This window comes from Vidua macroura, chromosome 1 (genome assembly GCF_024509145.1).
Source record: "Vidua macroura isolate BioBank_ID:100142 chromosome 1, ASM2450914v1, whole genome shotgun sequence".
Classification (NCBI taxonomy): domain Eukaryota; kingdom Metazoa; phylum Chordata; class Aves; order Passeriformes; family Viduidae; genus Vidua; species Vidua macroura.
The window spans coordinates 116,228,423-116,516,780 of NC_071571.1; the positions used below are offsets into that span (position 1 = coordinate 116,228,423).

General features: G+C 39.4%; 2 protein-coding genes and 3 long non-coding RNA genes across 9 annotated transcripts; 4 read left to right on the forward strand and 1 right to left on the reverse strand.

Annotated features, from left to right (window-relative positions):
• Positions 1-43,627: 43,627 nt before the first annotated feature.
• On the forward strand, positions 43,628-50,394 carry LOC128818844 (uncharacterized). 3 transcript variants are annotated; one of them, XR_008440576.1, is made up of 5 exons: positions 43,628-43,763; positions 44,873-44,959; positions 46,313-46,391; positions 50,028-50,105; positions 50,245-50,394. It is a non-coding gene; the product is annotated as an uncharacterized LOC128818844 (long non-coding RNA). The 3 variants fall into 3 exon arrangements; XR_008440573.1 differs by lacking the exon at positions 43,628-43,763 and adding an exon at positions 44,424-44,478; XR_008440575.1 differs by lacking the exon at positions 43,628-43,763 and adding an exon at positions 44,507-44,600.
• A 21,351-nt stretch (positions 50,395-71,745) lies between these two features.
• Positions 71,746-213,705, forward strand: LOC128808572 (uncharacterized). Its single transcript, XM_053979888.1, has 6 exons — positions 71,746-71,868; positions 73,929-74,119; positions 103,108-103,607; positions 133,507-133,637; positions 197,890-197,960; positions 213,512-213,705. Exons 1-6 carry the CDS (start codon positions 71,746-71,748, stop codon positions 213,696-213,698), a joined length of 1,203 nt encoding a protein of 400 aa, XP_053835863.1. The 3' UTR covers positions 213,699-213,705.
• Positions 213,706-213,810: 105 nt separating this feature from the next.
• FAM110B (family with sequence similarity 110 member B) lies at positions 213,811-220,941 on the forward strand. Its single transcript, XM_053975437.1, has one exon. The coding sequence runs from the start codon at positions 213,818-213,820 to the stop codon at positions 214,928-214,930; it is 1,113 nt and encodes a 370-aa protein (XP_053831412.1). The 5' UTR covers positions 213,811-213,817; the 3' UTR covers positions 214,931-220,941.
• Positions 220,942-226,119: 5,178 nt separating this feature from the next.
• Positions 226,120-229,990, reverse strand: LOC128806131 (uncharacterized). Its single transcript, XR_008436722.1, has 3 exons — positions 229,530-229,990; positions 228,248-228,339; positions 226,120-226,582 (listed from the first exon to the last, which is right to left on the reverse strand). It is a non-coding gene; the product is annotated as an uncharacterized LOC128806131 (long non-coding RNA).
• Positions 229,991-245,700: 15,710 nt separating this feature from the next.
• LOC128806125 (uncharacterized) lies at positions 245,701-252,035 on the forward strand. Of its 3 annotated transcripts, XR_008436717.1 has the most exons (4): positions 245,941-246,122; positions 246,738-246,839; positions 249,456-249,622; positions 251,752-252,035. It is a non-coding gene; the product is annotated as an uncharacterized LOC128806125 (long non-coding RNA). The 3 variants fall into 3 exon arrangements; XR_008436721.1 differs by lacking the exons at positions 245,941-246,122; positions 246,738-246,839 and adding an exon at positions 245,701-245,730; XR_008436718.1 differs by lacking the exon at positions 246,738-246,839 and having other exon boundaries at positions 245,944-246,122.
• Positions 252,036-288,358: the final 36,323 nt, after the last annotated feature.

The window sequence follows — 288,358 nt, forward strand, 5'->3', positions numbered from 1 at the left end:
CTAAATTCTTGAAAAAGTTGCAACTCTGCACTGTGCATAGGTGGAGTCTGTGCCTCCAGCCTGCACTGTACAGAATGTTAGGAGGTCCTGTATGATGTGGATTCAGTTCTTAACCAAAATTAGTCAGTAGATAGGCAGTGGTTTGCCATCTACATCACATGTGGGCTACCACAGAGTCAGTGTGCCCCATTGCTTGGGTAAGTGAAGTCTGCCAATGAAAAGAGATCAGGTGTCTACAATGAAGCTTCAGCTCATGCTGGAAATAAAGGAGAGAGCACTATGAGAAGCTGTGGCCATAACACCACTCCTCTGTGTGCAAATATAAATCCATACATCAATCACTCAACATACAGGTTCAGGAGTTTTCACAGACCATAGTTTGCCACATGGAAAAGTCATCTGGGGATGAGTGTCTGCCATTTTTGTTTGTCCAAAAAGCTGTCATGTTACAAATGTGATAGGCACTTCCCAGTCAGACTGAAATATTGCACCACAACAGCTGGACATCTCCAAAAGTCCCCAGCTCTCATGAACTGCTGCAGAATATCCCACATCCCTCTTGTTAGGTAAGGGGAATTTTTCCTTGACAACCTTTTTATATGTAACAGGAAACCAATATGTATTGCACACATAATTTTTTTCTGGAGACTGGATGTGAACATGACTCAAACATGTCACAGATTAGTTAAAACACTTCCAGAAAGTATTTAAACATGGAATAAAGGAGGCAGTAAAACAATTTACACAGAACAAAAGACAACCTGTATTTCTGTAAATAATACAATCCAAAAAGATTTTTTGTCCTTGGGATATAAGTCATGGGCTGCAGAAATGCTGACACACAAATTTTGAGCAGCTCCCACAGCAGCTTGACAGTCCCAGAACACAAATTCTCATATGAAATACAGCTGCTCCGTCTGCTACTCCCCTGGCAAGAGATGCTCTTCTTGCTTTCATGCCAGTGTGGTGGGAGAAACACTCCTACTCACTCTAGTTATAAAATACATAGACCATAATTGTTTTTTTCTGTCACTCCTGCTCCTTTTCTTTGTTGCTTTACCCAGTGTCATCGTAATTTACCTTCCATTTTCTATTGTCTCATTTCCTCACTTGAACCTCCATCAGTCTGGAAGAACTTCAGACAGATGTACTCTTTGCTGAAATCCATCTATGCCTTGCTTGCCTCTGTCAGACCTTGTTCTCAATAAGGAATAGGTAATTCCTGCAGCTTTGTATGCTGATGTGATGCCTAAAGTTTTAACTTTCATATTTTCCAGATTCTGTACTGCATTAGCATATAACTCTAAACTTCATCTAAAGTGTTAGCAAGTTCTCTTCACAGTTTAGTTAGACAAAGCATTTTCCAGCCTGAGAACCATTGCAGCTTTAGGCCCAAAAAGTATAAACAACGGCGAATTGAAGAGAGCAGTCTGGGAGGATGGGACTTCATAACCTGAAGCTGTAATTGGAAAATTAGCCCAAATATGTAAATGAACCAAAACTTATAAAAGTGTGAAAACTCATGACCGGGTGTCCCTCTTGGATGGAGCCACGGTCAAGCTCTTGAACTGCCCAAGGTGTATCCTTTGAAGGCCTTTTAAATAAATACCATTTTAAATAAATAGCTACTTTATTCCTTTAAGTCTTTCTTGTCTCTGTTCTAGGTAGCCTCTCGAGGCATCAGATGGGCAGCAATATACCAAAAGCTATCTAGAGCCTACAGGCTCCTTCAGTTGCACTTTTCCCCAAGCGCTGCTGTTCTAGATATCTTGCAGTGAGAGTCATGACATCAAAGCTGTCTCACCTCCATGAAACATGATATTCAGGCTTGTCCTTTTTGTGAACTGTGCAAGCTGATTGATGTATTCAGAGTCTGGAAATTCAAGCCTCTCAAGTATAGTTTTTCCCATAACTGTAGCAGAACTCTTCCTGTTGAGAAGTATCAAGTGTTACAAGCTGATGTACATTTTAGTTGCATAGCCAGCTTTGTTGACTCTTCCCTTATTCTGTCATTCAACCAAAGCCACTCTGATTTCACTAGCTCATTTTTTGCTATTCAGTTCTGAATCTGTCTCTGATTAGACCTCTGTGAACCAAGGGACACAGAACATCACACAGCACTCATTTTTTCCCTTCTAAACAAAGGGGCGCCTCTGCAACATAATGTGTTTGACTGATAGGGAGGCTGCTTGGTAAGTAAGTAGGTAAATACATGTGTAGGCTGAGAAATGTATAGGTAGATGGATTTAAAAGATTTTTGAAATTAAAAAGCATCTTATTTTAGTAGTGAAAGAAGTTTTTAAGAGCAAGCCCCATATTTTAGTTGTGACCAACTGAACTACTTGCAACCAGTCATATCCCAAGTTTGTTGAGACTTTTCTCTTGTAATTTTTTCATGTGTTACTTCAGAGACCTGGAGTTATGTTATGTCTCTTGATAGAATTGTAGTCATTAAAAAGAAATAGATTTTTTGTTACAATGTCTCTTATGATCAAGATCTTGAGATGTTCAGGAAACAGAGCACTAAGAACATAAAACAAACACATTAGCCTACATTTGAGAAGTCTCTACAACTGAAGTAGTGTGTGTGCATTGTAGCCAAGGCAAAAAAATGGTGACAATGTGGTTTTACAATGCATACTGTCTATTCAGAGTTAGGCCAGAACATGCAGCTTCATCTACTGCTGCATGCCTGGGAAAGCAATGCTTCATTGAGAGTGAGGACTCTCATGTTCGGATGACAGATGCAAGTCAAGATACAAAACCTGCCTTTCCCTCACCTGATAGTGATAAATATCTTGATGGCTGGTTCAGGCCTTCCCTGGGGAAATGGAAGAAGGCTGTGTTTTTTATCTCTGTCATTTTTTGGTGATACAGATTTAGACAGAAACCATAACCAGGCTATGACTTTGTTCTCTTCTCCATAAAGCCTCTCTCCCTGCACAGCTTCCCCTCCTTTGTCACTGCATTGCTAACATTCATGCCTAGATTCCAAAACATGCATTTGAAGCTACTGCTCAGAACCAAGCACATCATATCCTTCTGCAGCCCAGCATCCTCTGGAAGGAAACCAGGCAAAAGGGGAGAAGGGTGCCACAGGAGATTGTAACCAGACCCTAGTTTTCATGAATGGGGACCAGGACCCAAGAGATATCTGCCTAAGACAAATACCTTCATCTGCAATTTGTGAATTAAGCAGCACAGGAGGGAAATTAAAGCGGTTCCATTTCTAACATTAATTCCTAAAGCAAGACCCCCCAGGTGTTAACCTGTAAAAAAAGGCCATAAAATGGTCTTTCCTGAATACCTGAGAATTCAGCGAAGAGGAAACTTTCATCAGTTTTCAAACACAGAGAAACTTGGACTCTCACAACTTTTTAGATACTGAAAGCAATCATAAGTTTGGACACATTTGTCCAAACTTACTGATTGCTTTCAGTATCTAAAGTTAATCTGGAATTAAGTCATTCCTGTGTACATAGACGAGATCACCCTACCATTATTCATGTATATATTCATTTTTGCAGAGGTAACTCATTTATGAGTTCATTATTTTTGAGGCATCATGCACTGTTATGCTTATTTCACTTAACTACAGAGATGACAAAGCTAGCAGTTAAATGGAAGTTTATCAAAGAGAAAGAAGGGTTGATTCAGGTAAAAGATAGGAGACAATGGGGAAAGCAGACAGAGAAAGCAAAACAAAACAAAACCTCTACAAAATCTTAGATCATTTCCATGTCATGCAACTGGTTTTAAAAAACCTGAGATAAAACATACCTCCCCTCAAGGTGAACTGATGAATTTTTTTATTTTCTTCTATTTCTTCCCAAGGGGAAAAATAACACTAAAAATGATATTTAGATCAAAAGCTTGTGCACAAAGTGGTATTTCAACTCCACCATCAGCCAGGTGGATGAGGCATCAAAATGCAATATATTTTAAATATGGAATTTGTGTCTCTGAGGATGTTCTTTCCTGAGTGGAAGAACATATGTTTTAAGACACACATTACGTGGGATATAAGAAGAAGAAGAAAAGCAAAACCTACATCAACAGCCTAACCCTGAAAACACTAACTCAAAATAGCTTATTGATTAGGAATAATTTCAATCAAATGGCAAAATAGAAAATAAAAAAAAAAAGTGAAAAACAAATAAAATTTAATCACATAATTTTCATTTCCCCCAAAGAAAGCAGAAAGGTCCTTTTTTTTTAATACAGTTTCTCATCCTGCTTGGATGTAGAATATTCTTAAGCCTGCTTTGACAATTGTTTCTACATATGGGGGAAACACATTCGCAGGAAATAAATGAGTGATATGAAATTGCTAGTAATACCTTTTAGTTCTTACTATTCAGGAGATGACAGAATTTATGAATATGGATATATCTCCTGGTATCTTGCACTTTTTTTCTCAAAAAATGCAGTCTTCAGAAATAAGAAGTTCAATGAAGATGCCTTGTCAGGGATGCTTGGTTGTCAAAGAAAGGGAAATTGAGCTGTTAGTATAGCAATGCCACTGAAGAAGCAGCTTGAAAGAGGAACTACCTTTGTTTCCTGGTTTCAGAATTTCATGCTACTTATAAACAGCAGTTTTAATTTATCAAACGTGTGCATATATTGGGTTATCTTAAAAGAAAGAAAAAGAATGCAGCATTCTTGCTCCGCTATATAATCATTTGTCATCATCTGCAGCTTTTTCTCAGTTATATAGAAGATGTCCCATGGCTTGAGCAACTTACCCTGCAGCTTTTTTTGTTGGTTTTTTTTTTTTTTTTTCTGGAAGGAATTACTTATTTTCACCCCTCTAAGACTTGTGTATATGCAGCCATTTCCAAACGAACTGGGTTTCAAGTCACATTTGCTGTCCCACTAGCTGGAGTTCCCTGGAAGTAGTGTTTTGCTAAAACTGCAGAACCAAACCTTCTCTGAATTCTGCACTACTGACCTTCCAAGAAGTTAGGTTGGGGAGTTCATTGTCTTTTTCTACTGAGTTTAAAATTTAGACCATCTCTGTCAAGGTGTGGGAATAGAGTGTATTCTGGATATTTTTCCCTTAGTGCAAATGAAGTCAGCTTCTAATAATTTAAATCACTTTTCTGTTAATAGCTTCTGATGCTTTAATTTATTTATATTAATAGCCAAGGAAATTTCTTTAGCTAAAGTGATGTATTTGCCCTCTGAACACAATTATTTGGGATCCAGAACTCCATATGTTTCACTACCTATGAATTGTCCTGCACAGCTGCACTCTGAAAGAAAATTCTACCAGCTTTTTAAGTATTTACAGCTTAGGCTGTGATTTTATGATGGTCCTAAGTCAACAGAAGTGGAGCCTCTCTTGCCTGACCTTGGCCATACATTCCCAATTCTCCTTTTTTGCCACCTCTACTATTCATCCTGACGTCCAGTGAACAAGTTCAGTAAACTGATCTGCCTGAAAACCAGTCCAAAAACAATAAAAAGTGATAGGTTTCTGACCAGACTAGTTTTCTGATTCTTTCATGTCACAGAGGCACTGGCACACAACTGGTGATGGGAACATGTAGCCAGAGATAATCAGGAGACATGAATATCTCTGACAGTGCCAGTCTGCCCTTTAGGTGGTTTCAGTAGGAGCTGGGACCTAGTATTTGCCTCATCTCTATTTGTTGCCCTGCTCTTATCTTGCTGGAACTCTCTGACTATCTTTCTTAAATAAATATATTTGTCATTTCCCTGGATTTCCACTGCTTCTGCTCTTACTGTTTCGGTGTCCTTCAAGAAGAGGCCAAGGAGACACATCTGAATTGTGAGTCTGGAACGAGCACTGCAGATTTTTACTGACCTTTTCATAATGGATTGCAAGCAAGCTGGTAAAAGCTCCAGTCCAAAGAAAAGTCTGATACCTTTATCGGTGCCTAAGATAAAGCCTGTACGTATATTTCACTTGGCATTTGCAGTTTAGAAATTAGAGTTCTCTTACATCATTTTTTTTGTTTCACTAGAGAGAAATCCAGAGGCTGAGGAGCAGTTTCAGCAAAAAGCCAGGGACAAATCCAGCATTTCAAGGAGTCCCTTTGTTGCTGACTTCTAACAGAGACAAAATGTACTTGCTCTCAATCTGTGTTTATGTGTTTGGCTTTCCAGGGACTTGATGACGTTTAAACTCATTGTCCAACATCAGCCAAGTATGGAAGAGTCTGAAATTCTCAAAAAGAGCATCAAAATCCTTGTGAGTTTCATAGAAGGAGAAGAATGACTCTCTAATAAAGAAAAGTGGATGTTAGTTAGGGGAAGGTTTTCTCCTATGGAGCACAGGTTGATAAGCACCAGAGGAACTTTAGAGGACAAAACCCTAGCAAAGTGCACAAAACCCAAGAATCTTTAACCTGCATCTGTATTCTTTTAGAAATCAACATCAGTCTGCTAACAAAGAAAATACATGATTTTATATAAAACAGGAAGCTATTAAATCTAGAGCCCACTGAACTATATATTATAAATTAAGATAGCTTAAAATGCAATTTTGTTTCTTGCTTTTCCTTTACGTAAGTACATTATCCACATTCTTCCTTCAAAAAGTTCTCAGTGACAGTGTAGACTGAATGTTATTGCAGAAGTTTATTCATTCCTCTTGCATCAGTATTCATCAATGATATGGAGCCAGTCTGAGCTTGGCAATGACTCAAGGGCAAGCAGTCATTTTTCTAATCAATGTACTCTCAAAAAAGTCATTTACCATGCATGTCTAGACATATAGCAGAAACCTGCTTTGCTTTGCTCTACTTAACATCCAATCTATTCTCTAGAAAGCTGGAAGCGACTTGAATTTGTGTTGCCTCGTGCAGATTTGGAAGGGTGCCACGTGGATTGTTAAGCTTATCAAACACTGCTTCTGGAGCTCCATAAAATGGTCTTCAAAATCTCTGAACAGCAGAATAGATAGGCACAACCAAATCATGTAATTCCTCTTTAAGCTTCATTCTGAGTACTAAGAACTCTTTATTTTAACTTTCCTGAGCACCTTTCACCTATTGTTCTAAACATTATCCACCATTCATTCAAGTCAGATTGTTCTTTTATCACAGTGCTATTTGAGCACATCCCAGGCCTTGCATCTGTCTGTATTTATTTGATCAGACTATTGTCAGTGGACCCTGTAACAGACTGACATGAACTTGTTTTATAAGGATGACATCTCAGTTCAAAAATCACTTCAATAAAGCTTGAAAAGCTCACTCAATTTAATGGTCAAACTCACAACCTAAATGAGGTTTTTTTCACAGCTATCAGAAGTAAAGGGTGCAATGTGTAAAGACTTATTTTTCCTTCTTCTTGCTGCTAACATTCTTTCACCTATTCCTGGCAATGGGGTCACTTATCACCCTCAAAAGGTATTTTTAGTGTATAGGATATTGCCACTTTGAAAGCACTAGCTGGGTGAGTCATCACTTCCTATTGATAGCACCAGACTTGTGCAGTTCTGCTGTCTCCTACTGCTGATAAAATTGCTCTGTGATGCAGCCATAATGCATGCTATAGCACAGTTAATTTTGGTCCTCAGGGATTTAAATCTTATCAGTCAGGGAGTGCAAGAGCTCTAAAGGGCCACTGGGCCTCTGTATAATTTAAAACCTAAGATTTATATGGCAAAGAGGCCTATTCTTAAAACCATTATTACATCATTATTTCAGATTAGTTCTAAGGATAGATATGCAAATGGACGCACTCAGCCTGAATAAACTGAGCTGTTATAAAACAGTATATGATGAAAAGAGTTCTCACAGCCCTCACGTGTTCCAGAAGGCTCTATCGATTCAAGTTGCCCAACAGATTTATGGAAAATAAACTAAGAGACTGCTCTTTGGAGGACCTGTTTCTCCATCAACACTGCATTCAAAATGCACTCAGTGTGTTTTACTTTTTCCTTGCCCCCTTTTTTTTTTTTTTTTTTTCTTACTCTAGTAGAAACAGTGGTTTATTGACAAATGCCTGCATTATCCATAGAAACATCAAGGCTGGAAGATACCTTTAAGATTATCAAGTCTGACCATCAACCCAGCACTACCACTGTAACCCCTAACCACTAAACCACATCACCCAGTGCCAGATCCAGATGCCTCTTAAATGCCTCCAGGTATGGTGATTCCACCATCTCCTTGGGCAGCCTATTCCAGTGCCTGACCACCCTAACAGTGAAAAAAAAAAAAAATCTGATGTCTAATCTGAATCTCCACTGTCTCATCTTAAGGCTGAAAATAAGCCAAATGCTTATTTTCAGTTAGCATTCTTTTAATCCTATATCCAAGTAACTTTCTTAATAAGTGTCTTGTTTCAGTTAACTGAACATAATAACTTTCTTGTTTCTGATACTTGTTTATGCATCTGTTTAATGTGAGAGAACAAAGAAAATGCTCATGGTCAGCATGCAGAGACCACCTCAGACTACACATTTTAAGGCACAAGGGTGTTTCTCCAGCTCTCCTTTGGGTCATCAATCACTTCTGCATCTGCAAAAAAAATAGATTGCCTTGTTGCTGTGTGCAGGACAGCCACTCAATGGTAAAATGAGCTGCAGTTCCTTGTGAGGCTTTCTCTATCTGGCTACATAAAGAATTGGAGTTGTAGGGAGCAGCTTCACTGTAGGCATTGAACTGCCTGACTTCCTTGCATCCAAGCACTCTGTGAAATGATGTGTGATTTTTGAAAACAGACCACTTTAAGTTTGAAATTGAAGTCTGGACTGCAGATATCTTTCTCACCAAGTATTCTGGTCAGGTCTCACAAGTAGTAATTATCTGCTGTGACAGAAAGTGGCTTGTAATGATTGAAATTACATTCTAAGAGACCATATAATCAGCCTTTTATCTGACCATTTGAACTGTTCTGTAATAGCATATCTGATTTCTTTCATTGTTAATAGTACCTATTCCTCACTTTTTTTTTTTTTCCTGAGACCCAGTGGATGTAACACCACTCCTCAAATTATTTTTTTCTTTCTTGAAATACCTCCTTCAGGCTGAAATTCCTAAAATGGTCACATCAATGCATTCATCAGACCTCCAAGAAGGTGATCCAATTAGTGACTTGTTGCTTGCCTTGGTGGGAAGACACAGCACCAAGGGTGTCCTTGAGAGGGTTTGAACAGATTTCTTGCTGAAAAGAAATAAAGGTTCTGTGCTAGGTGTTAGCACCTCTTGGTTGCTGGCCCATAGGTAATTCTGAGCAGATGTTAGGCAGTCTGGTCCTGCTTTTCCTTGGTCAGGTCTGCCAAGTTTCCTGCTTGAATCAGGTATATTACATGTTAAGGAACACTTTCTTGTCATTCTCCCTTTCAGCATCATGCTTCTCCTTAGCCTGGTCTTTTCTAGTGCTGAACAGTTCAGACAAGTCCATGTTTTCCTTGGCAAAAGAGCTCCACAGTGAAAATACATGCAGAGCCCAGCTATAGAACAGAGCTACAGGAGAGAAAACCTACCACAACTAGACAATCAAAATGTGACTTAGAATGGTAGGGTCTCATTCTGGGAAGGAAAAGAAAAAAAAAAAAAAAAAGGAAAAATCAGAAAAATGGTAAGGCAAGAGAGAAAATTTATGGGGAACAAACAGAAAAGAAAAAGGATAAAGGAGGTAGAAATGTGAATTAGGAAAAATACCGAGTGAAGGAAACTGATTAAGTGACAGAGATTCTGTGACCATCTGAAAAAGAGGCATCACTGCTGACTATCTCACCACCAAGCTGTACTCTCCTCTTCTCCCTCCCTGTCAGTCACTCAGAAAACCCTGCACTCCCCCTTCTTTCCCCTCTGCACCATTATGGACTGGCACACAGATGGAGTGGATGGACAAATACTTGGAGCCCTTCAGTTATCTCTGTATATAGGCATTGATTTGAGCAAGGGTTCACAGGGTGGGAGTAGGGAGCCCATAAATGACAGCAAGGTCCTTTGCACTGTTTCTTCTTCAGGGAACTGTCATGACATGTCATCCTGTGCCTTTGGTGACCTTACTCTTGTATGACCTTCAACAGACCTTGCTGCAAAATTATGCCCTATGCTTTTTTGCCAGAACAAGTGATCTCTATTGTCTTTTTTAAAGCATTTTGGGCACAGGAAGAAAATGGCATAACTGCTTTCCCAAACATCTCTCTTTTCCTCAAAACTTCATTCCTCCAATCTCCTTTTCTTACTTGTTTCTCTCCTCCTTATTCTCTGATTTGTTATGTACTTGCTGAGAGGAGGTGCACAACCTGCAGTTGACCCTGCAGATCATCTCAGGTTCTTAAAGCAGGAAGCAGAGCAGAACAATTGTTTTGGGGATCCTGCAAGTGACACTTCTGCTAATATCTCTCAGACTAAGGTGTTTAGGTTTTTCTTTTCCTGCACATGCCCTTATATTGAATCTTATGTGATGCGTACTTGGTATGGGGACTGAGATCTCTGTCCTGGGTAACAGCATAACATAATTCCAGCGTCTTCTGTTCAGAGATCTCTTGGATCTGAGATCCAAATCTGACACCAAATCTGACTATATGGATATATAGTATAGTGTGACAGCAGATTGTGAGAAATACCCATGCATCAGGATCTAACCTGCTTACTAACTGAAACTAGTGGTTTATGCTCTTTAGCCCTCTCAGAAAATGTTTCCAATGCAGAAGTATTTCCAATGCAATGACTTAAATTAATTTTCTTAGCCTGTCATGAAAGAGACTACCTGTACTTACTGAATTGATTGAATAGTGGCTGAAGGAGTTGCTACACTGAGCTGATATGTGCTTCTAGACACCCCTGAGAGATCTCTTCAACAAAGCTCTGTACCATTTCTCCACGGTCATGTGGTATGGAGAATTCTATTTCTTCATAGTATTACTGTCTTGACCTACAGTTTCAATCTTCTTCTTACATATATGCTTAAATTACATATGTGATTAAATGTTAGCAAGGCATTAACAAGATCTTGGGCTGGTTGAAATTCTTCTCCATTCTGGGATATGTTCTTATATCCTGTAGATGCCACAGTTCTTTTATTTTTTGCTTCCCTGCAAGGTTTTTCCCAGCTTGTTATTCCACATTTTGCGCATTTGATTTCTCTTCAAGCAGCATAGCTTTCTGCACCTATCTTCATTCAATTTAATCTGAAATGTACCAGACCACCCATCCCTGGATTCAAAACCAGCACGTCAAGAATGAGCTGAATTTGGATTCTGACAATGCTTCTAAGCCTGCTTTTTCTCAGGTACTTCAGATACATATTCTCTCTTGGAGCAGTGAATATTTAAAGAGAAAATGCAAAGTAAATGTTAAGTAGCAAAGACTTCTTGCAGCTCTCATTGTGATATGCCCTGCAGTTCGAAGTGAACTGTAGGTAACTTCATCTTCATGTTTGTGCCTTGTTACTCCCTTGGTGTCTGTAAAAGCATTGGGTTTTGATAACAATTCTTTGGGGTAAAAAAATTTGACTAATTGCCCTAGAATTCCTGTCCTTTTCCTTCTTTTCAGACTATGTCCTCCCATACATCCCTGGTCTGTGTGGGATCTCAGATCTTTGTCAGCTGCTTTGTTCCTTAAGTACACTGACATGGATTTTGTCAGGCACTGCTGACTCAAATACATCTGTATGGTCTAAACACTCTTTAATTTACTCTCTACCCTGCTCTGGTCTGTGTTGCCCCATTTCCCTATTTACTTTGTTTCAGTGTCTGGTGAAGACTAATCTCCCTCCTGCAGCCTGAAAAAAAGCAGACACTCAATACTTCAGCTTTCACTTTACTACCTGACTTCTGAGCTTCTTTGTGAAGTAATAGATTTTCTTTGAGGTCTTTCTCTGTCTTCTTTTTCTGTTTCTTGCGTTTTTTGAACCCTTAGTTGTTGCCTTGTTGTTTCTAGTGCATTACATTCTAAAAAGAAGAACAGAGAAGCAAAACAAAAACCCTTGAGCTTTTCTGTTTGTTTGAGATCTTTCATTAAATTTTTGAAAGGCTATTTGCTTTACAAGCATCCTTTATTGTATATCCTACTTTTATCCTTGCTTTTGGCATTTACCATGGGGTTTTTCTTTTTCCTCGGGGGAAGAATTACCCTCATAATTTAGTATAACAGTTTAACCTTATTGCTTTCTATTTATCATTTGTTTGTTTTGCTCCTTTTGAACACAAGAAACAAGAATGGCCATCAAGTGGCATTTCAGACACCTTGACCACTTTGTTGGACTCCTTATTCTGCTATTTATGTGCGTAAGGTCTCTTCTACCTACTTTTCTCCATCAGATTTGCAGCCTCCTCCTCAAGTCATAACTGAATTTCAAATTTGCCTGCAGTTACAGCAACTTCAAAACTCTCTTTAAAACAAACTGGGGTGAACACCTTGCCAGTTGGGTCAGTGTTGCTGTTTGAACAGATGGATAGCTAGGAAAGTAAATCTCCCATTGCCCTTTTCTATGGCATTGACTCTTTCAGCCAGTGAAATTGCCTAGTGCTCATACTTTGATCCTCTGATCAGCCTACACTGTGGAATGGACTTTCTTCTTTTCCTCTTTACCTCATTACTTTTATTTAACTTCTGGAAGAAGTACATACATTTTTTAAGTGACCTGAATCACAAAGGTGATAAGCATATTGTACATTATTGCCTTAATTTTCTTTTTTCACTGAATCCTAGCACAGGCCATAGGATGTTTCAGCCAAAAAATCCAAAAAACAACAAAACAAAACTCTCACTATCTCATAATAAATCTGTTAATTTCCCTCCCCTTTTTTTAATATAAATCAATTTTGGCAGAAGCTTTGTTTTTGTAACTCATGAGATTTTTACCAGCGGATATACCCAATTTTTTATTATAATGTGGCGTAACAAATATTCTGCAAATCAAAGCAAACAACCACTGGGAGTTCTCAGACCTGTTATTATCTTAGCTCTAGCAAATACAAACTCCAGGCTGCACATTTGGTCAACTATAAAATGACTACAGATGTGGACCATATTTCATCAGAGCTCTGTTTATTGGGTTGTCATATTTCTACAGGGTAACTGCTCGAGAGGGGGGTTCAGAATTTTTTGCTTTTAAAGTGTAGGTTTGTGGATTTCTTCCCAGGGGAAGCAAAATTTCTCACAGTAGGAATGCAGCACCCAGCATCTGCAACATGGATCCCACGCAGAACAGACCAGCTACCTTCTGTTTGCACTTCCCAGCTTCACCTCCACTGGCTTGTCAGCACAGGGCATCCCAGATGGGGCTCACTGGAGCAGACAGTCCCAGCATATTTGGGCCACTCTGATACTAATTGCAGTCATTATAAAACAATTTTTTCCCTAGGCATCCAGTCTCTGTCCTCATTGTAGTAATTCTGTTCCAGGAAGCTGAAGCAACTTTAAACAGACATACTGAAACTTTTTTTTTTTTTAATTTCCATTTATTTCTACTTTGAAATTAGAACATTCATAGCTGCTACCTTTAAAAAGCTCAAAATTCATTTTGTTTCTTGCATCATGCTATCCAGCTTAACTAGTGATACCAATCCATTTCAATTCTCACTCCTTTGCTTAAATTGTTTTGTATCTCTGATAATATGAATATCCATCTGCTAATCAATACACCAGAGATATCCCCATTGATTTTTTTCTGTCTTTTTTAAAGAATCTGTTCTAGTAAATTATCAACTGCTACCATCTAAATAATTTCACTGGGTGCATTTATCTCCAGTAAAGCAATTTCTTACTGGTTAACAACAGGAGGGAAAGTAGCAGTTGTATTTATCGGATCTGAAAGGTACTCAGGCCTGTGACCTGTTCCTGGGGGATTTGCCCTATCCCAGTGGAACTCCTGGCACAGCATACACGGTCACTGGAGACTGCCTTGCAATGCCCTTCCATGCAGCTTCCACTGCTGTGTGGATAATGACTTTGCTAGTTTTGCCATCATACTTAGCAGGCCATAATAGACCACATGTGAAAGACTTAAAAGACTTTAGTAGAGGGAAAATTGGCTCTTAATTGATGAAATTACTTTTGGACTGTGAAAGCAATTTGTCCAGAAGGACTAGCACCTTGCAAGGAAGGGAGATTAGACTTGAACAACTTGCTCCTGGGTCGCCTCTCAACTCAGGCACTAATTCAAAAGCCTTCATGCACTCTGGTGCAGCACAGCATATCTGACTGCAGAACAAAGCCTGAGTGTTACTGACAGCCTGGTATCAGGGGAGTGCATCAGGAAAACAAAGAAGAGGAAAAGGAACTATTTAGGAATAACTAAAATGTTTTTGTGTCTCTTGTGTCTCTTCCTGTCTATTTATACGGTAAAAACACTTTATATAAAATCTTAGGTAAAAAGTGAAAGGTCTGCAGTGTCAGAACTAGTCTGAGACTGGATTTCCTCTGTGTTTTCATAGCAGCTCTGTTTCAATGGTACTTCAATTTGCCATGCCAGATTCTTGTTTCAGTTAAAGTGAGAGAGAGAAGAAAGGTTGGCTCGCCTGCTCAGTTGCTTGCCTTATACAGATGCAAGAGCAGAGAGGCATTTCCTAGTGCTGCATTGTACTGCTGCCATCCAGTATTCCAAAAAGCCAAACAAACTACTACAGTTCTCTCAGTAAGATTATTTGGGGTGGGATAGAAGTAAATTTGTTCTTATCTCCCTTCCTGTGGCTGAAACCTTTTCATTCAGCTGCTTCATTTTTCAAGCTCTCTTTGGCATCTGTGAGGTCTTAGAATTTTCCAGGTTCAGGGATTCCTGCATGCAGTTCATAAGACTATTAGAAAAACATTTAATAATTCAAGGGCTGGTAGAATTTAAAGTGTATTCAGGTGCTTCATTCTGTCAAAAAAAAAGCAAACAGCTGATGTTACGTGTAACCTTGTACATAAAACCAAAATGTACATCCGAGTTCTGGGAATTCTGTTTCATTGGTATCTATTTTGTTATTAACCAGATAAAGCTCATAAACCATGTAGATAAGTTAAAGAGCAGGAGGCTTGCAAGTAATCCTTTTCCTACATTTTAAAGTAATCTGTTTGTTTTCATCAACAAATCTATTCTCCTTCTTGAAGCAGCATTTCCCATTTTTCAGTGGTTTTATTTCCATACAGAAAAAAGATTACATGCAAAAGTCCATCATTAAGGAATGTGATGTAACATCATTATTAAGATTTTCTTCGCCATTGAAAATATTCTCCAATCTGGTGAAACATTAGGCTTCCTTAATGCCACCATCAGGTGGCAAAGCCTGTCTTTCCTGAGAAACACAGGTGGGTAAGTCTGGTGGGTCCATCTCTAATGAAGCACAGGAGAACATGGCCACTTGTATGTCGGAGGATGGCAGAGCTGAGGTCGGTACAGTGAAGGCTTTTACCTGGCCTAGGAAAGTTGTCTGGAAAGTTGTCTGTGTCACTTTACCCAATATAAAATTGCTCCCTCTAAAAGTTATCACAAAGCTCCATAAAGCCTGCAGTCTTTTTAAACTTTTCAAAACTGCCTTTTTTTTCTTGAAAAATGAGAAGTCTGGGAAGTTTCACAAGCCTCCCAGGACTTGCGAGTCAGAAAACTCTTGGCAGGTTTCCTACTTTTTCACTGATCCTAAAACAAATACTTTAGAGTGTATGAGGATCCCTACTGACTAGTGATCATTCTAATTTTGTTGATTGCCAAGTAAGTTCAGTAGTAAAATTATTAGGATCACAGAAGGCATAATACTATATTGATTGCAATGTGCTGATGCTGGCTAAAATGAAAGTTTCACTAGTCATGTATCATCATCACTTTCACAAGTGAAGGGATGCTAATGTTGGGTGTAACTCCAGTAGCAAGGAATACTAACAGCTCAGTGGAGGTGAAAATATCATTATTTGTGTAATGAGGGTAGAAAAGATGGCAATTGCTCTTTATATTTCCATTACAATTGCATAGATGCCATTGATAGAATTATAGAGGTTATTTTGCCCTTTCATACTCCATGATGCAAGTTAGATTTGTGCTCCTAGATGAAAGCAAGAATGGGAAGCCAAAGATGAACATTCATAGTGGCTTGTGCAACACGTATGAAAATGAGACCAGAAGCTTGGAAAATTGCTGTCTTTTGGAACATAAATATTTGCTTAATGGTGGTCCTGCCTGCATATCACAGGGAGCTATTTTTTAAGAGATAATTAATAATAAATTTCATCTTATTTTTCTGCCTAGCTATTGATGTATAACACAAAGAAGACAGACATTCCTACATATTCAAATGCAGGTGTATTTTTGTAAGATCCACCACCTACTCAACTTTTTGGATTGAACGTGTAGATAACCTTTAAACAATCCCAATTCAAGAAATGCATGGTGAATTTCCTCATCAAACCCTTCCTGGTTCACTAAAAAGACATCTAGTTCTGGTGAAACAGTAAAGACAGCTAATGTTTCTATGTTATGGTAATAGTTATTTCATGTTCCACATCAAATATATTCAGTTAAGAAGAATGGCAGGGGTTTTGTAGCAGGTACACTTTAGGGAAGTAATCATAATTCTAAATAATACTAAAAATTGAAGTGCTTGTCAATGTAAATGCTGATTAAAATAAGTTTATGGAACCATTCTAGCAAAAAATGTGGACTGGATAAGGTAAAAAATTAACATGAATTTTACTGAACTTCCTTCTGGGTTTTGGGAGTCATTTTGGGCAGGTGTTTCTGGATGGACACCTTTTGCTAAAGTTGAAAATTGCTGAAAGTTTTCTTAAGTAGAAACAACAAATTTGAACAGTAAGATGTTCCCATTTAAACTGAAATAACTTAAAAAAAAACCAACCAAACAAAGCAAATAAAATTTGCTTAGATTAGATTCCAGTTAAAGCTGATTCTCTGCTTTTCCTCTCCTGGCGTTATTCAGAAGTACCAATGAATCAAAAATACACAGCATTCAGATGGTTCGGGGTTCTTGGATGGTAAAGAAATAACAGTTGTTAAGTGGCTTTTTAAAGGATCAGAGAAAAGCACAATAGGAACCTAAGTATGGAAGTCAAAGCCAAAGAAAATCAAATGGAAGTACAATAAAAACGCTTAATAATGAGGTTGATTTCTGCTGGAACCAGTTACATCAGAAAGTGGTAGGCTGCAAACCTTCCAGGCACACACTTTAGCCAAATGTCAGCCATTGGGCTCCATACAGAAGTAGCTGGATTAAATTTTATGGACTATGAGATACAATAGATCTGACTGTGTGACCTAATATTCCCCTCTGTCCTCAAGACCTGTTTAAAATGAGCTTTAGTGGCACCCACCAGAGAAAACGAACCTTAAACATTAGGACAAACCTTACTTTTGGTATGGTTTTTAATGGATTGCTTTTGTGAAGTTTAAGAGAAAGCAGTGCACATTCAAAGTGTATAAATAACACTCTTGCTGAGACTGGAACAATGACTCTGTGTATACTATTGGCAGTGCAAACCCAATGCAATTTTTTGAAAGAATGAACTATTCCTGCAATGTTTGCCAGCTGGAGTGTTTGCTTTGTGCTTAATTCAAAATATATCTTTGGTTCATCTTCTCTACGAAGAGCCCTTCTGTTTACAGTAACTGTTAACTTACTATAATAGCAGGGACTGTAGACAATACTACATTGTTTTACAAAGCTTGATGTTATCAGGCAGAACCAGACACTACTGGCAAAGTATATAACCACTAGCATGGAAGTTCACTTTAAATTTTAAAAAAGTAAAAAAAAGAAAGAAAGAAAAAGGAGGGATATAAATATGTAGTTAAGAAGCAAAAGAATAATTGCTATTTTTTACTGAAACAAAATTGTGTCTTCTGTTCATTTGGCTTATTTTACATCCAGGACTTTATCTATCATTCCCATTACATGAAGGACTTGGTTGCTCACATGGCCTGGGGTCTTGTTTTTGTTAACACCAGACAAACAGAGGATCTGTGTAGTATCAAAGAAGGGGGAGGGAAAGAGAAGTGCAAATTTTTTGGCAGTTGTGGTGGGATCAGCTGTGTGATTTGCCACGCACTAAAGAGTAGGTCCCCTGTTTTGTGATTCTGCACTCAGTCCCACAAGCAATGCCTTCTTCACAAAGCAGTCTAGGGCATACTATTTTGATTTTTTTATCATTGTCATGAGTCCTCGGGGTAGAATCACATAGCAGCAGGGTTGGCAGATTGGGCAGCTGTTGCTTCTGCATAAGTACAACAGAAACCTCAGTCAGGGATGCAGCACATTTGCTCCCTCCACAGATCATGCATAACAGAGACATATAGGGTATGAAGTCAGCTTCATTCCAGGTCACAAAAATTGCTGACCTAGGATGCAACATGTTTTTGTGTATTTCCTTTCTGCCTTCCTCTTTGTACAAGCTTTATTCCACCAGATTTGCTTAGGTTTGCAGTTTTCAGTCAACCAGTCCCCAATCAAAAATTGCTTTCTGACAAGGGAAATCCTTTTTTATTTTCATGAAATGTTCCTTCCCAAGCATGGTCTGGATTTCTCACTAATTCAGTTTCTAAGATGGACAACTTTATGTCAGTTGCAAAACGGAGCCAAGCAAGTGCTTTCACACAGTTCTGCTTTCTGTGGACCCCCTTTTCTGAATCTGGCTCTGTCTCTGTTATGATTTTTGCTTGTGTGGCAGTTTATTTTCCAGGTGTGTCAGTGCTGGAAGACAAACATATCATTTTTTGTGGGGATGTGGTTTTCTGTTGAGAGGATAAAAAGACCAAGAGGTAAATGCAATGAGGAAAACCAAGTTATTTCAGTTATCACCAGAAGAGGACAGCCATTTAATCCACACGCAAAATAATTTCTAAAATACTGCAAATGTCTCCTACATAATGGCAGGAAACTGGTAAACAACAAAAGATCATATCTTTTTATTGAGCAATTCCTTCTGTCAGAGGCCTGAAGACTTAAGTTCTTCTCAACTTCTTCACAGTTAAATGTCTCTAAAACCAGCCTTGATAAATTGCCTGTTCTCCTGATTACTGGTGTTTCACAGAGAAGGAGGTCAAACACTGGAACAGGTGTACATATAAACTGTGAGATCTCAGTCCATGGAAATATTCAAAACATGACTGGACAAAACCTTAAGGAACTTTTGTACCTTCAATGTTAGTCCTGCTTTGATGAGGGGTGGGGTGGCCATCAGAGGCCCCTTCCAGCCTCAGGTTAACATCTGACTCTAAGAAAGAGAGTTAATCTTTCTGTGCCTTGGCTTGAACTTGTTGCATTGTTCATTAGGATGATTGTTTGGCATCTTTTTGTTAAGGTTGCTGGTCACATTTCTCTGGAAATGGATGACCTTTCTTAAGGCCATGTCAAATATTGCTTATTAAATATTAGATATTCTGTATAAGCTCTCTAACATATTCTTTATTGCTATTAACTGCAGTGAGCTTGGCTCACAGTCCAATGACTATTTACTAGAACTCAGAGCAACATGAACTAATTGTCCTCTAACACCACTATTTTTGTCCTTTCTGAATATCAAAAACATTTGCCAAAAACTTGCCATTTGTTTCACTATCTTCTCTTGATCTGCAGTATATAAGTCATCTTGTCCTTTTGCTAGCTTTAACTGCTGCACTCAATATACTGTGTGATGCAATTGTAAAAGTCCTTTTAAACATTTCATTTCATAGTCCTACAAGTCCTGATGCAGATCTTGGAAGTGTTACTGTTTTTCTAATACTCTCTTCACCTCAGCATTCATAAATAAGCATAAATAAATAAATTACCCCTGTCATCCCTCCCTACTGTCATGGCATGTGTTGCTCACTATCTGTTCTCCATTAGTGCTTTAACTTCCTCCTTCCCCCGCCCCAAATATTTCCCCACTGGGAGAGAGGTTATTTATATGACAGGACAAGGGGGAAAGGATTCAAACAGAACAAAAGTACCTTTAGCTTAGATATTAGGAAACAATTCTTTAGTGGGAAGGTAGTAAGACATTGGAATAGGTTGGCCAAAGAAGTTGTGGATGCCCCATCCCTGGAAGTGTTCCATGCCAGGCAGGTTGGGGCTTTGAGCAATCTGGAACAGTGGAAGGTGTCCATGTCCATGGCAAGGTGGTTGGAACCAGATGCTCTTGTAGGTCCCAAAACATTTCTTGTAGCCCAAACATTTCTATGATTCTGTGATTTAAACATGGCCTTTTGAATTCTTGATGCACACCAGGTGTTGGCTACCTGTAGTAAATAAGCACTGCAATTCCAACACAGTTTGCTAATACACATCCAGTTTTTACTCCCTCCCATGGCAACGGAGAGAGTGGAGATGGAAGCCACACCCCAAAGCCTCCTAGATGTTGGGATTGTCAGCCTGGAAACTGGTTGCCCATTTTGTTTGCTAACAGGGAAGAATATTAGTGAGGGAAGAAGCCAAAATGGAAAGTCAGCAGCACTATGTCCTGTCTCACATATCCAGCCAAGCTGATGGGTTTTATAGCTGGTAAATGGACTAATAGACCTTTTGTACACTGAGGAGCTGATGGTTATGTATCTCCATGTCTTCCCATTGCCTTTTAGTTGAGACCAAATAAAAGTCAGTCCACATGCTGGTAAAAGTGATCTTGCAGTTTTTCACAAGCATAGAAGTAATTTGCTGAGTACCATGAAATGGCCTTTTGCACAGGGTCTGCACAGTTTTTGCAAATTAAAGATCTTTAGCGAGATACTCAGCTCTATTCTTTGGCCATAAGATGAGTGAATGAACAATAATTTGTGATAGTTAACCAAGGTTATTTGGCTGAACTACTCAATCCTTTTATAGATCACTTAATGGCAATGAGGGTGCAATATTTTAGATACAGTATCAAATTAATGTCTACAAGTTCTCACCTTGAACACCATTCATTTCTCAGTGCACACAGCATGATGATTTACAATGAGTTCTAGACAGTAAAAAATGCATATACCGGTATCAAATTATTCTATATCTTAGGCAGCTTTTCAGTTTGAGGGTTTATGAGGCGAGATTATTTCTCTAGATGCATGCATAGCCATCTATTATAGCCACCTGAAACACGTGTTTCTGATGGATGGCAGATGCACAGATTTTCATTTGGCCCCTTTCCCTGTCCTCCATAATCTCCCTGAAACCTTCCTCATATAAAGATCTCTCAGGTGTTCCTTATGCTCTTTAGATGGAATGAAAGAGAAAAATAAGTTTTTGGACAGAAATTATCATGGCTCTCACTTGACAGTTTTTTTGGTTGCTATATTCAATTTGGTGCATATTTTTGTTCAGCCAAGCAAATTTATTAGAGATTATTTAAAAAAATGAAATAGAAAAAAGAGAAAGTGAAGAGAACTGCTATTAATGTAGTAATACTATTTTAATAATGTTGGAAGCATAATATAGATTAGTTTCTCCTTGCTGTCCTTAGATTAAGTTTTAAATTTGTTTCTTGAAATACTGCTCCTAAAATAATGAGCTTTTAAGTTCTGCTAAAAAGTAAGCATGAAATCATAAAATCATAGAAAGTCTTGGTAGGAAGAGACCTAAAAGATCACCTCATTCCAATTCATTGCCATAGGCAGGGACATCTTCCACATGTACTGGGTTGTTTTCATTTTTTTGGTAATTCAGTGGTATATTTCATGCTTTTGTGTATCAGATCATTTTATCTCAGCTTTCAGTCCAGCTGCCACAGAATACAACCCTGATACAGCAGTGTCTTGATTCATTCTTGCAGCTCAAATCACCTAATTTCTGGGTGGTAAGGATAGTGTGAGAGTATAAGGACTCGATAAAAAAGTTAGAAGATACTCCATGACATGATATTCTTTGGGTTGGAAATAAAGAAGCACTGTCTCATAAAATTTAAACAATGGGAAACATCTTTGCAACTTGAAATAGCAAAGCACTGAAAGACAAGTCTATCAATTGCTGTTAAATACAATATTGGTGCAGAATAGGAATTCATTAAATAGCTGAAAGTCATCTGGATGCCTCTTTCATTTTTACTCTTCAACATTATCATAATCTTACTCATTTTTACTTTTCAACAGATACTCCAAATTTCATGCGTATACGTAGTCCTGTAATATTGATACACAACCTTAAACTGAGCAGCTGTTGCCCTGATTTATGGTTTCTTACACAGTTAGGAAATGCTGTGCTGTACTGACTTTAGTTAACAGAATAATATCTCACCTTATTCTGTCGTTTTATAATGTGGGATATATATATATATAGGAAGTGCCCTTTTTAAGGGCTGGGTGAAAGGCATCTGATGCCTTGGGCAACAATTTTATAGTCTTTATGCATCAGAATTTGATCCTGAAGGCTGATTTTCCTAGAGAGGCATAAAGAGGAGCGACAACAGTCCTAAATGTTCCCCTTTGCACTCATTTACGTAGGATTGATTGTTCTTATTACTCCACATAATTTCCTTGATAAAAAACTTGTCTTAAAATAAATTACTTATTCACCTGAGAAATGGAGGCCTGTACTATTTGAATAAACAGAGATTTAAGTGATACACACAGGTGAGGAAGAACTCCAGCACTACTCAATCAGCAAAAGAGTCTGACTTGACAGCTCTAATGCATAAACAAGATTTGAGGTTATAAATAGATGAATCTGTTAAAAACACTAGCAACTCAAAGCAAAACAAATAAAAAAGAACTGTGGAAATGAGGGGAAAAGGTTACAATTAGAAAACAACTGTATGTTACTGTATAACTCCATGGTGCACTCAAGTTTTAGACACTGTGTGGTCCTCTCTGCTCACTCAGTCTTTTAGGAAGGAAAATAGCAATATTAGGGGAGAAGCATGGAGGTGGGAAAAAAAAGATCAAAATTGTCAGGATATGGTGTGATCCTTCTCTTCAATCTGGGAAAAGATGACCAAAACCTATGAAAACTGCTGGAAAAGCTGAGGACAATGACTCATAGTCTCTTTCTGTGTTTGGACTGGTGGTTGTCTTACAAAGCTGGTAGGAGCCAAGCTCAAGGAGTTATGATAAATATTTTTCATGAAATGAGCAGTTGAACTATGAAACTCCTTCCTGTGATGTGGACTGTAAAAGCTCACATTAGTTCAAAAAAGGATTAGGGGCATTCATGTAAGGAAATGCTTCTGGAGACTACTGAATACAAAGACCTCCATCTCCAGGACTGCCTGAGCTGTAGACCACCAGATGCTGAGGGAGTTTTTCTGGGCATGTAACACTACATGAGCTCTTTGCACTCACACAGCTTCCTGTGTGTCTGGTTCACTGTCATTGAGAACAACCATTTCCATGTGTGGAAAATTCCCCTGAAAAGGGTATCAGATTTTTTATAGTAAGCCAAATGGCCCAACCCCTGCCAACTGTCTTGTAACAGCAGCTAAAACTCAAAGCTTTAGCAGAAGATAAAGAGAGCTATGATGAACTTTCTCTGGCTGTGGATGAGAAAAACTCCTCCTTCACAGCTGAGTGTCCATGATGCTTGATAAGCCCACAGAAAAGCAACATTTGTTCACTGTTATCCTGCACACACAAGGGCTATTTGCAGATTGAGGTTCAGCTGCATTCTGAAGCAGACCATGCCAGCAGATGTGAGAGGATATTGGGACTGCTATTGCATGTGCTTCCCCTCTTTTGACTCTCTTTCTCTCATAATCTGCTCCTGGCTGCTGCTGAGCCACATTAGTTAGTTTTGTCAGGCTTTTTCCCTGTTTGAGCAGTGCTGCCATGAGGGAAATTAATTCCAAAAGCACAAAGTAATTTTAATGAGAGGATGAGTATTATATCTGATGTTGCAGGATGACTGAAACAGTAGCTGGACTTCAACCCATGGTGTGAGCTTTCTTATGGCCATGAAGCATCTCAGATCTCATGGCAATTCTCCTTGCCACCTGTTTTGCTGGATGTGAAGGGACAGAAGCCATCATGGCAGGAGACTCCAAGCTGCAGAGTACTGATCACCCTCTTGCCTTCTACTACACATTTATCCTTGAGGATAAATGTATTCAATCAAGGGTGCTATTATGATAAAATAAGACATCTCATTCATGTATCAAATGAAACATAAATAGCTCATAATAGAACATATGAAAAATCTCCCACCAAGACTATTTATATTCTCCCATTCATGCCTGAGTCACAGTGATTTCCATCTTTAAATTTAAGTTTAAACTAGTCAGATTTTTGAGTATTTCTGTTTAAGGATTTTCAACTTTTTAGTTGGATTTGTTCCTTAAGGATTTGTTCTTTTTTATTGTACCATCCTTTATTTGATAATTATCTTCTAAGCATACTTCAAGCCAGCTGGTTTCTGACTGGTGAAACAAGTCAGAAGCTCCTGGGGGAACTGAAAATGTATCTTCAACTGAGGGACAAGTCCTCACCAAAAAAATTCATCTGTCTTTTGTCTTTCTTCTGTCTCCATTCTGTTTGCTCACATTTTCTCCTCTCCTCCAATGCAGTAGTTCCCTCCTACCTGGGAGCCTTATAGGGAACATAATATTTATTCTATCAGGCACAATGGTGGTGGGAATTGAGGGTGGTTGAAGGCAGTGCCTTGGGCTAGACCATGCTGGGCATGTGAGGCAGTGGCTGGCTGCCTGCAAGCTCAATTTTTTTAATTCCCAGTAAAATGGTAAATTACACTGAGCTTGGGCAGGAGGAAAATATTACTGCATATCCCTTCCAGTAGGAGCCAAAACAAGCCAGGAACCAAGCTATGAGGAGCTGGGGTGAGGTGAAGGATAAAGAGATTTTTCTCTTTAGTATTTTGAGCAAAGCTGATGATGGTTGCAGAGGGAGTTCAAGGCTAATGTGGCAGCCAGCAAAGGCTAAACTGGAATGTAGGAATTGACAGGCTGGATGGGCTCACAGTTGGTTTTGTTAGAGCTTGAGTTGCAAAGGTTGTCTGCAAGGGGCTGTAACAGGCAGGATCTGGAGCAGAAAAAGCCATGGGGTATACACATATTTGATGAGAGGAAAGGGCTCAAGCACATCACACTCTCTAGAAAGAAGGGGAGTCAGAAGATACAGCTTTGAGAATTGCGGTTTTAAGTGTGTTTTGCCTGTTTACCATCTCCTAAAGACTGATGAAACAAATTCCTTCATTTAATTTCATCTTTTAGATTAATGTGTAATTACAAATGACACATTATTGCTGTATGTATGTTAAAAGGCAAAACAAAGGAAAAACACACAGAAAGGCAAGGTGGCTTTTGTTGGTCCTTCATTACTCACGAGAATTTGTTTGTCTGGCTTGAGACATGGGCCCAGAAAACTGAATTGGTATTTATATTGAAAGAAGAAAAGACTGAGATTTGTGGGCCTGAGCATTATGCTGAGCTGCACACATATTAATTAAAAAGGACTGACCTCAGACTTTGGGCACTTTATTTCCAGTGTATATTTCATGTTCTTTCACTTTTTAAGTGACTAGAAATAATTTGGGGCCCTTTATTTTTGAATGCCAGCTTGACAATTTTTAGGTGAGTCTTTGTGTTTGTTTTTCTCAGCAGAGAAGTGTGTCACTATGAAATAAAATCTAATTTTCTCATTCCTGAGAGAGTGTAAGCCAGAGACACAATCTTCAGCAAGTTCAACAAGGGACAGAACAACATAAAGAGACAGTGAGGGACCAGACAAAGGTGCATCATTTAACATCCATAAAGTCATGACTGTGAGTGCTGGGTGAGGAGGAATGAGCCAGGGAAAGCAGCCAAGCTAGGTGCCCTCTCTGAATTGCCTTCAACTGCTGTTGGCAGAGGTCAGCTATAGCAAACATAGGTTGAACCTACAGCGATTTTTGGGCTGAAGTTACAGAGACTTTAAACTCTTAAGCTGTACTGGGTCAAAGACTCAAAAACCCAAGAGCAGTGATTACACTTGAAAACCATGATCAATGCAAAGCTGAGGTTGAATGCACAGGATCTGAAGTTGAGTTGTCCATCCACCTCTATGAGCTATCTAGAACAAAGCTAACATGTGTCCTCTTTTGCCCCCTTGCCTCCTCTCCTTGTGTTTAGCATGAAAGAGGAGAGTGTGGTAACTGGAATCAGAGGCTGCAGTTGTGGGTGGTCAATATGCCTTTGAGTTTTGGTTTGTTGTTTTTTTTTTTTTTTTCTGGTAATGCTCTTTGAGAGTAGAGCAACATCTGAACTTAATTGTTCTTTGTTATCTGATAAACATTATTAGATAATTCAGTGGAATATTTTTAAATTGAGATAAGCCTGTTTCACTAGTAAAAATAGAGGGTACAGAAGAAATAATATTTTAATTCCTGGTTAGGTTTTTGTTGTTGTTTGATTTGGAGTTTGGGGGGAATTTTTTTGTTATTTAAAAAACTCCATCAAGAAGCGCACACACAGGAAAAGATTAAGATCCACATGCAAATAAAAAACTTGGCAAGTAACATGTTAGTTTGCTTTTCAATGGGAAAAAAAAAAAAAAAACGGTTGATTCCGGTGTCTTACATTTTACACATCCTTTTATAAATAAATTAATTTCTCCCTCCTACAGATACAAGCCCTTGCAGAGTTCCTCCACTGGGATATTTACATCCTTTGCCTCTAGTTCAGCTGGATGAAGTCTTTGCTATTGTTTTTGTTACTTTGTTTATTTTGTTTCCCCTTTGTTTATCTTCTCTTCTTGGATACTTTTCATAAACACCCATTAGCAATGTGCAATCACAACCAAACAGCCAATGCTTGTCACTGTTTAAATGTGCAAATGTCAAGGAGGGGAAATGGTATATGGTCCTAGTCCAGGCAGCCAGGAGCACATTTCTAATACTCTGATATTGTCTAGCAATGGAAGATTGTGCATGAAGCTGTAAGTGGAACAGAAAAGGGTTTTGTGGTAAGATCAGAGGATGGAAGAGGATTATGCCAGTGCTTCCTGCAATAAACATTATTGGAAACAGTCTTAAATACATGTCCTTCCTTTGATACCATAGCTCACCAATATTATGTATTTATTTTTCTAACTGAAGATTAAGAGACCACATCTTGGCTAAAAGTCACCCACTAATTACTTTTGTGAAACCTATATTAATACTTAAATTCCTACAATTATTAGACCCTGAATGGTTCATTTTGGTGCTAATCAAAGCCAGTACTGACAAATGCACTTCTTAAATTGATAAAAATACCATTTCAGTCAACAGGTCTCAATTTTTATTATAGAATATACTTTAGAATATACTGAGTTACAGTAATGTCAATTACTGATGTGAAACCAGTTATGACAGGAGGTAATTAATGCTTGTAAGCTGGAAGGAGGTTGCAATGTCATATAAAGCTGTACAGGGATACCCAGTTGAACTGGTCATGAACAATAATTTCAGTCAAAAATTCAGAGCTTGCTAACTGTATCAGAGCACGACACTAATGTAAGTGCAAGTATTTTAGGATCTAGTCTGGCATTATATTGAGTCACTTGAACATAGAAAGATGCCTCATAGCTGTCCTAGCTGAGAATGTGCTATGAAGCCATAGCCACAGAGATGAAAACAATACCCTGCAAAAGCCTATCATCTTTATTTTGCTGCTATAAAACTCTACTGATGCTTTTTACTACATGAAAAGTAAAGAGCAAAACAAAGCAAAACAGCTCTTAACATTATACAAGAAGAAATTGAGAACATATCAGTGCATATTAAAAAAAAAGAGCATTTTAAGCAGATGTTGCTACTGTAGATATGAAAACATCAAGTAAAATTTAAATGAATTCTAATGTTATGTATGAAGAATCTTAAGCAAGACAAGCACAGGACAGGCCTTTCATTGAAGAGCATTTATCATATGAACGTGGAGGTACTAAATAGAAAAAGATTTATATAACTCAGGCATATTATTCTAAATGGGATTTTATTCCAGTTGAATATATGCTCAAGAGATGGTTTCTCTGTGACTGCTGTATTTCTAGATTCCCTTAGACAACTGCTATGCACAACTAATAGCTCAGTTTTCTGTTTGCACTAGATAATTTCTTTGGCTTTCACCAGTCTCACTCTCACCAGCATTTGCTATTTGTTAGTTTGTCAGCCAGTCTCTTTATAGAAGATGGACTTGATTACAGCTCCAGCTGGGAGCTATACTGGTGCAAAATATTCTAGATACAGTTGTGGTGAAATCAGATATTAGGAACTGTTCTGTAAATATTGAGACCTTCCCTTCCCTTCCCTTCCCTTCCCTTCCCTTCCCTTCCCTTCCCTTCCCTTCCCTTCCCTTCCCTTCCCTTCCCTTCCCTTCCCTTCCCTTCCCTTCCCTTCCCTTCCCTTCCCTTCCCTTCCCTTCCCTTCCCTTCCCTTCCCTTCCCTTCCCTTCCCTTCCCTTCCCTTCCCTTCCCTTCCCTGCCCCTTCCCTTCCCTTCCCACCCCTGCCCCTTCCATTTCCATTTCCATTTCCATTTCCATTTCCATTTCCATTTCCATTTCCATTTCCATTTCCTGCCTTACCTTGCCTATTCCTATGCCTCTTCCTCAGAATGAGCAGATGTCATAGAGCAGGGAAGGAAGTTTTTTTCTGTTTAACATGAGACACCTTTTTTCTAAAGGTATGTATGTTGAGCACAAAGAGACAAGCACACATGCTGTGCTGGTGTGTCACAGGTCTGCATATTAACAGGAAAATCCTACAACATTCAAGACACAAGGGTGAAAACCCACCCTTGCATACACCATTGCTCTTCATTTGTTTTCATGAAGAGTTGTCACCGGGTGTTCATAGAAAGTCATGAGACAGCTTGCCAACCTGCAAATAGCAGTGTATTAAACTCACTTGTGTGCAGTTTCAATGCCCTAGATTTTTAAACAATATTACCAGAGGCAATTTTTGTTTCCAGTTTTAGGTTAGCACACAACTGAAACTCAGTGATGCTTAGCCAAAACCCACAACTCTTGCCTGGTTTTGAATCAAAATTCTACAAAACCACAATGTTTATCATGGTTTCTACATGAAGTCATAATTAACCCCAGGTTTGCTCAAAACTTTATCCAAGTTAAAATATTTTGTAAACTGTGGGGAACCTTACTGAAGTATTGGGTAAGTATGAAAACATGAGCAGATATTTGAGTTCAATCTGACCCAACGTTTTGCTGAAAAAGTTTCAAATTACTGTAGCGTCAATCTGATTATTTTTTCCCAGGAGGTAGATGTTAATAGAGATTCATTTAACTTCTGAACTCCAGAAATCTGTAAGGATTCAGTGTTATCCAGGACTCCAGATTTATATCAAATGCACTTCAATACACTTTCTCCAAATTATTTCTATTCAGAAAATACTCTTTTTACTCAACCTACCGATTTTCCTAACAAGAAAATAAAATGTGGAGGGGGTGTTGAATTTTTGGTTTTTTGGGGTGGGGTTGGAGTGGGGTTGGTATTGCAAGAGATACATGTTCTTAGCTAGCTTAATGTAAATACAGTTATTTCTGTTCTCTGATTTGCTATCCAAAGAATTCTTCTGGGGCATCAGTAGGAAATGTTCACTCATGTATATTTGAAGCCATTCAAAAAGAGAGATGGAGAGACAGTGAAAAACAAAGAAAGTGAGAGAGCACGTCAGAGAGAGAAAAAAAGTCTGTTAGGCCCTTTGTTTGAAAATATGAATAAATTTCTATGGCTGAAGATACTACTGGAAAATGTGTTGCTTTGGCAAAAGATCATTCTAGGGTGAAATCCTGACCTCAGTGTGATCTCTGGAAGTTTTGTTTATCTATACTATATATAAGCTTCATTGGAAGCAGGGTTTCATCAAGGGTCTCAATGCAGGGGATGTTTATTTTCAGATTATTTTTATTTTCTACAACAGGTTTGGATCTAATTACAGTTTCTGGACTTTGTTGGGATGTCCCACATTGGTAAATGCTTAGTACTGAAGAACATTACGTGAAAGGTCATATCCTCAACTCCCACATGTGAATGTGTAGCTTAATAAATTTAGAGACCAGTAATTTCAAGTAATTAAATGCAATTTGTCCAGGAAATTCTGCTTGGGGAAAAGGTTATAAACCTCAACATTTATGCACTTTTCATGAGTTGTTTCTGTTACAAATGTTTATGAAAATGATTCAAGGGCTATGAACAGCATCAAGCCTAAATGAACACTATGTTTTAGCACTGTATTGTTCTAGAAATGTATTGTCATTAAAGTATAGAAAATGCTAGAAGTGAAGTATTTTATTTCAGTTTGAATTTAAAACTGACAATTTTAGCAGCAAGTGTGCTATATAGTCACAACCTGTCACTTTAAAACTATTTTAGCATTAAGTGCAGACAGAGCATATATATACATGACTTTATTAATAACCATAAAAACCTATGCCTTAATTAATTAAAAATCAGCAGCTATGTAAGATTTTGCACTAGCTTAACTCTAGTTTAGTAAAGCAAATTCTCTAAATAGGAACTACATGCCTGCCAGGAGTTCCACTATTTGCATCATTAATTCTGACCCTTTGCTTGCAAGACTCTCTCTCCCAAAAGTAATTAATCTCAGTTATCATATGACAGCAGAACTTCACACCCAGTGCCAGGCTTCCAATGATTTCTCCCCATATGGCAACTTCCTCAGCTCCATTATGCACAGTTACTGTGTGTCAGTCTCAGGCATCACATCTTTTGCATAACCAGCTTCACTAATAAGCTGATTGCTATTTCTGGAAGCAAAACAATCATTCTTTGTTTGTGATGGGAATATATTTAAGTTGAATGTAAGAAAACTATTGTAACTTTAGGAATTCCTTGTTTGATTCTTACAGCTAGCTCTTCTCAGGTTCCCACTTCATTTAGTGGAGAGAATGGCACTACACACACAAAATTCAAAGACTTCAAACAATTTGTGCATTCATAGATTTCTTTCTGCAGATATTAATTTCTCCATATGTTCCCATTCTTTCTAGTATATGTTAGATCCATAAAAATTAACTCTAGATCCTTAAATAGTCCTGCAACTTATCTATATATGTTTGCAGAACTGGGAGGTTAGTAGTATAAAGAGGGAGTAATATTGAGAAAGCCTTCCTTTTTCATCCTAGCAGTCTATCTGTGCTCACAGACTATGGACTGGAAATCTCCACCTTAGGTATTATACACAGAATACGTTTGGCACTGCTCAGCAGAGGTGTCCCTGAGGGAGTGTCTGAAAAAACTTGTCCAGAGAAATTAAATTTCTCTTTTCTCTGTGACACAGAAGATGGTACATATAAGTTATAGTTCAGATGATGGATTTACACCAAAGGAGCAGGAAAGCAATAATCCTTTGCACTGAGGTAAGTGGAAAATCCTTCACATGAGGAAGTAACCTAAAGCACTCATGTGAAATACATTCACAAGATCAGAGACAGAAGATGACCAGACTGCACAAGAGGTAGGACTCACTGCAACCAAAAATGCTTTACTCCATAGGATTGTTACACCAAGGAAGCCAGCTCTTAATCATTTGTGTTACTGGATATTCAAAATATGTAGATGGGTGCATTATAGAAGGTTTTCAACTAGTCTCTGTCTCACACCTCCTTATTTTCATAAAGCTTATGGACCTACAAACATCCTTTTGTTAAAGCAAATACATAGAATCATAGAATCACAAAATTACAGAATGTTTTGGGTTGGAAAGAACCTTCAAGAGCATTTCATTCCAACTCCCGCTGCCATAGGCAGGCGCATCTTTCACTAGGCCAGGTTTCTCAAAGTCACATCTAACTTGGTGTTGAAAATTTCAAGGCTGGGGCATCCACAGCTTCCTTGGCCAACCTATTCCAGTGCCCCACCAAACTCTCAGTAACGAATTTCTTCCTTGTAAGTTAAACCTACTCTCTCTGAGTTTAAAGACATTACCCCTTATCCTATCTCTACCTCACCTTGTAAAATGTCTCTCATGTTAGATAATGCTGGCCCCACTATGAATCCCTGAGGAGCACACTTGCTGCTGGTCTCTCCCTGGTCATCAGGCTGTGAACCACAACTCTATGAGTGTGACTATCCAGCCAACTCTTTATCCACTGAGTGATCGAAAAAGTAGGATGCAGGCATCAATACCCCAATCTCTTGTCTGCTGGGGGAGCACTCTACCATTTGAGCTAATTCCCTCTACCTCCAGTGGATGGAGTTACACAGATTGTAGGGCAATGTCTTGAAAACAAGTCAAGGACAATGCTGAGACAAGTGGTAATAATAATAACATTTTTAATAAAAATTCAAAAAGAGATATATATAAGAAAGGAAAAAAAAAATATTATAAAGTGAGCAGGTAAATTAATGGCTGCTCCTTGAATTAATGTCCTGTCAGGGAATGGATCTTATCTTTGGGCATCTTACAGCACAGATCCGGGCCCTGGAGAAACCGATTGGAAAGCCAAAGAAGAGTTTCTACTGCATCAGATGACTGAAGCTGGAGCTAAGATTAATGGACATCCTTTCCCATATAACAATAAAATTTGGCATCAAACTTTCAGTTGTGTTCACCCTCTTCCCATAAATCATAGCTGTTGTAAATCATTACTACAACACCCTATCAAATAACAATAGAAGAATGATTGGGTTGTTCATCATTTTTTTCCTGTCTTAAATGCTTTTGTTTTGTTTGAACACTGATACAAAGATACCTCTTTCTTGAGCTCCATCTTTAAATTAAAGGTTATGGACCTTCTCTACCTTGTCTGCAGGAAAATTCCCTTAGTAATTCAAATGGCAAGCAAGAGTAACCATGAACAGGAAGAAGAAGGGAGAAGAGGTGCCTGCCTCACACAAACAGAGAGTTTTTTCACCTCTGACTACTCCTTGATTTAACTAATTTTTGGTGGTGCTTTTCCTCCAAGTCCTTCCAGTTACCTTATGTAAAACCTTTAAGAGATTTGCTTCTAAAATATTACTTCAAAGAAGCAATTCAGACTCAAAGAGTCACATGGTGACTCAGGTTGGGAGGCACTCAGAGAATTGCTAGTCTACCCTCGTGTTCCATGTAAGGCCATCTGTAAGGGCAGGCCCAGTATCTCAGGACTTTTTGCAGCTGGGTCTCCAGTGATGGGGATGACACCTTGCTGGCAGTGGGTTCCAATGCACATTTCTCCTCACAGTGAAACAAATTTTGTCTACATCCATTGCAAACTGCTCCTGTTCCAATGCATGCCCACCAAACTCTGCAAAAACACTTAACGACACAAAACTGAAAGAACTGAGACCTTCAACCTTGGCAACTTTGTAATAAGTATTTAAATCTGCATGCTTTTCTGCATGTACCACAAGTCCTCTTCCATGTTCCCTGAAATATTTCCTGAGACTGTCCATCAAACTGGAGTGAAAGATGAAAAATCATGGAAGTGCCCTATATCACACGATCCAGAGATATCAATTGTGTCATGTCTTGGTCTCATGCTCATGCAAGGTTTTAAAATGTATTTAGCAGCTCATGTCTTTTTTGAGTTGCAGTGTCATAATTTCCAGGAAAATTGTGTTCTTCCTCAAGATAGTGTTCTCCCAAATCTCTTATTAGTCTGTACATTCATGTGGTTGCCTTTTTCCTTTTGATCTGCCTGTTGGCTAGATGCAAACTAACAAGAAAATTTGCCAAGAAGCCAACATTAGGTAACATTGCCTCAAAATGACCTGGCCATCTAATATGGGCTCCCTGTAAGCAGCTTAAAACAATATTTCCAGTTAGATGTACTTTAATGTATTTATTTGGTTCAAAACATAAGAACACAAGTAAGTGTAAGCAGCCACAGTCAACTGTATGGTCACATATATGAGAGACAAAAGCAGAAGTGACAGTAAGAGAGTTTTGACACTCACTGAAGATAGATCTGGTGCTTGGAAGCAGTAAACAAGATTCTTTAACAAACCCACCAAAGTAGTAGCAACCAAACTGAGGAATGAGGGATGCAGACTGCTGGAGCTATATTGCCAAAGCCATACAAATAAAAGCAGTCATGTGCAGCTGGAAGGCTCCCCAAGTATCACATCCTGGCTCTCAAATGGAAATGGCTGCCAAATGTTTGCTGAATGATGCTGTAGCCCTGCTTATAGCCTCCATTTATTTTGTGCTCCTAAGGCTGAGGATTATTGATCCCCAGCTGTACAATTTAATGTTTTGTGCCCACACACTTTATTTTATATTAAGATGATCCCAAGTACCTAGTTTCCAGGTTTTCAGCTGCTTTTAACTAGTATTATCCCTCCCTATTCCAGTCACTAGGTGGTCTTAAAGTTGATGTGCCTGGCCTAAGGGAGATCCTCAGGGTGATTCATGGAAAAAGAAAGATGGACTAATAACACCTGTACCACTTCCCTCCCTATTTATGTTCAGTTCCCCCTTCATGATAAGTACAGTTTGTGAGAAGTGAGAATATTCCCCCTCCATACAGAAATGTAACAGTATCCTCTCATTAGAGACAGAGATGATTTAAAGCTAATTTAAGGCTCAGTTAAGCCTTCAGAAGGAGATGTATCACTCAGCAGGGAGTGGTAATAAAACTAATGGTGCACAGTGAAGGGAAAGAGAACTCTTTTCCTGACCTGTGAGGTTCATTTCATACCAGGAATTCCTGAAATTCTGCAGAATATTTCACACATAGCTTAGTTTTTCTGAGTTTCAGTTCCGCTTCCAAATGGAAGTGGGAATAAACTTTGGGCAAATTTGTGCAAAACTGCTGTAAAAGGACAGCTGACTATGTGAAGTTGGGCCAAAACATTTAAAGTGCAATTTACAAGGGGAATGGCTAAGGTTTACCTATTTTACATATTTTTACACTTTCAAAATGTTTGTTTGAATACATGGTGGAAAATGTGAATTGGTTTAAGTTATCTGAAGTGTTTACTGCCAGCTGATATGCTTCAAGGTGTGCAGTCTCATCTCTAGGTTCCACTTCAGAAAGACACATTTCCCCCATAGTGTCCTGAGTGATACCTACCACTCCCACATGGATCTCTGGCTATTTCCAGAAGCTAAAATCCCATACTGGCCACAGAATTGCCACACAGCAAATGAAGGAACATGTAGGTATTGCACGCAGAGGCATGATCTAGTCCTTTAGATTTCACTTCAGGAAAATTAATGGGCATTTTGTCTGAGGACAGAATCAGAACTTCAGTATATGGAAAACATACACTCAATTCTGCCACTTCAATATTCAGCATCTGAACATTGCTTAGAAATAGCTTGTGTGAACTCCTATATGTTTGCAACGCCCAGGTTTCTAATGAAAGATCACAGAATCAAAAAAATGGTTTGGGTTGGAAGTCACCTTCAAGATCATCTAGTTCAAACCCCACCACAGAGAGCGACAACTTCCACTAGACACGGTTGCTCAAAGTCCCATCCAACCTGGCCTTGAACACTTCCAGGGGTGTTCCATCCACAACCTTTCTTAACAACCTGTTCTACTTCCTCACCACCCTAATCTTAAAAAAATTTCTGCCTTATATCTACTTTCTGCCTTAAACTTTACTGCCTTTACTGCCTTAAACCTACTTTCATTCAGTTTAAAGCTGTTGGCCCTTGTCTGATCAACACTTGTCAAAATTCCCTCTCCAGCTTTCTTGCAGGCCCACATTAAGTACTGGGAGGTCTCTCCTGAGTCTTCTTTTTGCCAGGCTGAATAACCCCAGTTCTGTCAGTCTGTGGTCACAGGAGAGGTGCTCCAACCCTCTGATCATCTTCCTCACCCTCCTCTAGACCCACTCCAAAAGGTCCATATCCCCAGAGCTGGACTCCAGGTGGGGTCTCATGAGAGCAGAGAGGGGTGGAACTACCCTGCTTGCCTCACTTCTGATGCAGCCCAGGGCAGGGTTGGCTTTCTGGGCTGTGAGGGCACATTGCCGGGTCATGTTGAGCTTCTTGTCAACCAACAACCCAAAGTCCTTCTCAGAGCTGCTCTCAATCCATTCTTTGTCCAGACTGTATCTGTGTCTGGGACTGCTTTGCCTCAGGTTCTGGACCTTGCATTTGGTCTTGTTGAATTTCTTGAGGTTCACATGGGCCCACCTCTCAAGCCTGTCCAGGTCCCTCTGGATGGCATCCCTTTGTTCCAGGAAGTTGACTGCATCACAGCTTGGTGTTGTCAGTGAACTTGCTGAGGGTGCACTGGACCCCACTGTCCATGTCACCAGCAAAGATGTTGAACGTCATTGGTCCCAGTGCCAACCCCTGAGCCATGCCACTCATCACCAACCCCCACCTGGAATTATGAGCCATTGACTGCAACACTTTGAGTGCAACAATACAGCCAATTCCTTAGCCCCTGAGTGGTCTATCTGTCAAATTGGCACCTCTCCAGTGTAGAGATAAGGTTGCTGTGCGGGACAGTGTCAAGATATGAGTCTTCAGCATCTTTCCATATCAGAAACTGCCATCGTTTATTTTTACTCAACAAACAAAACTTTTTTTTCTGCAATTTATCACTAAATGATGATTGAATTACACACACAAGTGAAGGGAACCCCTGATTACCTATTAATCATGGATAAATACCAACTCTCAGAGGTTTTTTAAATATCTATAGGTGATTACTACTTTTAACATTAAAATATTTTTAAAATACCCAGTAGGTCATGCAAAGCCTGATCTGCAGACAGTGAAACTCTGACTAGTTTCCTTGTCGAATCTAGCCCCTAATTCTAATTTAATAGGTCAGTCACATAATTAAATTGTGTTTAAATAATTTATTTAGGATTAAGAAGCATGTGTGTACTGAATATTAAATATATAAGCTTCTAATGACCAGCTGCTATTTAATTTTATTGTCTTTCTTAGCATGAAGTCAAGTGAATGATATTCCAAGCAGCAAATATCTCATACTGAAATTCTTGCAGAGAAACACCAAAATGATCACTAGTTTTTTAACTAGTCTTAAACTAATGTTAAGCTAGCTAGCATATTTGGCAAGTGTTTAATTAGGAGATAGATAGATGATAGCTAGCTAGCTAGCTAGCTAGCTAGATAGACATATAGATAGACAGATGGATAGGGAAATCTCAAATATATTCTACAAACCAGAATTATTTATAAATATGCTATGGTGGAAGGTAATATAAAAGATGGACTGAGAGCATGATTTGAATAAATAATACAATGAAATATCAAATTATCATTGTAGTTCTTCTCTCTGGAAACCATTTATCAGAGTGTGTGTGTGTGTGCACTGAGCTGGAACTCCATTATGTTAGACCCGTCAATAAGTTGGCTTGAGTGGCAAATGACTGAAATAGCCTTATCCTATAGTTCTAATCTCACATATGGATCTAATTTCACATATGGCTACATATACAGCTTTTCTCACAGTCTTTCTTAGATTTTTTTTTATTTGATACAAGCAAAAGCTTGTTACCCATAGAGGAGATTTTCAACCACATGAGCCAGGGAGGCCATCAGAGCTCTGCCCTCTTATCTAACACTGTTGAATCATCACCACTTCAGAGAAATACCTGCTGTGGGTGTTTGCTTGAGGTAGCACATTTTTTGTATTAGTATTTCTTCAGTGCTAGTTTGAGGGTTTGTAGAACAGAGGGAAGAAGTGTGTATCCCCAAAATATCTGTCCCTGTGTGGAAAATCGTGTTTGGAACCTGAGTCAGTGGTCTATTTTCTTTTTTCTGTTATATGGAGAAAAAAAACTATTTGAAATCCTTTGAAATGATTCAGAGGAATCATGTTTCTTGTTATCTGAAAATATAATACAGATCTAGGTCTATCTTTCCTATTCTGCAGCTTATCTTTGGTGGAATCTGCTGGGCATACTGCCAAATCGTAGTGGTACACACATTTGAAAAAATGCCATTTGTCATCCAAGTTATTGAAACAAACCCCAATAACTGAATGTCAGGAGACCACCGAGTGAATGCCATGAGAAGCACTGAGCATAACAATTTCTGTGTGACTCTGGTACACTTGGCTGCCCTTGTGGAAAAATGCCCATGTTGCTGCAAATATCCAGCTATTTCATTGCTACAAACAACATTTCTCTCTCTGAATATCTATTTATTATTTTACAAGTGAAAGTCACTGGATTTACAGATTAAATTATCGCTTCTGATTGCACAATAAATAGGTAGAAATCTGTCTTCCTCACCTCTGAGTGCATCATGAGGCAGAGGCTGGAGATGCACCACAGGCCTCTAATCAACAGTGTTTGCACACCCAGGATTGCTGTCTTTGGGAGCCTGCTGAGAGCAAAAGAAAAATCAGTTAAATGTATTTTCCTTTAACAGAGACTGCAAATTAACTTGCTATGAGACCTACTCTTTGTTTTTCCTACGTAAGACGAATAATATTAGTAGAAGTTGACAGTTTATTTCAGGACAACATGCTAAAATTGCTGTTCCTACAAATGGTTAGTGGTAGCTGTCTATGCTGTTTTGTAACAGCCTGTATCAGGACAGAACAGATGATCCCCGATTCAAAAAAAATTCAGTCAACTGTAGGTCATGACACAATAAATAGAACAATAAATTCACAAACAATGAAACTATATTGGCCCATGCCAGTAGCCCTACCATAGCAGAAGTTCTGCTTTACAGTATATTTTCTCAAGGCTGCTTAGGAGAGGAATGCTTTAATATGGCTTTTAGAGAAAATTAATATCCTTTGCACATACTTGTGGATTGCCTATTGAGTGTAAGGGGCCGTGTAGAAGACAGCAAAGAAATGTTCATTTCAAATTTGAACAAGGAGATGATGAAAGGGCAAGTGCTCAGAGCTGATTAGAATCAAAAACAGGTAGGATGGCAGTAGGCTGAGAGAATCTGAAGAGGAAGACAGAGATGGCAGCAAGGTAAGGGTTTGCAAAGGAAGGGTTCTGTACTTGGTAAATGGACATCTGATCTGCCTGGTCAATATTAAACATTTGCTAAAGAAAGTTTTATTGAACTGGCTGAGATACGATGATAAGTGATTGTACCGGATAGTTGGTAAGATGTAGGCTCTTAAAGGACAGAGGATGTATATTTTTAATATATCTTTTATAATAAATAGACCATATTTGTTCTGAAATGCTACATAGCGTGCAGCTCAGCTGGGAAGTAAGCTCTTAAGTTTAAATCTAGTTCTAAAAATACTCAGATTTTTAATTCCTAGGAAAATTAAATTGCAATGTGTGTAACCAATAATAAATGAATGCCACAGAGTGATATCAGGAACCAGCTGGAAGTGGGAGCTAACAGACATCGCACTGACTGAGAAAAAAAAGGGAAGTGCTACCTCATGATGAGATTTCAGAGGACAGAGTTAATGTTTGGGGCAGAGAAGAACTGACAAACAGGATTTAACAGCATTGCAGCTAATGAGACTTCGGTGCAACAATGATACTCAGCTAAGATTTTAAAGAACATGTCTTAGGCAGGGGAAGAGTTTTGTAGGTCTTCTGTATTGAGAGGATAATTGAATTTATGCTCTGTTGATGAGTGAGAATGGAAGCAAGGACAGGCACATTTGGGATCCCCACTGAGAGCTAAGGGAAGGCCAGGACATGCTTCTGACAGATATGCTGAAGAGAGTAAGAAGACCAGGGAACACCTGAGTAACAGCTGGTGAGAGGAAGTGCAATTTTAAGAAAAAGACTAGAACGCCCCAACAAAAATGAAGGGCATATCTAAGTATGGAGTATTTTCCTTCAAATTTTGATTAAAAGACATTGTACGTTAAGTGTATCTGAAGATGAATGCAAGGAGAAGACATCTTCAATGGGACTGAAATGTGTGACCTGAGATTATTCAGTGAGCTTGGAGATGAAAGGAAGAAAGAAAATAGAACAGTAGCTGAAGGAGCAAGGGGGCATCAAGAGTACTTTTCATATGGGAAAGGCAATAAACCTTGTAGTAGGAGGGGGGAAAGCACTAAGAAAGTGAACATACTTGATGATAAAAAGAGGGGAAAAAACACTTTGAGGAGATTGTGACAATGCATGGAACAGAGCTCCTATGGTAGCACAGGTATGAGGAGAAAACAGTAGAAGAGAAACTTAGGATGGGAGGGTGGAAAGAGTTGTTAATAGGAATGGAGGTGAGATGTAAGATGATAATCAGGTTGTATTGCTATTTTTTCTCTTGGTGTTGAGATACTTTATGAAAAGAAGAGCAGTAGTTTTGAGAGACAAATCAAAGATGGCAAAAAAGGAAAGAGGACAAAGATAAGTGTAATTATAAATATGAAAGGAAGCAGGAAGATATTGCTGACCTGGCAAACAGATTTATCCAAGTTAAAGGAAAGGGAGATCATGTAAAGAACTGAAGAGCTGGTGAAACTGGAGGTAACTGTAAAAGAGGAGAGGAGCTCAGAGGGGAAAGAGGAAAAATAGCAGGAAGACAAATACTTAGGTCAAAGGGCAGGAAAGCTGTGGGCAGAGGACAAGCAGGTTATAAACAGCCTGTGCTATGGACATGTCGTATGGTGCCCCTCGTGACCCAGAAACCAAATCTGCCTCTGTGCACATTTCTGTCAGATAATTATAATGAAGTTTTTGTGTTTCTATATCAAAGCTAACGCGTTGTTGTGATGTTGTCATCCAGATTCTTAAGAAATGTGCTGACACCATTTGTTCTTTTGGCAGGGGCTCAATTGTGCCCTTCTGGCACAACTGGTAAGGGCCACTTTATATCAATGAGAATGAGGTAGCAGTTTGTTTATATAGGATGGTTGTCCAGGGAATAAAGCAAAAAGGCAGGATCTTTTCTCCCATGTTAGGATTAGCTCCACAGCAACAGAGTGACAGAGATTGCAGCTAGAACAGCTTAATTCCTACCAACATAAGGGTCTTTGTTGTTTAGATATTTATGTGGATGGAAAAAACTCTTTATTAAATGTAATGCTTCCCATAAAGGGAAAAGTCCTGGCCCTGTATTTTGCCTGTTGCACTTATCTCCCAGTTTGAATTGACAGTGATTTGGAGAGCAAAACAGCAGCAGGTTGCAGAAAGCAGACTTTGCTGTTTGTCCAAAGAACCCTGTTTCAGCAGGGCTTCCACCTACCAGGGATCCCTTACTGTGGCTGATCACATGTTTCTTCTACTCTTCTGTGTAGTTTCAGCCACCTTTATGACATCTCTTTATTCCTAAACTTCCTCAACTGGGACACCAATTATGAAAAGGGGATTGTTCAGGCAGATCCAAGGTAAACAAGGTATCACAGATGTTCAACACTTTCCTAAAGCAGGTAATTTATGTTGGTACTTTTATTCAAGGAGGTGAACTTTAGGAATTAAAAAAAAAATCTGGGTAAAAAAAAATCTGGGTCATGAATGATCACTTGAATAAGTGATACAGACAAGAGAGCAAATCAAGCCCTTCTGCTTACAGAAGAGCATTTAGGGGGTGTTTTGAGTGACAGCAGATATCTTCCATACTTAATGATGAACAGTCAAGGTGTTTTGAGTTGCAAGAAGTTCTCAGGAACATGTTTCTGGAAAAGTATTGCAGGTACTGTAGGAGAGATGTAGAGTTCAAGCACCTTTTAGTCTTTTCTAATGCAAGTAGATGAGCTAACTGATTCAAAACATTGGCCTTGATCTCTTTGCTTCTCCTGGCTTTAAAAAGAGCATGGTAATGCCCAGTTTCTCTGTACAGGTGAGCCAAATGCTAACTCACTCTGTATTACTTTCTGATGCTAGTGTAGGCTGCTGTTAAGACACAAAATTAGTCTAGACAATTATTTATTTTAAAAAGTATACCTTTGTGTTTCTGTCAATGTGTAGTATAGTATCACTGTTAATGTTTGACCCAAGCAAATTCAGTAAAGGAGTTCTTAACAGCTCTGGATTTTTTTCTCAGAAATAACATATTGACAAAAGTTATGTGTGCCAGGAGACTTTCAGTGGTGGTCTGAACACTGGTATAACCTGCATGTTAGGTATTTTTAGGTATGGTGTAAACTCTGCCCCACTCACCTAACCCCTCAGATAGGGAAACTACAAGTATACAGGATACAGCATGGGCATGCACCCTTAAAATAGTACTTTATGATGAACCAAAGCCATACACATTATTTATGACATTTGTGAAACCAGCTGATGGAAATGTCTAATGAAATATATAAGGTCAAAAGGTGTCATGAGAAGCTTCCTTGATGCCCAGAAAAATGAAAATGTACTTTTCATGTTACATTCATGAATTATTTACGATAATAAATCATAATGAATTAGTTGGTAAAACAAACAAAAGTTTCTGATAGTGTGCTACCAAAGTACAGCACAAATCTACTATCATTACACAGATAGGGAGTGCCAAGGCCTTCCCTGGGAACATTTCTTTGATCAGAGGCCACTCTTTTACACTGAAGACCACTCGACAGTATATTAATAAATACTATACCAACAAAATGATCTTTTTTTAATCAAGTTTTCTGTCTATATGTTAATTTAGTATATGTTTTATCTTCTGTTTAAAGTTGTTTTCCAAAATTTATAGATGGTAATATTTTATTGTGTTCTGACTTAGAGCAGATCTTCATATCTTTGGTACTGAGTGCATTAAAATACATGTTCCTGGGAGAAACAAATGGAGCTATGTGGATCATTCATATCTGACTTTATTTGCTCTTCCACTTTTTCTGTTCTTACCCCCACCCTTGAGTCTATCTCATACAATCACAGAATCATTCAGGTTGGAAAGGATCTTTAAGATCACTTAACCCAGCAGTTAAACTAGGATTGCCAAGGTCACCACTCAACCATGTCCCTAAGCACCACGTATACATGATTTTTGAATACCTCCGGGGATAATGACTCAGCCACTTCCCTGGGCAGACTGTTCCAATGCTTGACCACCCTTTCAGTGAAGAATTTTATCCTAATATCCAATCTAAACCTTCCCTGGCAGAGCTACAGACCTGGGAGAAGAAACCAATCCCCACTTCAGTGCAACCTCCTTTCAGGTAGTTGCAGAGAGCAGTAAGATCCTACCTGATCCGAGTCTCCTTTTCTCCAGATAAAACAACCCCAGCTCACCCAGCCACTCCTCATATGACTTGCACTCCAGACCCCTCATCCACTTCACTGCTTTTCTTTGGATGCATTCACTGTGTCTGTGAGCTGTTTGTAGGCTGCCATCTAAAAGGCAGGTAGCACAACAGCCAGACTTCACTCTTGCCTTGAACTTAGTATCACAGAGTATCACCTGGGATTTACATCCTGCTGAATGACTCAGGGGCAGGTGTGCTCAGCTCCAGGACAGAGGCACTGCTGTGCAGCTTCTCCTGGTTTATAAACATCCCCTTTCCCTTGCCTTCAACTGGAGCTCAGACACTCGTTTGATTCTGTGTCATCCTACACTGTCTCCCCACTGGGCAGCTTTCCTCAGATGAAAGACTCATTACATCAATGCTTTCTTGTCCCTTGCTTCTGCAGTCTCTGTCTGATCTCAGAAAAAGTGTTCATCCTGTCCACTGCCTGACTGTGAGGGCAGGTCACTCAGGGTCTCCTTTTAAACAACAGCAGGTCCTGCCCTGCTGAACTTCTCATCAACAACATGAACAGCTGCAGCAAGGAAAATGGAAAAAAAAAAAAAACCAACTTCTTATAGCCCAGAAGCACACAAGGAGAGCACAGGTGTAGCTCACACCAGGCCATTTGGTTCAGAGTCACTTGGGAAGGGGGGATATTTTTGAAACACTTGCACAGGACCACCAACGTCCTTTATAAGCAATTATGAAGACAAATGACCTCACATTTGTTCCCATTCAGTGTCCTGTGGCTTCTAGATGAAGAGATGTGGATGAACAGTTGGAGCGAGCCTGTGCTGCAGCCAACATCAACGTTTCCAAATAGCTCAATGGGCAAGTGGCAGCTTGAGTGCAAATCAGAACAGCCTGAGGGCAGCCCTAATTTACAGCAATGTAACCAAGCAATGGAAAGAGAAATCCAAGGAAAATGCTGGTAATAATCCCCAGGACTAAAAGATTTAGGTCAAATTCCAAACTACTTAACTAGGCAGAATCTAGTTCATTTTGGTTGCTGTGGCAGGCCTCTACCTCCTTCTGAATATCTTACTCATTTTTAGTAAACTAGGATAAATGACATAAGATGCAAAATTAAAACAGACACCTGTGAAGGATCCTTGAAAGATATGAAGGATGAATCATGTTGGAGTGGATTCTGAAAACTAAGATGGATGATGGGAGAAAAATTAAGATGGAAGATGGGGAAGGATGCTTGCTTTCTGACTTGAATATCTTGTGTAAGAGGAAAAATTGAAAATCCAGAAGTAAGAGGAAGTAAGGTAGAATGGAGCCTTGAAATAACATCTTTCAGAGCGGGTATGAATCGGTATGAATAATGCATCACTAATTACAAGGATGTAAGTGCAGCCATGCATCCAGTCTAAGGCATGTCAATTGGAATTTAAAGGGAAATGAGAAATGTGATAATACGTCTATTTCTATCAGAAACCACGTCTATTGCTGCTGTTTTCAGGGAGAGCTTTCTTTCACAGAGATCAGTTCCTTCTCTTTATGTGGCAGTGAAGCCATAAACGCCTGTGGACTGGTAATCTGTTTCCATGGAAATGAATGGGATGTCACAAATGTAGCGCTATGACTCCATTTCAAGATAGAGTACAAGGAGAAGATAGACAGCAAAGGAGGAATATCAGGTTATTTCAGGCTCTTATGACTGCCCACTTTAAACCTCCTTTGTTTCAGCAGACAATGGAGAGGAGGTGGAGGGTTAAACTGGACTGAGTCAGCCTTGAGGTTGCTTGGGTGGGAGATGAAGGTTGTGATTATGATTATTCCTTGTTGGAAGGCTATTGTGAAAGAAAAGCAATTGGTTTGTTATTATTTGTGTCTTAGCTACATGTTTTCAATTTGTTGCAAGAGTTACATCCTTGTGTACTAGAATAAAATAAATTGTATTCTTTTTATTCTTATTTATAAGAATAAAATAAGAATAAAATAACTAATTTTGATGAGAAAGTGAAGAAACTAAAAGTAAGAAAGATTTCTTTGTTAGACACTAAAATATTTTTATTTCTTTGTATATACCAGTTTTGCAGATACAAATCATGAAGTGAAAGATCATCCCTTTTCACTCTATTAACTAGCACAAATGTCTGAGCCTTCCTTAGAAAAGCAGTAAGTACTTTACCAGCAAGCCCAATTTCTTACAGGTCATTGTTCAGTTGCACCTTTTCTGCTTTCTTATTAGACTCTCTTTTACCAGGCACTTACATTTGAAGCCTAGATGAGATTCTCAAATCTCTTTCTACTTCAGTGTCCTGTTAATCTGTTGTGTTTACACAGCACATTGGACCATGTTTGCCCTGGCCATTTTTCTTTGGAAAGTTAGAAGTAAGGGGCAGTCAATAACTAAAAAGCTTTTTTAAAACAGAAGGATATTTATTTTGGGAAAAAAACTCCCTTTTAAAGTCTGCCAGATTTTTTTTTTTTAACTTTATTTTTTAGATCTTTGGATCCCCAGGCATTTTCCTGTCCTGGCATTGTCTTTTAACAACTGTTAAGTGTTTGTGGAGAAGTGGCTTACCTCAGTCAATTCTTTTCTTTCTGCTTGTTTTTTTTTGGTTTTTTTTTGTTTTTTTTTTGTTTTTTTTTGTTTTTTTTTGTTTTTTTTTTGTTTTCACACATTCAGGTAAACTAAGCCACTGCAGTCTCACAGTGAGCAAGGCGAGAACTAGGTCAACACACTTTGTTTGTAAACCCTTACAGAACACTTCTAATTTTGTCACAGACATGGGAAAGGCTTGACATTTACATTCTTCCTCTGTAATTTGTTAAAAGACCAGCTGGAATATTAGAGTGTGACATTAAAATATAAGTTTGTTGAATGTTGTCCTGTTCCAGGTAGTCAGGGCAACAGAGCAAGGCAAGGAGCTTACCTGCCCAGCCACAGCCCTGTTTCAGTAGATAAGAATAAAACTGTGATCTCTTCCTTGATGACTTTGCCCCCCTCAGATCTTTGAGAATAACCAGATCTTTCAAAAAATCTGGCAATTGAGTAACTTGTGCATTGGCAAGGAGAAGCAGCTCTTGATAAGCCTTTTTTCAGTTCTGTGATTGAAAAAAAGCCATGGAGTTGATCAGATGTTCTGCTTTGCCAGTGTTACTGCACTGTGCAAATGTTTTGAAGTACAAATCAGTTGGGCATCAGATGTCAAGTTCTAGAAGTGCCATTGTTTACCTGAACTGAAATCTAGTTACTCTCTGATGCATTCAAGCTTCTTGATGAGAGTTATGTTTCAGAGGGACATTTTGACTGTGTGTTGTTGAAGGAGAACTTAGAACATTAATTATCTTCATTGAAAAGACATTATAATGCTATCAATCACTATATGTAAATGAATAATAGGGAAGATATTTCCCTTTTTTCCTGTGGTTGCCTGGATCATGAGTTTGCTCAACCCAGTAACAATTATTTGCATCATAATTGTCTCAAGAGTAAGTTTTTCTGCCTATGTATAAATATTTCAGATGTATGCAGGATGCTAACGAAAAGAAACAATGAAGCGAATAGATCATCTGGATAGAAATAGATGTTTCAGACTCCAAGGTAATTATTTATACTGCTGGTGAGCCATGTATTATTCACAAATAAGAAAGCAACTGAAAAGACCACAAGCATTACTGAGGAGATTCTAGAACTTCATGAAAACATTTTAAGAGACCCTTGAGGAGTAATTTGAGATAGAAGATTGAATTTCAGAGTATTATTCCCACACAGTCCTTCTGCCAGGCAAATGCTATATACACAATCCCAGCATGTCAGTATAGATGAGGCGCTGCCCTTCCCTTCTGGCACCCTGAGAGTTTGAAGCTCTTAGGTCTCTAAAAGCCTGTATCACCTGTAAGAGCAATTAGAAGGGATGTGGAGTGATGGATGGAGACCATTAGAAATGAGCACATCTGTATTACTCCCCAAACATCCATTTGGTCAACAAATTAAAACCAAAAGCATGGCACTGGCCAAGACATCTATTTTCTATGTGTTCATCTCACAAAGCAGCACCTCAGGCTTCCTGGTCACTGACTCCTACTTTTGTCATTTGTTTTTATTTACTGAATCACCAATTTGTTTGCAGGCCCCATTTTCCTTCCCCTTCAGTTACTTTGTTACTTTTTGACAGAGGGAAATGTCTGCTGTCACACTACATTTGCAATTGAAACCCCTGGTTTGAAAACTGATGAGCTGCTTTTCTTGCATAATTTCCCTCCTATGATCTGTGCTGTAAATAGAAGGAAAAAAAATAGCAATCTCTGTCCCATGGTCATGGGAGTAATTATTTTTCTTTATTTTTGCAGATAAACAGTGGGAAATCTTTTAGCATGTAATCATTTAAACTGACATCAATTTAAATGTGACAGCATTGCTATGTTTTGTTTAACTGCCAACTCCAATTAAACATTGTGCATCTTTTATTACTTGGATTTCTGGGGTTGCAACAATGTATGGAATCTGTCCAGGTTTAGAGAGAACTCTATATTATAAGATTATTATGAATCATCTTGCCCTGTCTGGGATCAATTCTAAATTTGAGTCCACCCCATAGTGAATTTTAATGCTGACATTAGTCTTAGAACATTCTGATTGCAATTTGCTCCCTAATCAGTTCTTTCTTTTCAGTTTTTAATTCTCCTCAATCTGTGAAAGCATCTCACATCCCTTGATTTAGTGCTTAGCTTGATGTAATGCTTTTTACAGCCTATGCCTATCTTATCCAATTCTCCAGCTATCATTTCCATAAACTCAGCTGTTGGGGTAGGTGGCAACTGAAACTTGTGCTGGTGTAAAAAGGGCTTAATCACTTGCCAAAGAACCACAAAAACAGAATAAAATGTGAAAGAACTTACTAACAATTCATTGTTATGTAAATATGCCAAAACAACAACTTCCTAAGAGTGAAGACAAAAAAATAAAAAAAGTCCAGATCAGTTTTTGTTCTTTTACATTACTTAGAAAAATGACAATATCCTTAGGAATCACTTATTTGGTAAATTATTCTACAGACTTTCCCTGATGTCTCTACTTGATGCAGTGATGACCCAGATGCTTTCATGTGTGCAAACTGTCATTTTTCCACTGAAAATAAAGGTAGATTACTGGGCAACAGGACAAGTTTGAATAGGCCATCCATTATCTGATTGAAAAAATGGTTATATTACCCACCCATTACACAGGATACAATTAAAAAAAAAATTAATGGACATTGAGAAAGAGAAGAAGTGCATAATCTGAAAGTCCTCATGTTGGGCACATGACTTGCATGCAAAAATTAGGTTATTCTCTATTGGTGACCTTCCAATGCAGTGGAAAGAGAGAGGGTTCATAGAGTGAGTCAGAGTAAACTTGTGACTTTGAAGATTTGAATCCCTTTTAGGAGGAACCAGAAATAGACATATTGACCAAATTAGGTGCCAAATATTCATACTCCCCAGTGAGATTTAAATTGTGTTTGTGGAGCCTAGTCTGTATTCATTTGGCATCAACCTTCTTCAGCACTGAAAGATACAAATCTCTTCACAAGCTTAAAAAGACAACTTCTTGGCTTTTTTATTTAAATAATCCTACAAAACTGTCAGATCAACTCTCCTGGAAACTCTGCATTAATAAGATTTGAGATGCCAAAGAATCTCAGATCTCTCTGAGTTATTTATTCAAACCTTAAACAAAGAAACAATAGTCAACAGCTAGAAGATTGCAAAACAGTTTTTTCCACATATACAACCACATATGCAAAATCCTGATTGCCTGCAGATTTCAATCATTATACATTTCCTTCCTTCCTTCCTTCCTTCCTTCCTTCCTTCCTTCCTTCCTTCCTTCCTTCCTTCCTTCCTTCCTTCCTTCCTTCCTTCCTTCCTTCCTGCCTGCCTGCCTGCCTTCCTTGCCTGCCTTCCTTGCCTGCCTTCCTGCCTGCCTTCCTGCCTTCCTGCCTGCCTTCCATTCTCAGGGCATTGAACAATTGCCTTTCCCTACCTTGTGCAATGAAGAATCTCTGTTAAGCAGATATCTTCTACACTACAATGGAAAAAAAAAATCAGATAACTCTTTGTTTTTCTAGGTCTGACTCCATGTTAATAAATTACCTTTAATTTGTATTCTGGGTGAAAAGCTCAGCAGCTCTATCTGCTCCGTGATTTAGAAACCTGATCCAAAGGTAGCCAGGGTGACTGTTGTTGTTGCTCATGATTAAGTAGCTGCTTTTAGATATTAATCTCACTTTGACTTGAATGTGTTAGAGTCAGACTGCAATGACAGCAGGATATCTTCCAGGGGAACTGCAGAGTTTTTATTTATTGATCTAGAAGCAGAAACAATCTAGCAGGTCATTTTCTGCTAGTGCTACTTTCTTTCTCAGAGATAGTGGTGACAGACAGGAGACAATCTCTTTGCAAGATCATTTTCCCTGATTATTGGTGGCTCCTTTGCTGGCATCACTTGCATTACCTCCCTTGTACTTTTGACTTCTTGTAAGAAAGATGCCACTGGATTCCTCTTTAAAAACTGAAAGCGTGAAGAAGAAAGGCAAGAATAATTTCAACCCTTCTGGGGTTGGTAGGTTAAATAGGGGAAATAGGCCAGAAAGCACATTTTGTGATGCAATAGTCATACTCCTATTGCTGTTCAATCTGTGCTTGGCCAAGAGCTTTTAGATACTGAAAGGAAACTGTAGGGGTCCTACTGGTTATTTTGAGGCAGTTCCTATGTTTGCGTATCTCCTTCCTCATACTCTTAGCAGGAGGAGACTAGTGGCATTTATGTGAACATTCATGACTGCAGTAAAGGCTGTTGGGGGTTAGGACAATGTGACAGGAGACCAAGGAGCAACTAGAAATGTTGCTTTAGCTGAAGCTGAAGGCATTGAAATCAACACAACCAAAGGGGGACACATAGTTGTGCAAATCTAGTTCCAGAATCTTGAGGTGTTCAGTTATTTCTTTAGACATCATTATTCTCAAAAGATTAGAAAAATACTGTAAATGCTGCCAATTCCAAACACCTATAAGCATGAGGCAAATTCTTTGCAACTCTTTTTTTACTTGCTTTCCAGTTTTAAAACTTCAACAATTCAAGCAGCGTTGAGCTTTGAATTTATCTTTAGAAGACCAGACTAGAAATATTTGGTTTTCAAAGAAAGATGAAGGCCTCTTGAATACATGGTTGAATAATCTGGGATTTGATTGGCAGGACTTGCTGTGGAAAACCTGGCTGTGAACCCATGGTGGTTGGCCACAGGAGGTCACAGGAAGAAGCCAGCTCAGCTGTGTAAGTTGTGCTCCCCTTTCCCTTCTGCAAAAAGTGAACATCATTGTCAAGGGCAGCTCTGAAGATTCATCCCCTGGTCTAACAGCATGTATGGTAAATGCTTATATAAGATTTAGGTATAGTTTCTTGCTTTTTGCAGTGGTTGCATTCTATGATGTTCCTTGTGATACAGAAAGAGTATTTGTCCTGGATGCACACATTGGAAAGTAACTTCTAAGTTTGGATAGCAAACTAGACTAATCCAAACAATTGTTCACCCAAAATTTGTTTTCATCAAAGTGTTAACAAATAAAAAGATGCAAAATAAACAAAAAGAAAAAAAAATCAGTCTACTGTATTATTATTGGAAAGCCTATAAGATCATGGATATCCAACATGAACTGGAGTTCCAATGCACATTGAAACAGATGTTCTTTAACGCACTTAGCATGGCATAAACTATTGGAGCTAAACAGGAATATTTTCATCACCTTTGCTGACTAAGTACATTCTGGTTTAGTGTGACCAAGTACATTTTGGTTTAGTGTGCATCTCCTCCAATGTGTTGGAGTAAATTAAAAATGATGCTTTCTGCAGCACAAATAACTTATTGTTTGTGATATGTCTTCTTTATATTCTCGGTATTTGCTTTGCATAAACATCTGCCACAGCTCAGCAACCATGAAACACAGAAGATATGGATTTGCTGAAGACATTTATGGCTATATGATGCTGATGAGCTTTTAAATCACATAATAAGAGTCATACAAGAAGCAAGAAACTGGAGCAAAAAAGAAAGAATCTTTGAACAAAAATTACATATTTTTCATTTTACCAGCTTTATCAAATAGAACAATATAAATATATAGGGTCAAATCCTTTAAGAAATAGAGCTGCCCAGAACTAATATACAAGCCACAGTCATTCCAAACAGGCAAAGAGCCTGTCTCACTGGAGCTAAAGTTTTTGCAAACTGATGTCAACTCAGCAGATAATTATAGCCAAATTGTTTTAGAAGTCAAAGGGTTATGAGCTTTATTAGTAAGTGCTGTTATTGGAATACTGCTCAAATATAATTTTTAAACCCAAAGCAAAAAAAAAGTTGCAAATGTCCAAATGTTTCAGTACATGAGTAATTAGAAAAGATGCCCAGAATTCATGCAGCTCTATAAGCAAGATAAATAAACATGCATAAAGATCATTAATAAATTTTGGAAAAAAATAAACCAAAAACCCATGAGCTTGATATCCTGTACTGCCACTTGGCCATGATGAAAAACATGTCCTGAACATTCAGTTTTGATAGAAGAGAAGGAAATTGCTCTCATCTTTCTATACCTAAGACTATGAATCTGTGACTTCATTGTCATACTCACTCCTTTTGCCCTCTGTACTCTCCTGAGAAAAAGCAGCTAGATAGAGCAAAGGCAAGAAGCAGTGATCATGAGGCACATGGGATGTAAGAGCAATTTCATGTGCTGCTCCTGGAGTTTAAGCTGTTTGTTATGCATCTCATTGACCAGCATAGAAGTTCTGTCCATAACCACTGTCTTGTCCTTGGGGAGAGCTCCTGAACATCTGAGATATTCCAGGGGCAAAGAAACCTCATCACACCATGCTAAAATTTGTTAGGAATAACTTGATCAAACAAGGTTAGTATGGGCCTGCCTCTACTATCTATGAAGTTAAAGCCCTATTGACATCAAGGGAAAGAGGATCAAATGTTTTATATTCTCTACGGAACGAAGAGCTCCCAACAAAGAGTTTGTGGTGCTGTAGCTAACCAGCAGGAAATTTGCATTTTGTCATAGTTGCCTGGGGGTTCAAGATTCTGCCTTTATCATGTTTAATTTAGCACTTGCAAAAGCAAAACAGATAAAGCTGTGTAGTACCTCTGCAAAAATAAATAACGTTTTCAGTGCCAAGCCTTGAGCTCACTTAATAATATTTCTTCAGAAATGGAGATGGTTATCAACAACAACAGTGTTTATCAGCTCACGGAATTATAACAATCATGCAGCGGTGTGAGCTCTATTGTGCTCTGCAGTTTCCCTTAGGCCTGTAGGACTAACTTTTTCTCAGCTTGGGACCCTGGAGTGAGGAAAATTACTGTTCTGATGGATAGCCTATTATTTTTGCAAATGCCAGTACAGAGCCTGCACTGTCTCCGAAGTCCAAAGTCTGCCTGCAAGGCAAATGTCACTCTGGAGCTTTAGAGGATGTGCAGCAAACACTCATTCCAGACTGAATGGACCCTATATTGTGATCAACTGAAATAAAGCTTTGGTGAATCTAAAATGCATTTTGTTGGGGCAGGGAAAGCAGGTGCGAATTCTATTCTACTTGTTTATAATGATCATAATTTATCTTCAGTTACAATGGCATCTTAGAGATTTTCTTCATCAGCATTAAGAACACAATAGAACTGTTGGCTGTTATTTTTATTAGCAAGACCAGACTGTGTGTGAGATGGAGTGCCAAATACTGTCAGACACATTAGACAAAGGCAGTGTTATTGTACTACCACTTCAAAGTATCCTTTGGAGAACTCAGGCATGAACTGATTATGGAAAACTAGAACTGAATCAGGAACTGATTTGAAGTCTGCCATAATCCAAGCCAATATATCAAACGAGACCAAGTTGTGCTATCAGAGCTTCTGTGGCAAATGTGCTGGTATGTCAGGTGGAAACAAGACAAAGAAAATGCATGAAAACATTTTATTTAATCACATTGATAACAAAATCTGTTATCTGACCATTATTAAACTAGGGGGGCTTGTTTTGGTTTGTTTGTTTTGGGGTGGTTTTCTTATTTGTTTTGTTGTTTTTTTTTTTTTAATTTTGGATTATGTCATTTTAATTTGTGTATTTCAAAACAGCTTTTGTTCAAAACATAAGATTAATCTTTAAGCTGTACACCATTGGGTATTATATACCCCACTCAATATCCTTGTGTGCCCACTCTCCCTTGCCTACATTCAGTTTCCAGGTGCTTCCCTTTTCTCTTGTGTGGCATTATGCTTCTTAAACCTCCTTTTGTGATCAAGTTGAGAAAAGATTCCTGAGAAACAAAAATCCATAATATGCACTTTCTAATGTGCCAATTGTGCTCTTGTAGATACAGGAGGAGCATCCTTGGACAGTAATGTAAGGGCAAAATATTGCCCAAAATGTCAACGGTTTGACACTGTTTCTTTTTTGTCATTTATCTTGGTACAAGACAAATGATTTGTTTTTCAATGTATAAATTTTCAGTTCACTCCAGGTAAAAACCTGTAGGTTTCTGTTAAAAACATCACACTTTAAAATTATTACCAAAGTCATGCACCACCTCATTGGAATCTATTCACAATTTCTTCATTTGTGAGAACTGCCAACGTCCTCAGTCCTTCACACAGCACACTCTGTTCTTGGCCATAGGGTTTCATTCCACAGCATCCCGCAACTGCAATCCCCACAGTGTAGGGAATCACACTTCTGCTGCTTCCAATTCAAATAAAGGCAAAATCCAGCAGACAGCTGGATGAAAAGAAAAATCTCATTTTTAAAGAACTTGAGAATCTTGTGTTTAAAAATTCAGCTTGCTCTTCCTCCTTGCTGTGATTATACAGTACTCAACAAACAATTTTCCTGAATATTCTGGCATTCCTTATGAAACCCATGAAGCAGGTACTGGCAGACAGAGATCCTGGCACCCACATAGTGGGGTTAGATGATCAGAGTGAACAGAAGTTTGGTTTCTTCTTTTTCCTGTAGAGTGCATCTCCAACCTTCATCCAGGCCCCTTTACCCAGGCCCCTGTCCCATCATGGGTTTGGAATAATTGTCTTTTATATTGCTGCAGGAACACAGCACATGGAGACTGAGGAAATCTTTGAAGTGCTCTCCTGCACAATAAACAAGTCTTAAAAAATAGGAGGAAAACTCGATACAGTTTATGGGTTGTTTGGATGGTGTTTTCCCAGCAGAAGTGCAGAGAAGACTAGACCATGACAACCCTCAGACAACTTAAAGTATGTATGGCCTGTGTCTCTCTTTTACAGCCTGCCTAAAGGAATCAGTTCTTCTAAAGAAAATCCCACCATTTTCCCTTATCTATAGGGTTTCCACCTCCACTTACAGACTTTTATCATCTGCAGATTGAAAGAGTAAGTTAATGCAGTGAAACCAATGGTTATGGAAATGACACCCTTGAGAGCAGGAAGAATGGTTGAAGTGCTGTCCATGGGCAAGGCAGAGCTGGGATCCAGTGCCTAACAGCTCGGAATTTTTTTCAGGATACATCGCAAAATGGTAAGTGTTGACTTTGACATCTCCCTTGTAAATCCTTCACTATGAAAGCAACAATGATAGAAATTACTTACAAGACAAAATATGATGTTGCAGGGTGGAAAATTTCTCATCTGTATGAACTATCATTTCTACAAGTAGTACCATTCTCATCTGTCACATTACTCTTCAGCTTTGGGGAAAAAAAATGTTCTACAGATTGGTCTTTACTAAACAATTTTGGTTCCAGTGAAGAAAAGGCTGGAAAAGATGTGCTTGACTTCCCTGGAAAACGAGCCTTGTATTTTTCGTAGCATTCCACTCATTCATTGAACCACCACTCTCTCTGCACTTCAGCTCCAATGAGCTGCAGGGCTATAATTCCCTTCACAGAACCACAGAAGGGTTCAGGCTGGATGGGACCTCTGGAAGCCATCTGCTCCAATCTCTCTGATCAAGCAGGGGCACCTACAGGCAGTTCCCAGGACCATGTTCATACAGGTTTCAACTATCTCCAAGGGTGGAGGTTCCACAGTCTCTCCGGACAACTTATGCCAGTGCTCAGTCACACTCGGAGTGAAAAAGCATTTCCTGACATTCAGAGAGACTCTCCTGAACTTCCATTTGTGCCCATCACCTCTGGTCCCGTACTGGGCACCACTGAGAAGAGTCTGGCTCCATCCTCCTTTCACCCCTTTGTCAGGTATTTACAAACACTGATGAGATCCCCTGAGCTATCTCTTCTCGAGACTGAACGCTCCCAAGTCTCTCAGCCTTTCCTCACAGGGGAGATGTTCCAATCCCTTAAACACCTTTGCAGCCCTTCACTGGATTCTCTCCAGTGTATATCTCTTGTACTGGGGTGCCTAGAGCTGAACACACTTCCATCTGTACACCAAATAAAATATTATTACCTAATAATTAGAAATTTGAATTTTTCCTGTTATCTTTACTGTTTTATTATTATATCTGTACATGTTTTATACTCTCTGATTTATGGTCATATTTCATGGCATTTTCTTGTCAGGAAGAGTGAGGAATGCAGCCATTAACTGCTCTTTTTTTAGTGATTATTATGCGAAAAAATGTAGATATCTTATCTTCTGAGAGGCTGAATCTGTATACAGGCCAGATTGAATCTGGGTTACTTGTATCCTTGTCAACTTAAGTGAATATCTTAACTTCTATTAAACCCTACAGCCTCTTACTTTGTCACAGTTCTATGTTGTGTTTGCATCTAGAACACCATAGGAAACACCCACTGAATTATGTATCTCTAAGGCTTTCTGGGTCAAATATGAGAAACGAAAGATGCAGAAAAACAGCATACACTGAAGAAATATCATAATTGCATAGAAGTTCCTTAATTTTGTCGAGTTCACTAAATCTTTGAAAATGCTTTCTTTTCTATTATTTTTTAAAAGCAGAAATATTTAATCTCATTTTTTTCTGCAGAAGCAATTGTTTTCAATGCTGTTTGTTCCACAACATGGTGGAATCTACCCCAGGTTATAACCAAGATTTATGCTGGATAATGGTTGAATAAGGAGTTCTTGAAAACACAGTTCTTCTCTGTTTTAGCTGACCGTGATTCCCACCTTGTACTCCTTCTCTCATAGAGAGCTCCTATGCACAGATCCTCCCCATGGCTCCCAATAAAGAGAACATGGGACATGGCACTTAATTTCCTTCTCTTGCTCCCATTGAGGTCTTGGCACACCCACCTTGGAGAACTAGAACCTGTTGAGTCAAACAGAGAGTCTGAGGGGAAAGCAGGAGCTCCTTTTGGCTCTTGTAGGCCTATTGGCATTATACATATGGGAGACAATGAAATTTCAGTGCTTTTTTTCCCCCCAAGGACCACCCACAACTACAGCAACATATAAAGAGAGCGACATAGGAAGTCCTTGCTATCTGTCCCCTTTTGAAGCTTTTCATAATGAGGAGCCTGTACTTCTGCAGATCTTCATGGTAAATGTTAAAGACCCACCCAGGGTCTTCTTATGCCTGATGCAGAGTAGAAGGCATTGTCCTCAAGGCATTCTTCTGTTACACACTATCATTTGGGACATAGCTCATTTCCTATGGAAGCAGTCCCCGTTTTTCCATAGGAAGGGCAGAAAATGAAATCAGTAACTTTTCTGCAGACATGAATCCCTTAAAGCCCACCCCAAGGGACCAGATCATTTGGGGCCACATCATTAAATAAACACAATGGAGTAAAACCAACAGTTTATTATGTTATCCATTAACAAATGTTTATTATCTTGTTTTCCACTGATGGTAGAATGTTAGAAAAGCTTTCAAGGCAGTAATTGGAAAATAATCTGTAAGGGGAAGAACCAGAAAGAAAACAAAAGTAAGACAATTGTGTAAATATTTTATTCTCAGAATAATTGTGTACTTTACTCAGGCGCAAACTGAGCCCTGGTTGGTCTCTGGGAAGCAGCTCTCCTTTTCATCCCTGCTCCCATGCTTGCTGCAGTGGTGCTGGCCCAAGATCATTGCATGTGGCATCCTTGTAGTCCTAATGCCTTTGCCCTGCTCTCCCGAGGCTCTGCTGAGCTGCTACAACCTCTTTGATGTTGGCAGCCCAGAAAGCATGAAGACTCTTACTGAGCAAGGAAAATAGAGGGTGAATAACCCTCAAATAGCAGAGATGAAAGGAACAACCAGAAAAGGGGTAAAAGAGGGCAAGTAAGGACAAGAATGAAAGGGAAAAAAGGAAAAATTCATTGGTGTTCCTTGCCAGCAGAAGGGAAAAAAACCAGTTACCAGAGATGAGATTTTGGCTGTGTATCCTGGTGATTTTAGAACCTTTTGTTCAGTTAATTGGCAAAGTAAATCCAGGAACAAAAAGATTGAAAATCTTTTTCTTAGAAGGGTCACTTCTCACAGAAAAAAAAAAATAAATAATTGCAAGCCAAAACTTGCAAAACAATTAGCATTTTTTCAGGTTGCAGCCAGCCTTTAACTCTTTACAAAGCATGGGTATGTAAATAGGGAACATTACAATCTCCATCTTGATAGCTTAGACTAAGAACTGAAAGTCTGTCCTTTTTAATATGAAGAAATTATCTATTTTCCTGAAGACTGTTACTTCTTTAGTCAAAAAAAACCCGAACCCCACTGCTCCAGTAATGGACCATCATCTAATTCTACTCTGCAACCTTACCTCTTGTTCTGCTTCTCTTTTTGCTGGATTACAACAGTAGCACAGTTCTCGGGTTATTTGAGCAACCTTAGGAACAGAAATTATGACAGTCCAGGGAATTTCTCAGCAAAACAGCAGTAATTCTGGGATTAGGTCACTTTTATAAGAGATACATGCTCACTTCTCTTAAAGATGAGAGAGAATTTAAATTGGTTTCTTTGCACCCTGGGTCAGCAAAAGGTAAAATCAGCTCAGTCTTAATAACTACAAAGATAGTTTGTTCCCTAATCCAATCTTTTCCTAACTAGAGCTACATGAGGAAGCAGAGGGTCTGTTCACAAACACAGAATTTTTCACTTGAAAACTTAATCTGGAATCAATCACATCATTTACCCACATACCCACAATACTAATTAATGCTTCTCTAAACATCTTCTCTTAGTTCATGTTTGTGACATTAATTAAATAAGCCCATACAGAGTTCATTTACTAATCTGAAGTCCTTTGCAAATTCTAGTAAACTGCATTTGGATGTGCAAACTTTCCCCAAGTGACCAAGAAATGTAGAAATGACAAAAGACAATTGTTTGAATAAAGACTGCAGTATATCACCATCAAGATCAGAGCAGAACAGTTGGTTTCAGCACCCCCCTCATCTCATCTGCCTTGTTCATCCCTCACTTTCCTCATGTGGATCTGGAGATCTGGACCTGGAGAGCAGCTGTGAAGGTTGTTATCTGCTCTCCCTTCTCCAGGCAGCAATTCTGCAGCCCCTACCAGCCGGTACTAGGCAAGAGCTGCCTGAGTGTTTATCTGGACCTGAGAACCTCTGGACTAAAATTATTGCCATATGCTGGAAGAGCCCTCCCTGGAAGGTCAGAGAAAGGCCTGAGCTGTGTTTGAAGCACTTGAAACATCACAAATGATATCTGAGACCAGTTTCATGGGGAGGGAGAGAAAAAGAATACTGTAAATATGGAGGAAGAATGTGCTCTTCTGAGTGCTGCACAATACCCAGCTCTAGAGCAACAGCCTGAGGGTCATGGCAAGTATTCTTCAGAGCAGGAGCAGGGTAGCAGTCATCAGTAAGATATATTCCCCAAATCTATTCATTAATGCTATAAAACATGTTTTCCTCCTGCAGTAGGTTTTCTCATTATCTGCTGGTTTCCTGACAAATTCATTGAGTACAAGCAAATAAGCAACAAGTCTTTTAAAGGCTTTTGATAGAAATGGCTTGGAATTTGTTTGTTCACTGAAGATCTTGATTAAATAACACAAACTTAGCAGCAATTTTCATAAGAAGCTGTTGCATAGAAATATCCTCCCTTCCCTCATTCGTTATGGTGAATCCAGATTACTTCTATCAAAGTCAATAAAATTGATCTGGATTTGTGCCATTGTATCTGAGGAGACAATTTAGCTCACAGTATATATTAAATGATGATGAGTACACTAGATATGCCTTGTATGCAAATGCATTTGATCTCCTACCCATTCTCCCTCTCAATATGATGTTTATTTCCATATTATTATTTAAATCAAATAGACTATTAGCATCAAAGTCACAAAGTTGAGCTCCTCTAAAACAGAAAATGCCAGAAATAAGCTGCCACTTTGTTCAGCTTTTCATGATGATGCAGTTGAAGCTGGAATTCTATCCCATCCTGTTATCTGCTGGATGCTTTAACAGATTCAGTACTCAGCCTTTATTCACTGTTTAGCTTGTTCTCACAAATTCATTTAGTGGCTGAGTGGTAGAGCAAGAAACAGAAAAACAATCCTTGAGAGCAAAACAACTATGAAAAAGACAAAGTCCTAGGGGAATTACTGGAACAAATACTGTGCTTCTTTCTCTCTCTTCTTTACTGGTATAAAGATGTACAGTCAACTGCTTAATCCTTGTAAGTGCAGCATCTCATGACAAAGCTCTAACTCTTTTTTTTTTTTTTTTTTTTTTTTTTTTTTTTTTTTTTTTTTTTTTTTTAATTCACAATTATTTGAAAAAATCCAGAGTCTGTCCCCAAATGCCTTTTACTCTCTGGGCTTTCTCAGTTTTCTTCTCTGTGCTTGTTTGTTGCTCTTTTTTTTCAGTAAGTGGACCAAAGTTTCTGAAAAGTCAGCCAAATAGAGGCTATCATAAGATATGCACACAAAGAGCACTACAGCAGGCTATTAAGATGGAGTGAGGGGACTTGGGGGTATTACAAGGGCTTTTGGAGTGTACCCAAGAGACTTTAAGCAGTCTTTGCAGAATCCTTGCTAAACTCTGCATGGTTGCCATTTGATTTCACCTTATTTCTTTCTCTGTTTTTTTTTTTTTTTCACAATACATTGGTCACCATCACAAGAAATTGGAATTTTTAAATATCCTTTATTATGATCGAAAAGGTCATTCATACATGTGGGCCACAGTGTTGTATACCCAATTGTGCTTTGGATTTCAGCGGCTTTTCAAGAGGACAAACTGCTAAATGAGATTGAAATCCTTAAGCATTTCCATTCAAAGAACAATTCAGCCAGCAAAATATGGTATGAAAGCGGAAGTTGATACAACCCTTCACCACACAATGTATGCAGGCTCTTCTGTTGTTCTGGCTATTTTTCCTTTTAGGAAGCACCACATGATACAAAAAAAGCTCAAGCTAGCATTTTGCCCTCCAGCACACTGGCTGAATGCTGACACACTTACTGGCAGAGATATATAAAAAATAGGACAAATATTTCAAGGGAGGAATGCAGTATAAGGTCTTGTTACCCAGCAACCATGTGTTTAAAAGGACATCTGTCAGTCACAGCCAATGAGAACTTGATGGCCTTTTAATTATCCACTGATGGAGAGGTCATCAAGATACCACAAGGTTATAAGGCTTGTAAAGAACTGTGAAAACAGCATTAAAAACATAGGGAAAATTGGATACTTCAAAAGGTTTTTTCTAAAATGTCAAAGTAATTTTGATTTCTGTCCTGAGTTCCATCTAAGACCTCATTGGAAATGAGTAGGGTTTTTAAAGGACATTGGTAAAATAAATTCAAAGGAGAAATACCAGCATATGTTCTTATTTGTTCTTACCTTGCCTTCAGCCATAGGAGAGAGGGATCCACAATATGCAGGCACATTAATATTTTTAAATGTTTTCATTCAACTTTCCAGCATTAAGGAATAACTTTATGACTGCTGTGCTGTGAAATATTCCATCTGTAACTACTTATGGCTGCACAGTGTCAGATTCCAAGCTGACATTTGAAGTATAGTACCAGTAAGTCAGCTTTTTGCATTCAAATTCCCTAAAACATGCTGCCTCTTTAAGCAAGGGACAAGAGTCTCATGTCACACAGTCCAAAGGAAGAAGTTCAAATGGAGGCAAATTAAACTTAACATTTTTCACCTTATTCAAATATTTATTCTTTTCTTTATGGTGTGTATGGTAACCTGTTGATTGCTGGGATCACTTCTGGCTTTATAAAACTGTTTGGTTTTGCATTACAATGATATTTAGATTGTTTCCCAAAGAGAAAAAAAGGGTCTGGTAGAGTCTGTCTGGGCAAACACACTGTGAGAGACACATCTTGAGATTATACATCTCAAGAGGTGAAAAAAATGAGGCCAGAGCCTTGCTCCAGGTCATCAAAGTGAGCTTCAAATTTAAGCCTTGAGTCATAGTCTCTGTCAATATTTTATACTCTGGACTGCACCACTTACTCTCTAATTATAAAATAATCATGCTTGCCTCAAGAATTTTAAGACTTGAAAGTTTTCCCCAGGGTATCTGATGGTGGTAATAGCAATAGGTGCCATGCTCAGAACCACTGCAGAAATGCAGCAATAGGAAATGTCTGGGGAGGAGGTGACTTCAACCCCAACCCAATATGAAATTAAAACAAAAGATAATAAAAAACTACTACCCTTGGCCACAAAATGTATGCTGGGCATGAGGTTAAGGAAGAAAGAGGAGAATGGCCTGGAACTTTGGAAATAAACACCATTTCTCCCTGCCCTTCTGCCACCCCAGACTGGTGACCTTCCTGTCAGTAAACTCTTCAGCTGTTTTCAGAAGACCTAGAGACACAACCCAGAGAGTAATACGTGAAGTACTGGGAACACTGTGCATAATCCCATCCAGGTGAGGAGGATTGAGGGCCAGGAAGCTTGGAGTCCAGTGGCAGTGGCTGTCAAGTCCAGGGGCCAGCCAGCAACCACCCAGCTTCACGGCAGGTCAGCACCCTGTTTGCAGACACTGCTGGTGAGTGCCAGGCAAGCGTGTGCTCTGATGCCCATGGAGCCTGCTGAAAAGCCAAGGAACAAGCAGTGAGGAAAATCAGCATGAAAACAGACAGTGGGAGCTGCTGAGTTTTCCAGCAAGCACTCTGTCACCAGCCTAGAGCTCCAGTCCAGGAGGTGTGAACAGGCTGCTGTCCTGTAGCATCTCTAGGTGCTCTCACCTACTTGGGGAGGTGACAGCTGTTGCCACTGGTGTGAAACAGATTTCTTGCTTTCATTGAGAGACATGCTGTTTCCGTCTCCTTCAGCACAAACAAAAAAGAGCCCTGTGATCTTACGGGGATCTTATTTTGTGAGGCATGCTTCTGAACCCATTCCAAACACTTGCTCCCTTTCCATTCACAGTCTACTATGGACAGGAAAGTGTGGAACATGTAGTAGTGTCTCAGTGTTAGAGATGTGCTGACAGTTTATGCTTGTTCTTCCAAGGTTTGCTTCCTGTGATTTATTTAAGACAGAATTCTGATGAAATATATACTGGACACTTTTAGCTGAATCAGAAATATGTATCTATAAATGCCAAAAATGCAACATCCCATCCTGTGTGTCGAAAGAAACTTTCCTCCCTACAGATCTTCCTTTGGAATAAAAAGGGCTCAGCTATTCCTGAAATACTGTTTTATACTACAACAGGACTCCATTGTTCCGCCTTCTGACTAAAGTAGAGGAAGGCTTGGATGTGGAGGAGGACCAGATTCTCATCTGCTGTTCCCATTTGTCCCTTTGGGGAATTCCAGCAGAAGGGAATCTCTGAGGGTGCTAGATCCTCTACAACTCTTACCTGTGTCTCTCCATGGCCCTCAAGGCTGTGATGACCACAGTTAAGCTCTGTGACATGGCAGAAGGTTTCTACTGCGGTACTAGAGACGAGGAGATTGCAGAACCAGGAGCTACAGCCCTGCTAAGCCTTCTCCATGGAATGTCAACAACACAAGATTTCCCATCTAGTTTTATATTATTAGCCACATTTCACAGGAGATGGAAGGTTTATACCAGCTAGACATATAATATATAGAATTCTTTGAAATTTTCAGCTGCTGAAACTCACGCCTTCAGCAAGACCCTCAACAGATTGCTGGGGTCTCAGCAGTGCACAAAATTGTCGTCAAACCCACTCTGCTGGTGTTTTGTCTCTGTAAAAAACCCCAAAAGCCAACAACTTGGGCCACAGCATTCAGCTTCCTGGATGGAAACAGAATGAGCTATGTAAATATTTATTGCATAGGATGTACCAAACCCCAGCACAGCTCTTTTTACTCACAATTCAGATGACCTCTTTTCCACCAACTTATCCATCAATTGGAGAATCACTTTTGTGATTCTTGCAATCACAGGAGAATGGCTCTTGAATTGTCTTATGGGTTTTCACCAAGATGTGAATTTTCAAAGGTAAGGGCCAGTGCCTGCTTACCATCAGTTGGCTCCATAAACACAAAGGCAGGATTGGTGCAAAGCCCTCTCATGACTTTCTGTGCAAAGGCAAGTGCTACCATCTGACTTCTGAGATTAGGAAACAAAGCAATGCTTGTTTTAGCTTGATTCACAGTGTTAAGTAGCCAATCCAAACCTAATTTTGCTCTGTCAGGTTAAAGGATATGCATATCACTTAATAATCTTGGATTTGGCTTGACATTTGATGCTCAGAAAAGTTCGCAGGAAGACAGCTTGCTTCAAACAAGTGGAAAGAGCTAAGAAAACATTGTCTGGCTATGTTTAGTCCAGATGCAACTCAAAATCCAGTACCTGTAGCTTTTTAATTATATTTTCCTTTTTCTGCCATTCTGTCAGGTCAGAACTGGGGCAAGCAATCTGAATCAGCAGGGACTGCTTCTTACTTACATATTAACCTTTCCAGTATTCCATGCCCTCCCTTTCTACACTGCACAGTAACAGGCTTCTGCCAATACAAACTTGTCTGTTTTGGTAATTGGGCAAGATTTGAGTTCCAGGAGGATCTAGTAAGTGACATTATCTAATATGACCATTGAAAGTGTGCTCCTTAGGAAAGGAAGTGGTTTTAAATGATGGATAATCAAATAACTAATAAAGTCCACCTGGAAATCATATTATTCCAAATTGGCCAATTTCCATTTTGCTAATTTTCCTCAAGACTGGGCTATATATCCCTCTGGTTGCACAGGACAATGCTGTATAAACCCCTAAATTCTGGTCACCGTCTCACAGTACCATGTGGATTAGTGATCATTAGTTATCATTAAGCTACTAGCCCACCTCTTTCCTTGGGCCCAGTAGCTCAGGCTTGGTCTTGCTTTTCACTCAGATTCATGGACAGGCCTTGGATCTGTATAGCAGCCTTGTTTCCAGTCCTTGTCTTCTTCTACTGCTCCTAGCTGGTGTTCCTGGATGGATCCTGAATTTTCACTTGTTGGGTGGGGGGAGATGCTATTGATGGACCCTGCACCCAGCTCTGCCTGCTAGAGGACAGTCAGTGAGGACATAGTGTACTTTGGGGCTGGCCTCAGCTTCTGGCTGATCCCTCTGTTGATGGCAAACTGTTCCTTCCCTGCAGGCTAACACCTGTAGCATCTGGAGCCTGGGTCACACTACCAGTGCCACTGACAATCTGCAAATACTCCTCTATGTGTGGAGAGCATTTCTAATGCTCTCTGCCTTCCACCTGTACTGCTGCTAGCAGTCTTGCTTTTAAAGAATCACTTGCTCCCTTGCTCCCTTTCTGTCTGCTCACATTCCTTACTTACTTTTATTTCTAATGATTTTTTTTTCTGCAAAATTTTTGACTGGAAAGTTGCAGGGGTAGCAGCCCAACCTCACATGCAATCTGTGGGCATGCTGAGGGAAAACAGTGGATGGGTATTGTAATTTATGTGTATAAGCCTCATCCCCTACTCTGCTTTATCTGGGTTTTTCAAAACATGACAGATGGTGGTGCTGAAAGGGTGAAATGCTATGCTAAAACAATGTACTGCTATTCAAAGTAGCATATTCTATGATTTCACTCCCTCCCCCAAAACTATGAACATAAATTATGTTGCTGGTTATATTATCACCACACACTGCAATCAGGCATTCATAAGATTCAAATCCACTGAAGTCATAAGCAGTCCTAGAGTTAATGCATCCAAGAAAGTCCAAAAAGTACTATGCAGGACTTGGTTTTCTGGTTTTGCAGGATAGTTTGGTCCTTTGGAAAATGAGGTCAGGAGAAAGCAAGCTAAATTAAAGATAAAAAAAAAATTAGCATATATTAGGATGCTTGAACTGCTTCTACATCTATTTTAACATCATTTTCTACATATTGCCTTGCCATGATTCAAACTTCATCTCCTTTCTCTGATAAAGTCCTTGGTATTCATTCTTAATACAACAGAATGTTACTGTTATGTAATATTTATAGCAAGCCTTCCTAAATCCTCTAAATTAACTAAACTATGCAAAAATTCAAGCTATGCATCAAGGACCAAGCACAACAGCTTTCAGTTGTGGGAAAGAGTGAGAAGTTTAACTCTCAGTTTCCTGGATTTGTCAAACTTAATCCTAACCCAGAACATTTGTTTTAATGCATTTCTCTGTGCTTTGGGAAATAAAGGAGCATTTGCCTCCCTTGCATGTGCACACAAAGCCAATTTCAGTGTTTCCAACTATCATATCTAATATACCAAAAAGATTCATTCACGGTCTGTGTTCTCCTTGTCTGGGCATATCACACTTGTGTAGCAGATGCATGATCTTCAGACATTTTAGTCTTTCCCTAGCATATCCCAAGGGTCCCTGATACATACTGATTCAATTTTCTAGTCAGAAATCATTGGACCAGATAAAATAGCTTGAAAATTACCAAAAAGTCAGAAAATGAGCCTGGCAGGAGCCTTAAGAATTCCAGCCTTCTGCAGAAAACAGTAATCCAGGCCCCTCAACATAGTTTCTCTTCTGCTCTATTCTTGAAGACCTTAGTGCTGGCAGTCACATCTCCTCTGTGTGTACATATGTACTTGCTCCCTGCAGACACTTTTCATAGTCTCTGACCTAAATCTTCCTTGATACAATCTGATTTTATTCCCCCTTATCTGATTTATCATGGTTCTAGAGACAATTTACTCCTTTTGTCTTTTCATCTTTACTTGAAAGCTATTATTTTGTCTTCTCCTTAATCTTTTCTTCTTCAGCATATACAAGTTCAAGCCTTTTAATCTTTCCTCATAGGTCATGTTTCCTGGATCTCTGTTGGTCCACTCTGCCATATCTCCAACTGTTCCACATATCAAATGCTGAACATCTTCACTTGCCGTAGACAGGACAGCCCCACTAAAACATTCTGGCTTTACCCACCCTATGTGCCTAAGTCATGTTAAAGGGGCAGATGGCATCGACCAGAATGTATTTGTTTTTTGCAGATACAGGCTGACAAGGCAATGCTTTTCCTACTGCCAGCGTGCTTGACCTAAAGAGAGATTGCAGGAGCAGAAATGCATCAACTCACTTCCTGCCTTGCTGTTTTGATCAACTCTAAGTCATATTTTTGCAGGTCTAGTTAAAAATTTTAGGCTTTTTTTTTTTTTTTTTTGCCTATATGTACCTATAAGCATCTCTCTCTCTCTCTACATATATATATATAATGCATAAAATCACACACACATACACTTATGCCAGTATATGTATGTGCACATATATGCAGTGTTATATATAAGCACACGCGTATACATCCGGCAAGCAATTCTTCCTTCACTTCCCCTAGTTAAATGTGGAAGGAAGCACAACTTGATTCAACCTAAAAGAGCCTGTGCAGCACAGGGCAGATGCCACTAGTCAGCAGATTGTTTCTGCCTGGAGGAAACTGGAGAAATTTTACACTAAAGGGCAGGGAACTTTACTGAACCTTTTGATGATCCCCTTCTGTAATGTCACAGAATCTTGTTAGCACAAAGACAATAAAGCAGGCTTGTTTAAATAACCCATTACTGTTCGTCTCTTATTCAGACCACATCACCAAATAAATGACTGCTGTGTCTGTTTTTTCATCAATCCCTCTTTGTTTCAGACTGCCACAGAGGTTTTCCGGATTAACTCACAAGTAAATTAACTAGTTCCTGCTGAATGGACCACACTGAGCAGCGTACCCACACAGAAAATTGCATACCTGACAGGGACTGAGAATCTGTTTCTTGTTGAGGAGGGCTAAACCCAAGATGCAGACGTGATTATTATTGTTGAAATACACATGAAGTGATTGGAAATTCTGCATGCATAAACTGTTCTTCACTGATATGTGGAGGTGGTGGATGAGTAGGTCTTGAGTGTCAAACAATTTTTCTAAATTTATCTCAATATTTCATGTGAATTGAGCCAAAAGGTGATCAGCTGAGCTGGGCTGAGCTCAGTTGGAAGACTGCTGTTGCTGAGGGGGCCAGGCGCTTCCTCTTCTTCCTTCTCCTCTCCGTTCTCACCTTGCTCTGACCTCGCAGCAAGATGATTCAAATCCCTGAATCAGCAGAAGACTAAGGGAAAAAACAGGGTAGGGTTTTGCTGGCTTAGTGAGCTGCTCTGGGTCACCCTGGGGCCATCCCACTAGAATTGTTCCACTCAGTCCTGCAGGCATCAGCCAGGACTTTCTAGAGCTTTTGTGCACCAACTTATTACATTCCAGAAGCTGACCAAGACATCACCCTAAAGCACATGAATATTAAACAGCCTCTCCATTTCCTTATCCATTTGGTAATATTCCTCTGGAAAGTACAGCTGAAATTATCTTGGAATCAGCAGAGGAGGATGGGCTTTTGGGAGAGAGATTCAGAGCAGAAGTCCAACTTTGCCTTCCTGCATCAGCTTTTGGAGAAACATATGTCCCAGGAGGCTCAGGGCTAAGTGCTCACACACAGCACTAAACAAACCCTAGTTATGAGCCCTTCTTCTGCCACCCAAGTGGTATTATCAAAGGCTGGGGAAGATGATTGGATCCAAAATCCTAAAGCAGAAACATTTTATCTAAAATAACCCACAAAAAAAACCCCAACAAAACCAACAACAAATAACCCAACCAAACCAAACACAAACCAAAATGAAGCAAAACATGCAAACAAAAAACAAAATAAGAGAAGACTTTTTTAAAAATTGAATTTTCCATTAGAAGTGCTAATTTATTGACGTGATATGGAAGTGCACTTCCTCAGTTTATGTAATAAATACATAGCAGCTCTAGACATTATACTTTGTTATGAGCTTTCAGTTGTACTATACTAATTCTAAATGGAAAATTTATCTTAAAACTATGATACGGATTAAACCCTGCTGTATACTTTAATAAACAGTGCCAGTAATATTTATTGTAGTTTGCTATTTATTGAAAAAAGTAGAAAATTTAGGACAAATGAAAATATGCATATATTTGCAGAAATAGCAACTGAAATGCACAGAAGATAATCTGGAATATTATTCATTTGTGAAAGCAAACAAATCTTTACTGTTATGTTTAGAGAGGAAGACTAAATCCCCAGTTTGCCACTGAAGGCAGAAAAGCATCTGGAATTTTATTTGTCTGGTTAAGTCACATGTATTTTTCCAGCCTATATGTGGTCTCCTTGGAAAAGTGAGGAACGTATCTCTTGAAATCAGTGAAATTTTTCTGTTAGAAAAGAGACAAAAATTAGACCTGAAACTCTGAAAAACAGGCTAGTAATCTCCTGCTGCCAAGGTCTGGCACTGTAACAGATAGTTTGGAAGTATTTGTGTGTGTCTGTGCATGTGTGTTATCATTTTTGTGCTATTCTGGAGCTTCTATTTCTATATTTGGTTGGAATATTTGTATCAAAACAATTGAAACACACATTTGGAAACAGTAGAATCTATTTATGTTAATTTTATATTTACTGTGCCTTTTTGTGGATCTCCAGTCCCTGCTGCAGTGATCCCTTTGAAGTTCAGCTGTATTTTACTCCATATTATTTCACCGTGGTTATTCTTCCTTTAAAAAGACCAAGGCAACAGCAAAAGAGAAAGATGATTCAGCAGACAGCTGCTGATATCAGCAGAATCATAGTTCAAAAATGTGAGGCTGGGCAGCAAAAGTATTTCTCATCTTGCATTCCAGAGAGCAAGTTAATTTTCCTCTTCTCCTCAGCGTATAATCAAACAGCAATGAGCAGAATTGATATTCTGAGCAGCCAGTCCAATATGGATGATACAGACACTTCCTGACCTATCTCGCCTTGCTGAGACACAGCTGCACTGAATCGTGGCTGAGGTTCTGGCAGTCAGATCAGTTCTTTCATTGCACATTTATATTCCATAGTCCTTGAATTTCTGCATTCAAAACACTAGAACATCAAGTGGGAAAAAAAAAAAGTAAATACCTTTTCCCCCACTCTTAATTTTCCAGCATGGAAATGGAAGCAGGGGAGTTAAAAACTTTGCAGGCTTGTCAAAGTGTTCAGGAGACGCCAGATTTCTTTAATTTTTAATGATACACTTAGAAGAGGGATTTTTTCAAGTCTTGAGATTACACATCTGATAATGTCCAGCTAAGATAACACCCTCTTCATGAGGTGTCATGCAGGGCAAAGACAGTCCCTTAAGCATTGGCATCACAGAACTGTTGTAATTTCACCTCTCCAGGTAGATCTGGAATGAATAGAATGTACCCTTAGTGCTTTCCCTACTGCTAAAAACAAACTTTGGTTTATACTTCAGTGAAGTTCATAATGCCTGTTTTGCCACTGGCAGAATATGTTCTGTGTCCACATAGTTCCTCTTGCAGCCTTGCTTTCTGCACAATAGCTCTGCACAAGAAATAAAATAAGAATGCTTCCTATAGGTTTTGAACCAGAGGTATTTTGAGAAAGCATTTTGTATTGCATTGAGATCTCAGGTCAGGAACTAATAGCAGCTTTTTTTAGAAGTGTGCTATGGGAACACTCAGCTAACAGAAATGTGCTCTTAGGACCTGCTGACATGTCTGGAAAGAAGGGGTAGTGTGGCACTTCTGTAGAGTCAGTGAGAGATCACAGCCCTGCACAAAGCTGGCATCAACATACACAGTACTGTCAATCCCTGTGCTGATGTGAAACTTCTTTTCTAGGGATTGGCACTCAGTGACACTACATTCATGCATAAGGCAAATGTCAAAAGCTTTTCTCCTGGAGCAGCAAGTGCTTACCTAAGGATTGCATTCTTTTCCCCTTTCACATAAACCAGCTTGAAAGCATCAAATTTAAAGAAGAAGAAGGAACAAAACATATTTTCTCAAATTGCCCTGCAGAGGAAAAAAGTGCCATTACAAAACCATACACAAAGTTCATTGTTCAGGGGCAAATGTAATTTTATTCCTAATTGTTACTGCTCTCTCTGGGGCATCTGCCCTTTAGTTTATACCTGCATCTGTCTTAAAGATATGATCCTAACAAATACTGTTCACTCCTACATGCTCTGGATGAAATTCTATTCTTTCTGAAATCAATGACAATACATCCTTTGGTGCAGCCAAATTCTTTTTTTTTTTTTCTGTAATTATAACTACAGCTTATTCCCTGTCTCAAGTGTAAGTTTCTCTCTGCATGACACTAGCATATCCCTTCCCTCTGGCTCCTATATTAAATTTCCTACTTGTTTTTACAAATGTATAGCCAATAGTTTCCAGAACTTCATTCCCAGATCACCAACTTACACACAATTTGTCAAAACTCAGTTAAAATATTCAGTGTCCCCACTGGCCTGAGGATGATAAATGGGATGTCTGTTCCTCATATTTCTTTCCTTAGGAAGCTCTAGAAACTCCATTTATGTGAACAGAAATCCACTATCAGAGACCAACCAAAGGAAACTTGTCTGGTAAGTGATACCTCTGTGCATTTGCTGATGCAGTCAATTAAAGTAATAACCTAATATCCATGTGTTGGCAATATTTCAAAATACTTCCTTTTCCCATGCACAACTGACTAAGGAATCTGTATGCAACACTGACATGAACATTACAGATGTTTTTTCTACATATCTGGCAGAGATGCATCTAATCATTGCTGATTAAAACTATAAGCCAGCTTATTATTATCTCTAACTGCACCCCAAACATAACAGGATATGTTTCTGACATGCCCCTGCTCCATGTCATGCAGGCACTGAATGGCCTTAGGATTTTGCTCAGTGAGAACAGTTACAAATGCGGACAGCACAATGACTCAACTGCAGCCCTGTGCCTGCTTATGAGCAGCATAGCATGCTTCTAAAAGAATGACATTTGAATGATACTAAAGCAGTAAATAACATTTGCTTTATCTCCATTACAGCCCTGCTATAAATACATTTTAAAAACAAAAAATCATTCTTACAATGCAATTTATTGGATTCAGCCTGGAATTTGGGCCACCGGCTCTCTAGCTTCATTCCTTCATGCTTCATCTGCCCAATTATCAAATCCCCTGTTGTACAAAGACACAATTCAGCTGTTCTGAGGGCTTAACTGTGCCCTCAGATACAGGGATGTGCAGTGCTCTGCATCTTGTAACACCGAAATGCGCAGCAGCCAGTTTTCACTGGGTAAATCCCCATCTGAGAACTGAAGTAAACAAGTAAACATGATCTGAAAGATCATTTAGGGAGACAATCATGCATTTAGATGCAACGAACTGCTGACCCTGTCAAACCAGGAACATAAACCAAAACAATACTGAAACATGAATGCTGGGAGAACAGATGCTCTGATTTACTTTTACTCTCCTCTCAGAGTAGGTATTCTGGATGTACAAGTGCACTGTACCCTAGACTTCTATTCAACCTCCTGAATATTTGAAGTTCTATTTTTCATTTTCTTTGCCAGCTATTCCCTTTCCTTTGAAAGATTTATGTCAAGGCCTTACTTCTACATCTACTATCTCCCTATCAGTTTATCTCTCTGATTATCAGTCACTTCTGAAAAAATCTAAGGTATTTTATGTGTGCTTGCAGCTTTATCACATGTTGCAAAGGAGGATTATTTTCTGCGATGGAATGACCAAGAGATTGATGCTGAGAAAATGTTTAAAGAGAAATGCTACAGAAACAGAGGCTACAGGCAAATCTCCATGGCAGAATGATGCACCAAAAGCTGTTTTTGATTATTATGAGACACAGGTTTGTTAATTCTTTCCAGCGGTCCATGGTATACTGCACATTTTTCCATGAAGAATATTAGAGGTATCATTATAATTCAAATCACTTACAGTAACAGGACTGGGGCTAATCAAAGGATATTTTCTAGCCATCAGAAAGGAGGGTGCACTGTAAGTTCTACTTTCTGCCATCGCAGAGCCCAAAATAGCATAACCAGTTCTAGCTGGCACCCAAGGCAGTGACATGGATCACTTGACAGCCAAGGGTTGAGTGTCAGCTGAGAAAGTGCAATTGTCTGCCCATATTGGTACCTTCTCCAAGAGAGCCATGCCAGAAAGGAAGAGAAGAACTCATTGCCCTGACATTCTTTCTGTAGGCAGGCATGGGGTTTCCAAAGAAGTGCCCATTTCATGGTGCTGAGGAAAGTTTCTACCGCATCTCCTTTAGGAACTTCCAATTTCAATAAAATGGGAGATGAGCCCCCTCCCCAGGTTCTCATCAAAAGGAGGCAGGAATTGCCAAGGAGCCATCAGAGCACTTAGGTTAGAATTCTGCAATGGCCTGTAAAAGGTGGTCTGTCCCTCTGCCATGTGTGCATGTTTCCCTTAATGGAATTGAAGATGGCTAAAACACTCATGAATGGTAAATGTGGGAATATTTGGCTATCAACAAGTAAGGAGAGGTCTTCATTCTTTGTTCAGTTTTTTGAACTACTTCACCCTACAAAGTATTATAATTAAGTCAAGAAGTGGAAACCAGCAGACTCAGAGGCTTCCTCACCCTGATGAAACTGCTAGACTTTTGTAGCCTATTTAGCAGGGCATGTTTAGCAGTCTGCATGAGCAGACTGATTTTGTAAAAGCAGCCTTCATTTTTACTGATAAGCTGAGCTGTCAGAATTCATTTCACAAACAGATAAAATCAAAACGCAGATCTCTGCAGGAATAAATACCTATGCAGACAAGGTGTTGCTTTGCTGTGAATACTACTCAAAAATATGCCAGATACAAATTTGAGAAAAGATCCCATTAAAAAGCAAATGAAAAATTATGGACATTTGGCACTGGAACCTTCTTAAAAGATTGCATGAAAGATTGCATTTCAGAAGTGCTGAGTTTTCCCTTGAAGCACAGTGAGAGGTTGCTAGGCTCCTGAGAGAATAAATAAAAAGGAGATGTTCATTTTTCATTCTCAGTAAAATATTGATGAAGAACCTTTGTCAAAATCTATTTGGCAAACTGTTTGGTGTATCTTGAATTACTGCATTGTACGTTTCTGGACATGAAGAACATAATCTTTCAAGATGCTCCAAAATAATAGTTGTAGCAAAAAAAGAATATTGAATTTTGGTTTATTACAGTCCACTAGGTAATAAAACTGTCAGTGTTTCATTTGGACAATTTTACTGAGTGATATAAGCAGTCATAAAGGTCAGTGCTTTTCACAGTGTTTTAAAGGTTCTCACCGACCTTTTTCTGATTTTTCCTCAGTTTTTGCCTTCGTTATGACAAAAATCATCGCCTGGAGAGAACTCAGACTTATAATTACTAGCATGAATTTCTGTTGGGTTTAATAGGACTGACTGGTAGGTTAGTGTTCCAGAAAAAGACTAATTAAACTTTTTAAAAAGAGACTTTGTTGTCCTCAGAGTGGTGCAAGTATACTAATGATTGAAGTGTATCTGAATTTGATGAACACAAGGTAGGTGAGTAGGACAGAGAGGTGAGTCTCCAGGATGAAGGGGAGAAAGCAGAACCAGAACCAGAAAAAAAATCATTTAAGATTCCTGAGATGTGCAGATACAAGGGAATTCCGTTTGTATCCCCATGCAGCACTGCCGCAACATATGTTCATATAAGTATGCATATGAGTAAGGCTGTTTGAAAGGATTATTGGCCTCATTGTATCTCACTGTTAAAAAGAAGAAAAAGAGCTTCCTACCTTCAGACCAGCCTTTCCAAGCCCCTGGGGCTGCAGCCCAGCTTAGAGCTTAGGAAACTCTGCAGCTGGCCAAAAGGCTTAGTGAGCCATATTCCTAACAGTCTCGGTCATTTCTGCATTTGTTCTCTCTTTCACTCAAGGTTCAGAAATGGGGAGTCCTGGGGACTTTGGTACCAAAGCCCTTTGTGCAAGTCTCACCTCAGAACTGCTCCCAGGTCGTTGTGAGCAGCCGGCTGTCGACCAGCAGAGTCAGACAGTTTGATTTGGGTCTCTGGCTGAGAGGCAAAAGCACTGTGAATAGAAGAATAGCAACGTGCTCCTTCGCAATTAGGTATTTGTGTGAAGAAAAACCTTATTTGTGAGAATGATCATGAATAGAGAATAAAAGGAGGTATGAACACGATCACACTGAACAGCTGCTCAGAGCTGGAACAAATGTTGGTGAATACTCATTTGCAGTATTCTTCTAGATCTGGATTTTCTTTTCTCCCTTCAAATATGGTCTCTGCTTGAGTGGCTTAGCAAAATAAAGACAGATGGCAATGGATTATCTCTAACACTTCATTAATTGCAGTGCAGCCATTACAGTATTTCTAAAGCACTCACCAGAGCTTTGCCTGATGATTTCCTTTAACTGAGTCACATGCCACTTAGTGAGTAGGGACCTAATAAGAAATTGTGACTTATTAATTAAGGATGCCTGTGTTAGTCATAACAGCATATAAATACATTAGAAAATTCCATGGCTGAATATATTGTGTATTTAGGATATTTTTTTCAGTGTAAAATAAGAAACCACAAATTCTTGCAAAGGCACGGCTGCCTTGTAGTGCCTTGCAGTCATGGCACAGATAGTGAACAGAATCAAGCCAGATTTTAGAGCCTAATTCACTCTGATGCCATCCAGCTTTCAAAATTAGGAGCCTAATTTCCTTTTTCAAAATTGGCTTAGGAACATACAGCCAAACTGAGAGATGATTCAAAGCCTAAAGATTCAGATAACACACAGTGAAATTACTAATGCTACCAGGTACTTAGATCTAATGACCACAGAGACTATCTGGAAATCTTTTGGTTATGTTTCCTTCTGCTTATAAAAACGTGATTCATTCAGTCCTGGAATATAAGTAATAGCAGGTTACTTAAGTAACCTGCAGATAAGTGACAGCACATATCTCACTTTTAAAATTCTCTTTTAGATAAGCATTAGCTTGAAATATGTATGAAGAAAATGTCTGTTGGACAATTTTGAATACACTTGTTTAAAAATATAGCTGTCATAATGCACAGAAAGTGAAAGGACTATAACCATAAAGGATCTCTCAATTCTGATAGAAAACAGTTTTAGGTACAAACACAGAGGCACGTACTTAAAGCACTTTACATATTTTACAACCCTGACATTCACAATTCAGTAGAATTATCAAAGTCCACAGACATTCATCCTATCCCATGCATATAGGGGATTACCCCCAGTTATTATTCCTTATTCCAGAAAGAGCAGCAGGTCATTTTTCTGTACTGCTCTGAAGAAATTTACATCCCTTCCTTCCCTTTCCACAGTTGCACCAGTCCAACAAACTCAGCATAGGCTAAAGAGAAAATATTCATCCTGCCAAGTGGTACTTTTGGTTTGATAGGCAGCTAGAGCAGAGAGAGAGGTATTACCTCTGTGTACAAGGCAATAAATTCTGGCACAGGGACAGTTTGGTCCTGGTGTCAAAGAGAAAAGGGCAAAGAATAGGGGGATCAGAAAGAACAATAGAAATAATTGGTGCTATGGAAAGTTTAACTTAGATACTGAAATCTGAGGTGCTCAGCCTGAACTTGGCTAAGCAGTGATTCAGTTACAGTCTAATAGTGCCAACACAAGAAAAAGATTACTGGCTGTGGCTGTCTCTTTAATTTTGCAAAGAGAGAATAAGACAAGAAAGGCAAAACAACAACAGCAACAAAAAGCTGAAGTAGGAGCAGAAGCTAAACAAAATCAAACCAGAAATAGCACATTCCCAGCAGCAAGGGTGGATAATTAGCCACTGGAATAGCGTGCCACTGTATGTGGTGAAGACATTAAATCTTCACAGCAAGGTCGGATCTGTCTCCTCTGTCCAAACACAAGTTTTGATCTCTATGCAGAAATGACTGAGGTTTTTCTGACGTGTGTTATCCTGAACATTGGACCACATGGCTTTTATAATTCCTTCTGTTCTATCACACTATTTATGGACTACATGATCTTTGTATACCGGGTTGGTTAAAGCATGCAAGTGATGCTATGTTGACTCTTTGTTCTACTTTTGTTGCTATTTATTAAAAGGGATCTCAAAAGTCTGAGTAAGTGCCAGAATGCCCTCAGGCTCTCCACAGCTGAGTTAGAGGGTGGAATGCAGCTGTGCATCTCAGGGGGTGTTGCGATGCCCAGTGCCCCCTGCCTCCTCAGGAGGAATCTGCTGCCCTGGTTTGGACACTGCAGCTCACCCTGCAGTGCACAAGAACTGCTAGCTCAGGTGAGATTCAGAACAGGCAGCACACCAAGTGGGCAGAGACCTACACTTGCTCTTAGAAATTAGTGAAAAACATGTTTATTTTTCCCTCTGTTCAGTCTAGTTTTGAGATGCAAGGGAGTAAGCAGTGCTACCTCTGGACTCACAGAACAAAACCTGCTCTTAATTTAGAAAGCTAGGGTCACCCTGGCTCTTAAACCCAAAGAAACTGTCAGTTCTGCTCACCTTCAGCAATTCCCTGTCAGAGGACTCTTGGCCAAACACAGGTATCCATACCCTGGAACGTGGGTTCAATCCCAGCCTGGTTTAGACAATAGGTAACACTGTGAATATGAGCACTTTCCAACACTTGCACTGAATACAAGGTGTGAGAAGTCCAGTGGACCATGAAAAGGAAAATAAATTGGAAATGTATGAAGTTTGGCTTTGGCTTACAATGGGAGTAGAATTAAAAGAGTAATTTTAAAAGTACATCTATAGAACAAATGCTTCTGTCCTTCCTCTCTAATCATCTATCATTTCATGCCTTTTCTTCAGTCTAGGATTTTCACTCATCAGGTGCTCTCTATCACAGTGTGCAAATCACGTCTTTAAAGTCCTGTTTCAAATGGGTCTTTGTGGCTTGTTAACTACAGTTTATTCATATCCCATTAGTTTTAATTGTACATATGCAATTTTTGCAAAATCTTCTCAAGGCAAAGATTTCAAAACGCATGTGTTTTGAAAACAATGAGTAACAATCATAAGTACCAATGATTATTTCTACTAATGCTAGGAAAAGGGTGAAGGTTAACAATTTATTCAGATTAGAGACACAGAAGTGTGTTTTGTAGCAGCACAAGACTACTTTTCTGAGGTCAGCATTCAGGGGTTGGTCTCATGCTGATTTTTTGATGGAAAGATTCTTTTTGATTTATGTCTGAACAAGCACAAAGAAGACACGTTAAGACTAACTTTTCATAGAAATTCAAAGGAACTCTGAAAAATAAATTTTAGGTGTTTTAGGGGTAAAGTTATGAGCAACTATGTTAATGACTCAGCATCATTATTTCCTCTTTAATGTTCAAGCAATATATGAGGAATTGTTACACTAAAAATGCCATCCTCAACCTGTACTCTCAACCTGTGCTCAGCAGATCTTTCAATGTAGGATTTAAGAACTTCTCAGTAAGTGCAAGTGGGTTAGTTGTCCCTCATCATTGTGTCTCCTCCTGATCCAGTAAAAATTAGCCTATGTATGAGATTTTCTAGCTATTTCCAAAAACTGTTGTCATTATTTATAATCACCTTAAAATTATTTTTAAATTCCTGATTCCATTGACTTTCTGTTGTAGGGAGTTCCGCTTTGCAGGGCGATTTTTCCACCATTCTTCCCTGAACTTGATGTTTTCCTCTCTCCGGTGTTATTTGTATTTGAGATGGGGAGGCACACTTGGTTACAGCATTATACCTTTTGCAGAGTTTATCATCCCATTCTTATCTGTGCAGCATATCCTGTCTTTTATTGACTGCTTTCAGCAGAGACCTAATGGCGCTGTGGCGAGAACCTGTACTCTCTGCTGGCCTGATAAGGTTAATTGAGAATTCTCTGATGTTTGGGTAGTTCATACTTTTCTCATCCACAGGCACGAAATTCACATACCATCATTCATCTGGGTAACTGAGGTCTGAATTCCTCCTCAGCCCTCTGGTTCTTCTAAGTCACCTTGACTCATCTTTTCCACAGTGATCACCCCTCCTTCAAAATCATATATGAGTGCATATAATAAGCACTACATACCTAAACAAACTCATGTATCATATCCTAATCTTAACCATTCTCTTTATCACAGCTTCTCCACCTGCCCTTCTTGAAAACAGGTCACAGGAGGCTACAGAAGACAACAGCCAACTTTGCTGGGGACCACACCTAGTCACCAGCACTTCACAGACACCTCAACCTCAACACAAGTCAGCCTGAAAGGAGCCAACAATGAGCAACACAGACTAAAAGCAGTGTAAGGTGTTACCTGTTATCAGAATGAGCTACTTTACAGCATCATTATGTCTCCAGTTTACACCATAGGTATTGACAAATAAGCCAAAAAATCCCCAACCACTCCTAAAGATGTCTTCAGATGCTTTGGATAGTCTGAATGTGGGATTGATGTTGATAATATTATATGTTGTCTGCGTCCATCTGATTTGATAAAATGCCAGGAAGTAGTGTAATAGAAACTTTATTTAAATCTCTGCTATGAAAGCTATTTCAACCTTTATCAGGAATTTCATAACAATAAAAAATGCATCATTATTTTTCTCACAGCATTGAAACTTTACTGGTGTTTTGCAAGGCCTGTGGTTTCTGTTCTGTATAAAACAGCTCATATTTTCCGCTTAACTAATGCTGACCTTAAATTGCATCCTGCACTATTGAACAGTAGGAGTGTTTCCTATAAGACCTGGGAAATCTACCTTTAACTTTTCACATGGAATAAAGCTCCTGGGAATCATAGCAGATAGTTTTACATGGAAATCTAATTGACTAAGGAACAGGCCTCATTTTCCAGAACAAACAGCATTCAGAAATATACCAGCTATGAATCTGATTGAGTTTGTCCAAGATGAAGATAAATCTTTATACAACAGTCAATAATAGAGTTATTGCCGTACTACTTTTATGAAGGATGGGAGGAAAAAGTTTAATAAAAATGTTCTAAGTCATTTGAATATTTAAACATTTTCAGTGTACATCAAAGTTCAGTAAATTCCCTGTTACTTTTAAGCTTTTTACATACAAGGTCACTTTCTGCTTTCATCTTATTCTTTTTCCAGATGCATGAATTTTGGAGGATTGCTATGCACAAGAGCTGCAGATTCACAGGAGAAGGGAAGTTCATTCTCCCAGGAGTTTCAATCCAATTTTTCACATTAAAGTTCTGATAAAGTACCATTGCATTTAAAAACTACTGGCACTGCATTAATTACTGTGCCTGGGCTGTTGGGTTTGTAATGGATGGTCTGTGCCAGAGATGCAGAAGCTGTTCCTAGTCTGGGTGGCGTTTTGTACTGAGATTTACATCAGAGCAATTGATCCACTCACACTGAGCTTACTCCTTCTTTCTTTGGCAGAGAAGCCCTAATTTTCATCTGAATAACAGCAGCTCAGTTTAGGCACCTTAAGGCAGTGAGTTGAGGAGTCTGGCATGGTCCCTGCTGCAAGGAAGTGAATTTGGGGCGGTCAACATGGGTTCTCACTCCTGCCTTCTCCCTCCTTTGCAGTCTGACACTTGGGTCTTTCCAGCATGCCTGGATAGCTGTGCAGTGTCTGAGCTGTGAAATACCCAGTTGGTGTCATGCTGCCTACCCACACCAGCAAACAGTATGAACCTATCAGGGACATCTGAATGCAGAGCATTTTCAAAATACCAAATGACCCATATTAACAGATTGAGTTTATTACAAAATTTTGTTAATACACAAGAATGAAAATGGTCTCTGTGTTCCAGGAAACTGCTGAGGTTTATTTTAAAAGTAATTTTTCCCACCAAAACCAGGTCAAACAGTCAATCAGGAAAATTTTCTCAACTGGTTCACTGTTAATAATAAGAAAAAAATGGAAATTATTGAAACCTTTCAGCGCAAAAGTGTTTAATTTTTGTTTGAACATTGTAGAATTCTTTTCTACAAGTTAAATCAGTTTGCTGAAAGAATATCCATCATAGAATGAACAGACTGAATTCTTTGGTTTGGAAATTGAACTCATTTTTTTGGATTCACAATATTTTTGTGAAACCAAATCCCAAATAAGAAATTCACTAAAATTGGTTCTTTTTCACAAATACACATGAATCTTCAGAGCAAAAGCTTCTGATATAGAACAAATTGAATTCCTCTCTGCACTTTAATAAAGAGTAAATTTTACCATTTCTCACATCCTCCTTTTGCAAATATCAGAGAGCTCCAACTTCTATAATAACATGTTTAAATCTGTTATTTTTTATCTGCATAAATATTTCAGCAACTGCTATAGGCTGCAGTGTCAATGTTTTCTTCTCAGTAGAGGAACAACTTTTCCTTAAGTAGTGGAACCTCTTTTCCTCATTTTTATAAGCTTGTATAGATGTGCTTAAACCAGACACATTAGGAAATGTGCAGTCAGTGCATTTCATGACCATAGCAGTTTTACTACTATTATATTTCATTAGGCTGCTTTGTTCATTCCAGTTATCTTCTTCAAGGTCAAAAAAAAAAAAAAAAAAATCAGTCCAGCAACAGCTGTTTTCAGAGTGCTTTTCCTGTGTACTAACCCACATCCTCCCAATAACACGAGGTTGAATAAAGTAATTAACTATTCATAAACAAAATGGTGATATATTATAACTACAGCAGGGAAAAAAAAAGTTGTTACTTCCTGTAAATGTAAAGAGAGGTGATTTTCAATAAATTGAAGGGGGAAAATGGCACCATTCCCAGTTTTTCAAGGCTGTACTTGTAAGGATCCATTTATCACCTTAGTGACAAGTTCTGGAACTCCTGTCATTAATGCTGAAGCAAAACACATTTGAATGTCATGTCAATAAATCATTTGCCAACTAGAGGGTTGAAGGGTTTTACAGTTGTTAATCTGGCTGGTCTGGGAATAGAATTTGCATACAATTTCCTTTCATTACCAGGAACAAAATAAATCCAGATTATTACAATCATGGAATAAAAGAGGGAGCCTCAGTTTCAAAGATTATTAAAAATGCACAACATATACAAAATAACATGATGTGATGTGTTTGTTTTTCTTATTCTGACATACTATGTTACAAAGTGTGTAAAATCCAATTTCCTAATTACTTAACCAAAAACTGATCACATTTTTTTGTACTCAGACTGATTGTACTGCGTTTTGTCAGGAACGAGGCAAAACGAATGGGCACTGAAGCACAATCTGAAAATGAGCTAATCAAAGCTATTTTGCACAAATGGCAGGGAAGCACTGCAGACGTGCAAGCCTGTAAGGTCAACATCTGTCAGCAGTTCACCCTGTCCTATGAAATGGAGGTCAAATATCAGCATCTCGCCTGACTGTAACCGTGTCAGTGACTCAAGAAGGGCATATGTGATGGGATCTCTCAAACGTCCACATCCTGGCTCTTTAGACATTGCTATATTAGTTTATGCTCCATTTATGTCTTTCAGTGGATATAATACAACTTTGCACAGTGGAAGGTACTATGAGAGCAATGAGGCAGAAGGCAAAATGCTTTTTCAACAAGCATTTTGATAACACTTGCATTCTAATAAAAAGTAACAATCACAAAAATCTTCAAAATGTAAGAGATGCAAAATCCTTTCTCACCACTACCTTAACCAAATTAATATCTTGCATTCTTGGAGTCCGGAAAAGTTTGATCAAAACAGGAGTCGTCCACACAGAATTTTTTTTTTTTTAATTGAATGTGTTTTTCATTGCCTAAATAAGCCAATAGGCCAACATGGAAGCATGGTGAATAAAGAAAGAAAAATGTGTAAATGCCTGTAGAACAATGCTAGAGCTGTGTGGTGGTAGTGGTGGTGGTGAGCAACGTAAGCTCAGTTCTGGAGATGTTACTTGTCATTTACAAATCTCTTGAGCAATCCTACTTTTTTTTCAACCTGTCAAAGCACAAATGGGCACATACTATCCAATGGAGAAAGAGTCAATCTCTGTAGCATAGACACCCCATAAATTCTGGTGTTTACAATCCAGGTGGTAGGGAGGTTCAACACTTTTGTGTCAGCCCTCTTCTAAGGTAAAACTTCAACACAAGATATTGATTGTGAAATAAGGTGTGATATAGTAAATGTACAACACACCATGGAGCTGTAGGGTAATATAGATGAGTGATATATGCCAGTCTTATGAAGAAAAAGGTTTGGGAAAAGTGTGGATTCCCCAAAGTTAGCACACTAAACTTGATGATATAGCTCACTTAGTTGAAGAAGACTAAAAATTTGAGTGCATAAATGATTTCTGAATATTTATGAGTACCCTCAATGTTGTAGAGAGGAATAGATTGAGAACCAGAAAAATATCAGAGTACCAACCAAATTCTTATGAGCCCTTCAATTTCACCCAAGGCTGTCACAGAAGGAAAATGTTCACTCCAGACAGAGTGATGTGATGTTCAGCAGCTGAACAGGATTCAAGAATAAGCAAGGATTGCTCATCCCCATGAAAGACAGAAGCAGCTGGAAGACACAAAATATAATGTCTCCTAGAGCATCTGGATCTACTGAAGTGCATGGAGAGTTACCACCCCCCTTGGATTGTTCTCTTTGCTCTTCATGGATGTGTGTTCAGCTTTGCTGGCCAAGATGGGGAGCAGCCTTGACATCCCATTTGCCAGTGAAAGGAGAGAATTCTCCCCTTGAAGCAGGCAGCTTCTTAGATTTAGTTTCTCAAGTTCATGAGATGCTGGAAAATTATCAGTACATAATCATAGAATATACTGAGTTGGAAGGGACCCATCAGAATCATCAAATCCAACTCCTGGCTCTGTGTAAGACATACCAAGAATACTACATGTCTGAATTTGTTGTTCAAATTAAAAATTCCAAAAATAAGTCCTCCTTAATTACTAATTCATGAGACCTTCAGAGAGGGGAGTATGTCAGAATGCCTTACTGTAGAGAGAACACCTTATGAATAAACATTTTATTACATATGTTAATTACTTTATTGGTATATTATTTTTATAAAAAGACCATATGAAAGAACAATGACTCTCCTGGGAACAATTAAATGGGAAGTAAGTTGCTAACAGATTTAACAGACTATGTTTCACATACATTTGATAGCAAAAGATTCTTCACAAATGTAGTGAGTAGTTCTTGCGCCAATTTCTTAGTATTTCTTTTGCCATGGAGATCATTGAAAAGTTCCTGTTGTGATGTAATCAGAGATTAGGCCATACATAATAACCCTAACTGAAACTTCAGTTACACAGATGTGAGATGAAAGGCTATTGTAGAGTTTCAAAAATATAGCAGGAAACAGGTCTGTTCTTCAACACTAAGCAAAATTAACTTGCAGTACTTGGAAGTATTTAAGAAACCTAATTCTGGAGAATTAACAGGTTTTTTTCCTAAATTGTACTCAATGAGTACATTCTTGAATAGATTGGCATAAGGTAGATTTCATTGATCTGCCTGAAATTACAGGCAGTTTCACTTTGAATTGCATCTTATAGTAATGAAAATTGTGAAAAAAGCTGTCATTTTAAATGTTTACTGCAATTGGTATCCAAGGGGATTTTAATGATTTGAAAAGTGTAAATGCTCATTTTGAGAGAGTAGTTAAGTTCTAAGTTGCATATAAATGCAAGTTTGACTTTTGGGAGAAATTTCACTTCCACTTCTTCCAGATGAAAAGCTGGTGGAGGAGCCCCTGGCACAATTTTTACCTTCAAACCAAGGTCCAGATCCATTAGTTTGACAGTAGGCAAAATAGTCCTCCCAAGAAAAATTCCTTTTAATTTGGGGAAAAATAACAGCATCACCAGTGGTAGTTTAAAATGAATGTAGAATGTATTTCATCATCAGAAGGTACAGTCTTTGGTTTCCCTGTTTCAAGAGCAAAATCCAGTCTCATCACCTCATTTGACTTCTTACTGCATTCACTCTCCTTTAATGCCAGTGCCCAAGCAGTCAGTTCAAGATACTGGTGGTAGCAGGGGTTGGAAGTGAACTACTAATTAAGCAATTAGATCTAGGGAGGGAAGACTTGCTGAGGAGACCTTGCAGAGGAACACAAGGTCTGGGTATATACCACAGAAGTCCGTGAGCCAGATGGTGGATGTGTAGGAAAACTGTGGAAGTGGAGTTAGCTCCTGCTGTTGGCCTTGGGCTTGCCCGAAGGTGCTCCTGCAAGTGGCAAGCAGATTGAAGGCAGGACAGATGCAATGGCAGGCAGCTCTGGAAAAGCACAGAGCATTTTAAAAGGACCCAGATTTAGCTAAAAGCTTTTTGAAAGATAGTGTGATGCCTCTCACCCAGCTGTAATGGCCCTTGGCAGGTGGGTGCTCACTGCTTAGGTTTTCATTTTAGGCTCTCTGTCAAAAAAGAGAGAGAAATATGCAGTCTTAAGCAGCAGCTCATCTGACCTATTTTAATGTGCTGCTGAGGAGGGGTTGAATTGCCCAGAAGTGCATATTTCTGGTCAGATAAATTTGTCAAATGGTCAAATGAAACCGGCTTTTATTCACAGCTTTGGGAAGAAGAGATTTCTGAGGCAGATCCCAGCATGGAAGGAGTGTGGATGGCTGTGGGTTGATTTCATTTTAGTTGCTCTGACCATTATTTAAGCCTGTGCTTTGTATTGCATGAATATCATGCTTAATGATGATAGAAAGTGTCAGGTTCCCCATGTGTGGTGCACAGATGGTCCACAGTGACCCCGATTGTGCATTTAATGTGCACAGAGACCACTTGTACCACACATATGCAGGAGATTTGAAAAACATCAGCCTTGTCACACACATGGTGAAAAGTTGATCTGCACATAGCAGGAACCTGTGATGGAGAAACTATTCCAGCTTGGTCCTTTGTTATCCACAAATCCCAGTCGAATGTATACATTCCTTACGAGCCAAGGGGAGGTATGTGGGGGAACCCAGACACTAGACAGCCTGTCACTAGGAGAAAAAACCCTCAGAGGGATCAGTGAGCTAAACCACCATGAGGGCAGACACTTGAGCTGTGTCATTGCAGGAGAAGTATTTTGAGGGTCGATTTAATCCAGGCTCCCAACAAAGAACAAACTGAAAATTGTATAGGAATCCTACACACTGAAATTTCACCTCATATTTGTCCCAAAAGCAACTGTGTCTTTAGAAAGGTCAGCCAGTATAAATGAGTTTAAATCTATTTTCTGTTAGCTAATCAATTTTTAGTATCTAAAACTGGCTGGTTTTCCTTGGTTCAGCTAATATTTTTCATCAGTTCCGAGAAAAATAAATCAAGGCATGGTATTTTATATACAGTGCTACTATTTTATTCATAGTTCAGAAGAAGGCCTATATTTTTTTGCAAAACGTTACTTTCAAGCAATGTTTCAACCAGCTGTCGTTGATACTGTGCTACCAGAAGATTTTCTGTTTCTAGAGTTTTGTGCAGTTTGGGCAATGTATAAAGTGATAAATCAGTGTGAAACCCGCAGACACTCTAGACTTGTTCTTCTTTAAATTATACCCAAATCAAGTATTTTGGGCCCTCAGATGCTGTATGGCATGTTAATGCATGACTGTGAGGTATTAATTGGTTCTCCTCTGAAATTCTATGTGCTGTTTTGGCAAAACTCTAGAAGACTAGAGAGTTTTAAAAACAGTTTATTAAATTATAGCAGTGCAAACTTCTTCATCCTGTAGACAGTTGTACACTTCATTGAATTGTACCCATGTGTATGACTAGATTTAGAAATGAGAAGTAAAGAAATCCTCACTGACCCACTAATGGGTTGGGATGATTTCTGGACCTGAAAAGCCTGAATCTGATGTTTTCTCCCAGTATAAGGGCACTTCAGGAGGCTGCTTTAACTATTCCACTAGAGAATATGATATGATATGATGTGGGAAGAAAACTTAAAGCTAAGTTAGGTTTTGTGCAAAGTCCTTACAGACTTATTCAAATAAGGCAAAAAACTCTTGTTCAATCAGGGAAGTGGACCTTGGCTTGCCTGAAAAAGAGAGAACAGGAATTAAATTTCTCACTTTATTCTGTATATGGTTCTCAGAGCTATATCTATTTTTCTATTTTTTAGAGAGTTGTTAAAATTGCTCTCATTGAAAATGAAATGTTTTTATTTTGGCTTGCCTTGTTCTTCAGTGTGAAAACAGGGAATAAAATGCTCTGATTTTGGTTAAAACTGTTCATTTTACTCATCTGATTTGAGAATGCCAAATTCTCAAACCAAATTTATTCAAGGAAACCAGAAAAATGAGTTATCCACTCAATCCTCTAGCTGGAAAAGATGAGAGAAAAAAAACCTAGGAATTATTTCATGATGGATCCTGGCAGATTTATGTACAGGATTGTATGATGTGTTTGTGACAGCAGTAGCCTTGAATGGAACAGTCACGATGAGTCTTTACACTCACGTGTTTCTTTAAGTTTTCTCTTTAGGATTTCTTGCTGCCAGTGTGAATAACAGGAGGAAGCTGCAATTCAACTTGCAGTGTCCAGAGATAAGGGAATGATTTTTTTTTTTTTTTTTTTTTTTTTTTTTTTTTTTTTAATGAGAGTGGCTGAAAATTCTGTATTGAGTATATTGAGTAGAGATTGAGGAGCTGTAGCCATGGGAACCAGGCTGATGCTGGTATCTTTGTCTAAAGGAATCAAACATCTCAAAACTCCCAGAAGCATCTTTATAAGAGAAACAGTAGCAGAACTGACAACAGGAAGAAAAGCTATTGATGCTATGCCAGTAGAAACAGGGAATGTCAGGGTTAGGGAAGACTGTGACCATGATTTAACAAGAAATAGATAGTACATACATAAGAAAGTTCCACCAAAACCCTCCCAGAACTCTAAAAGCTGCAAAAGACTCGGTGTACCAGCTGTTGGGAGCATGGGTTTGAATGTAGGAGGGAATGACTCAGTCCTCAATTAAGTGAGTTTTGTGGGTATGAGTGTCACCTGCACGTGTATAGATGGAACAGGGGCCCCAGTTCAGAAAACAGAGTCAGCAGCTTTTAACCCTTGCATTGAAAAACTAACTGCATGATATTGTTTCCCCCTATGTGATAGGAACAGAGAAGAACTTTGGAACCATACACAGCTCTTCTTCAGAAATATGAGCTACTCAAAGCCTGAATACAGTAACATCACAGAAATGTCTGCTTTGATGAGAACTGAGAAATTCCAAGCAGCACATTGTTCACCACCACAGCAAGAGGGAAAATGGTTTCATAACTGTTTCGGAACAAGAGGATCTCTAGGCAGATGGCATTTGGCCAGGGAGCCTGCTCCCAGGAGGCTGATCTCAGAGCATTGTCCTCAGTGCTTTCCCCTGCACTGGGCAGAAAACACACACCAGCAACTCTCCCCACATTTGTGAGAAGTCAACATGTTTCCTTAACACTCATCCTCCCAATGCCCAGAGATGCTCCAGAGCTGGCAGCAAGCACAGACCAAGATATTTAAAAATGAGAACATAAATCCAAAGTTCCCTGCTAAAAGCTTCAGTGGTCTGACTGGCACAGAGGCTGAACCTCTGATCTCACAGATGAAAGGGACTTTCTCTGCTGCACAGAGCTGTGCTGACTCCCATCCAGCACACTCAGGGTATGCAGAGCTCAGCTCTTTGTGCTCTTCATCAACAGTGCACCACAAGAGAAAATCCCCTGGTTAGCTCCCAGCCCATACCTTATGTAATATTTAAATGTAGCAATAGGATACCTGGAAGAAAAAGATCCAAACTTATATGTGCTCTTCCATAAAACAGACTAAAACCTCAGAAGCTGCTAGCAGTAGCCTGACAGGCACTCACCCAGCCAGACATCTAATAGTTTTTAATGCTAATCAATAGAAAAGATTCTGGGAAGTGACCTTGAGAGCTACTGTCTCAGTGTGATATATATTTTGAAGCAGTGGGTGATTCTGATGCTTTAATGCAGTAATTTCTGGAAAAGGATATGTGGAAGGGCAGTGAAGATCTGAAAGGGTGGCATTTTTTGGAGGAAGGTATCCAAAAAGAGGTAACTTCCAGGAGAAAAAAAAAAAAGTTAAAATCCAGAAGACTGAGCCAAGCTGTTTCAGCTGCATTCACAGCCTCTCTGTGAGTTTGTTGAACACTAATTTTATGATCAACTCATGAAACTTCCCTTCCCTGAGGAAGGGATAAGTATTTATCATCACAGAAAAATTTTGAAGGTTTATTCACTATTAGGAGAAATACTGACTTGCAAATGTTTAAAAGAGTAAAAAAGTTGCTTTTAACTCTAAACAAAAGTTTCTTTCCTTTGTAAGCTTAACATTTATTATGTGTTATATAAATGTTACTCAGTATTCCAAGTACTCCTCCTGTGCTGTCTGGTATTTTAAGGACATCTCAATTTTTTAGTACCAAACATATATTATGTCTTATTTTCTCTTCTGCATACAGTTGGACCTTTTGGTTTGGCACCAGACACAACGCAATTAGACTTTGAAGGGTTTGAACCACTGTTAAAGCTATAATAGTTTGCAGCAGTTTCTGTGAAAGAACACGAAGCATTTTTTAATCAATAAATGCTCTGTGACATGTGTCTCTACATTTCAATATCCATTTATCCATATCTTTATTTCTGAGGAAATCAGTATTCCTTAAAAGGAACACACTGTTAAAATGTATCATTATGGTAAGTCATTTTTCATGTGAGGTAGAGAAGAAATTGCAAGAATTTTCATTCCCAGGTGTTAGTATAAGGACATTTCATTTTTTTAACATACTCTTTATTTTATCTGTGAACTTCCATAAAAGTCAGAAGACTAATGTCTCAATCTGTAGAATAAAGTTAATGCCTCAGCTAAAAATATTTTAAAACCTGAAAAATCTGCTTAAATACAGCATCTTGCAAGATATGCTTCTTTAAATTATTTCTTTTGTGTCCTGAAAGCAAAATGAATGTAATAAACCACTAAGCTATCTTAAAGCACAATTTGAGTATAACAATTGTTTGTCTCCTTAATTGCAATATATGAGGTGTGCAATTCCAGTATCTACAGTGAGGTCACTCACAAGTCTGAACACAAACAAGTGTTTAAGTACTTTGTTGGATCAAGTCTTTAAGAAAATTACTGTTGCAACAGAAAAATTAAAGTCTCACTGTTGGGGTTTGACTGCAGGAAATTTAGGATAGGTAATACCACTTACAGAAACCCTTTGTGGTACCTCATACAACGACAGACAAACAGCAATGTATTTTCTTCTTGCTTTGAAATGCAACAAATGTCTTTCTTGCCCCCCTTTTGACTTGTAAATGTCAGAAGTCAAAAGCATGCTCTGACCAGTTTTGGTGTTGTTTTGGGGTTTTTTGTTCTTAATAGTTGATTCTAATATAAAGTATTTTTTATGTCTTTAGAGGATTGAGGTGAAAAAGGGAATACAACACGAAAGGAAGGAGCAGTAAACTTGCATATAGAGGGAAGAGTACCATGAAAAAGAAGGATGAAGAGAAATCTTAAGTATTATCTAGAGAGAGGTGAGGGGAATAGAGGGAATGAGGTATTGTCAGATGAGATATTGTCAGATAGTAGCTGTAAACAATCTTAAAAATGAGGGTAAGGAAGTTTGAATTCTGTGAGCAAGATATGTGTGGGCTGTGGTGCATGAGCCTTAGGTTGGGTAAAGTTTATTTGAAATGGCATCTATTGTAAAGGTTAAAAAAGAAGGGTAATAAGAAGTAGTTAATGCTAACTATGAGAGGATCAGTGTTAGTTATTTTTTATCACATACCCACTAAAAAGGGCTGCTGTTATGAATATTCCAGATTAAGCAAAAAGAATTAGTGAAAGATCAAACCTAATACTGGTGATAGAGCAGTGAGGGAGGCATTTTAGGAAGAAGTAAGAGAAGTTCCATTTTAGAGCTGCTTGACCTTGAGAAACCATGGGAGATCCAAGAGAGAGTACTAGAGAAACAGAGACACAGCATGCTCTGAGAGAAAAAAGGTTTTGGATTTGAGGGTCAGAGGTACTGAGGTGAGAAAGAGAATGAAAATAAGTCATGATACAGGCAAGGCATGGTGAGCAGTACAGGGTGGGAATCTCGAGATGCCCAAGGAGTCACTGAAGACCCCAGAGAGGCTTCATCTTGGAAAATGCAGCCATTGAGTGATCACAGCTGAAAGCATAGGAAGTATATATTTTTATGGAGTGGGGAGGGAGGGGAATGCTGTCAAAATCTCAGGCTTTCTCTCCAGAATGAGACATGCACTGAAGAAAAAATAAAAGAAGCAGGATTTGGGAGAAGCGGGAGACAAGAGAAATAAAGACTGCAAATTATGTCAGGATCAGATGTTAACGAGGAAGAAAATGAGAGAAATGAAAATGAGAGAACTGTAATTTGAGGCCACTGCTATAAAATCTGAAAGGACCAGAAACACTTTCTGGGTTGGGCTATTTTAAACTTTCCTCCAAATAATTATACCCTTGCAGAGTCATGGTGTGTTAATCTAAAATGACGGCTTTTTGTTCCACGTCCGGCATGGTATTCGCGGGTATTCAATGGGATGCGTTGCAGTCCAGCTGCAGGTACAAAGCAAATGATGCATTTCTTTGCTCGAGGCCCTCATTATGCTCTGTAAACAATCAGAATGGAGATTTATTCTCCACTCACTGATTTCCTGCTCTCGGATAAAAGCACGAGGGGCACGTTAGAAAGAAAGCACTAAGACACTGATTATCTGTTTCTCCAAGCCAAATTGGTTTAGGTTTCTCCAGGCCTCCTAGCAACAGCTTTATTATTATAGAGTAATTTCCCCCCAAATACTTCTAAAACAAGTATCAGATTAATGTTTCAGATAAGAAGAAAGTATATTCATTAACTCACAGGGCTTGTCTATTGAAATAAAAGCCTCAAATGAAACATGCAAGTATAGTTTCATTATGATATGTTGACTTTTTCTTGGGGCTTTTTTGTTTGTTTTGGGTGGTTTTGTTTTTGTTTTACATTATTTAAGAGTGAATGGTTAATGATGATCAATATACAATATATCCATTACATAGACAAGAAAAAAAATTCCTGTTAGCAAATATTTTCCTGCAGTATTAGCATATTTCATGTTTCGTTTAATATAGCTATAGATATGAATCACTGCATGCACATGCATCACTTTTGTTTACTTACAAACCAGCTATACTGCATATTATGGTGGAAGTGAACACATATATGAAGAATTTATTAAGGTCTACAGTAATTGCAGTTTCTGTTGTTTACAACCTTATGGCATTCATATTTCTTATGATATTCCAGGACAACTAAGGTATGTTAAGAGAACTGAACTAATCTCATAAATATGTATTCTTTGTTTCATGGTAAATTTTTCAGAAATTTTTATGCTACTCAGATGCATATCTCCTAATAACCATTTTTTAATCCCCAAGTAAAAAATTTATTAAGTAGTCTTCTTTTCAAAAGTAGCTTAAGCACCAAGAAGCTGGTGAGACTTGGGTTCACATGGCAGCTTCTAAAAAAAAAAAAATAAAAATTCTTATTTTGAAAGACAATAAATTCTGAGAAGAGTTTACAAAGATACAAAAGATACAAAATTGAGCACTTCTCTCATTCTCTGATTTTTCTGCTATGGTACAATTGTGATTTTTCAGAAGGAAAAATGTATTGTTTTGGTGGTTTCTCTTGCCTTGACCACAAGTGTCACCTTCCGAGTATCTCTGTGGAGGAATGGTGGATGAAAACTCTTTTTTTTCCCCTTTCATTGTTTTTCTTTGTTGTGGGGTGTCACAGCAATAAGATCTCTGGTGGGGTCAGCAGCTGGTTTTGTAGTGTCGCTTTGTTCAACCACACCATGGTTGAAAAGGACTGATGCAAGCAGATTCTTGAGGACACAGGTTTAGCCAGTGCAGATGTGCTCTTCTTCTGGGGGAATATGGGTGGGTTTTCTTAAGGGGCACACTCTTAAGAGAGAGGAAATGAAGAAGAGGAAATCAAAGTATCTACAGTGTTTCTATGGGACTTGACTAAAGAGGTAGAAACTGTTACATCCATATTGCAACACCAGGCTTCCTGGGTAAAATGCAAAATGACAACAATTTCAGCTGTAAAAGTCTTTTTAGCATTAGAAATATTGCTGGTAATTACAGAAGGTGACTCCCTTGAGGGCAGAGTCAGTTTATATCTGATCCACTGTATTTCTAGAGATGTTTGTTCTGTTCCTTTCCTCAAGAAAAATTCAGGTGATATGCCAAGGCAGACTTGGACTTGCGCAGGAAAATGTACTCTGTAGCCCATTTTGGCCAAATGAGATTTAGCCCCTTCTTAAGAGTGCACTTAATTCAGGTGGAGAGAGTTTCCATTACTCCTTCTACTAGTGGCACATGTAATGACAAAGACTTAATATTAGAAATATGGAATATTTAAAGTTAGTGAGCATACTTATACAGCCAATGTTGCAAAATACTTTGAAGTTTTAAAAAATGAAATCTTTCAAAATGTCAAGATTAACACCTGGCAAGGAATTTGAGGGAATACACAAAGGGAATACATGTTTTCATTAAAAGTCACCTGAGGCCTAGGAAGACTGTTGTTTATAATACAAGATTTCTTATTAACAGTAGCAATTTGTAGCATAATGTAGGATAGCCATTCAGACATGAGCAGTTCTAAATTGAGACTGTATTTTGAACATCGGGTATTTTTAGCAAGGGTACACATTGAATTTAACATGCTCCATATGTACAATACAATAACAACAACAAAAAAAAAGAATTAATAAAAACTTTAAAAAGAAGAAGTATTAGCTTATTTTCCATCTATTAAAATGTGTTTCACGCTTCTTATGAAGGGGATTAAGCACACTATAGTCAACAGTTGTACAATCTTTCCTGCCTAGTATATTTAATTTACTTTCAGCGAAAGGAAGTAGGTGTTGCTACAAGTCAAGCTCAAGTTTAACAAGTTTAACAAAAAGGCAAAGGACAGCATGTATTGCTCCCTCCATCCTTCACTCTGTGGGTACAAACCAAGTTGTCCCTGCCTGGTTTAATGACCCTGCACAGCAATGCACAGAATATGAATGAAAGCAGCTTGGCACCTGCAAACCTCACACATGAAAGCCCCAAAAGTACAAGGGATTTTAGAGAGAGATTAGATTTTTTTTTTTTTTTTTTTTTTGTGAAAGAGCAGTTGCTTTACATGGAGATTTTTGTTACCTAAGGACCTAAGCTTGCTTCTGCATTATTGAAAATACATATTAGAGTACAGCAAACAAGCAATGATTTATTATAGAGTCAAGAGGATTAGCAACATGGCTTTGTCACTTTCTTTTATGAATAAAACACATTAATTACAGCTTTGCAAAACCAAGTAAGGGAGAGCATAATATACTGAGGCAGACAATAAATAAAAGTTGGAAACTTTAGTAGACAAGAATATTCATTTATGTTTCTCCTTGAAATCAACTGTATGCAGCCTTCTTAACTATTTTACACATCTCTGAAGAAACTTGTTTAATGTAGTACTGAATCTATTTGAAGCTGAATGTACATCTTGAATATATGTTTAAATTTAAATCTGCATTATTAACAACAAACAAATATTTCTCTAAAGGTTAATAGTGTTCTCTCCATGTTTCTTTAATAGAGTATGAATATTAAATACACCTGGTCAAAAATCAGGAAAATGCTTGAGTGGTAGTTGAAGTCTATTATTGAAAATGTGAACTAAGCACAAATTAAGTTGGAGGCATGCCTGAAAAAGGATGGTTTATGTTTTTGAACTCAGGTTGTGCTTTTTGTCTTTATTAAACATTGTAAAATTAGGAATTATGATTGCAAGTAACATTCCACCTATAGTTTGTGACAATATACCATTAAATATTGCACAGTGGTTCTCCTGCAGCTGTGAATTGTATTAGGCCTTTTTTAATGCGGTATAAAACACAAGAATCCAATCTTTCTTCACATGCACCAATAGTTCCCATCACTTCATTCACGTAAATTCTCCTTGTTGCTAGTGAAAAATAGCTGATGAGTAAAGTAGGATATATCCCAGTATATGGTACCTTTAATAAAGCATCTGCCATTTGAACAACTGGGAATGACTTCAGGAGTAATTTCTGAAATTCTGTAAAGGAAAGACTAAGTAAATTTTTTTTTAATTAAATAAATCTATTTAAAGAATAAGTAACATTTTTATGGACAAGTTTTTGTTGCAAATTATATTTTCAGATTCTGTAACATAACTATAATGCTATATCATATCTTTGTAGAGTGCAGTTTTCCTCACAAAATACCCCAATCTTTTATATTTATTTTACACACCCTTTCAAAGATAAATTTAGAAGGCATTGCCATTTTTACAAACATCTACAACAGATCTGGGTAGTGTGAAATAAATACCTGCATTGCTGCACTCAGCAATCAAGTAAGCAATATATAAATCCATTAGTTAATCTATTAAATAATAAGGTACTACATGCCTAGCTTTGTGTAGTGCCTTCCAGCCAAGATTTCCTGACAATTTACACACTTGACAAGACCTTTTTGCAGAGGGCCTGTGAAATGAGGAAATAACAAATATTCCTTCAGTTCCTGGAACAGAAGTACAGAAAAATTGTTTTCAAAAATGGCATCTCTGTTCCCAGCCGTGGAAAGGCAAACATTTGGAGGATGTTTAGCACCAGTGGCTGCTCTGGAAGTGGAGCTGAGTGCTGTCCCTACCCTGCTATACCCAGTCTTGGCTCCATCCCTTTTTAAAAGCTTAATGTATGGCTTTTCTGCTGCATCTAAGTCTTATAAACAGTCAAGCACAGAAAAGAGGCAGTTGAGGCTCCACCTCCTTAATGCAACATTAAAATCCTGTTGTTATTTTTTTTTTATGTGGATATTCAATGTGTCTCTTCCATGATTTATGCTATTTAAACATGCTGATTTGCATACTTTTCCTGTCATTGTACTCGGTAAATTGAAAAAGTGTGCTGACTGATGTGAAGTTTTATCTGACAACTCTTCTATGTTAAAATGCTGCTTGGAAGTGATAATGAGACCACCACTGCATGGGAGCTGATACTCTTCAATGGCTTCAGCCATTGACCGGTTCTGGAAGTTCTGCATGTCTCTCTCTTCTGTTTTTCTGATGTAAAATATTTCCTTTTGGAAGATACTTCAATGACTTCAAAGATTTGTTCCCTGCTAGATTATACCTGCTCCTGCTTTAGAAGAAGATAATTGGCAGTGCTGAATAAAGAACGCAGGAAAAGTACATACCATCTTATAGCTTATTGGTCTCATTGCCTTTTCCAGTCTACAGATAATTATCAAAGAAAAGCAAAAAGCGGAATGAAAATACAGTCATGGACTTCACTGGAGTCTATGAAAGAGCCCCACAAGTTCATTCAACTGTCTTCCCTGGAATAAGTAATTTCTTGCTGAAAAATGACATTATTCTTACAGGGGTTAATCATAATATTTGTTTTATGGTGTGACTTCATCACCATCCAAATTGCTTCTACACTACACATACCCATGATCCCTCCTGATCCTGCAGTACATTTTAAATACCTTTACAGAATCTTTTTTTACTTGCAAACTAGTGTCTCACAATCAGTGGGACTTCATTACATATCTGTTTTACAAAAACCACATTTATTTAATAGGGTGCTGAAGTCATTATTGTCTGTGTATAGGAATTCAGATTAGAGTTTATAAAAACTTTCTTCTTTTTTTCTGACGTGTTACACTGTGATTCCTTTCGTCTTCAATTTTTTCTCTTCCTTTTTCAGAAATTTTATATTACTTTTGATCCATTTGTATGTCTATATTCTCTCTTTTAATAATCCCACTCCTTTTTATCTTTATCAGCTTATTTCTGCTTGCTTTTTCTCCTTGTCATGGTTATTCATTTATCTCCTCTGTATATGCACTCATTCCCTTTCCTTCTTTTCAAGCTAACAAATGTAGACTGTATTTACAGACTGGATTTTTTAAAGAATAACATATCAAAGTCAGACTACAAATATTATTTATGCCTGATGTCAGTTATTCACTGCTTGTCACTTTCAATGTACACATCACCAAAGAGCCTCCACTGACACTCTGGCCCAAAGTATAAAACCTCTACCATTACATTTCAAAAAATAACAAATCTTTTCATGCCTGAGCTGTCAAAAGAAGCTCTTGGAATAGCCAGCATAGACACAGTCAGTATCCCCACACACAATATAAGTATGATCAAATACCTACTAGCAGCAAGAGCTGATGACTCTGCTCTTGGGTGTCAGCCCTTTCTGAGCAGCTTCAATGCAGCAACATGGATTGATTTTCTTTTTCTTTTTCTTTCCCCAATCTGCCCTTGCCAGGGTATTTGATGCATTCTTCAAAGCAGGGCCTGGGAGTAGCAGTGCTTGGGTTGCAGCTGCAGCTCCACTGGAGGAACACTGCAGGTGAGTGCCAGGGTGGCGTTGCACATTTGAGGTTAGACAGTGTATAAGGCCATGTTGAGCTGCCTGTTGTTCTGCTTGCTGAAGCCACGAGAGAAAGAACAAGCAAGACTTGGAAAGTGGGGTAGTTTCATGTTCTGCAGAGCTGCTTTAAAAAACCTCTCTCTGACACCACACCATAGAGGGACATTGATGCAACTCAACCTGTGCCCTGGTAGGACCCAACACCAGCTGAGGTGCAGAGGTAGGGAGAGAATTTTGCTGCCAGCTCTAAGCCAAAGGGGAAGCGAAACCTCTCATGCAACTTAAAACCATCAGTCTTCTGGATGCCTCTTGATGAAGACTGGGAAAAAAGTGGGAAAGAGCTGGTTCAGGGAAGCAATTCTTGCAGCTTCAGCTCTTGCGGTTCTTCAGAAAGAGGTATCTGTTCCTTCCAGCAAAGAGCTTTACTGAAGAGGAGAAAAAAAATGAACATAACAGTAAAGGCATACATAGTCCCATGTGGTAACCTTATATTTCAGACTTCAGCTAAGATTTTTGTTTGTCACATTAGTGTGTTAATGTAATTGCAAAGCACTTCAGTACAAGCAGACTGCCCTCATACTTACAAAATTGTACAGATACAATAGATGCCATGAAATAAACATTTTCATTAATCTTTATTTTGATTTATCATAGTTGTTTAAACAAAAAGTTATTAATTTCTACATATAACTCAGTTCATGCTCATCTTTTAATATTCCTTCTTTTTTTCCTTAACTGTTCTCAAGATCCTTGAGCTAACTCCCTTTTCTGAGGAAAACAACAAGTAACTACATCTTTAAAAAAGGCTAAATAAAGCTTTCTTCCAAACACCACTTTCTGAATTAATGATTTACCAATCCAAACCCTGTTTAGTTCTTGAGAGCTTGGTGTGTTGTTTTGCCATTTTCCTCTGCTATTCTGAGCCAGTTCTGTACCTCACACAACACTTAAATGATGGAGAGACCCTGAAATCAGACCTCACTGCTTTTTGGATTTATTCACACTCAAACATCCACACTGCAGCTTATCTGGCTTGGACGATACTCAGCCACACTCAGCAATTTTGACCCCTCTCAAATTTTCTAGCTCCTGGGATTTAAGGGAGAAAGCCATGCAACAGGCAGTGGCTCCTGGAATCCCTCTCTGCTAATGTTTGCTGTGTGCTGTAAGATCTGCTAGATCTTTCTCATCTCCTCTGCTAATCCAGACTTCCCTGATAGCATCACTTGGCTTGATGAGCTGAAGAGAAGAAACGCCTGCACCAGTGTTTGAGAGCTGTGCAACAGCCAGAGTGCTGCAGGCTGATGTGAGCACAGGAGTAGGGTGGGGGCTTTTTCCATGGATGAATTATGATCTGTAGTTTAGTGTCATCACATTTGCTATCTGTTACTGATTCTCTTGTTAGTGCCATTCCCTAATGTGGTCGTGAGTGTGTTCCTACATTCCTCTGGTACAATACTGAGAAATGTGATGCTCTGTGGTTTTAGTTCTTGTAATGAGAATAAGGCAGTTCTCCTCACACACAAAATTTGTAATTATACAAGACTATATCATGTTACTGGCAACTAATTAAAATTCTCTGTTGAAATGACATTACTTTATTACACATCATTTACATAAAATGTCAAAACTAGCATGATAGTTGCTTTCATACAAAAAATAAGCCTATTTCTGTAAGTGAAAGCAACAAAATTACAGCAATTTTAGTATCAGTATTTTAATATATTATATATTATAGTTTATGTGGTGTGGTCAGAGGTTTTTCCACATAAAAATCACAAAAAGGGAATCCTCCCTTTAAAAAATGTAAGCGACTATCAATTTTGTCCTCTGCATTTATTATGCAGATTAAATAAAATTCAAAAAACATTAAATGTCAAAGGGTGGGGGGAGGGGGGGTTGAACTTATAGTATAAGTTCATATTTTGCTCTATATCTTTAGAGCACAGGGTACACATTATAACTAATTTACTCTCTTCCACCACTGAATAAGTGATGTTATTATCATATTGCATACAGTTAAACTGAGACAAGAAATTGAATTCCTTCTGGCCAGACGGTAAGTAAAAGGCTGGTGCTGGGATGAGGACACAAGACTCTTTGGAGCAGGCTGAATATCAGGATATCACATTTATTTCTCATTTACATGATAGGTTTGAATATTTCTAAACTAGGTAATAAGTAGCTTTTTCATCAGGGATCTGTAGAAGACATTGGTGAAATCAAGCCACAGTTGGCAAGGTACCTACCTGTTCCTTGACAATATTATGATTTTGGTAACATATAAAACTGATGAGAGGGTAGCATTCCCTTGGCAGCACACTGAATATGCCACAAGACACATAACCAATGAGTATAATTTGCAAATGTGTATGGAGAATCAGTCTTGACAGTTTTGTTTACAAAGGCAGGCAGCTATTTGCTGATAAGAGATATGACATGCTATTCATCTTGCTGCTACTAAGCCAAAGGGATTGCAACTATGATAACAAACTGTTAGATTTGATTGTTAGAATGCTTATGCAATGTGAGTAATAAAGGGTGTTTAAAAGCATATCTCATTTGTTCTTGGGCAATCATATGGCATTTCTTATAATAATTTTCCTGGGACTCTTAAAAGGACAAGCTAATTAAAGAAAAGATATCTGTCTGGCTCAGCTTTAATGGGTCTGTGTTCTCTAAGTAGGTGTATGTAGGAAACAGGAGCAGACGTGCCTTTATTTCTCTGCTTGCATGGGTTGAGGCAGGATGTAAAGTGACACAGTCATGGCATCACATCTTTCAGGTCCTTCATTTTTTCTGGCATTACCTCCATACACCTTCAAAAACTGGAAAATAAACAGTCCTAAAGATAGGACAAGGGTAATGGCTTTAAACTGAAAGAGGGTAGGTTTAGATTAGATAAGGAAGAAATTCTTCACAGTGAGGGTGATGAAACACTGGAATAGGTTCCTATCCTTGAAAATTTTCAAGGCCAGGTTGGACTGGCTCTGAGCAACCTTGTCTACTAGAAGGTGTCCTTGCTTATGGCAGTGGGGCTGGAACTGGATGACCTTAAGGGTCTCTTTGAACATAAACCATTATATGATTCCAAGTAGTGCTGAGACCTTCAAGAAGCTGAGGAGGAGGTTTCTGGCTTGTTTCTTTCTCTTACTGAGCACCAGAAGAATGGGTCAGCATGACTAACACCTCTCCTTTGTCATCAGCCCCCTGCTTCAAACAATACTGAAAAAACACTTTTCCCAGCTCTCCTAAATACCTGCACCATTTATAGCCTGAGTAACATGTTGCTCACATGTTTTCTTACAAAGCTTATGATCAAAGTAAAAAACCCCAAAACTTATATAATACTATCCAGAGCAAATACAGGACTAGAGAACCCAGCCACATTTTTGTGAAATATTGCTCACTGAGCTTTGTTGAATGTGTACATACAACTCAGTAGTGTGCAGACACAGGCTGATCCAGCTGTGATTGCTAAAGTAGTGTTTTGTCTGGCCAGCTCACTCCCACCTCAGCAGGCACAGCTGAGGTGACAGCTGGATAGTCTGAGCAGGCAGACCAGGTTGACCATCAGAGATCATGCACATGCTTCACTAATGGATTTAACTAATGCTGAGTGTACTAAACTACTTGGTGCGGGGGGTGAGGGGGTAGCTGCTGCAGGTTACAACTTGTAACCCGTTGTAACAAGTTGAGCTTGTGGATGACCCCAGCTCACACCTCCTGGTCAGTAAACTGGAGAGAATATTTACAAGGATAAATATTACACACCCTTACAGGGGTAGGGGCAGCTAGGAAGGCTGCACCACTCAGTACTTGAGTTGCTGTGGCTTATTCAGCCTGAGTGCTGCAGTAATTCAGGCAGCAGTCTGCATTTTTAAATGTATTTGAGCATTACACATAAGTCTACATAAGGAAGACATATCAAAACCCCAAACTTTCCACAGCAGGGATTTTAGAGCTAACAAGTGGAAAATGATTGGCTTTGTTCTCAGTCATTCTTACAGTTACAGGTGACTTTGTGAATAGCATATACTGTGCCAAACTAGAACTGAAATCCTCTTTGAATGCAAGCAGGCCTTAGGTTTAGCAGCAGCTGTGAGATGGAGACTTACTATTAATGGCAGATTCAAGTAGCGTGAACAATAACGAGGCTCTGTTTAAGGTGGACACAGCTTGTCTGCATTAGAACTGGACCTTGAGAACCTGCGTTAATTAACACGATTTTAAGTGGTGTCAGCTGATTCTGAGTAAACCAGTTGATTAGAGCAAGAAATGTTTTATTCTTGGTCTTACAAGAATATGGATTTAGGAAGAGAATTATGATCAATAGGTGGGGTTTTAATTTTTTTTATCTCAAAACATTTTGAAAGTTGTGAAATATTTTAATGGACTGAGAGGATTCACGCATTTTTTAATAATCTGTTATTTGGAAAGCACAAAGAAGAAATCAGTCTGGAATGTGATAATTTTATGTTCATTTCCAGGGGTTCTTAACTTAGTTCCAGACAACACAATTTCTTATGGACAATTTTTACTCCTACTTAGCAGCCTTATTGAACAAATTTAATTGGGTACGTGCGTGGTTATAAAATTAGTTTATTGTCTTAGGTATGATTTATAAATCTGGGGTTATAGTGTTTTTAAATACAAAGGTTCATGCACGAGGATAAAAAGGCGCATTTAATGTACCCTTAAATGTCATCTTAGGGCCAGGGTGCTGGTTTCATTAAAAGGATCTGGCACTTTTTGATGAAGTCCATGGGTGTTCATGATGAGCTACAGCTTGCCTTGCAGTGGGAGGACCTCTCACCACTGCTTCAATGGGTTGGTCATCTGTCTGAGGCTTCTGTCACTAGTCTTGACAGTGAAAACAAAGATAATTTTTTAGTAGCTATATTAAAGTGTGAAGCATTAATTGTATGATTCCATACTTTTTCCCAGATGCAGCAGCTGCACAGTGTGGCATAATTTAATAAAGTTATTCATCATCTGATGCCTGGGTGTGAAAAATTTACCAGGTAGTAGTGTAAGGTAGCGTAAGTAGTAGTGTAAGTAGCATAAGTACCAGGTAGTAGCGTAAGTAGTGTAACTCCATAGTTCTTGTTTTGTCAGAAAGGGCACAACAGAACTGCTATACATGCACCTAGGCTTTAGCAAACATCTGCATATTCATCTGAAGTTAAAATATTGATAAGCCTCTGTTTTAACTAGGAATTGGGAAATTTCCTGGCCAGAACAGGTCATCTAATTTCACATTACAGTTGCATTTACTTACTCCTCCCCTTACTATGTACATCCAGCCTAAAGAATGAAGGGCACAATGCACATCCTGTAAAAGTTGGCCGCAAGAGGTGGGATGCCTGTGGATTGGACATGTGACAAATGACTATGCCATTGTGTGGCAGAGGCTCCATTCAGCACACACTGCAGGGCTGATGGTTGGCTTCTGGCCCTAGTGCATAATGCAGCAAGCAGATCTCACCATACCTAGGATGTATCTTACACCTCTAGCACACTGGCTTTATTTAAGCCTGACTTTATTTAAGGCAGGCTTCTTCATGCTTATTACACTGTTTTACATTTTCAGACTTTTTACCCCCAAACACATAATTTTTTAAGATAAAACAACAACAAAAAATATTCCCCCCACAACACAGCGACAGGAATAAATGTTCAAATTCACATACCCTTCATTCCCTTTTTCTGATGCAGCTATGCTAACACGTGCAAGAAGCAGAAGGTCCACGTGGGTAATGCGGAAGAGCTCACATGCCACAGGTTCCCCTCCTTCCTCACATACCTCATGGACCATGCAGAAAATTTCTAGCTAATTAGCTAGGGGAACTGATAAATCATCTGCTTCTTTAGAGCACAAAAATGCAACATGGCCTAGTACTAAACCTGAGGAGCTGGCTTAACATCTAAAGCCCTGTGCTATTCTGCCCCTCTCAGTCTGGGAAGCAGAACTCTGCATAGTGAGAGCTCCCAGGTGGGATCTTTTAACTGCTGGGGCTTAATGAACATTATGTGAAAAGACCTTTTAAAAAAGGCTGCTTAGAGTTTACTCCTGGTTATAACAACCCTAGGGTAGTCCACTTTTGTTGCTGCCTTCTTAAGAGTCCACTTGTGGATATACAGTGACTGCTTATTCCACCTCTATGCAAACGACTAAAGTCTAACTATCCTTCAGAGAAGGCCTCATAGAAGGGTATTTTTGTCAGTTTCTTCTAAGTTAGATGCGAATGAGGGGAAATTCTCCCACTTCCACTGTTTTAACTGGTGTGACAGGACTGCATGTGTTGACCTCAGGTATCTGACCTGAATGTCTAAATCGGTAAGCTTGGAGAAGATTTATAGGATGAGCACTAAAATACGGTGAAAAAGAAAAAAAAAAAGAAAAAAAAAAAAAAAGGAGCTTTGAGAAGAGTACTTTAATTGGACATGTAGATCAATATGATTAGCTACGTTTGAAAGATCTGTAACCTACCACAGACAATGGGGCAAAGGTATATCTGAAATTCGTTTTTCAATGCTTCTTGGTTGCTGCCAAGCACAGAATACTAAGATACCGATCTTCGCGATGCCATCTACCCTGAGCAATGAAAAACCCACCCTTAATTTAACAGGAGTCACCAGTCAACTCCTGAGGCATAAACAGGCAGCTGAAGCACCGCGCGTAGGCTGACTTTAGTGCTGGATGCCGAGCAGCGTTTGGCACAGGTGGAGGAGTTTTCATCACAGACTCCGGTGAAGTTGCTCCGCGTCTGCCAGTGCCGGAGGAACAATCTCTGTGTGGGAGAAGCGCCCAGCACGCCGCCCGCCCCTCCCGGCGCCGCTCGGCCGAACAAAGACGGCAGCAGCGAGTCTGCTTTGTGCGGCGCGGGTCGGGCAAGGGGCGAGCCCAGCGCCCGCCCCGGGCTCCCCGCCCCGCCGGCCCGGCACGGCTCGGCTCGGCTCGGCAGCGCTTCGGGAGGAAGCGCCGGCTGCGCGGCGGGCGGGCGGCTGCCAGCGGCCCGGGCTCTCTCCGCCCCCGTCTCCTCCCCTCCGCCGCCGATCCTCCGCCCCCTCCGCCTTCTCCTCGCGGCGGCGGCGGTGGCTTTCTCGGCCCCGGCTCCTGGCGCTTCTCCGCGGCTTCACCTCGCTCCTCTCCGGGGGCTCCCGCGCCGCGCTGGCCAGGACGGTAAGGGCGAGGCGCGGCGCCGGCTCGGGGCCGAACGCGGCTCCGTCCCGCGGCTCCCCCGCTGGCTGGGGGCGGCCCCGGGAGCGGGGGCGGGCGGGACCCCCGCGCTGCCAGCCCGGCGGCTGTCTGGCGAAGGGGCTGCAGCGGGGCTGGGGAGCTACGCTGCCCCGGAACCGGGAGGGGGGCTCGCCCCAGCCGGGGGCTTCAGCAGGAGCCGCCCAGCCCTGCCCAGCCCAGCCACGCTGCCGGGGGTCGGCGGGCGGGCGGCTCCCGGCGGGGACGGAGCGCAGCTCCGTGGGGTGGGTGTCGCGGGTGGTGCCCCACCGGCCGAGCCGGCTTCGGCCCCCGCCTCCGGGGCGGCGGCTCCGACCCTCAGCCCGCGAGCGGGTTCGCGGCGGAGCGGGTAGGGCGGTTTGGCTCGTCTGAAATGCCTCGCTAAATGGCAGGGGAAAGCATATGGCCCAGGAGAAAGCCGCTGGAAGCGATAGCTGTTGGACTCCTCCGAGTTATTTCCCCGAGTCGGTGCGTAGTGAGAACTTCCTCCCGGGATGCCCTTTCGGGGGGATGCAGGGCTGAGCACATGGCTGCCTCCCCTGGGTCTGCCCCGCGTCTGTCACAGCACCGCCAGCCAAGGGGCCTGCCGGCGCCTGCTCTCCTTTCGGAGTGCTAATCTGACCTCAAGACAAACTTTAGCTGGGCGAGGGAAGGAGACTGCTCCAGAAGGTAATTTACTTAAACGTGTTGGGTTTTTTCCCTGCTCGTCTTCCTTCCTTCGCTCAGGCCAGGCATCTGTGAAAAGGAGGGAACGCAATGGGATTATCTGTGTCTAAGGGTCCAATACGTATGGCTGCTGATAGTGCAGAGAAAAAGGTTAAAACCTGCAAAGACTTGGCACTGGCAAATTAACATCTCTAGTGAATCGTAGTGTTAACTTTTTAAGGTTGTATTTTATGGTCCTTTGCATGTTGATTGTTCCTTGTGTTTAAAGTCTCTAGATACTCAGATATTTAAGGATGAAACATATTCTTTGTGCTTGCAATGACAATGCTGTTGCATTTTGTAAACATCAGGACAACTTTTATCTTTAATGTAGACCCTTTTATCACTCAGCTGTACTGAGCTGTACTAAATACTTGTACTGTTTGTATATCTGGCCCTAGTTTGTTGGGTGGCTTTGCAAAGGTCACTTCAGTTCATCCAATAGAGGCATTTTTTGTAAAATGGCTGTATTGATTTAATGTGGTACAGGGTCAGACTTGGCATTTATAAATTATTTCACATTTGTATTTGTGTGCTATAAGAGCCATGCTTATAAAGCAACTATTCCTTAGTTGTGCCTTAAAGCCCACTGGCAGATCTTGGTGTGTGGTGTACAGGAAGGAGGTATGCAGCTTTATGGGCGTCTGATGTTAAGTGTCCTACTTATTTAAAAATGTTGAGAGCTCTAAAAGGGTCAGTGTAATCCATACCACATGTGTGCTCAACTGACCTAGAATTAACAGGATAAAACACTTTTAAGCACTTCTGGAGTGAAAGGTAGGACACTGTTTCCTCGTGCATGGCTAACAATGACTTGCTTTTTCGAGGTGTCCAGTGCCATGCTCCCCAGTTTGGAGCGTGGCAGAACACCCACCCTGCTGCTGGAAAGGCTTGGCTTAAACTGGTGAGACTGGTCATGAGAGCAGAAGGCACCAACAGCCTGGAGGTGCTCCATGGGGAGATGGGCATGATGGTGGTGGATGCAGAGACCACCATCAATCCTTCATGGATGGTGGGCAGCCCTTGCTGTGGGGCTGTTGGAGCTGACAGAGCTGCGTGCCCTCTCAGGGCCCCCATTTCATGTGGGTTGGTAACTTAGCATGTCAGTTGATATTTCATGCTGCAGTACTGAGTTTCCCCTCTGGCTTTCAGGAGGCAGCAGGCAGGTGCCGGTGTGCTGCCGTGTAGGTGCAGGCATACCAGGAATGTGGTGGTGAGTGTGATTTACTGCCTCGATGGGACTGATAGCCTGTGCCAGCAAATTCACTCTGCTTCACAGAAGGCCTAGGCTGCCTTCATGCCAGTGCATCCATGTTAAGCAAATTGTATTACAAACTAAAGTTAAGAGGGAAACCATGTTTTCCAGGTTCTTGTGGAGATCATTCAGTGTCACTTTGCTAGAGAGGCTCTTTCTGTGTTGTGTTGTAGCAGTTGGCCACCTGCACCCTCCTTATCTGCCCCTCTTAGGCTTGTGGTGACCATGCTGAAGATCCAGTTGTTGGTGCACTTAATGTAGGTACAGTCTTCCACTGGATGTGAGATGGTTTTCTGTTAAAAGTTCATGCTCCTGTTTCAAAATTTGGAGGTCTGAGGTTGATTTACTGAGGCAAAACTGAATCAAATTGTAGGACGCAACTTTGCAAACATGTTTTGATTGCTCAGAGCTACAGAGCTCATTTTGGATAGTGTGCTAGTGTGTAAAGGGAAGGTGTTTCTCAAAAGGGCTTTTGTAAGTATGTTTCCCAGTGCTGACTACTTAAGTTAGAAGTCAGTACACTGAATTTTCATAGGGTAGATTTTGGCCATTCATTGTAGTGGAATGCAGAGTAAATGAAGGCTTATGTTTACAGCCTGCCCAGAACTAGAGGGTGTATCTTTAAATTCTGGAACATCTCTGGTCTCTCACTGGCTGACAGTATGTCTTGTTTTCTGCTGCCAGATTATGGCTCCCTTCCATAAGGCCTTAAGCACATGTGTTAATCAGCCACAAGTTAATAATTTTGAATCAAACTGAAGGGTAAAGTACATGTCAACTACAAAGTGTTTTTCTTTCAAGGAAGCTTTATTTTAGTAGGACAAGTTCTGAGAAGTTAGAAGAACTAGTTTGTGTTGTCCATGGAGCTAAAGGCCTGTAGGAGTTGGAGGTTTAAATAAATAAATAAATAAATAAAAAGCGTGGAGTGTCTTAAGTGTAAGATACAATAGCTGCTTGGAAACGGCATTTTAAGAAGAAGGAAAAGCTTGCCAAGTTGGGCTGTAGACCTTGCTATGAGAATAAGATACTGCAAGTTACCAGAAAACCTAAAAGGAATGAAGTAAAGGAGAGGATTGATTGTTGGAGGGCAGAAACTGCAGGGATAGCATATGAAGTGCCAAAAGCTAGAGGATGAAGAAATTTAAGATGAAGAGAGGGGAAAAAAAAGAAAAAGAGCAGAAGAGAAATTGGCTATGATGTTGTAAGGACCAGGCTGTTTGAAAAATGCTTGATGCCTCTAAAATTAGCACTTCTTGTTTTAGTTGTTTAGTTTTAGATATGCATGAGGATTTGAATATGGGAGAAAGATAGGGTGGCAAATGGAAATGACTGGAATAAATGTCTTATGTCTGCTCCCAGTTAAACTAAGTCTAAGGGTCTCTGCTTTTGGGATCTGAAAGAGCTGATGCAGGGCACTCTAGCCAGGTTAAAAAATAGAATTGGGTGTTATCCGTGAGGCTGAAGGTAGCAGTTGTGATAGCAAAAGATGTATAGTTCCATTTATTTTAAAAGGAGAAGAATATCTTCACACCTTTTATTCTAGTCACAATAGAATTCAAAGATTTGGAATAAATTTGGAATGGAAAAAGTAATTAAGTATACAAAGGTAAGTGGAAAACAGGATAAAGAGCATCATGTATTTGCCACAATTAGGTCATGGGAGACTAAAGTCATATTACTGGTTAAATACTGAATGTCCTAGACAACAGGAGCAGAAGGCTTCAGTTCCATGTATATACACCAAAAATAACTAAATTGGAAGTGTGAGGCTTAGCTAAAGGTGTCTCCAGAAGGAGAAATGATGAGTTTGCCTGCCTGAATAAAGGAATTATTCATGCCCTGCATCAATATTAGGGGGGAGCTGGTCTTTTTACTTCACCATACTGGCTGAAATAACTATATGAGAAGGATGATTGCTGATGAGGCCAAGCTGGGAAATGTAGTCAGCACCGAGGTAGATTGGATTATTGGACAGGAAGAATTGAGTGCCTGTGATGACTGAAACAATAGGAATGTCAGGAAGTTGAGTAGCTCTAAAAGCAAAGTTATCTACTGAGTGATTATTAAGAACACATCTGCTATCAGCTGGCAAGTCATCCCTTAAAACAGGTTTGGAGGAAAAGACCTGATCGCCATAGACAAACAGGGATGACTCTTATTTGATAGTGACCATAAAATGGGAGCAAACATGATGCTCAGGAAGAGCTCTTCAGTGAAGGTAGACAAGTTATTAGGCAAGGCATTAGAGTGACTTTATATCAAATACTGTACATAGTTCTGGGCACTTATGTATAGGAAATATTAAATCCTAGTGGAACATGTAGGTGGATGTCCAAGCTACAATGATCATGTAGTGTGAACAGTCTGGAGTTAGATGAGAGACCAAAACTTAAACTATTCTGGCTTTTGTATCTTACTATCCTTCTCCCAGAGAAGGGAGATAGCAGCTGCTTAGACATTCCCTGGGGCTAATTCTTGGAGGAGAGGAAGGGTCATAAACTGAAGATTCATCTGTGATTTTGGGTTAAAAACTTGGTGTACAGGAGGGTAATTTGATGGATGAGTACAGGAATAATGCACATGGGGAATTTGAAAGGAGTTTTCTTACTGTCAGATTTTGGATGCCTTCCTAGCTGTAAGTATCCTGAGTCCCAGCTAAGTATTGAAGCTTACATGTGACTGTTGAGGAATGGAGCAGTTCAGGTAACTGAAGCCACTATATTTTATGCTTTGGTGTTCACAGTTAATCAACAGAAATAGAAGTCACTTCAGTGAAGGAGGTGTGATAAGCAGAAGCACTTATTTTTGTGGAGCATGTGTTGTCTAGTCACATGATGGTGTATGGAATTTATAGCAAGTAAAGACACTTATCTATGACATTAGTAGCTATTTTGTTCTCTTTTTAGTGCATAATGGAGTGGAATGAAGCTTAACTCATAAAATATTTAGGATAACCACAAATTAATATGTGTGGGACAGAAAATGCATAAATGGACATGCAGGCTGGAGGTCAGGTTGACTGACTTGCGCCCATAAATAAATAAAAGGGTTCTCCTGTCAAATGAGTGCCTGTCTTTATCCTCTGCCTGATTTCATACTCTCTGGTCTTAGGAGTGTTTCATGGCTCTGGCTGCATCCTCTTGTTGGGGGCTGTGCTCCTGGGAGTAGGAGGCTGCCTGGGGAGAGATTTGGGCAGAGCCCTGTGGGGTAGATGAAGTACAGAGCTGTTGGGGGGACGTGTGCTTGTCTTTGGCTTCGTTTTGTAGTACCTGACCGAGGTGTTGGTGCTGAGCTATGCAAAGCCTAATGCAACATAACCACTTTTGAGGTGAGGAAATTGAGGTATGAGGTGTGCCAGTTGAGACACACTCTCTCTAGTGACAGTGTTGAAGACTTGACTGGTACATGAAGAGACATGTGCCCCATTGAAAGTGTAAAGGTGGCGTGTGTGGTTTGAAGGCTATGCCATGTTGAGTTTGTTTGAGCTTTGCCATAGTGTCAGTCTCTCTCAGTTTATAAACTGTCCTGTGGCTGGTCTGTGTATGCCCACTGAAACTTCTGGAAGTTTTGAGATGACTTCAGAAAGAAAAAAGAATATGTCACCTGTGTGAATGTATTCTGAGAAGAACCATTGAAAAGATAAGGTGCTTTGAGTGTGTTTGTACATCAAAGCAAGATGAATATTTTGATACTGCTTTATGACTATTTATTTTGAATTTATAAGGCAGGTGTCTTACTTCCTTAGAAATAATCCAGTTGCAAACTCCCTTACAGTGTAGTTTATTAAAAATCTGAACTATTGAATTTTAGGTGTTTGCTCTAAATGCCTGTGTATTTTTTGCTTTAAAGAGGAGCTATGTAATGAACTCAATGTGTCAGCATGCCCCATAGGAAGTAATTGTGAAAAGATTGTGTTGAGCCATCAGAAGAATAATTAAACAATCCTAGGGAAAATTGAATGTATTGTCCTGGTAGCTTTTAGCACGCATTATTAGGCTGTTTACTTACTGTTATTTTTCATTTACTGCTATTGCCCTATTATACAAGTGTTGGGTGTAAAGTTAAAAAAGATGAGACTAGGGCTGTGGTGGGCATTATAACATCTTTCACTTGACAGCCTTCAAGTCCCTTCAAGTCAAATATTAATGGATGTGGTGGAAAAGTTATTTCATGTTTACAAGGGAGAGATTCAACCTAAATTCAAACAGTCTTTAGCAAATCAAAGAGCAGAGAACTTGTCTCTTGATGCTTTGCTGTGTTCTTTAAAAACAAAAATCACTCAAATAATTTCCTGTTACAATTTGAGGTCTTGGAAAAGTCTGCATTAAGAAATGGGAGGAAATGTTTTAAGACTTCATTGGACAGGGAAGATAATGATAGAGTCGAGTATTGTCTGAATTGTTTTCTTCATCCAGTGCCTCTCCACAGTAGTGGAGACACTTCCATGTCAAACCATGACACTAGGCAAGTCTGTTTTAAGTAACTACCCAAATTCATGAGTGGACCCAGACCTTTGGATTTCTAATGACCTTTGTATGTTGTCTCTCTCTATTTGACAAGTTAATCTATGCATGCTACTACTTGGGAGGTCAGGCAACCACAAGGAAACTGTTTCTCATGTATGCATGTGTATATATAGACATATGCAGTTTAAATTAGGATGGAGAAGAATCATTTAAGTAATGCTTGGATAGAACACTTTTGGGATGATGGTGATGATGATAATATGCATTTTATTTGTACTTTATTTCATGTATATATAAAACTTAATGTTGCTGTGTTTGTCCATCTGCTATTTGTCTTCCTGTCTAACTCCAGTGGGTTTAGACCATTTTAAAAATCTTACTTAAGAACCTTTTGTCACTTCTCATGCAGCCACGTACTTCAAGATTATATTTTGAAAAATACATATTTATTACTAACATTTGTAAATTGCTTATGTAAGTACAAGTAAAGTGATGCATTCCATGTGCATGTTGTATTTAATTGCAAGATTCTTATTATCTCTGTTTTGCCTTTCTGAGCTGCAATATTACTGAATTTTATTACTGCTGGGTTGTCCCAGTGTGTTAGTTTGGGTGTTCAATGATAATTGCAGTGAGTGTCAGTCCTGAATGAATTTAAATGGTAGGCAGTGTGAATGGAACTTCATGGTTTGCTTTTACTCCATTTGAATAGATGTTATTTTGTCACTGAAGATCACTTATGATTGTCACTCTACATAGTAAAACTTGATACAATATATAGGGACTTACTGGTAATCAGTTAATTTTATTAATTAGTATCTGCTAATCAGAAACTAGAATCGCAGTTCCATAATGTGTGATATCTGCAGTGTGTTTGTACAAATGCTTGGGGAGCATTGCAGATGGGAAGGCCTGCATATTCAGATTTCCTGCAAGGCCTCCATACATGCTTTACTGAAGGATTTCAGGTGTTCTAGTTAATTTTGTCTTTATTTATTGCTGCTGGCTCCATCTTGCACTGTTTTCTGTACAAGTCTGGGGTTTATTCCTGTTGTAATATTGGGTCCTATTTCCTGCAAATGAAATTAAGCTTCAGAACCTCTACCTGAAGTGAATCCCCCGAATCTTTGTGAATTTAAAACCTCAGATTTCAGGTCTTTCCCCGTTGTGCCCCTTTTTTGTCTCTTTGATAGACTGTGAGGAAAAAGAGACACTGACTAATGAAACACACCATATAGGAGTGCACAAAATCCTCTTTATTTGAAGAGAAATGTTGTTTTCCTCTGATCTTTGCTGTAGTCATTTGAGGTATTCACTTGTGACTAAAATAAATTCATTTATTTTAAAAATAAATTTTGATTTTTTTCTGATGGCCTGTTTATTATAGCAAGTTTTGCTATCACACAAATTTCTTTTAGGACTGAGAACTTTTTTTTCCATGTTTAATTGAAAGATGATCAGTATCATTTCTCTCTTCCTTCCCTCTCAATCTCCCTTAAACCAAAACAAACCCTTCAGTCTTTAAACAAAAGTGTCTTTGTTTTTACATTTGTTTTATGAAATTGCTTGAATCCTTTGGGAAAAGCTTTCCTCTCACAGGAAGAGAGGGAAAAAAACCCCCACCCTTCTAAAGCCAAAAACAGCAAGCCTGCTACCAGACATTACTTTGTTTTGCTATCTGAATAGTAGCAGATTGCATTAAAAAAAGCAATTTCTCATCTTAATGAATGAAAAGTGCAATTGCAGAAATGCACACAAATAGACAAATGGTTTTCAGTCAGCAAATGTAAAATTGGTAGTATCCAGGGCAATAATTTGCTGCATGCCCTTCTGGGAGCTTCTTTGCAATGGGAAGTGGAATTTTAAATGGGTATTTTGTAGTTCCGAGAGGTGGGACCACCAGCTGTTCTTTGGCCTTTCTGATTTTATTTTGGTTTTTGATACTATTTATTCCTAAAAGTCTGTTGGTTGTACACCTTTGTGATGTTCTGATGCTGTAGCCCCAGCTGTGAAGCCATCCATCCTGGCATCCTAGGCAGTTGTGTGAAACACCATCTTCTGACCTAGGAACCTGGAAATTGGCAGCAAACATGAGTTAAATGAGAGATTGGATCAGGAAGACAAAGAATTATGTGAACAGAAGTGCTGATGAGCTAAAACAAGATTATTGCAGCAGACTTTCTCCCAAACATAATTGAGTCAGTGGCCTACTAGTCTTGATCACCTGCATTATTATGCAGGCCAGAGGGATCAAGGATGTTTCAAGAAAATTTTTCTGAATAAGTGCTGAATGTGAATGAAAAAAATGAGGGGAGGCCTCCCTTAACTCCAGGTGGTAAGGGCTTATCTGCTGAAGAGTGAGAAATCAGATGCTGGGCTAAAAGAACTGATACAGGACTGTCCTAGAGGACCCCTTTGTAAATATAAGGAGAATTAGAAGTATGGTGGCCTCCCTGGGTTCCAGTGGCACTTCACATCTTAAGCAGCTCTTGAATTTTGCTTGACATTCCCTCTGTTGGTGCCCTGCATTGCTACTGTCCCACTTCTGTCCCCAAAGCCCATGCTCTGTCAATTTTATAGCTCATGCTTCCATGTGCAGCTGTGAAACAGCTGTGTCCTCATGACTGGCTTATCTGTAGTGTCCTGGTGAAACCTCCATGCAATTTCCTGGGTTTACTTTTTATATCCTAACCTTGCAGGTACACCTGCTTTTGCTTCCAGTGTCTGGGAAGAGAACTGTGTGCTCTGCAGTCCCTTCTGGAGTAGCATCCATACCTCTCATAAACAGGCATGTGCAGAGATGATTATATGGATGTTCATCTTATATCTGGAACATTTTAAAGTGCTCTTCATGAAGACTAGACCAGAGAATTATAGGCTTTGGGGAGATAGAAGCTGAATTAACTTGTACTTTGCTGGCTAAGCTGCATTAATGTTTTCATTACTTGCCCTAAAACGCAGTAGGCAAAAGCTGTAGGGAGAGGCCCTGTCCCCCATCTATGCTGAATTTAATAAAATATAGGATTTCTCCTTCTAAACTTTCATTATCCAAAAACCTCTATGAACATATCAAATGATGCTATTTAGATTGTTGCAATCAACTAATTTGATTTCCATATTACTTCTGGGTGACTGTTGCTGAAAAGATTTTTTTTTTTTTTTACAAGATGCCTTGCCCCCAGTATGAAATCAGATCCTCACACTCTACCTCCTACGTATATATTACTAAATTGTGTGGGCTATGCTACTGAGCCAGAGAGCAGAGAGGAATATTTGCCTTCTGTGCTGTTGTTGTGGTCAAGGCTAATCAAATGCTACTAGTGAAGTCTTCCTTTACTGATGGTATTATATATTCTGCTCAGAGGGGACCAGCACAGATGCTGAGTAGAAGAGCTGCCCACCTGATATATCCATGCTCACTCTCACAGTACGCTTTGTTCCAGTTTGCTGTGTGCCCAGAACACTTTCCCTGAAAACGCTGCTCCCTGTAGGTGCTACAGCTGAGCTGGGACAACGACGTGCAGACTGGAAGGACAAAGAGTGCTGTCCAAAAAGCCCTCGCAGTGGACGTGGTACTGCAGTACATAGTACTGCAGCTCTGCAGGCCAGAGGCTGTCAAGTGTTGCTGCAGGTTCAAGCCTGAAGGAATTGCTGGTTGAGTTGGACATGAAGGCAAGGAGGCAGCTTGTATTATGCTAGTTGGGATACAGACACTGTCTAATGTGAAACTGCCTGCTGTGAGGTTCCAGTCTTTCTCCTACGTTTTTCCCATGTCTCGAACTTTTACTAATTTAAAACTGAACTTCTAATGAGAAGCAAAAAAAACCTGTTCCTTAATCAGTGTGATTTGCTTTCATGGAATACTTCATTCAACTTAGTGCAAATTGTGAAAGCCATGTTTTTATATTTGAAAATTATATTTGCTGCTCTTGATGTTGAACCAGGCAGAAGAGTGCTAACAATCCCCATGAAGTCTGGCTTCAATGAAGTGCAATTTAGTACCATAACATACTGAGCTGAAAGAAGCAATAAAATAGTCCTCCATGTAGTCCTTTCTGCATTACAGTTCTGGTGTTGCAACTGTGGATTTCCCATAGTTTCCTTAATACCTTTCTCTTCTTGCTAGGTAATATGTAGAATACCAAACTCCTAAAATTCACTTTAAGTGTTATTAGAATAACTGATATGTTGGAGTGGAGATAATGGCCTCTTGTTCTTCTGTAGAACAGTCACATGGGCACAAATTCTTTTTTTCTTTCTTTCTTTGAAGTTGTTTTGCAGAGTTATGCAGAAATGCAGAGATTTTTCCTAGGCTGGGATTTTTCTCAAGTCAATGTCAGAACTCACTTTTTCATAATCGCAAAGATTGCGGTCTCTGACAAGAAGATAAACAGAAATGAGGTGAAGTATATCTTGTTCACCAAGTTGATCAGCTCTTACAATTTTTTTCCATGATCAACTAACTCTTTGACATGGCAATTAATAAAAGTGTAAATGAGAATGTCAGAAACTCTGTAGTCACTGCCATATAAGCTTCACTGGCACCTATAATGAGTGTTCTCCAAGGGTGAAGAAAAGGCAGAGTTTGGATATGGAGGAGGGAATTACAGTGCTAGAGTATGGCCAAGTTGATTGTGGCTTCTGTGCTTTGTACCTCTGAAGGTCTCTGACAGTGAAAGGAGTGGGCCATTGGGTTGTTGCCCAGTTTCTCTTTTTTTTAAATATTGTGCTGTCTCTGATCACAAATTCACAGACTTTGGGACCTTAAAGTATAGGAGAACTTTCCTTGATGGGAAGTTACAGAACATACCTGTTTATGTGTTCTGAATTACATGATGGTTTTTGTTTTAACCAATTCTTTTCTGACTTGGGAAGAAAGGGGATATGTTCTTCATGAAAAGAGATGTATTCTACACGGAAACCATGTACAAAGTTTTCAGATGATTTAAAAGCACGTTTCTAGACAGATCAGAGTGATCTTGATTTATATATTTGGTCTGCAGCCTGACTATGTACAAAATGTAAAGTGAAATAAAATTAAGATGTCTGCTTTATTATGTTGTCTACTCATAAAATACATCTAAGTGTTCACAAGGGAAAATTTTCTTGGGAAAAAGATTCAAATGAATCCGCCTTGCTGTCTCTGTTACTTTTCTGTTAAATTTTTTTAGTTGGTTTTTGTTTTTCCTGTTCTAACAGTGCCTAGGATGTGTATTTGAGTTAATCATTAATGGTTCATTTTTGATGTGTGTAGTACTTTTACCTGTATGCTAATGTATGTAGATGAACAGGCCAGGACTTGACCTATATAATACAAGTGCCTTAATTTACTCCTATGTATATTCCAGGGTGCGGGTATTTAAATAAAAAGGGAAAAGAAGAAATGAGCTGGTGCTAGGTACAGTAATTCTAGCTGGTGACTGATACTTGTGATAGGAGGGCAGTTATCAAAATAGCCACCCTCTGATGCCGTTTTTTCCCATTCCTGCTGTAAAGGCAGCTCATGGAGACACATCTGCTTGGGCAGAGTAATTCCTCAATCCTCTGTTCCATCTTGATGGCAAGATGCACATGTTGGGCTTGTCCTGGCAGCAGGTGCACCTTGCAGCTGTGCTTCCCGGTGATCTTGGGAAGAGACAGCCCCTGGAAAGCACAGAGCCTCCTTGGTGTGCCCCAAGTTAAAGCTTCCTCCAGGAGCCCACAGGACATGTCCTGGCCTGCCTCTCCCCTAAATTAGGGCATGGCTGGCCTCTGGCTTGGACCATAGGATCTACCTGGCCATCCCTCCTGAATCCTTTGGTGTCTCTAGTTCTGTGACCGGCACTTAAAAGAATGACAGATGATTCCTTGGATGCTGTGCCAGGAATTCAGCCATGTAGGGTGCTCACAGGTTATAGTTGAGATTTTGCATCTTAGATAGAGAGAAATAACAAATCCTTTGCATTAAACAGGATGAGAATACACAAAAGAACATTTTCAGGAAAGCATGCATGCATGAGATGGGGAAAAGGAGTTGACCTGGTTTCTGATTTGCACCATTAACTGTGGAATCTGCAACATTCCTCAGCAGTCGAGAAACATTATGTAGATGTCTGCAGGTAATCTTGAGTCATCTTGGAGAGAGAAGACTGAATCTTCCTCTCCATCCCTTGGTATTCTTTCTGTAACATGATGGTGTCCACATGTGTCCGCACACAAATAATATTCTTTGTTTAAAAGTCTGAAATGTTTCTGTAGGGACCTGATCTAATCTTCTAAATGAGCTTTCCCTTTCTGCAGCTGTTTTGGACTGAATCTGGGGAAACGGTTCCAGTACATGGTCTGCATCCAAAGGAGAAATGTTGCTCCTCTGAGGACTGTTAGCTATGGTAGGAACGTAGTCCTTAGCAGGAGGGCTAGGCTCAAACTCTTGCCCTGCCCTGTGCTTTGAGAGGTTGTCCATGAATGCTGAGCTACAGCATTGCTCCCCCACATCTTCTGAAGGGTGCTGAACAGACTGGTGACAAGGCAGACTGAGGTGGGCACCCATTGAAATGTATTCCCCAGGTCCCTCTCCCAGGTTCTCTCCTAAAATATCTGAAATGCTCTTACTTTTATCTTCCTATCAGTCCTCTTAGTTGGATTGCCTGGAAATAGTTACTTTCTTGTAGAAGTTCTTGCTGCTGGTATAAGATAGCTTGGCAGCATCTATGAGAAAACAGTTATATGGGGAAGAGGTTGTTTTGAGATTTTTGTCTTAACTGGAAAAGTACCAAAAGCTGGGAAGTGCAAAATATATGTTTTTTTTTCCCCTGAAATTTCACACCACTTTTCAAAATAAATTCTGCCTTTAAGTGGGTGAGTCCTTGCTCAAAAGTAGTGATTCCCAAATGTTCATATTTGAGCCAAGAATAAAATCTCTTTTTATGCAATCTCTTCAGAGCCTGCCTTTGAAAAAGAAAGAAAGAATTTAGTCTTCTTTTAGAGACTTTATTCTCTTTATAGAACATAATAAGTTTGCTTTTCAAAGGAAAAACAGAATTGCAGTGAAGGGGCTCTGTAGTATCTTGGCTTGATTTTATGCAGGATAAAGCTGTTTAGTATTTAATACAGTAAACTGTTTAAAAGGATAAGTTATATAATTACCATGAACTTTTAAATAATGATTAGTATTAGTACTTGATTGTCAGTCAAGGCTGTGGCTTTGTAAGTAGGAAAATGGTTGCAGATATAGTCAGCTTTTAAAGATTTTTTCCCTTCCTTTTTGTTTATCCTTATTTGCATATCTTAATTATGTAAACATAACTGTTTACAGTTTGAAGCTGAAATGTTATTTTATTTCCCCGAGTATTGGCTTTAGTGTCTGCTCAGTGACTTCCAGTTTTTAGGGGCTTGTTAACTTACCTCTGACAGTTTCTTCATAGTCAGATATGGCAGCTGATGTCTGAGAGCTTTAAAATAATAATGAATGCCATAAAATTCTTTGTTTACTTAGTGATGTGATCCTGTAGCTTGATTTCAAATGAGCAAGCATCCATATGGTGTGCAGGAATAAGTAAGTTGTCCCTTGCTGTGTGATGCCTGTTGCTGGACTGCAGCTGACCCTTCAGGCAATAGAAGAACCTAGTGGTAGAGTATGAAGTGGTATGAAACCAATCTTGGTAGCAATCAGCTTGTCATGTATGCTTGAGGGAAAGGGTCAGAAAGTAGCCTCCAAGCATTTCCACTTCACAGTGTTGCATTGTGGTTTTATTATTGTCAGTATTTGGCTAATAATAAGGTAGGAATTGAACCCAGTTTATGGGTATAGTTCACCAAATTCAGCTCTACTCCAAGAGAAACAGCACCAAATGTAAGCAAAATGTCTCTTGCTCTGTCACTTTTTATTGTTCCCATGCTGAACTTATAATCACAGGATTTAGAAACTCCCCACCATGCACTTTTTAGTAGTCACTCAATCTTTTCCGTGATACAAAATGGATCTGTGGAATTGAGAATCTTCATTTAGCTCCCAGGTGCACCAGAAGAGCTCCCAGATAGACAGCAAGAATTCCTGAGGTGCCAAGCCCAGCCAGAAGTTTCCTCCTGCAGCACCTAATGTAGTAGTACAAAAGTATCAGAAAAAGTTGTGTGAGGCAAAAGGAAAGATTCACCTTGTTCTTTTACTAGTTATTTTGCGGCACCGGATAAATGATAATATTATTTAATTGTTAGGGGAATTTCATTGTGTTTGAAGGATTCTTCCTCTGCTCCTCAGTTTGTTGAGACCTTTACCAAGTTGGTAGACTTCATCAGTTAATACAGGAATTTACATAAAGATTCACAAAGTAGTAGTGTGGTATGGTTATTGATTTGAATTGTTTAATATATTCGCAGCAAGGGGGTTTTTGTTTTTGCAGGTTTTTTTGCTTTTTCTTGAGCTTTTTCCTACTGTCAAGTCAATCCCCAGGAATGATGGGTTGTGCATGTGGCACATCCAGGGTATCATTCTGGCAAAATCACTGACAAGCTGACATGCATGGTTATTGTTTGTTTTTTTGGAGAAGGCAGATACTCCACTTCCTAAGCCAAAGAGAAACTTTTCTCAGAGAAAACTTGATCTCTTGGTAAGTACTTTTAAATCCTGCCTGTGTATTGCAGGTGCATGCCCAGACCACATGCTGCCTGGTGACCGCTACTTCTGTGAACAGAAGGATTAGAATAAAGTTTCAGCCTTAATCCTGGTTTTCCTGCACTGATTCACTTTACAGTCTTATTCCTGTTTAGTTGCCTGTGTGTTACAAAGCATGTTTTTATTTATACTTGCTGTCACCAAAAAAAAAAAAAGAAAAAAAACCCCAAAATGCTCTTACTGTGGTATTTTGGCTTTTATTGTTGATGAACTGTGTAAAGATTTATGCCTTCCCTCCCCTCAGACTCTTCACTAGGTAGTAATTAGCCATGTGCTATGCAAATTCATGCAGAAAACAAATTGGTTATGTGTTAATTAAAACTAAATGACAGCAATTTTATATTTAGGTTATTTTAAAGTGCCTAAATTATTTTAGATTTTAAGTCTTAAGTGTTTTTCAATGCATGTCTTAGTTCCCTCTTTGTTACTTTCAAACTCTATAGTAAATATATATAGTTTCTTATGAACAGAATTATATGCTATAATTAAAAAAAAAACAAACAAACAAAAAACAACAAATCAGTATTTGTCTTCTTCAGGGCTTGAACTGACCTGCAGAATTTTGTGAAATGTAAAAAATAATTATTCACTTTTTTAGTAGTCTTGCTTTTTGTATTTATGTGATCTTTGCAGTTTTACATGTGGTGTGCAGAAATTGAACTGCATCTAAGATTTAATATTGGCCTGGACAAGATCTTGCAACTAAATTTGTTCAGCAATGTGTTTAATTGACAAGAAGTTGATAAAAGACTGTTTTCTCTTTATGCAGTCTTTTGTTTATCCTTGAAAGTTTTGCATTTAGGGAGCTATTTAAATCTCCTGCCTTTCTAAGTTAAATCAATAGCAAGCATGCAAGATGGTTTAAGCAACAGGAAAATTCTAAGAGATTTAAAAGAAATATTCTTAATTGTGTAGTAATGGCATAGGATGGGGTTTTGATTAAAGAAAACATACTAGAAGCATATGTTTGTGGTGGGTCAATTTTTTTTTTTTCAGGTTTTCATGTCATTTCAGTTTCTTTACCAGTCTATTGCAAAACTGGGCTTCATGCCCTGGTGAGTCCTCTGAGGGTTGTGTGAAAATCTAAAGTCAAAATTTCAGGGGTTTCAAAACCTATAAGTCAATAAGATGTTTGACATGGAGTTGACGTTAATTTATATTTGGGTGCTACAAAAGTATAAATCCGTGGCTAAGGTGTACAGGAAAATGTATGGAGGTAAATGAAGTTGCAGGGGGCCACTGGGGAAAATTTCAGATGTTGACAGTTTCACTGATGTGTTTCTGTGAAATGATTGCCTGTGTTCCCTCATTCTCATGACTCAAAAAGGTGCTTAAGTGAAAATTAAGCCTGTTGGGAGGAAGTACTGATTAGCTCTTGTGTCCTTTATGACGGAGTCAGGAGCTTGCTCCCCCTGCATGGGAAGGAAAGGGAGGACAGGGAATTGTTCCATCTCTGATCCATATATTTGTAATCTCCTGCTGTTATATTTTCAGAGGCCTAAAAATATATTGGATTCTGCTTCAGAAAGAAGATTGAATACATGTTATTGTAGGAACAGTGTTTTAGGTAGTTTAGGCAAGAAAGCAGCTGTTGTGTAAAAATGTCTATATAAGTGTAGAGTCTTCCTTTGAGACAAATAAATTTGTTTTCTATACGATTGAGTGCTGTTGGTTTGGGTTTTTTTTTTCAATTCTTAATAGAAGCTCAGCAGTAAGCCTTGACCACAGAATAAATTCTTTATCCCGTGTGATTTGTATGCATTTGTCTTTTAAATCTGTTTAACAAAGTAGTGCAACAAATTTGGGATTAACAACATGCTAGTTAGTTTTGCTGGAGGAAGCTGGGACAGAAAAATGGGGAAAATCATGCATTTTGCATTAGGTATGATGAGCTGACACAAAGATTAGCTGTATTGTGCATTTCTTTTCAAATAGTTCCTGACCTCATGGGTGCAAGGAAGTTGTGATTCAGCTGTAGCAGGATAAATTTGGCAAAGAAAATAAGCATGGGTTTTGTGCTGATTTGTATATTGGCAGAAAGATATTCTCAGCTCTTAGACTTTCCTTTTACCTCTCACAAATTTAAAAATAAGGTTGATTTAGTGCCAAATGTCTTTTGTAACACATGCCCTTGTATTTTAGTACTTTTTACTGCTTGTAGTGCCTTTATTTTTTCTCTGGATCTGCTCTGACATGTATGATATGGAGGGCTGTAAATGCAAGTAAATCAGGTACTGCTTGCAAAAGTTTCTGATACGTTATGAAATACACATTTTAAATTTCAGTAACATGAAATCTGGACTGTAAAATCCTACTTTTAATCTAGGCTTATTTGGTTAGGCTATGTTAAATCCACTCCTAAAAATACTCAAGCTTTTTAATATTATTATTATTATTTTCATTCGAGATCAAATCTCTTTGAACTGTGTAGACACGCACCTGTGCTCATTTTAATCCCTGTGTAGTTTTCATCAATTATCACAGCAGGCAAGAAGAAAATCAAATTGTAAAATGCTTTTGAAAAGTAAATACGTGCAACTTGGGGTTCAGGTTTCTGTTTTAATCAAACATCATCTGTATTCACGTTCTTAAGAAAAAGCTGGGTGAGGGAGGAGCACAAAAAGCCTTTTTTTTGTTTTCACTGTGAAGTATCTGAAGTGCTCTGCTGTGTGATGAGTGTAATATGTTTGTGTTTGTAGAGAAAGGCTGCGTTGTGTGCATATATGCTTTTTTTTTTAAGCTGAAGAAAATCTAGGTCAAGAGATTTCATTCTTATTAATAACTTAAAGCTTTATTCCTCAAAAATTATCCTCCATGGCTTGAAAGCTTCCTCTCTGGGGAAGCACTGTTGCTCTCAAACATGGATGGGAGCATTTTCCTTTATGACAGGGTGTTAAGATGTTCACCTGAGAATCATAGTCATGTAGTTTTGAAAAGACCTCCAAGGTCATTGAGTCCAACCATTAACCTAACACTGTCAGCCAAGTCCACCGCTAAACCATGTCTCTGAGCACCACATGTACACAGAGGTATGGTGACTCCATCACTTCCTTGGGCAATGCTCCAATGCTTGACAGCTCTTTTGGTGAAGTATTTTCTCTATTATTTAATCTAAACCTTCCTTTACACAGCTTGAGGCTATTTCCTCTTGTGCTGTCACTGGTTACTTGGTAGAAGAGACCGACCCCCACCTGGCTACAACCTCTTCTCAGTAATTGTAGACAGCAATAAGGTCCCCCGTGAGCATTCTTTTCTCCAGACTAAACACCCCCAGCTCCCTCAGCAGCTCCTCATAAGATTTGTGCTCCAGACCCTTCACTAGCATTGTTGCCCTCCTCTGGATGTGCTCCAGTGCCCCAATATCATCCTTCCCCTGTGTAATTTTGAACCATCGCAGAACCTCACAGGAGCCTGTTCTTTGTGAATTTATCAATGTGGGGCCAAGCTTGGGGCTGAGGATCCTTGGCATTTCCCCTTGCCTGCTGTCCAACTCCATGCCAGGTCCCCAGCCTTCTGACCAAAGTGTGACCACACTCTACCCAAAAGAGGTATTGATTGAATTGGCCACAGGACTGATTTTTTTTTTTTTTTTACTTTCCTGAAAACATATATCCCCATCAGCAAAATAAACAAATGAATATGGAAGCTTGCCAGTTTTTGTTGTAGTTCATTGGGAGATGCTAAAACATGAAATCTTTCACTTGGCCTTGTCTAGCTTTCCTGTTCCTCAGCAGCTACTGCACTGTGTGTTTAGCTGCACAGCACCAGTGACTTGGCCTGGTATTACATGTCTAAATTGGAAACACTGGGAAGAGTGCTGTTAAACTGAAAGAATAGAGAAATTCCTGTTGCTTACAGATAATCTACTGTATTGGAAGTTTAAACAAACTTGGGGGAAAATAGTTGTATGAAGCCTTTAATTTTATCTTAATCTTTTGTGTCACCCTAGACCTGAAAGCAAGGGTAGTTAAATTAGGATAATTAATCATGGAATAACTTATATAGGGGGATGTAATGAATTTTCCATCAATTTGCAAGTTATGTAAATCAAGATAAGAGTCTTCTCATAAACATTCTGTTTGCAAGCTATGGACAAAAAAAAAATAGGTTAATTTAGATGTACTTTGTGTTGGCATTTTGAAGTTGTTTCTGGTTTAGTTCCTTCAAATATTAGGATTTAGAACTTTAGTTAGTGTTTTGATGTTTGGCACTTTATGAAAGAGGGCAGACTTGAGGGAAAAAAGATAATTTTTAGTTAAAATGTTTGTGTTAAGGATTCTTGTATTGACTTTTCCTTTCTCCTGTTCCTGCCCAAGATCTTGTGGATATAGGAGAGATTGGGCAGAAAACTGTTCATGTGCTGGTACAGGACCAACAAAACTGGATTTGTGCAACAAGTCAAGAAATACATTTACTACTTTCAGGGGAAGTCTTTCAATATGTGGAGTTGCAGATCCTAACTTCCAAAAGGGAGATGTGCTGAAGCCTTAGACATTGTATTCAGCCCATGTGATTAATAAAATTGCATCTTCTTTGTGAATAACTTCTGTAGATGTGAAGCAGACTTTGAAGCAAGTCAGTTGACATTCACACAGAACCAAATTATAACATCCTGATTAAATTGCTATGCAGTGTAAATGCTCAAGTATTGCCAATACAAAGAAAGTTTGTTCCCAACAACTGTTAAAGTGTTCAAATTCACTTGAAATTTGCTGGATTAAAAAGTTAACTTGCATAGTTAGGTTATTTGCATGTAAAATGAGCAAAGATTATCAGGATCATTAAAAACATAAAACATATAAAAGAATAATGTCAAATGTATTTTAGGAATGCCTGTCAAATTCTGTTCACATCCCACATATTTTATTTTACCTTTTAGTTAGTGATCAAATGGTGACTTTTGGTATACTACCTTTTCTTGAAAGTATTATAAAAGAATTCTCTAGTTTGTGTCAAGCAGACTGAAACATATTCTGCTTGAATTGCATCATATGAAACACTTTCTCAGCAGGGTCTGAGAAAGCGTGCTTCTGAAAATTTATCTGCTTTTTATGATCATAGAGCAGTGGTAGATGCCACATCTCTGGAAGCATTCAAGGTCAGGTTGAATGTCTGAGCAATCTGATCTAGTTGAAAATGTCTTTACTCATTGCAGAGGGGTGGATCTGGATGGCCTTTGAAGGTCTCTTCCAGTGCAAAATCTTCTGATTCTCTGGTAATAACTGGTTATTTAAATGCAATGTTTGTACACTATGTGAATGTAGGAGTAGAAATTATAGTACTGCAATAAAAATTAAGATAGATACCTCTTTAGATGTTGGACTTATATTTAAAGTTTGTTCCTTCTGTCTATAATGCTTTTGATAATTTTGATTAATTTTGTTGTTGCACAAGCATCTCCTTATATGCCTCATACTGTCCTTCACAATGTTCAAATTGGATGTTTGGGATTTAGTACTTGTTTGAGTGCCTGTCTTCTTAAATGACTTGCACAGCATTTTCTGCAGGATCATCATACTGTCAACTTTCACAAGGAAGAATGCCACATCAACACTTTATTAGCCTGTTGGAATCATCAAAATGCACATCTTTAGGGATATGTGGGTGCCTCCAGTGCAAAATACCTGTTTTGATGTAGAAAAACGTTGCTTTTTTTTGGATATTTTCTTTTGTTACCCTGATGACCAGCATAATTTTCTTAACTGTGGGTTCTTTTGAGATTCCAAAGGTTAACCAGTGTAAGTGTTAGCAGTCCATCTCATTATTTAAAAAGGATTGCTGGGTAGTTTCAGGATGAGTGACAGGATGGGACAGTGTCTTAGTTGCCCTTTGGCTTCAGGGTAGAACTGCATCCTAGCTTTATGGACTGATGGCACTAGCTACAAGCTTCCATGCACCTTTCCTTTTATGACTGGTGCTTTGAAGTACATATCTGCTTTGTGAATTCTGTTTCCATTTTGTAAAGTTGGGGTTTATTTTTAAATACTCTCTGCTCTTTCCTTCTTCCCTGGACTCAGTGCTGTTAAATGAGAGTGAGAGTTGTCAAAGGAAGACTATGCCTGTGGCTGTCCGTGGCTTTTTGTCCTGCATGATGTGACTGCTTGATATTTTTATTTATAAAGTATAAGAAGAGTGTCAGAGTTCTATGTTATCTTATGCTATGCTGAGTTATATTTATGTCAGAACAGTATGAGATTGTAGTCTCTTAAATTTTACTCCTGTTTTGACATTTGACAGTCAAGTGGCTCAAATCAAGCTCAAACCCGTGGAGGTACTCTGCAACTGTTGCCTCTTTCATGCTTTTCCTTAGTGACCTGATACAAGGTTGATAAATGTTTCTAATAGAAGCAATAAGTGGCCGAGTCCTTAGAAAGGAAACGTAAAGCCTTTGGATTCAAACTGTTGATTTATGGTGCTCTTAGCAGTAGTGGTTGGTTTGGCTGCTTGCCCCTTGCTTTTTTGCCAGCTTCCTGCGACTTGGAGATGAACAGGGTCCTGGATTTGCTTTCTCCAGGGTACGGAAATGCTCTGCCATTGCGCTGAAATTCTAGTTAGCAATAATTTGCATAAACAAGAAACATTTTTTTATGACTAGCTTTAAACAAAGAAAAGTAATCAATTGTGGCATCTTATGTATTTTTTCCTTCTGTATAGAATTATCTCAAAGGGCTTGTCTCTAAGCTGGAGTTGCATCAGTAACTACATTGCTGTTTGCTTCTCTGTTTCTCAAAATAGTGGTGTGCAGCACAAAAATATTATTATTAAATACCTCTGATGAAGGTAGGCTTTTGCAGAGCTGGCACATTACACTTAATTCCTGCTTTCATGACCATCTGCTGAGTAATCCTACACGCTGAGCCCATGGCCTGGAGGTGGGCTCCACTTCTTGTTGTCCAGAAAGGAAGGCTTTTGGTAAAACATCCCTTTTCCATAGTGTGCCAGGCATGATGCAAGGACTCTTCCCACAGCCTCATTGAAGTTAAATAATCAATATCCTATACCCAGCACTCTTTTTCCCTGCAAGTGTGATACTGTTTTTACTGTTCCTATCAATGATGATAGTGTAGTATTGGAACAGGTCACAAAGGGAGGCAATAAACTCCTTGTACTTTGTTGTAGTCCAGTTTTAGGTATATTTGATAAACAACAGTAACGGTTTAATGTAGTTTCTAGGAAAAGTTTTTAATGTGTGTTCTCTGAGGTGTCTTGACTTGAGCTTCCCTGAATCCCCAGCTTGTTCAGTACTGTGGGTCCTGGGGTACTCCCCAGTTATATACTGTCCTGGGGAGCTCCCCTGCTTTAAAACCTGTATGTGAGAGCCAAGTCCCCCAGCTTGGCTGGGGACAGGGATTAGGTCTGACTGCTAGAGCAGGCAGCACATCTGTGACTGGCTGACATCTGCTCGCCCTTGTACTTGCCTTTTTTTCAGTGTTGATATGTTTTCATAAATACTTCCGTACTCACTGTCTTGTCCCTTGGCAAGTATGTTTTAGAAATAATGTCTGATTTATATCCTCTTTGTATGTTTGACCCTGTGGCCTGACCCCAAGTCAAAGCTTTGTATATCTTCTTATTCCCAGCAAAGTGGACTGTAGGGTTTTGTTTTGAAGCTCAGCTGTAGATTTAGTATTTCCTATCATGGGTAATGTGTCTGTTTCATGTCTCTTATTATTAACATTTCATTTGTTGATTGATTTAAAGTCAAAACTGAGGTCACCTGTTTGTATCTTTTCCTCCTCCAGCTGTAAAACATCCAAAGAGAAACAGTTACAGTTGAATAATCAGGAACCAAGTTATTCTTCCTGGTTGTACTGAGTTGTGAAGAGAGAACTGACAATCTGAGTATGAAGCAGGGTAAGCAAGTGGATGTCCTCAAGCAGAGATAGAATAGAGATTAAAGTGAATTCTTACTGCCTTGGGGTTTTAATAACTTGCTGATGAAAAGTCTTTACTTGGAAACTTGAATGTAGAAGTGTGGGTTGGAGAGTTTTTTTCATGCTAGAGGAAGATTCATCTTTACAAGCTGTAATATCCATCTGTGTTTCAGTAATGTGTAGTGAATTGATAAATCAATGACTGTTTACATCAGCTGATTCCTCCTGCTAGTTGTCTCTTACTTCTTATGAAGTATCTAACCTTTTTGGACCTAACACTTCTGAAGTGTTTTGTTTAGGATTTTTTTTTGGTGGGAATTTTTTTTGGGGTGGCTAGGGGGTGGGATGGTGGGGTTTCCTCTGCATTTGCAGCTATCTCATTATTAATAATTGTGCTTGTTCTAGTTCTGAAGCTAATATTATAAATTCAACTCTTTATTGTGTTGGCCAGTGAGGAAACAAAGGTGACCTAAAACTCTTCCAAAATATGTGCATGGCTTGGTGTCCTGTAGCCATTTGGCACTTTCTTGCTTCCTGATTTCCCATAGGTCTGATGAAAGTGTTGTACTGCCTCTAGTCATTCAGGTACTTTGGAGAACCACTCTTGCAGTTCCCTGGCATTATTCCCTGGCAAAATTGCTTGGGCAGGTTTTGCTTCAGCATCTAACTGCGAGTTGAAAATCGGAGAGCTGCCTTGATCTGATTATTTAATGGAATTGGAAGTCACTTTTATTGCTTTGAATGTTGGTCACTGTCGCTTGGTCACACCTAAGAGAGAAGTAACACATCTGATATGGGGGTTCACTACCTGGAAGTGTTAGGATTCTCATGTCTCTTGCACAGCTTATTTTATGCAGATCCGCCAAGACAATGGAAGGATTAGAGGCTACAGCAAATTGGTTTTATAATTTATATAAAAATCCTACTTCTCCTACAGTGGCTGGATTTGCAACAAAAACAATCACAAGTCCAAATCTGAAGTCATTAAGGAACATTTGTGTAACTTTTTATGTTGAAAAGACTTTTGAAAACGTCTGTGTATTTCAGACTATCATTCTTAAGATGATAATAGCATCACTATTAAAAGCTAGAGGGAGATGTCACCCATGTTACATCTAAAGTCTGTCTCATGCATAGTTTTGTTTATATTTCTATGCTTTTCTTATGCTCAGTAGATTTCCATTTCTGCCCATTAAGTGCTGCTGACTTTTAGAAAATTTGTTGTTTGTTAGAATGCAGGCAGGCAGTGTAACATACGTGTTTCCCCTCTGAGCTGCAAATAATTAATTGCTCTCATGTATATTTGCATCAATGTCTTGTCTTCAGATTTTCCCAAATAGCAGGCAAAGATGGTGATAGCATATGGTTGCTTCTAATGTTTGTTCCAAAGTCAAACCAATTACTTAGCTTGCATCTTATGAACAACAAACTGGTTATGCTTTCATGGGGACTATGAAAAATGAATAAAGCTAAATGGCAAACTGAAAAGCAGGACAGTTCAGCATTTGTCTTACTTCTGGGGTTATACCCAGGCTGTCATTCAGAAGCCATTATATTTGGGAAATAACTTCGAGACAGAGTATACTGACATCTTCCCTGGATTATCAATAAGGTCTCAGAGAGTACATTATTTTTTGAAAATTTCAAAATTAACTTCTTTAATGATATCCTTTTAATGATATCGTTAAAGTAGGAGCTTCAGTGACTTTTTCACGAGCTTCAGTGACTTTTTTTTAAGTGATAGAGAAAACCAAAAACTCTCACAAAAGGTCTCTTATTTTAATTTCAATTTCTATTCCCTATTTTATGTTCCCTCTGTAATATTTACAATAAAAAGGCACTGTGGCATTTTCCTATTCCCTTTGACAGTGAAAACTTAAGAAACGCAGTTGTTTTGAATAAATTTCCTGGTCATATTTACTTAAAATTAATCATGGTACCCGGCTCCTTCTTAAGCCTATCTTCTGGTGTCACTTTATGCTGGTTTTGGCTGGGATAGAGTATATTTTCTTCATAGTAGCTGGTCTGGAGACATGTTTTGGATTTGTGCTGACATCAGTGTTGATAATACAGAGATGTTTTTCTTATTCCTGAGCAGAGCTTGCACAGTGTCAAGGCCTTTTCTGCTTCTCACACCAACCCACCCTGGAATCATTATACTTGCTTTTCATCATGTGCCTCGTTTTCCTTTCCTCGTTTTTCATTATGTGCCTCATTTTCCTCGTTTTGCAGCCTTTCTTTGAACTCTTAGTTGGCTGTTGTCACCAAACCCAGGAACAGTCACAAGTTTACAGGCTTTCTTCTTTCAAGTCCCTTGGCAAGAGGTGTATATTCACAAAGACTGAAGAGGGTAGGAAGTGGTACATTAGCATATAAACACAGCTCATAAATTCCCAGTTGCAGTTTTTAGTTGGTACCCCTTGAACTGTGCTTTCAGCTGGGGAGTGCTTTCCATCATCTGCTGCTTTTCTGAGGAGTTTCTTGAAGGAATGAAATTTCTAGAAGAATTGTGTTTATCTTGATAGCCACCTGTTTAGTAGACCTAATTCTGATTGCTCCTCAGCTGCACAAAGAAAGTGACAGCATGGAAACCCATCAGGTCCATCGATGCTGCTGCTTTGTTCAAGTACTGTAATTTCCCTGCCCTTCATTCCCCTCTACAACAATTCCTTCCTCAGAAAACACACCATCCCTTTTTGCTCATCTTTGGAGCCCTGTTCTGCTAGGCTGCCCACTGATGGATGCTTAAGCACTCTAATTACTCTGTCATGATGTCTATACTTTCACTCTATATTTTCATTTATTTTTTAACTTTAGAGAAACAAATCCTATCCTGTAGAACCAGGTAATGGGCTGGCCAGAAAACCTGTTTTTCTGTGTTCCTTTTTTTTTTTTTTTTTTATTCCTGTTATATTTTAATAACTCATGCAAACTGTAAATTAACCCTTGGCATTGGAGAGTAGAAAAGAGAGTAGCTGAGAATGTGGGCAGAAAACTAATAAAGGTAAAATGAAGATCTGCTTTTTGTCTCTTCTTGTAGATCTGTTTCTCAGACATGCATATGTACATATCAGCAAACAAAAGTATTAGTGTGTTGGACTTGGGGATCTGCTTCTAATTGAAGCTTTGTTTCAGAATAATTAATGTTTAGGAGATTAGTGCACTTTTGTACTTCTGCAAATGTACTGTAACTTTCCCTGGCAGTGACTAGATAGCTGTGCTGAGCCAGAGTCTCTTAGTGAGATAAGCACAGCTTCAAGAATGGCAGTAGTGAAACCTTGAAACTTTTAAAGTTGTTGTTACCTTCCTGTTGTCCAGTGGATGTAACTCTTGCTTGGAGAAATTAGCAGTATTTTCATCAAACTTTACAGGGAGTAAGACTCCTCTTAGTATCTTATAGGTGTCTACTTTGCAATGAAATTTATTAGTGTTGATCTGAATTGGGATGAATACTTCTAACAACTGGGTATCACGTCAGAAAACATGAATGTTTTTCCATCTCAGAAGTAAAACCTTCAGTACTGGAAATACTTTTTACGAGCCAACAAAAGAGTAATATAGAGTAATAATTAAAGTAGTGGTGTGTGAAGTATGAATGTGTTAATATTAATTGTGGGAATTGCCTGACTTGAGATTTTTCTGTATATCTTTAATTTGATTGCTCCATCTTTTCAGGGGCTTAATGCTAAATATGAGAACAGATTACAACTTAGTTTTATTGTTGATGTAAATAAAATAAGTCTGTCTGTAGGATCAGAAACTGCCAGAGTTAGAGGATATAGACCCTTTCTAACAAAACTCCACTAATGTTTCTGAAAATTGTGTTCTCTAAATTGACTGTATCTTTTAATTTAGGCATGATGTGAGATTTTTACCTGAAAATAATAAATATGTGAGAGTAGTGAGTCTGTACCTGCTGCCTGTGAAAATGTAGGGTCTGCATTACAAAGGTTGAATAATTTTTCACAATACACATTGCTAGATATTCCCTTGTTACTAGTTATGTATAAAGCTGAGGTCTTCTCCACCTCTTCTGCTTTGTTAAATAACTTTATTCTCTCACAGAGGTTTGGCTTCAGAGAGCATTCATATCTTTTTTTTCTGACACAGAAAGTATATCTTACTCATTTGAGTAGCTAGATTCCTCCAGCTGCCTAGTTTCAGTTTCCTGACTTACACTTCTCCGTGACAGAGGTTAAGGTAACACCTTATCAAAGCAGCGAGTTATCAAATGCTTAATCATATGCTGCTGAGCTTCCATATCAGCTTATTTCTTTGTAAGGAAATCCTACATTTTTAAAGTCTTTAGTTTGGATTATGGAAACCTCATGGTAGACTTGAGTCAGGTTTGAAGGTTTAGATTGATGACTTTGGAATTATTAGAATAAGAAGGCCATTCATTCATTCATTCATTCATTCACAAATCCTTCTAAATTACATTTGGCTTCTCTTCCATGAGATGTGTATTTTTGTAAGTATTAAAACCTTGATTTTATACTTAGCAAGAGAGGAAGAACATAGCAATTGAGGATGAAAAGTCCTTTCAGAAAAAAAAGCCCAGAAACTTGTTGATACTGGACAGCAAAGCAGGAAACTACATGTGTCATAAAAGGCTCCAGCTTGTTGGATAAAGGCTGAAACTCAGGATGTAGTCTATAAATACAAAACAGGTTCATAAAAATATTTATAAAGTGCAGTTCTGAGCACTTTAGAGAAGCTGACTGATAACTGTTCAGCTGTTTAATATGAATATGTTTGTACAGATGCATACACACACACACTCTATACAGTACTTTCATCTTTAGACATGAATATATTCAACTCAGTTGAATATATATATTAATATATTTATTTCCCATATGAGACTGGTAACATTACTAACACCATATTTTTTGCAGACTCTAAACCAGCAATTTAGTGGAGAAGCAGAAAGAAAGGGGCTGTAATTTCAACAGGCAGAAGGGAGGGAATTTGTGAAGCTGAATATTTACCTGCACAAAAAGTCTCAACCTTTTTTCCCTACAGTATTTTGTCACAAGTTTTTGATTTTAAGCAGTACATCTAGCAGTCTTCTGGGGATTTTGGGGATGTCTTCTATCCTGACCAGTTGATAACTGTTAAAATTTGTCACTCAACTTGGAAATAAAAGTGTGTGTATTTGAACTTGCTCAGGCTGTTGGCCAAGCAACATGGCTGGAACAGATTTATTAGCTGCAGCTAATGACCATGTACACTTTTTTCCCCTTGACTTGTCAAATATGAACTTACAGGGATCTTTTTGCTTACACAGTTGCTTTGGTTTTTAGACTGAAATGACCGTAATTCAGAATTGCTGCTTAAAATACAGTAATTTGGATATCAGAATAAGTTGTAATAGTACAAGAGTGTGTTTCTGGATGATTGTCTGTTGTTGCATTTTGTTGTACTAAACAAGGCAAGGTTGAAAGACTTCTCTTTTTTTTATTGCCAGGTTTTAAAATTTTTTTTCTTTTACCAAATACCAGAATAACACTACTACAGCAGGCTCATACTAGCTGAGTAGCTGTAATGCTATGTCACTCTGAATATGCTTATGCCTTCATCTTTCTCTTATTTTTTCCTAATTTTAAGTATTTGCGTGCAGATACCAATCTGTCTGAAATCCCCCCGTTGTTACTTGTTTCTGTTGTACAACTGTTTCAAAGGCAGTCTCCCAAGATGAGGCTTCATCCACCCACCAACACAAACAAACTCTTATCTTCAGTGTACTGTTGTCAAGACCCAAACTCAGTCAGATTTGATGTCAAGACCCAAAGACTGTGAGTGAAGAAGTCTGAAGTAATTGGTGTGTGACTAATATTGCTGCCTGTTCGGCTTGTTAACAGTATGAGGCCAAAAATGGTTTCCTTGAACTTGTGCTTAAGCTGTTTCTGCATGTATTTTTGAGATTTTTTTTTAAAGGAGCCCTGTGTTTCATCTCATGGTCTATTACCTGACTGTAGTCCTGTTTCTAGAGTGAATAGCTGATTAGAAAATTAAAGTAATTTGAAACCACTCAGAATTGTTGGCTTAAAGAAAGCTGCTGTGCCATCTGCTTGTGCCATTAAGGGTGCTGGACCACATACTGTCAAATAAAACCAGACCACAGAAATCTCATGTACCCAAGTACTTTTCTGTGTGATTAGAGCTGGTCTTACATCAGGTGGCATTTTGAGGAAAAGAATATAAACAGGGATTTAGGTCACAGCTTGTAAACTACCAAATTCTGTATGGTTGTTTTGCATGTAAAAAGCAGTGGTGAAATGCATTCATTTCAGGAAGGCAGTGTCGTTTTCCTTCCCTTCTGATGGTGGAATTTAAGGATTTTTATTTTTTCTGAGCATAAGACAGTGTTTTGGAGTGGACTTTTAACAAGGACTGCTTTGTCACCTGGGTGGAGGTCATCTGCAGGGAGGCTGGGTGGTGTTTCTTGCCTGCAGGGGCACGCACAGGACTATATGAGTCCCTTAAGGAGATGATGATATGAGTCCCTTAAGATGATTGGCCACACTTGTACTCTTTGCCCTGAAGTATTTCCAATGCATGTCTCTGAGCAGTTTCAGTATGGGGAAAATAAAAGAAATTCAGAATTGATACCTGTAGGTCACCTGTTAAATTTCAGAGCTTGGAGATTATGCTGTTGTGACTGGCAATATAAAGGCTAGAGACATCTATAGCTGACTGAATGCTTGTCCAGTATTGTTAAACACCTCTTTGCAGCCTTTTAAGTCTCCAAAATAAGATGTAGGATTCTAATATTGGAAATTTACATTATTTAAACCAAGATGCAGCCTTTAAGGACACTGTTCTCTTATCCATTCTAAAACTGTGGCTTTGATGATGAAGCTAAATGCCTTCCCTGTTGCTGTGTCTCCAGGCATTGCTGCAGGGAGCCTCTGGGAGTTCCGGGGTGAAGAGATTTGCCTTCATCTGGAGACCTCTGCTAAAGCTGAAGACCTCCTAACGGGCCAGACAGCCTTAGCAGGAGTTCAGAAGTCTTACACGAAGGTAAAGTGATTAATTTTTCAAGCAAATTTAATTGTCTGATACAATTCTCAAAATAAGTCTTTTTCTTCTTGTGAAATAAACACTCAAGAGCATCTCTCAGCTTTCTCCTTCTTTTCTGTGTATAGCTTCTTGCTACCTGATACAAATGTTGTAATAGCAAATTCTGGGGGAGGGGAGAGGAAAACAACACAATATGCATTGTAGGTTAGAGCCAGAAGTAATTCCTTAGATTATTAGTAGGAAGATACATCTACAGTTCTTTGTTGGCAAGGGAACAGGCTGTTTCTGAGCTCGACAGCATGCTCTGTTTTTAGAAACATATCCCACTTCAAGTTCCACATTCAGAGCTCACTTTGAGTGGCCACAGAAATACGGAAACACTCTCTGGTATCTTCAGCAATGGGAGAAGAATGAGGTTGGTATATGATGATTTTCCGTTTATCAGCACTGTGATAATTTCTTAGCATCCACAACCCATTCTTGCTTATACAGGATAAATACTGATAGAAGAAAAGGACATGTGACCCCAAAAACTTTGTCGAACTCATCAATGTTACAGTTGCACACATTTAGGGAGATTTGACTATTGCTATGGTTTTGTTTGCCAGAGTTTTGAATGTAGTGATAATATATTCAGGATCTTTCCTTCAAACCAACAAGATTAACTGAATTAAGTGTAGAGAGTTGGCTGAAAAAAGTGAGTAGCAGTGGAAATGTTTCCTACAGATTTATTTAGGATTGAATGTAGGTGCTTCTAAAGTTCTGTCAACTTCTCCATTTTAAAAAGCTACCTGTTACAAGGTGCTAACTTCATTGTTGGAAAGCTTCTCAAATGAATATTTCTTGATTCATCTGAGAAGAATTGCAGATTTTTCTAGTTAATCCTTTATTGATCTTAATTTAGACTGAAATTGGAGCTCTGAACTAGACCTAAGTTCATTTTCCTTCCAACCATGGAGTAAAATCAAAATTGGTGTTAAGTTCTCCCATTAGCAGAGTCAGTGCTTCAACTCACAACCTTCCCTGACAATCTGCTGTACATGCCTGGGGTGAGTGCAGTAAGCACAGTTAGGCCCCCTCATCCCTTTGCTGCACCATGCCCTCTCTCTTTGCTTCACATTTCTTGGATTTCGGCTGCATGCATGTTTCTCCAGTCCACTAGCAAAGTCATCTTGGACAACTTGAAATCTATTCAAACCCTGACAGAGCAGAAAAGCTGCTGCTGATGATTACAAAGTTATTTCAAACTAAGGACAAAAGACCCATCCAGAAATACTTATCTCTGTAATGACTCCCTTTGTTACATTTGCCTTAAGAGTACACAAAGCAATACAAGTTGAGGTAACCATAAGTTACAAAGACACAGCATCTCTTCTGGGAGTTACTTAAAAATTTATTTCTTTCTGAAGTGCAGTTTTTTATGCATCAAGAGAGTAAAGACTTCACAGAAGGTATCCTCATAATCCCACGGGATGCATAGATGTATCTAGGTGGGATGGTGGTTAGGTTTCAAACACAGCAATGTTATTGTAGTGGTGGGTTTTGGTGCTGCACAGCATCCATGAGTGAAATGCAGCCTTGAACACTCTCACTGCTTCCAACGAGGCAGTTTGTTCTGTGCCTCTCTGTCTTATTTCCCTTTGTTGGAGGGGTTTGTTGCTAACTAGAAACACATGATATGAGACAGCCAAATGTTCTGGTGAAAATCAAGGACACTTCATAGCTGTGAAGATTTTATATTTGCCCTAGATTCTTTTTTTTTTTTCCTTTTCCTCATTGATGCAGCTGTGTTGTAAATTATATGAATAATTGATCAAGGAGTTCTTGTTACCTCAAATCATGTTATGGTTATTGCTTTTTAGAACTGTGCTGCTCTTTGTTGTACTACAGCATTGCTCCTATGCTGTTCTGTGTGTGTGGTTTTTATAGCCTTAAAGTTTTCTTCTGCTTCTGACCCTTTGCTCTTCCCATCTTTCCCCTTCTCTGCAAAATCGTGTTTTTTCTGCTTCAGTATATTCTGTGATCTAAGTGAAAAGCAGAGTACTTTTTAATCGACAGCAACACGTTTTAAAAACCCTTCCCAGCCCTGGGAACTGTGCAGTGCTCACATCTGGTTTCACATAAGCATGAATTGCTGGCTTCAGAAACACGGAGCATGTAGTCCTTGCCACAGAGTTAGCTAAAGTGTTCTGTAACTTGAAACTCTATTTGAAATAAAAACAAAATTGTATAGCTTCTTTACCATGCTAATGGAAAACATTTAATTTGCTTTTTTCAAGCCAACCAAAAGTATGACGCAATGCTGCTCAGGCAGATTTACAGTGCCTTTTCTTCCCTAGAAATCAATACAGCTTGGAGAGGCTGTTGTGGGAGCTGGCTAGCTGACTGCAGTCCAGCTGCATTCAAATGTAAACTTCTGTACCACAAAGTAAAACTGGTGATTTTGATTTATTCAGGCATCACTGTATCTCTAAGATTGTGGTGTTGGATTTTATTCTTTGCTTTATTGCTATTAATACTTGATTGGATTTCAAAATAGCAGGTTCAGTGGGCTTATGATCTTTTTTCACAAAATCATTCAGTGATTTTCTACATTTCCTGAATTACAGTACTTACGTCTGTGGTATCAGCAAAAGCAGATCTACATACATGGCCATGTGTGCCTTTCAGTGGAGTCTTTTCCCCCCCCCCACTTAAAAACAAACAAAAGAAAGTGCAACATCAAAAAGCAGTCCCTCATTCAGTGTGAGCATTAAGGGCTAGCATAATCATTTTCCACTTTGCACAGAATAAGCCCTGAATATTAAATGTTATTTGATTTCTCTCTTGCTAGAAGAGGTAAAATGCAAGAGTTCTTTGTGTGAGTCCAAAAAAAGTTTTTAGAGGACAACTGTGGGGTTTTTTCATAAGTGAAGCCAACAGTGCAGATTTTCATAGTACACCAACTCTTTTGCCTTTGTTTCCTTTCTGATTCCTCACTGTCTCCACTAATAGCTCTGACTTTATTTAAACTCTCCAATATAAGAAGCTGTTGATGTTTCTCTCCTTATTTTTTTTTCCTTAATGGCTCTTCAGTCTTGCTTAAGAGCTTTACTTCTGGCAGAAGGTCTTGTCTATAATGGCCCTTTGGGATCCTTGGCACTACTTTTCTCCCTGAATGCTGTATTTCTTTGGGAAGTCTGTCTCTGGTGGTCTGTGTCCCAGTCATGCTTAGTTCTACCAGAAGGAAAATCACAACTTTATTGCTAGTTTGCCAAAAGGACATTTCATCTCTTTTTAAGAAGAAAACTTCTACTTCCATTTCTCATGCAACTGTGATCCAGACTTTTTATCCTCCAGCCATTTTTCTCTCATATACTTCACAATCTCATGGTGAATAAACAGCTTGAGAAGACAGCATAGAGAAATTGAGGTCTTTTTTGCAGGGACAGCTTGGGATGTCACGAGTTAGCAGAGAGGCGCAGACAAATTTTGGAAATACATTTGGCCCATAGGTTTTCTGTTTGACTGTTCCAAAGTTGTTGTGAGCATGAAAGGTCTGTCATTACAGTTTTCCTTTTGCCATTTTCCCTGCACTAGCACTGGCAGTCGAGGCTGGAGTGTACCATAAAGACTTCTAAAGCTACACTTTGAATAAAGCTTACATTTACTACAGAATATTTGCTTTGCATGGTTACAGTACAAGCACTGTATTCCTGTGTAAACACTGTAATGAAGTTGTTAAGAAGAAAAGAAACACTTACAGCATTTGCACTAAAGTTCATGGAGCATGAGATAGCTGCGCTTAGGATGCTGGTACTTTGAAGGGATTAAAAAAGGCTTCTCAGAAATAAACACAAATAACATTCTCAGACTAGCAAAACAGTATGCAAGTGATGAGAAGAATGGCACTAATTATTATGTAGAGAATAATCTGATTTGAAATGCCACAGTGAAATCCACTTTATGATCTGACCTTCCTACATATGAATTGAAAAGCAGGAAAAAGTACAGGGCATGACCTAAAAATGGTAGTCTGGAAGCTTCTTTACGTATGTTGGGTCTTATTTTTGTCTAGCCTGAAATGTAGTTTTTCCTCTTGAGTCAAACCTGAATAAACTGGTTTGAGTGTTGATGTTGTCCTCATGGTTCCAGCTCTGCCAGACATAGCTAGTTTATTTTAAGAATTGCTCTTACTTGGAATTTGAGGCCTGCTGGAAACAGTATTGTCAGGAGGCTGCAGTCTTGCTGTTAAGAAACTTAAATAAGATAAGGCTAATCCTATTGTATGCTTCTACTTTCAGAGGTAGTATAGAAACTTGCCTTTCCCAGTTAGGGCACCATACCATTCACTACCTGCTTTATGGGATTTCTCTCCCTTTTTTTTCTGAATGGCTGGCTTGGCTAGACATTAATATTTAAAATGTTTCACACAGTTGTAGATGGCATTATACTGTGCCAACTTTCAGATTTACAAAAAAATAAACCAGCTCTTGTTTTCTACAAGTCAGAGAAGGTGAGAGAAAATAAATTCACCTATGGTCTCTTTGATTGTGCCAAATGTAGGTTTCTTTTATACAGGATGTTTAAATTGTTTAATTTATGTATTAGTAGAGATAGAGTAAGGGTTAGATTACTGAATACCTGTGAGCTTTTGCTGAGATGATTTATAAGTTTCAAAACCAGAAACTCTTTGCACATAATAAGAATTTTTGTATTGTCATTTTGGATTGGTGCTGAACCAAACTTCATTATCCTGCTTCAGGAAGAGATAGTATTGGCTATTAAAAAAAAACCCAACCAACAACAATCAAATTTAAGAATTCTCCTACAGGTATAGGAGGATATTCTACTTGCAATATTTGTTCCTGTCTTGATCTTTTGCATTTAGAGAATAAACTGCAAAATTACTTCAGAATGAAGTTATCTTTTGAGTTGTCTAAATCAGCCTTAGGTTTCTTAAAACTTGCAGCATAACAGATGACTTGTAGAGAATTAGGCTGTCAGAGTATATGTTCTTGAAGTAGGTTGGTTTAAAGAAGGCACACTTTTCAGGCTCTTCTAAAAATTAGTTAGTTTGTAAGTCATTTAATCTTAGGCAATGGTTGGATGTCTGTGTGTGGGTAATTAGCAGTTGTCTCTTCTCCTTTCTTTTAAAGGACCTGAAACTTTTATAAGACTGGATAGTTATCAGTAGGTTTTGACTCACTGGAAAGATCTAGATTAAGAGCAGAAACTTTTTGTTCTTAAAACAGCAGCTGACTTGCTGTGTGCCCTTGGGCATGTCCTCTTGACTTCCTTGCACCAGTTTACCATTGTACCTACTGCTGTTGCCACCACCATAAAGTTCTTTGTAAGCCTGTAATCAAAATACAGTTGAAGCTGTTTGTTATTCTGAGTGTACTCAACTTCATTTGCTATGCAGTTCTGCATATGGCAGTGTAAAGTGCAGAGGAATTATGCAGTTTATTCTGTAAAGAACTTACACAACATAAAACCACCTTGTGCAACCTGTATTATAGTAAAGTAGATTTGAAAAAAAAAAAAAAAAAAAAAACAAAAAACCCACATACAGTTTTATTTTGGATTTACCAGAGTATACAAACACTGCTAGTGGGGGATAAAGCTGTTTGGTTAAAAATGGGAATGCTATAAGAGTTCAGAGGGGAAAAAAAATCCGTCCTAGAAGGCCTACGTGGCAGTCTTAATTTGCCTGAGTCTTTAGCAGAGGTTTTCCACTTCTGTTTCTGCCAAGTAAATTAAATTTATGAAGAGAAGCTAAACTCCAAGGGTTGGACTGTAAGTATCATTTGACAAGGTTAATGTGGTGAAGCAGAATATTGGTAATAATGAGCTGACATTTAACACTGGACCAGCTGAGAGATCCTTGTGTTCCTACGTAACGTGAAGATTGAGTGTCCTGTAAGCTTATTGTTTTATGTTTTGTACTTTCTTTTGCATGCATGCCAGGACATGCTCTGGGAAGAGGCATAAACTTTTTTCCTTTTTTCTTTCACAAATACATTTCTTTCCTGTCTAGAGCTGGAAAAGAGGAGCACAAGAGGGGTTTTGTTAAATACAGCAAAATCTAATTACAGCTTGATTTAAAGCCACATTCACACAATGGCTGAGGGGTGAGTTCACTTCCACAAAAACAAACTTGTTGGCTTCCTACTGTGCATTGGGGAATGTGAAGATGCATGTCCTGGAGAGCAACTGCCTCCCTCTGCTGGCACCAGCTTTTCTTACGCTGTGCTACAGCCCTGCTACATGATATAAAAATACAACTGTACTCCTATGCAAAAGAACAGTGATGCATGAATTCACTGGTGTGTGCTCATCTCACTGGTTTTGCCGCAGGTAATACATGGGACAGCGCATGTTCCATGTGATAGGGCTGTTGTCTGTTTTCTGTCAGCTGTAGAAACCTTGTTCCTCTAAAGGATGGATTGTTTCCTCCCATATGTATCTTGAACAGTTACGTCCCTGGTGGTTCAAAGGGAAATGAGGGTGAACAAACTACATTTTCTTGCCATTGTGGTTTTCACTCAGTGAGCACCTCTGGAAAATGCAAGATTTCATTTTGTTTGCCTGCTGAAGTAGCTGAAAATGTGTTTTTCTTTCTTCAACTGGTTAAAAGTGTTCTGTTGTTCTTTTAACTCAATTTCTCAGATGACAAAGTTGCACATCTCCAGCTTACTGAAATTTCATAATTTGTAGTATGTTTTTCACTTCCAGGGATACCTTTTGCTCAAGAACCCCATCCATCACAGGTGGTTTCATAACAGCAGCTCATAGTTAAGACTATGGTCTTTATTCTTCCCTCTTTTCTGGCTGATGACTGCATTTTTAGCAGTTTTTTATTATTGAATTTGCACTTTATGCTGCTACTACTCCTTCCATTTCTGCTGCTCTAGTTCATAAGAACTAGAATAGCAGAGTTTAGAGGTTAAGTGTATGCACTGCCACTATCTAGAAAAATGAGGCTCAGTGGAGGTAGGTGATGGCTGGTGGTGAGACTGAAGCTGCTGTGTGCTCAGCAGCATTGCTGAGCCCCATGCTGGGAAGCTTCTGAGTGAAGAGATTTGTGGTAGTGAGAGGCTGGGGCAAGTGGGTTGGTGTACATGGGAAGTCTTGAGGAAAGAGGAACAGGTGTAGGGTAGGGGGGGAGGGAAGGGATCACTGATATTCACAGAAATGAAGGAGGGATAACAAAGCTTGCCCAGAAGAAAGCATTGCAGACACACTGGTGGAGAGGCAAAAGTAGAGATGGAGGGCCTAGCATGGACAGCATGTGGAGGGAGATATGGCCCTCTGAGCTGTGTCTTTGAAGTAGGGTTAGTGTTGCAAAGTCCAGAAAAGAAGAGGGATACAGATCTGGAGAGTGCTTGTGAGAGAAGCAATGAAATGAGAGAGTCTGGCAGGGTATTTCTGGCTGTGAAAAAATCACCCAAAATTGTCTGTCCACCCAAGAATTGGCATGCCAACATGTGAAGAAGTGTAAAGTCGCAAGAGGCGGAGAGAAGACAGGACAAGATCTTGTAAGATGAATCGTTCTTTCACCACTAGAGTGATCTCCTTCTTTCTTTTGTTTGGTGTCAGCTCATTTCACATTTCTCAGAGTATTTCAAACACAGCCATTTTATTGTGATTCTGGTAAACAATATCTGAAGTTGATGAAGGGGAAAAAGAGGACCACAAAGCTTGCTGTGATTCTGAGGGAGGTCAGTGAATAAGAATCACATCTCTATGTATACTTCTATACAGTTGCACTCCAAAGACTACAAGAAAGTCTCTTTACCATGAAGTCATACCCAGGGAACTCTGTCCTTCTTAAGTCTTAGAATTTTATTCAGTTTGCACAAATGTTTGTAAACAGCAGATCACCATTTCTTGCTGCTTCTTGAGATATTTCTGGACTTTATTTGGGCCTTGCTGGAGTTCCATTATTCAGCGTTTTGCATTTTCCAGAGAATTAGTCATGTGAAGGTCACCAGCTGCAGAAAGAGAAATAAGTTGTCTTTTTCAGCACTGTTTGTCTGCTTTGTATGTGGCCTTCAAAGCTTAAGGTGTCCCAAACTGCAGCCTTTTCCATCATATAATGTTGAAGTTCTGACCTAGTAATAGGAAGATGAGCATTCATCAAGATAAAAAAGCAGTCAGGTTTCACAGTAGTCTTCTCTGAGCCAATACGGTGAAGAAAATGCTTATGGGAAGGAGAATCTTTGAGCACATTTATGAGTGTCCAGGGGTCAGAGTCGGTGTTTGTTTGGCTGCCCACAGGAGAATAGTGGCATTCACACTGCAGTAGTGTCCAGTGAAGTACTCATTGCCACAACCCGTGTGGTCCGTGTTCTTTGTCTCCCAGGTGGCTCTGGGCAGTCGCTGCTGGAAACCACACAGGTACCTAAAGGAGTTCTGTGGCTTTTGCATTGTCTCATGTCAACCAGAAATTCTGCAGCTGGTTTCTCAAGAGGAGATGACTTGAAGAGCAGAGGTATATGGATTGCCTCTACCTTTTCTTCTTTTTTTATTTTTTATTGTTAAATGCTTACAAAAAACCAAAACCAACAATCAACAGTTTGATAAGATTCCAGCTGCTAGTCAGTGTTGATATGCAGAAGCGACTTGGTATGAGTTGCAAGCTTTGCTCTTTTCGGAGCTTTTCTTTCAGCTGTGACAATTGTAAAGTTATTCTCCTAGGAGTTGCTCAGATCTTCCACCGTCACCCCTAGTAACTGAATTGGCTAGGTGTTCCTGCGGTTTCTTTGGTGGATACATGTTCAGAGATAATGACATTTTCAGCTGTATTAATTATCAGAGGTACACCGTCAAAATACAAGGTATGTGATCTTATTACTTCTCTGAAACAGCCATAAAACCTAAAAACAACCAAATCCTGGCCCTTGTAAAATTTTTGTAAGGAAGATAAATTTATGAAGAAGGATATTCCAAAAACATGTAGTATATGAGAGAGGTTGTTTTCTTTGTTCTAATTACATTGGATCTTCTCTCTGTTTTAAAGAAATTTAACTCCTGCGGTGAATCTAATTTTTATTTAACAAAAAAGATTTTGGGGCCCTGTCCAAGTAAGAAAGTTTACAGAATTGAGGCATTGGGTGGCATACCCCTCCTATTGCATCCACTAGATATGGTTGCATAAGGGACTTAATGTACCAAATGTGGCCAGTAGATCAAATTAATAAATTGACTGCTGATCTTGAGTGTTAAGTGCCCACTGTGGATTATTCACTGAAGCCTGTTTAGCACTGACCAGTGGTGATATGGGGCACTGAGCTGTTCAGAAGGCAGTGGCTGCGTGTTTTCTTCACCAAGAACTCCTGCACCTCTCCTTTGTGGAGCAAGCAGCTCCCTTTATCTGCAAGGTTGTGAGCCATAAGTGAATTTCCATTGGAGGACCTCAGTCCTAGAATTGTACCACTGTCATTGCCAGTTCTGGAGTTGTCTGCCAGCTTACCAGAAGTTGCATCATGGCACCAAATATAGCTTTTAAAGATAGTCTATATCCTTTCATAAGGCCAGCTGATGTCATGGTGGTGATAGTGGGTGATCCAGAATTACCTGCTCTGCAATAAAATTAAATGTTTCCACCTAGACCTGTTTCTTAGAAGGTGTGTTGAATGAAACAAATCTCTATTTATTTTTTTTCCAGAGGAACTGGTACTAGGCTCTGTGATCTCTTGAAGTCCGAAGAGTACAAAGAATAGAAAATAAATTCTCTGTCAACTCTTTTGTGGCTGATCCTATTTTTCCACTGTTGTCCCCGAGTCCTCCTACAATGACATAGTGTAATGAGAAGAGCTTGTTACTCCCAACAATAAGCAAGTTTCTTATTAACAGACTTCTTAATAGACTTAAGTATAAATACTTGTGCTCGATAAATAGGCAATTTAGAAGCTAAGTCAGCTTTCCCTGATTTGTATGTGTCGACATCTTCAATAGTTTTCTGATCTGTAAAGTATTTTCCAGAAAGAAACATGTTTTTGCATAGATCTCTTTAATACTGTTTAACAAAAAAAAAAAAAAAAAAGTTAAAAAAAATATAATTGTGTCTCTTTTATTGCTGCTGCCTGTTGCAGCCACAATTTGTAATTTATACTAGGTTAGGTGCTCTAAGCTTTCAAAGAAGTGAAGTATTTTCTCCTGTGTCATATAAACAGTATTTGATCAGAAGCACCCAAGAGTGAGCCACTGAAATAAAGAAAGACCAAAATACATTACCTCAGCAAAAAATCAGTAATTTCAATGTGATTTAAATTGTCTTTATGTGGAACTGTTTGGCATTAAAGTGTAATCAGTCCGATTTCCAAGCTTGCTACATTCACATCAGTTGTAAATGAAGTCTGTTGCCTGTGGATTATTCCTGTAGGGTTTTGTCTTCTGTAGAGCTTTCTGTTTGTCATCCCTCTTCTCTGTGTTCTACTAACAAGAACAGGTTCAAAGAAATTAATAAATCTATATAAACAATGCTTACTTTGTGACTGTTTCAAGTTGCATCTTAATAAGTCATTTCTCCAACATCTTTTGCAATGCTCATTCACTTTTTTCACTGCAATATGTTAAATGAATGTAATGTAATGAAAATGTTGACTCACCTGAATGATGTCTCTGTTTTCTTTATTGTCTAGATCAGATTGCAAGATAATTTTAAATTACAAGTTTTAGATCACATTTCCTTGGACAATTGCTTTTGATTATTCTAAGTTACTGCACTCACCTATTTAAGTCACAGTCAACATTTTAAATGTCAGTGTTAAGGAAAGCAGGAGAAGGTGTCCTAAGTTATGTTTGCTCCATATCTTATTAACTTAATATTTTGAGTCTCTTCAAATTAATGGTAATCCTTGTATTAAAAAACTTTGTATAAAGGAAATTGATTTATCTTGTAACAAAAAATACAGGTAATCTTGGCAAGGGGGGTGGGGCAGAAGGGTTCTGTGAGATGTAGCCTGGATATGCACATAGTGTAGTCTTCCATTCTTTCTAGATTGCATGATGGCAGCCTTTAATTTTTGAATGCTTTAATTCTAGTGCAAGTACTCAAATGACTCACCAGTTATCTAAAGCATCAGGTAACTATACCGATCTTTAGCTTTGTTCTATCTTCTTATCCTTGTTTCTATCTCCATTTTCTCAGTGGTAGGCTACAGTGAGTTTAATTAATGTTTAGAAAAACAAAACCCCAAAACAATGTGGGAAGTGTTCCCAAGTGTTCTCACGAATACAGCCTCTGCAGGCTTTCTCTTGGGATGGTCAAGACATATGGAGGATAAGTTCTCCTTCTCCTTTCACAGTACCTTCGAACACAACATAACTTGACCCCAGCCTGCCAACAGACTGCACTTTTCAGGTGGAGGCGATACTATTTTTTAAGAAGAGATGTCTTCTCTCTGCTACCTGCAGTGGTGCCTTCATTTTGGTGGTTGGTCTTTGCCAAGGCATGACCCTGGCCTTAGCTACATTCCTCCTCCACTGAGGAATTGCTGTGTGCCACAGAGTGAGGTATTTAACCATGGTAAGGGGGTCAGCCCTTCTAGCTAGTCCTATCAAAGTGCTGAATTGCAGGGGTTCAGACAAGAAATCAATACTCTTTTTCCATCTGATTGCCTCGAAGACTATATAAATTAAATCTGTCTGTCTGTAAAAATAGTTATGTCTACACTACAAGAAATACAGTTGGTAAGTATGAGCTGCTGCTTGTGTTGCTGCTGCGAAGGATCTTGCCTGGATAGTTTTGTTTTCAAAGTAGTTATTGTTAAGTTCCCCTGAGCTTTGTAATAATGAGATGCAAATAATCTATACAACAATGACAATTCTGCTGTTTTCCTCACAAGTTGTGTAGATCTGCCTGCAGCAGGCTTTGCAAGTTGATGAGGTGAGTGAAGATATATTGCCACCTGGGAGGCATCCTTTGTTTTCTGGAGTTCTCTGCCTATTAATACCTTTTATGTGTATTTTTGTTGCCTTTTTCTTCTTTGACACATGTTTTTTTGATTTCCTTTGGTTTTGTTGTGTTTAGGCTTTTTCTGACACAGTGTACTTCTCAAATGCAGACATGCATCTCCTTCACCACCAGCAGCTTCTACAGATTTTAGAGTTTATTTTATAATATCCAGGCTAGATCACTTATCCCCAGTTAGTTAGTTTTGTATTTTTATTTACTTGAGGAAATTATCTGTAAGTTCTGCCAAACGTTAACTCAGCTGCAGTAAGGCTGGAGGAGTGTCATGGGTTGGGAGACACAAGATGTGGTAATATATAATTGGGAAGACTTTAATGAGTCTCTGGTTTTACTCCAAATTTTTTCTTCCACTAGTTTTGGGAATTGAAATAACCAGTATACAGAGGCACAGCAAAATGATGTGAATACTGCAAAATGTGATAGATAATTTCCAAACTTTTCCTTTATGCACTCTTAGGTCTCTGAAAGTCAATTTAAGTCCCAAGTTCTGAATGTATACAGACTTCTGAAATAGTTTTTTGCTCTAACTTACAGTGTAGGATTTAAAAAAGAAATAGTACATCTAATTTCGTTGGGTTTTAGTCTCATTTTATTGATGTGATGCAAAGCAATAGTAGAAGCTTCATATAGTGTACTAGTTTACCACAATAATTTATTATATCTGGAGTACCCCAAGAGAAAATGAGCCTTCTAAATTCTTCCCAACATCAATATGTCAAAGCTGTTTTAGTTTGTTTTAAATGAAACAGATATGGAATTATATCAATGGGGAAGTTATATGTACTCTGAACAGCTTGAATACTGTAAGTGAGATAAATGATTAGATTTTTGCAAGCTAGCCGTGCAGATGTTGCAGCCTATGTGCTGAATGATCAGCATGAGAACTCAGTACGATGTGCGGGGTTATTCACGTTGCTTCCATTCAGTCCTTCCAAATAGGAATATTCATGCTAGTGAGTGGGATGTGGTGGGATTGCCAGCATACTTACGCAGTTTCTGTTATAGAATACAAATAACAAGTACAGTGAAGTTGGTGTTAAACACTTCGGCAACTCTGAAACTTGCTAATGTTTCATTTTTCTAGCAGCCCTTTTACTGTGGTTATGCTGCTTATGTTTTGACTACAGACTACTGGAATTTGCTTTGAAAATATCAGTGTCTGGTTTTTTTTTTTTTTTTTGAGGATTACTTTTGGAGCAGCTTCTTCTATAAATCCTCATTCAGGCAAGAAGAGACTTTCTTGGCTCATGTCAGTAAGACTGCATTGTTGTAGAACATGCAGGAGATAAATATTTGAGACTGATTGAAATGTCCAGTTCTGACTTGACTTAGTTTTGAGTGCTCACCTTTTGATATTATCTTCCCATGTCTGTACCTACTTTCTGTAGGGACAAAAAGGGTTCCTGTTATGCTGTTAAGGTTATGTTGTATGGGATTACTGATTGCCCTTCCTACTTCTCATATGTTTAGGACTTTAAGACTCACCGCTGAGAGTCATCCACTTGATGTAGTGGAAAATCAATGATCTCAAAAATGCACTGAGCTTCACTGGATACATTATTAGAAAAACTGAGTTATACTTGCTGAGCTATACTTGTATACAAACTGTATGTGAGTTTACAGTGAAGACTAGGTTCAGGCCTGGAACCATTACCCTGATTTTTCCTAATCTTATGTTGATATGAATTCTTGACAAAACAATAAATGCCCACTAACATGATGTGTGTGTAAGCAGTGTTAAATTACAGTGCCTGTGAGATGAAGGCTGTTATGTATTTGCAATTTGCTTAATTTAAAGCTGAAAATTCTAATGATTGTGCTTTTAGAAACTTGTTCTGGAAGTGCAGTGGAGTTGCATCTGGGACAAAGGTCTGAAAGGTTCCATCTGGTTTGGGCACTTCATAAGAATTGCCACCTGAAGAAATTCTGGTAATTGACACCAGTTGTATTACAAGTGGTGACTTATGTGAGGCTACTATGCCATGCAGATGTGTGCTTCTGGGAGATTGGTTACCTTTTTTTTCCTCCCAGGATTAGGAAAGGAAGAAAAGGCCTGCTGCTTTGCCCAAGAAAGATTTGAGAAGGCAGAACAGTAAGTAATTTGTCCCTGGAATGTGGCAGAATTCCCCTAGTGCCAATTTCCTGTCTTCTTCAGAGCACTTCTCAGCACTCATGCTAGTTTTGGTAGGATCATCACTCTCCCTTTCACCTTAGTTGGAGCACTAGGCAGGGAGGGAAGTGTCTGTTCAAATGTTCAGAAAAGGATGGAAAGGAAGGGGTGGGAGCCACTCGGCTTGAGGAATGGCTGCTCATTTGTCTCCATTTATGCTAAGTTTTTATAGCCCTTCTTATGTGACTTGTGTGCTCGTTTTGCATTAGAGGATTGGACAAAAGCATCAAGCAGTTCTTGGAAGAATGGTAAGGGGATCTTATCAGCTCAGCAAAATTTAACTTACTAGGTGTAAGCTAGCAAGAACCCACAAGTAACTTGTAAGCTGCCCAAGATGGAAGCATGCTCTTCTTTAGGAGCATTATATGGATTAAGAGTCCTGATGACTCTTTCATAAAAGAGCTTTTGGCTTGCTCTATTAAATAATTAAATCTCTCTTCTTGGAGAGGCTTTTCATCTGTGCCAGCAAAATGCTTCTGGCTTCTTGTAAGAAGACTGTGAGACTGGGTTCTAGTATGGCGAGGCACGGTTGCTGATTTTATATGGACAATTTCTAGAAATTTAATTATAATCTTTCTAAGATTAGAATCTAAATTTATTCTACTTTTGGCTAAAAGGGCTTGACATTTAATAGGCTGTCTTCAAACTTGTTAGCCTTGATTTCTGAGGTAACCAAAGCCATTGCATAGTTTTCTTCTGGGACTCATTGTGCTAAATATCTTCAATTCTGGTGTAAAGTAATAAGATCTTAGAGTGCTCTGAAACCCTGAATTATGGGTGTGGACTGGAGACTTGAAGTCTCAAAGGTTTACAATCTCTGAGCTCCCAGAGAGCTGCCGGGCAGGAAGGAGGGTTTTGTGCAAGTGCCTGTATGCATTAGTGTCTGCAAAGAACCACTTCATGTTCCAACATTCACACCTTGACTTGCTTTTTAGTTGCATCTGGTGGCTCAACATAAACACCTTCTCGCACAGAGAGATGTAAGAGAGTCTAAAACAGTCTTTGAAGAATAAAAAAACAATGGGTTTAGAGAGCCTGATGGGTCTTCATTGTCATCACAGAAGATCAAAGAAAACCTTGGAGCTGCTCTTTCTATTCAGAATTGGAAATAACATTCTTAATTACAGAAGTGAGCAGGTCTGACAGAGTTTTTTCTTCAAAGGGAGGAATGCTATACTTCATCTTTCAGCCTTTGCACTCTTTGCAGCATAGCATTTTTGAAAAATTACACCTGTCCTCTAATGGAAGACTTGTATTTAAAGTTTTCCCAGGCCAGTCTTATATCAGCTGGATATACTCAGCATCAGGTTGTGTCACCCATTTCAGCAAGGTGATCATAGTGAACACACTACTAAATAGAGAAGAAGAAAATGCCACCAGGGTGATGAAGATTAATAATGTGGAGGTGCTGGAAGTTTACTTACTATATTGCAAGCTCTTTTTTCTGCTTTTCCACTAGGGAAATCACTATTTGTATATCAGCTTTCAGGACTAAGTGATGCTCTCAGGGTCCTTATTTTCCACCAACAACTACAAAAAATGTGTCTCCACCTATGAAGCCCTTTTGTGGCTTGTTCCAGTGTAGCTTTAACCTCCTGTGTCCTTGTTTTTAAACAGTTAACTTTTGCTACCGTTACACCTTGTGTTAGGACTTCAACATCTTACATCAGTCATGGGGGATGGCTTTGTTTTGGTTTGGGTTTTTTTTTTGTTTGTTTTTTGGGTTTTTTTTATTGCACTGTATTTTAAAAACCTGTTTATTCTGGTCTGCAAATGTGTCTTTCTCACTTTATCATTTAGAAGCAGAGGCTATTTTTTCTACATTTTCCAATCTTTGACTCACTAGGGTCATGATCATTGGTTCTGTGTGAATCAGTCATGCATTGTATGAGGTCAGTGTTCTGGATGCACTGTTTAAAGCTATTTCTGTGCTTATTGTAAACAGTGTGGTCCTTTTCTGTGGTTCACCAACTTTTGTGGCCATCTAGCTGGTCAGCCAAAGGCTGTGAAATGGTGCCTACAAGGCACACATATTTTGGTCTTGAGAAGGCCTTGGTTGTGCAGACAGGTGTTATGCTTTTTGAAATGGACAGTTCATCCTGTGTCTCTCCTGGTAGCTGTGAGGAAAGGAATTGGAGGGAGGAATAAATAAGGTGGAAATAAAAGAGGGCACAAAGCATATCAGTGTAGTTTGAGGTGACTGTTGAAATATGGTATAGATTTGAAGAAAACCTTGCGCTGGAGGAAAAATTGATGGAACTTGAGGAGGAATGAAAAGTTGACATTGGTATGGAGATGTGTTAGGTGGCATGTTCCAGGGTGATGTGAAGTCTTTTACATGACCTTCTGTTTGAGACTTGTGTGTTCTTAAGAATAGAATAATACTGTGTTATTATTCCCCTTTTGGTTTTGTGTCTGAAGTGCAAGTGCTCAGCATAGCAAATGTCTTGCAGTCTTCACTTCAGATCCTTTTATGCCACACGCATCAGCGATAGGATGAAACACATCTCACTGACAGCTGAACTCCCCTGGCTCTCTGAGGTGGCAGTGATGGACTGGTGTCATCATTTCAGTCAGTTAGGGCTGCAGTGAAGATACTGCTAGCATGTAGGTCTGTGGAGGAGAGGGATGGTTCTGTACCTTGGAATGTGGGTGTGGGGGATTGTTTTGTTTGGCTTTACTATGATTCTAAGATAAAATTGGGTAAGAATGCTGCAGTAAATAGTTTGTAGGGATCAATCTTCATGCCATCCTGCAGCGAGTCTCTGGCATTAATATAGAGACATCTCTGACTGATATTAAGCTTACAGAGGAGTTATATCTGGGGCATTTATGGATATAATGAGCGTATTTGAAAAAAAAAAATACTTGAAGTTCCAGGTTATCTGTCCAACTTCAAAACATGATTGAGAGCATTGACAAATGCACACATGTGGACAGGTAACTGCTTGCTTACCAATCACAATTGGGGCAATCCAAGAAATGTCCCTGTGCTACACAAAATGAAATAAGTTTGTTCACACTGAGTGCAAACCTCAAGGCATTTGTGACTTACAGAGAAAAGTTTATGCAGCAAACACTAGGACCATGTTTTATTTTCTTCCAGAAATGATGATGATGAGTGATGAGTTTGCCACCAATTAGTAGACTTTCCATATACTTGCTAGGAAAGGAAAGAGCTCAGCAAATAGCTACTGTGAAATCAAAGGTTGTTTTCAAAAGAAAAAGAAAATAATGCTAGATAAATTTATTTGGGAAGGAAAACTGGAATGTAGAAAAAATAGTGGGAGAAAAAAATGTCCCCTTATCTTTTAAATTGTGTGAATGTTAGAAGTACCATCCAAAAATCTTAAGATTTTGATGTTATGTAAACATAACCATGGGATGGTTTAACTTACTTCTAAAAGTCTAATGAATGCATCAAGCCAAGTAAAATATTCATTAGAGTAATTGGTTCAGTTCAACCTCTCAAGGCTACAGCTTGGAAATATACACACTATTGCCTTTAGAAATGCAGCATGTTGATTCACCAACCATTTTGCTCAACTCATTTTCATTCCATATGCTTACTATACTTTGCAAAATCTAATTAAGTAACTGAGGTAGCAGTTTGCAAGCAATATTTGATACATTTTTAAGCCAAAGTTTAAGTGGTATCCAGAGTAAAACCTGTTCAGTTGTAAGACACATCAGAAATTTTTAAGATATTCTTGTATTAAAACAATTGGATATGGAAGTACTTACACAAGTGGTAATATAGTAAAAAGTTGTTTCAAAATAGTAATCTGTTTGTTAATTCATTTAGATATGACTAAATGAAGTGAAAATTCATTAATATGCTAGCTAGACAGTTTTCACTGTAGGAAGCTGGTTTTAGTGTCATATGATGAATTCATCATACCCTCATAGGTTTTCCTCTCTCCTTCCCTCTGTGATGGGCATCTGCCTCGGACCATATGGTTTTGGAAAATTTTAATTGAAATTCTTCTGTCAAGGAACTGAGCTAGAGAAAACCTAACTTGCTTATAATTGCTAAAAATGTTGTAGAGACCTTCTGTTTCCATGCGGAGGAGCAGGAACTTGAAGCTTAGCACAGGCGGGTAACTTGTGCCAGGGACGAGCTTTTGCTTTCGATGAAAGTCTGCCGAATATTGGCCAACTCGTATACCTTTCACAATTTCTTCATTTCCAACAGAGACTTGCTGCAGTCTCTTGTGACTGTGTCCTCATGAAACCTGTGTTCTCTGGGATCTGATAATTCTCTTGTGACTGTGTCCTTATGAAACCTCTCTTGGCTTCTCTTGCTGGCGCATCTATAGATGGCTCTATCCTGTCACAGGTCCAGTGCATGGTCCAGGTGCTCGTGTGCCATCACCACAGGTGGCAGGGCAGGCTGGTGGAGCTCTGCATTGTCCTCAGTTGGAGTTTTAGCCATCTGCCATTGCCAAATGTGGGTTCTTGTGAATGACCACTGACTCTAAATGTTAGCCCTGCTGTGCAGTTCCCCATACCTTCCTGACCCAGCACAGCGTCATGATGGTTAAAAGTGAGTGTAAAAATTGACGTAGACACTCTTGGCACTCTTGCCAAAAATTGGCACTCTTCTAGCTGATCTGCAAAGCAAAGCACAGATGTTTGGTGAGTACTGATTCTGTTGCAGAGACAATAGGTGTTTCTTGAAATGCACCTTTGCAACTGTTTGTGGGTCCTTCGACTACTGCTGCTATCATGATGTTTTAAAAAAGAAAGCAACTTCTGGAATAAACATCCTGGTGCAATGGTATGTTGAGAATGTGCTGCCAGGGCAGCCCTTGCTGGGGCTGTGGGTGAATGCCCTTGGAGCCAGCAGCTCTGTGGGAGGAGGCAGAGGCTGGCTGCCAGGGAGCCGCACTGGAACTGAACAGGGTGAAGCTGTGACGACTTGGGGAGCTGCTGGGCAGAGGGGGGACACACATGTAGGCTTAGCAGCTTGCATGGGAGAGAGCCAAAACTGGGAGTCCCATAGCAGCTGAAGCCTGGTTAATTCCTGTTTCAGTTTTTTTGGTCATTTTTTCAAGTGTCATACGTGCCTTGGTGATTTGTGAGTGGGGATTCGATTAAATGAATTATTTGAGTCTTTGAGACTTTTATGTTTCGTTTTTGTTTGTGCATCTTTTCTTTAGCTTAGCAAATGTGAGCATTCCCAATAATCAGAGGACTAGGGTAAAGACTTTTATTGGTCATATTCCCCTGTTGCTACCTTTGGCAAAATGTCATTAAAAAACCATTTTGGATCTGATCATCAAACCATTGTGCATCTTTTTTCACATGCCTCTTGAACTCTTCCAATTAAGTTTTTAACCCTTGTATGACAGCCTCTCTTGCCTTTCTTCATTAAATTCATAGTTTCCTGGTTTCAAGGAATATGGCTGAGAAACTTGTAATATTCCACAGTATTTTAAAGAAGCATAATTTATAAAAATTGACGAGCTTCTTAGATGATGTAATCTAAAAAGAAAGACTTAATAAAACAGCCTTCTTTTATCAAAACACAAAACTTAATGTTGACTGAACATTGAATCAAAGAATGAAATGTCAGTATTCCTGCACTTCTTTTTAATTCCTAGCCATATATAGCTTTGAGAATATTATTCTTACAGCAATGAAGTTTGCTTCTAGCACAGAGCAAGTCTTCATGAGCAATTTTTACTGACAGATTAAAAAGGCTGTGACATAACTTTACATATTATCAGTAAATATGGTCTTGCACTGTTGCCACATTGAGATCTTGTTCCATTAGTAAAATTTTATATAGTATTGAATATAATTTTTGTACTGAAGTAAGTACAATAGCTAGAAAGTGTTTATAGACAGCCTTTAATATCTTGCTCTTGGGCTGTGCCTGATACTGTATGGTGCTGGTGATAAGAGTAAAGAATTAGGAAAAATGCCAGTGTGGGCATAGTGGAATTCATTATTGCAGTGGGGTTCAGGATCTTGCTAGTGTAATGTTTATGGGTATAGTTTGTGTGTAACTTAGTGAAACATCTTAAAAATGCATTGTAGTTTGTATGTGCATAATGCCGTAGCATTATATTTTTGTAATACCAGTCATGAAAAATATACTGTATCTCACAAGAGAGAGAGCTGGTACCACAACTGTTTTTTCTGATAGTCGGGCTGTGTATTTCCATCTTGACACTGATGTTTGAAAGTTTTTGGTCAGTGTAGACCTTAGGTGATTATATGAACCATGTGGGAACAGGAAACATCTGAAGAGTGTTTTTTTCTGTTTGTGCTAAACAGAGTGAGGATTAATTGAAGTGTACTACCAAGGAAGACTAAACAAGCATCTGTATCTTTTTTTTTATGATTTACCTGATGTTGTAAAAGCTCCCAGCATCTTTCAAATACACGATGTTCCTTTGGATCATAACATTCCTTTGTTTTGTGGACTTATTTATAAAATAAGCATGTAGGACTTGGTTGTGTTAGTTCCCCATGCATCTAAGTAGTCTTTGCTCATGATAATTATTTTCCAAACGACTTAAGTTGTTTTGCATAATGGCAAAAATTTCCTTGGCATTTGCACCCTAGCCTTGTGAAAGCTTAGTTAGGATTTGGTGTGCCAATGCACCCAGAAGCCCTCTGATCATCTGGGTGCCCGCCCACGGGTAAATGTAAAGGACAGAGGGGGTCCTGTTGACTTCTGTAGGGCTGCTGTGCACTGAAAGCATGTGTGTGGTGCCTAGCTGATCTGAAGTCCACGTTGTAGCCTGTGCAGTAATGCACAAAAGCTGAGATCTGCTCTGCGTGGTGCTGACAATGTGTACATTCAAAACAAGAATTCCTACTGGCAGAACAAACAGCTCCATCTTATTGTCTCCTTGAAACAGACCTAGCAAACTACAAAGTGGTCAGCTTCTCAAAGGGCACACCTAAACAGATCCTGCTTTTCAGAGATGGAGACAAACCCCCTCATAGGTGAATCAGTCAGCAAAACAACACCACCACCACAAAAGCCCAGCCAGGGATGTTATGGTGACGCACCCAGACAAACAGCCGTCCCAGACGTTGATGCTGCGGGCTGCAAGGTGTGATCTGCCGGGCTGTGTTTCCGCGGGTGCCTCAGCAGCCCTGTGCTCGGCGAAGGGCTATAATTAGATTAGCAGCCAGCTCAGCAGCGGTGCCAGCCTGCGAGCCTCAGCGAGCATGTGCTGGATTCTGCATGTGCCTCCCGCTTATTGGCGGCCGGGGTTGCTGCCTGCCGGTTTGATAGGTTTCCCCAGTAATCTTTATGCTGCATTACAGACATAGATACAGAGGTACTGCGTGCATACGACGGGAGAGGTGCTCAGCTTGTAGCGTAAAAGAAAGCCCACAGATGAAAGGCACTGGTCTTTGTTGCAAAGCATCAATACTTAAGGACTGCTAGCTGGGAGCGGAGAGGTCAGTGAAGGAGTTTTACTTGGTGGTAATTACTTTCAGGTCTTTATCTCTCTGGTAAAACAGTCATGCATGAAATGAATACTGTTAATCATGTCATCTGTTTAATTTGATCTTGCTTTCGTTAATGTCATGTATACTCTGGTGGGAGAGCCATCAGATTACAAAACATATCATTGGAGTGGGTTCAGTTCAAAAATAGAGCATATTTATATGAGAATATTGCTTTCATTTGAAATTTTGAGCCTGTGCATGAGAGTAATTTTACTGGTTGCCTTTTGTTATGCTAATAGAAATATTTCTTTTATTGGAATGTTTTCTGCCGAGCAATTGAATTAGAGCATTTATAACGATTAGCAAATGAAGATAAATCTGTAAATATTGATCAGTTTAAAGAATAATTTTGTGAAGTATTCTTTAATATGATCACAGCAATAACTATCTTGATGGTTCTCTTGCAACAAGGTAGAGGGATGAGGAGTATTATGCTATTGTTCTTTCAACAAAGATGCTAGAGCCTTCATGTTTGGGTGGATTCTTTGTTTCATCTATTGGCTTTTATTTTAAGTGGCTTTCAAAATGAAACTGAAGCTATTCAGCTTGGTAGATTTCAATATATCCTTTGCTTGCACATACATGTATTTTGTACGTATTTATTGTTCTCAAAGGCTGAATTTTGGCCCAAAGCCTTGTTTATTGTGAGAACTGCCTTCAGCAGTAGAAAGAAACAAGATATATATATGCCAATCTTTTAATCTGCAATTCTGAGACTATTACAGTATTTATCATAGCGTCATACTCATTTAAGTTTTTTCATACTTGACCTACGCATCAATTGATCACAACTTTTCCTATAAAAAGCATGCATATTTAATGAAAACATTCTAAAGCTGTTCAGAACAAAAGAAAGCAAGCATAAAGTACTAAAAAAAAGTCTCATAATGTAGTCATGACTCATTTGATGAGTTTTGAATATTAAGGCTGACTGGTGAGACTTCAGAGTTAATGCCCTTGTCTGTGTCAGACTCCAGAGCCCACATGAACTTGTATATTAAGTCACCAGTCATCTGGCTGGCTGGCTGCCACCATGCGTCCGAGGTACGAGTAGATTGTCTCAGCCAGGATCAGAAAGGTGTTAGGAACAGGAGCTATTTTGGTATTAGTCTTCATTCTTCCCTCTGCACTTATTCCTTGAAGAGGTTTTTTCTACTATATAAACCAACGTATAATTTAGGTTGTTCCCTTTTAAAGAATGTGGTGTGAAACTGTGTTGCCCTCTGAGTAGATACCCGCAAATGTGAGCATTTATTCAGTTACCAACTTTATATGGCAGTGGGTACAGCAAAGACACATTCTTTATTATTTGTGATTGTATATTCAGACAGAAAAGTATTTGGGAGGTTTAATTACAGCTGGTACATAACAGCTGGTTTGAAGTTTTGCTGTTGACTAAAACAGGTAACTTGGTATCTATTTTAGTCAAGAGCAAGTTGTTTTTTCATATTCCAGGAGCTGTTTTTGAAGTTGTTTTCCTTCAGGCAGACTTGGAAAATGGCATTTTTGCATTGTGACAGTTAAGCCTGGACAGGGAGGACTCAGGATGTGAAGGCATGTTATTCTTGAGCTGTTCCATGTTCCCTCATTGCCCCAAGTTACCAACCAAAAGTGTTTTAAAGATCCTCTAAGCAGATTTATGCCTTCTGCCTTTTTTTTAACAGAGTAATTTATCTGTGTTTTTATAACCTTTGCAACAGCATACCATGAAGGAGTAACTGAAATCATTGTTAGTAATAATGAAATGTAGACGGTAAATATCCTCAGCTGAATCACATGTTTACCATATCCAGATGAGTGGATTTCCAAGAGAGGAGAGGCTGATGTTTTCTACTTCATGTATTAGGCTATTCTTATTTGTAGGCAACATAAAGTTTGTCTGGAAAAATGCTGTAAAAGTTACCGTATTTTTGGTGGCGGATACAGGTAATACCACCACCCACTGGAACTGAAATGATGCACCAGCAGCTATTCAGCTATTTTGCCTCCAGAAAGAGCTGTGTTGATCTATGCAAGCGTCACAAGAAAACGTGACAGTAGTGAAACTAGAACTGGTGACCCTGTAATTTGACTTTGCAATAGCTCAACAGCAAGGATTATGCTACTTTGTTTTTGCTTCGTTTTGTTACAGCCTCATTTTTCTTAGTAAATTAAGAAAAATTGAAGCAACAGTTTGTGTGAATTACTCTCTAAAAAGTTGAAATCCTTGTTGCTATAAGAGTATTTTAACTGTAACTAGTATATTGCTGTAGGAAATTTAACACACTTCAGATTATTATCAATGATATTTTGTATTCAAGCTTTGTCAGTGAGTTTCTTGATGTAAAAGTTCTTAATTACTGTTTTGTTAGGAGATGTATGCATAGCATGTTTGTTATGTGCCTCCCTGAACTGTTCTCATTTCTGATGTGTTGCCGTGTAGTTAAATCTCCAAGTCCTTTGTTATGTGAAAAGGAAACTTTTCTTTCCCAACAGGAATACAGTATGTATGTGTATACACAGATGTATTGTAAAGACACAAAAGTATGTTGTGAAAATCAAGATCTCAAGTGTTTAATTTATATATGCAGGTAAACATGTAAAAATACATACCTATTTTCTACCAGATAACTCTAGCATATGTTTGTGTAGAAAACACTTTCAATAAGAATTCCAGTATTCTCATAATAATCCAGTAGAAATACTCTTGGAAGAGTAATGTTAGAAATACCAGATTTGGCTGCTGGCTGGAGATGGGATATATTCAGTAAACTGAGTGACTGTAATAAACAGTGCTGCACTAGCTCTTCCCTTTTAAGATATTATGTCCTTTTACTGCTATGCATATAAGTGAATTACTTAAACCCTTACCAAGTCTAAAGGGGAAAGATGATACTTAAGGTTAGTGCATTTTTATTTTGCAGCCTGTTAGCAATGAAAGAGATACTCCAGAAAAAGTCGTAAAGATTTAAAGTATTACCACAGTGTTTATTTTGCAGGATTTGTACTTACGTGCCTTACAGTTTTTAAATCGAGTAGCAGCCAGTGATATATGCATAAAGGTTTATATTAGAATAAGAAAAGTGACATTGTGCCCTAAAGCCCCTTTTTGCTTTTCCTCTGTTTTTGGAGCCAACTCCAGTCATTACTTTGCTGATGAAATGACTGTCTGCTTAAATGGTCGAGACATTCAATAGCCCATCTATAAATGCTTATTATAACACTTTGAGACTTCACAGGAAATCAATAGCCTGTTTTCTGTATTTTGTTGAGTGAAGATCATTTCATTCTTCAAATCTGAAGACTATTGGGCTGGGTGAAGATGCAGGATGAGTCTTCTCAGTGCATCAGCTTGGGAAGGCCTTATTGTTGTGACACTCTTCTTGCACTGATGCAGCAGCACTGTTTAATGGGATCCAAAATGTTCCTTGTATGCAGACAGCTGTTGCTCCAGTTCAGGGACATGTGTCCTCCCATGCCTTGGGACTGGGCACAGGCAAGCTGGTGGCAGGGAATGTCTTCCCTGCCCTGCCTTCCCCTCCTGCGGGGCTCTTTGCCTAGCACAAGTTACCCTGGGGACCAACTGTGTGGATTTAGAAACTGGATGAATGAAATATGTCTAGCTTTGGGCAACTATGTGTTAGACATTTGCAATATTAAGAGTAGAATTGTATTTTATAGAGCTGGAAGTGAAAGTGGCTCTTCTTTGCAGTTCTCACAATGGTATGGTGAATTAAAAGCAAAATGGATATTAATTTTTTTTACACTTAATCTCCTGTTGTGATTAATTTAAATTGTTCTTAAATGTATTACCTGCAGTATTAAGTGTGACTTGATAGATTAAATGCAGAATACAGCCAGCAAATAGTAATCCTGGATGCTATTGTCTGCATAATCCTGGTAATGAGATTCCTGTCTTAATTTCACGTTATCTTTCATGGATGTGCTTTGGCCACTTGTAGACACAAATATTTGCTGCATCTTTCCATGAAGCCCCTGGAGCTTCCAACCCCAATCCTCACTTTGTATGTATGTAACTTTTAAACATTAATTGTCCGTTCCATAACAGATGTTATTTGGGTTTCTGTCCTGTTGTGTAGCTGTTGCATATTTCTGTAGTGTATTGGTTTATTAGTTGAAGCAATATTTATACATTGATGATAAAAACAATGCTATAAGAAAGTGATGCAATGTGTGAGAAGACTTGTACATGTTATTAGTGCTGTTTAACTGGAGAGAAATGTGAATACCTAGATTTGCAGTGGTATGCACATTTTCACAAGTTTGTGAACATTTGGCTCTTTCATCTATTTTGGGTCCTCTAGAGTCCATGGATATAAGTGGGTTTTCTTAAGGTCTGGTTTTGTATATAATGTTACTGAAGGAGAGATGTTAATACAATGTGGTGTGTTGGCCTATAATACAAAAGCACAATATGATACAGTGTCTGTGCCAAAATGTTTCCTGCCTGGATAATCTAGGCAGAAAAAAGCTAGAGTGGAAGGGAGAAACAGAGACAATAAAGATGAATTATCTTTTATGTGACCACAAACTATGGAGTTGCAAGGTAGACTGAACGGTCTGTGCTTTAGGATTATAAACCATCACTGCAAATGTCTTTACAAAGAGTGAAAAATACAAGATCAGTGTAACCATTCCTGTCTATACAGTACAAACTTCCCAGGGTAAGGATGGTATCCTTCTGTCTCAATGTCATAATTGTCATTGGATATTTTGGGCATTGCAGTCATCTGGAAATGAGTGTGCAGCTTTGTATTTCTACTATGACATTACAACAGCAGTCTAGTCAGATGATGTATGAGGGATGTGGTAAACTATATCCCTTCCTCTTCCATTACTGTTACATCAGCCCTACTGTAATCCATGGTTCTGTGCCATGTGGTGTCCCCTGTTTTCCTTTACCATATTGTGGAGTGCAGAGGTTACTATTTTGGCCTCTAGCTCTCCAGGGCCTGGGTAAAGTCTGGCAGGAGTTGTGCAATTGCTATAAACTTCCTGTGAAACACAGGTACCATGGAGGGTGCAGCAGAAGATGTCAATATCCCCCAGTGTTTTGCTGCTTCTTGTTTCTCTTCACCACAGTTCTCCTCTCCTTGCTGCCACCATCTTTCTAAATTTGTCTGCTCCATTTTCCTATTTAAATCTACTCTTCTTTTTTTCCCACTTTCTCCAATCCCTCTTTCTGCCCTTCAGTTTCTACCTGTCATTCAGTCTTGGGCTCTTTGACATCTTTGCAGCCATCTCCCCCTTTTTGGGAGGTGAATATCTGTGCTGCTTTCAGCTGGGGTAGTTGAATTTCTTCCCAGTGGGTGTATGGGGCTGTGTTTTGGATTTGTGCTGAACACAGGGCTGATAATACAGAGATGTTTTTGTTATCACTGAGCAGGGTTTACACAGAGCCAAAGCCTTTCCTGCTTTTTGTGCTGCCACGCTGGTGAGGGGGCTGGGGGTGCACGGGAGGGTGGGAGGAGACACAGCTGGGACAGGTGACCCCAACCCTGACCCCAACCCCCAACCCCAACCCATCCCTGACCAAAGGGATATTCTAGATCTTATGGCATCATGTTCAGTATAGAAAGTGGGGGAAGAAGGAGGAAGGGTGGATGTCTGGAGTGATGGTGTTTGCCTTCCCAAGTCACTGTTACATGTGATGGGGCCCTGCTCTCCCAGGAGTTGGCTGAACACCTGCCTGCCCATGGGAAGCAGCAAAGTAATTCCTTGATTTGTTTTCCCTATTTAGCTGTCCTTATCTCAACCCGTGAGTTTTCTAGCTTTTACCCTTCCTATTCTCTCCCTGACCCTGCTGGTTGGGAGAGTGAGCAAGTGGCTGCTGACTGGAGTTAAACCACAACAATATCCAAAAATATCACTTATGCAGAGGTTCCCAAGGACAGCACACAGGTGAAGAATGTAAGTTCTCTTATCAAAGATCCTTGATTTTTAAAGTTATTCTGTATTTATTTGTTGGAGCAAGATGTACTTGACTCCTGCTTGGAAAGCTTGTTCTGACAAATACAAATTGTGCCCCTGACCTTTTCAAGTCTGACATATCTGCTTTTTTTTTCTCTCAGCCAGTTACCTCTTTACTGAAAGCAAGCATCTCTGTTCATCTTCCTGTCATCTCTAGATCAGGCCTTTCTAGAGTGATTTATGAGCCTTGCTGACCACTTTCTGCAAACAGGTCTCCTTTCTTGTCATGCCTTCATGCAGGTACCTCACGCCAGCTGTGTTTCTGTAAGAGCTTGACCCAAGGAGCTGCTTCTGCTCCTCCTGCTCTTAAAAGGTGTCTCAGACAGTTGTGGCATGTTACTGACCTGAATTTTGACAGCTTCACTGGTGCCTGCAGAGCTCCTAGCTGTGTGGGTACTTAACTGCCTTAAAGTCACATTTATTTCGCTCTTCTTCCTTTGCTGGCACTTGGCACATTTGCCACACTGGATACCTAAAGGATCCTGCCACAGGCTGCCCACTGGGAGGAGGTTTTTCATACTGCCTTCATTAAATCCTCATGGAAAAACAGCCAAGCAGATTATGCTTCTATCCTGTGCTAAAGTATAGAGGATTTGGGTTTTTCATCTGTAATGTGTGTGACTTGATGAGAACTATGATACATGTGGGAAAACTGGGATGCTTTTTTACTGTCAACTCTGATTTTGAGCTTCCTAAAAAGAGACAAAGTTTTTACAAGTATTTTCTCTTTCCTTATGCTACAAAACAACTTATACTTTCATATTTTATTTCAGCATGAAGTACTAAGCCTAAATTTGCAACTCTGAAGCCTAAATTTGCAACAAAAGCATGTCTGTAACTAACTTTTGAAACGCATCCATTCTTAGAAAACATTACAGATACTAAATCCATCTGGTGTTGAATTACCATTGATTTTTTATAACTACTCTTACTTCTGGCTTTGTGGAAAGTAGTTCTGGAAGCATTAGGATCCTACATAGTGCTTGTTTTTTGATTTTCTGTGCTTTTTACTATAAATAATTATGAAATTTTCAATGTGTATCAATACCTGATTGGAGGGAGTAAAGAACATGGAGCCTTCTCAGTGGTTCCCCGTGACAGGAAAGAAAGTAACAGGCACAAACATGTGCCTGAAATACAGGCAATCCCATTTAAATGCAAGCAAATGCTTTTATACTCTTAGGGTGGTCAAATGCTGGCGCAGGTTAGCCAAGAGGTGGTGAAGTCTTCACCCTTGGAGATTTTCAGAACCCACCTGAGATATGGTTCTGGGCAACCTGTTCTAGGTGGTCCTGTTGTCAACAAGGGCTTGAACTAGACAGGCTCCAGAGGTGCCTTCCAGCCTCAGCTGTTCTGTGATTCTGTTACTAGAAGTCTCCAAACAGCAGACCAAGCAGGCAAGCAACTCTAGGCAAGTTATTTTTTATATGTTAATTCGGCAATGCAAATAGTATAACATTTTATCGCTGGGTATACCCTAGGTATGAGTGTACACATATATAGGTATGTATATACCTACCTATTTCTGTCTCCAGTATAAGCATACTTGAAAACTAGGACAAACTGGAGAATATCAGAGATGGAAAAGGGAGGAGTAGAATGTTTATATATATATATATATATATATATATTTAATAATCTAATGTCATTTCATACAGGCCACACATACTTTATGCAGTCATTAAGGGGTTTTTTTTTTCCCTTGCCCATATATATGCTACATCTGTATAGTAAAAAAAAAAAAGCTGGATAAAATTGCTTTAAAGAAAGCTTTATTTTTATTAGAGGATTTCTCTTGGACACTACTTATACATAGTTGCATCTTTGTTCTGGTGCACATTGAGTGTAAGTGGGCACAAATCGTCCGGGAGGAGATCTGGAGGAGAGAAAACAGAGACCAAATGGCTCTGGGTCAGAAGAGGGAGGTTCACCCTCAGCTGGACTGCTCTTTCTCAAAAAAGTAGCTCCAAATTAAGCAGCAAACACATAAAAATTGGCCTGAATTTGTGTCTATATAGAGTACTCAATAGTTAGGATTTTTTCAAATACTTTTTGTAGTCCTACGTGTGCATAATTATGGCTTTGCTGGTATTCAGCCCTATTTCTGCAGCCCACAGCTGTGTCTGGGTTTCTTACGGTGTTCTTGAAAACTAGAAAGCTGGACAAGGCTGCTAAAATTACATGTAGTCTCTTGGCATATCCTGGGGGGTAGTGTTGGAGGAAGCTGTCTGTGAGCATCCTTTGTAGCATGAATTGGATACTTTGTGGGGAAAAGGAGACACTTGCACAGTTCTTCATCATGTCCCTTCAAAGCCGTGAATCTTGCCTTACAGTATTAACAGGTTTTCTTTCTCCTTTTCAATGCACATTAAAGTCAATCTTCCCCTTTTTTAAATGATGAGCATTATGTTGTTTGTGGTGGAAGAGATTTTCTTTGTTTATATCTTGGCCAAGATAAGTGAGATAAGTGACAAAGCATTCAGACTTGAGGTTTTATATATAAAGTTGAAAAAACCATTATCTTTCTTCTCATAAGCATTTGGATTTTTGTTTAAGTAAATGACAATGCCAAGTTCTCTCTTCTGACTCTTTGTGTCAAATATGGTGTGGGGTTTAGTTTTTCCTGCTTGTTCATAGGTCTTGAAATAACTTCTTAGAAATGTACTTGCAAAAATAACAACAGTAATAATAAAATCTGTTTTGAAGATAAAAGAAAACCAAACTCTGGTTCTGAGAGCTTGCTTAGCTCCATGTTTAACACACCAGCTTCAATCACAGCTACTAGAAAGTTTGGAACCCTTTTTTGCTGTTGAATTTTCAAAAATTAATCTGAGAAATCCTTTAATCCTTATGAACTGTACCATTCATTTTAGTTTAGCAGTTATGCCTTTTACACTTGAATAGATTACTTTCTTGGGTCAATGCAATTGTCTTTTGAAAATCATTTAGAGGTATCCACTGGTAGTGAAGGTGTCTTGTCAGGTATCACAAACGTGCAGGAAGAATGAATGGGTTTGCACTGACAGCTCCAGTCTCCCCTCCCTGCTTTTCTTTACCTCCTTGCCTGTGTGTTTTTAATCATCCCTTCCTCTCTCTGTCCCCCAGTCCCTTTTCTTCTCAAATCTGTAATGCTCATGTTTGCTGTGATTTTCAATTTCAAGGACTGTTAGGCCATCTGAATCAAGAAAAAGTCCTGTTCATATTTTAAAGTGTGAAACTCGCTTTTTATTTCCTTTTCATGATATATATGGAAATGTTCATATGTATGATGTGTCATTCTTCAGTACAAGTGGGACCTGCTGTGATTGAAGCTGTCCTGCAAGTCAGAGGTTGGCTCGGCGCTGCCAGCAGTGTGACCATTGCCTTCTTGCATGGTTCTGCCCTTCCTGACTCCACAGGGAAGAGACAATGGAGCTGTCTGAAGTTCCTCTTCAGCTACTTGGAGCATATACATGGTGTTCCATGGAAGAGTTTGCTTGGAGTTTACTGGATTTTCTTCAGGAGCTTGGTATCAGACCTTCAAAATGGGGTTAGCAATAGTGCCTTCAACATGTACCAGGGTGTGAATTTCCTGCTCTTCCTCACAGCTGGAAAGGAGTTTTCATTAAGTGTGAAAGTGTTGGATGAGCTCTGTTTTTAGGTTGTTTCTTCCCAAAGCCTGCCAGTTTGAGGATTTTGTCACACCAAGCCCAGTGGTGGTGAAACAACTGCAAGTTCCACCAAGCTAGACTTGCACCAGGGGCTTTTATGTAGAGCACTGTGACAGAGGTGTGACTTCTTGACATTGTTGCAATGTTTGGTTTCTTTCAGCCAGAGGTATCAATCAAAACATGACTCTGTACCTTGCACTACTGCATCAGTGCCCTTGCTCTGCTATGGAAAAATCTGGAAGCTCTTGAGTGTTTTTGTAAAGAGGAGGGAAACCCAGCTATGGTGATGCCTTTGGGGACTCCATTTGAGTTTTGTCTTCAAAATGAAATGGTTAATTGCATTTAGAAAATAAGTAGCTAAGACTAAGAAGTAGGTGGATGAGGTTAATTTTTACTGGTTTATTTCAATTTTTTACACTTGTGGGAGAAGTCAGGTGGCCCAGTTACTAATGCAGAACTGATACAACCTCAAAAAAAGTAATTGCATATTTCCTTCTCAAAGAGAAAAACCATACTAAGTGTAATTTAGTTTCAGTCCCTATTGTATCTAGCATTATTTTAGCTTGGTTTTGGAATCCAGGGGGATTTCCTTATTTCACATACGCTGTCATCTGAGGTGATTCGTACTTCTTTAATGTACTCTCCCTTGAAACTGAAGTCCTTAAATAGTCGACCTAAGTTTTGAATGCTTGTATTGCCTTTGATATAGTTAGATTAAAACTTTTATTTCTGTATAGATGTGGGGTTTGTCTGTATAATTTTTAAGTACATGAAAACAGGGTTAGCATTTATCTCCTTTCTAAGTTGTCCTCTGCTCAGCTGGAATCATTAATTTGCTTTCAGAGCCTTTTAAACCCCTGAAGTGTCCCAATATTTCTTGTCAATAAAGGTCACTTACCTTGTGTAAGAAATGCAATTTCTGTCAAGTTAGTCTACTAAGAGCCTTGCGCCTTAAGGAGCCTTTGTGATGATCTTTCCAGAGAAAGCAGCACTTAAACCACTTTCATAATTTCTCCATAAGGTAAAATTTCTGTAATCCTCTTGAATCAGAAATATCTTTTTCTTCCTGTCTTAAACATATAATAATAATAATGATAATGATAATGATAATAATAATAATAATAATAATAATAATAATAATAAATGGAGATGTAAACAAAAGCAGTCATCAGCACATATCGTGGTGGTGGAATAAAAACTGACCAGTCCTTCCTACCTCTATTTTATTTCTTCCAAGGCCCTCACAAGCAGGGAAAGCCCATATCTTGAAGGTTTTCCCAGTGTAGCATGTCTGAGATGCAGGCTTCTCTATCTGCCCATGCTATGAAGTCTGCCATCGTGTGCCATATCCTACTACTGAAGTACTCTGTTGTCACTTTCCTCACCTGGATGAAAGCAGCCTTGGCCCACTTACATCAGTTCTGAATATTGCTTGAAAAAGCATTTCCCAGAGCTTGTGGCTTTGATCATATCATCTGACTTTACATCTTTTGTTGGTTCCTTCTTCTTTTTTGTACCCAATATTGAAACTCTTGGTAAGATATCCTAACATCCGTCATCTTCCATTTATTACCAGAATTTTTGATTTCTTGTCTCCATAATGCCATCCTAAGTCACCTCGTTGTTACACTTTCAAACAGTAATCTTTCTGCTTTGTTTTACATCCTTTCCACCTGCTGCAGGAGAGCGAATACTGTTTATATAAATTCAGTGCACTCCACTGTTCTTTTAATTTACCTAGTATCAACAGGCAATCTTGCAAAGCGAGTATTAGTAACATTTCAATTAAGACCTAGAAAAAGATCTTTTCAGAAGGATCTGTGTTTGTGTTTGCATTGCATTTGCAGAGTCATATCTGCTGGGAAGAGTTTTCTGTACAGATGATAGGCAAAGCCTTGTAATGCAACAGAAACTTGCTGTGGTGTCACTGATTGCAGAGAACAAGTCTAGTCTAGTGGCATTTCTAGGTGAATGGATTTGTTTGCAATGAGAAATACCATCAGTTACAAAAGCAAATTGTCCTGGGAAGGAAGATAAAATATGACGTTAATACAAGATAAAGGAAATCTTAAAGAATAATGAAACAAAATACAATTTGCTATGGAGCTATTTGGTATTGAAGGTACTAAAGAAACTCAGTATGTGTTTTCTGGAGCTTCCCAAAATGATTTGTGCGTGTCTGATGGATGTGGGAGCAAAGGGAGACATGTCATTTTGGAAGACTTGAGGGTTGCATTGTGGCCTGGCAGAGGGGATGCAACCTGCCTTCAGGAGCCAGGAATTGCAATAATTATTGCACTTCTCTTCCACTGACTGAGTGCTTTTCTTTGTGTACAAAACAAAAAGCAACATGGTCAAACCCATGTCATGGCTCCAAGCTTTAATTAACTCTCTTTAATGCTGTTCTGGAAAACCAGTGGGGGTTTTATTGTTGTCCTTTCAGGTTTGGTGGTGGGGTTTTTTTAAAAGATGCATCAAAGTCTTAATGTCAGTTTTGTTTGCTAGATTGTTCAAAACTGTGCTGCATGCACCGGCTCCCAGTGGAGGCAATTGGCAATGCTACTGTGAGGTCACTCTGTTAACAAAAAGAGAACAACCAAAGGGAAAAAGAAAGTCACTCACCACCAAAGAAGCCACAACCAAACCTGTTTATTGAGGCCTTTACCTCTGTTTCCAGTGTTCACATAAAAACACCTGGAAATGCAGAGCTATTCAAATCACTGAGGCACTGTTGAAAGAAATCAAAAGAACTTCTGAATATCTACTGCTACTAGATGTTTAGGAGATACTTGCAAACCTTGCCTTTCTTAAGAATTAAGGAAATATTATTTGGTTATACTGAGAATTACAAGCATAAAGAATATAACAGGTCCCCTGGAGGTGCCAAGTGAGTTGTTTGTAAAATACCATCACAGACGTCCACTTGGTAACACCACACTTTCATAAGTGAAAGTCACTGGTGATAAATTAGGGCAGATAAGTTTTTCAAAAGTACTGGGTACTGGTTTAAAGGAGGGAACGAACAGAGTAAAATTAGAGAAATTTCCTGGTTTAAGGATTGAAGTAAGTACAGGAAACAAGATGCATATTGAAATTCAAATAGACTCTGAGCCTTTCTCTGTCTTAGAAATATGGTGGCCTATTTCTTCCAGGTTTACCACAGGGGCAACATTTTGTTGAAGTTATTTTAGTGTAAAGGTAACATGTGAGAGAAGTTCACAGTTGCCACCAAAGATCACAGAAAATGACCAAAACCAATGGGGCTGGGCAATTCCCAGCTCTGGCCTGGACTGCAGTGGGGGAAGCTGGAACAATCAGGGGTCCCTGAATGGCCCCTGCAGCCCCTCACCCTAAGACAGCTCACCTCCAGGGTGGAAGCCCCTTGACTGGGCTAAGCCAATCCTGTTGCCACAGTGCCAGTGCTGTCAGTGATGAGAAATGGGCAGGTGTGGGTATGGCTTCTCCAACCAGCTTGGGTGGTGGAGGTGGTCCTTCTCCCTGCTGCCAGCTGTGGAGGGACAGGATACATGGCTTTTATGTGGCTGCAGTTTGTTGGCTGCATTGCTGTACTTGGAAAACTGTTTGTGAACCTAACTCTTGTACTGGTTACAAATGGTTTCATTTACAGCATAAATTTTTACTTGTAGTTACCAGCGTTTCCTATACTAATAATGTCAAACTTGTTGCACTGCGGTGTGGTGTGGGATTTTTTTCCCTCCATATGTACTCTTCTGTGGAGTGAAGCATTTTTAAAAAATGAAATGGTTTTTCCAGCACAGTTTGTATAGGTTGTATGCATCTGTAAAGGCAGATAAACTGCATAGGCAGTTTACAGAAGAGTGGAATCTTTGTTCCTCATCAAAATCTGTGTATCCTCACATACATGTGTATCTGTCTATATATAAGGTTTTTAAATCTGAAAGCATTTGGCATGACAGTGGTGTGTGATCACAAAGGCCAAACGTTTTGTGCAATTTGGCCAGTGCTTCCCACTGAAACTGATAACAGGTGTGGGAATTGTCTGTAATGGTCAACGCCTATACATTTCATGGGTTGGGAAGAAACCTGGTCTCTACCACAGGAGGGCAAGTTCAGGGACAGGTTTTCAATCTCAATTGCTTTTTAAGGCAGTCACGGTTTATATATGTGTGGTAATCGAGGAAAGGGTGTAGCTGGCATCTTCACAATTTCAAATCATCCCATAACCAGCACATGGGCATTTTACTGTGCCTCTCTGTGGTTCTGGGGGTTTTGGAATGTGTTAGAAAGCAGCAGCTGGAATCGGGTTTGAAAGATTAGCAGGGGCATGCTACTTTTGGGGCTGGGGCCATCCTGGAGCTGAGCTGCTGTGTTCCTCATGTACCTGTCTGCATGTTGAGAGGTGGGTGTGCCAGTCCATTGACTGAAATCTCATAAGGTTTGGTACTAGTTGCTAAGCAACTGCAAAACACTTCAAAATGGGATTTTTTTTTCCTTACCCACAGACTGTTTTTGTGGCGGAGAGAGGGAGTGAGGAGCACTGTGGGGTGGCAGCCCAGAAGCCCCTCTCCTTCTTTCCACATGTGACAGCCAAGGTGATGGAGAAGGACCTGGTCTTGCAGTGTGCTCCCCTTGCAAATTCACAGCTCTTCCACTCTGTTACAGCAGTTTTATTTTTTTGCCATGTACATAAATATTGCTCTCGACAAGAGAAGATGCTGTATTTTAAACATTCCTGTGACAAACAGCAAAATTTTCCAGTAAAACTTTGGTGTTTTAGGGAAGACAGCTGTGCACTGAAGGGACATAACATCAGAGGTCTGATGATGATGATCAAGAAGTGCTCTCCACCCTTAAAGGACAGGAATGCTCTCAGTGCAGTCATCACTGAAAATAACTTTAAGTTATTTTAAGTTTTACATGACCCCATCAGTTCACATACTGTAAAAAACAACCAGATGTGTGAATTGTTTTAGCAGTTGGCATCCCATCTATTAAGTCGTAAGTTCTACAGTTGGTGTTTCAAATTATTTCCTATAAATGATGTCTTACGTGTAAGGATTATGTTCAAGTGATTGCAGCTTGAAATTGGCTGGTGTCTCATGCATTTTTATCACCAAAATACAATGTCCTCGTTGGCAGTAGCTTAGTTTTGGTATTTGATTTATTTTAAAGCACCTTACTTTTACAAGTCATGTATTGTTTTTTGGCAGAAAGGCAGCTGCTTGGCATTCAGAGCCACTAGTTTGCAGTAACAGTTGTTGGTTTTTGTCCTTATTGGTTTTTCTTTCCAATTAAGATGCAGCTGTTATGACTTCTGGAGTGAGGGAGTATTATTTTATCTAATGATGTAAATGGAAAAATCCTAAAGGAAGGATCTGTCCTCAAAACAGCTGAGAAAAGACCAGGTTGTGAGGCCTCAATGTTTAGTGAGAAGTACCCCAGGCTGTGATTTTTGTGACAAACTGCGTAAAAAGATCTGGTGTTTCTTTTCTCATGTAAATGGAAGGGAAATAATGATTCGGAGAAGATTATCCTAAAGGATTTTCCACACTGCATCTTTTACAACATAATATGGGAATGTACAATTGCTAATGCCTTTGAACTTGGTTTTTTTATGACATTTGGAGCACTTGCAGATATAGCACTTTTGTACTTTTAGCTTTTTTCTCAGGTACGTGTTCAGTGCTGTATGTGAAAAATCCCTGAGCCACCTTTTGTTTTAGCTATAGCCTAAAAGCTGTAATCAGCAGAAGAGGAAGCCACACACACAAATCATTGCAGCATATTGCAGACTGGACAATTCTGTTAAACAAGCCATTAAAGTTAGGAAGTCAAGCAGGCTGAAGGTGAACAATGATCTGAGCTTTATGTGTAATTTCACTTTGGTGGCTCTTTCATGCTTTTTTTTTTTTTTTTTTTTTTTTTTTTAAGATTGTGGTACACCTAAACTCCACCCATACATTAGAAAGTCACTCATATCTAAGTGCATCCACACTGGAAATCACACGAGTTGAACTGTTGCATTGTATATACATACATAGAGAGATTGTGTGTATGCACAAATGTATATATGCCACTACACACATACATATAGTATATTTTGACTGTTGTTCTCCTTTATATCTGCCAGATGTGATTTTTTTGGAAAGCTGGAGGTGGAGTGGGATGGGAATCCCATGGTACTTTCTCCTTTACTGTTGTTTCATGGGGCAAAGGAAGATGAGGAGCAATTGTGGGCCCTTATAAGTCTTGGAAGGATTTGCATAGTGTCTTTGTTCTTCCTTTTCCTCCAGCTTTCTGAAAGGATTATAAGTTATATCAAGTTGTTTCAGTAGATTAATCAAATATGCTTAGGCATTACCTCTCAACTGTAAATGGCAGTATCATCTAGGAGAATAAAAACTAGTCAGCCAGACCAAAAGTAGGGAAGGATATTTGATATATTCTCGCACTAATAAGGGGAGTAAACATTCTTATTAATTTTCATAACAAAAGTGTATCTGACTTGACGAGTTATTGAACTGAGAGATCAATTTACAATGTCAGTGCTATTGGCAAGTGACATTGTAAACCAATACATCAAGCTCTTATTGACACAACCATAAATCAATGACTTTTATTTTCTTCTTTCATTTCAACACAAGAGTCAGAAATAAGTTCATATAATCTCAATATTTTTTTAATTTTTCTTTTTATAAACAGCAAGACCACAGGAATGCCCCAAGGAGATTGTTACAGTAGTCTTATGATACAAAAAATATACAATTAGATACTATCTCTTAAGAGAAAATATCCAAAAACAAGTCTTCAGGATTTTATGTCAAATACTTGATGATGTTTGAATAAAGACCATTGCATGAAAACATGCTGGATGGATGTGGCTCCTTGTCCACATGGGATCCTGTAGTGGCCCTTGTTGGTGAGGGTTGGCTGTACAGAGAGAATTAATGGCGATGGTTTTCTTTTGGAGATACAAAGAAACTCATGTGTTTAACAAATTCGTGTGAATGTAGGACAGATACTCTGGTATGTGTGGATGTGATGACCGTGAAGATGATGACTTTTGAACACTGAACTTTACATGAGAATGTTTTTAACTTGAGTATTCTCAATTTGAAGATTGTCTGATCAAGAATGGCAGGTTGACTTTTAGGGCATCCAATGCCATTTAACATGCCCCAGGGTATCATAGACAGCATGTTGGGCAGGATCCTGGTGTGTAAGAAGCTCTGAGGGTGAGATGTTGCTGTGTTTTAAATAGTGTTGTGACAAGGAATGAATGTCTTCTGTTTGTGAGCAGTCTGGAAAAGTAAAACCAGAGGTGGGGTGCTAAAACTTTGTATGCCTGGGAACTGAAACTACAACTACCCGTAGCAAGTCCTAAGAGTTGATTTTTTTGCTGGTGGTGGTGATTCTATTTCTGTTATTTATTCCTGCATGATAAACAAAACAAATTCTTAACAGTATTTTAAAAAGGTGTAGGAATAGTAAAAATAATCATAAACAGTTAAAAGAATCAAATACAAACAAAGGAAAAAGCCCAATAAAACCCCAACACCCAAAGAAGCAAGAGTTTTTATAACTTGCTTGGTCACTAACTCGATTATAGTGGCTATATAAAAAGTGGTCCATTCTAGTAGTACATTATGTTACCATGGTAACATTGACATACTAATTTAGAAACCCTTCAGGCTAGCTCTGAGAGCATGAACATTGCACTAGTATACCAAAACATGAAAAGACTTATTGTGAAAGTAACTGCTAAATGTTTAGGATGAGCCCTTTAGATACATGTGGACTTTTTTTCTCCCCCCGAATTTCTATTAGGATCCACACTTGCTTATACTGTTAAAAATATCTGAACCAGATTTATCTTAATGGTTTTACAGTGTTTCTTATTAAATCCTTTTGTTTTCTTCTTGGAATTGGACCCTGGGGTCCCATTGTGAAAGCCATGTTAGGTGCAGCTCCTTTATCCCCCAGCTGCAGGGTGCTGTTGTTAGGGGTATTTGCTTCATTCTCCTGGTATGTGGACTGTAAATTGCACTTCGAATTCTTGTGTGTGGTCACAGATTTTTTCCAGTGGCAGTGAATTGTGTCAGCTGGACCAGTGAGTTTACTGCCATTTAACTGCATATTTGAAAAAGAATAGTTCTGTTGAAGTGCTATGTAACTCGTACTATGATACTCAATTTATAAACAACCAAAAAAGGTTGCCAGAATTAGGGAGCGTGCCTGTTACACTTCCTGTTATGGGTAACTTCCTATGTGGTAGAGAAATTTGTAGGTTCAGTTCCTTGAACCTGTTCTCATAACACCCTCAAAGGCTGCCATGAGCCCTTGTTTCTGGCTGAGGTTGGCAAAACCTGGAGTTATGTGGGATTAGCAAGGCCTGAACATGCTGCTAAGCTATGGTCTTTTTCATTACAGGGGATTTTTGGCAACAATTTTTCAGTCACAGTAGAAAGTACCATGTTTTTTCCATTTCATATCAATGCACACAACTGGATTTGTCACTTCTTTACCTAACTCAGTTAAGTTAAGCAAAATGAATCTTAGCATGGGAAATAAGCATTATTTATTAGATCTCGTTGAAGTGATTCTGCAGTCTAACTAAAGAAGACTTCTGCCTGAAAATAAGTGACAAAAAGATTGGAATATCAAGAAATAGAGTTAAAACAGAATTGGCTAAACAGTGATCTCCTTTACTGAGTCTGCTCTGTGGCAACTTGCTGTACTTCTTGTTTCATGATAATTTCTTAAATCCCTTTTTGGGAGTGGAGGTAGGTTTTAATCTTAATTTTTAAGTGATACTAAATTGACAGATCTGGAAATCAACAGGCCTGATTAGGTTGTAACACCACCTTGGGCATAATGAGGGTGTTCTAGATTCTGAGCTTTTATTTAAAAAAAAAAAAAAAAAAAGGAAAAAAAGTAAAAAGCATTTTGAGTCCTTCTGGTCACAAGGATGACTGTTAAATCTGTGAGCAGAGTGCAGCTAACAGATTCTCAGGTGTCTCTGTGCTATGGAGATGGTTCATGTGCCACACCAGCCCAGGAAGGCGTTGACTCTGAAGCAGAGCAGCTTCAGCCTGTGTCTGAGAGCTGCTGTATCTTCTCATCTGGACCTGCAGTGAGTGCTCCTGTGCTGCAGGGCTCCTCTGCAGCTCGAGGGGAGAAACACTCCAAACCAAAACAAGGTGGTGCTCCATTCATGCCAGGATTTCAGTCTTTCCCAACATGATCAATGCTGTGCAGGTATGAATTTATAAGGAGTAACCAGTGCTGTGAACAGGACATGTTGTATGTGTTTAACAAAGTAGTTAAAGTTAAGATTTTTAAAGGAAAACTGAACTAAGCTAACGGAAATCATGCATGTTTCTCACAGTTACAAATGTACTCACAATTGAGCTTGGCTACAAATTATGCTTTTCCTCTCTGTCTTCCCTACCTCCTTTTGAGGAGATGACATTAGTTTTATCCTGGATCACTTCTTTATCTTGATTTTTCTGCCCCTCTACAAGCAGTTGCACCAGTGTAACCCAAGGGTTTTTCAGAGGAGAGAGAAAGGTCTTGCTGCTACACAAGAGGCAGGCAAAGCCATGTTCCCAGTGGAGTGCAGATCCCAGCAACCTTATTCAATTTCAGAGAGTGCCTGCAGCCATTCTCATCACCAAGCCTCTTCTCTTGGTAGCCTTTCCCTGCCCAGACACACAGTCTTCAGCATCCTCGTGATGTGCTGCTGGGCCAAAATGGTCTCATTTTAGGTCAGAGAGGTAACTTAGCAGTGCTGGAATGGTACCTAAGGAAGCTGGTCTCAGACTGGGATGGGCTCCTGACCAGATCTCAGGGTGAGGTTGGGGCACACATCCATGGGACCCTTCCAGGGACACTGGTGCTGGATGTAGCACGGAGAGGAGCACTGGTGGGGATGGAGTGGGTGGGAGCCCAGCCTCTTCACATCAGTATGGGTGAAAGGCAGGTCATGTCTGAAGGCTGAGTTTCCATGCTGGGTGGAGAGTGCAAGCTGGAGATGCTGAGACCACAGCTGTGTGTTCCAGCCTGGCTCTGCTCCCCTTTCCCCTGCAGCCTCCTGCAGAGGCCCAGCCAGAGGCCATGGCGTGGGGGAGCGCGTGGCAGCTCGTGCTGCTGAGTTATCCCAGCTGTGCTTCAGCTGCTCCCTTTCCCCTGCAAGAGTAAATAAATATTTAGAGTTTGAATTACATTATCAAGCAAGAACAATTTCCTTTTTTCATGTGTTTTTTTCATGTGCTTTGCTCCTTAGAGCTCACTAACACCAGCAATGACATTAGGGAATTATCTAGAGACAAAAAAAAAATGTAAGTCTGTCTGGATTTGCCTACTAAAAATACATTTTGACAACAGTCATTTAGTTTAAGAATGTATGTCCTCCCTGAGCACCATGTTTAGTTTGTCCAGTTCCATATCCCTTTGCTACTAAATGTTTTTTCTGGACATCTGAGAGGCTTTTCTCATCTCCAGTTGCTAGAGAATCAGTATCTATAGTTTTTCAAGCTTGAAATAGATTAGGGTGATTTTTTTATATCCATAATCTAATTGATTTCAGAGGGCTTTGTGAGGGGTGCAGTGATGGTTTCCTTCTTTTTTTCTTTTATTATGTTGAGTCATTGGGTTTGGTTTGGGGATTTTTGTTTGGGCTGTGGTTTTGGTTTGAGAGGGTTTTGGGTTTTGGAGGGTTAGTTATTTTATTTGTTTGTCTTATTATGTTTTTTCTAAGTGTACTATTTGCCTGCTTGCCCGATGAGGAAAAAACGCAGGGAGGCAAAACTGAATCCCTCCAACAGCAGCAGCCATCCGTTGCCACGCTGCGGTACAGAATGTGAAAGCAGAGGCTGTTTTGTTTCTTTCCATGCCCCAAATCCAAACACCTGCTTCCAGCATCCTGATGCAGGCTGTTTGTGGGCCAGTCTGTGGACTGGCAGTACAAGACAGCCCTGTCCTCTCCTCGTTCCTTCACCTGAAAGGAAGATGTGGGTGCATCACCGCCCAGCTCTTGGAGCTGTCCCTTCCCACAAAGGTGGGGTGCTCTTACCCACAGTGCCTGTGCCAGTGTCCTGTTTGACACTTAAGTTTTGTGCTAGTGCAGTACAGACTGGTTGGATTTATAGGAGAGTGTTCTAGACTTCCAAGCACATTGTATGGATTTTTATTTTGTTGTATGCTCTTTTTCAAAAGCTGCATGCTTCGTCCTCGCTCCAGGATTATTTTTGTTTGGTTTATCCTACCTTCCCTGAACACTTAAGAAGTTGCTACTTCTTTGTGCACTCAGCAATGCTTCCCATCGGGAAAGAGATGATTTGCAGGGCTGGCCATTCAATTTTTGTTCATCTTTCCAAGCTTTTATTTACCTATACATTGATATTTGCCATGCCTGATGAGACTGGGCTTTGCTCCTGGTGTCAGTGACACAAGTTGCACGTTTTCTCACAGTCTAGCAAAGGGATAGACAACAGAGCTGTTGTCACAACTGGAATTAACACACCATATGGTCCCTACATCACCTCTTTTCTATATTTGTCTACTGCAGAAAAATTATTGAAAACAGTCGTCCATTTCCAAACTCAAATCTTCAAACTGTTCCTTTTTCTTCCTCAGCTTCCTGCATTTTGTTTGCAAGAGGCACCGTTGTTCTTAGACTAGCAAATAAAAAAACTCCTCAGGTGCTAAAAATAACCTAGCTGTAACTCTATAAAGAATTATTTTCTGCAATTCCTTACTTTTTAAGCAGCAATGTTATCTAATATTCCCAGTACATGGGCATCTCTGTCATGTCTGTTTTTCTCTAATACAGCAATATAATCTCTGATCCATGGGTCTGTTACTGATGTCTTCTTCTCAGTTTGCAGCTTCCCATTGCTTTATTAAAGAAGTCAGTCTAAGCTTATATAACTTTAATTCTGGGTAGTCAGGGGTTTTTCCCTTCAAAATAGGTACTATTTAATTTCTGCCAGTATTTTAGGACTTCCAGTCAAAATTACTTCAGCAAAATAATCTGATGGGGAGTGTGATAAAACAGGATTTATCTATTTCTTCAGAAACTTTGTCCTGCTTTGTCTCTCCAAAAGGCTTAATTTTTGTCCTTTTTAAACTAAACTGATCATATGAAGAGGATTCGGATGCTGTTTGAATGACATTCGAATTATGAAGAGCTGAAAATACATGTCTGGACAAATATTCAAAGTTCAAAAGAACCTAAAGAGGTCAGAAACATAAAACAAAATGCAAAACTGCAATTAACTTTACAGAAGTGTATCCCAAATGAAACTATTGCATGTTGTGGAAAGACTTCAAAAAGGGTAATGCCATAAAATACTTGGGAATAATACCAGGAAGGGCCTGAAATACAGTGGGAGGGAGCCTCACAATGGTTGGCCATATAAAGATGCCCAGCTGCAGTGGGGAGTAGTGGCTCTGAAAGTTTGATTCTCATCCCACTGAGGATGGATCCCTGTTGATGCTGGTTGGCATTGCATCAAACTGTTTCTCCTGTGTGGACACCTCATCTAGGCAGTCAGTTGTAGATGCTTTATACCTTGGGGGATGTTGTCAACAATATTTGAAGTATTTCAGGAAAGAAAAGCACAAATGTGAGAAATAAAATTGAAGTACAAAAGAAATTTTCAACATAGGTCATGTAGCAAGAATCAGGAATTAACAGAGAAAAATGTAAAAGTACTCATTTTGTAGATGCGTATATCCAGAGAATGGTCTGCTACAGAAACTGGGAGAAGGCTCTAGCACCTGTGGTTTCTAGTTCTAGATCTTACAAGCCATTAGCTAAGAGATGGTAGAGAATAATCTTCTGTAGGTAGGACTGGAGAAAAGATCAGTCCCTTTTCCTAAGGTCTATAATTCCTAATTGCTTATTAGTCTTTTAGATGTGTGAAAGTTATAAGAACAATGCCTGTCTCTGATTCTCCTGCAAATCTCCCACCAGTGAAAAAAAAATTAATTGTACCCTGTGAATGAACTTTGTTGTTTCTCTAAAAACCTATTAACTAAATTAGGCAATATGAACTTTACTTATTATGACAGATCTGCTTTCTATTGTCATAATACAGAGATGATACTGACTTTTCTTCCCTTTATGATTTCATTCTCAGCTCTTTCATGTAACTTATCTCCATCTACATAAAGTGTGGGGGTTTCTTTCCCCCAAGTTGGCTCTATTCTTGGCACATCTTCTTGTTCTGTGCTTTAAAACTGAGAATCAAATAATTGTTTTGGTTGGAAAGGAGATACAGTGTCTCCAAGTTCAACCCTTAATCCAGCATTGCCAAGGCCACCATTAAATCATGTTCCTAAGCACCACATCTCCACGTGTTTTACATAACTCCACTCAACCCTTTCCGTGGGCAGCCTGTTGCAGTGCTTTCCATGAAATTTTTTTCCTAGTGTCCAGTCTCAACCTTCCATGGAACAACTTGAGGCCATTTGCTCTTGTCCTATTGCTTGTTACCTGAGAGAAAAGACTGACCCAACCTCACTACAAGATCCTTTCAGGTGGTTTAGAGAGTGATAAGGTCTCCCCTGAGCCTCCTTTTCTCCAGGATGAACAGCCCCAGCTCCCTCAGCTGCTCCTCATAATACTTGTGCTCCACAACCTTCACCAGCTCCTTTGCCCTTCTCTGGACACGCTTCAACATCTCAGTGTCTTTCTTGTAGTGAAGGGCCCCAAACTGGACACAGGATTCAAGATTCAGCCTCACTAGCGCCAAGTACAGGAGATCACTGTTCTAGTCTTGCCGGCCACGCTATGCCATCCTGTGGGTAAAACATCAGTAACCCATGCATTTATCCAAAACTCATTAAAACAATGTTTCTCCTCCTACTACACTGTCCAGATTGATTTTCCCCCTTGGGAGTCTTTTGCAGCGCCCAGCGACAAGCTTGGCTGCTTTATTTGCTAGTGAGTATTCAGTAGGTGTTGCTTCTCTGGTTGATCCCTCTGTTAATCTTTGTATAAGCCTATAGCCAGTGGACAAAGTTCCTTCCAGGTTACCCTCCTTTGGACTGCCCATGCTGATTCTGCTTGAGGATGTCCATGGGGTGGGGGTGTGTTGCAGTTTTGAACCAGTAGAATAAGAGTTAGGGGCAAGGTAAAATATCTCCTATTGCTGTCCATTAAGCTTTTCCCCTTTGGATTCATGTGTAGTTAAACACCACAGTTGTGCAGGAACCAATCTTCTGTATAAACAGTTGTTGTGTTGTGCCAAGTGTATAGTTTTTTTTTGTTTTTTTTGTTTTTTTTTTAAGAATTACAGGAGAATAAACACGAACATTAAGTCAAACAACTAGAAAGCAGTTTGAGTAGGTGTTGTTACAAAGGTGCAGTTGCAGCTTGCCCTGCCTCCTGCTCCAACCCTCCAGTGAATAGCAGAGCCCCAAGGGAAGACAGTTGGGGCTTTCTCCCTTTCACCTTCACTACCACAGGACCTGGCTACATTTCCCACCTTCCTGTAGCAAGCAGCTACTTCCTCAAGGAGTTTTATTTTCTTGAATGTGGCGGGTTGGCTCATTTGCAGCAAGGTGGGTACTCTGCTGGTTTGACAGCCTCAGTGCCCGAGGAGCCGCATTTATCATCAGTGGGCTCTGGCCTCGGCACCGGCTCCCCCCCAGCATTTGTCAGCGCTGAGTCGAGGTGCTGGCACGGCAGCCAGCAGCCTCCAGCAGAGATAATTCTTATCCTGTGTGCTGCTGGCTCAGCTCTGCTTTGCCTCACATGGTGACAATTTCTGCCTGCTATCGGTCCCCCCATTGGATCCCAGTCATGCAGGCGGCAAACACAGCCAAAGGATGTGTGTCCGTGCAGTTTTAGTGGTTGTGCCTTCAGTCTCCTTCAGCAAACTCTGGGGAAGTGAATTCTTCTTCCCAGTCACTTTGCCCCTTTCCTAGCACATTTAGCATTCAGTATCTCCTTTGCTGACCTTGTTCTTTAAATTGCATTGGGACTTGTCTTGTTCGAGACGCAGGTCAGCAGGAGAACAGTCAAGTGTGGAAAAACACGCCATTGCTTTCACTGGGGTCAGAGCAGCACAAGTGACCTAAATTTGAAATGCTCCATACTCCGTGGCTGATCCAGCATCCTCAGGCTGCAGCCTGTCTGTCTGCTGCAGCTGCAGACCAAACAGTGATTTTTTTTTGTTCAAGAGCAAGATTTCCATCAATTTAATCTACTAACATTTGGAGTTTGGAAATCTGGGGCAAAATGGAAGGGAAAAGAGAAAGCAGGAGAAAGAAATGCAGAAAAAGTCAAGTTGTAATTGAGAAGCTTGAGTGAAACACAACCTTTTGGTCATACAGTGGGGTGTGTTTTGGCAGTTCAATTTCTCAATTTTCTAGAACAGGCATGAAATTGCTATATTTATGTATATAGGAATTAATAATATCTTACAAAAGCAACACATTAGCTTTTTTTGCGTGGGAGGAGAAACCAAGAGCTGCCTGAAGGCAAAACATTTCTAATTCCCTTTTTTAATTTCTTTTTGTTTTAATTTTTTTGAAAGAGCTCCTTTTTCGTTGTGTGCACTGCTGTTGCCCACACGGGTGCTGGAGGAGAGCATCTGTGCAGTCTGCATAAATTGATTCAGAGGGTGGCCAGCCGTGCTTGGTGTTTCCTTCAGGTCACAGCTGCCACGGTTTGCCACAGTGTTTTATGCGTGCATGAGCATGGGCAAACACATCCAAGGTGTGGGAGTGCTTTGAGGAGCACTTGGCATCATCCCCCGCACATGCCGGCTGTGATGCTTGCTCACAGAAAAACACGGAATACAAAAAGCCAAGGTGGTTTTCCTCTGTGAGGTGAAGGTTGTAGGAGCATGCCTTGCATTGCTTTTGTTGTTAAAAGCAGATACATTTTTGTTGGTTTGCTTCTAGGCCACACTAAATGCTCCTGACTTCTTCCCTGACCCCCAGTGATGGCACCAGTATCACAGGAAGGGAATCCTGTCGTTCCCTCTGGGACAAGGGAGAAACCTTGGGTCAGTGGTGATAACCCAGGAGTACTTTCTACAACTAATGTGAAAAATACGGGGGCTTTTGGTAGGGGTTTTGAACACAACAGGAGAGAGGGTTTGGGGTGGATCCCCTCCCAACCCTTCTTTTCTTTAATGATGAGAAGTTTCTGAGTGATTGTGCTGGTTGAACCATTCAGAGGAAAACAGCAGCATTCCTGCAGGGGCTTGCAAGAATTTATACTGGGTTTTTTGCTGACACCTATTTTTATATCAGAGATGGTAAAAACATACTGACATATCTAGTCTGTTTGTGAATATATTTCATTTCCATATGCATCCAGCCTTGCAGTGTGTTTGATAAGTCAGGTTACTTGTTTTAGCTCATCTGTGCTTGGAGCTAATCCAGAAAATGTCTTGAAAGAGGTTTTGTGGGGGGGAGAAGGAGATTTAATTTGCATCATGAAGAAAATATGAAGAGTTTTTGCAAGATGTGATGACTACATTTGATATCCTATGATTTTTGTTAGTCTAGAAGTGATTTTTTTTCTTCTCTCTCTGAATCTGAGTGATCTGGGGGATGGTGATCATCTATTCTCCTTTTTCTTCTTCAGTATTTTAATCTAGGAACTAAATAACTTCTTTAGTGAATAAGTTCACTCTCTGACAATATTTCTTACAATTTCCACTCACTCTTATCTTCTTCATCCATGAGGTAGATTCTGTTTACTCTTTGTAAAATATTTTGCGTTATAAACAATAACATTTTGCTTAAGATCTTCATCCTTCTCTGCAGCAGATGGAGAAGTATGCTGGGCAGGAAAGCAGTGATTTTTCTGGCATTCAGAAGATAATATATAAATAAATACTGTAAGCACACACACACCTACATATATAGAAGCAATGTAAAAAAAGTATGTATTTCCAATTAGTGTGTCCAGAGAAGGGGAATGGAACTGATGACGGGTCTGGAGCCACAATACGATGAGGAGTGGCTGAGGGAGCTGGGGTTGTTTAGCCTGGAGAAAAGGAGGCTCAGGGGGAGACTTCATTGCTTTCTACAATTAACATGAAAGGAGCTTGTGATGAGCTGCAGGTCAGTCTCTTCTTCCAGGTAATAAGACAAGAAGAAACAGCCGCAAGTTGCCCCCCTGGGGATTTAGATTGGATATTAGGGAAGTTTGTTCACTGAAAGGGTGGTCAAGCATTAGAACAGGCTGCTCAGGGCAGTGGTGGTTCACCATTCCTGGTAGTGTGGATGTGGCACATGGAGATATGGCTTAGTGATAAACATGGTGGTGCCTGGGTTAAAGGTTGGCTCAATGATCTTAGAGGCCTTTTCTAACCTTAATGATTCTATAAGCCCAATTATCTCTTCAGGTTTTAAGCTTTCTCCTGCAACACTGGTATTAATGGTGACGGTTGACATTTCAGTTACTTGTTTTCTACTGATGATGAATGAAATAATATAACTGAATTTGAATTCAAGTGAGGGAAAAAAGCAGTTTTATAAGGATTAGTAAGGTAATGTAAAAAAAATCATGATCTTGTATAGAAGTTTTCACTATCAGCATGGTATATATTTATCTTTTCAGTACATGCATGACATCACATGAAAAATGTGTAACATTGATAGAATATGGTGCTTCACTGTGAAAATGCAGCACTTTCAGATTTATTTAGCAATTTTGTGTGGTTTTTACTCCAAGTTATTATGCTTTTATGTACTTCAAGAAAAATGCACATATATATGCATGTAGGTCTTACGTATTTACTGACATAGATTTCTTCAGAGAAAGCAGTAGTTCACTTTGTGAAGTGTGGAAATTAGGTAAATGTTCATACTTGTTAAATATTATTTTTTGCTACTGAGAAGAAACCAAAAAAGATTTACCCAAAGATTGTGCCCAAAAATCAGAATACTCTATGTTTGTACTGAAGTCCTGGAGCAATTACAAGAAACTAGGAGAATCTAAGAAGAATCAATACGCTGTTCTTTATTTCAAATACTGCCCAAATTGGTGGTTTTGACAGATATTTCTTGTTGACTATTGCCTCCCATACATTTTACAAGATAAAGCTTAGAAACCTGATTTTTTGGTCTACCTACTCATTCCTGTTTTATTTTATCCTTTTGCTTTTATCCATGTATTTTAATCCAGAACTCATAATGAAATTCAATCTTTCAAAACAGTTCACAAAATCATCAATTTAATGCATGGTTTGTCAGTTTTGCTTTCGTAACAGCTGTAAGATAAATAAAATAATGAGATATTTACAGCACAAGGTCATGCAGTTTTTGTGATAGCAGGTTTTCATATAAGATTACAGCTAAAAAAGAGGGGAAGTGCTGAGTTACATAACTCGCTAAAGTTTGACACTTAGAATTTGTGTTATAACAGCACTTCATAGGCTATAGATGGGGCTGTTTCAAGTTCTGTTGTAAATCTGACTTTACAAGGCTTTAATGTTCTGTAGGCTAATAAAAATGTCTCTAGGACTGAATGTGTGAAATAAAAAAATTGGTGTTTTTAGTATATTTTATTGCTCAGGGTATTTTGTCATCTTTGATTGTTTTTCGCCAAGATTGCATTGCTCTCAGATTTTTGAATAAATCTTAAAGCTTACCTTCATGTCTGAGAGAGGAGGGGCAAGAAAGAAAAGGAAAAAAATAAAAAGGCATTCCAAAAATAGAAGTCTTGCATTTGCACAGTAAAGTTTAAGGTATCAATGTGAGCTTTTGGCACTGGAGAAAAGGGCATAAATATTGAGCATAAAATATAGTGTAATAATAAGTGATAGCATTTTCACATGGTTGAAGTATAAGCCTTCCAGGAGCTAGAGAGGATAAGCTGTAAGCCCCAGAAAGTCAGCTTTTCTGGAAGACTACCCCTGTGCACTGCACATCTCTCCTTGTTTGAAACATCTGGGGTGCTAAGCAGGAGAGGAAATTGTCTGACCTGAAATTTTGAGGGTTTATGTAGCTTTTGCATGGTATTGTTCGAAGGATTCACCTGCTTGGCAACATGAAAATGCCAGCACCTGACAATGCCAACAGTTAAGAAGTGTGATTAAGAATATCTATCTTGATTCCACATAAGCAGAAGTGGCTCACAGGAGGAGTTAGCCCTCAGCCAAACGTGCTGCACTTTGCCATTTACGCAGACTTGGTGCAAGGCAGTGCAGGGCTGCCATAACAACCTGCCCCAGAAACTTGACTCCCTTCCTTTGGTGGTAGTGATGTGAGAACAGTGACAGCTTTAGGTCAGGAATACTGTACTGGCATTTCCCTCAATCCCCATGCTACTTTGTCATTTATGCTAGTTGTATTCAGTACTGGAGTGGTTGTTTCTGGCTGCCTTGTCTAATCTGGAAGGAGAGGACTGTCACATGCAAGGGTGACACCAGCCCGACCATGACCTGCAAGGCTTTCAGTGGCCTCATCTAGGGGAAGGAAATCCATGAAAGAGCATAAACCTAAGGCCAGGAGAGGTCTGGGAGCAAATATCTACAAATTTCTCAAATCCCTACTCCTTTTCCTGTGTCCATTGGCTTCAAGTCCTTAGTTTCCTCAGTGAGTATGATAAGATTTCATCAGTGTTTGGTGACCGTAGCGTGCTACCTTTCTTCACCACGTTGTGGTGCCCCAAGTATCTCTGGCATTGCTGTTCCAGCTGGTTTCCATGCACAGGACATGTTGCATTTTGTTGCTGTTGGGTGAAGGAGAAAAACTGGGGAAGCTGTTGAGTCTGCCCACCACATAAACCATGGGGACCCAAGGGAGCCCCAGCTGTCACAAAACCTGCAGCACACAGTGTTTGCTTTGGGCACAAACACACTGTTGTTTTGTCTGTAATTCAGCCCCTGGGAGGGATCCCATGGGCTGGGCTGTGCTCTTTTGGGCTGGCAGAGATAACCAGGCTTGCATTGCACAGGTGAACAAGAGACCTGCCAGGGATAAAAGGGGAAATCAGTGTAGGATAAAAGCAGCTCCAAAAGATAGTGTGTCCTGTCACCTTGGTCCCTGGAGAGGTGGCCAGCTGCCAGTTCCTCCCAGACAGCTTCAATATGGGCTTGAATGAATTTTAAGACTGCTGGCTGTTTATCTAATATTGTTCATTGTTCTGTACAGGCAATTGCAGAAATTAAGGGTTCATGTATGGATTTTTATGTAGTGCCTTCTTTCTGCATATGTAAGAAGCTATGGTCCACAGCTTTCCTCACAGTTAGTCAAGAATGTCGCTTTTCTTTACGTTAGACACTGTTGCTTCGGGGTAGAGAGGGAGAGATTGAAAATTTAGGGGAGTTGTGAAACTGTCCCCCTCAGATATACACAGTGGTAAAAAAACAAAGGCTTTTTATTAGTATTATTTTTCCTATAGCTAGATATTCCCTTGAACAGTTTTGTATGCTGTATTCTTTACTCGTGTTTTCTAACTTGGGCTTAAAACTGCCAGGCAGCTGGGGACTTCCTTTCCCTAGTTCTTGTCCACAAGGAATTACTGGACAGGAAGAGAGAGAAGCTCCTGCAAGAAGTAAGGCAAGGACAGGAGCTTCAGGTGAGCACATCAGAACTCCTCCTAGAGAAAGAGAATTAAGGTATCTTTGGTGGTATGAATGCTTTATTTGCCTCAATTTGCATCCTTTGAATTCATGTCGTACTGAAGTCATGCTCTATCATGACAGTTGTTCATATGCCCAATATTTTGAGCACTCACAATAGCAAAATCCTTTTAAAATGATAATACCTGGTTGGAGTATATCTGGTTGTGTGTTAGAACTGTTAGACATAGGAAGTTTTGTTTTAGGAAGTGTAAAATAATGTTCCTGCAGTCAGCTGTGCAGTTTTGGTGTGAGAAGGACTGTGCTGGATGGTTTCAGAGGTGTAAAACAATTTTAAAAAGTGCGCTCATTTAAAACCTCGGTGCCTTCTGTAGTTTCATTTCAAAGTAGGTAATCTCTTACTTTATGCAGTTTCTATTCCTAGTGAGGGTTTAGTTAAGGGATAGAAGCCCAGACAAGTCTGAGCACAGAGCAGTTGTTTGCTTTGCTTTTATGTGCTTTGGTGTCAGCAGTGCATGGTGAATTGGCAGCACAGCAAGTCCTGTGATAAGAGTGAATGTCTGGGCCTTAGACTGTCCCTGTGCTCCACCTTGAAATCTTCTGGGTATCTCCTGCTCCCCTCTGAACATAACATGAGGGGTGTGTTCTTACAGGTAGCGAGAAAGCACCTGAGCAATTATTCTTGAGAGATGCTGATTTGAAGGGAAAGGAGGGTGGCAGAAGCTGCTTTGTGTTGGCATCGTGGTGCAATGGCTGCTTGTGGGGACCACCTCTGCTTGTGTTGTGGAGGTCCCAGGACAGATAAAGCCAGGTTTAGGCACATATATTTTTTAATTACATAACCCTTTGGGGGTGGCTCTATATACTCACCTACTACCAGATCAGAAAATAGGAGTAGTCTTACTAAGCCTTTTGCCACATGTTTGTTGAGGTTGTGGAAGCACACAGCGAGGGTTCTTTTGCATTGTGAAGAAAGTGAGTTCTTCCTTAGAGATCTGCTTATTTTTACTTTTGAGTGTGTGTAGATTTAACTGAAGGGCATGTATTCACACAGTTGTTCTATTTAAGTTAATGTGGGGTGACTCAGTGTGTATTCACTGCTGCAAGCCCACAGCGACTGCAACAGAACATTTTATTGTCTGAAGACAATGCTAATAATGGTAGCATTAAAACAGCATTGGAATTTCACAAGACAATATTCTGTTCCCAGAACTGCCGAGGGACAAAGAGATTTGCCATTGTCAGACAGGGGAACAGGAGCTGGCCTGCAGTGCAAACAGTGCCCTCCGCTTCCGCTGGGCTGGGCTGGGGTGTCCTGCCCCTCTCCGCTCCTGCTTCCCGGGACCTGCTCCAGAGTTTGTCACAGCAGCGAGCACCTCTGCAAAGCAAGCACTGCAGTAGTTGGCTCTGCTGAGAGCTGTTGTAAGACAGCCCCTTCCCAGGATAATCCTACTCTAAGCTGCTTTCATCCAACAGGTGAGCTATCTTGGCCAGTTGAAAGGGCTGGAAAGGGCAGGCACTTCTTTGGCTGCCCTCCACCTATCACTGCTCTGGTGCTTGGTCCCACCAGGTATGCAATTTGCTGAAGGAGAATTTGGGATAGGTGTAGTGTTTTGCAGTTAATACATTGTGGCTGCTATGGCATTCCCATAACTCACAAAGCAGTGATTCAGAAGGGATGCAGTTTACATTCGTTGTGCATTTCTTTACCATGAGCTTTGGTGGAGGGATTGTAGGATGAAACCAATGTGACTGTGGTGACAAGTGGAGGGCAGCTGTGCTGTCTTTGTAGCTGAGGTATAAGTTATAAGTGCAAATAAGTTGTTCATTATGAAATTAATAAGTATTACATATATATTATTATTAATCCTTAGCACCACCTTTTATTGTGTAAAAACAATAACAGTTTCCTTATCAAAAGAGTTGTTAATACTGCTTGGATCCTGAAAGCAAAAAATGCAGAGGTGGGAGCTGTATGTATTTATTCTTTCATAGGAAATACTTAAAGTAAAACATTTCTACCCTCATAAGTACTCCTGTGCAGCAGGTTCCTGGTATGCTGGTGTAATAGATTGGATAATGACAGCGTAGACAATAAGATGAGAAAATGAACTGAAGATGAGACTGTTGGCAGTGCAGAGACACTGGCTGGAAACCTCACCAACCATAAACCACATTTGTAGTATCATGGCTTACATCCAGTGTGGACAGCATCTGCAGTGCAAAGCCATTTGGAGGCTCACTTGTGGTGAGCACAAAGTTTGCTCTCTGCATTAGTAACTAGCAGATTAGATAGCTGTGAATCCAGGCTCTGTCTTGCACTGAACATCCTTGAGATGAGAATCCACTGAGCTTCTTTAATGACTCCCAGCAGCATTTCCCAGGAGCCATGTGACAAAGTACCAGAGGGTTGGGCTTTGATTTCAGTAGCTTCATTATGGAGTTGTGCTTATCTCTTAAAATGGATCCTTTCAAAATTTTTGTTTGGTGGGAATAGTGAAGAAAAAGAGCTGATTTAAGGAAAATTGAATGGGGGAAGTGTCACATGTTTGGGAGTGTTGAGATTCCAGGCATCCTTACTGTGAAAAATGGGAGTTTAATTACCCAGGTTTTGTGTGGGTTTGCTGAGTTGCTTTAGTTTGTTTGTCCTCTGTCTTTATTAATGCTATTATTTATTTTCACTAAACAGAAAAAAATAATTCAGTGATCTCTGTTGCTCAGTGTCTGCCGGGAATATTGGGACTGAGTTGTATCACTGCAAATATTGGTGTGTTCTTGCTTGTACTGTTGGCAGAAACACTGGGGAGTGTCAAACAGCCTAACTCAATATTGCTTATATCTTCTATTTTCTTTTGACAAAATCATTGTGTGGTTCTGCCTCAACATGGTCTTCTGTGAGCAGCAAGGAGCAGATCACATCATTATTGAACTGGCTAATTTAGTCCATGTGCTATCTACCATAGAACTTTATGGAGTACTTTCAGCAGTTTCCCTGCCTAATACACATTTTGGGCATCAGAACATCTCCTTTGATTAGACAGTTTCTAAATAGCAACATTTGTTATACCTGTCACTTGATTTTTGTTCCAGTATATCACGTGTGTCCCCATGTGTCCCTGCATATTTGTATCACCAATACAGGGAATCTGGGGTATGTTTTCAGCAGACAGCCAGGCTTGCACAGAATGGCACAGCCCATCAGCCCTCTGTTTAGCCTCTACTCGCAGTTAAACAAAACACTGGTATTAACAGCTTTTTATCCTTCTCACCCCCTTTCCTGAACTGATTCCTTAATGCTGTACACAGAGTCCTGCACAGCACTGCCTGTTAAGTCGCTGCCTTGCTGAATAAATTACAGGTGCCTGCTGCTAAAAAGGAAGAGATTATACTTTTCTTTCTCTACATGGTTCGTGTTCTCTTCCTAATGTTTTCTTGATTTTCTCAAGTCATCCTGTTTTGTTTGCTGTTGGCAAATAAATCACTGAGCGATGCAAAAAGCAAAAGAGCAGAGGAAATGCCCAGTGCATACTGAGAAGCAAATATTCCAGTCTTTCAAGCATGGAGAAATGGAAAGAGGTGGATATAGATGGTGATGAATTTAAACATATACTTATTTATTACTCTGTCATCCATGTCTGGATCATCTGCTGCTGAGGAGAGGATGAGACAAAGAAACACTTGATTTTGGCACCACTGAAATGAGGTGGCAAGGTGAGATCAGAGAATCGTATAGGTTGGAGGGGACTTGCAGAAATCACTTAGTCCATCCTGCTGACCAACTTGAATCCCATCTGATCAGGTTGCTCAGGGCCATGCTCAGGACACTTTTGAGTATCTCCAAGGATGAAAGTCCAGCAGACTCTGTGGACTTCTGTTTCAGTGTTTCTCTTCCCTGAAAATAAAAAGTTTTCTCCCCTGTGTAAGGCTGTAATATGCCAAGTTGCAGCTCTGATGCTCCCCTTCCTCCCTGTGTACTTGTGAGGACAGTCTGTGTCCCCTCCCATCAGGCAGTAGAATGTAGTGGGTAGGTTTCCCTGTATCTCTCTCTTTTCATGACTGAGCAAACATAGTGCCCTCACCCTCTCTTCCTATGCCCCAGCTCCTCAACTGGCTCTGGCAGTGGGCAGCCTGTGCTGCTCCTGGCAGCATGTCTACAGGAAAAACTCTTTTCTGTGCTGCATCCCATGAGTACCCTGAGACTGGTTTCTCTTCTACTGACCTTAATTTCTTTCCTTTTTCAACCTTTTTGCATGACATCTCCAAAATAGTAGCATTTTCAAGCTATAGTTTTCACAATAGTGAATGGTGTTCACAATAGGGTATGGTGTCACACCAAAATCTATGTATGATAGTAGAAAAGAAAAAAAGCAACTGTTAATTCTTAGCTCAAATGCTTTTGTCTCTCATGATGTTAATTTTTACAACTATACCCCTTCAACAAGACTTGATCCTGACTATTTTTTATTGAAGAACTTAAAATGTGTTGTCCAGTGTGAAATTAAATATTCTGTAGTCAAATGCAAGCATCCAACCCAAAAAGGCAGATGCTACTCTCGGTCCAGTATCTATGTGTAAGTCACATTCTGTTGGCAAATGAAGTGGAAAAAATGTCTAAAATAGTTTCTTCTGCTGCTTCCCTATTTTTTTATATTAGGTTGCCCCTGGTATTTCAAGAGTTTCTATCCAGGTACTGTATACTTTCACAGCAAATCTAAACACATTTTAGCTGAGCAAAGAACATTTGGAGACTGGCTCAGTGCCCAGAGCCTGCTTTTAACCTCTGCTAAGGCCCTTGTCTTTCTCAGCAGCACTGAATGTGGTGTTGATATCCAACATTTTCTAGCTACGGGAGAAAAAAGAAAAATTCAATATAGAATTTCTGAATCTTAGTGAATCAGGTGTAACAAATACTGGCCTAAAAGAAGACATCAGATTGTAAAGATCCTGAGAAGCAGGATCAGGCATGCTTAAACACCCAGGTTAATGAGCAGAGAGCTATGGCACTTGATGAATTCTCATGTAACTTTTTAAGATATCCACTATCTCCCAGCTGAAAATTCACACATAGTTATTCTGTAAATGTATTCTAAAAATGTTATGACCATTAAATATTGTCTAATATATGTATAAATTCTGAATGGCTAATTTAGACTTTGGACGATTCATTTTCTTCTTACAAGTATATTTGAGAATTCCTCTAGAGTAATCCACCAACTCATCAAGGAACTATTGAGTATAAGTTAAAGCAAATAGTATGTCAAGAGATTGACAACTTGATTTTATGTTATTTCTCACTGACTGAAGAAATTGAATCTGTCTCTCTATCCCTAAAATAAAGTAATCCCAACACAATATTGAAGCGCTCGTGAACAGCTGTTGCTCATAGCATGATGCTCCTCTTGGAACTTGAAATAATGTGCATCTGTTTACAAGATGCATGAATAAAATATCAGACAGGTAGAATTTGTGACCTAGTTAGAAGTTATGTGCATGATCTCTTCTCCTTGGTTGAACTGAGGAAACATCTAGAGTGGCTAATCCTTACTACAACAAACCTTATCTGAGTTTTTTGGTTTTGTTTCTTTTAGTGAAAGGGTCATTTATGAATGTGTGCTCTTTTGATTTGGGGCTGAGCTTAAAATAGCTAGACGTCCAAAAACTTAATATGCACAGTGAAATTTAATTAGGTAACTGCATGAAAATCAAAGGGATTCTTTTGTAGACAGGATGCAAGAATCCCCTTTTGGTACTTTCAGCACATCTGCAGCTAAGTCCTGTTTTCATCTCCTCCTCTTCAGCAAGAAGTGTTAATAATAGATGTATGATCTGCTGCCGAGGGTGATGGGCCAGGGATGTGAGGAGGAATGGACTATATTCCTTCCACTTGCATGGTGCCTTCTTCATGTAGCAAAAGTGCACAACGTCTAATATTTCAAAAGGCAGTCTTCAACTTTGTACATTCCAATTTGATTTGCTAAATTTGGTTCCCACAGACACCAAGCACTTATTTCATGGTCACAGTTTGACTTCTGGATGCTAAGAACCTCTTGAAAGTATACACAGAATTTCTGAATTTAGGCTTAATTAAGCATTTCCATAAAAGATACAAGCCTAGCATATATCTGTTTATAAAAACCTTTTTATATCTATAATGTGGACTAACTCTTGGAAAAGATAGTAAGCTTCAAATGTGCTCCAGTTACATCTCTCCAACTTAAGTTATTTATTTCAAAAATTGGTTTTCTTTTTTGGTAGATTAGGCAATACTGAATAAAATTGTATTTGTTTAAAAATCTGTTCAATGTTAACTCTCAGCATGAGAGGCTACCTGCAATATTTATGAATCATAATTATGTGAGACTTATTAAAAAAATCCAACAAAACACAGAATTGCAGAATGAACTAGGTTGGTAAAGACCTTTGAGATAAACATAAAAAACCACCATGCAAGTGAAGAAATAGAGGATTCCATTGGGGGAAACACCAGATACACTTTTTGAGCAAGATCACTGACACATCCAAATATGAATATATCATATAAACCATCACACTTTTTAAATCACCTTTTGCTGGCAGTTACCAGAGCCAGCAAAATTTCACAATGTTTCATTCAGGCAAAGGTCAGTGATGAATTGAATTTCATTCTCTTAAACATTTCCATTTCTTTTTTGTGGCTGTGTCACTGCCTTGATTGCTTGGGGCTTGTTTTGTTTTGTTTTTCCCTTCTATTACGTTTTTTGGGTTTTTTTTTCAAAAAAGTGGTGAGATTAAAATTTTTGCAAAGAAAGATATTTAGGCAGTGGTTTTTTGGGTTTTTTTTTGGTTGTTTTTTTTTTTGGTTGTTTTTTTGTTTCTGTTTTTGGTTTGTTTTTTTTTTTTTTTACTCATGGGAAACATATTGGAGGTAAGCTTTTTTGTGTCATGCAGGTTGTGGTTCCCACCTCCTGGTGTATTTAATGCACTGTGTGCTCCTCAGCAGAGCATGGGCAGCAGCTTCGAGCTCCCTCTCCACTCATTTACAGCTTCAGCAGCTTGGGTGCAGAGCATTCCTCTCTGTGTGTCTGCACATGTCAATGTGTGGTGTCCTAATTAAGATTTGTTGTAATCCAGGTAGTTCAAATAAAGTTTCATGTGTGGTTTTCACTTTTCCTGTTCTGGTATTTCTGTGATTTTTATGTTCAAGGATGAGACTTCTCTGAAATTGTATGAAGGCAAAAAAGGAGAGCAGCTATAGAAAGTATATTTTGGTATAAGTTTTTTAGCTTTTCATAAGATGCATTTAGTTGGCATGATGTTGCCTATCTGAAAATTGTTTTATAATAATTTCATCCCATTTTTCTTTCATGTCAGTTTCCATCAACAAGGCAAAACAGTCTTTGCTTTAATTATTCTTTATTAAGATTCATATCTCTGAGATTAAACTGAGAAAAGCTTTGGCAATTCTCAGGTTGTGGTTGTCTAAAGAGGAGCCAGACTGAGGAATGGAACTCCTTGTTTTCCAGCAAGTAAAAATAGGAAAAATCAGCTACACTCCCTGAATCCTCACTACAGTGCCTGCATGCTTACCCCAGGCATGGGGCACACCATGCTTTTGAGTTAAGGGATGCTGAAGAAGATACATCCTTGACAATGCCTTTGAGAATTTGTTATGAGATGTGTCCCTCTGCTGATAATATCCAGGGACAGATGTCTCTTCCATTCTTCAGATGTATCTCAAGTAAGAAATCCAGATGTTAGGCTGGCCTCTTTCTCAATTTTAAAATAATCACTGGGCTCTGGCTTACGTGGCAAACACTTTGGTTATTCCTTCCTTTGAGGTTTTTAAATTTTGAATATGCAATGCCAGTCACAGGACTCTGAGATTCGTTTTTCTCATATAATGGGTGCTTTTTATTGTAGGAATATTCAACTGGCAAGGGACCAGCTAAAGGGATCACTGGTGGAACAAGGTGGAGTTTTCTATAGTTTTGTATGTTATGTTCACATTTCAATGACTCTTAGTTCTAAAGGTCTCAACTTCATTGTGAAGATATTATTTAATGAGTCTTCTAAATGTGTTGTATTACTGGAGTGGCCTGGCACCCCAAATGACAGGAGAGTTTCTGTCTTGCCAGTACCCAGCCTGGGTGTGGTTGTCCCCAGGTCAGTCTGTCTTGAAAAGGAGCATCACTCCTGCCTGAACAATTTGCATATTCTTTTGCTTACCAAATAGTAAAAAAAAAAATACATTTATAAAAAATGGTAAAAATGTTTTGAATTTTTCTAGTTACAAACTTAACTTTAGATGCACAGATCTCTTCATATTGGTTGTTAAAATTTTCCACTTGACCTTGATTTCAGCAGCAGATAAGAGATTTCCTGTTGAAATTAGGATAATGAGCCATTGCAATATGCCAGCTGCCCAGCCATTGTGGACTCTTTTTCTAGGCATTCCAGGAGGATTTTTTTGGAAAGAAATTTGAATGAATGTGGGATTTTATAGAGAAAAAAGCTACAGAGAAATGTCAGTTCAGAGAAGAAAGTGGTAGCTCACACCCATATTATTAAAGAAGTTAATATTTTTTTACAGTATGAGACTAGTCCACAGTTTCTTATCTTGGTTTGGGTGCTCCCTGTCTAGGTGAGGCATTTTCTGCCCTTACAGAGGAGATTAAATCTTAGCTGAAGCTCAGAAGGGAAAACCAGCTTTGTGTACACCACTCAGTGTAATGATTTTTTGTGATTTTGAAAGTCTGATATTAGCTGTCCTTATGTTGTTTTGGACCTCAGATGGTTTCGAGTATTTTTTTTGCTTTTTCTTTCTCTTACTTTTCTCTCTCTCTCTTTTTTTTTTTTTTTTTTTTCCTCCAAAGAGAACTGAAAAGATAAGGACAGTTGCTTTAAATATTCATGTTGAGGCCATTTGCACCTATCTAGTAGGAGCCAGTGACCAATCAGTTCTTTGCACAAATCTCAGCTAGTGTGTTTGGCACTACATCAGCATATCTATTATTGATTTTTAAGAGAAGTACTGTGGGGGCACCTAGTGTTCCTAAGAGATAGTATGGCAGAGATCAATCTTTCCTGTTGGAGTGAACCAGTCTGGATGGGGCTTTGAGACATCTTGGTCTAGTGGAAGGTATCCCTGGCCATGGTGGGGATGTTGGAACCAAATGATCTTTAAGGTCCCTTCGAACCCAAACCCTTCTTTGATTCTGTGATACAAATCTGCTTGCACAAGCCTTGTTAAATTACTTAAAGGGAAAAAAAAGATCTAAGAAAGAGTGAGGAAGGAATGGAATGGTGACTGCACACCATGGCAACTGTGCCTGCCTGCAGGAAGCAAGTCTGTCCATCACCAGGAAGAAGCACTGTGCTCTCAATGGTAACAAACATTTTTGAACTCTACTGTGCATCCAGTGTAAAGCTGTACAACAACATATACTGCTGTATTTTCATCCAAGTCATACAACTGCAGGAGAAATGAAATCCTGGGCCTCCTGATCCAGGAAGAATGCAAAAAAAAAAAAATTAAAAGGCACCTAAGAATCAACTATAGCAGTTGTCAGATATAAGTTGCCTTCTTGGAGGCCAAGCATTTGGTATTGGTTTATCACAAGTAGGTTGGTTCTTCCAATGCAGGGCTGGCTTGGTATTCTACTGCAAATTCCATGGAAGGAGTGGGACAAGCCAAGTCTGTTTATTTCTTGTCTATTTATCATCTTCCTTTCATATTTTCATGGAGAAAAACAAGTGCATGTAACTTGTTGGTGGCCTTTTTGGGTTCTTCTGCATTGGAATTGGGCCAGACTGGGAGGTAGCTGGAATAACCAAAATTTGGTGACAGGAGTCTGTCATGGTGCTTGCTAAACACATAAGAATTGCACTTGCGTGAGTAATTAGAACTTGAAAAATATTCATGTGACACCTCTTATGCTAAACAGTATATTTAATTGGGAAAGGAGAATCTAGTGCTTTTAGCTATCCTGATTAGTCCTTGCTCATAAATTCTACTGAAATTTATGCTATACTCTTCATTTTCTCTATTTTTTCTTGCAGTTCCATGTTAATATTTAAAAATACTCACTGTGGTGTATGTGGCCCTTCTCAGCTGTGTTAAGGGTGTTGTGTTGATTAAGAGATTTGTCTGAAATGTGTTGCTGAAGGGCATTATCTTGGAGTGATAAAGTGCTACTGGACATCTATTACTAGAACAGTTCATCTGATTAAACAGGGCAATTAGTACATGGTTCTGCCTTGAGCTGTTCATCCTGCATCTACCAGTGCTACCTGTCTGAGGATTTGCTGTCCTGCTGGCAGAGACATGAGTCCTCACAGAGAGTTGTCCACACTGCTGCTTCACGGTCCCATGCATGAGAATATTGTGTGTTACACTGAAGAATTTATACAGTCTGTAACTTAATTCAGAACTTGGTCTGCCTCCCCATTACTCTTTAAGCTTTATCCATTGACAGTTTTGTCAGTGCACACTGCTGCTGCAGATGGTAAATAGCATCATTGGGGTTTTGTTCCATGGCATGAATGATGAAACCAGTCTTGCACTGAAAGCTCCACAGAATATTTATCTGTTTGAGTTTTGTATGTATATCTTCTTCAGTCATTTCTGTCCTGGGTCCAGAACCAAGCTCAGTGAAGCCCATGTGTGGTGTGTGCTTTCCTGGTGGTTTCACGATTTAATGGATACCTTCTTGGGAAATCCTTGAGACCTGGAGCAGCATGTTTATTGTGGCACCAGAGGATTCCAGCAATTCACTCTACAATAACTACTTCAGTATTAATACTTCCACTTTTTATTACTGTGACCTCTTTATAACACTTAGAAGATAAAATAGGCTATACATTCCTAACATAGTGTACACTGGTGTTCACTAAACAACATATTTCACTATATAGCTCACACTGACATTCATATCATAAATGTGTCTGTTTGAATTACTACTATTGGAATAAAGCACATGTATGTTAGTCATTATGTCTATATACTTGTATCATTTAGAAACTAAAAGTGTATTCTTGTTGGTATGGGAAGATGAGAACTCTTGTGCATGCACTTATGTGGTGACTGTGTACTGGAGCTCTCTTAAAAGCCATTATGATAGTGGGTCTTCCTTAGCTTGGCATTTCTCCCCTTCTGCTGGCTGTCATCAGCCTCACAGCAGAGAAGAAAACTGCTTCTCCCCTTCTTCCACCATTGTCTTTTTTTCCACATAAAAAGATGTGTAGAAAGCTGTGTCCCACAGCAGAGGTGTCTTCCTCCCTAAGAAATACACTGACTTATTTTTCCCTTACCTATTGCATACGCAAATGCTTAATTGCAGGAAAATTATCTCAAAATTTTAAAATTATGTGCTTTTCTGTCAGCCAATTTATTGTGAAGATATTTGCAATCATTTTTAGCAGGTGACACAAAATATGTGTTTTTTTCTGCATGGACTTTAATAACTGGTTTAAAACTCCAAAGAGTAGGTAATAATTTTGTGGAGAAAAAGGAGAAGGTGTGGCATATGAAATGAAAGATGTATTGATTGACTAGATAGGAGTAGTGTTTTCTAAATACAATACTGCCATGTTTTAAAAAGCATTGTCTAAAATAAATATTTTAGAAAAGGAAAAAAGACTAAGGAAAAAAAAGGCAAATTTTTTACATATAGACGTATAAAAATTAAAGAGTAGAGTTCTCATGCTTTTTGTTGTTAGCTTGGAACATATCCTGTCATCCCTTCCAGCAAGGGAGGTGTGGAGGGGTTTTGAGCACACAAATATTTTGCTCTTTGGCCTTAACTTTGAGTAAGGTAAAATATATCATCACTGTAGATTCCATATTTTCATGTCAAAATCAACTAGCAGCTGCCCTAAAATAACACTAGCAGTTACATATTGATATCTTTCCCTCAGTTACTTGTAAAGTAGCTGACATTGATTCCATGCCCTACTAAATTTTTATCATAGAAACAGAGTTGTGTTTTTTTCTTTGCAGTATTTTCTCTCTTCTTTATTTGGAAATAGCTAAAACCACAACAAAATGGATTGTTTATCTATAACAAGAACTTAAAATCACATTTTTTTTTGTCCTTGATCAGTGAATTAAAAATTGCATTTTGACATTTTGGCCCTGGTTGCATTTATTCACTTATCCCCAGCACAGACGCATTTCATCTCACACATCAGATACTGTGTCATGTGCAAGCTTGTGTTCTGAGGCTTCCCTAATGACCTTTTAATTAGTTGTTATTATTACACAGCTGATAGGCTTCAGCCACATTGATGTCATCATTTATCTCGCCTTTCATGTGAAATAGTCCCGATTGCTGCTGTGGCTGCCTTGCACTTCTTCCCCTCCCTTCTCCTGGCATGGACTGGCCTTGCTGTCCTGTTTCCATGACCTTCAACACTGACGTACATGCACCTGCAGTGTTACTGCTATGTTGTGTTTTGGGGTTTTTTAATGCCTTTTTTTGTCTTTTTTTTTTGTTTTTTTCAGAATCCTCTGGAGCATCACATTCCCCTGTTTGGAGTGTGGACAAGAGTTTGGCATTCATTCTGCTTTCACAGGTACGTTTTTGAATTAAAATGCACATTTTTTTCCTAGAGGTTGATAAAAGGAGAGCAATTCCAGATTGATTTTACTATGTCCTCCTCTGCTGTCTTGGGAGGTATGTTTTGATAATGAGTTTCTCTTTCTCCACCTTTACTAGTTCATTGGGTTGGCAGATTCATTAGTTGCAAGTATATAGTTGAATGCCATTTCAGAAAGATTGAGGCTTTCTCTTCTCTTGCTGGCCTCAGTCATGCAGCCATGTGTGTGTTGCAGAATAATTTTTGGAAGTTCTCCAGTAGTTCCAGGCTTTTTCTCACCCTTTATTCCCAATATGTACTTTGGTTGCAGTCGCTCCATTCAGTAAATTTGTTTCAGCTTTTTACAATGGAGACCTCCTGTGCAAGTGAACACTTCTTGCCTTGGTCCTCCAGAGCTTTCTATTTATTTCTGTTACTTACCTGACTCCTTTTTGGAAGTATTCCAGTAGTTCCAAGCTTTTTACCATCCTTTATTCCCAGCCTGTACTTTGGTTACTGTTTTTCCATTCAGTAAGTTGCGTTAGCTTTTTGTAACAGAGACCTTCAGTGCAAACAAGCACTGGTAGCCTCAATACTTCAGAGCTTTCTGTTACTTAATTGGTTATTACTACTACTTTCCAAATACTGAGTCAGACAGAATCAGAGAATGGATGAGGTTGGAAGGGACCATAGTGGGTCATCTGGTCCAACCTCCCTGCTTAAGCAGTGTCATCCTAAAGTACATGGTATAGAATTTTGTCCAGACAGTTCTTGAATATCTCCAGTGAGGGAGACTACATCCTTTCTGGGCAATCTGTTCTAGTGCTTAGTACAGAAGTTTTGCTGGTAAAAAAGTTCTTCCTCATATTCAGGTGGAACTTTCTGTGGATCAGATTCTGCCTGTTGCCTCTTGTTCCGTTGCTTGGCACCTCTGAGAAGAGCCTGGATCTATCGTCTTGGCACCCTCCCTTCAGATACTTATAGACATTGATGAGGTCCCCTCTCAGTCATTTCTTCTCAATGCTGAACAGGCCCAACTCTCTCAGTCTTTCCTCATAAAAGAGATGCTCCGATCCCTTAATCATCTTTATTGCCCTTTGCTGGACCTGCTCCAGGAGCTCCATGTCTCTCTTGTGCTGAGGAGCTCAGAACTGCACACAGCATTCCAGATGTGTGGCCTCACCAGGGCTAAGGAGAGGGGCAGGATCACCTCCCTCAACCTGCTGGCAATGTCCTTCCCAATGCAGCCCAGGACACACCTTTGGCCTCTTGGCCACCAGGGCACTGCTGGCTCATGGACAGATGTTGTCCACCAGGACTCCCAGATCCTTCTTGGCAGAGCTGCTTTCCAGCAGGTCAGTGCCCAGCCTGTGTTGGTGCATGCAGTTGTTCCTCCCCAAGTACAGGACCTTGCATTTGCCCTTGTTAAACTTTGGAAGGTTCTTCTCTGCCCATCTCTCCAGACTGCCAAGTCCCTCTGAAGGACCACACAGCCCTCTGCGGAATCAACCACTGCTCCCAGCTTGGTGTCATCCATGAACTTGCTGAGGAGGCATCTGCCCCTACGTCCAAATGACTGATGTACAAGTTAAGCAGTACTGGGCCCAGTATAGAACTCTGGGGGACACCACTGGTGACAGGCCTCCTACTAGACCCTGTGGCACTGATTATGACCCTTGGGATCTGCTGTTTAGCCTCTTCTGAATCCACCTCACTGTCCAGGTATCCAGCCTACACTTCCTGAGTTTGCCTGTGAGGATGTTGTGAGAGACAGGGTCAAAAGCCTTACTGAAATCAAAGTAAGCAATATCCACTGCTCTCCCCCCTTGCATCCAGGTAGTTGTTTCATCACAGAAGGCAATCAAGTTGGTCAAGGATGATTTACTTTTAGTGAGGTGTTAAACTGATACTAGTGAGGAAATAAACTGGTACTCCTGAGCACTGTGTCATCCATGTGGATAGAGATGGCCTCCAGAATGAGCCATTCTATCATCCTCCCACGGAAGAAGGTGAGGCTGTCTGGCTGGTAGTTCCCTGTATCCTCTTTCCTGCCCATTTTGAAAGCTGGGGTGCTTTTTTCCAGTCCTCAGGCACAAGTCCATCCACAACGCTCTGAGCTTGATCTCAAGGTCTGAGCAGAAGATGAGCATTAAAGCTTAAAATCTTTATTTTTGTCACTAAAGCTCCAAAACAAAAGGTGTCAGGAATAATGGAAAGAGTAGCTTCATCATTGGTGAGTACAAGTAAACTGAAACCCATGAAGGCAAGAGAGGACAGGAGCTGAACATGTGGCACTTGGTAACAATGGTTGTAAAATTCTTGAAAGATTAATAAGGCACTACTGGTATTTCATTGTAGCAAAGAAAAAAAAGTCAGTAATCAATGTCTGATGTGCCATGTGTCAAATTAGCAACACACTTCACTATTACTTAGTTTTAATTCTGCTCAGTAAAAGGCATTTCATGTTCATCTGTTTCCAATCAGCATATTTGGCTCCAGAACATAAATTTGCATTGTGTGGGGTCTTAAATTAACAATTATCACTGCTGTTTTATTTCAAGGCAAATTGCTAAGTCTGAGAGTACTCATGGCTAATTTAAGGGTAAAAATCTGTTCCCCGAATGTGAAAATCATCTCAGAAGCCATTTCTGTCAGCTGAGGAATTGGGAATTTGAAATTCCAAATATGTATTTGTCCTGGTTTAGGGCAAATTTGGGAGAGAATCTTTGAAGTGGTTTCATACATAGTATGCAATTAAGGCAGCAAAACCATTTTAGCTGTGCCGTGGACTGAACCAGGAGCATTCAAAGATCTTTGTTAATTTTTGTGATCACAAGTTAACCTACACGAATTTTACAGTCACATTTCATATTTTTACCTTCCTCATGTTGTGCTGCATGGGATTTATTTCTGCCATCTTAGAAATGGGATTCAATGTTTTGTGTTCAGGTCTGTAGTTTTGTTGGAAATATATTGCTCATTTTGTCAACAGAAAAAATTGGATTTATGATTTATGATGAAAGCAGCATTCTGTCCTGGCTGGGGTAACACAGCCAGCCCTCCCTTTTCATTAACTTTTACAGAATACCTTAAAGCCAGTCCAGATCAGTGATGAGCTGGAACTGGGACTGAGGGACGTCTTCAGTGGAGGGACCCCGTTTCTCAGCAGTGGTGGGGGTGGTGTGCTGACAGAGCAGCTGGGCAGGGGATGTTACCTTTATGAAGCAGGCATGAGCAGATGAGAAAACAGACACCATGTGTCCTCATTTGAGGTTTGTCACCTTGGTTTCTGCGTCCCATTATTTGTCTGCTTTAGGCATCTTAACCCTGCCATGCAGGGTTAAGTAGTTTCAATTAACTACTTTAAAACTTTGCTGATACTCATCTCTTAATGAAGATGAAGCAGCAGATACAAGATTGGCTTACCTCTATCTGCTTTCTGGGTTTGGGATGAATTTTGTATGTTACTTTGGGCAGCTAGTATCAATCCTGTATTTAACTTTCAGTTTGGATATTTACTTTTGTTTACAGAAGAAGGGACATCTATAAGTGTGGCTGTGTATCACATATCTTAGAGGAGAATGGATATGTAGCAATCTTGGGGTAGTCTGATACTCTCAGGGAGGGCAGGAATGGAGTAGTTTAAGCAAACTTTCTAAGCAATAAATAGTCTATGACACTTGTGAAGACAGGGTAGAGAGCATCCCTAGTTCAGGATTCCCCAGGGACAAGCCTGATGTGTATCTGGTCATGCAGTCAGCGTGTGAAAGGGGTCTGAAGCATTGCCAAAAAGAACAGAATTTACTGAGGAGTCTTCAGCAAACCTCCACACTCATTCAATTGACTGATCAGTATTTGTGGTTGCTGGATTTACTCCACTATGCATTTTCATCCTGTAAGTGTGTGGTGCTCTGAGCCTGGTATCCCCCTGTGATATGCTCCTGCCAACCACCCAGTGCCAGCTCCTTTGCCCCCAGCCTTCTACACTCAGCAGACAGTGTGCCCCAGGCACAGAGGCTGCGGGAGAGAGAAGATGTGGCTCTCTTCTGCAACCCAAAAATGGTCTGGGTAAGCAGAAGCTTTGCTTCACTGAGAGTTTCACCTTTCTCCACAATGCCCTTAATGCCAGCTCTGTTCCTTCTGCAGGACATAGGAGCTGTGAGAAAGGAGATGAGGAAAAGAGCTTGAGCTGTCTCTTCCTTTTTTCTATAATCCTTCTCTATCCTTGTAATCTACTCCTGCTTCCTAACTCGCTCTTCAGCGCCTCTTTCTCTATTCTCAACACCTTCTCCTCTCTGCTCTTTGCCTGGTTAATAGCATTGCTCTTCTTCCTCTCTGTGTCTTGTCATTTCTCACTTTTCTTTTGTCTGTCCCCACACTCACAATTCCAGATTTTGGGTTTGTTTATTTTGTTTTGTTTGTTTTCTTGGACTCCCTGCACTGCCTTCCTCTCTCCATTTAATTAAATGCAGTGGTCATGACTCAATACAACTTGTGTTTTCTTTAAGATGGTGAGGATATTATGGTTTCTTAAAATTGGTGGTCAGGAAGAATTTCCAGCATCATCATCATAACTTCACCAAAATCCTCAGATAGGCAAAAACCATTCAAAAGAATCTGGACAGTCTGATTTCTAAAACGAGGCTTTTCAAGAATATTGTTTTAGTGAAGAGTCATTAAATTAAACAATTATTTAAACAAAGCCCACTTTGAGTGTCAAATTTGCATATTAAGCAAAAGTTTGGATGCTCATTGACATCTGGATGTTCATCTCTAGTTAAATGGGTTGTGAACAGTTTGTGAAGATCTGTGGCACGTATTTATACAGCAACCAAGAAGAAAATATATTCAGTGTATTCTAACAGCAAACACCTCAACAGCTGTAGTCAATGCTCATATATGTCTGAGGGGTTACAAACACAGCCGTGTGACCATGTACAAGTGTAGCACTTGTGTTGAGTTATACAGATATAATCATTAATTGCAACATCATCATAGCAATGAAGACATAAATTGCATTGTATTCCAGTGCCAAAACTGGTATGTTCAACCATCTGTTTGAAGAACTCTGTAATATGCAGATACATCTTCAAGACATAATGTTATGCATGCCTGCAGTTTTCTTTCTTGACGTCTAACAACATGTACCTTTAGACATGAGGTTGGAGAGAAGGGGAATGAACTATCCTGTAGTATGGGAAAATGTCTTCTTATCTAGAGAAAAACAATTTTACCATTCAAAAATGAAAGAAATGATTCATGGAGTTGCTCTGAAGGTTGCAGTGCCCTTAAACGCTGCTGTAAATCATGTATGGTTTGTTTTTGTTGTTTTTTTTTTTTTTCCAAATATGATTTTTAAAATAATTGATTTGTTTTTACATAGTCAAAACTTTTATAGTGTGTTTATTTTAGAAAAAAATATGCAATATTTAATGTGCATAGAGTTGTAATGCTTAGAAATCATTAACTCAGGGCAATTCATTTGTAGACATTATTTTTAAATAGCCATGCTGACCTTACTGCAGTAGTATCTCATGTTACAGAAAAGGCTGTTTAATGCAAAGAGTTTTGACAAACAAGACCCCACAACTAATCAGAAGAGCAGCTCAAAGTCCACAGTTCTCAGAATTAGGCCGCTCTATTGTATCCCCCTGGCTGAACATTATCATTTTTCTAATGGTACTGGTTTTACCATACTAATTTTTAATTGTGCCTACTGTATTGCCTTTTAAAGGTGGCTTTGTAAGTTTTTAATATCAGTAGCAGACATTAATTAGCTTTATTTTAATATTTATTTCTAAAGATTAAATGTTTGTGTCCATGTATAGAATTTATTAAAAAGAATTTTCCATGTAACAAGCTGTTAAAGTAAGAAAATATTTAAATATAAATAATTAGGTGGCTTTCTGGGTTCTTGCTTTTAAAATCTTGACAGGTATTATAAAAATACTCTGTATGCTTAGGCACTATTTCTTTCAAATATATTTTCACAACACGTAAGAAACTTCAGGAAGGTGCTATTAAGCTTTGTTTTGAAACTTTGAAAATAAGCATTTTCAAAAGATTCTTTTACTATATACATCTCTAAAGGAAAGGAAATCTTAAGTATGATGTCTTTTCCCATTTATAAGAGTTCTTTGTGGTTTCTGTTTTTTTCACTGCATAAATTGTTGGAATTGTTCTTTTCTGAACTGTATTTGTTTACTTTGGATCTTCATGTATTTGAACATTTGTGGAGTTTTGCAAGATGAGTAACTGCAGGAGAATGTCTAACTGAAGCTGTTTTCATTGTGGCTTTATGGTTATTTCTCACATAAAATCTGTTCATACCTATGATACTATGTTCCTTTAATGTATTTCTCATTGTAAACAGTTTTAGAGAACTTTCATCAATAACCAAGAGTCTAAACATGGCAACTTGTTATTTCAGGGCCTTGTGGCTTTTATGACAGTCAGGTAAATTTTTGCCGTTCCCACATGAACAAGCTGGCATCAGTGCTTATGTACATAAAATCAGAGATTGCTGAACTCTTTTGAGAAATGAGAGATTGGATCAAATCCCCAGTCCCCAAACTGGAGCAAGTTTCTGACCTCCTGAGGAAGAGCTGAATTGGTCTTCCTATTTCAACTGAAATGTCCTACTTGCTAGAAATTATTTAATTGCAGTGTTAGCAGGGTTAGTAACCCAATTTCCTTGTCAAGTACCCTATGTGGTCTTTTCTCGCTCTTTTCTTAAAGAAAACTTGCAAGTACTTTTTGTTTGTTTGTTTTAAAGTGGAAGCCTTTGAAAGAAAGTGCTGGAAAAGGATTTGTCCCTACATATTGAATCACAAAATTATTAGGGTTGGAGGGCACCTCTGGAGATCATCTCATCTGACCCACCTGCTCAGGCAGGGTCATCTAGAGCATGTGACACAGGAAGGTGTCCAGGTAGATTTTGAATGTCTCCAGAGAGGGAGACTTCACAACCTCCCTGGGCAGCCTGTTCCAGTGCTCTGCCCCCCTCAATGTAAGGAAGTTCTTCCTCATGTTGAGGTGGAACTTTCTCTGTTTTTGTTTCTGGCCATTGCTCCTTATCCTGGTCACTGGCACTACTGGAAATAGTCTGGCACCCTTGACACTCACATTTGAGACATTTGTATAATACAAGATACAGCCTGGTACTTCGAGTATCTGCCCTGGAAGGCTGCTTCCAGTCTGGACTCCAAATCTAGTGGAGGACGTGTTTGTCATTCTCCCCAGCTCTGACTGTGTTTTGAGGTTTGACAGGTACCTGCTGGATGAGACAGTGTGGATGACTAAAGAGAGGAGATCCCTGGTTTTTCTACAGTTTGGGAATTATCATTAGGCTTAGTTGCTTGCATGTCTTTTAGTAGAAATGAGAACTTCACTTATGCTAGGTGGCATGGGTGCTCAGACTGTGCCCACGGGGCCTCTTTCCCTGAACATGGCCTCTATCCCACATGCTCATGATCATTCCAGATTTTTCACAGTTCGCTTCCATAGAAGTGAAACAGGGGAGTTGGGCAGCCATAGAAGTCATATGGGACATGAGGAAAATGTCCCTTGGTTTGATGTTCAGGACATAACTGAGGCCTTGTGGCAGACAGAAGAGCTCAGAAGTGATTCTCAATGTATTAGTTGAGGGGGGAAAGTGCTGGCAGAGGAACATGTGCTTTGTGGTGAGATCTAAGCTTAAATATCAGCTACCCAAGATTTTATGAGTACTGCTGCCAGTTAAATGGTGAGCAGAGATTCTGTTTCCCCACAGAATTTGTCATTTTAGATATGTATGTTTCAGTGCTGATGAATTTTGAAGGCTCAGCTTGATGTTGCCATGCAGCAGTAGCTATGAAGGAGATGAACCTACAGAAATCTTCTGGTCATGGGTCCTTAAGTCTTTGACTACAAGGCTGTGTTTCTAGGCACACTTCACATTTAATATCAACATTCATTTTGAAAATCTCTACTTGCACTTTATCCATTTAAATCTGGCTTGATTTCTTAGTATTTCCAAAATAAAAAGTTCTTCTAAGCCAAAGTGGTTTATGTTTTAGGGCTTACTCCATAGTGTAATTACGGCCAAGTCTAATCCCATAGCTGCACTGCTGTGCTGCAGTAGAGTGCTTTAACATTCATACAAGTTTTCAAACATTTAAAGGATTTAGAACTATGTTTTATTTATCTCAGTTCTCATTCTCAGCCATGACAAATGGCTCAGAATTGGCATTTTGAAAATACTGCTATCAAGATGTATGTTTTGTAGGTGAGTTAATAACTATAATTTTTTTGGTGAGGGATGCTACAGAAGTCACTGAGCTATTTCCCAGCTGCATGATTACTGATGAGACTTGTGCTTCTGTTGTTGAGGACCAGATAGGGCAGTGTTTTTGGGGGGACCACGTGGGTAATGGAGCCTAAAAGTACTGCTAGTGAGGTGATGTGTCTGTGGTAATACTTAGAAGGAGGGTGTTTTGCAGGTGTATCTCCATATTTTTGCAGATAGATTTTTATTTCCTTTTTTTGCAAGTGCATGATTTCTATGGAATCTATTGCCATAAAGATTTTGGTGGCTTAAAATATGTCTCACTCTGAAAGTGGGCTTGTTAAGAATTATCATGGACTTGAGATGGGAACTAAAATGAAAAGTTTTCCATTTAAAACATTTTTTGCTGAGCTTCATAATTGAAATTATTTTGTTGTTCTGCCTCCTTCTGTTTCCCCCCACTTTGCAGCAGTGAACCCCCAATTAACTTTTTTTTTTTCTCCACACACTGGAAGCGCTACTACCAGGAAAAAAAGGTGGAAAAGGTGGTTTACCAGGATGCCAAATCCAAGCATGGCTGTGAAAGACCTCTACCAGGAGCAAGAAGATGAGATGCTAGCTTTTCCTATCAGTAGAAAAGAAAAGAAAAGAAAAGAAAAGTGTAGATAGCACTGCTCCTTCCATCAGAGCAGAGCAGGAGTTACTGCAGAAGTAGGAGAGAAGTAAAAGCCTCCCTTTTTTCCAGAGAAGAGGGACCAAGGAGGGGGGACTTGGTACAGCAGGGACCTATATCAGGGTTTGAAGAACCTCTGAAATGTAACTGAACACCAGAGACAAGTATCTTGTATTGAAGAAGGAGATTGTGTTGCTCTCTAAAAGTGCATAAAAGATCCTAGGAAAACTGCATAGGCTCAGGAGACCACAGGATAAACTGGGAATTGTGGCCTTGTTGTAAGGAGGAGGCTGTAAATGGTTAAAACATGATGGTTATGGAGAGATGTAGAATTAAAAGTATAAAAGCAATTTAGATTTGAGACCATTGACACTGGCTGATGAAGAAGCAGTAAGGGTGTTTCCTAAAAATTGTGAAGTGTTTAGAGCATCATTCTCATAAAATGCACACTGAAATAGAAATACTTACTTAAGGCTACAAAACTAGTAAAATATTATATTCCTTATTATATTTTTTAGGCCCTTCTCTGGTGTTTTGTTTTGTTTAAATGAGCAACTGAAATTATTGTAAAGGACACAATGCTGTCTAAGCAACACAGGAGTCCAAAGAAAACAGAGCTGATTTCCACTTTTTCCACTACAGCTTTACAAACACAGCCTGTAGTATTGCTCTAAATAGTAAGACATTTTATTTTGGTTTGTACTGTCTCATTGGAAGAAAGGGGAATTTCATTTCTGGGCTTTCATGTGCATTTATGCAGCTTGTTGAAAGAAATCAGAGTTTTCATCATTGTGAGGTATCTCTAGGTCAGTATTTAACCCAAAAGCATCACTGAGAGTGGATTACTGCTACTGGGTAGGAGATGACAGTGATGGATTTCAGAACTAAAAACAAGCAAAATGCTTTCTAAAGTTTTTTCTTTCAAAGAGGTATCTCTCTCCAGCTCCCAGTGAGATCTAGGTAGACATTACAGGGTTAGTATATAAGTATAGATTCTAGGTTGCTTTCCTGCTTTCCAGATGTTCATACCTCCATGGATTTTCCAGCAGTTATTTTAGCTTAGATAGTTTTATTAAACCAGTTTATTTTAGCTTAGTGGTAGCATTTCTGGTTATGGCAATGTCCTGCTTTAAGCCTCATAATTTTCACTGCACATTGAAATAGAAAGAGTGCTCAGTGGTGACACTGTTGTATTTATGGAGAGTTTTGTCTTAAAAGCCTTTGATGTAAGAGCAAAGCAGAATTAGCATAAATATATCAGCCCATATTATGCTCAGCTATGCAAGCTATTGCAAACAATGCTAGTTGTAGTTTGGGTTTTTTTGGTTGGAAGTAACACATCAGCAGTGAAAAGTGACTGCCTTTGCCAAAGCTACTACCTTCCCACTTGGTGGAAATTTCTCTTGCCTACATAATTCTGCCACTCTTAGTTTTAGATCACTGTATTCACATTATTCATGACCTTTTGAATGTTTAAATGTATACTTGAAGAGATGCCTGTTGCTCTTACTGTTCCCTGTACCATGTTTTAGAGAGGAACAGAATTGAAAATAGGAACTTTCATTAGTATTTTGAGTCATGGTAGATCTGAAAGACTATTTTATCTCCTCATGCTTTATCTTGACAGTTAATATTATATGAGACCAAGACTACACAACATACACATCTTTATCTAAAATTGGTTTAAAAAATTAAATACTGCTGCCATTCTGGATATGGATGACCTTTTATCAATTTCAGCCAAGTTTACTTAGGCTTTGCTAGTTTTTTTTAACTTAGTAACATATATATGTGAGGTTTACAATGACAATTATCCACAAAATAACTTGTGTCAGTTTTAGGCATACATATTAGTATAATTCAGCACACAGACCTGTAGCCCATCATTCTCAGTGAAGCTCTCATTTGTAGGCTTTGCAGGGACTGTTAAATAAACAGTACCAGTACCTTCATAATCGGGCCTGCAGCTCTGAAGTGAGCCCAGGTGTTAGAGGAACCTGACATTTTCCATCTGTGTCCTGTGTTCCTATGTAGGTTTTGTTTTGTGATCTCTTTCAGTCCTGTTGCAGCCACTTCTTGATTACTTATACTGGAATTTATGTCATGTTTATGGTGCATCTTGAAGTAGTGGTAGTTATATTTTATCACCTGGAAAATAAAATTGACACAGGCCTTTAAATATCAAGGAAAGCAGAGTAAAGGCTGTCAGCCTTCATTGTATTTATCTACTGTACATCATCCTCCCTTCTGTGCAATCCCTTCACCAGAGGGATTCGTCCCAGAGGGATGAATAAGGAGAATGAGCTTCGTTGTAACTTTGTCAGGCGAAGCAATGTCCTCACCAAAGTCAAGGACAGAAATTTCACTCATTTCATTTGGACCACATTTTCACATGGCTTTTTGCTGCTTTTTCTGTAACTTGAATACTGCTAAAATATGTAATGCCTTCCTGTAGATACTTTTAGACAAAGACTGGGTGAAACGTGGCCAAATGTGTAGGAGGTACAGGACACCGCAGAACTGAGGAGGGAAGTGTGTTATTTACTGTCAGTTGACACCATTCAGTCTTTAGTGTTTAGAATGCAGTTTTAGGTATGAGAGGAAAAAATGAACTCTATTATTGTACAATGCTATTGTATTCATAATAGTACTAGAAATAAATAGTTGCCATGATGGGGTCTGTTCATAAATTTCTCATACATTTCAAGAAACTGCATATTTAGAATATATGGGCCTGGGATTCCAAAGTTTCTGCATAGTTTATCTTTTCCTACTGCCTTGGTTTTAAAGTAAAGACAGAATATTTATAGGAGATTTATTTGTAGTTAATGTTACTTGTGTAGCTATTGCTGCTCTAGGCTGTGTTGTGTTCCCCTAAATCATGCAGATAGTGCATTTGTTATTTAAATATGAATATCTGACAAACATATTATGGACTCAAGAGTGATTAAATTGTCATGCCTAGAATGAATTAAGTGCTTTGAATCTCTGCCTCTGCCACAAAGGAATCCTGAATTGAAGTGTCTGGCTGAAAATGCAGCTTTAAAAACCCAAAACTTTGTGCATTTTGTATTCTACTCAGCAGGTCTGCAACAGTTGTGGGATATTAGATGAGCTCAGTAAGACCTTTCAGAAAGATTTTGTTAAAGTATGCATGGTATTAAATAGAACTATGTTTGAAGCATGGATAAGTTTTTTGACTTTGTTTTTCTTGAAATACTTTCTTAAGTCTAGTAATTTTGTAAGGAAGAGCACTAATGGAAATCCAGAGTAAATCCTGAAAAACACAGTTCAGAAGGCTTGCACCTATAGAGCAGACCTCTGGATGTAAACAGAGAGAGAGGAACATTTCTTGGGTTCCTAGGTATATGTCACACATTTTCTGGGAGTGGGTAAAGAAAACCTATTTGCCTTTGAATTTCTGCAGGGTGTTACTGGTACCAGAGATGTACCCAACAGGGAATTCAGATGCCTAAGCAGTGAGTTTCTTTGGAGTTTAAGTCAGAAAAGAAGCCATTTCTATGCCCTGGTTGCTGCAGTGATGATTTTCACAACTGGAATCTAAGTGTTCCTGAGACTACGCTGTACTGCTGCTCTCAGCCGCTATCATTAACAATAAAATTAATAAGTAGGAAGGCTCTGTAGTGTTGCTGTGGTGTTTCAGGTGCCCATGGACAGAAGAGAGGCTGGTAGGAATTGAACTCATTTTCCCAGTTAGCAGTAGGATCAGGCTGCAGCCATCACGGGCACAGGCAGAAGTTTCATTAGATTTTACATTCATCTACCTCTCTTTCATCACACTTTCTTTTTTAATTGTACCTGGTTAAATCTGTAATTTTTATCTCTCTGAGATGAGAATACTGAATAAGCTTTCTGGTGATATTCAAATGCAGCACTTCAGTGAAATGGAGCAATTCAAACAATACACAAAAAGTTGATCCCTTTTCATAGCTGCATGTTCTTTAAACAATGGACAAAAAGTTGATTCCTTTTCATAGCAGTATGTTACTTAATTTATAGCAGCAGCCTCACAGGTACAAAGCCTCCATGGCTGGCCACGTAACCACTTGGCTGTTACCCCCAGGCTCCCTGTGCTGCCTCAAGTGGGCATTTCTGTCCTGGCTCCTCACCAGGTCCTTGCTTTTCTTTCTAGACATGCCTGAAGCACATTGCCAGTTGCAGCATATTTCCATTGACTCTGAGGCACTTGGCTCCATACGTGCTTGCAAACAAGCACACTTGTTCTCTCAGATAAACACGCATGCATGGTGGGATTTATTTTTCTTCTTTTTTTTTTCCTTTTGAGTGTGGTGTTGAAGCCAATGTGGATGCTCAGCCTACTGGGCAACGCTTGCTGAACATTGATGAAAGCTATCCAAAGTGAGAAAGTTGTTAAATGCTGAGAAAAGACTTCCAACAGCAGCCTCAAGCTGGAGGCCTCTGTTCCCATAGCTCTGATCTCTAGTGGTGTGTGCAACCACTCACCAGGAGGAGAATGGAGTTGGCAGCTGTCCTCAGGGACAGGACCATGGTCACCTTTAATGATTGTGGTCAAGCAGGAGAGTTGTCTTGCTTACTCAAGTAGTATTAACTTGGTTGGGTGAAAGTGTTAAGTACAAAGAGCTCGGTTGTTTGTGGGGTTTTCTTCCTCTTGACAAAGCCCCTGCTCTCACACAGACTTGATTTCTGCACACAAGTATTAAATATACGCATCAGTGGGGTATTTGTACAGGCACTTAGCCATCCAGCTCTGAGCTGGCAATGTGGAAAGATTTGCTTTGTGTGTATGCAAGAGAAGCGTGTGTGCAGATGCAAGTTGGAATTGCCTTCTGCACATTTGGAAGTTTCATACTTAATTTCAAAACAGTAGCAATAAATATGTCAATTCAAATGAGGAAAGCTTTTTCTTTTTCAGAGAGGCTTAGTTTAAATTCAGGAAGTCAAACTGCTGAAGAGTTAGCACTAGGATTTATAAAACAACATTGAAAGAGAAGCTTAATTAACATGTCACTACCCTTTCAATTGCACTGAATCTGTGTCTGGTTTATCACCCACCTAAATATGTTAGTTTGTATTTGAAGAATGATTGTGACAGTGAGCCTTCAAGAGAAAGCTCAGCTTTTTCCTATAATCTCATTATAGCATTTTTATATTTTATTTGCTTGCTTTGACCTTGGATAATATGTATTATATAATAAGTATTTAATGTATATATATCACATGTTTCTGGTCATCAGTGATTGAGGTTGTTTTGTTTTTACTGTTCAGCTGGATTTTTTTTTTTTTTGGTGGATTTTTCTTTTTTTCTTTTTTTTTTTTTTTTCAAAACAATGTAAACCCTGTAATAGTAAGTTGGGTATTGATGGATGAGAACACATAGGATGACAGCAACATGAAAGCAACACATCACAGAGAAGGATGCTGCTCTGTGTTCTTTAGGATTGAGTGAAGAAGTAGCAGCTGCTTTTCTTTCTCTCCCTGAAGATCACAGTGACAGTAGAAATGGGATATTAAAGAGGGCAGCATAGATTAATGGGGCAGTAATAAAACAAATGAGACCCATTAGCGAAATCACTGCTTGAAAAGTAGATTCCATGGTAAGTGCCCTTCAGTGCCTCGTTTAGGGAAAATTATTTCAGCACTTGTAGTATCATCCATGGTGTTGGATTTTAGACTGTTGTGACAATCTCAGTGATAAAACCTTAAAATAATTTAGATGAAGATAAATTTCATTTGTACTTACTGCTCGATAGAAAACCTGAGTTATAATATCTACATGTTGAAGACAAGTTCTTCTTTTTCAAACCCAGTTACATGGTTTTGCATGTTCCCAAAATCTTACATAAAAAACCAAAGCCATTTTTTATTGTCTGTTAAGCCTGTAAGGTGATCCTGAGAGCTTGGAAGGCCTTCTTTTATTGCTGGAGCACCAGTGTTATGGATCCTAATGTTCAAACACACTAGGAACTGGAATTGGTGGATTTAGTGACATCTCCTGGTTTTATTTGTTGATTCTATATTAGATTAGCAATGAAAGATGTGCATTGCACTTAAAACTCTTCATGTCTCTGTTTGCTCTCTGCTTTTTAGACCAGATTGTTTTCTGGACAATTTAATGAGCAAGGAAAATACACTTGATTGCTGAGATTTATACAGTATGTTGCCTATAAGGAGAAAAATGTTTGGAGGCTAGAGATAAAACATGTTCACAAATCTACTTAACTAAGACAAATATATTAATATAAAGTGCTTTTTTACTGGGAGATGTGTGGCTTCAAGTCCCTGAATTGTCTCATTCTGGTTCCCTTTCTCCCTCTAGAAATCTATGGCTGTATTGTGATGAGGCTTAATTTTTTTGGAATTTTTTTTTCCCCAATGTAATTTTGTTAAATCCAAGCTCAGAGTGTAAATATCAAACGATACATGTCTTGTGAGATGCAGAGGGGTGCTGGGCAGGAGCGGGGCAGGGGCACCGTGAGCGCTACCTTCCTGCGCCAGCAGCAGCAGCCTCCGGGCGGCGGTGGGAGAGGAGGGCCGGGAGGCGGCTGTTGCTATCGCTCTGATGTCAGGCGCTCCCGCTAACGTGTGGTTGGTTATTCTGCCTTTCAGATCGCTGCCGCTCGCTCGTGGAGCGCGGAGGGGACGGCAAGACTCCCACATCTTTCAGCGAGAAGAAAGGAGCCAGCGGAGCAGACTAATACGGACTTGTGTCGGGTGCCCTTGCCCTACAAAGGCTGCCTTTAAAAGAGAAACGCAGTGCTATTTAATGAGCTGTGAGATGAGGCACTGCTGCTAACGCTCAGATCCCAGGATTCATCGGCTATTCATTGTGCTTAATGTACATGTTTCTGCACCGTGCATTTAGGAGATCCCAGAGAAGAATCCAAAACGGCTGCGGGGGAAAGACCACCAAACATGCCTACAGAAACATTACCGACAGGTAGCATGGTGAAGCCGGTCAGCCCTGCCGTGACTTTCACATCTGCCGTTCCTCTCCGCATCCTGAACAAAGGACCTGACTATTTTCGCAGGCAGGCGGAGCCTAATCCAAAAAGACTGAGTGCAGTGGAGAGGCTCGAAGCCGACAAGGCGAAATATGTCAAGAGCCAGGAGGTCATCAATGCCAAGCAGGAGCCTGTGAAGCCGGCAGTGCTGGCGAAGCCGCCGGTCTGTCCTGCAGCCAAGCGAGCGCTGGGGAGCCCCACCTTGAAAGTCTTCAGCAACAATGCAAAGACAGAGAGTGGAGTCCAGAGAGAAAATCTGAAACTTGAGATTTTGAAGAACATCATCAACAGCTCTGAAGGCTCCAGCTCAGGTTCAGGGCATAAGCACGGTCCCCGAAATTGGCCACCCCACAGGGCCGATTCAACAGAGCTGAACCGACACTCGTTCGCTGAATCCTTGAAGGTTTACCCCACACAGGGCCGGAGCAGCCCACAGGAGAGCAGCTCCAATGTCAGCAGAAGGCTCCTAGATCAGTCAGCAGAGACCTTCTTGCATGTCTCTCACAGCTCTTCAGACATTAGGAAAGTAACTAGTGCAAAGCCCTTAAAAGCAATACCCTGCAGTAGTTCAGCCCCACCTCTGCCTCCAAAGCCCAAAATCGCTGCCATCGCCACCCTGAAATCCCCAGAGATTGAGGCAGTCGAGTCTGGATGCGGAGTTAGTAGAAGACCCTCCCTACAGCGATCAAAATCAGACTTGAGCGACAGATACTTTCGCGTTGATGCAGATGTTGAACGATTCTTTAACTACTGCGGACTGGATCCTGAAGAGCTTGAAAACCTTGGGATGGAAAACTTTGCAAGGGCTAACTCTGATATTATATCCCTCAACTTTCGCAGTGCAAGCATGATTAGCTCAGACTGTGAACAGTCTCAGGACAGCAACAGTGACCTTAGAAATGATGACAGTGCCAATGACCGTGTGCCATACGGCATTTCTGCCATTGAAAGGAATGCCAGAATCATCAAGTGGTTATATAGCATCAAGCAAGCTAGAGAGTCACAGAAAGTGTCCCATGTGTGAGAAAGAAATACACCACAGAAAAAAAGCAAGGACTGTATCTTTGTCTGTGAATATTCAGTTTGTGAAGGGTTGTGAAGTCTACTTGAAGTCTTGTACCCTTCTCAAATCTCTTTGTGTTGCTTGTTGTGCAATGTTTCCAAGTTGCATGCCTGTCAACATGTGAGCTGACCTGGCTTCCACTTGAACAGTAACTAACTACAAAGCCTGGCTGAGCATATACATTATCTGCCAAAAGTTTAAGACAAGAATCTGATTAGGGCTTCAGTATAATCAAAGTGTTTACATGGAAAGGTTATATGACTTCTTTGGTATTTATGTGGTTCCTTGTGGATTTTATATATGTCACTTTTTGTCTTAATACAGATATTGTCAACTGATGTTACTTGTTTCTAAGATGAAACGGAATCCCTTTACTGGGAAGAAAAGTGGAATTGGCCAAAATATGAGGTTTAGGCATACAACAATAGGAAAGCAGCCTTATCTCTTGTAGAAAGTGCATTATTGGCACAAGAAAGCTGTTTCTAAAAGAATGCTACATTCTTAAATTATGTATCATTGTTAAACTATATATCCCTACTTGTAGTAAGGCACTGTTCAGTAAAAGTTTCTTTTCCCTAGGTAAGCTCTCTCTGTTTTACAGCAGAAGTAGTCTAGTGAATCTGCTTGACCTCTCATAAACTAAATGAGTCTTGCATTTGGGTTGGTGTAAGCATTTTAATGATTTTGTATTATACCAGTTGGAAAAGCTTAAAGAAGGTTGGAGTCAACAGATGAAAATGGCGCAGGTGCAGGATTTTGTGCGTTTGATTTTTACTCAAAGATTCCTGGTCTTAAACTTTTGACAGGAATAATTAGATCCTATAGCTGATATTGAATGCCTTTATTAGTCAAAACACATCGTGACTACAAACTCCATGCTGTCTTAATTTTTTTTTAGACCTATTTGAAAAGTTGGTGAACAAAAATGGAAACACACAGCCATATCAATATATTGCCTCCTATTCAGAAGTAAATACACTCAGTAGCTGAACTATATCTGAAAAAATGTGATTATGTTGTCTTGCATATGTTATATCTAAGGCTGTGAAAGTTTGTTCCAGCTCTAGGAAAGTGTAGAAACATGACAGTATGTAGCTTTTATTTTCTTTTTTTTTCCTCCTTAAGATGGTTAGTGCTGCGAATCAACCTGTTACAAATCTTTCAACAGTCTGTCTTCCCAGTGGTTTAACTAACTGTCATTTCAACTGACAGTGGTGGTGTGGTAGTGGAGAAGTTGAAAGTACAGTGGTCTGCTTCATTATTATTGTATTCATGCTTTGAAGTAAATTGCAGCACTACCTTAATACTATATCAGCTAATAGGAAACTTTTTTATTGTGTAAATGCTGTAAGACTTTGTATATACTTCAGTTGTTACAAAATCTTTAAAAGGAAGAGTGTTATGCTAATAAATAGCTCCCGGTGCAGGTATGGTAGGGTTTTTTTGTTCTTATTTTCACCCCTTCCATTCTTAAAACTGTATCAGGAACTCAATTGCAGTGTGTTTTAGTGCTGTAGAAGGTCTTGGTTAAATAATAGTTCCAGTAAAAGGTTTCTTTTACTAAAGTGCTTTTCAGAATATAATTTTTTATAAAATAACTATAGCAGCATGATCTGTCTGAAGAACTAGAAGAGATTTTCAAGACTCCTAAAATAGCTTGCTTCTTCCTTACCTAGCAATGTTACTGTTCCCGTTTATAGCATCTGTTCGTAATGAATCACCGCAGTCTTCTGAATTATTCTTCAGTAGTGCTTATTTATATATTTGAATATTAAAGATGTTTTACAAAGTCGGGTTCTCTCTTTTCTCTGAGAAGCCTGTAGCCCAACTTATAACAGATAGCTACTGTTAATGCAGGCAAGACTGGAAGTGGAGCCATGCAGTCATTTGTTTCCTATGGAATTATCCTACATCTAGTTTTATATAATTGTTCTCTAAATGTTTGTTTATGGAGGGAGGGAAGCACACATTCAGTTTCAGCACACATTCAGCTTCAGGAGGCTACTCTGTCATTTTTACAGTTGACTTCACAACCTAAGACTTACAACATTTCTAGCTCAGACAAAAAAAAAAATAAGAGGAGCTCTGTATTTCAGCTACAGGCCCATTTGTGACATTTTAAGCACCATGGGTTTCAGTTGGCATTGACATCACACTGATTTTTCAAGCATATTTTTCCAATAGTAAGTTCTACTCAGTTCAGTGACTGTTTTGCCAAGGAAAATAATGCTTGAGGGATTAAAGCCAAGTGTAATGCAGCTGTACAGCAATGAAATAAAGAAGTTAAAACCAAAATAAAAAATGCACCCACATTGCTCTCTCTCAAGTGTTTTAAGAATGATGATAAACATGCTATCTCAAGTGTCGTCAGCCAAAAACAGTAATAAAGAAGCCTTTATAACTAGAAAATGGATTAGAGCATATGCTAGTGTTCTGAATTTGTTTCCCAAGGTTTGTTGAGAAATGAAATTCATTTCTTTTTATTCACAAAAAGGGGTTGTGAGCTATCTATAAGAGGGGGTTTCCTCACCCAAAATCTTAGGCAGCATCTTTGGAACAGCACAGGTGCTGATCTGCCTTCACTGCCCCTGCTTCCTGCAGTGTGCACATGAATGAGATTTTACAGGGCCTAGACCTTCACAGTCAGCTGAACTTGCAGCTCTGGTGAGATTGCAGTAATAGAAATGATGGGATTGCAGAGTGTTCACAAGGCTTTGAACAAGCAGGTAACTATTGTCTTTATTTGTCACTTTATTGCCATTTATGCAGATATTGTTTAATTATTAGTCACCCCAGGACAATGGTCTTGTTATTACCTGTATGTTTGCATAAAATCCAAATCATTGGTATCTGATTGTTTTTGTATTCAAATGGGAATAACCATTCTATACAATATAATATTATATATTATCTGCCTTTACAGACAGGTCATCCTATCATGTCAAGAGTGCATGACTTGTCTCTGCCTTAGGAGATTCCTGAGTGCTGAATGCTGAATTCACAAAGAGTTGTAACCAGCTGAATTGCTTCATCAGGGATCTGTTCTGGTCATGTTCCTGCTGTGTCCAGCAGGCATTTACCCAGGTACAAAGTGCACGAGCTACACAACAGCTCCTTTTGCAGCTCTGGAGGGAAATGCAAGCCTGTCCTGTGAAAGCCTGTACTGACAGTACTGGCCACAGCAGTGAAGAAAAATGCAGTGTGTCTTCAGTGATTGCTATGAACTCATACACACACACATACAGACAGAAAAAAGAAACCACCACAGAGGTTTATGGTGGTTCTCTTACTTTGACTTGCCAGAGAGGGAAGGGAGGAGGAAAACAGTGTGACCAATTACACTTTGAAAGCTACCTACAGCTTTGCTCAGAGGTAAACCATTTATCTGAGTGCAAGAGGTGGGCATCAAAGTAAAACTGGTCTTCTAATCACTTCATATTATATAGTAACAATGTCATGAAAGATAAGAGATAAAAGATCTGTGCCACAAATTTACATTCAACAAATACAAGTACTGAAATTGTCTTTTTTATGAATATTGTTTCTGCAAAAGAGCTCTGTGCTGGGAGTGTATGCACCATCTAAGTGACCGAGGGCTTTTGAAGGGGAAACACAGAATGATGATGCTTTTGGCAGTAATTCAAAAATCAAAAGGCACACTCAGACAACAGAGCCAATCAGTATTGCTGACTTATCTCTTTTTACAGCAGTTTATCCATCCGTGGAGGCCATATGCACTTGATTCCAGTCATTCAGTGAAAAACAAAGTGCTTAATGGAGCTCTGCAGTACAGAGCTGAATAATTGCAGTCTGCAGGAGAATGGAAAGGGAACTAAACCTTAAAAACAGTCTTCCTGATACCTATTGATTATGGGGTGATAATGTTTAGTACATTATATTCAGAGCTCATTTGTTTATAGGAAACATTTTATTGAGCAAAGTAGTCTAACAAATCTGAGAGGTTCCATTTTCTCAAGGCCATAAAACTCTTGTTCTCTGTGATTAATGCTGCTACACCAGTAACTGAACACATCAAGCTTAAAATATAAGAGCATCTGGAGTTTTGTTCCCATGAACAGTAAGGGTCCATTGCCTATTTTAATATAAATGTGGATATAAATGTGCTATACAGGAGAATAAATTGGTCAAGGTTTTTTTGTCCTGAATTATAAGATAGCTCTATATTAAAATCCTTGTTACCAAGGCTTAAATATTCACTGATATTTTGAATTTATTTGACATTCCTTGCTGTCAGCAGAAAGACCCCAATAATCTGCCTTTTGAAATATGTCACCCATAGCTTAATGGGAAAGGCCATTAAAACTGTCTGTTCAGTGTAAGGACTTTTATCTCCTGATGATGGCATCTATTAAGTGAACCTCTAAATAAGCACATTTCAGTCAGAAGTATTAACCCATAAATGCCTTTTATTTTTGTCCCTGAAAGCCCAAATGATGATCAATAGCTGAGTCCTACCATTTATTACAGTTGCTACATCATTGCTAAATACTCAGTTGATGTCCCTTGGGCTGCAGTGTAATCTAAAGTGGAGACACCTACACTACACCATCTGTCTTGCCCTGCTAGGTATGAACAGCCTTCAAGCATATTCTACATTTGATTACTTAGGAATTTGGTTGTGGCTACCCATCAAAACTGATTAATAATAAGCAGTGACATTAAAAAAAAAAATCATGAAAAATAATCACTTATAGATGAAAAAGTAGTCTCTTGAATGTCATTCTTCTAAATTTAAAGTAATTTTCATTATGATCTTATGACAAGGCTAAGAGAGTGCTAGTATCTGTGCTATTATTGTTTCTTGATTTTGGCACAGCAAGTCGTCTCCACCTTCTTGGTGTCTCGCCCTTTCTGAGTTTTCCCAGCTTTCTTCTTCTTTTTTGTGTCTGTCTTCCCTTGTGGTGTCTGACTTTTACATCATCTCCTTTGAAACTTATGACCAAGGTCATCATATTCTCCTCGCTTAACCTCCTTTGAAAGCAACTTTCCCACAACTTGTTCTGTCTTTTATAACCACTGTATTCATGACAGCCTGTTCCCAGGAGAGTAACTCTGTGGCTACAGTTGAGCTGCCATGTCCTGAAAAGATAGTAATCTTTTTAATGCATTGTTTTTAATTTTATGAGGTATCATGTTATTTGCAGACAAGATGAAACAGCAAGAGGTGCTTCTTAGGAAGATACAGGGGTTGAAAACACTCATGAAGAACAAGATGTCAAACATATCTCAGAAGTATCAACTCCTTGGTCCAAAATTGTCTGTATTTTTTTTTTTTTCTGTCATATCTTACTCAGTGCATAGTCCTGCTATTTCTTTGTCTCCAAATAAAATGCTGGCTTGAGGACAGCAGTGAGCAGAATGCTATGGGTGCACTATCCAATAAGTATTTATTGTTTTGCCTTCTGCGGTTTGGTAACAGGGTACCTCTGTGACTTGCACCTTTGGCCACCAGACCACTTGTGCTGCGTGTGCAGTTCCCAGGCAGCTGGTCAGAGAGCAGTGCCTAAAAGGACTTTTAAAACAAAAGGACAGTGGAAGATCCAGGAGGGGCAAAGTCTCTCCTCACCCTGACTATTGTGGAAAGCTTTCAGCTGTGGTGAGAGAAGGTTTAGAAGCTGAAGTCCCCAAACTGCCATCTCATGTAGCCCTGGGGCTAAAGGTCTGAGACTTCAATCCTGTGTATGAGAGAAGGGTATCTGAGTGTCTGGAAGACAGGATAAATCAGTGTGTGAAAGCAGAAGGCACTTGCTGAAGCATGCTACTGTTTCACTAAATGCCTGCTATTCATGTCTTAAAACATGAAGATGTAAAAGGAACATGGTTGAAATTTGGAGAACAGCTGTGTATGCAAATGCTTTCAGACAAGATGCGGAGGTGGGCAGATAGCTTTGCTTTTTAAGAAAGGAAGCTTTTAAAAGATCTTTTAATAAATGACCTGCTTTTCAAGTATATTAATTTTTTATGAAGTGTCTTGCCATTCTGAACTGTAAAAGCTTTGCTACTCTCAGCACACAGCATTTAGAAATGTACCAACGGTGATTTGGAGTGACTTAAATAACAGGATGCTTAGCTGAATGTGAACCTTATTTTACTAAGATTTTGGATGGTAGGGGTTTTTTTCTTAATTTTAAAATTATTTTAGAAGGCAATAGAAAATGAACACAGTCGTATTTATTAACCTCCTGTAAATAAGACTGGGAAGTACAGATTAATGTGTTTGCATGAAAATTACAGTATTAGGTTTTGGCAAAGACTTGATTTTTTTCATTGTTTTGCATACCTCGCAGCATATCAGCTTACACAAAACTGGCACAAAACTCAATCATCCCATCTGAAAATGCTTTCTGCAAATTTATGGGTTTGTGTCTACCTGGTGTATTTTCTACAAGACAGACACTGAGGTGCTGGAGCATTTCTAGAGAAGGGCAATGGAGCTGGTGAAGGGTCTGGAGCACAAGTTTTGTGAGGAGCAGCTGAGGAAGCTGGGGTTGTTTAGCCTGGAGAAAAGGAAGCTTAGGGGGGAGACCTTATGGCTCTCTAAGACTACCTGAAAGGAGGTTGTAGCCAGGTGGGAATCAGTATCTTCTCCTGAATAACAAGTGACAGAATAAAGGGAAAAAGCATTGTATGGTAGAGTCACCATCCCTGGATGTATTTAAAAGATGTGAACATGTGTTGCTCGGGGACACAGTTTTTTGTTCTCGTGTGGCAAACTTGGCAGTGCTGAGTTAATGGTTGCACTTGGTGATCCTAAAGGTCTTGTCCAACCTAATAGGTTCTGTGATTGTTTTGTGTTAAATGACTGTGAACAAAGAGCTGTCAAAGTGCTCTGAAACACCCTAGTTTTGTTTCTAGCATGTTCATCCTTCTCTTCTCCTACAGACCAAGTGAAAATAGGAGCTTTTTATCAGTATATATATTCTCTGGTATTGAATTCAGGGAGTAGAGAACAGGCATGGAACCATAGCACAAAACAATTTTTTTGCTGTTTTGTTTTTTGTAATGAAATTACAGGTTTGGTGGGTTTTTTCCTCCAAGATGCTGCACAGTCGAACAGAGCTAAAGAAGCTAATAGAGTGTGTGTGTGTTTGCACTTATAAAGTGCAAAAATATATCACAGGGCCAGTAGCAAAATGACAAGTTATATTGGGTTTAAGCTGAAAGAAAGTAGAGTCAGACTAGATATTTAGAAGAAATTTTTTGCTATGAGTTGCTAAAATACTGGAACAAATTGCCAGAGAGGCAGTGGATGCCCCATCCCTGGAGGTATTCAAGGTCAGGTTGGATTGGGCTGTGAGCAATATGGTCTAGTTGAAGATGTCCCTGCTCATTGCTGGGGGGTTGGACTAGATGGCCTTTAAAGGTCTCTTCTAACCCAAGTCATTCAATGATTCTGGGTTTTCTCCACAGGAAACCTTAAAACTTTTTTGGCACAAGGAAACATCTCTGGACACTTCATCTGGGAAGACCATGGAGAAATTAATACCCAAATTCTATCCCCATTGAAGTCAATGGGAACTTTATTACTGATCTTTAGTGGGGCAGACAGCATTTCACCCACTGTGAGAACTTTATATTTTGGCCTATTTGGGGATGGGGTTTCTTTCTCTGTATTGTGACTACCATGCACTAGTTTTCTACCACTTTCTTACCTATTATTCTGTCATCTCAAAAAGTACAAGGGGAAAATCCCTCCAGACACTGCAGGTAGGAGCTATGGGAGGAGTGAAACCTTGCAGAGATGATACAAAGAGGTTTGGTGAAGCACAGAGCACTAGTACTGGTGTGAGGAGAAGGTCGGGACCTACCCAGCCAGCACGGGGTGTGTCTCTACACATAAGTAGCACATATTTGTTTTCTGAATTTTTACTGAACAGCTAATGAGCAGATTATGGAAAACCTACAAACTAATGAGCCATCATGAATATTCTTATTAAGCCTCAGGGGTGCCACTGCTGCTCATCTCTAACCACCAATGAGGTCTTACAGGAGCAGTGTATGACCAGTGCTATTTGAAAACAAATTTACCCTACTCCAAACCACATTTATGTAGTCAGCTGTGATATCAAAAACCTTATAGGCCATTATTTATTTGAGACATCATTTATGAATTTTTTGGGATGGACACTGCTCCTTGGAGGTCACCATGGAAAAGCGTTTACTTCTGTCATTAACTTATTTCCAGCTCTGCTACACAAAAGCAAGCAAGCAGAGCTCTTTAGGACCCTGTTCTGGCTATCCCCCCACCATGTGCAGGACATCCATGTGCTGTCATTGCTCAGAGACATGGATGGTGTGATACCCAAAGGCAGCTGTGGTGTGAAATTGAAGATTTTTCTCATGGGCTCATTTCCACTCCGGTTCCACACAGACCTGATGCTCAGGGTCATGCTGTGTTCAGGGGGGTGCTGAGTGAGCAGATGTGTAATGCCATGAAATTGTGGAATTTGTTGAAAACTTATGGAAAGGGGTTTCCTGAGCATGTTTTGCTGAGTAAAAATGGCATTTCCCATGGTTGAAATCTTGGCAGAGCACTCATTCAGTAGATACTGGGCAAAAGTCAGTGGTCTGATGGGCTAACTGAAGGGCAGAGCTCATGTGACTTCAGGAGCAATGAAGTCCTGCAGCTGCCATCACCCCCTTCTGTGATGCAGCACAATATCTTGGTATGGGGAAGACTCAGTGCACTGGAAGGAGGGATTAGCTCTACAAAGCCATGCCACCAGCCAGGCTTAGGCAATTAATTATGTTTTAATACAGTATTTTAAAGAATAATTTATAGGCTCACATTAACATGCAGTAAATCTAATCCATTGCCTAAATGTGTTTGTGAATAGTGGTGGGGTTTTTTTTGTTTTTGTTTTTGTTTTGTTTTGTTTTTTTAATATTAAGTTAAAGAAGTAGTTAAATATGAACCCCTGGCAGTTATTGACACACAGCACCTTTTTTTAACTGGGCCAGATGAGAGCAGGTCATGTAGATAATAATATGGGGTTGTTAGTAGGTTATGAATATTTAGTTATGAAGATTAACCTCTTCAGAAAAATATTATCAAAAATAAAGCATAGAGACAATTTTCCTGACTGATGCTGACTATTGCATGTGTCTTTCCCAACAGCTACAAGTAAGTTGTAAGGCTTCAAAAATACTGATAGACTTGCTGCCTTTAAAACCATTAAATGAGAAAGCAAGAAAGAGAGTATGAATTTTTAGAGCAACCTTAATGTTAGTGTATCCTGATCATGTCATGTTGAGTATGGGGGGACAGCAAGGGAAGAGTCGGCTGCTTTAGCATATGGACTGCAGGAGAGTAGAAGGGAGAGCAGAAATGTGACCTGAAAATAATATTAACTGTGACAATCTGACCATAAGATCTTCCTCATGAACAGTCTGCAGGAGCAGAGCTTGTCACCAGGTTTAAATGCCAGGCATTTCAGAGCAGGGATGTGGAACAGTTTCACTGCCCAGGACTCCCAAAGGATCTGACTGGCCACGGCCACTGGTGCTGGCTTTTTGATTTTTATTACTGCTTTCATAATACATCCCTACAGATTCATTTGTAATGCTTCTCTCATTCCTCTAAGTGGAGAATGCCAAGATAAGAATACTGGAGGTCTTTGTACTCTCAGCAGTGAAGCACAGCGGAGATGAGAGCAATAGGAAAGGTCCAGGAGTCCAGGAAATTTTTTTCAGTTGGTTCCCTTGAGAAACCACCCCCTTTGGGGGAGGCACTGCAACAGTGAAGGCAGGAGCTGCAGCCCTTAAAGGTTTTGGAAAGGAATTGCCGACCTTGTTGAACAAGATGCTAAATCCAGGCACCCTCAGAGCTTCTGCTGAAAACAAATAGCAACTGATTTCAGTCCTGCCCTGCATGCCACCACATTTTTGCTGCCACAAATAAGCAGCATTTCTACAGTGATTTAGTAGGTGTGGGGAGAAATGACACACTCAGGCTCACATGAACCTTCCCACCATGGTGTAGGAAGTTATACTTCTGCAAAGCAATACTTATTGTCTCTGTGTTTGCCCTGCATTTCACCGCTGCTGTTTCTTTCCCAGCCCCATGTTTCCACATCAGCTGCTCAGGAGCTGAACATCCTTTCTCCTGGACCTTATTATTCTGATGTTGAGTGGTGAAGCCAGAAGCCAAGGTTGCAGCTGTTTGGCTTATCCTTGAAATTTTTCTGACAACAACCTGGGTCTCCACTTTATTTATGACCAGCCATATGAAACTTTCATGAAGCATATCACTAAAATTTTAGTTTTCCTGTTGCTTTTTTTTACTGTGAGATAAGGCCATTTATCTTCCTTGCTGATGTTTTTAGTCCTTCAGCTTCCTCAGGTTGAAGCATTTATTTCTTTAGGCAACAGTTTCTACATTGTTTGAGAGGCAGTCTATTTTTTAACACTATGGTACATGTAACTGCTAAACTATTGCATGCATGTAGTTACTCCATTGCATAAATATGCATTTGTGACTAGGATGAAGGAACAGTAGGTTCATGGAAAATTTTAAAAATAAATTTTTGAGAAGCAGTTTGGAGCAGTTCCAGTCTATCTGAGCACTGCAGATGTAATGCAGGCTGCCTGCATTTGCAATGCACAGTAAAAATTATCAGAAGATTCTGATTAGTAAGTGGAATGTGGAATGTGTTCCCAACAGACCATTTTCCCATAAGAAATAACTCATTTTAAGCTCTGCTTATTTTTTGAAAGTGCATAATAGACCTGACATTGAGAAAATTTTGTGTGGAGCAGGGGAAATAAAAAAGCCACCTTCAAGATATAGGAACTCCAAATCAAATCATTTGGTTGAAACAGTCCTGCATTATTTCTAGAAAAGAATTTGATTGACAAGTGAGGCATGAAAGAGCAGTAAACCTCTGATCCCAGGGATGTGTGGACTTTAAGCAGTGGAAGGGCCCTGCTGCTTGCCCTCAGCCCGCCCCACTGCTGTCCCAAACCACTGCTCAGAGGCTACTGCTCACGGGTGGAGTCAGCTCCATCTTTAAAATGAGTTAGTTTATTGCCTGACTTGCTGCTCTAAGATGGCAGCTGCTTTACCAAGTTGTCTTTGCCCTGCTTCCCAAAGATAGGTCTTCTTCAAAAAAACATGAGCAGCCCTTGCACCAGCATGAATTGTTTAATGTGCACTGTAAGAGCACACGCGTGGCTCGGTGAGAAGGTATTTTCACAACAGGACATCACAACTGGTGATGGACAGCGAAGCAGCTGGTGTCCCACCATGTACCAGCTCACGTCTGGCAACTCATGTCTAAACTGCGTGGATCTTTGGGGCCTGGAGAATTCATAGACATCAAAATCAATATGTGCCATGGTCAAGTCACCTCTGTTCTGAGACCCTGCACTTCTGCACCACAAAGGCTGATGTTTTCTGCTCTTTGTGAGCTTTTAAAATTATTTGAAAATTGAATTTTGAGATCTCAATCTTTTCTGGAGAGAAGTCTTTCCTGAGACAGGGCTGCTTTTGTCAGCACGTCTGCCAGCTGTTGTTTCAGGATAATCTGTAAGGTGAAGCAGGCATTTATGGCAGTTGCAGCCCCTCCTTTTTCCAGTTCTTTCCAAAAAAATCTGAAAAATATAGAGATGTGTTCTCTGTAGGAAAATGTAGGAATAAAACCTCCTTTTCTTAGGTTTTCCAAGAGTGTTCACGAAAAGGGTCTGTGCTCATACCAAATATTCTAAAATATGTACATTTGTCACATGTAAACCACTGAAAACTAAATAAACAGAGGCTACAGATTTTTCTTTATGCAGTTTAGGTTACAGACTGCAAAGCAGCTGCAAGTTGGCATCCACTGAGAGGTGGGATTGGATTGGCTGCCTTCTCAAACAAAGTGCCACCTCAGAATGAAAACGTGAGAAACAAAATGCTGCATTTCAGCTTGGCAGTCAGCCCCGGTCAGAATTTGAACAGGAGGCTTCTTTGAGGTCCTTGGATGCTGAGTGAAATGTCTCTGACAATTCAGTATGTGCACAGAGATAACACATCAGTGTATCAAAATGCAACAGGCTTTGCACTGAGGAACCAATATTTTTCTGACCTCTCCTCTCCTGGTAACCTTGCTCTAAAGAGGATTCTTGTCTTTCCTTTGTTTTGGAAACTTCATCCATTATCTCTTTCACCTAATCTGTTTAAACCTATCGATTTCACCTAATCAATGTTTAAAATGCATCATATATATTTTCATTTGTAGTTAAATTTCTGGGCTGCTAGCAGTGATTCTTGTTCTGTACTTTGCATTTTCACTTTGATTTTGAGACCTTCCTAACAATAAACTATAAAAGCCACCAGATCATTATTTCTAAGGATGCCACACTGATATATATGCAACCCTCTGTAGCTGAAAAATACCAGTGACATTCCTCTGTTCGTCTAATCCTTGACTTCAAGACATCATCAGATCAAAGCCAACCACTCAGCCAGAATATGCTGGGTTTTCTTAATTTCCAAAAGAAATACCACAACTTGCAGAACAGAAAATCCCCTGTATCCTTCTATAAAATCCTTCAGAATGAGACACGCTTATGGCTGTAAAAGGAGGGAAAAAGCAGATAAAATTCTGACCTCCTGTAGAAATGAATCTCCTGTTATTTCTCTCACTGAGGCTCTGATTTCACCCAAGAATTACAGCTGTGACTTCTTTTAAAAAGTAATTTGTCTCCTTAGACAATTTTTAAAATAAATGCAGCACTATCACCCAAGGTATGGATTTGTGCTAGTGAAAAGAGACACTCCATTGTGAAATGCAGACTCTAGAAATTAATTCCCTCTGAGTCAGTTTTGTTACATTTGGTTTGGGTTTTTTTTTTTTTTCCTTTTAAACAGAGTCATCAATTTTTAGGCCAGATGAGATCACTTTAATTGTTTTGCCTTTCTTTCTAATACCAATTATATCCAGGCATGAATTATTTCCCATTCGAATTACACAGTATTTCAGTTGAGAAATCCTATTTTGATTCGAACAAAGGCAGTGATGGAGAACCCACAACAGCTTTTTCTAAATAATTTCAGTGGTTAATAACCCCCTGCTTAGATAAATTGTAATCTCCTTTGCAGTCTGAATTTGTCCTGCTTCAAAGAGCAGCCCCAAGGTAGTTCTGTACATTTGCTGCAAAGGCTGAAGAGCCCACTACCATGGCTTTGCTCACTGCACAGACATTGTGAGTGTGTCTGCCTTTAACTTTTTCTTAGGTACACTAAACAGCTGTCAGATGAAGAAATTTTCATCCTACCTGTTCCAAGGTTGCAGCGTTTGCTTTTGTTCTCTACCCCAGGATGCAACACAAGGTGTCCTAGCAGAAGTGACTAGCACAGCCAAGATAGCCTGCATGCACCAAGGTTAGTGATTATATATATATATATAATCACTTCTTTATAACTATATATTATATATATATATATAATCACTATAGTGATATAGTGTTAATGATATTCTCTTGTCTTTGTGCAGTCTTTGCACATGTTGGAGTGATGGCTTGAGCTTCACAGGCCATGTCTGAAGTTACCCCTTCCTGCCATCCACAAGGCAGAAAGTCACCAGACCTGCTAGCACAACACCCCCTGCCATTTCTCCCTAACCCACTTCAGCTGCAGTGATCCATGTTAAAGAAACAATTCACAAAACAACAGGAAAAAAGTAACACACTGCCCTAAGTGTTAAGGCTAACCCAGATCCCAGTGACAGAATGGGGCTGGGAAGCGAATGCGTCAGCAGCTGCCCTGGGTCATCTGCACATTCCATTGAACAGCCCTTCTTAGGACCCCCTTTTTCTGGAATATTTACACCTAACTTAGGACCCAGCTGTGCACTGTCCCTTCAATACACATGTCCTTGTATTGGCTGATGGTTAAGCTCACCGCACATCATTCTGAGCAGGCACCTCGCTATGTTAGAGCAGCATTTGTCAGGCTCTTTGCTTGCTCTAGCATAACCAAAACAATTTTGCTTCATTTTCAGATTTCCTTAATTCTTTTATCTGTTAAAAAAAGCCAATGGTTCTTCAAAGTTCTTAAGCAATTGTGCTTCTCAAGATTGGTGATCTATTACTAATAATGTTTTATAGTTTTATCTTTCAGTGAGTTATTGTTGTAAGTCCTTGCCAAATTTTAATGAGGAGCCCTACTGACACACTTGTAGGAGCTTGTGAGGATTACAGATATGTAACCCTTAATGTTGTCTTCAGAGATCATGTAAGGACAGCTGCAGTGTTCATCAGTCTCCATTCACCACATGGAGCAGTTACTTTCTCCTGGTGACTCCCTCTTCCCTTCCCTCAGAAATAGAGCCCCAGGGTCATGGTGCCTGGAACACAAGCTTTCAGAAGGATTTATGTCTCCTCTAGCAACTGATTCCTACAACAGGCACCATGAAGGATCACCACAGTGGAAATTTTAGTACAGCTGTGTCTTCATTATCCTTTTGCCATCACACTTTAAGCTTCCTCTCAGGTTCCTTAGAAATATGTTAATTAAAAAAAGATTTTCAGCAGAAGAGAGATGAAACACAGTGCTTACATGTGTGTAAGTGTCCAGTTGCTGAGGGTGGGGCTCCCATCATCTCTCAGACAGCCTGACCTCTGCATGTTGGTTTATTCCTGCTGAACTGTATTTGACTTGAAATAGTGAAAATAATGATTTTGCTTCTTACTTGTCTAGTTCATATATCACTCAACAATTGTTGGCTTTGCCAAGGGCGACTCTTGCTCTATTAATCCACAGGCTGGCTCTCCAGAGTCCTTCACTGTGGCCTCACCCCAGCCTGCCAACTTCTGGGTCTACTCAGGGCTTCTTACCCACACACAGCACAGAAATAATATTAACAGCATCCACTTAAATCAACAAGGCAGCTTTGGGACTATGCTTAAACTGTTAAGCCAAAGCATAAATATTTCTGGAAACCTCAAAAATGTGAGTTTAGAGTAGGAAATTGCTTGAAAATTCACCTGTTACAGGTGCTACTGCAGTTCCAGTGTAATATAAACATGAAGTAACTTTTGTTTTAACTTAGTAGGATTCCTAAGGAAATATCCTGTGACTGCTTTTGTTTTTAAATTTACTATGCTTTAGTTCACTAATTGGTTTATTACTGTAATTACTAGTCTTTCAGGCAACACTTATTAAAAACAAATTAGGTTGCTGCAAACTCTGGTGATTTCATGATCATATAGATCCATATAAATCACAGTTAATTAAGCTCTTTATCACTTAGGTCTTCCATACACAATGTATTTACAGCATTGCAATAACAGGCAATATTCCTACCTTTCCACACCAATTTAGTTATATTAAAACAAAAATGGGTTTTAACAACAGAGGCTGAAAACCAGAATTTACTTAGGTAGCCTGCTGCACAGTAACAATGATATGATGGTGTAAGCTGATGGTGTTTATCTAGAGAGGGGAAAAAACCCTAGAAATATAAGCATAATCTGAAAAATGCTATTTTTAAAAAGGGAAAATAAAGCAAGCCAAGTTAAAACTCTTTGAATATATGTTTCCTTTCCAAGTCTTATCAGAGTTGTTACAGGGTATAATTCTGTCTGCACTAAAATGAAAAAACCCAAAACAAACCAAACACCTAAGCCAGTTAAGAGTACAAGTATTCCTTAAAATGTCCAAGCCGATATGTGCAAATAATTATAGTCTGGACTTGTTTTCTTCTTTACAAGATCCACTCTCTAATAAATTTCTCTTTAACAGCCATTACCACTTCCAATAAAGATTTTTGTACTAAAACAGCTACAGAATGTATCCCGACTTGCAGGAGTCTCTGAGTGGTAAAGTTAGAAACGAAAATGTGCCATGGGTCTTCAGGAGTTTTGTCTTGAATTAGGATCCTTCAGGGGCAACTCCACTAAAACTTCCAGGCCAAGATTCAACAGTTGCAAATTTTGATCTTCAAAAAGGCATAATTCAAAATAGAGATGTTTTTTAATGCTTAGGGAAAAAAGAAAATCATCCCTCAATCAAACCGCTTGTACTGACCTTCTTCATTTCTGCTTTCATATTTATGATGACTGGACAAATGCACTAGTTAACAATTATTAGCTAGAACTTAATGCACTAGAAAATAGTTAGGAGCTGCTTCCACCACTCCCTGCACACCTGAAGGCCATGCTAGGTGAGAGGTATCTGGCTGTGCTTTGGAGGCTGACCCATGGCACCATGAAGGAACTGGCAGGTGAGATGTCCATCTGCAGCCCAGCACTGGCTGACCAGCGCCGCCAGGGCCTGAGATAAAATAACATTAGTAATAAATACTGATTTCAGGCTGAACTGACTAACATTACTAGTAATTTACTAAAGCTGGCTGCTGGGGGTTTAATATTTTCGAGCTGCTGGCATAACGTAATGACCTGATGTATCAACATTTCCTCATATAATCACTACACAGCTCCTACAGATACATGTGTATTATTGCTTTATGCAATACATCTTTGGAACTCTCTGTCCCATTAGTTTGGTGACTTTGATGGCTGCTTTTGTGAGATGCTTCAATCCTGACTGGCATAGAGCACCTCCAATGTGAGATGCAGCATGTTATCATCTCATGGTTTCTGTTTCTTCATCAATATTTTTTCAAGTGGGTGCCCTGCTCCCAAACACCCAGCAATCCATCTCTTGCTGTGGTATATTGATAATCTGAGTATATTTATGAAGAGATTAGGAGCCATGCTTTTTTAATATGTATTAACTCATTTACATTTCTCTAGCCCTGAAAAACACAGTAAATAAAACAATAAGGTAGATGTTGGAGTCAGTTTGAAAGAGGAAAAGATTTTGTGAAATACTATATTTTAAATGTTATTTTAGCATGTTGGAGCAGCATACTTATAATGGCAAAAAGGAAATAAAGGAAAAGATCATTAAAAAGAAAAAAAAGTCCTACCTCAAATGTTACCAAAATGTCACATCACATAGAAACACTTTCAAAGAGGAAGATATGTTCTTTCCTGATGCACCAGTTCCATAATATTGTGACATTTACATTCTAATGATAACTAAACTTTGATCTTTGGGAAATTTTAAAGCAAAGAGCCTGATTTGCTGTGATTTTGCCACCTCCCTGAGGGAACTAGATGCAGCCTGCAAACCTCACAGGAGTTATACAAACAGAAAATAAGAAAGTAAAATATTGGGAAAGATGGCTGTTTGGATTATGTGTGCACAGAGACGTCATGAGGATTAACCAGGTTAACACTGAGGTTTGGTTAAGGATAGCTACACAAAACCCATGCAAACACTCCCCTGCGCTTAGGAGGACAGGGAGCTAAAGACATAAACCTGAACCCATCTATCTTTTACTGACACTGGGCTGTTGCAACGTAGCAGTCAGAGGATTCCACACTGGGTCTTGAGAAGTTGGGAGGTAATGGGATAAAGGGATTGCAGAGCTTCAGCTTTACTCCTAATCCCTGTCACAGAATTAAAACAAACATGGGGAGGAAATCCTGTAAAAACCCTCCTTAGGAGGGAGTAAAGGACATCATTCTGCTTACAGCTAGGTGCTGCTCTCTGACCAAGGTGGAGGCTGTGGAGCCTCCTTACTTTTGCAGGGCATGCTGTCACGTGTCCTGATAGAAATATGTACTTTAACAATTAGGCTTGGGCTTGATTTAAGGTGCAGAAAAGGTTTGCACTTCTGACGAAATACTGGCATCTGAATTCTGCTGAAGGCAAATCCTCATTTTACACTGCAGCCATTCTTTGGTCTCTCCCCTCTCAGAGCCTGGAAGGAAACTTTTCCTTCACAATGTTTTTCTTTCAAAAGCCCAGCAGCTACTGAGTTTTTAGGAACTGTTTTATTTGCTTTGGTGTGCTGGGAAACTGGCTACCTTTAGTAGCCAGTTTTACTCACTTTAGTGTGAGTAAAAGGGGAAAGAGCAATTTTACCTGGGTTTGTACCTTCCTGAATCCTGCAAGGCACATCATGCAACTCAGTGATATATTAGAGTGAGCAGGTTCCTTGCAACAGGGAGATAGAAAAAAAAAAAAAAAAAAGAAAATAGGTGGTACACAATGCCATGCAACCAAAGATACTTTGCTTCTGTTATAATCTGCTACCATACCCCTATTCTGGGCAATGTTGTGCTTCTCCAAATTGAAGAAGCCTTTAGGTTCATTAAGGTCTCCAAAGACAAGCACCTTCTGCCCAAAAGTAATTTTCATCAATTGCCCTTCAAAGTAATATATGGGACACAATCAATTAACTCTTAAGGATTAGAATCTGAGCTACATGTAATAAATTCAACTACTTGCTCCTGGATGGAATTTTTGCTGTAAGTAGGAATTTTCTTAGTGTCAGAGTGCTCAAGATAATAGTCTGTAGTGTGGCTTTTCAGAGCCAAATTATCAAGCAATGTATATTTTGTGTATTCGAGTAATTCAATGATACCACCAATATTCAATATTCAATATTAATCTTTCTGCTGGAACTGATGTATAACAAAATATCTCCAATGAGAGAAATATGGGGCTTACTGCTAAAATTCTTGCCCAAGCTTTTCATACAATATTTCTGAACTTCAAACAATATATAATAATAATTTAAAAATGCAATTCTCCCATCTGAAAATGAAAAGTGTTTTTTGTGATTGACATACAGTGTTTAAAGGTTAGCATACAGAGTTCTTATATGCAGGGAAATATCTGTGGAAGAAAATACAAGCTTTGCAAATTGTTCTTGGTTTGCTTAGTTAATAACACTCAATGTTTTATATTTAATTACAGTAGATTGCAATTCATTATTTCAAACGGATTTAAAACCTAATAAGCATCAGACTCCAAATACTCCTCCTTTGTGCACATAACCACTTCCAGCTTCTCAACCTTTTGTAATATAAATACAGGAAAAATAATTTAAAGTATGTACATAAAGGGAGATACACTAGAACATTTTGTCTGTTCATTGGAGCTGGATAGTCAACACAACAAGAAAAATTAAACTAGGATTTAGAGACACTTTTTTTACCTTGTAGAATGAAGAGCTTTCATGATTTTACTTTAATTACCTTTTTGTTCAGTTTTTCCTTTGTTGTCTAAAATATCAATGAGATTTCTGTCTTCTATTTTCCATTGTTATGAATCTCCTGAGCAAAATTGCTGCCTTCAACTAAGAGCAGAATAGAAATCGGAAACAAAGGCACAGAAATGTTTAGGCAACAGATTACATTAAGAAAAAAAAAAAAAAGGGGGAGAGAAAGAGAAAGAAAGTACATCTTACTGAAGCAAAATTTATAAATATTTTCATTTCTTCCTACTGCAGAAACTTTCTGACCTCCTCCAGGATAGTTTCCCAAAACTGCTGTGAAGGCAGCAAGGTGGAAGACGGATGGAGAGACTGCAGTGCTCTGCCCTTCTCCCCCTACTGAGCTCTGCCACAAGGCAATGCCAACTCAGCTCTGTCCTCTTCCAGTCCCTTTACCCACTTCTTACTCCTGCCTTGTCTGCAATTAGACTTCTAAGCTGTCTTGGGAAGGAAAAGAGCTAGAAGAAACACATGGAGAAAACCTGCTGGCTAACCCTGGGAATTAGGTATATTCAGATCACTGCAACTCACACAATGTGGCAGCTGAAATGAAGCAGCATCATAAGACCCATAAAATCATACAATCATTCATATTGGAAAGACCTCTAAAATCCTTGAGTCCAACCATAAACCCAGCACTGCGAAGTCACCTCTAAATCATGTCCCTAAGTGCCATAACTACACATCTTCTAAATACCTCCAGGGATAGTGACTCATCGAAGGAAAACCTTTTTCTAAAGCAAAGAAGTCTGAATTAACCAAAGCTTGGTAGAATGAGGATAAGATTAATAGCAGTGTACCATTTCTAGAATTACAGTGTTGGCAGAAAGATATTTGTTTAAAAGAATTCTTTCTTTAAAGAAATACACTACATTATTATCATAATTGTAATAAACCCAAAAGATTTCAATCATAATTTTGTCTGGGAAACTAACTGTGAAATAACAAAATCCCCACAACTTTACTCTTGGTATGTGAAAGAGAACACATCTAAATTAATCCTCACATATTTTCACAGCTAGATTGATGAAAACTATGTCCTACAAAACAAAAGTAGGATTTCCAAAGACTGGAAAGCAGAGAAGCTGAACTACTGCTCCTTCAAGCACCTTTTAATCTACACTAGTGATTGTGAGGAAAGTGGGATGGAGTTCATTGAGGACTTAAGACAGCAGAGCTGAGGACAGATAAGTTCTTCTTTCCAAAAGGTTGTTTGGGAGAGGCAGACAGCTTTATTTCCAAACAAAACACATGGTCCAAGTGGCTATGCATCCTCCATCCATGCCAGTTGAAGCCAGCATGTGTTCTAACTTAAACAGGGGTAGGTCAGCCTTGGGCACAGGTACCAAGCCTACCAGATTGCTGTCAAATGAGCATAAAACTCTCAGAGCAGAAGTGCCATGGCACAGCTGTAAACCTGCTTGAGAAGTGAAAAAATGTGAGGTCTTTTTAATCTCTCAATTATATTTTTACATTGGGCTGCTAATAAGGAGGAGAGGAGAGTAAGATCTGCAACATTTCTTCAGCATGTATAAACCCCAGGAATTTGAGACACCTTCATGATATTTAGTATGAATGCAAATGGCTCTTCCCAGGTCTTTGTTTTCCTTTTTCCAACTTTTTAATGGATTTGGCCTTGGTGTCCCTTACTCTTGAACAACTCTAGTGTAGAAAATAATAGGTGTTAGTCTGGTTATTCTGAGCCCCAGGAGAGTATTATGCTCTCTTGCAGCAGTCCTTGACATCCCTGTGAGCAATGAACTGCACTTAATAGCACAGCATCCAGCTTCAGGATGTGTCCATAGGCACTATTTCACCAGTATCTTGTTCTGGGGAGAGACTTTCACCTGGGACACCTTCAGTTTGGGTTCAAAGTCAAGGTGTGTGACAGAGATTATTTCTCCGTGGATGTGAAGCTACTCATTGTCTCTGTGCTTTATATCTGAAATGGGCAGGACCATGTTTCACCTGTGAGAGGCTGAGGTAGTACTAATTTGCTGAGGTTTCAGAAGAGGAGAGAACTGCATCAGTGCTTAGAAGATTTAGCAGAGTCACATCTGTATAATGTCGAAGAGATTTTCATTGGGTAGATATTGTGTTGGGGTTTTAAATGGAGGTGGAGTATGGTGTGTCTCTGCAAGCTCAGAAGAATAGGTCTCACTCCCACTGCAAGGTCTGAGCAGAGCTCTCAGTTCAGGAGGAAATCCTTCATCATGCTTTCTTCTCTGCCTGCAGATGGCTTAAAGACACTGCAGATTATTTTTCCTAAGGTAAAAAATGCCTCTGCAGAAGGCTAGGCTTTAAAAGGTTGTTTCTTATCAATTGAATTCTGAGTTGAAATTGAATAGTGGCTGCCTTAGACCAGTATATGGCTTGTAAAGTGAAAGCTTGGCAGACAAAATACAAACCTTCTTCTACCTTGTATTTATTCTTTTTTATGGCCCAGTCAAGACAGGAAACATTAAATGCACTATTACATTATAAATTTACTTGTGAACTACTTTCCCAGGGAAGGTTAATGTATGTTGAATGTCCCCCTCCTCTCACTAAGCTCCCCATCTTTATAAATGACAATCTCCTCTCTTTCTGTAGATGTCTCCAAAAGTCATTGCCTGCAGCTCTCTGCTCTGCTGACAGCCTCAGGGAGCAGCATGTCTGGGTGAGCATGGATGTCTCTCCCCAGCTGTGTCACCTGTGCCCACATCCTTGCATGGCACTGACTGCTATGGCTCTCTTCTCCACCATGTGGGGGGGGGCAGACAGCATTTTAGGAATGAATGTTCAATACCAGACAAGAAAGAGGGAGAATGGCTAAAGCCAGGTCTTCCTCAGAGGTCTGTATTTCTTGTCAGCAGCTGAGTTGCATGGGAAGATGTAGATCTACAAGCTGCTCTCTGCAAACAACTTCTGTGACAAATTTAGACCCTCTGTGCCTCTTGCTTGCCAGAAATTCTTGTGAGAATACACCAGACATGAAGAAAGGCAGAGAAACAGCCACAGCTGGAGCCTGGCCAGCCCAGCTGGCATGGTGGTGTGTGTGAGGCCCCTGGAGCCTGTCCAGGGACAGGATGGTGGGGGAAGCTGCTGGCGGCACGACCTGCTTTCCTTCCCCCACACCTGACAATAGCCAGGTCACAGTAAAAGGGGGAGCCAGACCTGGAACAGAAACAGTGAGCTGCACTCATGAGCACTCGTTGAACAGCTGGAGACCACTGATGTTTATCTCTAGGGGAAACACGGCTGTCTCCATTTTGCCTTCATGTTGCTACACTGTTTGCAAGGAAGGGCAACCCCTTCTGAAGATAAACCACTGAGCAACTGAGCCAGAAGAGCTGTACCATGATTCAAAAGGCTTTGACGTGTTTGTGTAGTACACCACACCTTCCCTGTAAATGTGTGTTGTCATAATGGCGGCACTGGAACTTCTTTTTGTCAATGATCTACTGAGAAGTCCCTCGATGTGATGTGTGCTCAGGTAAATTGTGCTGATTAGCTTTTCAAGAGGGGCTAATGAAAATCACATTAGCACTATTTAACAAAAAGGTAAATAAGGAAATCTTTTGGAACTGGGCAAATATTTGGCATCAGTCATGTGTTTCTGTGAACAAACCTTTTTAGAGTGGCTGCTGATGCCACTGTCTATAAAGAGCCATGCATGCAGATTAGGAGTAAAAACTGATGTTGCTAAAATATGTAAGGTAAATATTTTGTTTTACAACTAATGAACTTGCGGTAATCACACTTTCAGGATTATACAAAAGGAATTATATCATTTTCAGGGCTATGAGTACAGCATAGACACCTGATTTCTGACCTAAAGGCATAATCAGGTAATGTCATTACTAAGACTAACTGTAAAGCTTGGCTAAAAAAAAAAAAATTTAAAAAAAATTAAAAAAAAAAAAAAAAATTGGTGGGGTTAAGGGATTAAATGAGCCCAGAACCCCATTTTCCGGAATACATATATACAGCCAATCACCATAACAGCTTGTCCCAGATTCAGACATTTTTTGATCTGCTGGCTTTCACTAATATCATGATAAGAGCAAGATACACAAGATACACAAGTGCTCCTTTGAAAATGTGAGCAGTTCTCTATCTTTCTGTATAACTGAAGGCTAAGCCTGCAAGGATTTTTAGAATAACTCCAGGGAGGAAGTTTCTAGGAAAAGAACTCATTGTACCCAGAGATGGCTCTTGCTATGCTTGTAGGAGTACATCCTGCAGGCAGCTTCTCAGCAAGAAAGAATAATTCTAATTAGAAATGTGAGGAGGCATTGGGCTAGAATGAAGGTCAAGAAACTTTGAAAATATTTGTAGTTTATAAGAAAAGCTTCTACAATATGTAAATGTCCAGATAGTTCATTAAACAAAATCTGTGGAATATCAATAATAGAATAATTTTTACAATTAACTACCGTATTTGTTGGACCCCATAACAGTAACTTCTTTCCTTAAGTTACTCTTTTCCAAGGTCAGAAGGAAATTGCCTTCTCTCCACCTACAGTATTGCACTGTTGTCATGGAATATCAGTCATGGGTAGGTTCTTTCATTTTCCTTACATGAATCCCGGTTGTTACCAAATGCAGCAGTCCTGGCTGAGGGGCAGAGGGGTGGGATAGGAAACCTGTTTGATCCAGCATAGAAAATACTCTGTTGAAGTTGGGGATCCTCCAAATTCCCTTCATCTGTGTCTCAACACTATTCCTGCATATTCTCAGATGAAGGAAAACACACCACATCTTCATATGTCTAGATAATAAGAATTGGTTTCAATCATGAGTATCTACATTGCCAATGTAGATAGTAACTTCAACTGCAATGTAAATGCTGGACTCAAAAAAGAGAATTCAAGTCGAGTCTTTTTATCTACTATCTTGAGATGCTGTAGGAGGGCAAGAGAAACCATACAGCTGGAGAATCTAGTTTTTCTCTGCACTTAAAAATCCTTTTATTGAGGAGGGAGGAAAAAAAGTGGAATTTCAGAATCTCTGTATCTGATGAGAGAAAATTTTTTGTGCCTAAGCTGGAAAGAAAAACAATCCATTGCTGTGGTAAAGGGTTGCTTCTGTATTTCTGCCAAGGTCATTGAATGCATAAATCCAGAGAGAGTACAGACTTTGAAAGCAGCTCAGCTGTTTCCCCACAGCAGCTCTCTTAGGACTCAGAAGGGTGGGAGAGTTTTCTTGACATTGCAAAACTGTTAAATACAACTGAAAATATTTTTCCGATGTTTGGCAGTTTGAGATCTCAACAACATGTAATGGATCTAGTGATGCCCAAGAGATTTTTATGGACAACAAGTCAGTATGCCCACGTTTCTTTCCCAAGGTCTCCTTCCTTCAGAGATCCCATTGTGAGGTTTCTGTGTCGCAGTCTTTCAACAACCGGGCTTGTTTTCAGGCTCTTTGAATTCAGGTCAGTCTGTTCTCTGTTTTTTTCCATATCTGCTTTGCAAGGCAGTGCAATTGAGCAATTCAGAGCACGTGCATGGGTTAAGCCTCTCAAAAGTCCCTTCCTCCAGCCAACACCCTTCTCCTGAAGTAACCCATATGATTTCAGAAGTTTTACTGGAATTGAAGAACATCAGAGTGTCAAAACATAAATGCTCAGTGAAAAAGAAAGTTCTGTTTCAATGTACCCAGGTTGCCTCCTGTGTTCAACTGCCTAAGTGCCTCTTGGTACATCTGGCTACCTGCTACAGACTCCTGAATCCCAGGTAAACATTTGGAGATGAGAGATGTGGTGTCACAGCATGGGCTTCTGGAACTGTGGTGGGAAGCCTGAGTGTTTCAGCTCCATATCCTGAGAAAAGCAGAAGTCCTGGCCTTGCTCCATTGGTGGGGCTCTCAGGCTTTCCAAGTTGTTTGTTCTTGGAGAAACTGGAGAATATCCAGTGGAAAGTTAACAGGAGAGTGAAAGTCCAACAGGATGAATCCTGTAATGAAAGGCTGGGCTTCTTTAGTCTGGTGAAGAGAAGGCTGAGGGGAGTCCATAGGAGCCTACTGATTTTCAGAATCTCAGCATCGTGCAATGGTTTGGGTTGCAAGGGACCTTAAAGATCATCCAGTTCCAACCACACATCTAACATCTAATCTAAACCTACTCTCAGTTTGAAGCCATTCCCCCTTGTCCTGTCACTACATGCTCTTGTAAATAGTCCCTCTCCATATTTCTTGTAAGTTCCATTCAGGTACTGGAAGGCTACAATGAGGTCACCCTGAAGCCTTTTCCAGGCTGAGCAATTCCAATTGTCTTAGCCCTTCCTCACATCAGAGAGGTGCTCCATCCCTCTAATCAGCTTGGTGGTCCTCTCTGGACTTGCTCCAACAGGTCCATGTCCTTCCTGTGCTGGGGACCCCAGGGCTGGCTGCAGCACTGCAGGTGGGATCCCACCAGAGTGGAGCAGAGGGGCAGAATCCCCTCCCTGTCCCTGCTGGCCAGGCTGCTTTGGATGCAGCCCAGGACACGTTTGGCTCTCTGGGCTGAGTGCACACTGCTGGGTCATGTCCAGCCTCCCATCCACCAACGCCCCCACGTCCTTCTTGCAGAGCTGCTCTTGATCTGTTCATCCCCAGCCTGTGCTGAGACAGGGGGTTGCCCTGAGCCAGGAGCAGCACCAGCACTTGGTCTTGTTAAACCTCCTGAGGGTTCATTTCTTGAACTTGTCCACACTGCGCAGAGTGAACTGCACCACTTGGTGCACACAGTGTCATCTGCACATTTGCTGAGGGTGCACTTGATCCCTTCATCTATGTCAATAATGAAGATAATAAATAACACAGGTTATTTAATATAGCCAGTGTTGCAAAGATTATACAAATCCTCTGTAGTGGCAGACCATGTGATGAAGGGCAATAGCCACAAACTCTGCTCAGTGATTCAGGACAGGCATTAGGCAAGACTTCTTTACTGAGGTGACAGCACAGCACCAAAGCATGATATCCATTGAGGTTGTAGAATCTCCATCCTTCGAGCTTTTTGATATTTAGAAGTATTAGACAAAGCCATGAATTCATGCAATGTTGATGATAAACATAGTTTTAGCAGGAGTTTGAACTAGGCATCTCTATATGGTGCCTTCTGACCTACACTTCCATGAATCTATGGTGATTTGAAATCTTCTAGGAGTCCTGCTCTTCAGATAAGCAAGATCACAGGCAGGAACAGCTTATTTATCTTTCAGAAACAGATAAACAATCTGCACTTTTCCTCCCAGGACAGCTGTACTTTTTTCCTCTCCTTCCTCAGGTTGCACACTTGTTGAATTTCCTGTCTGTGAGAACTTCAGAGAGGTTTTAGCTTTGTTCTGTGTTGAGATGGCAAGCATTTCACATGTGTGGGTTTCCATGGGACCACATTAAGGATGTTGTCACCATGAATAAATCACTGTCATACCCAGGTTGGCAGATGCAGATAGAGAGCTGAGATCACCAGCACAAACCTTAATTGAACTGTTTCAGTAGCTGGGCCAGCATTTCCAAGCACCTCCTCTCCCAAATACCCCAGGTGAGATTGTTCTTAGCTTCAGTGTATCATGCTCCATCCAAGAGGGAAGTTGCAGTCTTGATATCTGTCTCCCCTTCTGGTGCTGTACATGGGCTCATCCCCCAGAATCAGGCTTGCCATTAAGAGTATTTGCAATAATCTCTGCAAAGTTGCCAGAAAACCTTGCTGCTGCCTACACTTTACTTCAAACAAACTGAAAGTCTTTTCTGTGATTTTTTTTTTTCACCACTCAGCTGCAGCAGCAGCACAGTCTGAACCTGTAAAACAGCTCCACTGAGCACGTCAGCTGAGTCATTGCTTTTTACCATAAACCACTCACAGCAGAACCTGGAGAAATCAATAACACCAAGCAGCTTAGTAAAAGTGCTGAGGTTGTGCAAGGTTCTTATATAGACAACACACCAAGTGTTCACAGCAGGAAAAGCACCTCAGCTCATTAACACTGGAAAAAAGCCTTTAATTCACCACACACACGAGGTGCCACCTCTGTGATGAGAGAAGGTGATGGCTGAAGAAATACAGGAAGGAAGTGGAATCAGTGACACCACCGGAGGGGGAAAAGATCAGTTTTATAACTGAGCTTTGGAATACTGTTAATTGCATTTTGTATTCATCTCTATTCTGAGCATAGAGCCTGCATAAGTACATGGATCCTGAACAGAGGCAAAAGATGAGCTCTTCTTACACTGTAATGCTGAGCTGTCTGAGGGCAGGAACACCACAGGTGAGCTGAATGCCCTCTCCCTTAGCAAGTCACCCTGTAAATCTTGCTGTTTCTGGGAGACTGTGTTCCTATTATCCTCTGTGGAAGGGATAACAAGATGCCAAATCCCACAAGAGTAGGGGAGGCTGTGCTACTCTCAACATCTATGCAGAGAGAGTTCTCAGCCTGCAGCGTGGCCAGTGGCAAGAGTCAAGACTCAGGATAACAGCCTGCTCTTAAACACACACATCCACATGTACATGTACACCCTAGCTTGCATTCTGCATTCTACAAATCTCTTTCTAAGAAACTTGCCTCTAACCATTGGCCAGGCATGCTGCTCCTTTGATACTCTGAAACTCTTTGCATATTGCAGTGATTTTTGTCTTGCCAGCTCTAAAATTTGGGAGACCTGCTGGACATTTCACCAGAGTAAACATATTGAAGCATAACACTAGCTATCTGCTACACATTTCTGCACTCTAGAGGAAAATTTATATGAAAATGGCCAAATGTCTCTTTGTTTTGACAACTTTTTCCATCTTGCATCAACATAGCATTTGATTTCACTTTTCCCCTCTTCTCTGTTTTAACTTTAGTCTGTGAAAAGGTAAAGACTCTATCCAGAACAGTAAGACTTTCCACAGCCAGTAAGCAGATGTTCTTTGTTTGAAATCATATCCCAGCACACACTCATGTCTTATCTGCTAATGTCTTGTGATTATAATCACAGGGTTCTTCTAATTATTACAATATCTTCTTTATTCAGTTATGAAACTGGTCCCTAGGGACTTGAGTGCATTCCACTGGTCATTTGAGCTCTCTGACAATTCAAAATCTGTGATTGCTGAAGCAGCAGCAGTGACCTCCCCTTGACAACTTTTCGGGCCAAAGAAAGAAATGACAGCTGTGCAGGAAAACCAGGTACACCCAGTTTAAAGAAGTGCAACCAGACAGATTACAACCCAGGTGTCCCTTGGGTGAGCTAAGGCATCTTCTCCTTCAAAGAGGCCACTGGAACACTATCACAGCACCCCAGGGGCCACTGCTCTGTCTTTCTTCACTTTTCACCTCTTGGTTTAGCTGCTTAAGACCTGAGGAATATGAGCAGGGCACCTTATGCATACACAGGCCATGGTAGTATTGGTTTTGCTAGGGTTGAGCTGACCTTTTGTGTTTCACATTTTTGGTTTGAAAGAAAACAATAGTATTTGCCTTATTTGACATGTTGACTTTCTAAAACCATTCAGCTTCCATACTGTCTGGTGAAATTGCATCCATGGTCTGCAAAATACAACACTTCTCAGCTGTTGAGAATGAACCTGTAAATGGGAAAGAAAAGCCTGATGGAAAGGAGGTACACACTGGAGGTAGTGTAAAGCAGAAACATCTCCAAGCCTTCTCTGGATCTGAATTACTTTCCTTACTAGCAAACACTGATATTTCATTTATTTGCTCTGTCATAATTACAAGGAGAAGTCAAAGAGCAGATGAAAGACTGGGATGTATACAGCAAAACAGGAAGAGTACATGCATCCTACCTTGTAAAAAATCTTCCTTTAAATAAAATGTTTATATTAACATCTTTCTTTAGTGCAGCTAACATAACAAACACATAAAGCCAAAACACACCTGGAGTTATTCATCACATTCTCTTGTGTTCAAATTATTTATCTACAAAGAAACAGGTAAAAAACACCTCCTCCTGTAGAAAAAGCATTTGCACCCAGAAAGGTCTCTTGACTCTCACCTCCAGTGTCCCCCAGCATGATGGAAACACCAAACCTGACACCTCCAGTTTCACGGCCTATGACTTCAAATTCTTTCCAAAGTAAGCAACCTTCTTAAAATTTTAAATTGCTTCCTATAACTAAGGGAGCCACTTCTTGGCATCAGCTGGGGTGATTCCAATGCTCCTGCTGCATAACTCATTGCTGCACAGGGGTAGCAGCTATGAGAGGATGCACTTTGTCCAGTTTCTTTGTACCAAACTACTTTGCACCTCTACAAGTTATATTGGATTTAGAGTCCACACCAGGAGAACCCAGTCTGGTGAGGCACACAAGTAGCCAGACCAACCAACTGAGCCCTTCTTTTACTGCCCTACAAGAAACTGTGTGAAAAACTGCTTAGCACAAGGTGAAAAAAGCACTCAAGGTATGACTCAAGATGATACTTCAGAGACTTAATGCTGGGCCAAAAGAGGACATCTGTGTGGCAGCAGCTCTCTGGCCACAGAGAGCAACATACAACTTTCCCAGGCATTGTCCTAGGGAAGGCTGTGAGAAGATCAGAGAAAAGAATGATAAACAATTCTTAACTTCACTTGCTGCACATATTGTTGTAAACATGTGGAATGTATTATGGAGATTTTTTTACCAAAGGGCGATTTCTTAATTGGCCAGTGGTGATGGTGTTTGGATTCAAGGACCAATTGGGTCCACCTGTATCATGACTGTCTGTAAGGGCAATGGGTTTCTTAATAAGTATAATATAATAAAGTGATTGAGCAGCCTTCTGAGAAGCATGGAGTCAATGCTAATTATTACCCCTTCAGGGTACCCATGCAATGACACATCTGGGATGTAACCCAGTGATTTATCCTACTTAGGGATAAAGAGACAGCAGGGTGAGGCTCCTCCATCATTAGATATGTTAAATGTGAAGTTGCAATGGCTGACATCTTCAGAGCATGGGCACTACAGGGTAGAGAATCCTTAGAAATTCACTTTGTAAAGTCAGCTGTCCCAGGGTAATAATTTTTCACTGTATGTTCTTGCACTCATCTATTCTGCAGGGGGAAGAGTGTAGCTCTTATTCTCTGCAGTTATCCCCACTATTTCCTCATTTTTGCTTTAAAAGCACTCTCATATTCTTCTTCCCATGCCCTCTACATATATTTTCTCCTTTGTTGTACTCCAAGAAAAGCAAAATTGCAGTACAAAGGAGGTCTGTTGCTTTGTGTTTTTGAATGGCAAACCTTTCCACAAGTAGGCGAGGCATCTGATGGTCTGTAGGCCTTCAAAGCTGCTCACAGGTAGCAAGCACTGTTAAGTTCCTGCCAATCCACGTTTGTGCTGACTGACTGAACAAAGTTTCTTCTCTATTATTGTATATTTGCCTTTGGAGAACTATCTCCAGGAGGGTTCTGCACTTGCCCTCTGAGGCCCTTTACCTTATGCCAGTGCACGATGTGCTCCTGTTAGAGACTCAGGGCTGTTTGCTGCTATCACAGAGGCACCACAGGGCTGCAGTGAGGCTCTAGGCACACACTGCAAGTCACTCTTCACTGGCAATACCAAGACTGGCTGCAGACCGAAGGGCAACAAGAGACTGAAACACAGCTCACACCCCAGGGTAACGGTGGAACTATTGTGACTATCTCCCAAGTGCCAATTCTGACCTCGTCAGCAATCCTACAAGGGGGAGTGAGGTTCCAGAGAATTCATCTCTGTCTCCCTACTGCCAGTGCTGGGTATGTGTCTACAAAATCACAGAAGTGGAAGCACACGTGCTTGCAGAACATCTTAGACCTTGGGATGATGGTTTGAACTGGCTTTTTCAGCGAGGACCAGACTACAGTTATTGCACTCTGAAGAATGTCTAGCTTTTAACCTACTGAGTGAACCGTGGAGAATTCTCTGAAGGGAGGGATTACTGGTCTTACAGCACTCTTTGCAGGGCAAATATGCTGTTTGGACAGTTGTCCTTGTTATTTGTTTTTTTCAAAGGAGGTTTTGAGCTATCAACCCACACAATTTTTTTGGCGTCTTCATGGAACATTGTGTACTGAAATTTTGTCTACAGTGAATCTATTCTTTTGGTGGGAAGGTTCTCCATCTGTCAAGCCTTTCCTTCCAAGTCAGGGTGAGTCCTTGGAAAGCTGGACGTCTGTCTTGGTTTAGGGCAAATTTGGGAGAAAATTTTTAAAGGGGTTTTTTTAGAAAGTAGATTTAAGTGGTTCTTTTCTTAACTCATTTGTGAAAATATTTTTTTGGAGAAAAGTGGAAAAAATCTGTTTATTTAATAGGTAAAGTATTTACTAGTACAAAAGAAATGAACAATATTAAACAATAAAACTTCTCACTGTTCTGAAGAGATGATAAACTCAGAAAGTCTACCAGTGGAAGAGGAGATGGCTCTGTCCATACAGGCAGTCCAGCACTATGCTGAACCTACCCAAAATGTGAAACCTCCCCATCTTTCCATGTATGTCCTGACACTGATAGACTAAACCATTTTCCATTGACTGAGTAATATTTCTCACAAAACAGCGATCTCAGTTGGTATTGAATTAATTTGATTCAGAAACTTGGTAGGACATTTCTCAGTGCAGTTACCAGACTCTAAACTTTTCTTTACTTAGTGACAATGGGATAATCACAGAGGTGTTTAGGAATTGTATTTTATTTTGTATTTGTATCTTGCATCAGTATTTTGTTTATTTGTATTTATGTATATGTGCCAAATACTTGAAAATAGATGGTGGATGCTAGGATCTCTAAATTGCATCTGTACAATTCATGCAAGATTGTGACCACTGTGCCCACACAAATTTTCTCTACCAACACTGGAGCACCACTTGTAAGTAAAACTGTAAAGGATGGAGCCATCAGTATAGCACTTAAACGAGGCTGGGTTGGGAAAAAAAGAATTTAAATGAAAAAAAAATGAGCTCTTTCTTTATTCCTGAGTGAAATAAATATTTATTTCAGATCCAATGAAATATTCTATTAAAAAGACTTAATTGTGGAGGGACAATATAAACAGGTTTTTTAGTAAATTAAATGTTCAGCAAACCAATCATCATTTTTCCAATAGTCACTTAAAAACAGAGAATACAGAAATGGTGATAGGAATACCTAAATTAAATGTACTTGTAACTTGGAGAGTATTTCTACAGGTCAATATCTCAGGTCAGTATTCCCTTCTCTCTAGGGAAGAAAACAACCAAACAATAATAGTATAAAATGAAACTGACAAAGAGTAGAGATTTTCAGTTTCACCAGCATTTATTTTCCCAGAAAACTGCTTTAAAATAGAAAAACTCTGGAAAGGAAAAGTGTATTCATTATGAAATGCTTTTACATTAACTTGATAAACAACAAAATAATGGTAGGAAGACTTTTCTGTCCTTTGAGGAACACACTCTTTATTGAGTTTAAAATTATAATAAACCATTGAGAGCCTACTGAGCTAGGTAATAAATGTAGCACAGCAATTTAAGAGTTCATTTCTGTGGCTCTATAATAGTTTCCAGAGGTTTTCTTATCTTAGTAGGGCTTTTATGGTTGTGCAATTGTAGTAATTGAAAGTAGATTAAAAAATTATTCTCCTCCAGATCTTTCCAGGAGAAAAAAAAATAGATGAAATCTGTATGATGTTTCATCTGGGAAAATATAGAGTTATAATTTTCATATAACATAATGGTCAGTATGCCTGTACCTGCAATCTCATTATTACTGAGAATATGTATAAAATTTAAATTAAATTGGACATGCTCTCCTGGTTTGTACACTCATTCCCACTAGCATAGGCAGTGCAAAGTTACACCTGGCACCCATGTGAGCAGAGAGATGGGGTTTCACCAGCACAGCTTCACCAGTGGTGTGAAGTATTAATGCTCCCTGGAGCAGCACCTGCCCCACTCTGATGGCAGGAGAAGCTCTCCTGGTGCCAAGAACTCTCCCAAGCCATGGCAAGGTACAGCCCAGTCTTTGCAATGGGAACATGCAAGGGGAACCCTTGGGGCTCAGAGCTCACGTTCTGAATGGTGAAGAATGTGCAGAAGACTCTCATACTGAACACAGGAGAAGAAATAATAATCATGTAGGGGGGCTTAGGAGTGTGAATAAAAATTTTTGCAAGGGAAGGTGATATCAGGAGGCAGGGCAGCTCTGGGAAGCTCATGTGCAACAGAGGTGTGTTTCTGGGTCCCAGATTTGGATGGGAGAAAAGTGGTAGCACCATAGGCAGAAGGTGCACCCCTCCTGTTTCCAGCTTTGACCAAAGACACTGGACTTTGAAGAAAGTGTGAGTTCAGATCCTGAATCTGTAAATCTGTCAAGATGAGAAGAAAAGTGAATTTTGGCAGAGGAAGTACAGATACTGTCTCAAGTAAGATATGTAGCAAGTGAGAGAAGGCAGACTTAGCATCCTCACAGACACAAGAGATCAGAATTATGTGAAAAAACTGTAACATGAGCCTTAGATAACACAAAAGCTTGAGAAAAAAAGGGAGACATCTGCCTGGATATAGGTAGCCACAATACTCTAAGTCAGAAAGGCTGAAAGGGAGAGAGCTTATACTGCTGTGATATTACACACCTGTGGTGGGAGAGCAGCTCATGAGCCAGGAAGGCAAGGATCCTGCAGGTGAAAGATCTGCAGAAGAATGGGATGGAAAGGTGGGAAATCTCACATTTCTTATGTGGAAATTTGAGTAGATGTTCCAAGTCCTTCTGCCCTTCAGCTACGCTGGAGAAGGAATTATATGCTGCCATGTCTTAGAAATGCATAGTGGCATTAGTGAAAAATGATCTCTAGTGTCCTGCTATGAACGTGCAGGAGCCTCATACCAAGCCCAGTGTCTTGGCAATCTTTGTAAACAGCACAAAGAAAATACTTTAAACCAAATGACTTTGTAATGCTGTGCAAGGATTTGCCAAATTTCATTCATATTCTGTAAATAAAAATCCTGTTATCTGAGCCACAGTGACCACTGAAATAATGAGATGGGATATTGACACACTCGGAGGAAAAATTCTCTGATGCTTACATATGCATGAAGGGACTCCGGCTGTATCAGCATTGTGAGCCGGGATAATGGACTCTCGTGGCACAACAGAGCAGGGGTCACTCGCTGAGAGCAGGGTGGGGATGGAGTTGCCATCTGCACATTCCTGATTCTCTTCATGATAATCGGCCCATTTTTCAAAACATACTTTGCATGCAAACGCAAGTGCTTAGCATTTATATTAGCAACATATGTGTCATTGTTTGAGCTGCAAGCTCATTAGCACCTCGATGTGGCATGCCACCTGAACAGAATGAAGCTTGCAGAGATTAAAAGGTACTGGGAGATGGCTGAGGGCAAAGTAGACAGTGGCAAACAATAATATCTAAAAGCAGGGAGAGTCATACTTTTAATTAATTTACCATGCATTTTGATCGATGGCTCTAACAACTTCCCATTTAAAGGTGCACAAAGAACAGTCATGTCCTAAAGGCAATGGCCTTGTGTTGAGCACAAACAGAAAGAGTCTGGACTACACTTGGATCAAAAAATCAAACCAAGGAAAGAAGGAGAAGAAGACTGTTGAATCCCTGAAGCACTGACATTTACAGGTTACAAGTAGGTGGGAAAGGTACTATAAAAATGCAACTACTACTGTAAAAGATTATTATTAAAATATCCAAGGGGACAGATTGCATCTATAATAGTAGCACTTGTGACTGAAAATCATGAAGGATCAGTATGGATGTTGCTAACAGACTAAGACTGAAGTGAGGTAAACTGCATGGGCAGCATGCTTAAGACTTAATTGCAATAGAAAATCTGCCTTTGTAGAGAATCCTCATCTGTTAAATAGAGAATGATTTATTGAAGTGACTTTCTTTCTCTGTGAGGGTCCTCAGAAGGGAGCTGAGGATGATTTAAGTACTTAGATGTATGCACATGCCACCAAGAAAGGACAAAAACAGTGCCAGGACTGATGCTGGTTTGTGGAGCAGAGGGCTGCTTTTGTGCTAAAAGCCTGAGTGGATTTTGTCTGCTCTGTTTAAGAAATGCATAATAGAGGGGCTTTGAATTAGGTATAAAAAGGTGAAAAAGGACTTCTACTCAAATTAATGTGACACGACCCAATGTGAGGCAGAGCCATGAGGTAGATCTCCTTACACCTTCTCCTTTGCTGAGAACATGAAAACAGTTTTAGTCTCTGCAGATCCATTTTGCTAAAAGACAGGCTAGAGTGTAGTCACTGTTGCAGCCAAGGAAACCTGAACCAGATGCATCTGAAACAGATTAAAAAATAACATCTTGTAAATAAATATTCTCCTCCCTACATCCCAAACCCCTATTCTTCAGAGTAGGTCCTTTCCTTCAGTCTTGCTCACAGACCAGAAACTTTTACTTACTTCCTAATTGCAAGAAACTTTACACAGTTGGGGAAACCTCTTTATTTCCATTACCTTTGAGGTCTGGCTCCATTTCTGTGCTTCCTGCACTGGTCAGGAGCCTCCAGCTCCTCTGCATGGCAGTCTCCCTGATGCAGCATCTGTCCTTGAGTAACCCAGTCCTGGATCCACAAACATTGCCTGCTGCTGCCTTCTCTGCCTCCCTGCCGGAGCTCTGACTGTCTCAAGTGCAGCAGCCCAGACTAATCTTGTAGCAAAATAGATACCTACAGCATAAATGGGGAGCACACAAGTAAAAGCCATTATGGCCTTGCCATGTTTCTGTTGGTATGAGAAGTTAAACCAACATAAAAACTCAATTATCAGAAGGATAATCAAGATGAGCCCTTTTCTGCTTCATTATATGGGATAATATAGAACTATATATGGAATATAATATATCACATAAACCAGGGAGTCCACTGGATACTTCAAGCTGTGAACAAAATTAATTGAAGAACAAGTAAAATTATATACCAAACACATGGTCTTATTTCAATGGGGCTGAACCAGAGGAACAGCACTGCCACAGAGTGGGAATAGGAGTGTGGTGCTCGTCTTGTGGAGATACTAATCCTGACATTACTAATAAATGAGAGTATTGCAACATGTAATAATAAAGGGTGAATATAAACATGGAAAAACAACAGTGAGAACAGATGGCAATCAATACACAACGGGGGAATTAACACAAAATCAGTTTGGATACTGAACTGTGGCTGCAACTGAGCTGATTGCTGCCTGGTACCTAAAGTACCTAAACACAACATCAAAACCAGCTTGGCATTGGCCTATTCCTCCTCCTCCAGGCAAGCACAATGTTCATTACTTCAGGCACACAGGCCTATGTATATAAACACACACACAGAAGAAAGATGCTTTGATTAAGTCACCTCCTTTCATTTTCCCACATATCATTCTCCTGCATGACTGTAGCAATCCAACCAGCCTGTAATTCCAGCTAAGTGGCAAACACCACAGGTACTTGTTGACTTTTCTCCACCTTTTGTGTGCAGACAGGTTGCTTTGCAGTTGCATGGATAACTAAATCATCTCAAGCTGCCTTTGGAAAGGTTGGAACCTGGGAAATCTGATTGAGTTTGATATTGTTATAATCTTGTCTGTACAGTCAGTGTATCACAATACCACTGAATTTAGATGCAATATGGAAATGAAGATGCACCATAATAATCAAGCCATCTTATATCCCACTATGGCTTATTTATTTTTTTCTTTACTCATGAAATCTTTGTGGTTTATGCTTAGCTCCCTTTTATATAACATTTAATCAATTTTCGTTTTATTTTTCTTTTTGTAGGTCTCATATGGGTGTCACTTAAACTGAAACCAATTAAGAAACATCTGTAGACAATAGAACAGTGTCAAGTGTGAACAATGAAATTTCTTCTAAGAGAAGAGACAGAGAGTAGAGCACACTCTCAGCAAGACTGAAAAAGCTCTGTCCAAACAAAAGCCATGTTTATGTCCTCACTGGAGCTCCAGTGTGTTGCAACCTGTCTCTCAAGAGCACTGTAGACCAAGACATAGTTGACCCAGACATTACAATCAGCAATACTAATTAAATTTCAAACACCATCATCAGCTAGTCTGGTTTAGGTACAGTGTTCTTATAAGACATAGGAACATAAAGCAATGATTACTTGCTTATGAAGATACTTTACTTTAAACTGATTTTTTTCCTATTTTTTTAATTCACAAGAACTCACTAGAGAGCCTCATAAAGGTTATATGGAGACATTTTGCCTGTCTCTAACCCAATTTCATTTCTTTTATGCTTCATCTGAAGTCACTGGAATTGTCATGTTTCTTTATGGGATAATTATAACATCCCTGTAAGGTTTTATTACCTTAACTCACTGGTATATATTCTCAACCCTAACTCTAGTTTAATATGTATTTTTAAATAATTAATATGTAGCCTAGATAAGCATGTGGTGCAGCAGAGAAATTAGAAATCAGGAGTGTCTCTGAGGGAAAGATGTACCCTGTCCACATTACTATCCTTCCCATAAGAATGGCCAAGAGGGGTTAGACTCAAAAAAAAAAACCTGGAACCATCACATTGCTAGTTCCTTCCTCCTAGTAAAACAGACTTTTCACAAAGAAGAAGAAGCAAAAAAAAAAAAAAAAAAAAGAGATGAGGCTTCCAGCTCAGGATCATGTGGTTGAAAATAAATATGGGGGAAAAGGGCCAGAGGTTTTTGTGTTTGCAAGTGTGAGGATAAGAAAGTGGTTTTGCCTTTTTTTTTTTTTTTTTTTTTTTTTTTTTTTTTTTATGCAGGATAAGCTTCTCACAGGTCTAAGGAAAAAAGAAAAAAAATTGGTAAGGGCTTAAAGGCTAACACTGATGGTATCTGAAAACACCATGGGGTCATCCAACCCAGCCCTGAAACATCCAGCCCTGTACCACTGATGTTCCAGGCATCACAGCCAAGGGGACAGCACAGATGTATTGCCAAATGTCTCAATGCAGTCTGGAGTGGTGCATTTTGCAATAGCACCTGCAAAAGCCATGCTATTACCCATTACTTCATGTAGCTGGATGCATGCTGGGCTCAGGTCAGATGCAGGAGCTGCAGTGTTGACCTGCCTGGAGGGAGCTGACTGAGACCATCATCTGTGGTTCACAGTGAACATGATCAGAGATGGGAAGCCTTTACAGTTTGTTTTGCAAAAGTAATGTTTCCCTTTTCTTTATCCAAAGTAACAGACACTGGCTTGGTAGGCTTGTACTCCACAGGCTTATTTTTCCTCAGGCAATGGTACTTGTGCTCCTAGTCCCACTGGTATGGCCACAAAACAAACCCTTAATTATAACAGAAAGCAAAAACAATAGTAGTTATTATTTAAAGTAAGATGAAGGAAGACAAGTGCCACAGATGAAGGAAAAACCTGTCTTGAATATCTCAGAATTGCCTTGCAACACTTCCCAGGAGGGGGAACAGCCTTTATCACATCACCACTTAACAGGGGCATGATCAATGACAGAAGTATCTGTCACATTTCACTGAATTCACCACCAAGACCTCTGATATTTTGTCAGAGAAAGAAAATTTGGATTTGTTTAATAAGAACTGATTGAACTGAGCAATTTTCACATGGGGCATCTGCAGACACCACAAAATCTGCACAAGAACATCCAGAAACAAATGGAATGATGCTTTATGATCTAAGTAAATGCCAGTGAATAAAATTAATAGCTCACATAATTCTTTTTTTTTTCCCTTTCTCTTTGCCTTGTAGCCATTGGAAATGCCCATCCATACAGACATTCATTTTAATCAAATCTTCTTCCTTTTCTGTCCTGACATATCTCCTTATGTCTCCTCTCTTGCAATCTTGTCATCTCTGCAGCAAGTTCTTTAAAGCAGTTTCTAATTTTATCTTGATCTGTGAAGTTTTTGAAGATTCTCTGTTTGAAAAGGACTGGAATAAAAAATAGGCTGAACTGAATAAATAGTTATTTTAACATTTTGATGTCTCATGGGTTCAGAACGCGGGGGTAGGAGGAGGTTCTGACAAACGGCGAATGTATTAAAGCTCCCTTGCTGTCTTCCTTCTGAAACACAGGGCTTTAGGTCATGCAACCTCCTTAACCTAGGTCAGCTCCACCACACACGTCTGCTGCAGGCCTTGTGATGCACCACTCCAAGAAAGAGAAGAAAGAGGGCAGGAGGAGATGAGTAAGAGGGATTGGGTCATAAGCTCCTGCTCCATGCAGCTGGAGACACATGAACGATGGAAATGTCTGCAAAGGAATAAGCCATAATTGTAGCAACAAGGCATGTCCTGCTTTGCTGTGAGAGTGTTGAGGAAATAGTTTGAATGCTTTTTGCCAGTATGTATCTGCCTTTAGATTAAGAATGATGCTTACCTGTATTTACAAAAACACTCTGAAAGCCTCGGTTAGAAAACACTGCAAAAATAGGCATACTCCTAAAATTCTTAAGAATGTTCATTGGCTCAGTGGCTAATATTGGTGTTGTCTTATTAATAATAAATTTAAATAGGTAATTGGTCAGTTATTTTGCTAAAGCAGCTTGGTGGTGGTCTTGCTATGTGTTTTTTTAAACTTAGGAGGTGCTCACTCAAAAGGTAAGTCTGCACTGATTGACACAGAATATTATGCACAATGCAGCACATTTAACATGGGGAAAAAGCTTATAATGTAGTTTTTGTGCAACTTGGTAGGCATTGAGCTGAAACTCATATACTCCAAAGGATCCTCTCAAGTCCTGCAAAGCTATTGAACAAAATTGCTCCACTATTTCTCAAGAAAATCAGATATAGTTTTAGAATATTTGGGGGATAAGTTATTTCCTTTTTTCATATCCAAATCATTTTTTCCCAAAGTTAGTAGTTGTCTTCCCTTCCAGTGTTTTCCCCAAACACCTTTCAATGTTGTCTGTGGGAGCAGTCACAAAGCAATAGAAACATGCCAAACATATTGATTACAGAGTAAAATGGTTACCCTAGCAACTAAAAATCCTAGGAAAGCTCTTTACATTTCCTTCCTTTCTCATGTGACTTCTTTTTATATACTTTTTTCCTCAGATGGTTTGAGAAATCATGGATATAAAAGTATCTGATCTGAATATACAGCAATGGAGAAAAGGTGATTCATGCCTAGATTATTTATTCCACCAGGAATATAACTACCCACATTACTGCCTTAGTAATCCATCACTTGCATAACAGGCAGGCAATTTTTGTAACTTGGGGGGCAGAGTAAACCTCTCCCACTAATTTCTAAATCTATATTCAGATGTGACCTAAGGAAGGAAATTCAAAGACTAGAATTTTCCTTAAGTTCCAAGGCAAGCAAGAGGAACAGTGTGAAAGAATTAGAATTTATGTGGAGGTCAAAAGTTTGCTTTGCTCTGTACAGAGCAAAGGAAATGATTGTTCTCTCTCCAAGGGTGATTTTGAATGAATGGTGACTAGGTGTGGCAACAGTGACCTAACCAGAGGAGCAGCAGTGTCCAGAGCTGGTGGAAATGGGCTCATGTGGTTGCTCAGGCTCATTCTAGGCACAGCCTGATGCCAGGATCTTTAAAAGCAAGTGCAATTGAAAAAAACACATGAAGCTTAGTTGGGAGGAAATTTACACGGCTCATTTCTCTTACTCCTCCTTGCTTTAACCCCAGACACACAGAAGATTCCCTCCTTACTGCTCAAGTAGCCCTCATGAACAGGCTCAGCTTCTCAGCCTTTTAATATTTCAGAAGGAATTGCCCTCTCAGGCATTAAGCAGATGCTTGTTGATCCAGTCATTTGTAAGCAGGAACAGTAATTGGACTATGAGGAAGGGGGAAAACATGGAACAATGATTACATTAAGGTTTGGGGGTTAGTTAGAAGAAGGGTGTCTAAGCCAGCAATTCAGAAAACAGGCCACTACTATTCAGGCTTTGATATGCTGATTTTTTCTTCTCTGAACAAATGGTGGTAGGTTTTTTTAGGGGTTTTTTTTGGGTTTTTTTTGTCCTTTATACTGGCTTTCCAAATAAAAATGGTTTTGAAAAGCTGCAATTACAGAGGTTACAAATAACACACAGCAACACAGCTGGCACTGGAACATTTCCAGTACATAATCACCTGTCGTGCCATGATGAGGGCCCATTATATCCAGCGGGGTGCAACAGATCTGTTGTTAAAAATCTCATCTCTTAATGGAGCAGGTCTGGGGTTGTCTGAGCCCTAGCTTGCTTTCCTAAGTCAGTTTGTGTTAAGGAGGCATATTTTTCCTTTGATGGATGTCTTTTTATCTGTCCCAGACTTGTATTGTTAATAGAAGGCTAAAGAAAATGTGACTAAGTTACATGGAACCATAAATTAGCTTGCAGTGAAAAGAAATGACACAATCAAAACTTTCCAGTAAACCTATTCCTAAGAACTGAATATGGTATAAAGTGTGGGGAAACAGAGAGTGGTTAATTTTCATGGGTGTAATATTACTTCAGTGCAACAATAGACAGCTCTCTAACTCCCTTTATTTGAACAGATGTTTGCCTTGTGTTGTCCTTTGTATTCTCAGGGGGTTTTTGTCAGTCTTGAGAGGGAAAAGTAATGCTAATGCCCTTTTAATACCCAGTTTCCTTTAATTATTTTTTCTTTTCTGATTGAAAAATGCAAACCTCTCTAGGAATACATCAGCATTTGTCTCACATACAGGAATCACTGTCACTTCTATAAGCAGCTTTCTGCTGAGACATAAAAAGATACCAGTGAGCACTAGCATTTTGACCAGTCACAGGACATTATGGTAACATTAAATTGACACACTTCTTAGCAAAAGGAGGGAATCCTCAAAGGAAATATGGTTCTACTTCTCTGTAACTGTCATCACTTTCCTTTGCATGGCACTAATTTGGGGAAGTTGGATCGAAGCAGTGTAGTCAACCTTAAGATTACATCCCAACCTGACTGATTTTGCTGCACAAGTAGGGCAGAGCATGTGTCTGATTGCACTCAGTCATCTGCAGCTATAACAGAGCCTAGACTGCTGTTGAGACCTCTATCTGTCTATCTGTCACGACTCCCAAGGGAGCATTGTCCAGCTAAAATGGGAAGATGAAGACTGTTCATCAATAAATACCAGAAGTTTATGAGATTTTTCCCATTTATGCTTGGCAGCAGCCAAACTTATTGCACTAAATCCTATAGATGTTTAATCCTGTCAGCTCTGAAGACTGGTGTGGCCTCAAAAGCCAGGTGATCTTAGCTTCCCTGCAGCACGGGCAGGTCCCCTGATGCCACAGATATCCCATATTGCAGGAAACCATGCCAGAGGTCTCTGCCAAAGGCTGAGCTCCCTGAGCAGCTCTGCCCCGCTTGGCCTCTGCCCTGCTCTGCTGGCTCCCACCCCTGGGCAAGCTGTGCCAGCAGGCGGGGCTCAGCTGCAGGGACAAGCAGCAGTCACCATGGATAAAGGGTTTGCTGCCAAAGGTCCTCCCCCACACATTTGGCACGGCATGATTTGTGGAACTACAGCAGCTCCCTCAGCCTCTGTGTGACTTCCCAAAGCTTGGGCCAGGAAGGATTTGCATGAAGGTACTGTGGTGCAGCAGGAACCCAAAACCCCATGTATGCATTTAGGATGGGTTTTGTGCTTTATCACTCATTTCCCTTCATTTTCTCTTCTCTCTGTGGAGCACTAAGAGGCCTCTGTGTGACCAGGAGCTGACCCTTTAGGCACTGAATCCTATCGAGTGTTCACAGCAGCAGCTGGGACTGCCACATGTCCCATGGTGTAGTTCCATAAAAAGAAGCAGCTCCAGGGCGGTTATGGGGAAGAGATGCTCCTGCTGTTCAAGTGTGCCTGTGCAGGGGGTGTGCACGTGTAGGAGTTGTTCTTATTACTCACACCCTGGAAATTAACAGCACGTCTTATGCAATGATAGATGAGGTGGTTTATTGGATAGGAAGGGTGTCACTGCTACTTGGATATTACTGACCTAAAAAACTCCTTCTGTGCTCCCAGGTGTCCTCACCAAGATGCTAGACACAGACTATTCTTTCATTTTTGGAGTGTTTGTATTTTAATTCTTTTCTGATCTTTCTCTTCTTTTCTTTGCACCTAGTAATTATCTATACTTTTTATATGAACAGGACAAGTTTCCTTCATTACTTGATTTGAGGCCCTGAAATGGATACTGCTACTGAAACCCTGGGAAGAAGATAGGCTTGGGAAATGGTGCTTATTATTGAGGGCCACAGTTAATTACAGATGCCAAAGTGAGAGCGTGGTGGGGAGCAAGAGGTGAAAGGAGAGAGCACTCAAAACAGCATAATCAGCAGATGTGTCTTGTTATCAGCAGTGTTATAGCCAGCAGAGTTATTAGAAAAGCCCTGGAGTTTTCCAGTTGGATTAATTTATTACTTCCTAATAAAGTAATATAAAAAAAGTGTTAATTGTTTTCACATGATAAATTTAAAGGCTAGTGTATTCACTCCTTCCATGATTTTTCCTCTGATTTTAAAAGTGTCTGTTCCATGTGGACACATTTATGCACAAACAAGCTAAGCTCTTATACAACCAGAAAGAAACACAAAGACTACAGTTAGCATACAGACTATTTGTAAACTGGGGTTCTAGACTGACACAAATAATGTCTGGGATGAGCAGAAAGGCTCCTAATTTTTTATATTTTCAAGTATGTAATTTTTTCCCACTTTCATCAGCTGATCTAACAAAATATATTCATTCCTCCAAATAAATATTGCCTTAGTAATACCAGACCGAGCACCTGAACTTGCTTCCCATCCCCAAATGTGGCACTTACATTTGTTCTACAAGAAACAATGCCACTAATTTGCAAATAGACAGATGGGACAATAAGAGCAATTTTTACCAATAGCTAATGAAAGTAGTAAAGCAGAATTTGGAGTTCTTCTGGTGAAGAAAAGTTCAGGCACACATTGATCATTCCCTATACAGAAAGAGAACAATATTCAAGAAACCAGAAATGGAGAGCTCTAAACTGAACAAATGTCTCATTAAGTTCAGTCTAGAGAAGCCAAATAGCCAGATGAGCCCTGCAGAAACTGGTCCTGCATCTTTCCATTTGGCACAATGCCCTTAAACATGGCTGGTAACGCAACAGGTTTATGCAGGGCTGGATTTGGCATCTCTCACAGCACAACATTGTGCCACAAATGATTGTATCAAATTCTGGATCAATTGGTCCTCCTAGTGATTCTGACATATCCCAGAAAGCCTTCCTTCTCTTCATGCTTTTATAGGATAGAAAATTGTCCTCGATTGCAAGGCAAGATGTATTGCAGTGTGCAGCTACACAAATGGAGCAAAAGGGCTTTGTGAATTTGAGATGGGAGTTTCTATTTCCTAAACCTAAAGCTGGAGTTTCTATTCTGTATTTTTACGTGTATTCATCCTTCCCCCTGGAGTTATTCCCATTGGATTTTACCTATAATGTATTCACACTGGGCATTGTTCTACTGGTCTCACCTTATCTCTTATTTTTCCCTATAAAACCTTTGTCTGGACCCGAGATCGGGGTCACTTGTACGTGCGGCGATTGGGCAAATACAACCTACCTTGGACTGCACAACAAGTGTCCAATCTCTTGAGTCTCTCTATCCCGGTCTTGCTCGCGCTCTCTAAACAGCTGTGTCCGTATCAAAAGAACCTGCAAAGGTGTTTGTCACTTCTCTCTCTCTCCGGCAGCTCCCGGAATCGCCTGGCCAGCGCTCCGGGAAAGCGGACCGGGTGAAAACAAGGAAGTCAGAGAGAGAAGAAAAGAACGGAAAGTGACAAGATGTATACTATTTGCCATCTATTGGAGGTGTGGCAGTTATCTTCTGTTAATTGGGCAGTTTTCTTTATCTCTTCCACAAACCAATTCTCCCCCCCCCCCACGCTGGGGAGACATCTGCTGCTAATGGCCTATTAAATGTCACTACATGACTGTTAAAAGTTACAGCATCCCATTGTGAGATGCTCTGCCCAGAAGGAGGAGCCAAGCATTCCTAACTGGATATAATCTGAGTTTTTGGGACACCAGACTCAGCCTTTCCACTGGGTTCCCAGAGGAACAGCTGGGTCTTTCGACTGGACCTTCAGAGGAAGACTACACCCTTCTACAGGATCACTGCTCCGACAAGCCACATCTGCCACTCCAGGACTGCAGCCATTCCAATTTGGACTGCCAGCAACACCCTGACCTAAAGGGTGTCAGGTGTATTCTGACTCTGTCTGTGGTTTTTTTTTCTTTTGTATTATTGCATGCATTTTGTTTTCTTTTTCCCTTCTCCTAATAAATTGTATTTTTGACTTGGAGTTTCTCATTGGTTTTGCTTTCAAACCAGAACAAAAATGTATATGCCTGTTGTATATACATATCTGCAGTGTTAGACACATACATGTAAATCTCTGCCTTACCAATCTGTACAAATATTGAAGAAGGCAGGGCTTGCTATGCAATATTTGCTTTTCACAAGGAAGTAGCTAGAAGCAGTTTTATTATTTTATTTATTTTATTTTTGATTGTAAATAAAAAGCCCACAAATTATATATATACCCTTAAGGTAAAAAACAAATGAAAGATTCTAATGAAATCAGTGCTTGATTCTTCTTCTAGTCTACTTAATTGAAAGCTCAGACATGCCTAATCGTTTGTATAAAACACTAATGCAGATGATTTCCTCTACTTTGATGAGTTACAAATCCTTCCTGCAGAAATTACTGGTTAACACAGAGTCTATTATCCATTTGGTTTTCCAGTCATGTTTCAGTCTTGTGAAGATTTAACATCCATGAATAGCTTTGTTTTGCAAGACTCAGACCTTTGACTTCAGCTCTACTGTCTGACTCACATACATATATAAGCTGCTGACTATGAGAGAGGTGGAAGACTTGTATGGCCTTGGATTTGAGTAATTTAATCATAAATTCTTTGATACATGAAAGGAACATCTGGGAAATACCAATTTTGCATATTACTGCCTCTCTGCAATAAGAGGCACCTCCATACAGTTATGTACTGCTTTTGTGATCTCACACAATCTCAGAATTTGTGTAATATCAGAGATTTGTAATCTCAGAGTTGCACCATACACGCCTCCTCCAGCTACATGGATTGCTCATGACAGCAAACAGCAGCAGCAAAAGGGAGAGAGAAACATGCAGAAGTTGCTGAAAAAAATGTGTTTTCTTGCACATGAAATGAACTCCCTCAAGTCTGCTATTTATCTTTTTCTTTAATAAAAGAAGCTGAAAGAGCAGGAGATCAAGAAATTAGAAGAGGAACACTTGAACTGAAAAGCAACTGTTTAAAAAATAAACCCAGCTGAAGGTTTGAAAATTAGGAATATTACCAAATCCAAGAATATCAGACAATATTTCTGTTGGGTGACTAACAGTTTTGAAGTCCTCACTTTTCAGATTCCAGATGCAGAATTCGTGAGCACTCAGCATCAGACATCTGGAAATATGACCGCTCTTTCATCAACTTGCTTGAGAACTCAGAATTGTTACTTGCTTTTCAGAAGCATTATTCTTTGTGAATGTACCCCACAGAAGGTAAATATTTGTCTTTTTATTCTCTTTCACCTTGTTTTTTATGCTTCCATGATTATTTACTTCTAGGCTGCCAATCCACTCTATCAAATGGACTCTTCAGTTGCAGTTTAGCATAGGAGAATGCTTTAGGATGAAATAAACTAAGGGATTACTCAAGTAAAGGTAACTATGAGTAACTTCATTTATGGAGGAAGTGTACTCCCATGAGTTTTCCTCTGTGTTACAGGTGGGTGGCAGATTAGACTCAAAAACTAGAGTTAGCCTTTGTTTCAGTTGTGGTTTCCCAAGTACATCTGCTGTACGGGTAGTTCATGCTTTAGCTGAATACATTATTGGATTCCAAAATATGTACACTGCACAGAAACCAGCCCATCTCCTTCTGCCACTTCAGTCTGACAGATGTTCAAAACCCCTGAAGATTACGCTTGTGGAGAGAGAATACCGACAGTAAAATCCTAGCTTCATAAAAATAAATAGAAAATGTCCCATTGCCATCCATGGAACTAAGACATTACACTAAGTGGCTTTGTACAGAGCATTTCTCTGTCTCAAAATAGCATTTATGCATGGAAGCTTCCACAGTGAAGCTAATTTATAATCTGGTCAGGATCTGTGTACGGGTGTGTACATTCATATGTCTGCCATGAAAATTTTCTACCAGCCAATAAACCCTCCAGAGCAGACTGGGAACTGGCAGAGTAGATAATTACTCTCACTAAGGGAAATCTGCTGGCTTGATTAACGCCTGTTTACCAATTGTTGCTGTTATTTCAGCTGTAATCTCAGAAAAGAGTTTGCTGAGGATGACTCTCCCAGAACTTTGTTTTTCAGTTTTGCTGTGCTACAAGCCTTGTCTCATTCTTCATTCCCTGAGGCAGTTCCACAAATGGTAGACACAGTCATAAGTATATAGCAATTAATATAGTGTCTGTGCAGCGCCATCCTCTTTCATAACAGTATTCATCTGTAGATCTAAAACTGCATTTGGAAGGAGGCATCACTATCACTGTTTAACAAATTGGATCTGGGTGTTGAGGTTAGCCTCAAAGCTTCCACCTTAGTTAAAATCTTCCACTGGGATGAATAAGGACTAGCTTAACTAACAACACTTTTGGTAAAGAATATCTATCCCATCCAGTTTGCTGTTCTGAGACCTATCAGCTTCTAAATGGTATCTTGTCTTTCTAAAATGAAAAAGGAAGAGCTATTACTGTCTTCTGAATAATTTCAAGTGCACTTTAAATGACGGAAGCGTTTGTTCACCTGCACCATCCCTCTTACTGCACTAATTCACATTGCCGAGGAGACTGAGGTTGTAGCTCCTTGGGAAAATCAGATTGTGTGAAAATGCATCCCGTCTTAGTTTTCTGGGAGCAGTGCTCCTCAGTTCTCCCTGTGAGATCACTCTGGGGACAGAAGACAGTACCGAGCTAAGCCTGCCAAGCCTTTTTTGATTTATACTGGTTAGCCAGGGCTCCCACCAGGCCCTGGTGCAGTCAAAGATAACCAGCTCACTCTCAGTTCTCATTGAGAATTGGTGGGAAGGAGACCATCAAAAAAGGCTAGCAGAAGAGCAACTTCTGAGACTCAGAATACCCCAAGTCCCCATAAAAGCAGTGCAATAGGGTATTTCTCAGCCTGTGCAGTTGGCTCTGGCTTATCTTCTTCGTAATGCCAGTTCTGATCTTTAGCATTTATGTATTAAATGATGCCTTTGTGTTTCAGCATTTAAGACTGGCCATACCAAAGGAGACAAAAATCTTCACCTGACTCACTCTCTAATTTCCAGAAGCAACTCGTAGCAGATGGGTTGGGAGGGAACAGGACCAAAGCAAAGACAGCAATACTTCCATGGCACTCCTTCAGCATTGCCTCCAGCAATCTGTGGGTCAAGGGCTCCCCATCCTAAAAGTAGTATCCCTGCATTTGTGTACGTGTACAAATTAACAGGGCCCTGTGCATGAAGTGCCCCCACTGCTGCCACCTTCATTCTACCAGAACATGACCCAGTGTGCTCAGCAGCAGCCTTGCTTATATCCTGCCTGTTCAGAATGAAACAAAGAACAGGGACTGAAGCATGTGTTCAAACAGGCTCTGAGCTATGATACTCAGGTCTAGATTTGTGGCTGATTTTTTTCCTGGAACTGGCCATGTTCTGACTCAGTGTTCTCATTTAGTCTAAAGCTATGGTTTTTGTCTGACCCTGAGCCCAGAGCCTGCTGGAATAGGATCTGTTGTTCTCTTTAGAGGCTATTTCATATAGCAGTGCTCCCAAAGGAGTAACTTTGTGCCTTTTGAAGAAGCTCTCCCTCCCAGTGAACACTTTCATCCCAAATAACCACAGAAACAGTCATGTTTCTGTGGCTCTTTCTCGCAGGAAACTCAACTCAGTCTGAAGATGGAGTTCAATATTTGTGCATTTATGCTATATTTTGCACAAGTTTGCAATATACAGGTGTAGAACGTTCAAATACCCAAGAAGATGGCAAACTCTACCTTTCCTCCAAGCACAACAGGAGGAGAGGGGAAGGAGGAAAAGGCTGGGAGCAGCACAACTGGCCATGGGGTCTGATGCAGTGCCAGCCTCCTCAGCAGACTAGTGGGGTAGCTCCTACACATCTCTTGGGAATCAAAATACATAACTTCTGTATCATTATTCCAGAGATATTTCACAAATGTGTATACTGTTGGATAGCAAAGCCTGGCAGACAGAGCTGAGGCAAGATCCAGCCTCACAGGCCAGTTCCTGTACCTGTGGTGTTCGTGCTGCTGCCCACAAAGCACTGATTAAAGGAGCTGGGTGCCCATTTCAGCTTTGAGAAGTGCAAATAATTCTCTGTAGTGAATGAATTATGACTTTTTCAATGAGAAAATTACCAGGCTCTGTTACCTTCATTTCTGTCCCCTTCTTATCTGTTGACATGCAGGCGTTCTGGAAGCAGCTCCTCTCCCAATGACACAAGAGTAGTTAATTTGCTTAAGTTGATGTTTTAGTTTAAAAACCAGTTATTTCTATTGTAATTCCTTAGCAATCCAAACAAATAAGGAAAATAAAATTAGTGGTCTGAACATTTCTTTGTCAACACAGCAGAAAAGAATGGTCGACAAAGCCTAAGGCAAATTACTAAATTCTTTATCTGTCACACCAAGGAAAGGCTGCTCCTCTTGGTAATAAGGTTATATTTGTTGTCCCTGAAGGAGAAGGTGAAAAATAAATTAATCATTAGAAGTCATAAAATTTTACTTGTTGCATAGTTTATTTCAAGACAAAAATAGCTCCTTTGGGTTTGGTAATATATATTCCTAAAGTGTCAACAGTCATATTTATCACAGAAATTTGAGAAAATTATGAATTCCTGCACTTAAATCAGTAGCATTTCCCTGGGAAACATGAATGCTGACAAAATCTACAAAAGCAAGTGCTGTTAACATAATTCTCCTTTTCATCTCTATATATTTATGTCTATCAAATCTATTATATTAGGGTTTCCTACATACGAGTTATTTTTAAAAGAATAATCTCTTTTTTAATTTTAAAATTAGCCCCCAACTTGAGATGTTAGAAACTCATCATGAAAATGTCCTCGGAGACCATGTTGGCATGAGCAGGAAGATGATTAATCACAAGTTGCCATGAAAAAATCAGATTGTCTATCAAAGGCACTGTCTTGGAGAAGAAAGTGTTATTGACAGAATTGAAGCAGTGCAATCACAGTTGTGGAAAATCACAGATCTTTATAACTTTTATTGCCTTGGCATAGGTGAGTGTGCCACCATTGGCAGAGGTGAATGTGAATAATTTAGATTTATTGTGGAGTGGGATAGGAAATATTAGGATTTAGAATTGTTATTGTATGTTAGAATAATTCATGGGCAGGGAACAAAAACATGGTGAAGCATATTTGTTTGTGATAATGGTAAATAAGAGAATGGAAAAATGTTGAAGATGGGCATCAGTGGTGGCAGAAGACTTAAGCCATGAGTGCTGAAGAAATGGTGTTACTGGAGATGGGATCCTTCCAAAAGCATCACTGACTGTGCTCAAAGCTGATACAGGGTTTAGAAATTAATCTTTATTTAAAGAGAGAAATATGTGACAATGAGCCAAACTGTGAGTTTTTCTCTTCATGTTCTGCCAGAGTGATGATTAAAGAAGTCAGAGTATTGTGTTTCTCTATTTTGGTTGTAGTATTAGCATTACACTTTTAATCATTAAAAACAAAAACAAAAACAAAAACAAAAACAAACAAACAAACAAACCAAAACAAACCAGAATAAAAAGCTTTTAACTTCTCTGAGGCATTGTTTGGTTTCAGGAGACCCTGCTGTGGGCTTTATCCCAGCCACAGCACCAAGCTGCAGGCAGAGCAGCGCGTGGAGCAGGTCTTGTCAGAGCCTGCCTCTGCAAGCCCACTCCTGCCTCTGTGCCAGAAGGCACAGCTCTCTTTTGCACTGCCACAGAAATCAGTCTGCTGATTTTAATGTCATCCCAGGACAACACTTGTTAATATTTCAGATACAAGAAAACAAATTCTAATAAACCTAGAGAGTATCTGGCAAGTAAAAATTCCAAAACAACAGAGAGGCAGGGGGAGCACGAGACATTGTTGCAGTTCAGAGGTGAGGTCAAGTGTGAGAGTGATGTGGAGGAAATTGTGGCGTATTTGTTGGCAGTAGCAAAAGCCCTTGGCTGCCTTTTTGCTGGATGAATTCCTAAATCCACTCATCTGTTTTGCAAAAGACAAGGCAACACTTCTAGAGTTAATCATAACCAATTTATGTTTCCAAAAGTGTCAAAATGTGATACAAAGAGAGTATTTTCTTGACTAGCTTGTCCTGATGAATACAATGGCTTATTATTACTGTTTTCATCACAGTGTGATTATTGCCTTATGTGAATGGAATGAATAACACCTTCCCTATTGAATTAAGTTGTTCAAGATTGCATTTGTACTTGTTGACGTCATCACTTTTCTTTCTGGGGTTACCTCAGCTCTGAGGAAAAGGTGAATATATTCCTAAGAGATGGTTGCTTAATTGTGAATTAAATCCACCTGCTGGGCATTCTAACTAAGTGCAGCGTCTGGCATCTTTGCTGTGACATCAAGCTTGCCATTGCCTCCACAGCTGCACCAGCTGGTAGGCTCAGTCCCAGAATTTTGGTATCTGCTCAGATGGCATACAGTCTTTGAGATAGTGTATAATGTGAAGATATTATTTATGAGGACTTATGTTAAATGAATTTCTGAAAAAGTTATTTATGTTGCCTTAAAGGGATTTATTAAAACTATCTGCACGGTAAGCTTGCATCATATAAATGAAGTATCATTTGTACACTGCGTGTAAGATTTCAAAGCAAGTGCACCCATTCTGCACCATTAACCTGGTCTCTTGTGACATATTTAGAAGAGGAATTCTCAGGTAAAAATTCTCAGAATAAGATACTTTAACACATGCCAGTATTTCACAGTATTGCTCCTTATCTTCCTAGCAGACACGCCTGTGTTGTAGTTGCGCTCTAGGAAAGTTGGCTAGCAAACTTTCTGGTGGTCTGGACTGTAACAAGAACACCACTACTCAGTCTTTGGCAAATGGTTGTCTCTGACTCTTAATAAACCAACCATGCGCTGTGGATCTGGAAACAATTGTTGTCTGTAGTATTTTTATGAGCAGGTTAAAAAAAATCATCACTTGGCAGTGTAGGAAAAGCTGCACTTTAGTGCAGGAAGACAAGCTGTCATGAATTGGATGCTTATAGCCAAACTCTTCCAGGGAGAAGTTGTGAAGCCTCTATCCTTAGAAATATCCAAAGGAAAAACCAAAACCACCTTGGGCACTTGCTCTAGCTGATCATGTTTAAGTAAATGGTTTGAATTTTACAGTCTCCAGAGGTCCCATCTGAGAAACCAAAGAGGTACTAAAAAAACAAGAGTGTATTGATCATCCTAAAATATATTGTCATATCATAAGGTTAAAGAATGATAGCACCATTTTCTTGTATAGGAAAATACAGACAAGCTGATTGAGGAATGGTAAGGAGATTGAAAAGACACACATATTTTAAGTCCTTTAAAGTAGTAAGGACAGGGTCTTCCAAAGGCTTAGCAACACAGTGTTCAATAGTTCATGGTTCAACCTGACATAATTTCACTCCTTTGTATAATTTACTTGTGCTCTTCCACACTGCAGCAGTGTGCACAGCACAGTCCACCTTCTGTTCTTTCACCTGTAGCATATAGAAATGTACATATGCAAATTTGCTCATGTTCATGACAGATTCTCAGAGACTGCAGGAACTCACCAGACCCCTCTTCAGGTAAAGACAGCTCAGCCAGACAATCTAACACCTTCCACAGCTATTTCTTCTATGGGATGGCTTGAAAGTGACCCACACTGCTCCATGTGGTCCCTCAGGCTTTCCTTGCAGGGCTCTGGCACGTCAGCTTCCTCCACGCTGGCTGGATTTCATTCTTTGAAGTCCTGACAAAATCACCCCTCACGTGGGGTAGCTCTGGACAACTTTTGAACTTCAAAGGTTATAACACAATTTACAGATTTTTGCACACTACCAGCTCCCAGGGCAGACCCTGGAAATCATGCTGAAAACACTGGGAATCAGCAATGAGAGCATTTAAATTTAAACATAATGTATTCTAAACCACATTATTCTGTGTCACTGGAGACATAATATTTTTGTCCCTCCATTTTGTCTCTCAGTTTCTATCCTTCTTAATATATGTATATCCAAAAGCCTTGCATTAAAACAAAATAATTTGTTTGTCTTTTGAAAGGGAACCTTCCAATGCATGTCTGATAAAGCCATCAAAAGCCTCTGTTATTATGTCCTATAATGGTCCACAGGAGTGTTTGATTAGAGCATTTTCCTTGTCACACTGACAAGCTATGAGATATTATCTGCCTCCAGAGGCTAAACGGAACATTTGAGGGATAAAAAGGTCTATTGCTATTACATACATAATCTTGTGACTGAAAATGCCACCTGGGATTAAAGAGAGCTCTTTGGATGCATGGAGTGAGATATTATATGTAAATTAGTTTTGTTTACCAACACTGCTGTGTTGTAATTATTTTATCGAGCTACACTTAAACTTTAGAATGAACTAGGGAATACTCCAACTGTGATTTGATTGCTTTCTCGTTTGTATCAAATGTTGTTTTCTTTATAATGGGTAGAAAGAACCGATGTTGATAACAAGGTAAAGATATTTTTAACACAGGAAGATCAGTAGTGATATTAAACATCAACGCTACATCAAAGCTCCAGGCCTTGATATCCTCTAGGACTACTCATCTACCTCCAATGCCATGGTCAGTAGGACAGCTTCTCCAGGTAGGAAAATAGCCCAAGCAGTCCAGGTCCATTTGGAACAAAAGAAACTGATCCTGCTCTCTGCTAAACTTTGTCAGTGCCATGTAATATATTTTTATAAGTTTTGCACTAGGAAAAAATAGAACTATGTGGTGCCATGTAAAAATATTGCTGAATATACCTGGTTAAATGCATATAAGGAGAGGAAAATAGAAAGGACAAAATATGGCCCTGTGGGTGCTAGGACACAGGATGTTGGTGTACTTCTTCATTTAATTGTGTCAACAGTGATGTAATTGCTGTCAATCTTAGACAATACACCCCAAATATATATTTATAGATCTATTTATATGATAGATGTACTGCTCTAAGAAAATGCTGCTTTTCTTGGTGTTAGAACAGTTGTTATGGAGACTCCTTCCCTCATTTAATACAGGAAGCAGAGCAGCAAAATAAAAATCATTCCATTTATGGAATTTTTAAGAAACCCACTCTGAAGCTGTAACTCTAAAGAGAAATCTTTTGGAATATTTAATCTTTATTTTATAGTATTTGACCTTTCATTCTGGAACTTGCAATTCTGTGAAAAGATTTAGTAATAGGAAATAAATGGAGGAAATGCATTTTTCTATGGTATATACTGTAACATTTGCTCATTTATAATATTCGTACAATATTGTGGCCTCTGAATGTACAAGTATATTTTGCAGGTTAGGTACCTGCTGAGAAAAGGTTATGTAGGGTTCTATTTGGAAGACCTCATTAGGAAATAAGATGGATGATTTTTTTCTCCTTGATGATGCAATTTTTATCAACATTTTGCTGTTTATCCTTTGGGTGTTAACTACAGTCATAGTGCTATTATGTTAGACAACATTTCTGTCATTTCTTGTTTGTACTTATATATTTCACAATATTTAAGCAGCAGAATTTCCAAGAGGCCTCTTTTTTCAGTTTCTGCTTAGCTTGGAGTTCTTTCTAAAGCTAATTTGGAGATTAAATACTCCATGACCATATAAATTACTTAACATTTTATGCCAGCTCTTAATTTTGAGCACATTTACTCCAAGCTACCTGATAAACATTGGATTTCTACTTTATAACTAAGAAGCTGAGGCAATCAGGTGCACAGGTTGAACCCAGATCAAGGTTATGTTCACAGCCAGTGCAGATGTGATTTTGCAAGAGCTCACTCCATCTACAAGACTGTCTTATGTTGGTCAAAGCTTCCAGGTGGACATCAAGGATAAGCAGCTCTGTAAAGTGCTTGATCCCTATCCAGGGGAGATAATGATCCTTTCAAGGTATCTTCTGCGATGCTAAAGAAGAATTTGCACTTCCACAGAGCAGATATACAGAATGCAGAACGTGGGCTGAAGCAGTCATTTTCAGGAAGGGACAGCAGAAGCTGATCAACAAGAGGGCTCTGGGAGGGAATCTGGGAAATTTTTAACTGCAATATCACAGTGGATGAGAATTGATAAAGTTTATTAGGACTAGACTAACAGTGTAACTTTTAAATTAGTAATTTATCACCCTTACGAGGTCTGATTTTTATTATCCTCACCTGCAGCTGAAGATGAGTTACTTTCCCAGTCTAGGAGCCAGCAGCCACAGAGCACCTCCCTATTAGCAGCAAGTCATTTGTCTAAAAAGCAGGTCCCATGCCACAGCAAGTTTACACCTGAGAGCACAGTAGAGCTACCTGCAGGACTTGGACTGCAGAGGGGTACCAAGGTGCCCACAGTGCTCGTGATGCCAGCCCAATGCACCTGTTTTTATGCTGAAGGGGCCCATTTGAACTGAAGTCCCCACACCCTATAAATTTCTGTCACTACTTCCAGGTAGAGTTCCTGCTTCTCCCAGGTGCCTTCTCCTTTTTATTCCCAAAGCCTCACCAGCTTAATTAAACATGTTTGGAAACCTGGTTACACCCAGGAGTGACATTTTTTGCATGGAACTCCTGAGCTCAGTTCTAGTGCTGCCCAGAGCAAGAGCAAGAGCAGAGCTTAAATAGGTTTGCAGAGCCCAAGTAGAAAAAGAGCTAAAGCCAAACAAACAAACCACAAGCCAATCTAAGAGGATCCACTTTAGATCAAACTGAGGACTGTTCAGTTTAGGTTCAAAATGCAACCAGAAAGCATGCTGGGATTTTTTTTTTAAGACTAACAAAAATGTGTCCAGAGAGGGCAGCAAAGCTGGTGAAGGGTCTGTAGCATAAATCTTACGAGAAGCAGCTGAGGGAACTGGGGGTTGTTTAGCCTGGAGAAAAGGAGACTCAAGGGGTACATTATCACCCTCTACAGCTTCCTGAGAGGAGGTTGTAGCCAGGTGGGGGTCAGCCTCTTCTCCCAGGTAATGATGAAGCAACAGGAAATGGTCTCAAGTTGTGCAAGGGGAGGTTTAGATTGGATATTAAGAAAAAAACTTCTTTACCCAAAGGTCACACAATGGAACATGCTTCACAGGGAACTGGTGGAGTTACTGTCCCTGGGGACATTTAAAATATGTGTTGATGTGGTACACAGGACATGGTTAAGTGGTGGCCTTGTCAATAATATATTAATGGATGCACTAAATTATCTTAAAGGTCTTTTCCAACCTAAATAAATTTATGATTCTATTGTATTATAAATCATACAACTGTGAATTTGGGAAGGCTGATTTTATTCTGCCTTTAATAACTTTCAACATACTTTTTGTAAAGTGCCTCAGCTGATACCTAAATAATCTATAGGGGGCAGGTTAAAATAGAGACATTCAGAAGAAAATATCTTAAAATTCTTCACATAAGGGCATGCAATTCAATTACTGATTAATTTTCAAATCACGCACTTGTAATTACTATTTTGCAAACATTTAACTTTCATTCACAGAAAGTTTGATCTATTAGGAATGTTGGGAAGCAGGAAAACAAGATTATGTCCTTCTGATGTTTGCTCATAAAATGTTGATTTGATGAAAGAAAAAACAGATTCTTCTGAAACACAAAGAAATTAATCCTGCTATATGCCCATTCACTGCCACTCATTCTGGCAAGACATCCAATCTATGAGTTTGCAGGAGCAAAGCAACAAACCCATAACCCACCATAAGATAAGGAATGCCCAAGTACATCCTTAATAAAAACCCCATGAAAAAGAAATTTAGCTGCTCTCTGGGTTTGATGTGATTGTGTAGTCCCCAGGAAGATGCAGCAGAGACTACTCACAAAGCTGAAGAAAAGGAGGCTTTGAAAATCATCTGACTGATATAAGTAGTTGTATTTTAATAATTGCTGTTGGAACAGATGACTCAAAATGGCTGCTATGATTTCAAATAACTCAAACAGTAAAAGCCAAATAGGATAGCTTAGAAGGCAACTGGAGTAGACGGGTATCACAGTGGTATAAATAAAGGAATGAAAAAGTATTATTAATAAAGGAATTATAAGGTGTGAGAAGGCAAAGCAGAAAAAAACCACCAAGTGATGTTCTGGATGAGAAAATCAAAGTCTTCTAAGGTTATAAAAGAATACAGAAAATTGCCTTCATTGTTTACTGCATTGGCAAACTAGGTAAGAACTATTGCAGGATTTACCTGTGCTAAATGAAAATGAGCCCTCGAAAGTCTGCGTTCCACTTTGTGGAAGCAAAAAGACAAAATTTTAAAAGAGCACATCTAGCACTCACTGCAACATAAAAACATGTCCCAACACATGGCCATACTAGTTATACATCAAACCAGGGGAAAATGAAATTCAACCTTCCTTCCTTCCGTGTTGCTGCCAAGGGACAAAAATATACCATAGGATAAAGGTTCTCTGCCAGCCCCAGACAGTTACAGCATAACATACAATTAACTTTCACAGCTGGTCACAGGCTTTGTCAGAAGCCTGGGGAAAACAAAAAATCCTGCGTGTTGAATTTGATTGTGAATGTACTTATTAAACATATCTCATTAAATCTGTCTGAGTTACACTTGCTGCTAGCTGGGTTAGCTGGCTGATGGTGTGCTTATAGGACCACATGGGGACAGTACAACATGATCTACCTCATCAATAAAACCCCTTAACTTCCATGGTCTAAATTACTTTTGTTGTTACATTGTATGCAGACACAGCAAGATCACTGAAATTGTGGTTTTTTTCTCAACTTTGGCTTAAATCCTGCCCACAATTGCACACATGCTCACAATTTACCAATGAGTTTTATGCTACTGCAATATTTGGACCCCACCTGTTAACTCTCTATGGCCAAAGCTATCACTGTATTACATGTACCTATATGCATGGGTGTCAAATACTGTGACAGTTGTCCCTTTTTTGACCCAGGAAAACATGGAGGGATCAGGAAGTTCTCATTTACTGTTAGAAAGACTAGTGCAGAGGTTTTTCGACCATCAGGCTGTAACCTAATGACTTTAAGTCATCTGACAAAGACTTTCTCCCCTTGCAGTACCTGCATTAATGCTTTCAATATTTGCCACATGCCTCAGAGGTCTGTGAACCACTCTTTTGTCTGATCTCAAAATAAAATGGCACTTTTTTTCACCATATTAAAATGATATTTGGCTATCAGCCTGGAACCAGTCTGGTATATATGTTGGACTTGGAGCATTTGTAGTTACCTGAATTCATCCTAATTGGTTTGATTTCCATAGAGAGGTCCAAAACCAAGTTTTTTTAAAGGGATGATCATCTAACATTAATTGGGTTTCTGCTTACTGCAGTTATAAACCTAGTCTAGCAGAATTGGTAGGTCTTTAGAATTACAAATAATTCCTCTAGCTACATGGATCTGTTATTTTAATTAAAATGAACAGTCCTGATCTTTATCAAGTTCTACCATAAGATAAGGTGGCAGGTACTGGATGAGGTGAATCAAACCAAATTTAATAATTTCAGTTGTAGTCTTGTTACTATTTCCAAATGTTTCCCTGGCTGGTATAATGGCCTTAATGAAATTAATGGAATGGTTCTTTTTCTAGGTGTGTCCAGAGACAGATTGATATTTTATATTCAACAGCCCTATGTGAGCCATGTATGTTTTTATTTGTAATTCACAGCATGATGTTGCTGCTAGCAAGGAATAACAGATCTCCTGAGACTACTTTAACATATGTACATTCCTATGGGAAGGCTGTGAATCTAATGGATAAAGTGTGTATTTCACTACAATGCATCTTTAGCTCTTCTCAAGGTTCACCTGTTTTCCCTATACCTATTACTAGGAAATGTTAGATCAGTTCATAATTGTACTTAATCCTAGTTCTTTTCCAAAGCAGGTCTTCATGGAAGCCAAAACAGTGTGGAAAAAAATGCAATCATCTGAAAGTGATCCATGGATTAGGTTTGTTAGGAAAAAGAAGCTATCCCAGTGTATATACCCATCAATTTAATCATTAGCAGTATAAAATTCCTTTCGAAAACTGTCTGGCATTACAGAAGTGGTAGCCTGTTTGCTAACAAAAGCATTTACCTCTGTTTCTATGTCTGTTTATACTTTCAAAAAAGTTCACTCTAAGAGCTGGACATTGGAGACAGTATTAAACCATTTAAATAGCCAGCAAGGAAAAAAAAAAAAAAAGCTGTTCTAAATTTCACTGTAGATGTTGTGTGTAACACCAGCCTCTCTTAAAATAATACATATATAGATCATTAAAAAAATGAACTCATAAGAGACCTCTCTTCTAGAAAGTGAAATGACATTGAGGAGTGTTCACAGGCACAGGAACTGAAATCATATTTACTCTTAAACACTAGAAGGGTCTCTGGAATGTATTTGGCATTGACTGATTTGCACTTTTTCTAACAGCTCCCCAGCATTGTGTAGGAGATAGTATAAGGCAAGGACTACTCCCAACACACAGCTCACCTATTTTACCAGATAGTTGAGTATTACATGGGATATTTGGTTCCAGCTGTCACCACTACCATGGAAGGGGTCCAGAGAATTTTAGTTTAGTACTGTAAGAATACATTCTTAAGGAACCCTTGTTCAGTGAATGGAGCAAAGTTAGCTTTGCTCTTAGGCTCTTTGCACATGAGAGAAGCCTTTAGTTTACACTTCAGTTTTTATGCAAAAAAAACCTATTTCACTGCAGGGTGTTTGACTCAGGTAGAGAGAGATAATCCTTCCATAGCCTTGGGACTTCAGTGAAAGCATCTGCTTATCTACTTTGTTGGCATGATTCATCTCTGTGTAAACCCCTGGTAGAAGAGACAAGTTCTTCACTCTTTTAATTAGGAAGCTGTGTTAGATGTAAAAGCTAACTTGATGCATCATTGTTGCCATGACTTTGAAAACCAACCAAACAAAAAAGCCTGGCAGATTGTAATGTGCTGATTCATAGACAACAAGGCCATATGAACCATAAGGTTCACCACAGTGTTCATGAACTACAGGCTTCTGACAGGATCCCATTAGCCTGCAAAAGCCTCATCTTCAGTCTCCTGAAACTAGATATTCAGTCATGTAGAAAATCAGCTTCCCTTCATGCCCATTTGCAATTTATATAATTTGGGGAAAGCTCATTTCTGCATTTCAACAAATACATTTTATGGTTCAATTTCTAAGTTCCATTGTCAAAATGATGTTCCTGCATGTGGAAATGAATAAACTCAGGCACTTCTAGGATGCCTGGCTGTACCTGAAGTACCCAGCTCAGAGAGCTAGCTGTGCTGTACAGATGCATAACTGCTTTCTGCCTACACTGACATATAGCTCTGAACTTCTGGGTCCTAGACCTGAGGACTGCCCTAAGCTCACTCAGCATTTTGCTTGTAATTTTTTCTCCCTAGTGAAAGACAGTCAGAAAGGAAACTATTCATTGTTTTCAGTGGCTACTTCCTTCCCCAAAACTGCTTTTACTCCATGTGGCATCTTTTCTGACCTGTACAGCTTTATCTGTCCCAAATGAAGCTTCTCAATGCTTCATTCCTTCTTCTGTCATCAGAACGCTTATCTCTGCCTGGAATAGGAGACTTCAGATAAAAGTTGCCATGTGCTCCTAGATCATATTAATTATTCACCATGATAAGTGCTTTTAAAAAGAGAGGGAGAAAAAAATATTCTATACATTTCTTAAAAAAAAAATGAATTCTAGAGGCATAGATCTTTCCCCAGAACAGTTCTTTGCCAGATTTTTAATTATGAGAGCCTCTGCCTTCCAAAGAGCAGGACAAGCTCTGCAAAGATAAATTAGTTCCTAAGGAAGTCTGAGAGAATATAAAAGAGTGTCCCTATGAGATTACAGTGGAGGTAAAAAGGAGCTTGTAATAGCACCATGTCCTAATGGAGTGCTTCTGCCAGGCAGGAATAACTCCACAGGAAATATTATAGATCACACTCAGGAAAGGATTCATGTGGCCTGAAAGTGAACTTCCTCACATGATATCAGAATATGTTCCCATTGCCTTCACCACAGCACTATCTACTTTCAATGAATTTAAACACAGCCTAAGCAGTGAAAGTATCTTTTAAAAAAAGCTAACCCCTTTCCCCCGAATCTCCAAACAGACAGCCAAACATTTACCAAGCAGAAAACATGTTGAAGACCTTGGCAACAGAGAAACTCCAGAAGCTGTGTGGCAGGAAGGCTCTGTGACTTCATGTTGACCTGAGTTTTGTATTAGTTTTGCCTGCTGAATGCAATGCATCAGACAACTTCACTGAGAATGCTTGCTTTGAGTCATGGTTACTATGCAAGTCTTCTCTCCTTTCCAGAAGAGCAAGCAGTTGGGTAAACCTAGTTAAGTCTTGGAAAAGCTTTTTCTTTTTTGAATAATGCATGTCCATAGGTCCTCACACACAAAAGAATGCCAAAGTGTAATTTAATGATACACAATCTCTAACAGTGAGATAAAGCTACTGCAAGAGTGAAAGACTACTGGTAGTTCATGTGGTACTGCACAGCTGCAGTATTTGGAGACAGAGAATTCACGGCTGAGGACAGAAAGGTGAAGCTACTTCATAAATTAGCAAGGAGATTTTTTAATGTCAGGGCTGCTCTGACAGAAACACAGCATTTGGAGTCTGGTCTTGAATATTTAGCATATAGCAAGCTGAAGGGAGTTCAATTTATTCAATGCAGTAAGGAGAAGTGAAAACTTAGTTTATCACAGTAGTTTTAGTAACTGATGCTGGAAATTCTGCCAGCTGTGATATTTTTAGTTCATTGGAAAACTTGAAAATGCCACTGCCCAATCTAAGTTCTATCACCACTGCAACTAATGCTGAACACTTCCTTTGAGTGCTCTGCCATGATGCTGTGAACTGTCTGAGAAAGCACAAAAGAAATGTTATGCAACACCGCAGATGCATTGTGACATTTTGCCAATTACATGTTTTTTCAGCCACCAGAGCAACCTCAGCAATGCCTTGACACATCACCCTCTGTCCTCAACTTCCTTCCAAAAACCTCATCAAGGACCTTTGTGGAAGGGAACCTGTGAAATCTGCTAGGATTCTGAAGGCATGCCTGGACTCCATATTTTGTCTGCAGCCTCCAGGCTGCTGCAACCTCCCCTGATGAGTGGAGCCACAGCACTGCTACCAACACACTATCCTCCACAGTGAGACCGGTGGCCTCCTTCCTTGCCATCTGGGACAGGACACTCAGCTTTGGAGCTGGAGGTGGGATAATAACTCTAAAGTCAGAGAGATCTGCAATGAAGCAAGAGAAGTGACAAAAAGAGATCGTTACTTCTCAGAAATACCTATGGATCATGTAGAACACATGACTGGAAGTTTGGAGTGGGAGGAGGTGTGGAAGTCTATGAAGCTGTATGGGGAGATTTCCTATGGGATGAGCTGTGTTGGGACTGGCCATCTGAGTTTGTGTCTGCTGTGGGGTGACACCCTTTAACTGTCTGATAGAAATGCCTCTCTGAGTGAACCTACCCCACTCTTCACTCAGTGTGACCAGTCCTTGCAAGGCACTTTTAGGACACCCTAAGAACACACATTACATCCCATAATTATTGATGGGATATCTGGAAGAAGAAAAGGTGATATAAAGTTGGGACTTCCTTTCCAGGCTGAAATGATTCTTGTGATTCAGTTCTCACATATTTTGTAGGTTTACAATAAGATTGCAATCCTTGGCCAACTCCAATGGGAGGTGGTGAAAGTAAAATAAAGAGGCAGAGAAAAAATAAAGAGCACTGCAAGCTGGTGTTATATGACTTATCAAAAATCACTAGATATGCAACTCTTGGTGTTCGTCAAAAAAAAATTATTTGATTAATATTTAATGCATTCATAGAATAATACATAGTATCAACATAGTATCAACAACTATCAACAATAAAGCTGACAGCATGGAAGTACTAGGAAGTGAAAAGGCACCATAAATTAATGGAGGGAAAGCATATCCCTAAGAGCATATATACAGCTTGTGATATCTCTTGCATCAAGACACTCCCTTTCAGAGATCAAATGAAGAGTTACAGGATAATTTTAGATGGCTAAAGCAAAAATAAAGTCTTACAGAGAGTAAAGAGCCATAGAATACTATGGCCTTTTATCTAGTGAAACCATTAAGATAAAACCATTTTTTTTCCCTCTACAATGAAGACTGTATATCCACACGTGGACATGACTCAACCACAGTGACAGCTGCCTTGAAAGCATGGAAAAAGAGTCTGGAAAAAGAAGGTCAACTAACTCTGGAAGATTCAAAGGCTATGTTTTTTAAATGTTGTGCTGGAGAAGCTGAAGTCTATATTCAGGAGAAAGAAACCAGAGACTCATGGCAAAGAGATTGTATTAGAAATACTTTACTCTGATGACCTGTATGTAACATGAAAGAAATTCACATCCCATGAAACACAGCTGAGCTGTTGTCAGCTTCACCCTTTCAAAAGCAATACAGTAATATCAACAGCCTGGTGTTCTATGTCAAGCTCTTCTTAGAGGCTCTGAGACTGATGACTTCATGTGAATTTATCAAATTTTGGAGTCTGCTCCAAGCTGGTCTGGAAGACAGAGCACACAGGAAAAAAGGAAATTCAAGCAGATAATATTCATCTGATCATTTCCCTTAGGATATTTTGTGGCTCAGCTTTTCATGGGAAAGTTTTCTTTTCAAATTAAACTATATTATCTATACTTCATACCACAAAACCAGAACTGTTTCCCAAGTGTCTTAAAGGCTCAAAGGCCAATGTACTTTACGTATTTGCCATCCAATCCATTGCCCAAAAAGGAATTAAAGTACTGTCTTTCAGCCACACACAGACACATTATGGCAGAAATGAGAATCTAATGTAAATCTCTTAAATGCTGGATTTACTTTCAGCCATAGTAAGTATTTCAGAAAAACTATAGTCAAGATTCCTCATATTTATTGAGGTATGGAGTCCTTCCGGTTGACACTCAAATGTGCATTTAGTGGATGTTAAACATTGGGCAGCACTGCATATACTCAAGTTGTACTTAGATCACACACTGACACTGTGTATGATCCACCAGAATGCCATTGAATTCCTGCAGTGTGGAAGCAAAATACTCTTCCTGACCATCAACACTGCAGACCACCCATAGCATTTTAATTCAGTGTGACTGTCCTACTGCTTGGTGCAGCATCCACTCATCTATCTATCCTTTAGTCCCTTGCCCTATCCACCCCACTAGGAACAGATTCTTTCAGACTGTTAAATTTTTGAATATGTTTTCAAAACAGTAGCAATGTATGCTGTGCATACCTCATCTTTGTTCAGAATGTTTTATGATCATTATTTCAAAAACCAGCTCTGCACATCCCACAACACAGTGCTCTAAGGTTCACAACTAAGTCACAAAAGTTATAGGCAAGAGTCTTGCAGGGAAGGGATTGGTTTTGTTTACTTCTTTCAAGTACAGTAATACAGAATTTTTAAATTTGTATGTACTTGTTTTACTGGAGAATATAATTTTTAAAAAATCTGAATTACAGATTTATACATTTTATCTACAAAGAACATACTTTTTTGCATTCAGGAATAACAAGTAAATTTTTCTTATATCTTGAGAATAAACTCTGTATGCTTTCAAGTCCTTTCATGTTGTCAGAACAGTGTTTGGGTATCAGTTAAAGAAGAATCAGCTCCTACAGGAATCTGATTTTCAGAATCCCTGTTTGATTTTTCATAAGAAGTTTCAACAGAAGAATACAAAAATTAATCAGTACCTGAAAGATATTCGTTTCCTAATAGCTATTAGGATAGTGAGAGAGCATAAATCCTTTCTTACCCATTTCGCCCAAGTACAAAATCTGAGAATTTGATTTAAACATTAAATATATTCATGTGAGCGAATGGTATGAGAACTGAAATCACTGTAGATGATATGCCAAGGTTCACCATTTCAAATGTCATGCCAATTATATAATGCAGAGTTTTCCCATAGTATCCATCAGGAAATGCACACTGATGTTAAAATCATAAATATTTTTAATAGTGCCTGAAATCATAAAATTTACCATTCACTAATCAGCATGAAATCTATTCACTATGCATCTATTTACATCAGTTGAAACGAGATAGTAGATATTTGATTCTTCTTGTTAGCCAATATACATGAGAATTTAAAAATTCTCAGCAAGAAAGCAAGAGGAGAGAAATGGTGCTTTTCTGGCATCATTTTTTATTGCTAGGGAAACCATTTCCTTTTGCAGCAGGTGACAATACTTATTATATTTCTGGTGTTTATTACATTTGCTCCAATACAGTTCATTTCATTGTGTGCAGCAGAAAGACTTTAAAGTCTATCACTACTAATGGATACATTTAAAAGCACTGCCTGGTAACTGATTTAGTTTCTCCAAATTTCATAACACAACCTGCATATATTTTTTTTCAATAGCTGATATTGTTCACAGGTTGAAGTTTTTGACACATCTGTTTACATAATTTTCACCGTCTGAGAACAAAATTATGTACCATTTTTTTTTATAATACATGCAGTGCAGTGAGAAATGAGTCCTTTTCTGTCATTGTTGCTTTCAAGCAACAATAACATACACATCTGCATGTGACATGCCAAGTAGGACACTGCAGTGGGATAAGGCAGCAGATATATGAGCTGGAACAATCTAACTGAATGTCTTTGCACTGCATTATAGTCAGGACTATAATGTTAAACAAAAGAGGGCATAGAAGTGAATTCAGAAACCAAAGCCCTGAGTGCCTGTATTACTTAATTGCTAGCCTGCTCTGTTCGGGCCTGTTTCAACAGGGTCTCTCTTGAAAAACCTGCTCTAGAGTGGTAGAATGCTAAGTACTGTGGATACAAGCAAGTCAGTGCCACTTGGCCTCTTTCATACTGCCATTTACATGCAACTGGCAGTACATCTACATCACAAAAAGGACAGTCTTGCAGAGGTACTCAGAGTCATGGGAACCCTGATGCCTGAGTGGGTCAATGCAGCACTGCTGCCCAGCATTGCATGGATTGTCCCAGCAGGTGGCCAGATGCAGCCCAGATGTGTAGGGTGGCAGGGCTGACTGCACAGTGAGATAAATTCTGGTCCGAAGGTGACTCATTACAAATCACTGCCTGATACCTAGTAACCCACAGTGATTGTTGTTGAAGCATGGTAATTTGCCAGAGAAAAAGGATCATCTTCTATTGGTTAATTAGTATGGAAATCATGAGGAACCTTTTGCAAAAGCTAGACTTCCTAACAATATCTACTTGACGTTTTGATTCATTTCTACTGCTGATCTTTCTATTCAGTATCTTGAATGTTGCTTAGAAAATCCCATGATATCACTTCCTTTAATCAAGACTTTTTCTTTTTTAGCCTGGAAAAAAAGGAAGGGATAAGCCTGGTACTTTTTCTCCCCTCAAAGATTTGACACTTGCACTCTTTGTTAGTCCTACCTTCAATAACTGCATTGATATTTTTGGACATGACAGGCAACATGATTGTGACTAGCAAGTAGTGATTTAATCATATTGGCTTCCACAAGTGTTTTCTGTCTCCTAATGTTGTTTGCCTACAGAGCTAATGATAACATTTTCTTCAGTCAGCTCAGCTAAGTCTGCTCTGTTGCACACAGTCCTGTTCAGTATGTAACCACATGACATATTCTTGGAACTGAGTAGAATAGGCTGTTGTATGGGCTTTTAAGGCTCTGCTGCCTTTGATGAATCTCAGTATAAAAATCTCCATGAAAAGGCAAAAAAGTCATCCATTCTCTTCCTTCTAGTTTTGTAACATAATAAAATTCACCAAACATAGCCTTAAATTTATAAAATAAAATATTGCTAAAATGTCAAGGTTCAGTCCTACCTGGACTCTAACCTCAGTCTGGCAAGATAAATTTGCCTTGTACAATAAATAATCATAATATTTGAAAAATAAATCCAAGTAATCATATCTAAAAGGTCACTTACAGCAGCAGGGTTCATTTGGTGCTTCATGGGAGAAATACCTCTGACTTACCACATTTCACAAAGGAAACACTGACAGTACTGTCTGATGAAGCATTTAAGAGCTGAAATATTTGTGCACTGTATGTACCTAGGGAAAAGTGAGACTGCAAGCATTTCTTCTCCACACATATTTGCATGACCCAACACTTATCTGTTACATCAACACAAAATATTGTACGGGGCCTCAAACCCTACTTCAACCCAGCCGCAAGAGATGGCATGGCTGGACCACCTGAAAAATTTCATTGTACTGTTTTCAAAGCTATGCTATTTACAATGTAGGTAGGATGTTTTCTACTTCTTCAAAAGTAGCATGTATCTCCAGTGGCTGGGTTTTCAAGGACAGCCAGGAAATCACACCTGCTGCTGAGGGTTTGCAAAACATGGATCAAAAATACCTTAATGCTTGAAAAATACCAGTCACTGTACTTTAACCAGATATATTTATATCTCAAATGTAGCACAGAAAATAGCATGGCCAGACCTCCAGATCTGGCATTTTAAAAAATTTTACCTCTATCACATGCCTATTTGCTTCAGCTCCACTAGCTCCCGCTGCCTTGGGGATGGCATTCAACACCTTGTAACTTAAGTGAGGAGATAAAAAATGTTCCTGTATTTCATTTCCATGCATGGGTATTTTCTCAAAGGAAGAACCCCACATCGCTATGCAATGTCCTGAGTCCTTCCCTCTTTAAAAAAAACTCCCCCATGCAAAAGAAACATAAAAATTCATTCCCTTCCCAAGGGCCATTTGCCAAAAGTCTCACCTTTGGAGCACAGCTGGCTGTAATGGCTTCAAGTGGCCCATTTTGACTGTGGTGGTGTGTGGATGTTGAAGTTTGCCCAGCACTTTCAGAGAACTCTTAACACTGCTGATGGAGCTGTTATAAAAGGAGGACATGGAGCTGTAAAACTGGTGGTTTTTTTTTCCATCAGGAAAGCAAATGAGTAAATCAACATTTGACTAGTACCAGCACCAGATGGAGGTGAGAGAGAAAATATTAAGGAGACCACCACACCAATACAGTCAGGAGAGTTTGATGAAGTGGCTTCTTGTTGCCTCTGATTTCCTGAAGGTGTAGCTGCTCAACTTATAAAATTCCCTTGTTAAATTTAAAGGGCCTTATGTCAAGCCCATTGCAGTGTAGAATGCATTTCCTGTGTTGCCGGCAAATAAATCATGTTGCTTTTTGACATTTTCCCTGCTCGATAAGCAGTTGTTGTGTCTTACACAGTGTGTGATGTTTGTCAGATTGGTGCAGTCTGAATCAAAGAGCAATTTTAACTCAAATGCCAGTCTTCTGCAAAAGCCTTCCTTCAAGGGAGACTCATTCCTTTCACATTCTCCACCACTCTGAGGGGGCCTGTTTATGTACTGAAATATTTGTAGATTATAGAAAGGTCCTGTTATTTGGATTTTATTTTAATCCTTAATGTGTATTTATACACACAGGGTATCTTTTAACCACTTGGATTGGTCTTTTGAAGTCTGGTGGGAAGCATATTTGTCACTCCCTCAGAACAAAGGGAAGCAGATACACAGCACTTTTGCAGACTTGTTTTGTGTTCTACAGCCCACTTATGTTGTCTGGACAAAAGCATAAAGTCCAATAAATTTAACATTGCATAAAAAATCACACTGAGCTTCCATGATTTCTTCCTTTCTCATGTAAATTTGCCTAGGATTAATTCTTTTAATTAGAGTATAACCTCCTAAGTGACACATATTTTGCATAATCTTACTTCTTTCTCAGATAGTTTTCTTCTGCAGTATTCTTCTGCAATATTTCTTATCCAGTGAATTTTGTGGCTTCCTACCACCCATTCAAACTAAATTTTAAAATAAAATAGCAAAATCAACTAGGTGTATATTAAATATATTTCCCACTGAGTCAACTGCAAAAGTATCTGAGGTGTCCCTAAAGGGTTCCCTCCATTTTCCCACACCTACGCTCCTTTATTGATCCATGCATTTTACCAAAGCTATTATCCTGGGATCTATATTATTTTTAGTTATACTTGGGTTTTTCCTCTTTTAATATGGTACATTTATCCAGTCATAGCTTTTTCTTACTTGTTGTTGAATCTAAAGTGAATGAAGTAACACATTTAGCTTTACTGTTAATAAAGAGAAATTGGATTATAGATTCTCTAGATGCTCTGCCCAAATTTTCACTTGGTAAAACATGCTGTGAAACAGCCTTTTGGAACTTGGTAATTTCCTCTCATCCTCAAATTTATTACAGCTGTATATTTTCATCAGCAAAACAAATTAAGAATAGGTTATGCTGGTTTAAACAGAAATATTAATGTGAGGTATAAATTAATTCACTGCATTCCACAGTGCTAAATGCAAATAATTTCATCAGTCACTTCCTGTCTAATAAAAAAAATTATAATCTCCTCAAAATTGTGCTATATGCCACTTTTAAATAGATTCTTATATATTATATTGCAACAGAGCCATAATTCAGCTTTCATTTTACGTCATTTTGTGTCTGTGACCAATGGCTTAGAAAATTCCACTTTCATTCAGCAGAAATATCTGCCTCCAAATTGTATCATAGTGCAACCTTCAAGATGCATACCAAGGGCAAGAAAACTGTCAATGTGCTCAGCTTCCTAACCTCTTTCAGAAACTCCTTTGACATCAAATATTCTATTTGCAGATATGAGCATGACTTTAACTGCTCTCAGACCAAATTCTTGAGTTTTGAGCCTCTCTTAGGGACATATTGGCTTGTTCTAAGTCACAAGAATGTTTCCCTTCTCTCCTCATCTCCCATTCACCACACTTACTGTCACTATATTTTTTTTACCATACTTACTGTCACTATTTTTTTTTTTACCTTTTTTTTGACCTTTTGACCTTTTACCTATTTTCACACATCTCTAGGCCAGTCCATGGACATATCTGGAACTCTCACACTCAGCAACACCAGCTAAGGACTCTCCTAGTTAATATGTAACAGCCTGGACTGCCCATGCATCTAGGGACCCAAGTGACGGAAAATGGTTGTTGTACCTTACTGTGAAGAAAAAAAAAATACAATGAAAACTGTTCAATCTTTCTGAATTGACATTTTTTCACCATTTCACTCTTGCTAGAACACTCATAGAGAATCATAGAATTATAAAACATTAAGGGTTGGAAGACACCTTAAGAATTCTCTAGTTCCAACCCCTCACTGCCATGGGCTACGACTCTTGGAATTGACCCCAAAGCAAATGTAGTAAGGTCATTCTTGTTCCAGCTGCAGAATCACCGTGTAGCTGCACAAGATGCTACACTGCTAAGGCCAGAGCATGAGCATCACCTGCATATCCACATCACAGCTTGCATGTATGTTGTATTAGTGAGTTAATGCTAAGATTTTCTAAAGTAAAACTAGTTGGTGACAGCATAATGGAGGATGGGAGGCTACCTGTAGCCCTAGAGATAGTCACTAATTCCCAAAGTATCAGCTCTGCATTATATAGGATCTACATTACATAGCATAAAAGAACGGTCCAAATATCCAGCAGTGCTTTAGTGTTTGTTCTGTCAAAGTCAATGCAATGCAGAGCAGACTAAAATGCTCATTAACTTTGTCTCATGTTTACCTGAAAAGAAATTGCCTACTCTCAAATAATACCCCAGGTTTCAGGATGTCACTCAATACACAAAATAAAACTCTATCCTGGGGTAAATCAATAGGTTTTCCATAAATTATTTTAAAATAAATATCTCTTTGGTGGAACTGAAAAGTTAGTTTACTGTGAAATCAAAACACCATCTAAGACACCCCAGAATACTAAAGCATAATGAAGCAGAAAGTCACTTTTAAATGTAGTCTTTCCTTATATTTTGGGGACAATGTATTTTATGAAAGCTGCACTTCTGGATTCTAGTGAAGAATATGGTCCTTTGTGTCATTTTAACATCTTGCACAAATCTCAGTAGACAGACTCTATAATCCAACAATCACAATCAATGCCTTGTTACCCGTGGAACAGAAAAAGGGCTCTTTGACAGGATGATTTGGTGTTATACATGCTAATGTGAACCATAGCATCTGCGGAATAGCTCATGAATACCCCCAGTACTGCTCAGCACTCTAGTCAGAGATGTGCTTTACTTAGCTATAGTGCCAAGATGCTGTTTCATTAACCTTATTTCTCTTTCTTTTCTGTAAGGCATAATTCTGTTGTAGCATAGACTCGCCAGGATACGTCATGGATACCAAGTAGAGTAAATAGTATTAACATAATATGCACAGTCTGTGCTTCCAATTTCCATGCTTCACACAGGAAGATGTGTAATGACTAAAGTCTGACAGTTTAATTTATTCAGCCCTATGAGACTGGTTTGTTAAAAAAGCTTTCAATTTCAGATTCATTTTCCTTTTCTTAAACCATGAAGAAGGAAGTAATTTACTTCTATCCTGCCTTAATTTTTAACTGACCTATAATGCATACGGTTAATAGAAGAGCTCCGATTTTTCAAATGTCAACAGGAACTCTGTCTGTAGTCCATATTTAAAATTCTGACCACTTCTTAGTATTGACCTCATGCCATGGTCTCTCAAAGTCAAAGAACAAATGAGTTAAATGTATATTCAGAAAAAGAACAAAGTTAGAAACACTATATTAGAAGTGAGTTTCAGGATGCAAAGAGGTAGTTTGTTATAACAGGAAGGAAGCTGTTTCATCCCCAATTTCAGCAAAGCTAAACAAAAGAGAACCTGTACTGTGTCAGAAGTTGATGGGAATAAAGTCATTGCAAAAAAACTGGCAAATATTAGTACATGCTTCTAGAATGAAACTTTTTCAGAGAGACCTTTCTGAAAACCTTAATTCAAGTCTCCTTCACAGGTTTGCACTGTAATCCTAACCAAATCCTTTATGAACAGATTCTTTAAAGTATTTAAATGCCAAATCCTGTTAAACATTTTCTTCTGTGTCTGTAGCCACTTGGGTAACTTGGAAAAAATCAGCCTCTCTGTCATAAAATTATATTGTGGAGAGGATAGACATGCTGACTTTGCTCAGAGGTGTTGTGGAAGTACATAAAATACACATTCAACTGAGAACTTTGGAAAATTAAGATACAAAGAATGCTTTCTGGTAAATCTCAATTCCCAACATTCACAGAATTCAGATTTCGAATTTTGCTTTCTATAGTCTTCAGTGGTTGGTTTCTGGCAAACTTCACCTTCAGTTGCAATAGAAGGTACAATAATTGACTATGTCAGGACAGTTAACCTGCACAGATCACATTACAGCCTGAAGGCTCTCCAACTTCTTCCACATGTGAAAAAGTTTTGGACTCTGTTATCAGTATAATTGTCCTGATGACTGAACCGCTCCTGTTACATTACGTCTCTTTCAACACTCCTATTTTTAACCCTTTCCAAGGTATCATAACCTAAATAAAAACACCCAACTTTCTAACTTGAACTTTTTATAAGGTTACAATATTCACTCAAAGGTGGGTAATCTAAGTCATGTTTCTTCATTTTTGTCACTCACTAAGAAGACACGCGAACAGCTATCTCCGTGTGGTTGACAAGTAGCAATTCATCAAATCACAGATCACAGTTGTGAATCCTGTAATCCACATTTCACCTTAAACCAGCACTTTCCACACAATCAAACCTCCAGATTCCAATATAAATTCCACACATCGGTCTCCTTGGTTTAGCACTGAAAGCAGCTTCAGATGAGTGAAATGATCCAGAAGTTCTACTACGCAATCCAATACTCCACTTACATTCAGAAGCAGAGGGGTTTTGAAAATTCAGAGTACATTTAGACAAGCAATTTGAGCTAAATGTCATTGCCAATAAGAGAAATATAGAAAAGTCCATCAATGTCTTAAAATATGCTTATTTATATGCTTATTTATATATTTATATGCAACAATATTCTGTTGAGCAATTCACCATATTTTTTCCCTTTTCTTCCACAATGAAAATCGGTTCATTTGTTTCCTAATACAAATGCAGCATCTAATTGCCTCACAGATGTGCCATGCCAGAGATGTCACTACAAAAGAAATCTCTCTGTTGATCAAAGATCTTTATCTTGCTATCGTTTCTCTTCTGGAAGAAGTATGCTGATAGAGCTCACCCACAGCATTTGTTCTG

Excerpts from the sequence above, each read along its gene's own strand:
- LOC128808572 (XM_053979888.1), top strand. The coding sequence starts at position 71,746 with ATGACCAAGAGATTGATGCTGAGAAAATGTTTAAAGAGAAATGCTACA. Across the intron at positions 74,120-103,107 it reads ACGTGCTCCTTCGCAATTAG|GCTGACTTTAGTGCTGGATG; the intron begins GTATTTGTGTGA and ends CACCGCGCGTAG. Across the intron at positions 103,608-133,506 it reads GCGCCGCGCTGGCCAGGACG|GCATTGCTGCAGGGAGCCTC; the intron begins GTAAGGGCGAGG and ends CTGTGTCTCCAG.
- FAM110B (XM_053975437.1), top strand. The coding sequence starts at position 213,818 with ATGCCTACAGAAACATTACCGACAGGTAGCATGGTGAAGCCGGTCAGC.